The sequence below is a fragment of the Xiphophorus couchianus genome, chromosome 15 (genome assembly GCF_001444195.1).
Source record: "Xiphophorus couchianus chromosome 15, X_couchianus-1.0, whole genome shotgun sequence".
NCBI lineage: Eukaryota > Metazoa > Chordata > Actinopteri > Cyprinodontiformes > Poeciliidae > Xiphophorus > Xiphophorus couchianus.
In genome coordinates, this window is record NC_040242.1 from 13,525,530 (window position 1) to 13,813,276 (window position 287,747).

At 38.8% G+C, this 287,747-nt stretch overlaps 12 protein-coding genes across 29 annotated transcripts; 5 read left to right on the top strand and 7 right to left on the bottom strand.

Annotated features, from left to right (window-relative positions):
* The first annotated feature begins 2,131 nt into the window (after positions 1-2,131).
* On the top strand, positions 2,132-37,734 carry itsn2a (intersectin 2a). 4 transcript variants are annotated; one of them, XM_028040224.1, is made up of 40 exons: positions 2,132-2,257; positions 8,034-8,106; positions 12,617-12,709; positions 13,814-13,877; positions 14,295-14,470; positions 14,606-14,827; positions 16,456-16,549; positions 17,852-17,994; positions 18,134-18,197; positions 20,102-20,239; positions 20,318-20,424; positions 20,515-20,777; positions 20,855-21,004; positions 21,085-21,225; positions 21,302-21,389; positions 21,467-21,606; positions 22,870-22,950; positions 23,340-23,479; positions 23,585-23,969; positions 24,587-24,741; positions 24,868-24,928; positions 25,647-25,870; positions 25,963-25,997; positions 26,124-26,290; positions 26,897-26,930; positions 27,039-27,160; positions 27,724-27,820; positions 27,984-28,175; positions 28,401-28,445; positions 31,564-31,685; positions 31,783-31,889; positions 33,345-33,528; positions 33,613-33,711; positions 33,805-33,972; positions 34,594-34,806; positions 34,893-35,014; positions 35,107-35,189; positions 35,818-35,901; positions 35,988-36,161; positions 37,066-37,734. In XM_028040224.1, the coding sequence occupies exons 2-40, from the start codon at positions 8,100-8,102 to the stop codon at positions 37,215-37,217; spliced, it is 5,136 nt and encodes a 1,711-aa protein (XP_027896025.1). In that variant the 5' UTR covers positions 2,132-2,257; positions 8,034-8,099; the 3' UTR covers positions 37,218-37,734. The 4 variants fall into 4 exon arrangements, with proteins under 4 accessions (XP_027896025.1, XP_027896028.1, XP_027896026.1 ...); XM_028040227.1 differs by lacking the exon at positions 28,401-28,445; XM_028040225.1 differs by lacking the exon at positions 22,870-22,950.
* A 96-nt stretch (positions 37,735-37,830) lies between these two features.
* On the bottom strand, positions 37,831-41,368 carry fam228a (family with sequence similarity 228 member A). 2 transcript variants are annotated; one of them, XM_028040228.1, is made up of 6 exons: positions 40,951-41,220; positions 39,451-39,636; positions 39,295-39,372; positions 38,448-38,642; positions 38,253-38,340; positions 37,832-38,104 (listed from the first exon to the last, which is right to left on the bottom strand). In XM_028040228.1, exons 2-6 carry the CDS (start codon positions 39,628-39,630, stop codon positions 38,022-38,024), a joined length of 624 nt encoding a protein of 207 aa, XP_027896029.1. In that variant the 5' UTR covers positions 39,631-39,636; positions 40,951-41,220; the 3' UTR covers positions 37,832-38,021. The 2 variants fall into 2 exon arrangements, with proteins under 2 accessions (XP_027896030.1, XP_027896029.1); XM_028040229.1 differs by lacking the exon at positions 39,295-39,372 and having other exon boundaries at positions 37,831-38,104; positions 40,951-41,368.
* A 4,280-nt stretch (positions 41,369-45,648) lies between these two features.
* Positions 45,649-53,460, bottom strand: gnpat2 (glyceronephosphate O-acyltransferase 2). 2 transcript variants are annotated; one of them, XM_028040852.1, is made up of 16 exons: positions 53,319-53,460; positions 51,740-51,940; positions 51,465-51,641; positions 50,698-50,827; positions 50,455-50,582; positions 49,788-49,863; positions 49,493-49,644; positions 49,153-49,283; positions 47,990-48,231; positions 47,371-47,628; positions 47,215-47,294; positions 46,728-46,868; positions 46,362-46,461; positions 46,183-46,276; positions 45,999-46,060; positions 45,649-45,913 (listed from the first exon to the last, which is right to left on the bottom strand). In XM_028040852.1, the coding sequence occupies exons 1-16, from the start codon at positions 53,328-53,330 to the stop codon at positions 45,861-45,863; spliced, it is 2,037 nt and encodes a 678-aa protein (XP_027896653.1). In that variant the 5' UTR covers positions 53,331-53,460; the 3' UTR covers positions 45,649-45,860. The 2 variants fall into 2 exon arrangements, with proteins under 2 accessions (XP_027896653.1, XP_027896654.1); XM_028040853.1 differs by having other exon boundaries at positions 51,740-51,935; positions 53,319-53,443.
* A 771-nt stretch (positions 53,461-54,231) lies between these two features.
* On the bottom strand, positions 54,232-70,780 carry lpin1b (lipin 1b). Of its 2 annotated transcripts, none has more exons than XM_028040994.1 (20): positions 70,586-70,780; positions 63,973-64,176; positions 63,785-63,880; positions 62,130-62,416; positions 61,705-61,818; positions 60,868-60,991; positions 60,453-60,750; positions 59,723-59,816; positions 59,436-59,620; positions 59,261-59,354; positions 59,038-59,107; positions 58,444-58,536; positions 58,302-58,360; positions 57,609-57,747; positions 57,354-57,502; positions 57,041-57,127; positions 56,019-56,171; positions 55,808-55,922; positions 55,607-55,710; positions 54,232-55,512 (listed from the first exon to the last, which is right to left on the bottom strand). In XM_028040994.1, the coding sequence occupies exons 1-20, from the start codon at positions 70,655-70,657 to the stop codon at positions 55,341-55,343; spliced, it is 2,709 nt and encodes a 902-aa protein (XP_027896795.1). In that variant the 5' UTR covers positions 70,658-70,780; the 3' UTR covers positions 54,232-55,340. The 2 variants fall into 2 exon arrangements, with proteins under 2 accessions (XP_027896795.1, XP_027896796.1); XM_028040995.1 differs by lacking the exon at positions 70,586-70,780 and adding an exon at positions 66,094-66,290.
* Positions 70,781-72,397: 1,617 nt separating this feature from the next.
* gpatch2 (G patch domain containing 2) lies at positions 72,398-79,752 on the top strand. Of its 2 annotated transcripts, none has more exons than XM_028040981.1 (10): positions 72,398-72,566; positions 73,246-73,489; positions 74,303-74,853; positions 75,021-75,085; positions 75,512-75,709; positions 76,030-76,129; positions 76,517-76,556; positions 77,430-77,494; positions 77,610-77,698; positions 78,948-79,752. In XM_028040981.1, the coding sequence occupies exons 1-10, from the start codon at positions 72,517-72,519 to the stop codon at positions 79,115-79,117; spliced, it is 1,572 nt and encodes a 523-aa protein (XP_027896782.1). In that variant the 5' UTR covers positions 72,398-72,516; the 3' UTR covers positions 79,118-79,752. The 2 variants fall into 2 exon arrangements, with proteins under 2 accessions (XP_027896782.1, XP_027896783.1); XM_028040982.1 differs by having other exon boundaries at positions 74,303-74,850.
* An 897-nt stretch (positions 79,753-80,649) lies between these two features.
* LOC114158143 (estrogen-related receptor gamma-like) lies at positions 80,650-118,815 on the top strand. Of its 3 annotated transcripts, none has more exons than XM_028039423.1 (8): positions 80,650-80,946; positions 97,193-97,441; positions 97,535-97,692; positions 98,650-98,766; positions 107,156-107,266; positions 109,255-109,434; positions 115,821-116,090; positions 116,168-118,815. In XM_028039423.1, the coding sequence occupies exons 2-8, from the start codon at positions 97,206-97,208 to the stop codon at positions 116,410-116,412; spliced, it is 1,317 nt and encodes a 438-aa protein (XP_027895224.1). In that variant the 5' UTR covers positions 80,650-80,946; positions 97,193-97,205; the 3' UTR covers positions 116,413-118,815. The 3 variants fall into 3 exon arrangements, with proteins under 3 accessions (XP_027895224.1, XP_027895223.1, XP_027895222.1); XM_028039422.1 differs by lacking the exon at positions 80,650-80,946 and adding an exon at positions 90,167-90,505 and having other exon boundaries at positions 109,264-109,434; XM_028039421.1 differs by lacking the exon at positions 80,650-80,946 and adding an exon at positions 90,168-90,505.
* Positions 118,816-121,027: 2,212 nt separating this feature from the next.
* LOC114158314 (usherin) lies at positions 121,028-125,261 on the top strand. The gene is made up of 6 exons (XM_028039676.1): positions 121,028-121,282; positions 122,074-122,243; positions 122,317-122,421; positions 122,801-122,872; positions 123,805-123,978; positions 124,156-125,261. Exons 2-6 carry the CDS (start codon positions 122,187-122,189, stop codon positions 124,243-124,245), a joined length of 498 nt encoding a protein of 165 aa, XP_027895477.1. The 5' UTR covers positions 121,028-121,282; positions 122,074-122,186; the 3' UTR covers positions 124,246-125,261.
* Positions 125,262-126,431: 1,170 nt separating this feature from the next.
* On the bottom strand, positions 126,432-141,669 carry fez2b (fasciculation and elongation protein zeta 2b). Of its 6 annotated transcripts, XM_028040162.1 has the most exons (11): positions 141,291-141,668; positions 137,709-137,817; positions 136,781-136,909; positions 135,294-135,435; positions 134,773-134,900; positions 133,457-133,606; positions 133,120-133,200; positions 132,341-132,416; positions 132,163-132,228; positions 130,683-130,710; positions 126,432-130,295 (listed from the first exon to the last, which is right to left on the bottom strand). In XM_028040162.1, the coding sequence occupies exons 1-10, from the start codon at positions 141,593-141,595 to the stop codon at positions 130,700-130,702; spliced, it is 1,197 nt and encodes a 398-aa protein (XP_027895963.1). In that variant the 5' UTR covers positions 141,596-141,668; the 3' UTR covers positions 126,432-130,295; positions 130,683-130,699. The 6 variants fall into 6 exon arrangements, with proteins under 6 accessions (XP_027895963.1, XP_027895964.1, XP_027895961.1 ...); XM_028040163.1 differs by lacking the exon at positions 130,683-130,710 and having other exon boundaries at positions 136,781-136,903; positions 141,291-141,669; XM_028040160.1 differs by lacking the exon at positions 130,683-130,710.
* Positions 141,670-144,025: 2,356 nt separating this feature from the next.
* wdr26b (WD repeat domain 26b) lies at positions 144,026-165,682 on the bottom strand. The gene is made up of 14 exons (XM_028039843.1): positions 164,896-165,682; positions 162,665-162,764; positions 160,589-160,645; positions 157,146-157,282; positions 154,993-155,090; positions 154,719-154,875; positions 153,065-153,203; positions 151,949-152,089; positions 151,283-151,402; positions 148,810-148,955; positions 148,641-148,719; positions 148,371-148,500; positions 147,526-147,720; positions 144,026-147,441 (listed from the first exon to the last, which is right to left on the bottom strand). The coding sequence occupies exons 1-14, from the start codon at positions 165,201-165,203 to the stop codon at positions 147,416-147,418; spliced, it is 1,833 nt and encodes a 610-aa protein (XP_027895644.1). The 5' UTR covers positions 165,204-165,682; the 3' UTR covers positions 144,026-147,415.
* Positions 165,683-167,197: 1,515 nt separating this feature from the next.
* Positions 167,198-182,022, bottom strand: adcy3b (adenylate cyclase 3b). Its single transcript, XM_028039844.1, has 21 exons — positions 181,789-182,022; positions 177,486-180,338; positions 176,692-176,841; positions 175,603-175,742; positions 175,378-175,489; positions 174,196-174,323; positions 173,821-173,979; positions 173,587-173,746; positions 173,367-173,474; positions 173,145-173,221; positions 172,854-173,012; positions 172,645-172,732; positions 172,389-172,505; positions 170,705-170,976; positions 170,504-170,585; positions 170,236-170,394; positions 169,495-169,641; positions 168,809-168,925; positions 168,591-168,717; positions 168,388-168,512; positions 167,198-168,037 (listed from the first exon to the last, which is right to left on the bottom strand). Exons 2-21 carry the CDS (start codon positions 178,161-178,163, stop codon positions 167,855-167,857), a joined length of 3,288 nt encoding a protein of 1,095 aa, XP_027895645.1. The 5' UTR covers positions 178,164-180,338; positions 181,789-182,022; the 3' UTR covers positions 167,198-167,854.
* Positions 182,023-183,043: 1,021 nt separating this feature from the next.
* Positions 183,044-188,084, top strand: naga (N-acetylgalactosaminidase, alpha). The gene is made up of 9 exons (XM_028041109.1): positions 183,044-183,196; positions 184,227-184,383; positions 184,593-184,733; positions 185,108-185,319; positions 185,412-185,506; positions 185,822-185,983; positions 186,825-187,022; positions 187,134-187,274; positions 187,414-188,084. The coding sequence occupies exons 2-9, from the start codon at positions 184,229-184,231 to the stop codon at positions 187,600-187,602; spliced, it is 1,293 nt and encodes a 430-aa protein (XP_027896910.1). The 5' UTR covers positions 183,044-183,196; positions 184,227-184,228; the 3' UTR covers positions 187,603-188,084.
* A 38,660-nt stretch (positions 188,085-226,744) lies between these two features.
* Positions 226,745-245,641, bottom strand: vegfab (vascular endothelial growth factor Ab). Of its 4 annotated transcripts, XM_028039999.1 has the most exons (8): positions 244,895-245,637; positions 242,470-242,512; positions 241,395-241,591; positions 239,752-239,828; positions 236,218-236,250; positions 232,477-232,551; positions 230,767-230,910; positions 226,745-228,562 (listed from the first exon to the last, which is right to left on the bottom strand). In XM_028039999.1, the coding sequence occupies exons 1-8, from the start codon at positions 244,946-244,948 to the stop codon at positions 228,541-228,543; spliced, it is 645 nt and encodes a 214-aa protein (XP_027895800.1). In that variant the 5' UTR covers positions 244,949-245,637; the 3' UTR covers positions 226,745-228,540. The 4 variants fall into 4 exon arrangements, with proteins under 4 accessions (XP_027895800.1, XP_027895803.1, XP_027895804.1 ...); XM_028040002.1 differs by lacking the exon at positions 232,477-232,551 and having other exon boundaries at positions 244,895-245,635; XM_028040001.1 differs by lacking the exon at positions 226,745-228,562 and having other exon boundaries at positions 230,763-230,910; positions 244,895-245,641.
* Positions 245,642-287,747: the final 42,106 nt, after the last annotated feature.

Consider the following 287,747-nt stretch of genomic DNA (forward strand, 5'->3'; position numbering starts at 1 on the left):
TATGTTCAAAATTCAAAGAAAAATCATGCTGCATCCCCCTGTGTAATGTCAGTGATGATCGTTGTTTGGGGGTTTTTTGTAGATGCACCCATATACAGTTAAGTCTTTTTATAATAGTAGTCAGGATATGCTCCATGTTTCGGTAAAGCTTCCCATGTCAGTGTTGAAGGTTTGTGTGTTATTCCAGAGAATAGTATTTAGAACAGTTAAAAATTAACTGTCAATATTGTGTGAGAATCTAATTACCGATTAAAAATCACATGATCTGTGATCGCATAATTTTTAAAACTTAGCTGAAGCAATTTCAAAACATACATTCATTTTCAGGCCTGAAAGCAAATTATGTATTGAAAAAAGAAGTTCTCATTTTGTAAAATGCATTAACAGTATTTTTTTCATTTGTTTATTTATTCATTTAGGTTATTTTTCACAGATATCAGTCTACCAGTTCAGAAAGGTTAAAAAGCAAATAAGCTACAATACCAAGCTTGGGCTGTAAGTGGCGCTCTTTGCCGACAGAAATTTTGATTCCTTTCATGAGGGCTCACAGTTAACCTCATAATTGCATTTAAATACATGCTTCTGTTCATGTAAGAGGAATTTAAGCATTTAATGAACTTTCAAAAAAATAGGATAAGTCCGGTTTGTCTGCAATTACACATTTTAAAATGACAGACGATACCAAAATGTTGCACTTGACTTAAAACTATTTATTGATCGCACATGTTCTGAGTTAAACGTCATGAATGTTTTCATTGTAATCTAATTTTTGCACGTTGAAAATTGTCACATTTTTATGTGCCTTAAAACGTCAATCACGTTTTAATGCAAACATACTTAACAATTTATGGGAAGAGTATGAATATTGCAGACGGAGAAGGGAGAATTTGATAAAAGTGAGCCTCTCCACTCCAAAGATATTAACATAAGTTTTCTTTTTCTAAGGTTTTTCACTTCTTTCTATCCTTCCTACATCAAGGAGCTGTTTTTCCAAGACTGTGAAGGTTAACTAGATAACTGTAAACCATAATGTGTGTCATAAAAGACTGACAAACCCTGTTTCAGGAAAGATAGTCGTAAAATGCAAGTATGTTGCCTAAAACGAGGATGTGTGAAGTCAATAGTGTACAGTGGGATAGTACATTGCTATTTAAAGTTTAATGGTAGCACACTTTGACATTACAAATGAATAGCATTTTTTTTTTAAATAGTCATAATATATTAAACAAGAAGTTAACATTTATTAACATTAACTATGTTAATAAATAACAATAATAATGTTAATACACATAATTATAAAATATTAATTTAATTTTCAAAAGTGTGTTAGAGTAGTTTTTCTGATTTGTTCTTTTTTGTAGATTTTTGTTTATAATTATTTTTAGTTGATTCTTTGAATGTTTTGATAATTACTCCCTCTGGTTTGGGAAGCTGTGCAGCTGGGAGGGTTTTTGCTCTCACTTTTTGAGTTTTGGACAACGGATGTGTGGCAACAGTGTACTGTATTCTGGGAACAGCTGATTAGCATCTCAAAAGTTCAAAACCACTTGAACTGTGACCCCAAATCCTAGTGGAGTTGAAAAGGAAGCTACATGGATGCAGAGCACAACCAACAAGCGGCGAGGAGAAAATTCAAACCATCTCAAAAGCACATGTGGGGAATCATTGCATGTGAACAACAACAACCAATAGTGTCATCCAGGACATGTTGCTGTGGAACATCATCTCTGCTGCAGGTATTGAGCAGTTAGCATGATAGCCGACTGTCATTCAAAACAATCCTCAGTCAGAGGCGATTTCAGATTGCTTGCGAGACTGGCTGCTACCTGCACATAGCATCATCATTCACAGCGACTCATTTAACATACTTGGATTACACGAGTTTGGAAAACAGTCAATATACCCTTTGAAGTAAATACAGTATTTTTTTTAAGTGAATTGAACTGAATTTACTTTTCTGGTGTTTATCAATCGAAGTATGTAGCGTAGCACATAGGCCTGTTTGGTAAAAAAAAGAAACAAACTTCATTCAAATCCTAATTTCTTCTTTCTTTTTTTTCTTCTTTTCTTTAGGCAAATTAACTTTATTTTTTAAGACCGACGGAAATACTTTGGGTAACCCACGGAGCTTGACTCGGAGCTGGAGACGCCCATTTTCAGTCGGCGCCCGCCCCGGCTGCTGGAACGGTTCCTCCTTCTCTACGAGCGTTGATTGTCAGCCTGGATGTCGATCCCCGCCGCTATTCCACCGCAACAGGTAAATTATTAAACGTCATTTTACTGCTTAAAAAAAAAAGGGAAAGGAAAGGAAAAACACCACATAACGTAGCACCTCTTCCAATTAGTTGTCGTGAATGTGATGTGGATTTTTTTTTTAATGATTATTCATTAAACCTGTTCCTTTGAGGTAGGTGGGATGTCCTGCTTTTATTAAATGAAATACGGAGCCTAAAAGCGATGCGGCGACGCGCATTAACGCCGTGGGTTGATTTGCTGCAGTGGACCTGCCGTCCTGACAAGATGTGGGTTTTATGAAACCTGTCCTGAAAAGCGACCTATTGTCTGCGTTTGAGAGAAGGGAGCACACCATATGGCTACAAAAATAAATAAATAAAAATGTTTCCTGTAAATGACAAACTTAAAATTAAACTTCCTAAGTCATAGTCTGTTGGCTGCAAAAACGCGATTTTGTTGTCTGATGAGGGCTAAAGGGGATTAATACTTTAAGTGATTTTCAACTAATTATCTTGAGATGTCGTGTCACATGACATCACTGTTTGAAGACAACACATCTCCTTCTGGAGGTTAATAATCCCGTTTCCCGAGAAAGAGACTCAATTTGACGCCGACAGTGACCTGGTAAATCATTAAATCCAGATTTATAAAGGAGGGAAAATACACCTGAAGCGTAGCCTGTTTATTTATTTTGTTATAGTGCGGTAGTTGTATCTATTATCTTACTGCTGTATCCCTTTGCAGCACCTGACAGGTAAGCTTGTCTTCAGATGAGAGCCTATTTTCAATACTGAACTTGACAACTGGAACAAATTAAGCTGTTTAGGTAGGCACACTCACTGCAGTGGAGAAGACGAATTATAGAGATAGCTTACAGTGTGTCTTGTGTGTGTGTGTGCGCATTGGTTCTTTTGCTGCTTGGAGGTTTTCTTTGCTGAAGTGGCAAAGTCCATTTAAACCGCAGCAGTTGTGACATCTGGCCCAATCTCAGCTGAGGCTGTTAAATATCCACCTGCCAAGACATGACATAACCACAGAGCCTTGCAGGAATATTCATACTCTGACATGTGACAGGCCAACACAAGTAGAGCAATATTGTAAACTGGATGACTGGATTGTTTTCTGTATTTTTTCCCCTGGCCATTTGTATTTAGCCCCTCTATGTCAAAACTTTACAAAACCATTTACAGCTAGCTGCAAGTCTCCAGCGGCTTTACACATAGGAACACTGAAACAACTCTCTTATTCTTTGTAAAAGAAACGTCTTCAGTTCAGTAAGATTAAATCTGTGAACATCGCCTTTTCTGGGCCACAAATTCTCAACTGGACTTTATTCATAAACATAAATACGCTTTAATCCTAACCATTCCATTCTAGTTCTGGCTGTATGTTTAGGATTATTTTGTTATTGAGGCACTTTTCTGAGATTGCCCTGAAATGATCTCACACCATCTAACCTTCAACTCTAAACAGTTTACGTGTCTTTGTTGAAGAAAATCACCTCCTCTGCATGTTGCAGCTACCGCCGTTTTTCTCTGGGAAAAAGATTTCTCTCCTTGCCCTGGCCAGACAGTGTTGATGGACTGCCATGTCTTATAACCCGTGTGACGCTCTTAATATTTTCATATGATGGTAAATGATTACACTGCATTTAATTTATGAGTATCAGAGATTATACAGGAATTAAGGTCACACTTTTTGTTATCTGTTCAAAAATCTTGGAAACAACCTAGCATTTTTGTTGCTTTTCACAAACATCTTTGTGTTTTTCCACCACATAACATTCCAGTGAAACCCAGTTGATGTCTGTAGTTGTAATGTGACAAAATGTGGAAGAAGGGATTGAGATTTTTTGCAAGAGGTCATACACAAGTCCATTGTCCATTTATTGTGGTCATACAAGTGGCCAGAAAAGGACTTTCAGTGTCAAGTTTTTTCTGACATTTTCATATAAATATATATGGACATAAGTACCAGTTAATTTGACCTTAATCTTAAGGCAACAAAACTAAACTAAACAAAAATAAAAACAACATATAGAAAAACCGCTGAGGTAGGACATGCTGTTATGTGTATTGGGGGGGATGGAGAATCTTATGTTAAAGAGAAAACAGTTATTTATTGAGTTGACCTGTAACTGTGACATAAAGATATGAATGAGTGTCCTAGCAGAAACGTCCTGGATTTTACCAGAACAGAGGAAGACGTATATGTCTGTGTGTCTGTGCATCCATCTGCTCTTGTGAACTGGCAAAACACACAGTGCTTACACTCACACACACGCGCGCCCCCACGCACACACCCACACACACACTGGGGTCTTTATTTCCACAGTTCCGCAAGGCTTCCTGGACTGTGTCAGCCAGAACAGGCCCCTCTTCTGTGCTTGCAGGGTGTGTTGGACACACTCGTGCACACAGGCCGAAGCATTGATATGCCACATCCATCTAGCCTGGAGTGGTGCACACAGGTGTCAATCAGCATGCTGGTTAGAGTGAAAGGATCTTTGATTTGTTCGTGACCTCTGTGTGATGGGCCAGGAAACAAATCCACTATCCCTCTTTTGATATACCCAATGCCTCAAATCCAGCTTGGAAACTGTTTATATAGAAAAAAAATCTAAACACAGCGAAACACGTTCTGTTGATATAAAGGGTGTCTTTGTTTCCTTTTGTTGATTCATTATTGGATCTATCCAGGATATGTCCTGTTTAAACAGTGAAGGCTGTCTTCCATAGCCAACAGGAGGTAATATACCTCACACACTTCAAGACATTCAAGTGTTTGTGCATGAGGGCGGATAAGTGTACTAAATACTACGTGAGTTTGCATACGACAGTTAAAGGCACACATAAACAGCACATCCAGGTATTTTTTTTTTTTTGTATGTGTGTGCTTTACAAAAGTATTGTAAAAAAAATTTCAAAACTGCATCTTAGTATGATTTTTATGTGGGGTATCAGTGTGTGCATTATTGATGTCACAGAAGATTGTCTGGAATGCAAGAATTGCTGGCTTATATATTAAGTGTCATAAATTCACAGTTTGCATGTCAGAGTGCTGTTTAGCCTATTGCACTCGCTGCAGTAAATATACACACCTCACATAGATTAAAGTGTTTCAAAAATGATACTGACATAACAATGTTTACCAACAGTGTCACAATCACATGGTTTTGTAATGTTGAGCCCCAGTGATGAAGCAACATAGTAGTGCACCATTGTGGACTGGATGAAAAAGGACAGCTTGATTTCAAAATAATCTGTAATCTCTTCCCATTTTTCCAGGTTTATTACTGGCAAGAGTCTTTTTTAGAGGAGTCTAACTTTGGTCAGTGGCGTGACAGGAATTGACCAGGGTCACCTAAACCAACCCCGTTGCAAATATACATTCGAATTCAAAGTTTCACATTCAAGTCTACATCCCAAACTCAAACCTAAACTGCCTCAATTTGAAGCAATTCTTACAAAAAAAGCCTGAATTGTGAATGTTTCCTGAATTAATTAAAAAAGCTTAATGGGTTTGTGTTCTCTCATGCTTCTAATTTATTTTTAGAATTTTATTTTGAAACGGGGTCTGTGCCTTTTCCTACGCCATGAACAGGTTTGTCCATAAATGACTCCATAGATTAAATCAGGAGCATGCAGGGACTTAAGCCACAATGAGTGGTTTAGTGCTCTTAAGTAAGTGGCAGAGCTGGTGTGTACAGACAATATTTTATATTACGAAATAATTGCAGTGTCCCCTGTAGTCACACATTAAAAAACAGGAAAGACAAATTTAAGCAAACAAAAGGGAAAATCTCCCTTTCTTTTCTAAATTGTGGTAGGGAGGGGGATCCTGGACAATTGCTGAAGAATAAACCTGAATTAATAGGAAGGAAAAGATTAAACGTTTGAATCTGAACTTTGGAGGATTTTATTATTTTTATCAATTGTGCCAATTTTCTCCTGACAGAGCTTTGTAAATATAACCTGCACTTTCTGCAGCCATGAATCCACATTGGTTTCTGCTACAGGCTTTATAAGGACATTTTTTTACTTTAGTAACATTCATACATTTTCATCCTAGCCACTTGAGTCTAAGCCTCTGCTTATTTTTCCTAAGCTCTGCATGATGAGTAAGGTAGCAATAGAGGTACCAGCACCGTCTGACTGTCAGTCAGTAGTTAGCTACATTTAACTCAGTGCCTCAGGTAATGTTTTCCATGAAAATAAGACTCCTTATTATCCAGTGGCCTCTCCTTACCCTCTGTATCCACATAAACATCTCTCTCCATTACGTCACAGTGATGACGCTCTGTTATTAAAGCAGCTTCTCTCTGCTGCTGACCAGCCCACATATTTTTTCTGACAGACTGGGAGCTTTTAGTGCAAAGAGTCATAGCAATGGTTCTGTACGTGTAGCCTTAAAAAAGAACTAGCTTACTTAAATTTGTTGCATCATTAAAAACCAAAACCAAATCCATTTGAATTTGACAGCAGAGGTTTTATTTTATGTCATTCTTCTTCCAAGAATAAAAGGGAATTGAGATTTGTAAACCAGTAGGGTCTCAACCACAAAGGTTTGGAATAAACCAAATTCATTGCTGTCAGCTCCTTCCAGGACTGAAGTTTTGTAAAACATTGACCTGGCAGTTTTGATGTTAAATTTTATTCACTCCCCAACCCAAAGTGTTAATTGTTATTTTTAGTTTCACTGAAAATGTGTCTAGTCATTCTAAAGTGTTTGCAATGGGGGAAAAAAGGTAATTTTTTCTAGACTTGAAACATTTAAGAGCTTTTTCTCTCTGTTACTGTACAGGGACCAAAAACATAGACTAAATCCCTTCAAATTGTTTTAGTTTTCATGTAGGCATTGTAGTAACAGCTATTAGATGGGTAATTAGTGGCTGTCTGCTGGTGCCTGCAGTCGGCTGCTCACCAAACATGATGCTTGGCGCTAGGTGCTCTTTCATTTCACACATGATGAGTGTCCACATTCTTTCATAACCGGAAACACACTCTAAAGGCTTTATATGTCGAGAGCAAGGGGAAAACCTGGTTGCCTTTCTTCAGCTTGCTAACCAGCTACGCTCAGCAATAGCTGTGTTACTCAATGCAGTTTAATAATCAGTAGAGATGGAGAAAAGCATTAAACTGTATGAGCCGGATGATGGGGAAATTTGCTCGGTTTTTCTAACTGTGACCTTTTAAATTGTTGACATACCTTGATGCTGCTTATGAATTCTGTGCTTTTTTTCACTTCTCTACCGATTTATCACATTTCTAACAATGAGTGATGTTAGTTTAACAGAAAATGAACGGTTGGCTTTTACCTAAAATCCAATACAACCAGGAAATAGGTGGATTTTTGAGGTATTAGATGCAACGCATGTGAGACAAACTGAATTATCTCTGTCTCCAGCTAAGAGGTTGGTGCTTACGAGTTTTTGTTTTGTTTTTTTTTGCTGAAGCCACATCTGTCAAAATAAGCAAAATAAAATAAGTAACACACAGACACAAACCAAAGCAGCCTGTTTCTCACACACCATCACTTCAGCAGCCTGTCTTCTGTTGACATCATCTGTCTCTGTTTTCTCTCTTCCCTTCCCATCTGTCCTTTTGCCATTATCATCCTTATTAGCCATTCACTGTTTTTCCATTGCATTTCTGGAAAGTGATTGGTTTTGTCTTACTTTTTTCCTCCCCGTTTTTCAATATTTTTCTCCTTCGTTCACCCCAAACAGATTCCTACACTTCTGTTACTTTGTGACTCACACACAATCACACTCGGATCTCTGTCTTTTTTTTCTGCAGATGTCTGATAGCTAGCCAACTGAGTAGAGGACCTCCCTCTCTGCTGGGAGCCTTCCACCTGCAGCCATGAATGGTGAGGACACAGTTTAAAATCTTGTGCATGATGTGCATCTCTATTGAAAAAACATAGGGATGAAGAAGTAAATAAAATTACACTCAACAGATATGAGGGTAGGTATTTCAGGGCCTATTTTTAATATTATGATTGTTTATTTATCGTTCAGGTCATCAAGACAAAGTAGTTCATTGATTTGCTGCCAGTAACAATTACTTGTCTTTGTACTATGTTGGGCTACTGTAGCTTATTGGTATGCATTCAGGGATAAAAGGTCTTATAGGACTTATACTAAGTCCTTTTTTTTATTTTTTGTTTATTCATGAAATTGGTCTTATAGATGCTTAATATAAGTCCTATAAAAGGTCTTGTAGGACTTACACTAAGTCCTTTTTTTATTTTTCGTTTATTCATGAAATTGGTCCCATATTAAGTTTTCAATTTGAACAACTTTAATTGCTTTTGGGTAAAATATAAATTTTTTGGTCTCTATTCCCTGTACTGAAACCTTTGTTTTGTTGTCTTTAGACATGGCTTAAATTTTTTTTAGACTGATTATGATCTAAGTTGCTACATATTGGGGGAAAAAAATGTGCAAAACTTAGTTTTCCTCATACTATTATTACTGTTATTTTCCATTCCATGAAATAGCACAGGAAGAAAAGAAAAGCAGTTTGCATTTCTGTGCTCTCACTGAAGCAGTTTCTCAAAGTCAATTCCTCAACCACGTGGACAGTATCCAGCAAGCCTTTAAAAAAACACACACACGCACAGGTAACTTGGGTATCTAAAACGCTGCAGTGTGCAGAGACTATTGATCCACCATCTGGAACATAAACCAATGAGTCTCAGGTGAAGTGTTTGATATGTAAATATTGAGGAAAGCCTTGCTGTGTTCTCCTCCATAGACGGGAGCGGTACACTCAGGGGACAGACTCGAGTATCTCCCAAGTGAGGACATTACAGTACCTAGACAACAGCACACAGGCCAACAAAGGGAAAAGTCAGAAGGCAGAGACCATGTGCAACAGCTGCTGTGGAGGCGAGATGCGGTGCAGGTGCTTTAAATTCAGCTCCAGTGATGTTGCTATAGAAGCCAATCTATATGTGTTTACAGTGGTGCTTTAACTGTTATTAGTTCATTTCATGTCAGTGGTACTGGTGAGACCTCTGATCTGAGGATTTATTATATCTGAGCCGCTTTAGTGAAGTTGTTTTAAATGCACTGAAGAAAACAGATAACAGTGGAATTAATAAATTGTAATAGTAGAGTTCAGTATCTTCCACCATGCCTGCCTTTTAGTCAGCAAATCCCTGTTCCCTAACTATACAAAACTGTCTGTGAAATTCCGGAAATATAAAACCAATTGCCTTCAGAAGTTAACAAAAGGAAAATAGAGACAATCTGGATACATTTTGCATAAATGCAGCTGTTGTGTGAAGGCCTCAGAGGTTTGTTAGAGAACATTAGTCGAGAGGTCAGGGACTAAGTTGTAGACACATTTAAGATGAATGTGCACTCCACAAATCTGACCTTCCTTAAAGATTGATTATAAAAAGTCTTTATTTATTTATCTTTATTTTATCACAAATTAATACTCAATCACCAGTATTAATTTGTGAGCAATAATGTAAACGTTAATTCAATGACATTAGCTGCTGGAAATTAGACACAAGTGTCACTGAGTCTTTCTCTTTGCGCTGGATTTATTACGGTAGCAATGCATAAATCTGGCATGTTTTCATGTGGCCTATCATAGAACATCTATAGGTCTCCAGCAGCACAAATGTCAATCCGTAGTGGCCTCTTTTGAAGCTTTGCACTGTCCCAGTTACTCACAGACCATCAGGCCTGCTCTGATACATGCAGCGTGGCGACTGACAGGCTGTGGATGTGGCCATGCTAGCTGCATGTCCCAGTGGCCCTGTGCTGAATGTCTTTTCATTTGCAATAACTCCAAACGGGGGGCTGGTGCAGCCATCCAGACAATGTGGAGAATACTCACATCTTTCTATGAGATTAATTACTTTCTTATTGTCTACAGCAGCTTTTTGCTGAAGATGCCAAAAGTAGGCCAGGCTCTCTGAGTTGCTATAGCATCAGCTTTGTCAGGGGGGAAAAAAACGCACACCTGAACAGCTGTTGCTGCTGTGGTTTAGGGCAGCTTGTTTAGACAGAAATACCAGATTGTGGACAAGTTGTCTGCTTTTTGCTCACAACACTTTTTTTGGCTGCTTTTTGTGCTGCTATTAAATTCCAGATTTCTAAAGTGATATTCCTCGTCCAAGACTGTGTATAGCTGCCACAGTCTTGTAGGTTGTTTGGGTTTGTTGCCAGGGTGGAAGTTCCATCATGGGCAGGGTGGCATTTCCTGGGTTTGTAGAGTAAATTACAGCCTAGACACCATATCTCTGCAGATATGCACCCACAGTGCTTCTGCTCTTCTTATCTAAGATGATAAAACATATTTTTTCTAGCACATAGCTGGCACATCAAAATTATCAGCCTAAGATCAGTGTGTGCGACACTGCAATCCCAAAGGAACGCTTGGACGCTGTATTTGCTCGGCAAACGTATCATTCTCTGTATACTGGTAATATATTCAGCCTTAGATCACAGTTCCGTTGTCCCCATGAAGCTAGAGCTCAAAGAGAGCTTTAGCTGTGGACATTGTAGCATTGGAAAAGAAAGAGATTAGTGACAAAAATGCAACTTAATTGCAGTTGATACTGTCATTGCAATCATGTGTTTTCTTAAACAAATTAGAGGTAACTTTTTATCCAGTGCTGCTAACAGGTCACCAAAACCATCAACAATATTTTTATTTGCAAGTATTAATAAGGAAATTATGTAATGTCTCTTATATTTAATTGCCATAGCATAAAAACATTTTCATTATATTTCTTTGGCGAAACCTTTGAAGGACCTTGACCACAATCATTTGCCTCAATATTCAATATCGGCTACTGATGTCTGCCCATTGAATGTATGTTACAATTCATAGAACACATGAATAATAATCTGGCATAATTATGTCTTAAAGCAGAATAAAAGAAAGATTAGTGTCTCCTGAATTCAATGTTTAAGATGAGAAGCCCATAATGTTTTACCAGTTTATCCATTCTGTTGGTAAAACATGTGAAATTCTGAACTTTCCATAAAAGAACGAACACTGGTTAAAAACTGGTTTCAATATGAAGCACTTAATCAGATTAAGTCACAACCTTGAATTTTTTATTTTATTTTTTTTTGCAAATGCTGCACACAGTTTCAGATGAAATTTACTCATTTTGTTTGCAATCTGCGATCACCATGGCAGCAGCGTTTGGCATCAGGAAAGCCCATCTGTTGAGCAGCAAGGGATGAAAGGTTTGAGAAGCCAGCTCAGATTGAGCAGTTCTTTTTTTAGCTGTCCCATATTACTGCTTCATTTATGTTTCAGTTGATTTAATGGTTGAATTATAATTAATACTCCTTAATGAGTTGTATCTGTTGCTTCACCAATATTTGTTTTTCTGCTGTTTGACAAAGTAGCAGCTCTGCTAGAAGTTGCTCTGCTAGACGTTTTTCTGCTTTGTAAAGACTTTTCCCCACAAGTCTTACAAGGCCTTAAAGGATTATTCACACCCTTTTTAAAAAACGTGTACATTTTGTGATGTTATGGCCACAGCTTTCAGTGTACTTTGAACACAAAGTATGCATTTTCAAGGGTATGGCTGTAACACTGTACCTGTCCTTGTCTGCTTGTCTCCCAATCAGGTGAAATCTGTCCTCCGGCATGAACCTTTTTTTTGTGTGTAATATATTGTTTTATTCTCACAGAAAACAATAGTGAAATATTTTAAATGTGAACTGGTGTTAGAATTTACATTTGCATTAATACATACTGAAGGCAGGATGTTTCAGTGAGAGCAGAGTGAGTGGGGTGAAAAGTAGCTGCGTGGACACTTTTATAAATTAATAATCTTCAGTTGAAAGTTTGCTGAGGTTCCATTTGGAATACAAATTATGAAGGCATTATTGAATGGCAAATTGAATTCTGCGTGTGCGATGAAGTCAGTATAATCATTTAAGCTTTTTGAAGGTTTATCATTGGCTTTTGGTTGCTTGTGGTAAATAACCTGTCCTTGTATAGCGCTTTGTCAAGTCCAGAGGACCCCAAAGCACTTCACAGTACATCCAGTCACACGCACTGATGGTGGTAAGCTACAGGATTGTAGCCACAGCTGCTCTGGGGCAGTCTGACAGAGGCACCACTGGGCCCTCTGACCACCACCAGCAGCCGAAATGGGTGAAGTGTTTTGCCCAAGGACACAATGACCTTAGTTGAAATCTGTGTGACTTTTTATCTAACACAAAAGCAACAATTAGAATATTGTTGCTGCCAAAACCACATTCATGAGAGTAGCATCATGAGAAGTGAATGTAGTAAAGAACTAATCTGCTAAGATCCACGGGATCTAATACTGTGTGACAAGTTCTCAGCCCCTTTAAGAATCGCCTTTTTGCTCCTATATTTTCTTTCAGGTGGTTCCAACGTTTGGGCCATCACTCCAGAGGAGAGAGGGAAGCATGATAAACAGTTTGACACCCTCGCACCGATCCTTGGCTACATCTCGGGTAGGCTGCTCTAACAAAAAGGTTCAACACGTTGATCAGATAAAACAGTATGTCCACTGTCAGCTAAAGTGACCCTGCTTATCTCTTCATGATTCTGCTGGGATCTTTTTGCATTCCTGGTATTCCTTCATAAGTTTATTAGATACAGATAAAATCTCAACTCTTACGTAGAAGCTGTGCCTCCCTGCAGAACATCCTCAGTAATGCTTTAAAAAGCACAATAAAGAATCTGATGTGGTTACTCAGCCTCTGAGCTCCCAGGATGCTAGACTGATGTAATCTGATGCTATCAGTGAGAAGTTGGCTCAACGTTTCTCCCAGGAGACCGTCTGATACGGACACCAAAAGACAGAAACGAAAGCTGTTTAGAGTAAAAAACCAGGGGCCCCACGCTGTTTTGAAAAGTCTGGAATTTCCCTCATTCTTTTTCTAAGGAACAGGAGTACAGGCAATTTTAATGAATGCAATAGTTTTACACCGATTCATTTTCAGTTGACTGGTGTCACCACATCCGATGCTAATTTTAGTATTCTAATGATTTGTGCTGTGCGTTTTTACTTGCTGAAACAAAATAAAGTTATAGAAATCCACCAATGAGCTTTAAAGGATCTACAATTAGTCCAGCAACCTTCATTTCATATAGATTTTTTAAATAGAGTTACTCAAGTTAATCCAGATGCTTCAAAGGCAGTGGGCTTTATATCAGCCATTCATCCATAAATCCATTGCAGGTTCATTGAGGAGTAAGAGGCAGGGTGCATCCTTTGAGATCGCCACTCCATCATAGGAATCTATAAAGATATGTAATAATTAAAAGTTTGATCAGTGTTGTTTTATTATGTATGAAAGCTACAGACTACAAGGCTCAGCTACTTGCAAAGCAGCTTTAAAGTTACTCACAGTCAAATGTAGTGAATTTTGTTAAAACTGTAGAAACATTTTTGTGAAAATTTAAGTCTGGAATTAGGCAATCCAGCAGCTCCGGGATAAAGAAGCCTCCTTAGTATTAGGTCATAACGTTGTGGTTTAAACCATTTTTACATCTCATAAAAGATCTGTATCAGATTCCCATCTCTCAGCCCCCCTGTCATTGTTTGTCCACAGGGGAGCAAGCGAGGAAATTCTTTCTCCAGTCCGGCCTGCCGGCTTCTGTCTTGGCGGAGATCTGGTAACTAAAAATTCTGTAAATCGTCATCAGAATAAATTTTTTAGGCTGTAGCAACTGGGTCAGTGGGTCCAAGGCTTTGTGTTTTGCCGGCGTCAGTTTAGTTCATCGAGTTGTTTTTGACTTCCTGTTGAGAGCTCATTTCCTTCACTGCCTGCCACACCTAGTAAACTGTGTATATGTGTGTTGGGCGGGGGTGCAGGGCGAGTATTGAGTGTACTCTGTAATCAGAAGTGTGTGTGTGTGTATGTGCTTGTTGTTTTTGTGTAAAGAAAAATGTTGCTGGAATTCAATTCCACCAGCGCTTTGTTCCTTGTGTGACTTGCCTTTTCTATTGTCTCTCCGAAGGGGGAAACAAACCCCAGGAATAAACAGCTCACTGGACTCTATGCACCAGTTTTACCAGTTTCTCTCCTATAGGAACCTGGCTGACATGGACAGTGATGGGAAGATGGACAGATTGGAGTTTTCCATCGCTATGAAGCTTATTAAACTTACGCTTCAGGGCAGGAACTTACCCTCATCCTTGCCAGTTACCATGAAGCAACCTCCGACTTTAAACAGCAGCTCAAACATGTCTTCTTCAGCACGGTTTGGTAATATTCTTGAATCATGCACTGTATCTGAGTTTCACCTTGATTACCTGTAAAAAAAAAAAACATACAACATGAAAGTGACTCACTTTAACACCATGATGTCCGCATGTTTACCTGTGTGCTTCCTTTCTATAGGAATGGGATCCATGCCAAACCTGTCAGTCGGTCTTTCATCCATGCCAACTATTTCCACCATGCCCGTTCTAACACCCATGCTAGCTAATCGTCCTTTACCCTCTGTGCAACCCCTGGTGCCAGTGCCAATGACCCTGCCCTTGATCACCTCATTCGGGAGCTCTGGGCTCCCCAATGGCACTGTCAGCCTCCTCACCTCACCACTTGTTCCCAGCAATGCAGGTCGGTTCTACACTAGAACCATTCAGATCTTACTCTTGGACAAATCAAAGTTATGCTGACAAGTGGATTGGTAATGACTCAGATGGGTTGTACATCCAAAATATTGGGATGTGTCATCTATTTATTCAATTACTCTTACTAGATTTAGTATATGTAATAGCTATTTGTGAACAGCTCTGGAGACGTGGGCCACTTACCAGTATTAGGGCATATCGCGGTTTTGAAATGTTACAACTTTAAAAATGCTAAAACTGATGCCTCTCTCCTACTTGTTGCTGTGCACTGCCGGTCAACTGATTGGAATAAGGCAATAGCAATTTTTCCCTCAGTTACAAAATGGCAATTTAGAACAAAAATTAAAGTGGTATGTTTTCCTTTTCAATACATAGTGTTTTTACTTTGATCAAAGTGTCAAAATAAAAGTAACCTTGACATAATGAAATATAACACAATTTCAGCAACAGTAGCAATAATTGTTACTTTTCTGTTCTTAGTCAAAATAATTAGACAGTGTAGTAATTTTTGTTTTGTTTTTCAAGCAATGGCTTATGGTAGATACCCTAGCCAGGGCTAAAGCTAGCTGAATGGTAGTCTTAAATGTACAAACGAGTACAGAAAACAATGTATTTTTTCATTGGCAACAAGGCTAACACCAACGTTGTTGAGGGTTAAATGAAGCTTAATCTCCACTTTTTTTTATTCTTGTACAACATAGCTTTAGCAGCCTAGCACAGATTTCTGCTACATGACTTAGACAAGCTGCAGACTTAGTTTTCCAAACTAAGTCTACCATGAACCACAGATTCACACATCTTGGAAATCACATTAGTCCGGTGGCTGATGCGATGTAAGGCTAAAGCAAGGTCACATCGGAACTTTATTGGAAGTATGATTACATAAAATTAATTCCCGCTCATCATTTGGGGATGTTTCCTTTTAACTCAGCATAAAACAGTTTGTGGGTAACATGTTGGTAAGCTGGTGAAGTCCTTTAGAAACCATATGTTTCATAATATGTTTGCAATAAACCTAAAACAGAAAAACACAAACACTGCTAGATATTTGACTATATACTTTAAGCCATTTTTTATTGTGATCATTTGCAGTGAATAAAGGATACACCAACATTGTTGCACTTGTTCAGATCATGCTGCCCTACATCTTGGTTTAAGAACAAGCCTTTTCTAAAGAGCTTAAAAACAGTTTAGAAAAAACTGTATTTATTTATTTTTGCATCTCATGTGTCTCCTTTTGTTACTCTCTCATATCTTTTACAAGTTTCCCAATTATATAACCAGTTTGACTGGGAATTCACTACATTAGATCATTTAGGCCACTGCCTCTTTAAAGTAGTCCTGAAATCAACCATGAAAATGTATTTATTTTGAGCTACATGTCAATCTCCTTTCTGTTTGAGCTCAATGTACTCAGTCTATAAAATAGAAAAAGATAAGATTAGATGTGCTCAAAGTCAAGGACAACTGTAATTAAGAAAGTTTCCAGATTATTTTATACTATTTTATGGATCTTGCATTCTCTCTATCTGACTTTAAATATCAGTATTGAAACATTATCTTGATATTTGATTTCTTTTTTCCCAAACTAAAAATAAACTGCCCTATATACAGGTACTCCAATGTCAGGCTTTTCATCCCCTATGGCTTTTTCCCCATCTCCGGGTGTGTCAAAAGCCAACTCTCTTTTGGACCTTGGATCCAGCAGGTACGCCTATTTTATTATTATTATTATTATTATTTTTACAATACCATTCATCTCTATGACTGTGTGCAATGGTAAAACTGAAACATAAATATAGACTCAAATGTACCATATCTATGAAAAATTTTGTAGTCCCATCTGTGTAATTTACAAGCACCAAATTTACATTTTCTCATCGTGGGCATTCATTTCAGGCATTCGAAGTTAAATTGGAATTGTTCTTTACGCAGATGGATTGATTATAGAAAACTTTAATGAATTTCAAAATGATCTGGGTGTGCACATTCAAATTTATGTAGGATTTTCAAAATGACAAGAAATAAAAGTTTGAAATGTGTAATAAGTCTATATAAAGTATGAGTTACACTTTCTGAAATGAGATTTTCAACAAATTATTTGAAACATACTTGTATTTACTGCTTATTGTTTTAATCTCAAATTATTATCTCAACAATGTTTCTCCTGCAGAATATTTGACTTCAACTTTACATGTTTACGGCATGATAAAATACTGCAACAGCTACTTGTCAACTTCTGGCTTTTTGTGAAACATCAAATCTCTTCCTGGAATAGGTGTAGTGAGAAGAAAAGAAAGACGATGCTAGAATGTACAAAGGTTTTGTGTTAACCCAGATTCTTTGTGGCTATCTTGTAACCAAGTGACTCCTCCTGGCATTTTTGCGTGGGTTTGAAGAAAGGATAGAAATGGAACCTTCACTAATTTCACAGCTTCAAATAACATGATGTCTCTATAACCTCAAGTGTAGGCGGCAGGCTGTACGTAAGGTGCAAGTATGCAGGGAAAAAAAGTACAAGCTAATCCATATTTACCTCTTTCTGTATTACAAATCAAGTTTTCATAACACTGTATAATATGAAAACACATTTGTGGATATCCTGGATCTACTTTTTACTGTTTTCTCAAAGAATGCATTGGTTACCAAAGAAATTTTAGACTCAGTAATTTTCTCTGCTCCCCTCCCTGATTTGACCAGTGACAACATAGTTAGCCGTTTGTCACTGCTGAATGTTTTTTGAAGTCAGACATGTGTTGTGAATTTGCTCTATATCAGTAAACTGAATTGAATTTAGTTTGTGCCTTACTTTAGTAATGTTTTAAACCATCATTCATGTAAAATCCCTCTCTGGCTTAGTAAGAGCAAATAAAAAGCAGCAGGGAGCCTATCATTTAAAAGTTTGGGTTTGGATTGGAGCAGAAAAATGCTGACTTCCAATTTATTTTGTCTTTAGTTAAGAACTTGCAATATTATAAAATTTTGTTTTCTTCTTTTCTTTTTTCCTTAGTTCAAACTCTTCCTCCACCACATCACTGGCCAGCAACTCTCCAAAAATGGGTTCAGGGGACTGGGCCGTTCCACAGGCCTCGAGACTCAAGTACCGTCAGCAGTTCAATACACTCGACAAACTCATGAGCGGCTACTTGTCAGGTCGGTCCAATTAAGTGAACTCAAAGGTCTTGGTATCAATTGGCTGCTCATAAGTGGTCTAGACTGTTATACAGATACATATTTTATCCAAATTCACATTTTATGTATTGAGTGTGTTTTCTTTATTTTTACTTTGCAGGACCTCAGGTTAGAAATGCGTTGATGGCATCAAACTTGACCCAAACTCAACTGGCTACCATCTGGTACGTATGATGTCTGCTTTGTAATTCCTGCCTGGCGTTTCATCTTTAAAGTTCAATTTCTATTTTCTGGTATCACTATTTTCACTATTTAGTCAAATTTATTTCTCTCCGTTTTAAAACAAACAAGCTGGTTAAAGCAGTATTAAAGAAATCGTCTTAAGTTTCTTTCCTTCCTTCAGAAGTTGGGTTGGACGATTTGGATCAGATTTTTCTGCAAAACCGGATGCTGGTTTAAACATTTGTATTTGTCCAACAAACAAAAAATGGGCAACTGCAAATATACCAAGAAAAACTATTTAAAAAAAATTATGCCTATTATGGCACAATGTAAGCATTACTGTATATACAAATTACGGTGGCCGACAGGTGCAAATGCGCAGCAAAAGAGAAAACATGCAAACAAAAAAAAAACACGCGCACAAATTAAATGCGGCAAGCAAAAAGCGAACAAAATGCAGCAAACAAAAAAGAAAACACCCCCGAATGAAATGCAGCAAACAAAAAGAGAGACGCAAACAAAAAAAGAAGACACCCCCGAATGAAATGCAGCAAACAAAAAAGAAAACACCCCCGAATGAAATGCAGCAAACAAAAAGTGTTGAAAACGGAAGTGCTCCAGACCACTAAGGGGAGTCAAAGAAAATTGAGACCGAGCCCAGAACGGTATGACTGACACAAAGTCTATCACGCTACCCATAAATTATTCTGTTATTCTATAATATTATAAAAGACGGCGTATCTTTTTATAATATAAGTACGTATAGTATTTATACGTACTAAATATAGTTATATAGTACGTATAACTATATTTCTGAAAAGAAATATAGTTATACGTACCTTTACTTTCTTTCAAATTTCTTTCTCTGAATCTTGCATCTGGTCCCATAGAAATGAATACTATTTTCTTTGACTCCCCCTAGTGGTCTGGAGCACTTCCGTTTTCAACACTTTTTGTTTGCTGCATTTCATTCGGGGGTGTTTTCTTTTTTGTTTGCGTCTCACTTTTTGTTTGCTGCATTTCATTCGGGGGTGTCTTCTTTTTTGTTTGCGTCTCTCTTTTTGTTTGCTGCATTTTATTCGCTTTTTGCTTGCCGCATTTAATTTATGCGCGTGTTTTTTGTTTGTTTGCATGTTTTCTCTTTTGCTGCGCATTTGCACCTGTCGGCCACCGTAACAAATGCTTTAGAAATGAAATGCACCCATAATAAAGTTGGCTAACCAATGTGTAAAACAATCTTTTATTATAGTAGGACGATCTAAGTAATGTTAATTTTAAAAAATCACACATTGAAATAAATAATTTTAACTGTCCATGTCAAAAAATGAATATAAGTAACATTTTTAAATTGTTCTTTTTTAATCTGATCAGAATTTTCTGAAACTTTTATCAATCTGTGACTTCCTGTTTGATGGGGTATAAATATGAGGGCTTCTTTAATAGGCAAAAAAATACAAACATACCATTTAAGCAAGGCAGATTTTTATTAAGTTCACCTTTACACCACACCAGAGAGGAGAACATTAAAAGTCTATAAGCAGTTAAATGTCCAAACCTGCTATCAGATTCTCTCTACACGTCCAGTCTGTTTGTTTTTGAGAAATATGTAAGAAAAAAAAAAAGTATCTTAGTGCATCATATCTCAAACATAAACTTGTGAAGTTTGCCAACCTCTGATTGGATTTATAACTTGAACTTTGTGCTTTGGTCAGATTTGACTGTATTTGAGATTTTTGGCAACAAACACCACAGGTGTTTAAAAAACGCCTTTAGAGAATGTTTGCCTTCTGTTAAGTGCAGTGGGGGTCTATGATGCTGCGGGACCGTCTCTCTTTCAAATTATTGATTATATGTTACATGCAGAAGTTAAGAAAATACTTTACAATTATGTGTCATTTGTGCACAGGAGCCTGGCAGATGTTGATAAGGACGGTCAGCTGCGGGCTGAGGAGTTCATACTGGCTATGCACCTGGTGGACATGGCGAAGACTGGACATCCACTTCCCCTCACTCTGCCTCAGGACCTGATACCCCCCTCCCTCAGGTAGAACAGAGGGTTTGGTTTGAATATGCAAAGACAAGCAGCTTAATACAGCAAACAAGGCTCCTCTTTTCATTTCAGAGGAGGAATTAAGTCCAGCGAGCTTCTCAATGGAACAGGACCCTACATAAGTCCAAGTTTAATAGACACAACAGAGATCGAACCTCCTCAGAAGAACAAGAGCAGTGGTGCGGCCATCTTCACGGTTCATGATTTTATTTGATTTTTTTAAGGTATCTTCTCTGGTCTCGTTACGTCTCTGGTTCTCGTCCCTTCAGTGTCCTATGAGGACAAGCTCAAGGAGAACTTTGCGCGCGGCAGTGCTGAGCTGGAGAAAAGGCGGCTGGCTCTGGTGGAGGAGCAGAGGAAGGAGAGGGAGCGCCGGGAGCGGGAGGAGAAGGAGGCCCAAGACCGGCGGGAGAGGGAGGCCAGGGAGCTGGAGAACAGGAGGAAGCTGGAGGAGGAGAGGCGGATGGAGCGGCAGAGAGAGATGGAAAGGCAAAGGGAGGAGGAGAGGCTGAGGGAGCTGGAGAGGAAGGAGGCGAGTGGGAGCCGTTTTCAGATGGACAAGCATCGAGATGCTTCCTTTTCGCTAACCGCCTGTTATTGTACATTCAGGCGGCGAAGCAGGAGATGGAGCGCCAGAGGAGGGAAGAGTGGGAGCGAGCGAAGTTAGAGGAGCTGGGAAGGAGAAAAGAGACAGAGCAAGAGGAGATCATTCGACTTAGGGCGAGAAAGAAGAGCCTCGAGTTAGAGCTGGAGGCAGTGGTGAGGCTGCGCTAATGTTGATGTATAAACCCCTCCTGGTCAAATCTGGTCAGTTTGACACCTAGTTTATTGTTTATCAGGGCAACAAGCACAAGCAGATCTCAGACCGTCTACGTGACGCTCAGAGCAAGAGGCGGATCCAGAAGGCCGAGGTGGACCTCATCAATCAGAAGAGAGACGCCCGCATTGCTGAGATCAACACTCTTCAGCTTGAGTTTGAGGTCCGAACCTTTCTCTGGCCTCTTCCAGCTCTACTCTTCTGTCAGTAATGGTTGTAAATAATACTATTATTTTTAGGAATGGCAGAGGAAGCTGTCACAGCTAGTTCCAGAGCAACAGCAACTGTCTGAGAAGCTGCGAAACATCAGTCTCAAGAAACTGCCCTGTGAGTCAGACGGCCGCAACATCCAGACACGACACGGGTGGCTGAATTGTCTCTGACCTCTGACCTGTGTTACGTAGCGGCCACTTTGACATCTCTCATGGGGAGCGCCGCAGAGTCGAGTGGGAACTGCCGCCGTCTCAAAGATCAGCTGGACATCCTGGAAAAGGAAACAACAGACAAACTGACCCAGATGGAGCAGTACAACAAGGAGCTCAAGGTCAGTGGTCAGCAGCGCACAGAGCTGAAGACTCTTCACTCAGGTTCAATGAGTTAACTCAGATGTTAGCATATTTCTCAAAGAAATCCAAAATAGATGCTACCTTTAATTTGCATCTCTTGTTGAGATTATTGCAAATCGGGTGTTGCAGTGTTGAACTTTCAAGTTGGAGCCAGAAATATTAAGGGATTTTCTTCAGGTTTTAATTGGAGATTTTTTTAGATAAATTCCTGAATAGAGGGTTTTGTATATTTTATTCAGTCCATTTTTAGGCTTACATGCAAAACATTATGTTGATGGAAATTGTCTGCAAATCACTCAGAAAACTCCATCCCTGCTATTATTGTGGGCAGTTTTGTGAGGAAAAACAATGCCTCTTTAAGGAATTGATGTCCTGAAGAAACAGGTTTTTCAGAGCAGTATTTGTGTTTGCCCATGACTGCATTGCAGTTGCCAAGAAAAGACAGCAAGATTCTATTATTTTATTTCATAATTACCTCAATAAATATCACAAAATACTATGATAAAAGTCAATATTGCCCATCCTTACTCTGCTGGGGTTTTTTTCTTACATCATTGTCATGCTCTGCTGGATTCATTAAGATTAGCTGCACAGATTTGTGGCCTGCGCAACCTTCCTGCTCATTGCCAGGTTTAAATGGTTTACCTCTTTTGTTTAATTACAAATTGTGTCCTTTTTTTCCCATATTTCCCACCACATTGACTGTGAAACGGTAGATTAAAAAATGCCTCTTGAGCTAAATGAAAAATAAAACAGCTGGATAAGATTTTGCAGCACAGAAAACCATGTCTTGAAATTATTTTTAAGAACCTACAGACTCAGAAACATATAATAGCTGCTAAACCATCCGTGGTTCAGTACAGGCGTAAAGTAGGGCCCTGTCACGGGCAAATGTTTATGTAATTCTCAGACTTGCAGCAGCATCAAAAATTGTCATCCTTCCTCCGTTCGGTTTAACGTAACGATTTCTTGACTGCTGTTGGAGCTTTTAACTCTTTGTCTTCTTCTTCTTTCTCTTTCTTGCTGCCAAACCTGGATCTTTTTGTACTTCATGTTTTTTTTAATGCATCCAATGTTCCATCTTTCTACTTCCTCAATCTTTTCTCATATCCTCCTTGAAATGATGTTTTTCCATCTTTTATTGGATTCACCCCATTTACTGTCCTTCGCTTTCACCGCCTCCGTCCACTTTTCTCCTCTATTTTCTTTTTTATCGTTCCGACTTGTGTTTTACTGCATAGCTTGGGGATATGGATGACTGCCTCCTGCGAGGCCTCCTCTCCCTGCTGGCCTGCCTCAGCCAGCTCTTCCTCCTCATCAAGGTCATCCCTCATCCTTTCTTTGCCTCCCACTCTATTATCTTTTTCGGCAACCCCTCTGAGCTGTCTTTTTTTTTTTTTCTCGGACATCTTCACCTCCTGTGTTCTCTCTAGCCACAATCTTTACTCTTTTCCCATTTTCATCCAACAATAACGTGTTTTTTTTTCTTTGTAAACAGGATGTTCCCTCAGGGTAAAACCCACGTACACACGCACAATGTTAAATTTGCTCCTTTTCTGTTCTAGAACGCATACACACAGCACATCCAAAATGTCTGCATGTCACTTTAAGTTTCCAAGTAAACACCAGTTTATGATGACTTGTAAATACAGAATATTAGTGGGATTTTACGTTGTTCTGAGAGAAATCCTCATGTTGTTGCCTGAACCAGGAGCTGCGGGAGAAGCAGACGAAGCAGCAGGCCGTCCTGGATGACCTGCACAGAGTCAAAGAGGAGAAGCTGAGGGAGCTGCAGAGGCGCATGGAGGAGGAGAGGGAGCGGAGGAGGAGAGAGGAAGCAGAAGCAGCAAGGTGAATCCAGTGATCTCTTAAATCAATCCCCGTCTGCATCTCTCCTGTGAAACCGCGCGTTTGTCACCTCGGCCGGGTTACGAAAACACGCTTTCATTCTTGCAGACTGGCGAAGCTGGAGGAGGAGAAACGCGAGCAGGAGCGGAGAGAACAGGAGAGGAGGGAGAGAGAGGAAGAGGAGGCCCGACAGAGGAGGCTCCAGGAGGAGCAGAGGGCCAGGCAGAGGGAGGAGGAGGAGAGAGAGGCGCAGGCTCGCCTCCGAGCGGCTCAGGAGAAGGCGCAGGAGGAGGAGAGGAGACGGAGGGATGAGGAGGAGAGGAAGAAGAGGGAGCTAGAAGAGGAGATGAAACAGAAGGAAATGGAGGAGGAAAAGAGGAAGAAACAAGAACAGGAGAGGGGAGCAGCCCAGCTGACCTCATACAGAGCCCTGTACTCCTTTCTCGGCCGCAACGCAGATGAGCTGAGTATAGATGCAGACTGTCTCATAGAGGTGAGAGACACACACTCTGCTAAATAAACGCTTCCCTCTGCCAGCAAGTGTCCCGAGCAGCAGCTCAAGCCAAAACATAATCGACCCTCTGAGAGGTTTTTCTCTCTTTTTGCATCTTATTTTCTCCAAACATAACATTGCTAATCCACCCCAAGAATCCACTACATCTTCCTGAAAGATTTTTTTGGTAGTGAATGACCAAAAAAAAAAAAGTATTTACTTTTCACCCAGTAACTTGTTTCACACTGCTTCTATTTTCAACAATTTTTTTGTTATGCTGTCAAATACAGACATGCTGCTTTAAAAACGTAAATAAATATTTGGACTCCGATTTTGGAGAACGGTTTGTCATTCTATCATTCTATCACAGTAATTTATCATTTCTAAGACTTTTGCAAGTAATTGTATTTCTGTATTTATGTAAAGATGAATATATATTTAATTTAAAATTTTCTTTTATATGCTATTGACCTATTTCTGCTCCGACATGTAGATTATCACTGTAACATGTTTGTGTGGCGGGTGTGCGAAACGCTAAAACATATGGTGTTCATCACCTGACCATCAGCCTTTTGGCTTTGAATTACTGAGATCAAAGTGTGTTTCTCGTGATGCAGGTGGACGAGCACACTGTCGGTGAACCCGGCTGGCTGTGTGGGAACTACCGAGGAAAAAGGGGCTGGTTCCCCCAGAGTTATGCAGAGAAATGTCCCACGCCTCCCACCTCTGAGATGGCCCTTCCCTCGTCAAGTCTTCCTCCTTTAAATGCAAGGTAGCGAGACGCAGAAAAATCCAATTGATGCTGTTGGTCAAACTTTTACTTCCTAAGTAGAAATGTGTGGAAGTCCCATTAGGCCTCAGTGATATCAGAGCGATCTCTCCTTCCTGTTTTATCTAGAAACGCTGCCGTGGACGCCACAGAGGATAGCAGCGTTCCTTTGTTTCCAGCAGCTTCACAGGTGAGGCAAGCTTGACTAAGTTGTGTCGTAATCCCAGACACATTGTTTTATTAACGCTGCTGTTGCACTGCTTCTTGTAGTGCAACACCAGCGTGAGTATATATATATGTGAGTGTGTATGAAAATGTATTTCACATTTTAACTGAAGCTTTGTAAATACTGCAATCTGAAAATTGCACACAAATTCTTATTTTTTTTGTTTTCAATATTTAAATGAAAGTCTAAGGCTCTATGCACAAAATCTAGGGTGGTCCAAGTGTTAAAGAATTACCCGAATTTATCAAAAAATAGTCCTGCTCCCCTGCAATGTCAGACACTCTAAGCATTCAGCATGGCCAAGTGAGTTAATCTTCATCAGTGTAGACCGAGCTTCTGCTTAGTTTAGCATGGGATTAAGTAAAATTGTTTTTGGGTCATTGCTGTACATTTAAGTATACATACATTAGTAGCGATGTATGTATATATGGCAGTATGTTTTAACCCCAATTTTAAGGAGTTAAAATAACATTTCCTGTTATTTTAACAACTACTTCACTTGGCTAGCATGTTAGTAGAGATGACAGGTCTTTATGCAAACAAATGTGAAAAAATTCAAAATAAATACTTATGCAGGGTGCCATAAATATGTTTTTTGGCTACATTAGTCCTGTTTCTAAAGGGTTTAGCTGTCCCTAATTATGGTGACACTAATCTTGGCTCCTGTATTTTGCCTTTCTAGTCCACGGTTCTTCTCGCCGCTCGAGCCGTCTCTTCATGGTCGCCTGCTTCAGAAACTCATCTCAATCTCTCACCGGACGTGGGCGGAGCTCTGCTGAGCTTCTCGCAGGGCGACCTCATAAGCGTGCTGCAGCAGAGGGATGACTGGTGGTTGGGACAGTTCAACGGGACGCGGGGATGGTTCCCAAAAAGCTACGTCACTCCGGAGCCAGGTGGCAACGCAGAGTACGAAAACACACATCAGAACACAGACTTAAGTGTAGCTTTGAAATTTAATCGATTGCTGGACTCTAATAAATGTGTTATTCTAATTGTAGTGTGGACACAACAGACTCAAGTGTTCAGCTAGGAGGTGAGTTTCATTCATCATCCTTTCTGTACAAAAACAAAAAAAATCATAGCTGTGGCACAGCTGTGCCAGAAGAGGCTTCGTATGGACTCTTTATAGTTTATTCTGATCAGAAATTGTCTGAACTAGAGTATGTGGCCCTGTACACATACGAGAGCCCAGAGACAGATGACTTGACGTTTGATGAAGGAGACGTAATTATGGTGACAGAGAGAGAAGGAGAGTGGTGGAGAGGATGCATCGGTGACCAGACGGGACTGTTTCCCTCCAACTACGTCCGTCCCGTTGAGCCAGAGGTGAGAACAATCTGGTTGCTTTTCAAAACGTGGTGTTGCTCCGTACCTTTATATCTATAAAAATGCAATTATGTCAAATGATTATATTTCTGAATGCTAGAGAAATTATGCCTTTGTTTAACAGCTTCTAGTGAAAGTTTTTTTTTATTATTATTTCCATTTTCAATTTTTTACATTTTGCTTCAACCATATTCTATTGAAACTGTATCCAATGGGCTTATGTATTTAGTATTTATTCCCTAAAGAAAATACTTTGAAGAACCACTTTTTGCCCTAACAAGTCTGTTGGGAATGCTGGCAAACTGTATTTTACTAATTAGGTGGGGTTAAAGGGGCTGAATACAACTGTACAACATACTTTTATTTTCATTAACAAAAAAAAAGATTTATCACTTTTCCTTCATTTTACAGTTTTATTATTCTTTATGTTGATTCTTGGCATGAACCTTTAATAAAATACACATGAAAAAATGTATGAGTAACTAAAACATTTTGTTGCACGATAAATGTTTTTGGTAATAGATAAAAAATAATCTAAGATTAGTCATTTCCTATTTGTTATTGCTGTGTCCTAACGCCTTTTTTCATTTCGCTAACTAATTTCAGGCATCAAAATCTGGAGTTTCAATCAAAAAACCTGGTGAGGAAACGGCCTTTCACTCTGTTCCATTCAACTCAAAGACAAACACAGTCAGGTGGACAAATGTTGATTTAATTTCATTTTTCGATATTTCTGCTTGATTACTAGAGATTGTTCAGGCTGTCACTGCCACAGAGGCCCTGATGGCTTATCAGCTGACTCTGTCTCCAGGACAACTGATTGTGGTCAGAGCCAAAAACTCCACCGGGTGGTGGCTCGGAGAACTGCAGGTCAGATATCACAGCCTTGGATCCTATTTTCAAATATGACTGTATAGAAATTATTCTGTATTTATTAACCAAAAGATTTTTTCTAAATATCACACTTACCTCTGATTACTGCTCAGTGAGTTTGGTGTGGTTAATTATCATAGTTTTTTTTTTCTACTGTGTAATGATCTCAGTAAATAATTTTATTGATAGCCAATTGTAGCTCAGTATGTGTTGCTGCTTTAATCATTATAGGTAAAAAGTAAAGAAAATAATAAATGAAGAAATGTTCTTTTTTTTATTTGTGAAGAATACATTGACATTTTTTTGAAAAATTAAGTCATATTTTTCACTGAATTATTTAACATTCTTTATTTTTCACTTATCAGTCTTTTGAGGTTTGTTTCTTTTGTGACTGGGAACCCACACATATTTGGGAATACATTTTTGACTTCTTGTTCCTTTGAAATTGTTAATGCTCCTTTAAACTTGTAAAAATCAATTAATTTCATTTTTATTTAGAATCCAAAACAGATGAAGCTGTTGAAAAATGGACTCCTGGTCACTATTTTTCATACTTCCAGGCTCGGGGCAAAAAGAGACAGAAAGGCTGGTTTCACTCGTCCCATGTGAAGCTACTGGGACCGTCCAGTAACAAGACCTGCCTCTCCCCTCTGCCAGGTGACTGCCACCACACTCTGCGCCCAAAGATTTGTTGCTACCCAACATGGAGTTTACTCATAAATGCATGTGTCTGATATTAAAGCCTAATAACCAGCACTCGTCTCCTCCTTGTAAGCTGACACCTCATTAACACACCGTATTTCTCCCTCGTGTATCCCAGTGTGCCAAGTTATCGCAATGTACGACTACGCTGCTGCTAATCAGGACGAGCTGAGCTTCTCCAAGGGTCAGCTCATCAACATCCTCGACAAGACCAACCCCGACTGGTGGAAAGGTGAAATCAACGGGGTCATGGGCCTGCTGCCCACCAATTATGTCAAAATGACAACAGAGTCAGACCCCAGCCAGCAGTGTAAGTAAACCTCGCGCTTTTGTTTTTTTTCCCCCTTTTGAACAAACAATTCTCGTAGAAAAGGTGTTTCTTCCATCGCAGCATTTAAGAGAAAAAGCAGTAATTGACACCAGCAGCTGGGAAAAACTGTGTGAGAGCTTCCTCTAAGGAGAAAATAAAAGCTGCAAATACAGAGAAACACATTGAAAGTTTTGCTTTCTTATCGATTACCTTGGTTTGATCCAGGTACATTAAATTCCTCATCCTTATCAGAGCTTGGAGATGGTCATGGTAAGCCAGATTTTTTTTTCAGTAACAGAGGGACTTGGTGTTCTCCAGCGCTTAAAAGGCCTGATCCCAGACATTTCTCACTGATCGCTGCAGAAATTGAGTAATTTTAACCGTTGCAGTAACAAATTAGGAAAAAGGAGGAATCAGGCTTTTTAAGCTAACTCACTTCAAAGATCATTTGAAGGAATAATACAACATATTCATGATAAACTTTTTTGCCAAGAGTCTCTTGAACTCTATAAATTCATCAATCTCTGGGCAAAAAAGTTAAATGTAATTTCTATAATTTTAGATTCTTACAATTTGCTATGACAATCAAGAAGAAAAATCACTGATAACCTGCCACATTAATCATTTCGCTCACATTTCTGGAAATTTAATTGAAGAGGTGATTCCATTGGACATTTAGCACTGATTTATGAGCGCAGCACTTTCTACAAATATTCAAACTTCTTTACTTGTTTTACATATATATATATATATATATATATATATATATATATATATATAGATAGATATATTGTTTTATATATATGTAGGTAGGTAGGTAGGTAGGTAGGTAGGTATGTGTCAACACATTACAACCACAATTTCTAACATAATTTTACATCATTGGTCAACACAAATCAGTACCTAATTGTGAAAAGGAAGGAAAATGAAGCGTGTCTTTGAAATGTGTCTAAAACTTTGCGTCCATTTCCTTCCACCTCATAATGATGTACCATAAATAAGTAAAACACATAGAAGGTCTTGGTTGTGACGTGACAAAATGAAGCAAACTCAATATTTTAGCAAGATGCTGTAGCTGGGTTTAAGCATCTGTTTAATGAGAGGACCGCGTTCGAATTAGTATTCATAGGATGTGTGTTTTTCGCCCACCGCAGCACATTTCTTGTTAACAAGAGCGAACACAGTTGACATTTAATTAGGCTGAGCCACGCTCACTAAAAACAATGAAATTTTCACTTTAATGAACGTCTTCCTGATGGACGCACATGCAGCCCCGGCACACGCACACGCCCACACACACACTCTGCGCTATGGTGCAGAAATGAGAGGCGATAAAAGGTGGGCACGCACCAGCTCGTAATGATTAGTAACAACATTTACATTTCCAGAAATGCATTATTAATGCATGTGCATGTTAAGACTCCTGCATTAATATTAAAACAATATTAACCGTCTGCTGTCTCTCTTCCCCTTTTTTTCCATCTCACTCATCTCCCCGCCTCCTCTGCTTCATCCACTTTTTTTTCTCCTTCTGTAGGACAGTAGTGCTGGTTTTCCTCTCTTCTTCTTCCTCTCCTCTTCCTCTGTCTTGCCCCTCCCTCCTCCACCACCACCACCCCTGTCTGAGCGAATAGCCCTGAGGCAAAAGGGAACCCGGCAGCCAGCGGGAGCAGAACTGCCCAGCTCCTCACTTTCCTCTTGAATTATTTGGGACTGTGGTGTCCTCTGCTCCTCTGTTACAATTCCTCTTTTGATTGTTTTGCTTCTTACCTTTTCCTGTTAGACTATTGATTTCTTGCCCTTCACTTCTTCCTGTTCCCCTCCACTAATTAACTAGGGTGAGTGTGAGGTGGAGGCAACTCGACACAAGCAGGGGGGAGGTTTTGTACCTTTAACACAGAAATATGGAAAGTCTAGTTTTAAATTTTTTTTTTTAAATCAGTCAGGCCCAAAATCATTCGTGTACATCCCAAATTTTGATTTGCTGGGGAATTTTTTTAATTAGTAAACTATTTTGTTAATGACTCAGAATGATATAAACAAGTGGAAAATAGATTTGATTATTTATTAATGCATTTATTATTATATCTGTTGTTAAAAATGCAATACTTGTAGGTTTCTGCAAACTTTTAAATCACTTAATAAAAGCTTACATTTGGTATTTCCACAATTAAGCATTTCTTACCCTTCACAGTCATTGGCAAACTGGTGAAGCATTTTGCTTAGTAGTTTTGAAGCACCTTAAATTGAACTAAATTTCTCCTGTAGCAGGCTAATCTCATAAGTAATAGGAAAATCCAACCTTTAATGTTGTGAAAAATTTAAGATTCCTTTTCAAATCAAAAGCTCAAAAATAATTTGCAATCAAACGGATTTCAATAAAAGAAATGTAAATGTAACAATCCCCAGCAGAATGCATGCACATATATGATGGAAAAAGGGAAAGAGAAGCAAATAAAAAAAATATCCCAAAATATGACAATTTATGTCATTTTAGCTATAAACTCAAAGATCGATGCAAAAATTAACAATAAATTCTGGCAAACTTTTGACATCCATGTGGGTAATTTTGGGCCAAACTCTAAAAGAATATGGAAGAAATTAGCTGCATGGTATTAAATACACTATTTAAGTAACTAGTTTTCTACACTAAGCTTGTGTATTAGAGGTATAATAGTATTTTAATAGGGTCACTCATTCTTGCACTAATACTAAACTTTACTGAACTGGACCAATGAGAAGATTCACTGTTGCTTAAATCTCCTCCTCGCTGCTCGCTGCCACATAGCAACTACTTGAATGGTATTTTTATGACTCAGTTCTTAGGCGCTCTTATTTACATTACTGCTTCATAGTTTAAATTTTAAGTACTCAACTGTGATATCACCAGCAAAAAAAAAAAGAGAGAGAGAGAGAGAAAACATAAGCATACAAAGCAACATTGCAGACACTGAAAGGACAGTGCTGTGCTGACATTTACATGTAAGTATTGCCAAGTTTGAACCTCAAAGACTTGAACTACCAGCTGAGTCTTCCGCGGCTCTTTTGCTTCAGCTCTTCTGCTACTTTTTCATTTACACCTATGCAATCATCAGGAGAGGGCTCTCTGATGTAAGAGGTGCTTTAATTTAATGCCGTCTTCTTGGAAGCACTCTTGCTAACATCGCTTAGTATGTTGTGTTCATTCATGCACTGCAGCTACAATGTGCCTCACTCGGTGCGACAACTGTAAATATAACATTAAAGGACTGATAATAAAAGAGGATTTTGACACGTGCGCTTGTGGAGTGTTTTTATATGCTTTGTTGTGTGCCATCCACCTCTTATGCTTGTGTGAATCTGTGTGTATTTGCACGTGCATGCTTTTGCGTGTGTGTGTGTGAAATAGGGTGTGCAGACCTGATCACGTTGGACACAATGACTCCTCAGGAAAGGAAGAGACAGGGTTATATTCATGAGCTCTTCCACACTGAGGAGACCTATGTGGACGATCTGGAGCTGGTCCTAGAGGTACAAAACAAATGTTTGTTTGTTTGTTTTAAGACTAATTGAATTTCTTGATCTACAACGGCTTAATTGACTTTTTGGACTGTTGACGGGTGCTCAGGTGTTCCACAAGCCCATGTCTGAGTCAGGTCGCCTGACAGAAGCTGAGATGGCAACAATCTTTGTCAACTGGAGGGAGTTGATTATGTGCAACACCAGATTGCTCAAGTAGGTACTACGTGTCGCAAAAAGAGAGAGAGAAAACATAAGCATATGTTTTCTTATGAAAGTATTTCAGCCTTTCATAAGGCTGAAATACTTTCAGCCTTATGAAAGTATTTGTATCCCTTGAAGTCTTCCATACTTTGTCCCTTTAAAAAAAAAAAAAAAAAAAATCAAATGTAGAGACTTGAATCACAATGTCAAAAAAGAACATACCTGTCCATCCAAGGGCAACACAGGGCAATAAATGTGTTATAAAAGTATGACTGATTAAACTTTAAAAATTATGAAGCTTTATGTTATTAAAGCTAAAGTTTAATCAGTAATACTTTTATAACAAATTTATGTCAGATCATGATTTCTTGGTTAATGTCAAGCTGTCCTAACGAAGACATTTTGAATAATGTCAACTTTGTATTAAAAGTGTCATGATTTACCAAATGACACTTTATGACAACAGTCATAAATATTCATGAAGACTTATTCATGTTCATGACAGGTTGTTATGTCATGTTTATGACGGTGTCATGACAGCCTTATTCACAACCCGTCAAATAAAGTGTTACCCAATTATTTATAAAACTTTTTTAGATAATTAATAGCATTTTCTGTCTTTGAAACACTTGTCTTATACAACATTTCCCAATTAGTTCCTTTTTAAGCAGCTTTTTAAGCTGGTTTATTTTTGTACCTTTTTTGAACTCATCATTCAAACCATTCCATGAATTTACTCCACACACTGATAAACAAAAACTCTTTTTGGTTGTCCTAATACACTGTTTTTTTAAATGTCCATATCCTCTTAAATTATAGCCCCTCCCTCTCTGTCACAAAACATTTTTTGTATTTTGTGTGGAAGTCACCCTGATGGTGATGGCAGCAACATGCTGTGCTCCAAGGATAGAGAAAGTGCTAAAAGTTGATAGGCCGATGCATGGAAATAAACACATAAACACAACTCTGGAGAAAAAAACAGTTAGAGGAAGAACTGTAGTCCTGACTACAGTGATTTTTTCTTTTTTAAATCTAAGCATAATCATATTTTGGAATGGCCCAGTCAAAGTCAAAGCCTAAATCCAAACTAGAATCTGTAGCAAGACTTGAAAATTGGTTTTGTACAAAGTCTTCAACCAATAGGCAGGGAGAAAAAAGTGGAGCAATTTCTGTCTTTACAGGTGCAAAGCTGGTAGAAACATACCCTAAAAGGTATGTAGCTTTATTTTGACTGGATGTCTCGATGGACTTTTCAGACTCTTATTGCAAAATTGTAGAAAACTGTAATTTCTCCAATTAATGCACTAAATTATGTTGGAGTCTCACACAAAATTCACAGGGGTTTGAGTTGGTTATGTGAAAAGATGTGACAAACTTCCAAGTGGCATGAACACTTTTGCGAGGCGCCGCATGTACAAACAAAATCTGTAAAATGTGTAAAACATCCTCATCATTTGTGTGCGCCAGTGCTCTGCGTGAACGCAAGCAAACGGGAGGAGAGAACATGCCGGTCCAGCTGATTGGAGACCTGCTGGCTTCAGAGCTCGCTCACATGCAGCCGTACGTTTGCTTCTGCTCCTCCCAGCTCAACGCTGCTGCTCTCCTGCAGACCAAAACCCACAATCAGCCTGAGTTCAAAAATTTCCTCAAGGTACAAATGACAAATACTCAATTCACGGGCAAATATTTTTTCACGACATCTATTTTCCTAATATTTTCCTTCCTTTTTGAGCAGAAGGTTGCCACAAACTACCGCTGCAAAGGAATGCCACTGTCCAGCTTCCTGCTGAAGCCCATGCAGAGGCTCACCCGCTACCCTCTGCTCATAAAGAATGTACATTTATCACATCCTATTTATCGCCATCTCTCTCCTTTCTCCATTACTCCCTGTGGTAACCTTGCGCCTCATTGTCTTCCCGTTGCTCAGATCCTTGAGCACACTCCAGATGGCCATGAGGACCGCGAGCCGCTCCGAGAAGCCCTGGAGCGAGCCGAGGAGCTGTGCTCTCAGGTCAACGAGGCGGTCAGAGAAAAGGAGAATGCTGACCGCCTGGAGTGGATACAGAACCACATTCAGTGTGAGGGCCCTATAGAGGTAAACATACACAAACGTGGCAGATCTTTGTCGAGCAAAGATCTGCCAAGGGGGCAATAAGCTAATATTTTTTGGTGTCTGGAAAACCTCACATTTGATGGGCACTGCGCCGTTACCTAGCAACCCCAGCACAGCCCAGCCCTTCACCTAGCAAACCAAGCGGAGTTCCAGCCCATTTGGTCAGCTGGTTTTACTTCTGTATACACTGTACAATGGCTGCTGGAAAAGACGAATGTTATATTGTTGACTTCCCATTCAAAAACCTTTTTGCTGCTTTGGTGTTGGTTGTGCAGGAAGTCCCAGTTTTGCTTTTCAAAAGTGGGACTTTTGATGTATACTGTAGTTGTACAATTGCACATCTGTTTGCAGCTGTTTTCACATGCGAGTGTAAACATTGAGTTGAGGGGCGTGGTCACCCGCAGCTTATTTGGATTTAAAGGAACAAGTGACCTTAAAACAACTAGAAATAGAAAGAACTGAGCAGATTAAAATGTCATTATCTGAGAAAGAGTTTGTGCAAAACATTTAACGACCACATTTTGTGGAACCCATAGATCCATCCTAACTTGTTCAAGAAAGCATATTAGGTCACCTTTAAGCTTCTCTCCATCTGTATTGCAGCACCTGGTCTTCAGCTCTTTGACTAACTGCCTCGGGCCCCGCAAGCTGCTCCACAGCGGCCGACTGTTCAAAACCAAAAGCAGCAGAGAGCTGTGGGCTTTCCTCTTCAATGATTTCCTCCTCCTCACACACAGCGCCAAGCCTTTCTCCTCCTCAGGATCAGAAAAACTGTTCAGCCCCAAAACCAACATGCAGCTGAAGATCTACAAGACGGTACGCCTTTAAGGGAAGGCTTCTGGAGAGTGATAGTTTTTTAAAAAAAAATTTTTTATGTGTTTACATATTTTGTGTCTTCCCAGCCGCTGTTTCTCAATGAGGTTTTGGTAAAAATGCCGGCGGACCCGTCCAGTGATGAGCCGCTCTTTCACGTCTCGCACATTGACCGCGTCTACACCCTGAAAACAGAGACTTTAAGCGAAAGGTAGCCATGAGCGGATGCTGCTCTTCAAAGCACTATGACCTGTAGTAATGATGATACCCCTGGGTGTTAACATGTCTTCTTTGTTTTGGTAGGACAGCGTGGGTCCAAAAAATTAAAGCAGCCTCTGAACATTTCATAGAAACAGAGAAGAAAAAGAGAGAGAAGGCATACCAAGGTTAAACACATGCTATTGGGCGCATTTGCAATCTGTCTGAATGTTCAACTTGAGTGGGATTTTAAATGTCCTGCAGAAGCATTCACGTTTTTAAAAAATATTAGAAGTGTTGTATGAATGACGACTAGATCGAAATTTAATTGACTTGAACAAAACAAGGCAACAAGTTCTTGCATGAGTACAACTTGAACAATTTTGGCAGATTCTGTTCCAACAGAGCCTCAAGTTTTGCAAAGTCTGCCTCTAGGCATGAAATGACTACGGTAATGCACATGTAAAATCTGTAATTTCTTAAATTACATTTTAACTAAACGGTTAAATCTCTTTACACTTGAGATGTTTAGGAAGACCTCATAAGCAAACACCATCCTGACTGAAAAAAAGACTGAAAGTTACTGAGTTTTGAGAAAATCCAATGTAAAGACATGAACCAAAATGTAAAAAATACACAAAGATTAAATTCCTTTACTAGAGTATTTTTTGTAATGGACATATATAGCTTTTACTCCAAGCTCTTCAAACTCTGAGACTGAATTGCATGATATAAGAACCTGTTTTAATAATTTTGCTCTACACAATGAGCAAAATGTGTCCTTTGTTTACATCAATCCTTTCCTCTTTATTTCAGCACGCTCCTTAAAGTCTAGTGGAATCGGTCGCCTGCTGGTGACGGTCACAGAAGCTCAGGAGCTGAAGGCCTGCAAGCCCAACGGTGAGACAGAAACAACAGAAGGCAAATCAGTTTTCATAAATTAATAATCAATGTTAAGAGAAGCTGAAATCTATCTCTCTCTTTAGGTAAGAGCAATCCATACTGTGAGCTGACCATGGGGGCTCAGTGCTACACGTCACGGCCAGTCTTGGACACTCTGAACCCAAAGTGGAACTTCAATTGTCAGTTTTTCATCAAAGACATCTACCAGGACGTCCTGAGCATCACTGTGTTCGAGAAAGACCAATTCTCACCCGACGGTCAGTGATATGTGATAACATGAGATGTGTCGGCCTTTAATCGTTTTCTAACAATCTACCAGACATATCAGCAAGGTTTGTTTAGATAAAGGATCAGCTAGCTGCTAAGTTAGCAGTACTTTCTAGAGAGAACACAAACTTGAAAGCAGCAATAATTAAGGATTGTCTTAGATATGTAAATACTTCCTTTAATTGTATCCTGGGATAATTAAAGATCTCAAAATTTGAAAATTAAATTATTGAAAGTGAACAGAGACAAAAAAATAAATAAAGGAAGCCATAAAATATGTTGTTGTCCAAATCTACAGTTTATGTATGTGTTGTCTGGACTGGATTTTGCTATTGTACAAACTGTCAATTATAGCTGGTAAATGTGATGATTTAGATGAATGAACTATTTTGTTTAGCCAAAGCTGAATAACAGATTATTAGTCTGTGAATGGGTGTACTTACATATTTGAAACTTTATGTTTCATTATGTTTATTTTAAAGCTTACACCAAAAATAAATGCGGCACATTTAGTTTTATTTTTACATAAGTAATACTGTAAAGTAATTTTGGTTCAGAAAATAAATAGGAAGTCATTTAAACCACAGTATTACCCTAACATTAACAATTCCATATAAAAGGGATGTGCAGGTAATCCTACATTAGCTAATGAGTCTCAAACTCATCCAGATACCAAAAAGCAAACAACAGTCAAAACTTAGACAAAATAATATCGGAAGGGTCATTTTTATGTGTTACTGTTTTCATCTTTTCACCAATTTTGTTCTAAACCAAAATTAATCAAACATCCACCCTGCTAGCCTCAAATATTCACAATCAACTGAGATTTAGAAGCAGCTGACGATGATGAAGTCTGAAGCAGCTCACTGGCGTGACAGATGTCTTTCCCTTCAGATTTTCTGGGTCGCGCTGAGGTTCCTGTGGCAACTATAAAGAAAGACATGGACAGTAAAGGAGCGGCAACCCGTCGCCTGCTCCTGCACGAAGTCCCAACTGGAGAAGTGTCGGTCAAACTGGACCTCCAGCTGTACGAGGCAACCAAATGAACCCCATTGGACATCTGACCCTTAGCTTATTGATGGAGGAGATTTATGTGCTGAAAGTGCCTGTCTGTTGTAAATTATGCAGCTGAATAGTCTGGGTTCTGCTGTCCCTACTGTGTTTTTCATTAGCAATCAAGATGTTTTATAATTAATTCCAGTCTTAAATGTAGCAAAAAAAAATTGCCAATATTTTCTTATTCACAGTGAAATCAAAATCTTAAAAAATAAAAATAAAAAAAAGCTTTTGAATCAAACCATATAGTTTTGCTAAATGGATCAATTTTTCCAACTAAATATATTAACCAATATATTTGACTAGGGCTATTTTATCACCAGCAGAAGAGATGAAATGTCACAAGCATCATTGCCAAATATACATATAGTTGCACAGCTCCTTCCATGTCAATATGCAGTAGTACACAGCACCTGATGTTGCACACAACTTCAACTTGTAATCCTGAAATTCAGAATTTCACATTTCATTTGAAAATATACCAATAAATGTGCACAGTAGAATAAATGAAACTGTTTTTGTCCCTTTCACTGTTACCAAGTAGTTCAGTTATTTGACTTTTGAAGCTCTCAAAGGTAGCTTTAAATGAAAGTTTACGTGACAGTTAGCAACATAAGTAGGTTTTATTTGGATGCAGTCACTGGTAAGGGTGAGTTTAGATGCGGTAAACCTCTTGGTTGGAAGCATTCGCATCTAGAAAGCCAGCAGCTTCTTCGATTTCCTTGACTTCATCCTTTTCTGGAGCATTGATGAATGTAGGAAACAGATGAGACTATAAGGTCTGAAGAAGCTGGTTAGTCTTGAGACATCAGAGAGTTGGTAAGAGAGGAACCAGTCTCAGGTCGCTCCAAGGTTTTATTGGAGGCGGGTTTAGATCCTACAGCAAAGGGGGTGGGGGGGGCATAGAACACGTAACATAATAAAGCATAACACAATTATTCCTTTGTTTTTCACCAGGTTTTAGAATCTAACTTATTAAGCTAGCAACTGATATTACCTGATATAACTGATATAACTCATATTACCTGCTTGACAAGCAGAAGATGGTCTCTTAAGTTTTTTTTTTAATTGAAGATTTAATTGACGTATCTCCCTTGAGCCTGATGTTCTTATCTAGGGATGGAGGAGAGAATGTAACTGTCAGATCATTGCATGTTTTAAGTCTCTTTATGTTGTTGATGACAGAAGGATGTTTTAGTGATCACCACAATTGAGTTCACCTTAGATTGACAGTGTAGGAGGTAATGACTGTGCATGATTTGGTGTCTCATGGAGTCCATGAAGTAGCAGGAGGCGGTATGGTTCTCCACCCTCATCTGGATGGGAAACCACACGTTTTCAGTCCAGCGCTTGTGTATGAGCTCCTTCTTCCTGAGCTCTTCTATCTTTCTCTGAGTCAGGAAAGACTCCTTCTCCTACAAAACAAAAAGAGGAAGATTTCAGCCAGAATAAGAGGAGCAGGTGAATAGGTTGCACAGTGTCAGATCCCTCTTAACTCTTTCTATGTTTTGTTATATTGCAAACATAAGCTTCTCTGTATTTGGGTGGAATTTGTGTGATACATCAAAACGGAGTAGGACATTTGTTATGAACAAGGAAAACGATGCATGCCTTTACCAACTTTTTTGACACCTTAACCCAAAAAAGCTGATGTAAAAACGGAATGCAGGCATTCCGCTGCTTAAGATACAATCTGTAAACCTGTTATATATTTGTATTCAGACCCCTGGTCCAATGAAATGTAGAACAACTTTCTGTGCAACTATAGCACAGAAAATGCTATAGTTGTGTCTTAGGACACAAGATATCCCAGCTTGGGATATCTTAAGACTGAAATTTTAGGCCATTCTTTGCAAGATAGCTCAGACTCAGACTGGTTGAATGAAAAGCATTTATGGACATTTCTGAGTTTTGAGTCTGAGATTTGTTATGTTCATTTAGCTCTTATGCTTTTTTTTGCAAATACTTTTGAAAATCAAGTTTCATTTTTTTTTTCAGTTCACAATTATGTGTTGGTCTGTCAAAACGGAAAATGTCAGATCAAATGAACCATTTTCAAAGCCTTACCTTCATGAACCCATTTTCTCGATTTGATAAACGCTGAAGTAATTCTTGTATCTCCTCGTTTTCCTCTTTTACCTTAGCCTAAGCAATAACACAAGAAGTGAGGAAATTACACAGTCTTTCTTTGTCAGGAACACTAAGCTGGGATGAATGTAGTACCTGCAGTTGCCTGAAGGAGGGATGACAGAGCTGATCCTGTTCAAAGCTGTACCTTGGCCCGCAAAGAGATGGGACCAGATTCCATGTTCCCGGTTTGACACACACCAAACTGCTCTTTGCCCTCACACTCGGCTGAGCTATACTCCATCTCCTTTCTGTGGTTTCTTTCACAGCAGCCATGTAGTTCTGAAACATAATTTGTATGAATTAGGTAGCCTGTTACTGCTTTTGAATAAAGGGATCAGTTTAATCTCTAGATACTGAGAACTGTTTTTAAGCAGATCCTAGTCAGGAGCTCACAGGTAAAGTGGTTTGCTACCACATCTGGTTTAAAGATACAAAATAGAGGAATAAAAAAATAGAAATTGCTAAGGTTGGAGTGAAACATAATCCGTCACTGAATGAATGCCACCCAGAGCTCACAGAACATGGAGCATAAACACGCAGGTGAGCAGGGGAGAGCTGTAGTCAGCACAACAGATACAGCCCATCACAGCCTGGAAACATGATCTGCTTACTTTTGTTATGCAAATGTTGCAAGTAGAACATGAATGTTATTTCAAGTGTGTTCAAAATTGTTTCTTCAATGTGTTTCTTCCTGTAGTCCAACATAAGTTGCAGCATCCCTCAGAAACCTAAGATCTTTTTATTCATTTAGCTGCTCAGCAAGATCATCCCCCCCCCACACATACAACCTCCCTGACATTCGGAGAGTGGTGATAAATTATTAGTTGGTAGGAATTTACAGGCTTGTACTCTTAATTAGAGCAGTGGAAAAGGAGCACAAAAGTACATGCAGAAAAATTATGCTAAACTACAATGGGAAGTGCAGTAAGACTATACATAATCAGAAAGTTAAAGTTTGATCGCAGAACCTTCAACTTTCAGCATCAACATTTTGAAATATAGAAATTGCTGTGGAATCTTTTTCTGCTATTTGCTGAAAAAATGGAAGGTCCTGTGACATTTTGCTTAATAATCTCACTACACTTTCCACGTTTTAGATTGCTGCAATATAAAAAGCCCACTTTTCTGTATGACGTCTTTAGGTCCCACACACACAGACAACCCCAGTTTTTATACTTTTTTTTTTTCCTTCAGGAAATTAATTGTGCTTGTCAAAATGGACAAGGGAAAATGATAAATCTTACTTATCCTAAAAAAATTTGAGATAAAACTGATAAGTTTTGACTAAACAAAAGAACAATGCAATTTAGGTACTTAATAAAATCATTTAAATTAACTGGTTTGAAATATTTTCAGAGGTAAATTAAATTTTAGTTAAAGTTTGTACCCACGTGGTATTTCAAAGTGGTTGAACGCTCATTTTTATTTGCTGATACTGTTGAACTTTAGTGCCAACGACTGATACCAAAATGAACACAAAATACCGTACATTAAAAACGATTTATCGAAAAATAGTTAAAAGGTCAATTTTAGAGTTTCATTTGTTCAGGAAGCTCACTTGCCACTCACAATATGGCGAACGTTACGACCTACCGTTTCTACTTGCAATCAAGTGTTCCTCCTCTTCGTCTTTTGTCGCAGTATTAAATCTTAATATCCTCACACAGGCTAGAGCTTACGTGTGGTTTCCAACTACTCGGACTGTCTTAGAACAGACTTTAACTTGCATAGGAAGGAGGAGGGAGCCAAGGTTCCTTTCAGCCTCCAGGTGTCCTACCAACCTTAAGCTTTCCGTTACCATGACGACCGCGGAACGCACCTAAAAGGCTTTGAATTTGAACATCTCAATCTGGTTGGGCCTTATTGGAACGTATGTTTCTGGATCATAACCGGACCTGTTTACATATAAAGCGTCCGCGGTTAGGCAAATTGTACATTTATTTATGTAGGCTTCCATATAAACCATGTGTGAATACTTTACGGTGCAGCTGGAAGAGAACCTGAACAGAGGAGTTGAGGGAAAATTACTAATAATGAAACGAAATGACATGAGACCTATATTGAGCTTTTCAGGACCTTCAAAGTTGCTTTACAATAAAATAGTCATTCCCATTCAAGTACACATTCACACACTGACTGCTGGATTGTAGGCGCAGCTGCCCTGGGGCAGATTGTAAACAGAGAAATCCACACAAAGGGCATGGAGGATGAAAACTAATTAAAAACAAAAGCAGAAATCTGCATTGTTTGTTCTTCCTTTTCCTTACACCCTACATATAAGGGAAGTGCAGAAAAACACAAAAAACGAATCATAGGATGAGAATCTAAACCAAAACCCTGGGAACACAAATAACTAAGCTCTTCAACACAAAGAAATAATTTTTAGTTATTGCAAAGAAAATCAATAACCAAAAATAAACCAAATACAAAACCAATTACAGTTCATACCAGATTTCATAGTGACGGTGTAGGCTGAAACACATACAGTACAGACCAAAAGTTTGGACACACAGTTGTGTCCAAACTTTTGGTCTGTACTGTATGTTGCAAAATTATTTTTGAGAAACTAAACTTTTTGTTTTTATTAGCTGCATGTATACCACAATCATTAAAATAAACTAAGGAATCTGAAATTATACCTCTTTTGAAGGAAATTACTGAGCTATATAATTTTTTTTAATAATCCAGTAAATTTATGCCATTCAATTTTTTACCTAAGTTCAGCTTTTTCAGCAGGGCTGCCATTTCCCCTTAAGCAAAAGCATCCACAATACACTTTTAAAAATGCCTTTTTAACCATATATATCATCCCCCAATTCTAGTTTCTTAAAAAAAACACACATTGCTGAACATATTGAAAGAGATGAAGTTAAGTGGAACATTTTCTTTTAAGGCTTCTGCAAATGTAAAAGTTGGCAGTGTTTGTAATTTTCTTCTGGAAGCAATCATTGATCAAATGAAGTCGTCCTACAACCCACAGGCTGTAATCCAGCGTAAGTAGCTGTCTGTAATGGTTTGTGACACGAGTCGGAGTGTTAAATCAGTCTCCAAATCACCCATGTTTGAGGTATCACCATGCTCTCACCAAAACCACCTGTACCATCGATCTGCAGCACCAGACTCCCATCCATTTAGCTGATCAACTGGGTGGTACATGATCCGTCATGCCCAGTAGAGTTCATCCCTTACGTCCAGCAGGAATCTTTGCAATGACTGCAAAATTAATGGGGGCTGCCATTTGGAGGTTTCCCCTCTTCTTTTTGAACAGGTCTTTTCATAAATATGTTATTAAAATAATTTCAAAATAAGACAGCCAATAAAGTAATATAGATAACTTTCGACACTAAAGCAGCATGTTGCATATTCTCTCTATTACTTGTAATGTGCACATTATAAGTAAAACTTCCTTTTTTCCTACCCAGCAGACTCCAGAGCTATATCAACTCTGCTTCTACTTGAACACTACCACAGTAGTCGACGTAAAACTTTATTTTTCTCGTTTTTATTGTTAAAAACACAAGAAAAAGAAAATGCATGTGCAGGAGTTGCCAAAAGCCATAAGCTGCAGTAAATTTACACATTTACCCTCCTTTCCTTCATTCATGCCACGACTGGGAAACTAAATGACTGAGTAAATAAATGGATATCTTCACAAACATGTGACATCTGAATCGCAACAGTTAGTTTCTTTACATGAGCTCTTAGTGTAGTTCCACTGAATCAATATACATCATCATTAGCAAGTTGGCTGATGTTGATGTTTATCATTTTGAGATGGTCATACCACCCTGTCCACATAAAAATAAAAAGATTGACGAAAATTTGTCAGTGCTTTTTATTTCGATTTATTGAAAGGATATGCCTGCACAGCCTGGGAACGGAACTGAACTTAGAGGTCACCTTCAAGACATCAACATTAATACTCCAGCAATGAACCTGGGGTCCTGGACATTAAAATGTGTAAGGATGCTTCGAGGTGACAAAGCAGATAATTTTACATTAAAACAAAAGAGACAACAAGGATAGATGTCATGGTTGGAGATTCTTTAGAGCTGTAGGCCTCAAAAGCAGGCAGTCAAGACAGCCTGCAGGAGGTCTAAGGTCTTAATGCGACCTCTATTAGCTAAGGAGTTCTTATTAGGTGACCATTTGGACACCTTTAGAGAAAGCGCCTGTGACATGTTTGGGTATTAACTGCGCACAGACAGGCGGGGCAGGGCTTGGCCAGGTCATAGCATATCTTTTCACTTCCTTCTTACTTTCTTTTTGTTGGTGGATCCGGGACGGGACAGGGGGGAGGCCACATGGATTGGTGGACTTGGTTGGCAGCGAGTATTGCCCTACTCTGGATAGTCTGCTTCATAGACGGTAGGTCAAAGCTGTTGGTAGACATCTGAGAGTTTCACTTCGATATGTGGCAAGGCTGCTGCTGACTTACTTTGGCTGCAATTATTGTTGGTATTAGAAGGTAAAACAAAGAAATTAATCTTATAAATGGGTTTATTTTTGATTAAATCAACTTCAGTGACTATCTGATACAGAGCTGACAAACAGTGGATCTGTGCTTCCTATTTATGTGACTAGAACAGGTGAACAAGAACACGTCATCACATTTTAAAGTTTAAAATATTATGGTGTTATTAGAGTCAAGTAAAAAAATAAAAATAAAAAAAATACACCCTTGTTGGAAAAACTCAAAAATTTGTGAATTCTTTTAAGTTTGTAATATTGGTTGTTTTGTTCTGCATGGATAGCAGCATGGGTTTGTCCGAGCAGCCTTTAATCCAGCAGTAGACACTGTTTGTAATGGTTTGTGACACTAGTCACAGAGTTAAATTAGTCTCCAGCTGACCCGGCTCCCGTCTTATCTCCAGGTAACGCCGTGCTTGAGCTGCGGCTGCTCTTCCATGCTCTCACCAAAGCCGCTTGCCACCTGTACCTGGCCCTGCTCCCGCTGCGCAGGGCCGCCACCCACTTCGCCGACTGCGCGCGGTACCTGCTCAATCATGCCCAGCAGAGTCCGTCCCTCCAACACGGATACCTCCACCAGGGCCAGCAGCAGCCGCTGGCCAAGAAAGGCACGCTGCACTTCCTGGAGGGCCTGTGCGTAGTGTGCGAGACGGTGCCCAACCTGATGGGCGCGGCGCTCAGTGTGGGCGCCGCCTTCTGCCACATGTTGCAGGGAGGCTTTTACATCCTGGCCGCAACGCTGCGCACCATCCAGATCAACCTCTTCTCTCAGATGAACGGCGAGAAGGAGAGGTGGGACAAGGAGCGAGTCAGGGCCAAGGAGAGCGAGAAAAAGCTGAATTGCAAAGTGCTGGAGTACATCTCGGTGTTCTGTCAAGACCCTGTCAGCGCTTTACGCATCAAGGTGGACGTGCCACCTGTGTACAGATAAGCGTTTGTCTGCTTAAGTGGCACTTAAGAGGCCTTCTCTGAACTGGTCACAGGTTAAAGGTACACTTGATGGGTTTGATCCGATAGGAGGGACACCTTTGACCACTGGCTTTAACTTGCTGTTGAAGTCAACCATCTTACTTGGTTATGGAGGACCACTACCTATGGTGCGTTTTGTTATACCCATTTTGATTTTGTTGAAATGAAAATAAATCTCTCAAACAAATCAAAGTTGAGATCTTATCTTAAAAGGTGCTATTCCAACTTTTTCATAAAAATACTCCTGTTCACTTTAAATCTAGATTGTTGCTTGCACAACATCACCTCATGGGCTTTTCAGTTGGTTTTGAAAGTTATTTAATGAAGATTAAATCAAGTCAAAACCTCTCGAAAGTCACTGTTCACCCATAATGTATCAAAACGCTATTTTAGGTCCATTTTTAATGCGTCTTGTGATGTTCACACAAAGCAGAATTAGAAAAGTTCATTTTCAAGTAACTAAAAGCACAATGAAACATTCAACTCAATAAGACCTCTACAGTGACTGGCTTAATTAATCCGGTTTATTTTTAAAGTGCCCTGTTGTTCATTCACAGTCAGTCAACAATAAATCTAACATACATTTAAGAAAATTAAAGAATAACTGAGAATTGATAATGCTGGTTAAAAAATATCCTTAATTCCTTGTTAAAATAATTAGAATATCTAACATTTGTGTCAGTTTTATAAAAATTTATTAGGCAAAAACTAGCATTTTCACACATCTTTACATTCTCTAAGCTTTGTTATTAAGAAATATGGTTTCTGACTTAATTTTGCATGGTGAAAAAAAATTTAGTAAAAACATGTACCTATTAAATCACAATGAAAAAAACCCCCGTCATGACATGATTAATAAATATGAAAAAATGATTTATTCATTCAAATGTTTTCATTGACTTACTATCCCTAATTTGTGTTTAAGCAGCAATTTTTCAGTCACAGTGGTACAAAGTTTAGTTTTACACTTCCGTCATTAGCAGGGCGGTATAAAAATATGTAGAGGCCCCAGAAGAGCAGAAGTCGGCTATCAAGTGATGAGAATGGATCAGTTCTAGCTGAGACTACAGCCTGGGATCAGGTGCAGCCTGGACAATCTGCGGAGGGATTCTTCCAGCTGCAGCAAGAAAAAAAAATAAAAAATACCCAGAAGATGTCAGGGTGTTGGTGTGATCGTGGTGGGGGGCTTTTACTACACTTACCAAGCATGTCTCCAGTTCTTCTCACAGCTGATTTGTTCACTTTATATTCATTATTCTCAGATCTGCAATCAGGCAAGAATAAAATCTTGAATAACTGTTGTAATAACGCAATATCTGAATCACCAAATAAAGTGAGTTTAAATTAAATAAAACAGATTTTCAGGGCCTGATCTCATTAACTCACATCTCTATCTTAATGATGGCCCCCAGCCTCCGCAGAGATGACAAAACGTTTTTCTGCATGTCTGATGAGAGGGCTTCATAGGTGTGGAGTTCCCCTAAAAAAAAAAAGAAGACCAAAAACAAACTGATTTGTGAGCAGCTGGAGGGCAGTTGTCATTTTTACTTTTTTTTTGTTTTTACCTGAGACGATGAGTTTTGTAGCCAGAGTTCGCACACCAGATAGGAAGTCTTTCTCTCTGAATACACAGTCTCTCTCCTCACAGAGGAATCTGAACATCAGCTGCTCATAAAAAAAAAACATACATATTAGATCCTCAGGCATGATCACTTTAACATAACAGTCTATGTAAAAATTCCCTTTTTATTTCTGCTTTTTGAAAAATGACATGAATTTCGGATTTATGAGACAAACATAAATGATCAAAATTAAATAAAAAATTTTAATATATTACTGTGTGTATTTAACCTGCGTGTTTCACTTTTTGAATTGAATGACTGAAATAAATTGATATTATCCTAATTAGTAACACAGATTGTAAAGGACACCTGATAGGACTCTATGAAGGGTTTCAGCAGCTCCTGCAGGAAAGACAACACCTCCAGTCCCGTGTCTGAATCCGTCACTTCCCACTGACTGACATGGACTGCTTTACATTCGTGTAGCAGAGAGCATGCCTCATCAAAGTCCTACATATTGGGGGAAAAAAAAACAAAAGCGTGCTCATAAAAAAAAAAAAGAACATTTGTGGAAATCCACCCCCAAATCAACTAACTTTCTGTCATTTAATTAAAAATAAAACCAAATAAATGTGTTTGTTCAAATTTCTGTACTGACATTTGGGCATTTTTACCCAATGTCAACACATTGGGTAAAAATGTACCAATGTACATGTACATTGGTACTTAATTCCTATGTGTAGCAGTGTAGTACTGCTATACCCCATAGTTTCTGCCATGAAAGCATGTTGAGTTTAATACAAGCATTTTAATTTAAAGAATAATGAACATCTGAGCTGACAACGAGGGGATTTACCTGAGAAGATTTGCCAGGAATGAAAACAAATTCATTGGAGAAAACTTCTTGCAGGAAGCAGAAGCATGTGAGGAGCTCATCTGTGAACAGACAGTGAGCTATTTACATGAGTTACTAGAAAAAGTTAATGATGTCACGTCCTTCCAACCTCCCTACCTTTCCTTGTGCTTTTTCTGATACTCATGGCCAAAGCAAGCAGCGCAGGACGCACAAAAACATGCAGGCACTGATTTCTGTATGAAGCCAGCATCAGGAACGCAGCCGCTGTCCTCATCATGTCGTCCTCTGGGACTATCGAGTGTTTCCGCTCAAGCTCATCGTTTCGCGTCAAATAGACACGTCCCGCTTTACGGTAAACAACAGATCGATGGAGAGCCACGGTGGAAGACATCACATCTGAATCTGGGACTTTTTCTGCAAAAAAAACAAACAAAAAAAACAAAACAGTTCAGATATTGCACTCTTAGCATTAGTCCTAAATCACTAGAAGTGCTTTAATCCAGTGAATATGCTCTAAGTGAGCGTGAGCACTTGTGCCAACTCACATTCATCTAATCTGTCTGATCTACTTCAGACCAGATCAAGGAACCCGTCTGACCTGAAAGTGTTACCTCAATGTGTGGCCTCCACCATCACATGCCAAAACAAATGCCACCTACTAGCCATTGAAGGAAAACATAAGTCAAAACGCCTATAAATGCATTTACTGCAAGTAACCTGTACATAAAAGACAATAACATTTGTAGAACATATGTGTAAAGCACCTTACACCCACCAGGCCAGCTAAGATGAGCCCTAAAATCCAGCGCCAGCTGCCTGAGCCAGAGGGTTTGCTCTGTGAGCTGGTGAAACAGCAGACCCTCTTCTGTTAAGACTGTAGTAGGAACCTGGAGCAAGATGCAGGCCATCAGAGACCAGGGGCTGGTCAGAGCGCCCTCCTCTTGGAGCCGTACAATCATATGAGCCAGCCAGCTTCCACAGGCTTGGGCCTCTGCATTGGGTTTCTGAGGAAGATCCCTGTACAACGGGAACAGAGAGCTGGATGAGACAGATCATCATATTTGACTACAGCCAATTTAAAATTTAAATGACTACAGTTTTTCCAGCTACATCAATGTTTCTTTTTCCCCAGTTTCTTGGACATTTATGCAGTATATATTTAAACATTACATTACAAGAGAACCCATTTGTTATGTCTGAGCTCTAAATTTAAAACCCATACACAGGTCAGGCAGGAGAATCCGTAAACTATTGTCGCAAGCCAAGATGGGGACATAGCAAATGTGTGAAAGAGGGTGCTCTGGCCAGTCACCCTGAATGTGTCTCTTTGGTCAAAAATGGTGGTGGCAGCATAATGCTGGGGAGATGCTTATCTTCAACAGGAACCAGGAAAATGGTAAGAGTTGATAGAAAGATGGAAGATACTAAAAACAGGGCAATAATGAACAAAACAAATTGCAAGAGGCTGCAGAAAACCAGGGAGGTAATTTCTAGTGTGACCCAGTAAAAGACCAGTCCTACATTAAACTGGTAATAAATAGGAATGCATGAAAATTTATGTTTTCTTTCTAATCTGACTGAAACCCACCTATTTTGTGCAAAGATTTAAGTCATTTTTACGTTTCGGGGCAAAAGACTTAAAGCCACAATTGCAGCCTAAGGTTGTACTTACAGAATAACTCAAAGGAAATAAACAGAGTTGCAAGAAACACCTTCAAACTTTCAATTACAACCCGAGTAGTATTGTCCTTACGCCACAAAGATTATGCAGCATTTTGATTTGGTCTGTTAAGTGAAATATATTTAAATCAGTTTTTTTGTTTTTTTTTTATGAAGTAGAAAAACAAATATGTGAAATATGGATGTTTTTGTTTAAAAAGCTGTTGATACTGCAGGTCACTAGTGAACTATATATGCTCAGCAGGTGATTTTCTCTACCTAGGTATAAGGTTGTACTGGCAGCGATTTATCTTGCCCTCACACAGCTGTCGGACAGACAAGGGACGGCCAAAGTTCACGTGCATGCAGCCGTAGTTCTCCTGCAGAACTTTGCTGGCCTTCAGTAGACCCTGCAGAGAGAATGAGACCAATCATAACAAATGTGTATAAATATGTGCAGTACGCATCATCTCAGACCAGATCTAATGATAGTTGAGCTGGTATTATATTCACCTTATTTCTGTGTTTATAAATTGTGATCTTTGGCAAACCTACTGTAGGGACTTAAAGAATATACATTCTGAGAGCTGAATGGATTTATAAAAATAGCAGGTCATACCGCGGTGCTTTCTCTGGGTTTGGGGACACCCAGTAGCTCATGTGCGAGCAGCGACTCCTCCAGCACCCGGTCGTAGCTTATACTGATGGGCAGCAAGGTGATGTCATACACCTCGCCCTTAAAGAATGGTTCCAGGATCATGTTCATCATACCTGCAGACATTTCCAGATACCATAATGCATTTGGAACCAGAGAACCCAATAACAAAAAGAAAGATCAGAATGTCATAAAAATATTAAGCCGTACTCTTTAAAATGGAGAATTGACTAAATGGCGTCGACAGATGTGAGCTCACCTAACTTCGGTGGGAGGGACTTCAGTGTTCGACTCCGGAGACCTTCCACGAAAAACTCCAGAGGGGCAAATCCTGTCTACAGAAAACATTTCAAAATGTTAGTTTGCCTCTTAGATGTCAAAAACTGAAGTGGGAATATGGGATCAACTTATTGTAAACACAGTGGCCAACATGGGCTTCCCCTTGTGGGCAAATCTTAGTAATAGCTTGAAAATGTCAATGTTGAAACAGAAACTTCAGTCTTGGTTTACTCTCCAAGTCCAGGTTAATGCAAAACAGGCTTCAAACTGAACAGCAGTTTTCCAGAAGTCTCCATTTTATAGCATAACTTAAACAGAGGGTGGTAACTGGATTGTTCTTGAACATCCTAACAAATTTTCTTTTTTCTGTGGATGACAGTTTGGGTCAGACAGCTGAAACCTGGAGAAAAATCTGGTGTACCACAGGAAAATTATTCTTAAAGGAGGTCAACATTAAGCCTCTGGAACCTCATATTAACTTAAAAAAAATTTCGGTCTATGCTAAAGGCCCAATTGGTGTAAAAGAATAAAAAAACTAGTTTAACAAAGCTCTACCCGTCTGCTTTATGATTACATCTATTTTTGAATGGAACTGTAGTTAAAGCAGTTTGACATTACATCATCCACCAAATCATCATATGCCTTACTCTGACAATTGTTCGAACATATTCTGACAGCACAGCCCAGTAGAGTTTGTCAGAGCCAATGGCACGTCGGATAAAGAAAGCCCCGGACCGACGCAGTATCTCTCCCACAATCTTCATCCCTGCAAGAGCTTTAAGAAGGAAAAACAAAACAGAGCAGGATAAGAAAACTGTGAGTCTGCTTGTCAGAATATTTTCTCACTCTTCTAATTATAATGGATCGATCCAAACTGAATAGATACTTGCGAATTCCTGCAGCAATTACGGGCACTGGAATGTCGTAGTTGAACAAGATGTAGGAGACAACAAGGAAATCGATGTAACTCCTGTGATTGGGCATCAGGATAACGGGGAACTCTTGAGTGGCTTGTTGGAGCTGCAAAGAAGAAAAGAAATAAGAAAAAAAACATCTTGTTTGATAAATCAACTGATGAGTATTGACAAAATATATATCAAAAGGCAATAGACGGAAAAAAAAAAAAAAAGACTATAGCCCACACAACAGTAACTCCTCTACTTCTACAGTAGACTGGAATCTTTAAAAAAAGAACATTATTTCATATCAGAAGAGAAGAAAAAAAGAAATATCCCATAAGAACTGATAAAAAGTTGACACTACTACTTTCTATTTGTACAGATAAAGTGACACAATCGCACTTAGTGCACAGGTGGAAATAAAGATACTTAAAAGCAAAACTGCACTGGTTACCAATGACAGAGATCAAAAACGTAATACTATCTCCCACATGTGTCAAAGCAGTTTTGTTTTTTTTTCTGTATCTGAACACAACCTACAATTTAAATTTAGAATTCTGTACTTTGCAACTCCTGGAACATTGGCAATTTCATGTGATATTTGGGCCAGTTTAAATATGTGTGAGAGAGTGCCTAAGAATCTCGTCATCGAGAGCAGATCCTTATTTCTGTATAGAAGTATCTTCATGCACCAGTGTGAGTGAACCACAAAAAAATAAAAAATGGTATTCAGGGTATTAATCCCATCTCATTCTCACCGCCTGGAGTCCTTCCATGTTGACATAAATGGCACTGAAGAGTCTCTTGAACACCTTTCTGAATGTGAACGCCATCAGCCTGATGAACCTCAGCTGCAAGTTTTGAGACATTTCCCACATAATTTTGCATACTTTGTCTCTCACTTCCTCCACAGATGACTCCGTCTCCAAAGCAACCTAAGCAGGGAAAGAAGGGTTGAAGTCAGACTGCCTGCCGATGTTGCTACAACGTCACACTTCACATGGTTGCAACTTTTCGGATTGCTCAATCGCACCTCTTTTATAACGTAGCGAAGATACTGAGACTCCAGCACGGCTTGGTTAAGTTCAGCAGAGGAGCAGGCGGGCGCTCCTTTATACGGTGGAGGACTAAAGGTCCTGAAGGCAAATCTCAAGTCATTGCAGTGTCTCTTGTCCTCCAGGATGTCCACAAATTCCTCTTCATCTTGCAGACGAACTTTATCCAAGACTCTATACTGGAGGAGAGAATAATGTTTGTGTTAAAATGATTAACTTTTAACAACCATAACACTACATTATGATCACATTTAAAATATGTGTGAAGCAAAAAGAGCATGCAGAAAGCATATGGATTTGGTTATTACAGGAAAGTTGAATGGAAGGAAAAAGTGTACAAGGAATATAAATAAAATTGGTGTAAGTTACATAGAGGTGGGCTTAATTGTTGTATTTCCTGTGGTAAAGCACTCCTGATCAAGAGGCTGTCAAAAGTGTCTTACCTAGGCTAATGAGGAAAATGACTGCTGTTCACTGTTCCAAATTCCTCTTTACAGAGGCAAGAACGTGATGCGTTAAATTCACAAATCAAGGTGAAAAGAGTTTGGAGAAACAGTGGAGAGGCACAGAATCCAAACTGCTTGACATACAGTGTGACATTTCCACTATCAGTGATGGCTTGGAGTCATCCGATGGTGTTGGTTCACTGTGTTTTATTAACTCTAAAGTCCACGCAGATGTCGACAAGTTCATTTCCAGCAGGACGTGGCACCTGCCTTTGTTGGCAAAAGTATCAATACCTGGTTTAATCACTATGGTAACACTGCTTGATTGGCCATCTTTATTTTGTCCTGGAATAACCTGAGGGTCCTCTGAAAGGCAGAGTTGTAGTTCCAGCAAACAGTGAAACTGAATTTCAATTTAGGCCATAATAATCAAAATTAATTAAACCAAATCAGTGATCAGTGATCTTATGATGACTAAGATCACTGCTTTTTGAATGGGGTTATTGAAATTAATTTTCTTATAGATCAAATAGCTGAGAACCTTGTGCTCCATGTTGTATTTTTGTGGACAATCAGAAAATTAGAAAGCTGCTTGCACCGTTTTATTTTCGCCTGATGCTGCAGGTTTTTCCAAGTTTACTTTTATTACATTATAGAACTTTAAAAATCTTTTTGTAGGGCAATGTGTTGCAATACACACATTTGAGAAAAATAATTTGTACAGCTTTAAGATTATTAGGCGGAGGGATATTTGGGGGTTAAACGGAACCTTTCCTTGGTGTTAAGCAATGTAAAGCACTAAGGTTATCGAGGTAACCCAGAAGGTTTTTCAGTTCTGTACTATGACCCAAATAGCTGCCTATTAAGCAACAAGTGGCGTGCTTAGAAACACTGAACAACTTTAAGTGGGCCAAAGTTTGAGCAGCTAAAGTCGACCCTGTTCTGCACTTTTAACAGCTCATTTATTTTCTCAGGTTTAACCATTACTTATACTCTCTTTAGCAATACAACTTCGTGTAAACATAACAGTAAAAAGCCAAAGGCTAGGGTACGGTAAATGTCGCGGCTGAATACAAGAGCATATTAATGCCATACTAACAAGGTATCTTACCGTGTTTGCCATTATTTACAAAAATCCGTCCTTCCCTGCTGTTGACGTTCCTTTTTCTGACTTTCGGTTTTTGTCTCTTCAGTACTCCACAGAAAACAGCAAATGCCTCGCAGCTGAAGCAACATGAGCCGCAAGCCAATAGAGTTGCTGAATTTCGGAAACTCCTCCCCGCCCGCTTGAAACCAGCAGCTCTTTATTTTTTGCCCTGCAATAACCTGAAGGTCCCCTGAAAGGCAGAGATGTAGTTCCAGCAGTTGTTCACAAGATGAAAGTGTTTCTCTTATTCACTGTATAACCTTCTTTTATTCCAATGGTGATTATCTTCTGCTGTCATTAGGCTAGACTAGAGACGCCATGGACAAGTCACCTGTCCATCACAGGTCAAGACACACAGGACAAACTACATAGTTTTTTTTTTTTAATTTCAAAAATCTGTTTTTATTGTGAGGATTATCTTTGGTGTGTTGCGTTCACCCATTTGTATGGTCCTGTCCTTAATTTCTTACATACACTAACAATTTTATATTACTTGATGTTCCACTTTTTGGATAGATTTTGTCAAAATGAGTGCAAGTAGCTTTAATCTCTGTTGCATTGTAATTTATATTTCCATCATTTCCAAAGTCTTTCTATCTTAGTCAGTTTCTACTGGTTGTGGTCCTGATTTAGTTTGTGTCTGTCACCTAATTAATTATTATAGTTATGTCACCACAATCTTTAATTCGAAACAATGAGCAACTGTTGATTTACAGTTGCTCATTGTAAATGAGTCTGAAAAGTCTGCAAAAGTATGAATTCATAAAAACCAAAATGAAAAAACCTCTGGTTTAAATATCATAATTTAATGCTTATGTGTCATGCAGATGAGTAAGTTGAGATCACTCTGTTATTGATTAAAGAAACAAAAAACACATTCCCTGTATACCAGTGTAATTTAATATATTTAATGAGACCACTTTGACAATAAACTGGTCAGTGCAGGCCAGTAGGGGAGCGTTTCACAGTTTGAGGCAAAGATTAAAAGAATGTCAATCTGTTTTAGCTCTTTCATGGAAAGAATAAAAACATTTATCACAGAGCTACACACCCTCTCTCATAAACAACACTGCAGGTTTGATGCTTTTACACAGCTCAGGTATATACCTGTCTCGAAAACTGCTATAACAGTGGTTCCTGCTTGTATTCAACCTCATACTGTCTCTGGCGTCATCAAACAAAAAGATTACTACACAGAAAAACATTCAAACATTCCTGTCCAAACTGTGACCAGCTGTCTTTTTAGATGCTGCAATAAGAAAAGCCACACAACTTTAAGGTCTATTTTAAATTGCACCAGTCATGTAGTTAATTAAAGGAGATAAATTGGACGGAATAAGTTTGTTCTAGTTATACCTGTGATATAAAAGACATCTGAACACATGCGCACAAGTTTGGATAGAAAAATAAACATTATTCAACAAATCATCTTACAGATAAAACATTGCAGGGAGCTATTGGCTACAGCTAATAGTGCTGTGCTTTTATGTTCTGTATAGTTGCAAATAAAGCTACCGGTACATAGATGATTGTTTTTAAACCTCGTTTTCAGAAATGTTGTTACACAGCAACTTTTCAGCAAACAGCACCTGGAATCAGTCAAACTTTGGCACACATTTGAGTAACTTGCAAAGCTGGACTGTAAGCTCACACAGTGCATCTATTGAAATAAATAAGAAGTCTAACCATTGAAATAAGGTAATCTCCAAAATAAAAACTCTGCTAAGCTGCCTGAATACATACATGATAATTCATTCTAAATATACACATCCAGTATTTTGATAAAAGAGCACCTTTTGCTCTTAAGACTAAACAGAATATTGTCTTTGTTGGTTGTCTCTATATGAAAGTGCATAAGAATACTTGACCTATAATCAGATACATCACAAGGAACATCACCACCACATCATCTCCACATCACGGCTGCATTTCAAGGACGCTATCAGTCATTCAGAGCTCTTTTTGCTGGTGACGTTCAGGTGGGAATCAGCTGGAGCTCATAGTCTGTGGACATGTAGTTTCCTCCTCTTCCACTTGGGGGAGCTGCTCCCTCCAGTATGTGAAATGGCTGTAGGTGTCGGAGCAGGGGAAGTCTGAGGAGCAGGAACGCATCTTGAGGGGGAACACGTGGTCTACAACCTCACTAAGACGTGCATACCTGGAAAATAGATTAGAAAGAGGTGGTTGTATTGAGACAATGTGATTTAAGACAAAATATTGTCATAATATTAATAAAGATCAAGCACACTTACGATGAGATGTTAGTCTTAGCATGTTCCTGCACTAGCTCCCCTTTAGGATTTACTGTAAAAATCCGGTTCAGTGGCACCCCTACTTCCTTATAAGAATACACATCCTACAAATGTAAAAGAAAAAATATCTCCAACGACTTATTTCTTTAGATCAAATGTTATTTATTATATGTATCTGAAATACTGTATGTGATTCCATACCGTGGGTCTGTTGCCAAATGCTGCGTAGAAAGGTTCTGTGTTTGGGAAAAACACTTGTCTGATATCTGTGAGACACTCCACCTTGAATTTCTCAGGTTTCTTCTCAATCACTTCCCTGTTGCATAAAAAAAAGCATGGTTTCCCCTGCTTCTGATCTCATTCTGATCATGTTAAAAAAATACAGTGAAGTTGGTAAGGGTTGGAAAATTACCTGTGCAGGGCTGAAAAAAGGCTGGATGGGCTGAGAAGGACAGGGCCCATAGGAAGCATGGTGCCTCTCTCATTGACCCAGTTGAGGTAGCCTCTGGTCATGTCAGCCATGCCGATTGCTCGAGCTGAACAATATAGAAACTTGTAGCCATTTCTGTTGGACGGACAAAGAGGTTAGCAAACAACAAAAAAAACCCTAGAAATAGAATATGTCCACAACTACAGAATATCAACTAGCATGAGGTGTGTACATTAAAAATACTTTATGTATTTTCTGCTAGATATCTAAAAAAAGAAACTGTGAAACGCTCCCCTGCTGACCTCCACTGACCAGTTTATTGTCAAAGTGGTCCCATTGAACATATTAAATTACACTGATATACAGGGAATGTGTTTTTTGTTTCTTTAATCAATAACAGAGCTGTAAGTGATCTCAACTTACTCATCTGCTTGACACATAAGCATTAAATTATTTTTTTCATTTTAGTTTTTATGAATTCATACTTTTGCAGATTTTTCAGACTTTTGTGTCACTTTGCTTCCACTTTTACAAGTGTTGATTTGTAAGTGTCAACAATTGTTGACTCTCGACTTTTACTCATTGCAAACTGTTGATTTACAATGAGCAACTATAAATCAACAGTTGCTCATTGTTTCCAATTAAAAATTGTGGTGACATAACTATAATAATTACTATCTACCAGGAATGGGTCACGCATCGCTTTTTTTTTTAGTTTTAGTTTTATGAGCATAATCCAACACTAAGAAATGCTGAAAATGTTATTCGTTAATTTAACTACGGTTATGGATCTTACGTAATTATTGGTGCCTCAAAATTTTGTTATTCTTTCAGTGTGAGATTGTACTATTGGAAAAAAGAAATAATTATATCAAGACTCTTTATGCATCTTTACTTTGCTTATATGTTTGTACAAACATTAAACTACATTTTGCTTCACTTCATATTTATAGTTTATAAAGTATTTGGACATTAGGGGTTCAAATAAGAATAAAAATGCTTACTGGCTGACTTTGTGGTAGAGTTGTGCAATTCCCTGGTGAGTCCAGTCTTTCCCCAGTGTGGGCAGGATGTGACCCAACGTGTCGGACCTGAAATGAAGTTGAGAGGAGTTTTTAATTTAGACAGACTGCTATTTCCAGAAACTGTGTAAATGACCACATGGGTTAGATGAATAAGTGTGAACCAAATGCAACTACTCTAAGGAAATATTAGGCAACAATAAAGCATACAGAATGGAAATTTTATTCCATTCTACTCCAAATAAGCATAGTTTTATTGTAGTAGAGGGGTTTCATTTGCTAAAGCATCAAACACCTGGTAATGGTTCCGTCTATGTCAGAGATGATTATCTTGTCGTCCCAGTTCCAGAGGTAGATGGTTCCCTGACAGCGACAGGTTCCCTGGTACTGAGTGGTCACACTAAACACAACATCATTAGGACCATCCTGCAACTGAAGGGACAGCTGCGTGTATGAGAGGGAGAAGAGACAGGAAAGAAATTAAAACCATAATTCAGCTATATGGAGAAGAAAATTAGATTGAAAGTTGTAGTCAAACTGAGGTCCTCACCAGCTGCTCTGACGTGAGGCGGAGAGTTTTCTTATAAGACACGCCCCCTGAAGAGACCCCAGGTTCTGATTGGATGATGGGGGAGGTTTGATTGCCTGCAAAGTGATCTTCATCGCTAGATGATGACTCTTCTTTCAGTCTGCCATCAAAGAGGTTATAAAATGATGCAGCTCAATAAAGTAAAATGTCATTGATAAATTCACTTTAAGATGGATGACTTGACTGTTATCCAGCAGACACTCATTGAATAAGCGGACTGTTCACAGAGTGCTGTTTCCAAGCCCATAAACGGAAAGTTAAATGGAAGGATAATGGGTTGCAGAATAAGACGCACAACCATCAGGGATAACCGTAGCCTTAGAAGAATCATGAAGCAAAGCTTCCTTAGTTGGAGCCAGGGCATTAAAAAGCGCATATACAGATGTATTCAGGACAAAGATTACAACTGTTGAACTCCATGGATTTAGCAACTTTTGAATGAAAGACAACATCAGACGTGTGGGCTAGTTAAAAAAAAAACTTAACTGTAGCTCAGAAGGCATAATCATCAAAATTAACTAAAATAAATGCTAGAAATATATCACTCACTGTACCATGAACCTATATATTACATGGGCTTCACTTTTTAACCTTTAAACATTAAATATTAAGATGGATCGATGGAAGTTTTCTGAGTTCGAATTCTTTACTAACCTGCTTTCCATTTTTCCAACCTCAGCAGTACCACAAGCCCCACATTCAGCGACTGAATCCTAAAAGAAAAGATGTATGTTCATTCAAAAATAAAATGCCAAAGACAATTTCTTTTGGATATGAACAGAGAGGAAGAACTTACTGATTTTGCATTATTATTCCTGCCTCTCCATGAGAACCACCACCTCCCTCCTTTCTTAGGCATCTTCTCCTTCATGATGTTCTCCACCGTGGCCTGAGGAGGAACACACACACCGCCCCAACATCCACGACACACCATTAAATAAGAAAAACGTAAAAAAGTAAAACACAAGGAGTTTATAAATCAACTAACGATAACGCAAAACTAAACCTTCAACTAATTGGGAAAAATTAGTGTGACAGACTGACAGGGAGGATTTGTGAGTGACATGAGACTGACAATAAATTAAACAAGAGCAGGGTGGAGTCTTTTCAAACATACAGAGCTGAAGCTGAAAACACTAGCCAGACAACAGAGGAGGAAATCCAAGGATGAGAGTAAATAACTGAGGCATGAGGACTAATATGTGAAAGGAGGGGAGGAAACAAGAATGAAACAAGAGGAGCACAGAGCACAGAGAAGACAAATTTAATCAGATTAGGTTGACTGATGTCACCTAATATAAAACTTATTTTGAGGGTGCGGAACTAAACGTGGTTATAGGGCAGTGTTGTAAACATATGACTGAGTACATCTGTATGAGCGTGCCATCACCTTTGGGAGAGGTTTCTGAAAGGCTTGTATGGCGAGCACGAGTGGGGCTGCGGTGCTCCAGTTATAGTACCTAAGTGAGATGGCAAAATATATTTTTAATTCAATCAGGAAATACATTAAAAGAGGCATAGATAGACAGTATTTCTGCAAAACCCTCCCAAATATGATTAGGGTTAATTGTTAAATGGCAACTTTATGCATAATTTATTTAAGAGTTTCTTACTTTGAACCGATTTTAACAACTAAGTTTGGGTCGTCTATGATGGAGGGGTTTTCTGCAAATTGCTGATAGGAGATGATCTTATCACAGAATTGCTCTAAAAGAAACAAAAGCAAACAGTCAACAATCAGATTCTGAAGTGTCTCGTGGAGTTGTTTTGTCACTTGTGATAACGTACCTTTAGTAATCTCTTTGTTGTCAGTGAGCCCCCCACACAGGGAGATGACCATTGATGGCATGTCAGACATGGGGTCACAGTAGCTGTCCACACCGCTGTCGCCCCCCGAACTCATAGACTGTGGGGACAAGCTGGTGCTGTGGAGCTCCGGGTCGGAGATACTTCTCATGGCTGAAGCGCTCTCACTGCAAGTTTTAAGTGTTAAAATGATCACGTCAGATTATACTGAACTGATTGATCAGAGTTATCACTGTGTAGTCTGTGTGTGCGTGTATCTGTTTTTGTACCTCTTAGGAAAATAAAGAGCAGCAACTTCAGGCTCCAACTCTGTAATGTCGTCCAAGTAAATTCCATCGGAACCAAGATGGCGGCTTCTTTTGTCTGCAGGGGAGAAGGCGAAATCAGGTTTCCTCATCTGTACTTCTAATAAGATTACCCATTGGAAAATAATTTCTTATAGGTTGGTCTAAAAGATTTATTTCTTGTATTTGATTGATTGAGTTTAGGGGAATCCTCTCCCAGAAGTTTAGGGAAATTGAATGGTTGGTCTGGTTTGCCATTTGGGGATATGACAGAAATAGGAAATTCCTATAGATGTACAGTTATGTGTTGTACATGAACATATTCACCTTATGCTTAAAACAAACACAATTCCTCTCACTTCAAAATGTCCTTGTAGACCTTTTAGTCACAACTATTCGCTCACACTGTTGGCCTTGCCTGGCCGAGTCTGAGCCAGGACTGATATTATTGAGTTAGAGATTTTTGCTCCCATCATAGCCTTTGATACACTGGCCTAATTTTGAGTTAAGTTTCTGCAAGGTTTTTTGTTTTCCTTCATGTCTTAGATGTTTTTAGTGCTGCTCAATAACTTTCAATAAGCACAGCCCCTTCTTCTGAAACCTTAAAATTATTTTAAAAGTCAGTAACAGAAGAGACCGACACCATTTTTCTTATTGGAATAAACTCTGGGAAGATCATAGAAGCGCTTTCTTTATAGACTAACAGCATTTTTACCCTTTTTCTTTGATGGAGAGTCTGTTTTGCTGGATGTACAAGTCGCTGTTTCCTCTGAAGATAGCATCTGAGTCTCCATCCTCATGGATTCTGATTCCATCGTAACCGGGTCCAGGGTTCCCCTTTTGACCTCAGCTTCCTCCTCAATCAGCAAAGAGGGAGCTTGTGTTTTAGGGCTTGGCGCACATTGGTCTGAAGGTGTCTGATGAGGGATCGCTCGGAAATGTGTACTTTTGGACACGGGAATGGATACGGGGAAAACATGTGACCCGGTAGGCTTCAGTGAGAGAAACGAAGGCTAAAGGGGTGGAAAAGGAGAGACGTGTGAGAGTTGAAAATTGAAAACTGCAACAAGATGTCTTTATTTCTATAGTGTTACGATTTTTAGATGTGTGCATGGTGGACATTTGCTTACCGCAGCAGCCTGGGGCAGCTCTCCCCAAGCCCAGTGCATGGCTGGATTCTGACTGTCTGCTTCTGAGTGATTGGTGATCAGCTCTGAATCGCTCTTTGGAGAGGTGGGGCGAGAGTTATCACGACTGGAGGGGAAAGAAATATTGTACAAAAATTAAACATCTCCTTGTCAACAAACAGAACAGTAGAGTATCTTGGAAAGTGTGTGAAAAGAAATTAAAAACATTTTTTGTAGTGCATATTCTCAAACGACAAATCTTGTTTGAAAAATTCAGCTTTTAATTTGAGCACAATTAGATAATGCATATTATTATTTCTACTTTTCTATTAACACCATGTTAACCAGAAATTGTATTTTTATTGAAGTTTACTAAACAGTGAGAATTTCAAGGTACAGTGGTACATGCTGAGGTGGTACTAGTAACAACGAATGTAAAAACTTCATTATTGTAATTTATTAGTTACATTTTCAAATTGGTCACATTGCTGTTAAACCGATTTTTGTTGCACAGTGTGGCTCACTTCTTTTTACTGGCCTACAAAATGGGAAACAGAAGGGTACGTACCATCATAAACAACACATACGACATGTATTTGATTATGTTTCTTTTGGAAATCATAACATTTCTAATAAAAAACAATTGAGTGCTTTTAGCATTCATATATGTAGAGTTAAAAAGAAGACTGAAATGGGTTTATTTTGTCCCAAAACGAGGAGGCCAATAGGGAAGGTACAGAGCAACACAATTGTCCAAAGTTCTCTGCTTTAGAACTACAACAAATACAACTAGAATAAAATGTTATTATTTTCATTGAAAAGGTTTTTGATTAGAACTACCTATGAATCGGGCTCCACTCTCCATCTGAACGAGTGTAGAGCCCTGCCTGTTTAAAAGAACAGATGCCTGAAGCCACTGTTGGTTCGTCTTGTACGGCGTCCCTTGATAAAGACCTGCAACAAAAACACAATATCTGAGCTTGTGTTTCAATCTACTTGCATGACAGCATCTCTTGTAGCCAATCAAGGTTAGCATGTTTACATCTATCAGTTACGAAAACATGCATTTGTCCTTTTTCTACTTAAAATATTGTGTATTTGAATTAACTTTAACAGCTGAGCTGATTCACATTACACTCAATCATGTCTATTAGGTAGAAGTCAGTTGGTTCATCTCTCCATCCTCGTACAGTCATAATATATCTCATTCCCTTTCATATTTGCTTTGCCACATCTCTTCTTTTTCACCCTTTCTTTTTCTTTACCTGCTGCTCTCCATTTCAGTCTCTTCATCAGAACTGATGTCTATTGAAAACATGTCTTCATCTGCTGAGTAGTCTCCACTCTCCTCCCTCCTTGTGCTCTCTGCCCGACTCTTCCTCCTCCGTTTCCTCCTCTTCTTTGTTATTGCGCCACTGCTCTCGCCATTGCTCCCTAAGGAGCCCAGGGTCTGCGCAGGAGCCCCTGAGCTCTTCCCCATCAGCGGGGAGCTCATTGAAAAGGTAGCATCCGACAAGATGGGAGAAGTAGCCAAGTAGGAGGGAACCACTTCCTGTTAAGATGGCAAAGACAAGCAAGATGATAAGTTATCTCACTAGAACAGTTACCTGAAGACATAGGCATAAAGGTCTTTAAACATGGAAAACCTCACACAGTTCAAGCTAGAGATCAATGAAGGCCATTCTGACTCCTTAAAACAGCTAAAGGTAAAATATCTCAAAAACATTTGAAGTTGACACTTCACACTGGTTTATGGAGAGTTTCCTCATATTTTTGCATTTTGGTAAACATTCTCAAGCTTCCTGAGAAAGTTAAAACATCTGCATGAAGTGAATGCAGGAGAAAGACAGAATGAGCTCTGTTTGACTGTATTTGCATATTTAATGTTGAGGGCAAATGGGCCTTTAAAATGTTTAACAAAACTAACCACTTTGTCTGAAAGTCACATTTTTCTTGACATGTATCTCAAGCTTATGTTATGCTGAGCTACAAAAACACAAGCAACAGGAATATGTTACACAGTTTGAGCCTGTAACAGGCTGAATTTCTATGAAAGGAAAACAGTTTCAAGGAGAAGCAGTTTTTTTTCCAGACCTATGGAAAAAAGGAAAGAAAAACATATGTTTAACCACATGATTTGTGGTCTGACAGTACTGCCTCCCGTTTTTGCTCTGTGGTGTTTCTCAACCAGTCTACTGGTTGAGAAGCAGTAGACTCCTCCTATCTTCTTTGCCTCATCAAGTCTGGGAAATCTGACACCACTTCCTTTGTCTGAGCCAGCCACTATTCAGCTTTTTTATTGCTTTTGGCAGACCACATTTCTATCAGGTTTAAAAAGTAAGTACCCAAGCTGCATTAACTTGTTCGCAAAGGAAAATCTTGACAAGTCAAACGTAATGGCAGCAGCTTCCCAAAACAAAGGGTTAAATACGCTTTTTAAACAAACTGAGTTCAAGTTGTAACTAAGTCTCTTTTTTTTTTTTTATGACATATTTTCTAACAGCAACACTAAATGTGTGAAGTTCTTAAAGGTCTGTAGGTATATTTTCACTGAGACATACAGCTGCAACATCATGAAATGCAGGTATAAATGGCTCCAATAATAAATGCTGCCTTTATAAGTCTCTCGCTCTCGTAAATAGAGAAAGGTTGTTATAAAAAAAAAGCAAACTAAAAAAATCCAAGATGGGCTGCACACAGCCTGACTGATTTTCTGCGATGAAATGTAAGGAGGAAAAGTGTTTAAAGCTTTGTGGTGAAATACAGTATATGAGTGGTTGGGTGTACCTTTTTTGATTTACCCATTCAGCTAAACAGAAATATTCTTGAAATGGCAAATAATAATCAAACTCTTTTTATCCTTACAGCTGATATGGCATGACCAAAGAACCCATAGAAAAGGTGTTTTCCTGATTATTACCTGATCATTGTTTGTTTGTTGCACAAAGAATGCCTCTCCATTGTCGCCCAGCTTCATGTGCAGATCCACTGGTTCTCCATTGATTTCTATGTCAACCTAAAGAGGAGAACATATTTTTAAAAATAACAAACTAAAGCATTCATTACCGTGACAAAATCCACAATTTTGTCCCATTTGAGCCTCCTTACCACTTTCTCTCGGGACCGGAGGACGCCCATTTTGCCAAAGCGAACATGGAAGGGCGAGCAATGCAGCGAGCCATCAGGATGTCTCACAACGATGACGTCGATGCAGCCAGAAAGCGTTGCAGGGTTGAGTCCTCGGTACAGCTCTTTGACCTGGACGAACACCTGACCTGCGAGCTGGCCCACGTAGTTCATGGTTTGACGGGTCTGTAAAAATGGACATTGAAAATGGGAAAATGAAAGAGGAGAAAATAATTGATTTAGGATTTGTCCCTTGATTAATAACAAACAGACCAACAAAAATGAGTAATGGAAAAAATGAAGAAAAAGGTGACATTTTTTATTTTATTTTTGACAAACAAAAATCTGAAATGCATTTATATTTGACACTCCTGAGGCATGACTTAGCAGAAACACCCTTTGCTGTAGTTACAGCAGCTCGTCTGCTGGGTTTTGTCTCTACCAGAGTAACAGTCCCGCTGTAAAGTGCCCTCTGCCCCACTTGCATGTTTTTTGCAGCGTCAAACTTATCTTGCTGCATGGCACACTAATTCAATAACTATTTCAGGGTATTAGAGTTAATCAGGCTGAATTACAATGTTTTCCACACTTTTCAAATATCTCATTAGAAACCTTTTTTTCTTACTTTTACAATTATGCACTACTTTTTTTTGTCCATCATATAAAATCCCAATAAATTCTATTAAAGTTTGTGGCTGCAACATAACATATGACAAATTTGACTGGTACGAATACTTTTTCAAATCGCCATATGCTGTGCTATTTATTTCTACTTCACATTCCCACCCATCTCACTCCTTCTCCTGTATGGAAATTACATCCAACTGTTTTCCAGTCAGTAACCCCAGACACCAGAGCTCAAACAACACACTTAAGCCTGCCACCACTTCTCAAGCGATCATTTGATCATAACTGTTCATGTCTTAAATTAGCTGAGCTCAACTTGCAGCGTCACGACATTGAGAACACCAGAAAGACACAGTTGCACAACAATCCATTAAAATATCAAAAATAGCATCTCTGCCACTGCTGACGTCTGCATTATCTCCCTGGAACACAATTTTACATTCAAGTGAGCTCCTTCTTAAAGCATTATGCAAATAAGGGGCTATCTTGAACAGGCTTGAATGTAGCATGCAGGCTGATTTTATGACTTGAGGCATTTTAAATTCCAGATGAGGTGTAAAAAGACAGGAAATGTAACCTAAGCATGTCAAAGTTGGATATAAACACACAAGGTGAGTCCGACCTTGATTTATTTGGCAGATGCCCCCATCCTATTAAAGACTGATATGTGCCTCATCTCTTTTTTATGATCAGGACACCTCTTGAATAACAAGAACCCTGAGTTTCAAGCAGTAGGTCAGACTGAGAATCTGTACTGTCACCTGAAACATTTATTGTAAGTAACACCCCCCTACATCTAAGCTGATACTAGAACACAGTGCTGAACAGATGAGTCTAAAAATAAACTGTCTGCTGTGAGGGAATTTTTTTTTTTAAAAAGAGGAAGAGTGGCATAAAAAGCACTTGACAGCTTCTGGTTTCACAAGCATGTTTAAGAAAAAAAACTCAAGTTCAAACAGTGACTTTAATAGAGCTGTGCTCACGAGATTCATGAGGTTAACAATCACAAGCCGCAGATGGAATTTCACTAGTTCACTCCGAAGATATTATGGACTGAGTCTTTTGTTGTCAGCCAAGTCTCATATTTACAACACAGACAAACGTAATCCTCTGAAAATTAAACTCGTCGTATTCATTTATTATTGAAGTGAGCTTGGTCAGTTTTTAAATGGAAATATTTAATAACCAAGGCAATAAATTATTACAAAATGGACCAACACATGCCAGTACACTAGTCTGGGGCAAGCAGCCAATCAGCTTCTTAAAAAACCATTAAATTTTTAAAACAATTAAGTTCAGGAAAAATAGTTGAGACATATTTATCCAGCGTGTACGAAAATGACTATTATGAACGATAACAACTATGTAAGGACAAGATAATGACATGAGAACCCAAAGATGCAGTAAAAATTTCCATTCATACATTTGAAGGAACAGACTTGAGGACGTAGCCTATTTATAAAAGCACGCACGTACCTGTTTGTAATGAATATGCCAGTCTTTAACGAACACTTCCTCAAGGTGGAGCAAAACAAAAATGTTTAAAAGTTCCGTTTTCCTAACAGAGCGTTACATTGCCTTATGTTTTCGTCAAACAGCCGCAGTGGTAGACTCTTTAAGTGAAAGCGAATCACATTTCTCCATCCTTGTTTATTCTCTTTAACTCTTCATGTAACCTAGTAGACGATAATGTCACATGCAGCAAAACCGGCCATCTTGTCGGCCAATCAGCTTCGAGCTGGCCAGCTTACTCTTATGGCAAACCAATTGTATAAATAGTTCATGTCCTCGACAGTAATTTTAGACTTTACTCATTTTATTTCCTACACTCTTAACTAGTTTTTTTTTTTTTTTTTTTTTTTTTTTTACTATTTTGAATGGTCTAGTCAGGCCAAAAGTACTACTAAATATTTGGGATTTAAAAATCTGTTATCCAATTTGTTACCCATCATCACCAAAACCTAAATTGGTTCCCAATCAGATTTTTGCAGAAACTGGCTATTTAGTCAACACAAGTGGGTTCTAAACAGGAAGTCTATTATGAACACAGGGACTTTATGGGTTATGGGTCAAAATGGATGCAAAATGTCCTCTTGGTGGGTATGGCATGACCAGTTCTGGAGCACTCCTTTTCTTACATAAAAACGTAGGAAACAAACTGAGAAAAACATCAAAGGAACGAAATAGAGAAAATGGCCATCACCAAAACAAGATCAAATATTTGCACAAACGGCTTGCCATAATGCCTTTCCTAGGCCACGGAGGTACACTACTCGGTTGTAAACGGAAATCAAGTCGCGTCACTTTCTCAGAGCTTTTTAAGGTCATATACACAATTCACACTAGAATGCGCGATTTCTAAAAACGTTTAAATAACTACTGCTTTATCAAACTACAAATTGTAAGATTATATAGTTATTTTATAGTTGTTTTATAGTGTGTAATAAAGATCCACCTCCACATGGCTTAAGTGAAACATTTTGACCACACTTTTTCAGGAGACCGTGCAGACATTTAAAGAACATTTAACTGAGTTGCATCCTGCAGTTTTGCAGCGAAAGCGGGAAGCAGTTGGGAGCTACGTCAGCGGTTACAGTCGCTCAGTGAGTGTGACGCAGTGAGGTGATCTTCCTGACCAATCACAGCCCTACCTCGCAGCACAGCCGATGTTGGCTGTTGTAGCAAGAGACCCTTCAGAGAGACTGTGTTGAAAGGATGTGGCTGACTGGTGGTTTCTGTTTCATGTTGCTCAACATTGACAAGATATTTTTATAACAACCCATCTATCGATTGTTGCACAAAATTCCCCTTCTTTACATAGCACACAAAATATGTTCACTTTGTTAATCCCTCTTAGGATTTGTCTACTAGCTTTACACAAGTAAGTTTTTGCCAGTTTTTCTCTCTTCTTGTCTCTATTACCTTTGATTAAATTTGAATAGTTTAGAAGACAACAATTTTCCAGACTTGTCAAATTCTCAACTAGATATAAATTTGGACTTTGACTGGACCATTAAAACAGGAATATGTTTTGATACTATTCCTCAATAGATAATATTCCTCATGTGTGTCTGTGCAGCTCTTTTGACAAACGAGATTAATTAGGCCCTCCAAAATGGCTAATAATTTGGGCCAAAGATGCAATTTAAATATCTTTTACAAATAAGTGACAACCAGCAATCTTTGACTTCTTTTTTTTTTTGGCAAAAAAGTTTTACAAACAAAAAAACTGTTGCAAGTGGTCTGCATTTGTTTATGGCCTTGGGACTCCAAAGTGCTTTAAAGTATAATAAATCATTCACCCATTCAAATACACGTTTACACGCTGATGATGGTGGTAAGCTACCAGTTCCTCAGACCACTATCAGCAGGTGTGAAACTACATGGACTGTAACATGTTTTCCATCAATAGGGGCACCAGTAATTTTACTAAAATATATATATTTCTTAATCTTTTCTGAACATGGGATTTTAGATCCACTTCTAAATGTCAGTGAACATGTTCATCTTTATGATAAAGAAGCATTCTGCCAAAAGATTTAACCCCAAACCTGATAGCTAACATATCTCTCAGCTGGATGGTTTACTTATACAAATATGGTCTGACATCCCATCAGTCTTTCTGTCAGTTTCAGAGGGACCTCTTAGGATATATGAGCTTCACAGCTGTCTTTACTGACATGTTTCTAAGAACAAGTCCACTGAGAGTTGATGTAAACAACTCATGCTGGAAGCTTCATGCTCAACATGTTTAATCACTTAAATGAGGAATATCATAAAGAAAAGAGTTTTGATGGCACTTTTTTTTTTTTTAAATAAAACGAAAGGCACAAACATTTATGTTTGTGCCAGTCTGCTTCATTATGCACACAAAAGTGTAGCACTGTTTGTCACATGACTGAAAATACTGAATTATCAGAACCATCTTTTGGCTTGCATACCAATTAAATGTGAGATACTGTAGCGGTCAGCTGGAACTCTCAATGTGGTAGCCACATTCTCATGTCTACCAAGGATGTACAACTTGTATTTTCAGACTGTTTGTTTTATTATTTTATTTATTTATTTATATTTCACAAAGAAACCATTATAACAAGTACTTTGCTTAACCTTATTATATGTGATCATTTCTAGTTTGCTCATCTCACATTTTTATTTTGAAATAGACTCCAGGACCTGTCATGGATGGTGGCTCATGGGATCCTGCCGGTCGGAGCCGTTATGCACTCCCGCGGCATGTCTGCAACGACCATCTGCCCCCGACCCGGTTGTGGCGCGCCGCAGTCGGTGAGGCAACTGCTGTGGGAGTGCAGCGCTGCTGTGGACCTGTGGGCGAAAGCCGGCTCCTTGCAATTCCCACACTTGCCAGCAAGGGAGGTCCTTCATGTACAGCTAGCGCTGTATGGGGTGAGCCAGCTGAAAATGACTAAAAAGGACTTCGCTGTGAGGTGGCTCACCCCAGCCACCATCAAAGACGCCATTTGGACCTCCAGAAACTTGCTGGTGAGCAGGCGCAGGCAGATGCCCCCCGTGGCTGTGATCCGGATGGCAGCAGCAACAAGAGCAACATCAAGGGCTGCAGGTGGCGCGCCAAGGACACAGCCACCAAGAAGAATCGCCTGCGCCTCCGTGGACGAAGGAGCCGGCGCTCCACGAAAAGAGGTCCAAGCAGCGGCGGCCTGGCTCTCCGGGTGAGGCAGGAGGGAAGGAGCTTCAGGGCAGGCTTCCCCTCTGAGCACCAGCGCTGTCTGGAAGGTCGAGACGGCTCCGGACTTGGGAGGGAGTCACCCCGGTCCTGCTCAACTTTTAACCCACAGAGTTTTTCTGTTTTATACTCTTGTTCTTAGCTTCTTTTAGCCTAAATTGATGAATTTGTAAGTTTCTTGAAACATTTCTGGATAATTGAAATAATGTAATGTTTTTAAAATGTTTACAGTAACAATAAAATTTTTCGAAAGAAAAAAAAAAACTTTGAATAAAAGCATTTCTTATTGCATTTCTTTGTGAGTTTTTTAAAATTTTTTATCAGAAACTCACTTTATCAGAAAATCAGGCAGATTTTGCCCAAAAGCCCTCAAATACAACACGTTCTGTTAAAATTAATAAGCAAGGGTGGATTGTTTAACAGATACAACGCTTTATGTTGTGACATGTCTGACTAATATTAAAGCTGCTCTGACTGACTTATGCTGTTCTGGCCTGAGAATCGCAGGGCTTGAAAGAAACATTGATTCAGAGGTTAAATTAAACTCAAAGGAGAAAAAAGAAACATAGGACAAAGTAAGCGTAACCTCTTAAAGTTTGCTTTAAGAGGTTACAGGAAACCGTTTTGATGGCACATTTTCCCAAAGGGCCACCGGTTATTGTATTTAATTTAAAAGACATTGTGTTAAAACAAAAAAGCTTCCCTCAAAGCGCACAGACTCACCACATTTTATTGAATTTGCATAAACATAGCCAGAGTTATGGAATTATAATTCCACCATAATATAAACGAACTTAAGAGAGTTGAATAAAAAGTGATTTTGAAAGAAAAATGTTGCCCTTATACATTTCAAAACTTTTCAGTCTGAGCTAGAAGTTGTCATCTTGTGTGATAAATGTGTTGCTTTGATCACATGATCTTCTCATGAACAGGGTGAGAAGATCACGTGATCGCAGGAGCGTTTACCCCGTCCACCAACCCAGCCTGGCAACCTGTTACCCCCACCTCTTCTGGCCTCTTGACACTCTTCCCAGATTTCACTTGTACCAGGTCGCTTTACATGTGGGATTATCTAAACACACCCGGCAGCTTGGACGGCCCCTGTTATTTGAACCTATTGGGTGACTTCTATAACCGGTCTTGAATATTTAACTCAGACCTAAATTTGCATTGGAACAGAATGCACTAGCTGGAAAGGACAAAGTGCTGTAATTCCTGTTGATGTCTCTTTCATACCCGCTTATAATTTGTAAAACACATTACCCAGCTCCAGGTGGTGTCAGTAGAATATTGCTGAACGGCCTCATCGAGCTCCTCTTCGTCCACTGATATCATGTGTTAAATCTCAGAAACAGGAAGGCTGGAATGTCCTCAAAGTGGATGTTTGTATATAGCAGAAACTCCACAGGTCTTAGTTGCGTTCTTGAACATGCGTCTGTACTCTCCGAGCTCGGCAAGTGTCTGACTGTCAAGTGCAAGTGGACTAAATTTACCTGGGACCCCCAGTCGGAAACCTGAGTCAGCCCTTGAGTGTGCATCTTCCAATGGAACCTCTGACTTCTTAGGCATTTGTTGGGATTGCTGGGATATTTTGACGTAATGTCATTCCTAGAGGTTTTACATGATTTCACACCAGTCGGACAGCTGACCTCCCCACTGAGGAGTTCAAATGCATGCCTGTCAGTCTTCTCAATAAGTTAATTTCCTTAATTGCTTAGAAGAAAGGCTATAATATGTGTGACATTTATTGCCCCATGGAAGACCACAATATTGTCGTCAATCACATTCATATAAGGCCACCTGTTATGTGAGCACATGGTCTTACTGGTACACAGTGACCACTGTAAATAATATGACCCTGTTATCGCCCATGTGTTTTGTGTGCCAAGAGAATTAACGCCATAATACAGTGCCTTGCCAAAGTATTCATTCTGCCTTAATTTTAAAATTATATTTAAAGTTACACCCACGAACTTTAATATATTTTCTTGTGATTTTGTATGACAAACTAACACAATACAGAGCATAATTGTGAAGTTGAAGGTAAAGATATATTTTAATTAGAAAACTATCTCAAGAGAGCATCAGGCATTTGTTTTCAGCCCCTTTCATACTGACACCACTAAATGAAACCCAGTGAAGCAAAAAAAAAAAAAAAAAGCAAACAAAAAAAACCCAGCAAGGCCAAGGGTAACTCTGGAGGAGGTGTGGAAATTAATATCTCAGGTGGAAAAATATGCCAACAGAATATTAATTGTGCATTTCACATGTCTGGCCTTTATGGAAAATGACAAGAAAAACCATTTTTGCGAAAGAAAGTCACAACTCCTGTTTGCTGTTTACATCCAATCCAATGACCAAATCCTGAACTTGATCTGAAAATTTTATAACCAATAGGTTGCAGGTTCGAACCCGCACTTTATCTACTTCAGTTGTCTCCTTGGGCAAAACAACTGCTTGTGGTGGTCAAAGGGCCATGAATGAATGTGTATGAGTGGGTGACTGATTGTAATGTAAAATCCGTGGACTAGATGAAGTGCTGTACAAATACAGGTCTCTTAAAATCTCTGAAAAGGTCAGTCTCTGGATGTGCAAAGCTAGTAGAGTTGAGTCATTCAGTTTTTCCCTGAGTCAAAGCGACTAAACACAAATTAACCAAATGTATAATTTCCCTTGCAGGTCATATTTATATCGTGATTTATGTTTATTATTTAAATTCATGAGAAATGCACCGAAGTTTGTAGTTGTAACAGGGCAAATGTGTTAAAAGTTAAAGGGGTATAAAATAGCTTTAACACTGTGGTGGGAAAACTTGTGACTACAGCTCACTCTGGTGTTTAATGTGTGTATATACATTCTAGTACAAATTAAAAATTGCCTTCACTTTTTTCTGTTTGTCACATAGCTAATTAAATGTTTTTAGCATACAGAGTAATATATACGTGCGCCAACATATATACAATAATGTTTTCATATAGATGGAATTCAAATTTTGAACTTTTTTGTTAAGTAAGTAACAATGAAATCTTTCTATGCCTTTTAATGTTAATGTTCCATTTTCCCGAGGTACCTGAAGGCAGCACCCGGTCTTGTCGTATATCCAGCTAACTGACTGTTAGCTTTTGTGTCAATATGGAGTCTGGCTGTTTGTTTGTTGTTTCTGGCTAATAACCCGCTGGCACTTGGTGGCTTTAATGTTCCGTACAGGTCACCTAAAAACCATCGGCAAAGCGGGAACTGGCTGGTAGGTGGTCTTTAAAAATCACCGAGACGTAGGATAACTCATCGCTCACGTTCATTGAATTCGCGTGGATCAGCTGGTTGCAGAGCAACACAGGCTAGCTACATCAACAGGCTAGCATCGAAGCTTTCTTGAATGTCGAAGGGGGTTTTAATTGTTTATCTTGACTACGATTCTCACAGCAGAACAACCAGTTGTGTATTTACGCTTATTGCTCGCTAGACGTGACGCAGCTATGTCTTTGTCATGCGTTTATTGACGTGGACAGGTCTAACTAACAAGAAGACGTTAGCTTACGAAGCTAAGCAGTAAAACCGCTGGCGATATAAGAGATCTGCTGTAAATTCATAGAAACGCCGCAAACAATATCTGCGGTTTTCATATATTTCTAGCAGCTGTTGCAACGTAAGTAACAGTCAATGTGCGTGTTGTTTAAACCATCCCTCTTCGAGTTAAAGAATGTCATTTAGTTTTGTCTTGCCTGTGCTTAGCTGTTTTGTTCGTCACCGTTGAATATTGTCAATAATTGCCACTTCTGTTTGTTGTTTATGGGGTTCTGTCCGAGAGAAAGTGTATCTACGTCTCCCAAAGCAAATGCTTATCTTCACATATGAAGTGTTTACGTTTGTATAAGACAAGCAAACGCAAATAATCATTTTTCAACATTTGCCCTCCTTCCCAGGCACTTTCACCGGACAATGGACGAGCTGGTCCATGACCTGGTGTCAGCACTGGAGGAGAGCTCGGAGCAAGCTGCCCGGGGTGGCTTAGGCGATGGCGGGGACCACGCGCTAGCAGTGGGTTGTCTGCTGAAGAGACAGGCTCGGAAACGGAGGGGCAGGAAACGACGCTCAGACAACCCCCATCCACCCTGGGATACGGGCCACCTCAGTGAGGGTTCAGAGTCCAGTGTGGAGGAACATAAGGTGAGGCTGGGGGTGTGTCCTGGCTGCTGGAGAGGTTTTACTAGTCAGGTAGCTTCCAAGTGGATCCCACAGGTGTTTTTATTTTTGTTTGTTTAGACAATAACTTATCAGTGCAAGGTCATATTTTGCAGTATTAGCCAATGAGAGGCAGGCTCTCTAATCTGTTTTCAAAAGAACCTAGTAAAACCAATCAAGATTCTCTTTCAGATAGTTCATTCAATCATTGATCTGTATTTGTTTTTTATTCTTTGCGATCAGTTGAAAGATCGCAAAGAATAAAGACATGAAACGCTTCTGATTTAACATGAATTGGATGTTGCAGGTTTTTTTTGTATTTGAAATAATGAATGTGTTTGTACACCCATACAAAAGGATCAGTACACTGTGTCCAGCCAGATACCATTGGGTTTACAGGAAATGCCCTGAAAAACTTTTGATAAATGTTCTCTTGTCAGTGGTGCTATGGTAAATAATAAACCTTTAGCACTGAAGTCTGAGCTGTGTCCTCTGAAAGCATGCACAGCACCCAAATATCTGCTTAACTTGTATGATGCAAATAACTAAATTGATTCATAAAAGGTGGGTATTTGTTGCATTTTTGCTTCAGTTTTCCAACTATCTACCAGATCTAGATGAAGTAAGAGTAGCTCTTGGATAAACCTAAGATTTTGTACTCTGGTCACTGTATTAGCTGCTTTCAGTGTCATTCTTTTCATCTTTAGACAGTGAACTGGATCTATCCTTGCTGACATTCGAGCACCTTTCGACGTCTCACAACTTACCGAGCATGTCACATTTCCTTGTCGCCACCAGGACTACCGTGCCAGCTCAGGAGGTGTTTCCGCTGCCAACAGCCACGCCCGTGACAACAGCGACTCTGATGACCAGCTTGGCCCCAAAAGACGACCGCCCCACGCTGCCGACCCGGGACGAAGCAAGCGGCCAATTTGGCCCGACGACCTGGCCGTCCTGGGGTCAGCAGAGGGAACTCGCAGCCTTAGACGCCGGCGTAAGGTCAAACGTATGGCTGTGGACCCGCCGGTAGAACCAGAACCTCACTCCTCCATCTTACTCGGGCCCCCGCCGGTCCCCAAGGCTCGTGTCGGCAGCAGGCCGCACAGACTCTGTGGTAACGAGAGTAGGGGCGCCATGGAGCTTTGTGGAGGTGGCCTGCTGGGCTCTGTAGGAGAAAAGAACCGTGTGAAGAAGAGAAAACTGGCAATGCAAAGACTGGGGCTAGAAGCTGCAGACGAAGGGGTGGTTGTTGAGAGTGAAGACCCTCTGTCTTCACCAAAAGAGGGATCTAAAGAGAAGATGGAGCTGGACGAGCAAAAGGGCTCAGATGAGGACATGAGTGACAGGTGGTTAGTGTTTTGGCTTTCTTTTTACTATTTCCACTGATTTTCAAGTCCCCCGCCTTTGTTTCTGTTATTGACGAGAGTTTAATTTTAAATCCGGGTTGTGTTTTGACTATTTTTCCATCCATGGTGTTTAAACTGTACATTTAATGACCTTTTGTTGTCTTTTACAGTGAGACCAGCAGCGTCAGTAACAGCAGTGATGGTGGCCTCTATACTAATGATGAGGGGAGGCAAGGTGTGTATGTAGTTCTGTTCTTCTCTAGGTTTTAATCCGAATCTCTCCTTTAGAAGAACAACACGTAAATAACCTCTGATGTAAGTTATAAGTGTTTTCCTGGACTGGACAAGTGAAGAAAAAAAGCTAAAATAGATTTATTCCCAATCTTTATTCCATGAGTCCTTTAATCATTAGATACATTCATCCTTCCAATCTGTAGTTTTTATTGTTTCCATATTTAAATCCAAACTACTGCAGAAATATCTGCCAGCAGTTGATGGTGAAACTTTTTTTTATCCTGTTTGAAAATTGCCAAAAAAAAAGAACTAACAACTTTGGAAATGTAATTATGCAAAACATTGGTTTATTACATTAACTGTGTGGGAAACCAAGCAGGCATATTTGAGTTCTACTGGGAGGTCACAGTTTCTATCTTTGCTCCAGGTGATGATGAACAGAGTGATTGGTTCTGTGATGGAGAACCGGCGTCCGGATCTGGGCCCGGGGGTGCATGCGGCATAGCAGGAGTGGTTCCCTGGTGGGAGAGGGAGGCGGCGTCGGAGGAGCTGGACCTCGCCGACCCGGTCTTCAACAGCATTCTCACAGGATCCTTTCCTCTCCTGAGCCCCGCTGCACAGAGAGGTACATTATGAACTGCTGGACCCTTAAAGATGCATGTCATTATGTCATTCTTGACCAGTAGGGAGCAAAATAAACAAAAAAAGTGGAAAAATGTATTATTTATTCTATAAAAAAAATCTTTGTTTTTTTTTTTTTTTTGTCATCTCTCAATAGGAAGAGAATACATTTAAATTAGTTTTACATTTATTTGAGCACCCTTTTTAAAAGCCAAAGAGTATGAATTCAAGATGAATTCTTAATTTAGTTTAATCTTATTGGCCAAATGAAATTAGATCAAAAGTGAGTTGATCTGTGAATAAACTCGCATTGATGTTGGGCAGGGTTCCAGGCCAGGTTGAGTCGTCTCCATGGAAACCAGCAGGGATCCGAGGCGGGATCCAGTCAGGGCTTCAGCGAAAGGCTGAGCCAAGATCCCCATGAGTGAGTTATCACCTGCTACTAAATCTGATCTATTTATTTATTTTTTTGCTTTCTTGTTTTTTAATTTCTATTGCCACCCTTCTGAAAGTTATGTTTGTAGAGGAATTTGGGTTGTCTTTTGTATTGGGAAATATGACCAAATTATTAATAACATACGTCAACAAAGATATTTTGTCCTTTCCTACTTTCTTTCCTTTTCTTTTGATTCATGTCCTTCCTTCCTTAGAGTTTTTTCCCCAAGTCTCCAGGTTTCAAGCCTTCCTGCTGTAAAAATGCAATAAATTCATTCATTACTTTCAAAATGTACATAAAATAATGTGAATTTTGAAACAAGAAAAGTGAGTTTATCATTCGGATGTTTTAATTACACCATTTCTTCCTAATCAGACCGTGGTTTAACGCAAGCTCAAGGAGGGACCATGGACAGGTGAGCTATGTTTCAAACTGGTCGAAATGCTAAGTTCAAGGTACCTGAGTGAAGTTGGCCCCCCCACCTTCTTCAAATTAGACAAAATTGGTGTCAATCAACTCGGCTACGTTTGTGCTGGTTTGTGCAGCAAAAATTTTCGTTTGTGCTGCTATCATTTTAAAGATATTAGGAAATGTTTTAGAGGTCATCAAAGGTCAACCAGCCCTCTTAATATCTTTAAAATGATAGCTGCACAAATGAAAATCTTTGCTGCACAAACCAGCACAAATGTAGCCGAGTTGATTGACACCCATTTCGTCTGATTTGAAGAAGGTGGGGGGCTGGTTGACCTTTACCCTTTCCTTAATATCTTCAAAACCGAAGCAGCACAAACAAAAATCTTTGCTGCACAAACCAGCACAAACGTAGCCGAGTTGATTGACACCCATTTCGTCTGATTTGAAGAAGGTGGGGGGCTGGTTGACCTTTACCCTTTCCTTAATATCTTCAAAACCGAAGCAGCACAAACAAAAATCTTTGCTGCACAAACCAGCACAAACGTAGCCGAGTTGATTGACACCCATTTCGTCTGATTTGAAGAAGGTGGGGGGCTGGTTGACCTTTGATGACCTCTAAAAACATTTCTTTATATCTTTAAAATGATAGCGGCACAAACGAAAATTTTTGCTGCACAAACCAGCACAAACGTAGCCGAGTTGATTGACACCAATTTTGTCTAATTTGAAGAAGGTGGGGGGGCCAACTTCACTCAGGTGTTCAAGGTTTCACCCACTGCTGCAATAAAATCTAGATGTATTGCTGGAATCGTTCAGATTGCCTAAAAGATGAAGTTTTGTCTTTTTTCTTTCTGTCTTTTACCTGCCACTGCAGTTGCACTGGGATCCACGAACAGACAGAGGGCATCGGAGGAGCTGTTCGGTAAAAACAGCAAGCAGGTGAGAATAATTTAAAGCATATAATGTCCAGATAAATTAAAACTTTTTTTTTTCATGTTGTATGCTGTCAGAGTTGAAACTTAAAACCATTTTTGTTCACCCACCTGTTCTGCAGGCAGACCAGCGGACACCTCGGCTCTCTATGCACAGGCGACATTAAACGGAGGCGAAAGGCAGCTCCTCTAGGTACCGTTGTTCCCTCAGGTAACTGATGGAAACACACTCCTTATACCTGATAGACTTTTCCTTTCACGGATCTATATGCATCTTATCTCACGTCTTCTTAGCTAAAAATATTGGCAGTTGTGCCATGAGACACGTAGCAAATGTTGGTAATGACAGGGGAACTAGCTGTAACCAGATCACTTGGAGACCCCGGAGTGAGAAGCTTTTACTCAGCCCTGCTTACAAACGGAGGATTAAAACAGTAAGTAGTTACCCTCTGTGACTAAAGCAAAGTTCCTAGAAAACAGAGAACAGCAAGACCATTATCCAAGGCGGAAGCTAGTCCTTACTTCTCCGGATGCAGTTGTTGCACGACAGGAAGTGTGGCTAAGTCAATTACCTGATTACGTTTGCAGAAAGGCCGGACAAACAAGCAAGACCGAATGCCTAATCTCTGAGATAACAGCAAGTAGCCAGGATTACAAACTTTTCAGTGGACTTTAGGTGACCAGTCTGTGGCTCGTACTATAAGGAAAATAGCAGTTGTAGCTCATGTGCCAGATACATTTGTGTGTGGCTGACTCCTTATGCTCTGACTCCATCTGAACTTTACATTTTCTGAATTGTCTCAAAACTCTTGAATGAATTTGTTATCATATTCTTCCTGGGGCTGCAGGAAGAATGTGTTCTTAGAGCATTTTTTAAAAAACTGTTTCTCCTTCTACTCAATTTTCTATTAATTTGCTTTGATTCAGTCTTCTGTGAGAAGTTAGATTCCTTAGCTACACCCTTTTTAGCTTATCCTTCATATAACATGTTAATAACTTTATAATTATCACACTTTGGAAAGCTGTCGGCAATAATCAGCAGAATTAACAGGAATAAATGCTTAAATCACAACTGTTTGCAATGAATCTTTATTGTCAGAGTTTCACTATTTGAATTGAATTAATAAAAACTATGTATTTGTTATATTATTCTAATTTATTGAGAGGAACTTGTTTAGCACCCACCAATTTTTTGAGCCAGGCTAATTCTGTGTCAAAAATACAAAACATTCATAAAAGTAAAATCTCATGTTTGATCCACAGGAACCAACAATCTGTGTATTGATTTCTGGCACAAAAAACGACAGTTTTTTTTTAAGGTTCCTTTTAAGTCGTAATCTTTATTTTTTCTTTATTTGTGTTCTGAAAAGACTTTTTGATTTGCTGTGTTTTTTTCCTTACAAACTTTAAATGTGCCTTTTTTTAAATTTTTTGCTAACTTTAAAACATTTTCTTCTCAGGTGTGGTTGGGGAAAACGCAGCTCCCATCCCTGACACGAACATGGGGAGCCGCATGTTGCAAAGCATGGGCTGGAGCCCGGGGATGGGACTTGGCCCTGAGGGGAGGGGTATCACCGAACCCATCCGGGCCACACAGAGACCCAAAGGGGCAGGTTTAGGTTTCAACTGATCTGTCGCTTCCTGGACTCTGAGACACGATACTGCAAAAAAAAAAAAAAGAACGCCAGATGAAATTCTCCTCAGGATGATTCTTAACCAAAGTCCTGCGAGCTGCAAGAATGAAACGGTTCTACCAAGAACGTCTGTGGTGACAAACTTTCCCCATATTGGGGAAACTTTTACAAAATCTGGGATTGAGACACGTGACAGTAATGGGTAGAAATGAGTTCTCCATGTTGGAGAACTTGACGGTGAAGCTTGATCACATGTTACCTCAGTGTTTAAGGGCAGACTGCTGAGTCTTTGAGCTCATTCTGGGTGTGAGCCACTAACAGTGCAACCCGTTAGTCAGCCACACTGACTAACGGGTTGGAGCGTTGATCAGAAATGTTTTTTGTTTTGTTTTTTCTCTGAGATTGCACAAGAGTTTTTGAATCAAATATTTGATTGGGCCATACCTCAACACACCTTTTTAAGTTGCTTATTTTATCGTAATGAAGTTGGCATACTTTACTTTAATGTGAGCAGATTTATCTGGATTTCTGTAATAATCCATTTTATTGATTTAATTGAGGAATTTGTGTCATTAGAAAGTTTTTACTTCTCCACAAACAGGGAAAATAATAATAAAAAAAATTATCTAAATCTGTTTTTGTGTCATTTAGTGGATTTGCATGTGCCCCCTTGATTAGAGTTCAGTTTTTTCAATTAATTATTTTAGATTTGTTATTTAGTCTTGCACATTTTAAAGGGTTTTGCTAAAAGTTAACATTTATTGCTCACTACACATTTCACATTGTATTTTAAAGTCAAAAGAAATGTCTTATCTGTACTGGCCAGAGAAAGTATTTGAAACACATTGCAAAGTCATTTTACACCCAAACCTATATGTTTGTTTTTGTAGAAAACATTAAAAAACCCAAACAAACCAGGATCCTAACATAATGCTTAATTTTCTACAACTAGACCTTAAGGATTAATAAGTGTTACGCTGCTAATGGCCTATTTCTGACATTTTACCTACCCTAAAGGAACATTTGGGTATAATTTCTGTTTGACTTGTTTGTTTGGTTCCCTATCTATCAACAACTTTTGTTATCTCATATATCTGCTAGCTAACATAATAATTAAAAAAGAAAAAAAAACACACCAACAATTACTCAAAGTGTATAATACCTGACCCAATTTATGGTGTCAAATGGTGAAAAGAACAACTTTTCACCGTGGTCTCATTAAAGATTTAACCCTTTTTTTTAAACCAGAAAATCCCTACACCCTTCCTCTTTTTTCATGAGATAATTAACCCTAAGCTCTCAGTATTTCCAGCTCTAATAAAACGCACGCTGACTCAACATTGCCTAAAATACAATTCAAGAATCCTCTGTGTCCTTCTTTTCCCCCTCACATCTTTAGCATGGCTGCAACAGAAAACCTTCCTCTGACTGCATCCAGAGAGAAGCAGGAGCACCGTGTGTCCTCTGCCCGTCGGTCCACCCCGCATTTAAAGGGGGGAGCATTCAGCTGGGTCCTCCCTCCTCCCCTCCCTCCCTTAGACACACTTTCTGTCTGACACGCTCGCTCAGGACTCCCCTGTGAGCGAACCGGGGCAGGTGAACTCAGCACTGGATCTGAGCGAGATGCTGAGAGGAAGGAAAGAGGGAGGGGGAAAATCTGTGTGTGTGTGTGTGTGTGTTTATGAATTTGTGTGCACGCTGCTGCATCGCTGAGCTACAGAGACCGGAGGCGAGGAGAGCTGGAGTGTTTGTCCTTGAGACCGACTGACTGCAGCTGGAAAGCAGAGCCACTGAACAGCCGACCAGCCAGTGGATGAAACTGACAGTAAGTACCGAGCAGAAGCTGTGAGATGAGCAAACCAGAAGGAGCAGATGTGGGTTTTATTGCAGTTGCAGCTAATGTACTGATGTTTTTTTTTTTTTTTTTTCCTTTTTGCTCTTGTCTGCTTAGAAACAGTCCGGTGTGGTCTTTGAGCGGAAACGGGTGTTTGTGTGCGTGTGTGTGTGTGGGTAAATATCTACTTTGAACCCTGGTGAACTCTGCCTTTTTATCCCATTCACACTTAATTTAAAACCTTCATGGGTGACTTTGTGAGCACTTCAGCAAAACTGTTCAGCTGCTAAATGCATCTGCAGGAGCATTTGTCCAAGTGTGCTGTATCTAAAAAAAAAAAAAAAACTGTCACCAAATATTACTGTCCAGAACATTTTTTCTTCCTCGTCTGTTTCTTTTGATAGATTGATTGTTATGCCTGTGCAATCGGAAGGCAATGTGTGTAATTTTGCAAATGATTAACTTTTGATTGGTGTGCCTTTGGTGTGGCTGGGAATTAGTAGGCCATCCTGGACAGGCTAACTGGGTGAGAGAATGACCAGAAGGTGGTGGTCCCAGAAAGAGCACTGTGAAGAGGGAACAGGACGAAGAGCCAGGGTGAAAAACTGAAACATCCTAGTGGCACAACATAAAGAACCTAATCAATCTAATGACATGAGACCGAGAAGGAGGGACAGAAAAGAAACACGGATTGGATAGATAGGATTAAAGGACACACATTCACACATCATCTCAAGCCACTTTACAAAAAAAAGTCATTACAATCTATAATGCATACTCTCCAACTGAACCTAGTTATCGAAGAGTTCATTAAGCTCAGGTCATCCTTTTTATTTTTTTTTCCCAGTTCACTATTCAAATTGGTTAAAGTTTTTATCTAAGGAATCCCAGCAGAGTGCATCGAGTCATTGACTTCACTCTTCCTGCATGAGTATGAAGTGAGATACGATAGATTGCATTGTGTTGTTGACAGTTTACAGCAATCCTTCATACTCAACATGCATGTAGCGACAGTGGAGAGGAAAAACTCCCCTTCAACAGGAAGAAACCTCCAGCAGAACCTGGCTCAGTACGAGCGGCCATCTTCCACAACGAACAACCGGAGGTCTGAGAAAAGAGAGCAGATAAAAAGAAACAGGAGACCAGATGTAGGAGGACTTTCTAAGCTAATGAAACTCCAAAGGTTAATAGCAGGAAGAAGAGGAAGAGGAAGAAGAAGTTTCTTTTTTATAGGTTTTGGTTTAAATATAACTAATTCTGTCTTTTCAGAATTGGAAGGCAGAAAATTTAGATTCATCCAAGTTTCTGGGTCTTTGAGACGTGTCTGTGATCTAACTGATTGGACTCATCAGACACTTTGTGTCACTCTGTGTGTAATGAAACCATTTGAGTTTTACTTTTTTCAACTGATTTGTAGAAATTAATTTACTTTTCAGTGATAATCTAATCTATGTAGAGATGCAGCTTTTACCACCTTTTCTGGAGCAGGACAATATCCAGAAAAAGATGAGCAGTGGAGCTGCTGACAGTCATCAAAAAGGTGGGCAGATGGAAAGGAAGCCAGGGGCTGGACGCATAGAAGTAGCCTTATTTCCCTCTGTCTCTGTGTGTTTTCTGTTGACTTGTTCAGCCATGACATGCTGACTCTGAGCCAGAGGGCTAAATTTGCCACCTGTGGAGATAAAAGTGATATGATGAGTTCGGGAGCGTGTACATCGTCTCTGTGCGAGTGTGGGTATGTGAAAGTGTGTGGAAGAGCTCCTGACATCAGCATTAAACACGTGCGGTGCTGACTCCCAGGATTCTGTGTGTGTGCTGGACCCGCAGTGGTGGCTCCTCACCTGGGACGAGGCTGGGAACCAGGTGCAGGAGTGAAAAAGCAGCTCTGATAAGTAAGCAAGAAGCTGACACACTGGTATTATCCTCTTGTTGCAGTGAAAATCAATTGCGAGTACTTAGACTTATAGGTTGTATTTTTTATATTAGCTCCTTCTTTTTAATCATACTTTGCCTACACCAAATCCAGAAAAACATGCAACACAGAGACTGAGTAGCAGAAAGCCTGACAAAGGCACTTTCTTGCTCAACAAGGAGATGTGGAAGGTGAACTTCAGCCCATTTTTCTGACTTTTAAAACCTCTAACAGGTTTTCTTCCAGCATGGCCTCTATTTAGCTCTATCCAAATTCTCATCAACTTTGTACAATTTCCTTTACCCTGCTGGAATCTACTTATAGACTGTTTTCAGTACAGGGAAATGACTGATTTTAAATTCTTTTGATAGCACATTAATTCCCTTTCCAAACTCATAAGAACTTACAGTCGTCATTCTTAAGGCTTCAGACAGCTCTTACAATCTCACTGGGGTGCTTAATTGAACTTTAAAAGTTAGGAGCCCCAAGATTTATAGTGGGTGAGCCTCCTTTTGAGTTCTGAGTAACAATATATATATTATTTTTTACTAATAATATTCTAATATTCCTTTATTTAATCAGGTAAACCCCGTTGAGATCTAGAGCTCATTTTCAAGAGGGACCTGAAACAAACTTCACTCCCCGTCGGGGAATCAAACCCTGGTCTCCCACGTGACAGGCGGGGATACTCACCACTGTACTAACGAGGAGATAAATGATGTGCTAATCTGATGTGTTATTTTGTCCACTGGGGGTAAAACGGGTATTTAAGGGTGTAAATGTTAGCATCAATGTAGTTTTAAGAAATGCTATGCATGCCATATGTTTTAATACCTGCATACAGAATTTTTGTGGTTAGAATAATTATGACGACAAACCCCTAATGTATCATTTATGGCACACAAAGCTTTGAGAAAACAAGCAATATTTCTATTTTTAAATTATTTTGTGAAAAGCAGCAATTTTAGAAAGCATAGTTGTCTTTGAAAAATTTCAAATATTTAATAGCTGAAGAAAAGTCAATAATTTGCAGACATAAATCGGTTTTAGACCAGGTTTCACTGACAAGTTGACGGTCCTGTTGACAATGAAATATGAGTCTGGAACTGTTCCTTTCGCTTCCACCATATGAAGAAAAGGGGCAGAATAAGATGACCAACAGATGACCATTTAATCCAATTCTGCTTGTTGAGAATATGAAGGGTATTTGCTGCCGTAATCCTTATTATGTTGTTAGGAGAAGCTTGGTTACATAGACTAATCACCCCGAGGTTCTCCAGACTGCCAGAGGCAACATGTCTGGATCGCACGACAGAGCTGAGGGTTAAACTCTCAGTTCTGGTGAATCATCATCATTTGTGATCAAGCTGCACTTGTTTTGTCCCTTTAATAGAAAGAATCTCTCCTCTAGGGGGCAATCCAGTCAAGTTATTACAGAACGAGCCTGAAGCTGAAAAAGGATTCATCAGTGTGCTTCCTGGTCTCAGATAGTCATTAAATGAGCTTAAATTTCTCAACATGAAATCCAGCCTGCCTGAAAGCCTTCCTGTACGTATAAGGTTCCCTGCATTTCCTTTGCAGTGCAACTGTATGATGCACAGAGAAGTGAAAACCATTTGAGGACCATTGACCCACCGTGGAGAAGCAGCAGCAAGTCCCAGTAGATCTGAGTGACATTTCAGTGGTTTTGTTTCTTTAGGCTCCTCTCAGAGGATTTCTAGGGTTTCTGCCGTGGATATATGCGTGAGCGAGGGAGATCTAGATCCCTATGCTGTGTGCCTCAGATCAATGTGAAACCAATCTCGGTCCGAGTGCTCATCTGTCGGCCGGTTTGTGGATCATTTCCCCCCAATCCATCTATTTAGAGCCACCAAATAGAACACCGTATAGATTTGAGATATTGTTTATTCTCACTGAATGAGCTGTTTGTTTATTTATTTTTTCCTGACTGCCAGGCACCTCAGAGCCTCTCCTAACTCAAATACTTTTTAAAACTTTTATAAAGCCTTATTTTTGTTCACTGGCCTTTAAACCTGTCTAAACTGATGTCTTGACAGATCACTCTTCTGAAATGTTCTGAATTTACTTCAACTTATTTTTACTTTTTGTATCTCTGTGCACTTCCAGGAAATATTCAAAATCGTTTGTGGGGCAGTGGAACAGTGGTGTTCAATAGTCTTTCCCACCGTCCTGGTAATTGATAGATGGCTAAGAGTCAGCCATAAACCAACCAGATTATGTTCTTTAGTTTGGAGGCTAATGCCAAAGTGTTTGGTGGAGCCGGACTTGCAGGGTGACTGTCCGGTTTGGGAAGCAAATGCGACAGCTGTCCCCGGAGGATGAGAATCAGTGGCTGTGAGTTTAGGGATTGAGGAAAAAAGAATGAAAACATACCCACATACACACACACACAAACATTTCTCCTTTTTCTGCAGATGGCAATGTATGCATCTGGTATATGGGGTCAATAGCTGGCAGCTGGGTGCCCTGTTACAGACAGCTTCCCTCCGGAGCCGGAATTGAGCTTCTGTCTTCAGCTCAGCCTCGGTGTAAAAATATTGTTGATGTCTAGCAGCATCCATTCTTGTTGACGTTCATTCGTTGCATTTAGAGTGTGTCAGTGCTGGTTTTTTTTTTTTTGCTTTGCTTCATGTCATTTGTCTCCTGTGATTTATTTTACTTCTTTTCTTTTTCTTTTGCCTGGTTTAGGTTGTTATTTCCTCAATAGTATGTTTATAGCTACTAGTCAGACTTTTCACTAACAGATTCATTATTGACCTACAGAACAACATGTAATGTTACAAATCATTAATTATGACAGAATCTACCCTTTCCTAAACAAGCCTCCACATCCACATGTATCTGATAACACCAAATGTAGCATCCATTTATATTTTACTTATTTTTGTTATTCTTTTAATCAAATTCCTTCTTTGTTTGTATGTGTTCCATGTGGCTGCAGCAAAGCATTTGAGCTAATGAAAGAGATTTGTGAAAGAGGATCAAAGCAGACTAGAATGTCCAAACTTTATTAAATCTGGACATTGACTTTGAGGGACCATTTAAATCCACTTTTTGTAAAAAGCCTACAGCTTGACTAATACACTGTGTTCTTATCAAGTTTCCTGGAGAACCACTGCATTGCTGCTACTTTCTCTTGAAATGATTCCCAGGTAGACAGACTTATAATGATCCCTATCCTATCAGTTAACCCAGTAAACAATCAGATCAGGGATATAAATAGGCTTCGTATTATTCTAACAAAAAAACGTTCTTATTACTTCTTCTGCTTCTGCTTCATCTTCTGCATCGGTGTCCAACACAACTAAGCGGGGGTCACTGGGATAAGTCTCTAAATCAAAACATGTATAGTGGAACCCCTTGCAGATATTTAACTTGTATTTATATCACATTGTTTGCATGCAAAAAATTAGTTATTTTGTATCATGCATTTATAAAAATGTCAATGGAGAAATGAAAGCGTAGTGGGATGAGTTCTTTCTCTTACATGACCTAGTTCAGGCTGATGGTTAGTCTCCCCTGCTGTTATAGGTGAAACTCAATTATTTTGTCGAAACGATGAAATCAGAAGTTGGTAATATAATATAATTAATCTGTTGTAAGTTCAGTCTGTGAGTTTATTTCCTCTGCTTAACTGTGTGGAAATAAACAGCACCTGACTGTCGATGGCAAGAGTCTCTGAGAAGATCAGAGCCACTTCATTTTAATGTCAGCATTAAAGTTTCAGAAATGGTTTACAGAAGAGGATTTCTCTTGAGATGATTTTTATGTGACGCAATTACTGTAGTAGATTTTATCATCACTCTCTAATCATGTCAGTCTTGTTGTAGTTTATGGCTCCAATAAAAAAATGCTCACTGTGAAATGCTCCTCTCTTTTGTTTCCCATGCCTTTGTGTTTGGGCATATATGATTCTTTATGATTTTTATGATTCCTTGATCTTTTTCCTATTGGGTCCCATTAAAACCACAAATCTCTGTGTATCTTATGTGACAGACAAACAAAAAGCAGTTCATAACTGTAAATGGGAAGGAAAATAATTTTATTTTCTTAGTTAGCTTACTTTCAAGGCTTGAAAAAATGTATACCAGCGTAAGTTCCATCTAATCCCTTCAAAGTTTGTACACACACACCATTACGGCCGTAGCTGCAGCAAATATATATATATAACCCAAATCTAGCGATTCAAAGTTTTTAAATAGCCCATTTCATTGGAAAAATATTGACATGGAAAACTTTGTTCAATATACATATTAATTGCACTCAGATGATAAGTAAATAAAGTTTTAACACATATTTCAGCCCTTTTTTCAATTGTGTTAATGCATGCATTTCAAAATCTTTGTATTCTTTTTCATGTGCAAATATAAATATAAACTATATAACTGCTCTTTGTTGGTCTGTCACGTAAAATCCTAACAAAATATACAGAATGTTCCAGTTGCATCGTGAAATAATATACAAAATACGACAAAAGAACTTTGTGGGAACACTTTTGTAATGAACTACATTCATATTTGATTCCCAGTACGTATATGCATGTAGCTGTTATGACTTTTTTGGTTGGTTGATGTTGTTTCATGAGGTGCATAATGAGTTCACTGCACGCAATCTGCAGTCCGGCCTTCATCTCAGCAAAAATTAGCACAGGTCATTTCAACCCTGTGAAGTAAGATCAGGAAACACGGCATCATGTTGGTCAGTAAAGAAAAGAGACAGGCTGATATACCAGGAATAGCACTCTGCTGCTCACAACTGTGGCTGAAAGTATGCAAAATTCTCGAAAATTGTGCAGAAATGCATCAAAAAGGATTAAATGACTAAGATGTTTACAGAAGTTCTCAGAAAAAAATTTCTCGAACTAGGTTAATGTTTATAAAACAAAATTGAGATATATTCATAGAGCAAATTAAATAGAAATCCTTCATTTTTCTACTAAATAGACAAACGTCAACAAATGAATAGATGTGTCATGCTGCTTCATAAGGTCTAAATGCTTGGCAGCAAAAAAAGAAAAAAAAGTAGACAGTTGGGACTTTGGTCTAAGTGCATAGGATATATTTGACTATATATTAGCAATGATTGTTGCATTAAATTTATGGAAAACTTCTGTTTTTTAGACTCAAGACACAAAGTTTAAAGGTCCATTCTTCATTCAAAAGAATTGAAAAAAACAAAGCAGCTCATCTCAGATTTTCTGACATCTCAGTTAGGGTGGTGTGGCTTACTGGCTCAAAATTAATCAGAGATAATATTTGGACATGCTCAGATTTATTCTACTGGAAATACAAGTGAAATTAATTCTGTAACTCATTCTTATACTGTATTAATTTTAACTGATACAGAAGATTTTTCCTGATCAAAAATAGCTGAATTAATATCCCTAACAGTTTTTTTTTTTTTTAAGCATTCCACTCATATCCAGATGCCAAAGTACACGTTTCAGCCTTGAATGTTCATTCAAAGGAAAGTGGAACAAATCTGGATTTTAAGATTAATTTTAACGTTTGGTTGCAAGTTTTTGCCTAGTGTATCTCTGTAAATAAACACTTTTCTGTGAATGGACTGGAATGCTACAGTAAACAGTGATAGCCTTAATATCTTTTTTTCTGGTGATACCATCTTATTTTACAATTTCTTATTGTGAGTAGCGCTGTAAAAATGCTGCATTATGTTGCACCTGCTGACCTGGACTCTGCCAACTCTCTGCCTCCCATTTTGTTTGCACGTGTGCTTTGTGAGTGAAAGGCATCATGTCAGGCACTGAGCCATAGCTGATTATCTCAGATAACAGCCCTGTAGCGGGTAAGTCAGTTTAGGCTTAAGAAGAATTTACGTTAATGTGGTTTGGAATGTGGATGTCCATATGTTTATGTGCTGTCACTGTGGATAGCAGCTAACTTTACATTACATTTGGGAAATAGTCTGGGTGAGAATGTTCTAAAGTTTATTTGGAGGTTTTGTGTAATGATGCCATAATATTCAAGACATATTTCATGGTATTTTGCTGTCTGTTCAAGTTTAAAATACACAATAACATGTTTCTTTTACCAAAAACCCAAATCTAGCGATTCAAAGTTTTTAAATAGCCCATTTCATTTGAAAAATATTGACATGGAAAACTTTGCTCAATATACATATTAATTGTACTCAGATGATAAGTAAATAAAGTTTTAACACATATTTCAGCACTTTTTTCAATTGTATTTATGCATGCATTTCAAAATCTTTGTACTCTTTTTCCATGTGTGAATTAATGAAGAAATAAGTAAAACAGCTTTAAAGAAATAAATCTATATAGTCAAAAGTTGCAACATTGTGATGACATTATTCACAGAACACTGAGATTTATCCACACCATAATGTTCATAGAAGAAAGTAATAACTCCAGCTCAAATGTGAGTTCATCAGATTAAAATTAAGTCAATTTCAAAAACACTTAATTCATCTGAAAAGGGCAATTGCGTATCTGTATATCATGTGACTCATAACATACAGGTGTCTCCAAAGAGTTGATATAGGTGCAGGGGCACATTCAAACTGCCATTAAAACTCAGGGTTGCTTGGCAGTCTCTGATTTTCCCAGTCTGAATCCCAACTTCAGGGGTAATTATTGTAGTTTTTCTGCCTGGGAATTCTGAAAGTCTAACTTTGGAGGACAAAGAGAGTACAGCAAAATACGTCTCGGTGCAGATTCACCACCTACCCAGGATCGTATTGTAAGCACTTTACCGCCTTCTAGTGGTCAATTGTGCTTAATTATGCCAAATTTAACTAATCGACATGCTAGATACCTTGATGTATGCCTTTTATGTGCTGTATCTAAATCAGAATTTTGTTATTTAATTTAAAATCTCTCTGAGAGCAGACACACAAATAATTCATCTTCTAAAGTAAAAAATTGCTAAGCAAACTTCTATAAAGTGGCACAATGTGACTGGGAAGTACATATTACTGCCCTCTTAAAACATATCATTGATAAACTGTGAAAATATCAGTTGTGAATTGTGTGTATAAATATTTTTAGCTTTGCAACTGATGGAAAATCTTTAGAGAACTTTATTTTAGTTCTCTAAAATAAATTAGAGAACTGGATTTATTTGTGTGCCTGTGTGCAATCTACGATCCCACGCTGACAGCTTAAACCTATTAAATAGGTACAGCAAGTCACTCACATCCACCTGCCCAAGTGGCTATGAGCGCAGCTGATTGGCTTAGAGGGCAGCCAATCAGCTTGCGCGATGGAGTGGCCGCTTTGGTCACAGGCAGCTCGCAGTTTTCAGTCACAACTGTCCGTCCAGACTACAAAGGCAGCGGGGAGCAGCTTTAGTGAGAAGTGAGAGTGACAGGAAGACAGGCGGACCATGAGCGGAGCTGAGAGGGAGACACGGCAGAGGAGAGGGCAGTAGATGGAGATAGAAAGTTCCCAAGCAGTAAAACTGTAATTTACAAACAGTTGAAGGCCAGGTGTAACTTAGGCTGTGAAAGGTGCTAATATAGAGAAAGAAAACAAAGCATTTCTAATTTACTATTTTATTCGGGGTATGGTAGCAGAGCGCACATGGATTTAGTCGACCTGTACCTCCCTGAGTGTTTCAGCTACCACTCTGACACAGAGTAAGTACATTTTCATTGTAATGTTATCCTATTGAGCTTTAAAGTCTCGAGTTGGTGCTGAAAAGCTCGAATAGGTCAAGTGAATGTTAATATATTGTAATTAATTTAAAATATTTTTCTTTTTTTTAAAAGTTACCTGTTTATCAGGTGACGTATGTCTCTTGTATGAGGTAATTTAATTCATAATACATCTCTGACAATCACTTTTGTAGTGATTAAGAGTATTTGCGCTAAATCCAGTTACTCAAATTTTAGCCACCTTAATCATATTTAGCTTTTTCACACTCGCTTAATTTTATTAGCTGTGAAGTAGTATTTCTTAATTAGAAAGTATCTTTAAAATGGCCTGTAGTTAACTAAACCTGCACTGCCAAAAATATATTTGGAATGGCATAATGTGACATTTTCTAGTCTGAATATTGCCCTAATAGATATGAATACAAGTATTTGCTATCCATATTGGCAAAATTTGGCATAATGCCTTCAGTATGATCCTAAGTATGGAATATCCGTCAACAGGTATTACTCGGATGAAAACTCTGCCTTGTCTGCAGAGATGGACCAAGGTATAGGCAAACACAAAATTGCATAGAGTGCCCACACTAGCAGGTGTAGCTCAAGAATGGCAGAATAGTCACTTAAAGTCAACTTTACAAATGTAGGAGTAATAAATTTGCATCAACTATACAAAGAGCACACTTTTGATAGTACTACAAATGCATCAATTAAATTGCCAAAGATTGAAGTTGGTCAATTTCCTCTTGATTGGCTCTGACCACTTTGCTGCACGTTCTTGAGCTTAGTAACAATCCGATAAAATTGCATGTCTTCTACTAAAGACATGATAATGTTTGGAAAGTGTCCAGAGCCAGACCAAGGCATGTGCAAACTAAGCAGCTGTCCAGCTGTCCACTCCAACAGAAATACAATTGTCACCAAAGAGAAGTTTACAAATGTAGGAGTAATAGAAAATGTGCAATGCTGTTGATAATAGAGATTCAACAAACACCCAGATTTTGAGGTTCTGTCAGTTTTCCCTAATCAGCTTCAATCAGTCTTGATGTGTAAATGGCGATAATCTTGTAATAGATTCATTTTATTTGAAATTCAAAGCTACTTCCTCTGACAAAGCACCTGCCTTTCATTTTTGTCTGTTATGTGTAAAAATCCTTATGTTAAAAAAACAATCAGTCAAAATCAGAATCCATTCATCCATTATCTACCGCTTATCCAAACTCACATAAACCAAACCAGATAAACCAAAGATACAGTTTTGGTTGAATGTGGTCATTCTCTGCTTAGGCAGTGTTTTCTGAACTCTAAACCAGTGGTCCCCAAAACTTTTTCCGGTAAAGACTTTGGAAATTTGCTGCGGACCAGGGGGTAAGGGGAGAGGAGGTGCGCGCACCGACACCGATGCTTTTGCTGCTGTTTCTAAATCATTCTGCTGCTTGTGGGCTCAATGGTGACGCTCAAGACGTAACCGGCAGAATCTGGTTAAAGGATTTTCAAAATAAAAGATCCTTCAGACTCAATACATAAAACGGAAGTATTTAATTATTTCTTGCGCGGCCCGGTACCAATTGGTCCATGGACCGGTACCGGTCCGTGGCCCGGGGGTTGGGGACCACTGCTCTAAATGACAAAACGTTTCTGTTAACCAAACAAAAACATGTTTTAATATTTTCATTAACTTTTTAAAACATGTTATACTACTTTGTAGTTGTATTATAAGCAACACAAATAAAGTCATTCAGCAAGGTGATACACTTTTTTGTACATTTTTTTTTATACCAACTATAAACCATAATATTCTTAAAAAGAGGTACATAAGGCATGTTAGATTATTGTAAAGGGACAATTAGTTGAGCTGGAATGATCAAAACTTTTGAAAGGCCCCCTAATCAAATTCAGATTTGAGCCTCATACAACCTGATTTTCTATTTGGTGTATAAAATTTTATTTTAAAAAACAGTGTTTAAGCTAATTAACTACATATTAAAGCTCTAGTAAGGTCAGGAAAGTTATACAAATAACAGCACAAGAATATTTCCTTAATCTATTTGAACTGTTTTCTGTAATTTAAAGAAAGATTTTCCCATTTTAGTCTCTCTCACAATGTTACTACCACTATCCTTAACATTTCGGTCACTAAAATCTGTATCAAGTGTGAATGAAATGGAAACTGCCAAAATACATATTATATTGACACTTGAAATGTAAAACTGTTTGTGATTACAAACACTTTTACATTTCAATTGAGATTTCATGCATTATGCAGCTTAAGCTAAATTTTATTGACGATTGCTTCTAAAACATAATCAACTCAATGTTTGTGTTCAGTCCAGTTTTTTTTCCAGCAGAATATTTTACCACAAAAATGGAGTTTGGAAAAAGCTGTTCAAAGCAGGTGTTCAATTACTCACCACAGAATTGCTTTCTGATTGTCCATATTTTCTGTAATCATTTAAAAAGAAGAGCAAGAGAAAAAAAATCTATTATCATCACTGTTCGGCTTTTATCAGTTGTGGCATAATCGCTCAGCAGATTTCAGCAGTGAGCGTTTCACGATTGAAATTAACCTTCCGCCGGCAGCGGAGAAGAAAAGACAATTAGAAGATAGACAGAGGGAGACGGGAAGACATGTGGACGCACAGGTTGTCTGATTGCATGTGACACAAGCAATCAGATAAAGGAACCGGAAGGAGGGCAATGACAGCTGCAGATCACCCCCCTCCTCCTGCGTCCATCTCTCTCCAGAACCCGCGGGTCTGAGGATCCAGCCTCAAGTGCTTCATCTCGTGGATTCATCCAAAGCCTGCGTAAGGCTCTTAGTTGGCTGAGGGTGTCACTGATCCCAGCTCATCTCTCAATCATTAGTAGAAAAAAAAAAGCACTACTGAGACCCCGGTGACCTAAATCACCTCTCTGCGGCCGTGTAAGATTGAGCTGAACGGATAGGCGACACGCCCCGGGACATAGCTGGATTTGGCTTTTTTTTATTTCTTGCTTTTGGCAATCTTCTCTTAATTTAGCTTGGTAACTTAACTCTTCTTTTATCTCTTTCTTCCCTCCAACTCCTTTTTTCTTCTGCAGTGGGCCATTGTCTGTATTATGGCTCTGCTTATTAGCCAGAAAGTGTTGCCCTCTCTTTTTTTTTTCCTCAACTCCCCCATCCCTCCCAGGTTAATGAGCCACAGGACTCTCCCTCTCTTTCTGCCCAGCTTTTTCCCACTCCCTCTTCCTGCCTGCATCTCTTTTCATTTCACGCTGCATTTTATCCTTTGTTCCCAAGGTGCAGTTAGTGATGTTTTAGATTCTGGGGCACAAAAGAGGTAACTCAGAATGGCCATTGAGACGCACACCGATTTATTCGGTTTGACCTGGGCCGATGAAGCTGCGATGTTGATCGCTTATGTGGTGTTGTAAATTAGTAATTTACCAAACTGATCAAGCATTTCATTATGAAAGCAAAGCATTGACTCAAAGCAATGTTGGGATCTTGTTGGGATGCATTCCAACAAGAGAGCTAAAAGTATGCATCTGTCAGGCTTTGCAAAGCAGCATGAACACCTATGATGGACAGATGACAACAGATTCCTCGTCTCTGTGCTGTTTTTATGGTCTTGAAATGGGATTGGAAATGGCAAGGGAGGATTGATGGAGCAAATGGGATGAGAGTCTTGTAACTGGAAGCCTGGCAAGGCACAGTTTGGAGAACAGTTGATCAAACCTTCCCAATAAAAAATATTTCTTACCTGGCAGGTTGCCGAAATTAAATTAATGAACCCTACCTACTCAGTAGTACTAGAAAAAGGTAAATGACAATAAAGTGGTGGAATGTATCACATTTTGTTCACCTCAACTTAAGTTTAGTTCAAAGCAGGTCCATTCCTTCTATGTTAGCATAAAACACAGTTAGTCCCAGTTTCACAGATAGTGGGATGTTTGTCAAGCAGCTGACTACAGTGTGGCTGTTTCAGCAGATAGCCTGACTAATCAACCAACTTGCTGAGCTCAGCAGAGTGGACGTCTAATACTCAAACTATTCAGAAATTTAGGTGATGTCTATTCTGTGTTTACTCTCTGGTCTGCAGATCAAAATGTCAATAGACAAACATTACAGATTTAAATTATTTTAACTGTCATGTCATTTTTGCAAAAATGTTGTTTTTTATCCTACTGTGAGAATTTATGTGTCATAATTAGTACACAAACATATCTGACATATTCATAAAAGGTCAGCTTCTTGGCTACTGGGAGTGTTTGAAATATCCACTCTTTGTTAAATAGTTACAGTGATTCCTCTTCTGTGGTTGTTCAGTTTTCCTCTAAATATTTTCTTGTTCATTGTTTTATCTTAAGTAGGTGTGTTTTTTATCGTGCACCTTTGCGCTTGCTTTTGTGGCTCCATAGAGGGGTCAGTAGCGCGTGGCCATGGTTTGCTCAGTGGGTGGTTTAAAACAGCCAGCCTTTTTGCCTACCAAATAGCTTATGATGGGAAGACTCATTTACATGGCAGGAAACAGATCAACATGGACATGCACCTCGCCATGCAGAGAGTAGAGACTGAGAAGTGTACATATTGTGTGTATGTGTTTGTGCGAGACAAAAGCAAACCTGCAGTCTCTTTTTAGAGTTGGCCTGGCGGCAAACAGTTGCGTGGAAGTATGTGTCAGGGTGTTTATGAAGACATGTGTGTGCACAGGGGCTGCAACGTGTGAAGCGATTGCAGGAATCTTCATGTGAAGAGAAGAGGGGAGATGGGCTAAGCTCCTTATATTTACAGCCAGGCACAAAAGTCTGATGCCACCACCGGAGTATGTGTGTTTTCAGGATGTGTGAGAGCAGGGCGCATGCCTGCGGGCCCACTGTACACGTCAGCTGGTTTCCTCCTCAGCTTGGTGACAGAGAGTCTGCTGTGGTCACTTCTTTACTTATTAATAGGTTTGTGACACATGATTTAACATGCAGGTAATCTCTTACTATTTAGATATTACGGTAGAAGTAATGGCAATTATATTATGCGTGTGTGCTGTTTATCATTTAGAAATGTAAGGAGCAAATTCTGTTTCTGGAAGCTCTTAAAGAGATTTTTATTTAAATTATTGTCTTTGGCTTGGAGTCCTTCAAACACTAATGAAATACTAAAAGAATAATTAGTATATGAAAATGTTTAATACCCTGCATTACACCAAAAGTAGTTCAAAAAATCAAATAGAGACCCCACAAACGTTTTTAAATCTATTTTTACAAAAAATAGATAAAAGAATATGGGCATGACTTGGTGTACAAAGCCACCTCGTATCATTGACTTTGCTGTCATTAAGTAACTTTTCTAGCTAATTTGTCAGCATGATTAGCTTGTCAAAAGACCCATTCAACCCCAAACTTTAACTTACTCTCTGCTGTCTCAGGATGTTGCTTCAATATTTCCAGATAATGTCCTCTCTTCATGATCTTTTGTAAAGTACACTAGTCCCTCCAGCATCAAAACGCTCCCACAACATGATGGTGCCAGTCTCTTATATCACAGTAGGTATGTTACTCTTGGGCTTGCAAACTTTCCCTGTTTTATTTCAAATATTTTACTTGGTCTTATGGCCAAATACTTTAATGAACACAAGATATTTCTCAAAAAACTAAGATTGTTGTCAAACTGAATGAAAGTATCTGTTTATCAAAACAGAAGTACAATAAATGGATTTTTAAACAAAAAAGTAGGAAATTTTGTTTTTTATACTATAAATGAACATCAAAACAGTCCCAGATTTCTCAGGATTTGACCTCCTTCACTTTGATTAGAAAAAGCGATATTTTTCATGGACTATTTTATTTTTTAACATTCTATTGCGTTTCCTACTACAATGACTATTACAACAAGCTCTTAACTTGTTTCGGTTATGATGTGTTTGACAGGTAAAGCGTCGCTGAGATGACAAGAACAAGTGTGCCATAACACTCAATACAAATATTAAAACAAAACAAGAATAAACAAACAAACAAAAATCAGTGGCAGGAAACAGTAGATTATTCCTGGCTTTTCTATTTCCCTGAGTTTGCTTAAGTAATCAGCTCCTTTAAAAACAAAGTAGTGTAATGCACTGCGGCTTTGCATATGTGGTCGATCCCAAACGGCTGGTTCAGACAACACAGGGAAGGGTGGTTTGATAGACCAATGAAAGGATGTGCAAACTTAACTAAGTGCTTTAAGCAGTTAAAGCACTTAGGGTTGTTGATATACAGAGGAAAAACCTCACAAAAGACTTGCCTGGGAGGCATCGTAATTCAGAGCTAAATTCATTTGTATGTGAATTCTGTCTGTCTGTCTATCTAGACTGATTGAAAGTACCTTAAATGTTGCGTTTTCATAGCTGTAAGTTATTAAACCATCATAATTAATTTAAATAAAGACTTAAACATCTAAGTATGATTAATTAAGCTATCCTATTTGTATATTGATCCACTCTGTTTTATTTTCAAAAATCTTCAGTAAGTTCAAGCTTGTTAACCTTTCTTTAAAAAAGGAATTGAAATTGTTTTTTGCTGTGTTTTTTTTTTGGACCCTGGAAACGGCATGGTTCAAATATGCAATTACAATCCAGGTTTAATATGATGTTCATGCTTATGAATGCAAGCTTCCACTGGTATGTTAAGAATGGTCTTCATTTGTTCTGTCTTCTCCAGGCATCCAGGCAGAATGTCAGTGAGGGGCTTGGACCCCGTCTGTCCCACCTCAATAAAACGGGAGCCCTCCAGCCCCAGCCCCAGCTCTCAGGGCGATGTCAGCCCAGCTCAGCCCAGTCCAGGTAGCTCCTCATCGGATACAAACTCCAGTTATGGTCCCCTCACCAAGGGCCTCAATCACAACAATGGGCTGGACTCGAGCCTCTGTGGTCACACAGCTAGCTTGGCCAATAATGGTGGAACCACCAGGTTGGGTGTTTAAATCGATTTCAGCTTTTCTCACACGTTGTGCCACGAGCACCAACTGAACGCATTTCTCCTCACCTCTCTACTTTCATTCAGGAGGTTTGGGGACGACGAGGGCCAAGTGAAGTGTGAGTTCATGCTGGGCACTGTGGCAAAGCGGGTGTGTCTGGTGTGCGGTGACGTAGCCTCTGGCTATCATTATGGTGTGGCTTCATGTGAGGCTTGCAAGGCCTTTTTCAAGAGGACCATCCAGGGTAAGTGTCAAAAAAATCTCCTACATATTCATGCAAAGAAAGATGCTCAGTTTTATAGTTTATTGTGCATGACTGGTAATTCTTTCTTGCATCACATAAACCTGTTTTACGAGCAGCATGGCACAGATGGAGTTATACCCCAAGCTTTTGTTATGGTGAAAACAAGCCCTGATCAGTTAATTCATAGCTTCCGCCTCCCACTTTTCCAAACTGCAGAAAGGCTTTAAATAAAGATCTGTTTGCAAACAGCTGATATGTGGTTAAACTTGCAGGACATTGTGTATATAGTCAACATGTTGGGGGTTCATGGCTTTGAAGCAGCAGATAGCTGAGCTGCCTAGTGCTAAATGTGTTTGCTTTGACTTCTCCTCAGAGCTGAGAACTGGAAGCGCACAGTGTGGGTGTTTTAAAGGGATTGTCCTGCTCCCTGTCGGCTCTGGGCCCAGGTCGAGGACCTGGTGTGCCTTGTCTCGTTAAGAGCTCTGGAAGTTGGCTGCCGCAGAAAGGTTCAAAGGGTAGACTTGAGCGGCTTTCAAATCGGACAGGGAGATCTGATGTCTGGCTCATCAGAAACTTCCTGTTTCTAATGGAGGCTGGCAGTTGAGATGACCTGTACTGGCTCAATGCCATCCGGCTTAGCCGACAACTTTGGCTAGTTGATAAAATTTCAATTTTTTATTGAGAATATACTAAGCTTTTTCAAATACTCCCAATAAATCCCAGTTTTAGTCCAAGTATGAAAGTTCCCCACAAAAGAAAATGGAGTTTAGATGCCAAGACGACAAACTCAACAGGAAAAAAAAAAAAAGCTTTTTTTTTTTTCCTGTAGACTGTTGTTTGGCCATACAAAACGCTGGTAGGCCAGTTTAGGTAACTGTTTCCATATCATTTAGGTAACTGTTTCCACATCATTGACAACCACTTTTTTCTTCCCTGTCCCTCTCTTTTCCTTTCCAGGTAACATCGAATACAGCTGCCCAGCTTCCAACGAATGTGAAATCACCAAGAGAAGGAGAAAATCCTGCCAAGCCTGTCGATTTGTGAAGTGTCTGGCAGTGGGCATGTTGAGAGAAGGTCAGCTGTGCATTAAAGTAACTTACTGTTAGCTTCACTGTGATAGATCTGATGGGAAATCTGGCAGGAGCTTCAGTCTCGTCCTTATAGATTTCTGACATGGAGAGAGAAGGCCACTGGTTATTATGATGGCCTGTTAAGTAGCTGACTTATCTCCATTGATGGTGAACTTAAAGCACCCTTGTGTTGCCATATATGATATATGTGTATGTAGGTCAGTGTATGTGGAGTAAAAACAGAACTTAACGATGAGTAACAGGGATCTTAACTGTTCAGCCATGTCCCTCTTTGCTGAGCAGGGCCTCCAAAATAGTTTCTGGACTTTTGCCAATTTGTGAAGGTGTAATGGCAACATTCCAGCACCAAGAGAGATATTTGGGAGGAAGCTTATTCACCATGTATTTAGTTGAAAAGGGGTAGATTTTTTTTTGCCAGAACAACAATTAAGTTTAGGCTAACAAACCAAAGATTATTGTACTAATTGTCAATCATGGTGGTAGCAGTATCATGCTACGGGTCAGTTTAGCTACAGATTGATCTGATGCTTTGCACCAAGTGAATGAAAAGATGCAAATTATTGAACCCCTTCTTCAATCAACAGATGCATGGTTCATCTGCATCTGTGGGGGTCTCAACAGAACAATAATTAGTTAGGGGTGCACAAAGCAGGCAAAAAAAAATCCTTCCTACAGTTCCAATCTGAACGCAATTGAAAATCTTTGTAGTGTGCCAGATTTATTCCAGAAACATTTTGATGGCTACTAGATTTTTTTTTAACCTGCTTTCTACTATGAAACTTTATCACGTCTGGATAAATATTTGAAGTGGGTCTGTGCACATGCCGCAGATAGTCTCCTTTAGTCTGCCTGTATGCCTGCTGCCTGGTGACATATTGTTGTCCAGATTTAGAAGTGACTCACAGAGGAAAACATTAGCAGCCTCCTACTGTACTGGCCACTTGTCTCCTGCTGTGTGAGGCTTAGGAGAGTTACCAGAGAGGAGATAAAACACCTGAGTGTGTAAATGTTGAGCAGTTTGATCTCAGGAAAAATCCTTAATTTATTATAAAAGTAATAGCCTGTCAGTTTATCCTAAGTGGCTTTATGTTACATTAATGTCTGCAAATCATGATGTGTGTAAATAATAAATAAAGTATATTATTTAGGAAAAAAGAAAATACCACATTAAAGTATCCTGCACTTTACTAGACTTGTTTCACAAGGTTTTCAACATTTTCTACTTTTCTGTGCCCTTTTTTTTCCATTTTTCAGTGACGCTAATGTCACCTTCGGGAAATGTTTGTGTAAGATATGGTCTAGTTTTTGTTTTTGTTTCAGTCCTAATATCTGAATTGAAATATTTCTTACAATAGCAGCTCTAGAACTTGATCGTCTTATTGATTTAGGCACAAATCATTTCAGTTCTAAAGCCTGACATGGATTGGCTTTTCTCAAAAGGAGCGTGGTAACTAGAGTACTTGACCAAAGTTATGACTCAAACTGGAGGTTATAAACATTTTATATGGAGAAAGTTAAAGCTCAGTTTGTAGCCATTTTTCCTCAGCTCTATTCTTCAATAAGAAACACAGTTTTAGTTTTACCTCCTAAAGACATGCTCACAATTTCTGATTGTCTTGAATTTTTGTGTATGTTTTGAAAGTGAGCAAAAACTGATAGAAATGATTGGTACAACCCCAACTCTTCTAGACCTGAAAGATGATTTATTATTTCCTATTTGGATCTTAATGTGCAGCAGCATCTTCTAGCTGCAGCTGCAGCTGCATATGCACAGTGAGTTATAGATGCAACCACTTATAGCATGTTTACACATTTCTGTGTACGTTTAAACACCTTACCATGATCTCAGATGCGCACTCACACCTCTGTGTGTTTTCCTCAGTGCTATCTTTTTCTATATTAGCTGCTTTTAATAGGGTTGAGGCATCAACAGCATTCCTCCTCTTTCATCCCCCCTTTGCTTCGTCCCCCTGCCTCATAAATTCCTCCAGATGCCTTGTGGGATTCCTGGACCTCCATGAAACGCGAACTGCCCCTCGTAACTCCTATCGTAAGCGCCCTCGTAACGCGCTTCATCGTGTCTCGTAATGCCCCTCTTCCCCTGGAGAGGCCGCAGTAAACAGAGACAGAGGGAGCTGTGAAGTTTAATGAGGAGAGTCAGGGCCATATTAAAAGAGCAGCTAAAAGACATATAGACCCCAGGCAGGATTTGATTAAGCCCCGTTTAGGTAGCTGTTTCCACAGAAGCTTTCTCTTTCCTAGGACAATAGGACCATGGTTGCAAAATAAAAACAATATATTCTTCCTCCTTTTCTAGTTGCATTAAAGTTGCACAGTTTGTACATTGAGATGGTTCAGACTCTGCACACCATTTCCATCAGTCAATAAGAAGCTATCTGCTGTATATCGGATGCCACTAAGTTATTTTGGTGTTTGTGGAGATTACCACAACACAGCGGCACACTCCAATGTATTTTTGTAGGGTGTTATGTGACAAAACAACACAAAGTACAACTGTAAAGTAAAAAAAAAAAAAAAAGATATTTATATTATTTTGATATTATTTTATAAGTGAATGCCATTTCATTGTGGTATTCACTGGGTGGTTATAGTTGTTGTATTTATGGAAGGAGAATCTTTGCTTCCCCACATTATGACGCAGTCTCCTCCATGTTAGCATTGTTGGTTCTCTGCCACATGCTGCATTTTGTATATTGGCAAAAAAGTTTGGGTGTAGTCTCACCTGACCAGAGCACCTTCTTCCACATGTGTGCTTTGTCCTGTCAGTTTTGAAGGACGGCTTTATTTGTGTAGGTTTGAAGTAATGAACAGTACTCTGTGAGAATGTGTCATTTTGGATTAATCTAACCCTTAGGTGACCTCTGAATTCAGTCATTTGTTCAGGATAGTTTTTAAGGGTTTGAGAGAAACGGAGAATGAATATAAATTCAGAATATCTTGGATATTTTGGATATTTATTTGTAGCAGAAATTTGAAACTCTTGTATTCTTTTCTCTTCACTTTAACTTGCAATAAAACAGATACAAGCTCGAGGAAGCAATGTGACGAAAAGTGCAAAGATTTAGGATGCAGTAATTCTTTAAAGCTGTATATGTGTCACCACATCGGAGATGCGTGGGATTGTTTGTGGTGAGAACATGGAGGCAGCGGCAATGGAGGTGGAGAACAGGCTAAACTGGATGAGTGGATGCTGTGGGACTTTTCTCTTCTTCTTATGTGGAAATGCTGTAAGAATGGCTGTGTGATGAATGTGGCTGTCCTTATCAAACGCTGATGGGCAGTCCAGAAGAACAATGAGGTAGTGTGTGTGTCTCTCTCTTGTTATCCCACAAAGCTATTCTTGGCCTTTTAGTTGTCAGCACATTCCTCTATGAAACATTATACTTAGTTTTGACATTATCTTCTGTCAGAACACAAACAAACACTTGAATAAAACTTAGTTCGCTTTTAAATCAAGCATTCAGCAAATATGAAACAAACAGTTTGGAAACTAATCCACATTAAATTGTCAGCTTATAATTCATTTCTTTAAATTCAAATTTAGTCAAGCTAATATATGGCAATGAAGAGCTAATACTTGCCCTATTGCTGTTGCTTCAACACTTTAAGGCTATTTATTACACGAGACCTCTGTTTGCAAACTGCTGGTATTTTCAGATGTTTACTTGGAAAAAGTTTCACGTTTAGACAATATTGCCAAGACACCTTAGATCCGCTGTAGTTGTCATGCCAGGGAGAAATATGACGCTGTGATTTTAGCATCTCATTAAAACATGCACAGCCTTTTGACCCTTAACTTCCACCTCAATTAGAAAACAGTAAGCTGTTTCAGATGAACCAAGTGTTAATGCTCAATATATTCATCTTCAGAAGTGGCATTAAACTGAACACGTAAAGTGGCACACACAGCACAATGCTATCCACTATTTGTGTTGTTATCAGCTTCTTCTTGCGTAGAACAAACCCTGTTGCCCTCCACCAATCAGTACAGTCTCCAGTCCTCAAACGCTAAATGATGTCAGATCATCAAAAGATTAATTAAATATGGGGGAAATGAACACAAGAAAAGAAGAGAAAGTAGAGAAAATCATTTTTTGTAAAGTGGCTTAAGACAACATCTGCTGGGAATTTGCACTATACAAATACGCTAAATATTGTGACAATTGTTTTATACTTTAAGCAAAGAGCCTCATATCTAAGACATACATTTCTGCTGGTTAAGTTTTAAAATATGAAAGCATGGTTAAAGGAGCACTGCATTTAATTTAGTCACAACTAGTAAAGAAGTGGCAGACTTTCCTCTATAAACTTTTATCTTTCCAGTGTGTATCAGAAACAATATTGGGCACCCATAATACAAAATATATAAATAGAAACTTAAGTCTCTGTTTAAGTTCAGTGTTTGGTTGGCTCTGGGAAAAATGGCAGCACACTGTGCTTATTCAAGTTGTTAAACTATTTACAAAACTTACTTCAATGACAACATGATTATGACTTCTTGGAATCACATCTGTGTCTTTTAATCCCTCAATTATTCTCAATTATTGGTTTCTGCATTGAGGTTTCCAGTTATATGATGCCAGTGAGGCAAGTGATGAAAAGCCATTATTTTCTATTTTGGTTTCACAACAGGCTGTAATGGATACAATATGTGTCACTAACTGCTTGTTTACATAAACAACAAGAAAACAATTAAAGTCAAGAACTCTTTGTGCTTATATTAAATAATTTCTGTCTCAAAAATGTTATTTTGAACACCAGTCCTCAGCATGTTTCATATTTAAAAACTTAAATTAGACATAAGTACATTCGAATTTATGGCTTCACTCAGATTTGAAAATTAACTTATTGTTTAAAGCTAAGGGATGCATCTGATTTGACAAAAGCTTAAATGTAACAAGTGTCTGCAAGTAAAAGTCTTATTAAAAGTTTTAGATCTGTTTTATGGTCCTGTCTGTCTTTGGACAGTTTTCTTGCAAATAGGTGATTTCACTCTTGTGACTTCTTGTCCTTCTCAGAGGAAAGCTGGTAGAGGAAACTTTTTTTTATGGTTTCTAGTCAGTGTCCTTCTTTGCCAATTGGTACTCTTATTTTGCTCCTACATGCAATCCCTTTATTTCATCCTGTTTTTCAAGCTGCAGGTGGTTTTTGAGGAAATCCACAGTGGCTGAGCTGAGCAAAGTTTTCAAAAGTTTTCAATATATAATAAATAAAAAAAATAACAGTTTTAGCTATTTTTTTGTATTTGTAAGTACTGTAAGGATTGGATTTTACCAACAGAAAGACACAAGTAATGCAGAAAAAAGTTCTCTAATATTTGGTCATTACATTGAAAACAATGTGTTTGTTTTTATTTTATTAATGTGAAAATCATTAAAATCAATTCATTCTCATTCCATAAACTTACAGATTTTTTTCATTCTAAAACCTAAGAATTGAAAGTAATGGCTCTTTCATTTAACCATAAAACAAAACAGAACTGCTGTCAGTGTAAATGTTGCCGACCCCTTGGCAAGTGGAAGCGGAGAGGTTATGACTCCTGATAAAATGTATATTCCTCTCAGAGACCTCCTGCCGGTAGACACCATTAATTGGTGAAACATAGCCCTATTTAAGTGTTTAATTATAAATGTGGCAGTTCAGGAAACTTAAAGCTGTTATAAAGCAAGTGGGACACTTAAATAAAACTCTTAAAGATGAGAAAGGCAACTGAAGAAAAGGCTTCTGGAAATCCTGGGGGAAAACAATATTAGAATTAAAAAATATTTTAATATTGGGTATGTTTTAAAAAGTGACCAAAATCTGAAAACAATTTGAAGAATCAGGCCTTGGAAACCAACAATACATTAGTTTTGTTTCTGTGGCAGCAGTCATATTTACTAAACAGCATTCTCCCCTTTTATGCGCACCTCGAGTAAAGATGTCTTTAAAGCCTCTAAATAAATTAAGCTTTTATTGCAGCAACAAAAATGACCAACTTTTACTTTTACATTTGTTCAGTGAAAATCCCAGTTAAAAACAATATAAAAACACTTTGTTCCCAAATTTTGTTTTACCCAACAATTTCAATCAAGTAAATGTAACTAAAGCATTTTTTATTTACACTTTACTTGTCTAAGTTAAGTAATATACATTTTATTTATTTGTGACTTGTTTCTCATTGACAAACAGGTATATTTATCTTATGTGTTCTTCAAAATGGCAAAGACAAGAAAACATGGCATTCTAGTCAGGCAGCTGCATTGAACTTCATGAGTCAGGAAATCTGAATATGTAGATATTTTTGCTGGGAAACATGTTTTAATTTGGATTTAATTCATAATGGGATCTTCAAACATAACAATGGTTATACATTTTATTTCTCAGGATAACATATATTCTTTTTAAGCGTACTTTATTTGTCATAAGGGTTGTAAGGCACATAATTCATACCAACACTGTTATCCACAATTCTCTCTTGCATTTAATATCTATTCATGGGACATTAACTGATAAAGCATTATTTCAAATTTATAGTTGTAGTAATGGCAGACATATAAAATAAAACAAAATAGCTTTACAAGTCAATGGCACGGAACTAATAAAACCCCACAAATCTTTACATGCCCGATTAAGAAGACACTGCAATTTTTTTTTTTTTTTACTCAATTTTTGTTGCATGTTCTGTAAAAATATCTGTACAAGTCAGAATAACAAGTTAAAGGGACGGAATATTGCTGGGAGGTGTCAAGAGGGGAAATAATAGCCTCAATGTGTCTCTTACAGATGCCATTATAGATCTATTCAGGGACACTATGGCTATTTACACTCTGCAGACCCAGAAACCCAACACCACTACTGAAGGCTTCCTGAGTCACATTCACACCCCCTGCATAAAGCAATTTCTCCGCAGTTGGTGAGATTCACAGTGTGTCTGTTCCTCCTCTGTGAACATAACCGGCCTCTCCCCTGGCTGACACACACACACACACACCCACATACCCCTAAATCTCCGTCATCACGTTGTCGCAGTGCTTGTTAAGATGAGCATTTGTCACTGGCCCCTCCGAGGTTTCCGGGTGTCATCTTACAGGATGCATGTTGCCGCTCCAGCATTTGGCCCGTTCTGTCCGGTCTCCTTGAGATCGGCAGTACATGTGGGCTGTTGACTGGACAACATCCCACTGGTTTAATGGATTTAATGTGGGAGCCTTTCGCCCATTGACTGACTCGATTAAATGTCACATCAATGTCAAACACTACTCTGGCTCCAAATGTAACAGAGAAAGCAATGTTGAAGATGTTTGAATTTGGATGATCTTACTATATAAATGTTGCTCAATTTTAAATATCTTTTGAGAAATTTTCTGGAATTAATTTAGAGTTAATTTATTTATCAGAAATGAAGAAAACTTTTGACAAAAAAATAATTTCAGTGAATTTAAATAAATTTGACTATAATCAATGTTCAGTTATTTCAGTATTTAAGTTAAAATGTGGTTCATTGAATACCAAGTGACATATTTCAAGTGTTTATTTCTGTATATTTTGATGATTATAGCCATAAGATAAGGACATGAATTAGAAGTTAATGGAAGGAAAAAAAAAATCTAGAAAAATGTAGACACCACCACAACCTGGAGTAAATTATGGAGTAAAGTCAATTCAAGAGTCACTGCACACAAACTTGTGTAATTAACTTGTCTTATGAGAATAAAGAGTTTGTTCAGTGGTGCAAAGATATACATTTATTTTTCATTTGCTTGAAGTCCAGCATACAATTTACACAATAAATGATGATTTGATAAGCTGTCCCCTCTGCTGGTCTTGGTCAAAATTCATGTTCAGTTTCCAACAAGCTTTATGGAGATAATTATGGATTTTGTAGCAGAACATTAGACTGGCCCAAAGTACCAATACCTACTTTAATGACCTCGGCATGACTGTGACTGACTTACCAGCAAAAGAGGAAGATGAGAAGTCCGAAATGCGTACAAATACATATGAACTGAATTAATAAACCATGCCACAGTTCACGCAAAAGAAGATAAAATATAATGGATATACTTATCAAGAATGGAACATTTCTATGTTAAAATGTTTTTCGTTGAGGTTACAAAACATTACAAATATCTGAAAATTATAATTTTGGGTGGCAGAAATAAATACTTGAAATATATTGCTGTGTGTAATTTCATACGTTTCTTTTCAATGATATGCCAATGTATTGGGACGCACCTGTATGAATTGTTTTATTTACTGTACATGTAACATTATCATATGAGGGCCTGAGTGTTTGTGTATTTATGCATTTATGGTGTGGCTAAGCAAACATCGTCATTAACATCCTGTGATTATGTTTACATATGTAGGCGTGCGCCTGGACCGGGTTCGAGGAGGCAGGCAGAAGTACAAGAGGAGAATAGATGCTGAGAACAGCCCCTATCTGCACCCACAGAACAACTTGCCACAGAAAAAAACATGTAAGTATAAAAAGAATGGGAAAGTTGTTCCTCTGATTTAATAGACTTTAATTATGGTTAGATGAGCTCCACGTTTTGTTTGAGCTTAAGACTTAGCAACAGCGAAGCTAGGTTTCCTTTGAACTCTGGGAAGCTATCATTACTCACTTAACAAATTTAGATTTTTATGTGAGAACTACTTTTACATTTAAGACAAGGCAGAGACACTTTCTATTGAAATTGTTTCCCTTTCTTCCTCCTGGAGAGATAGTTTATATAAGAAAATGAACTAATATCACATTACATACAGTAGCTTCTGTCTTTTACTTAAATTGTCAAATGAAGTAATTATAAAATTTTACTTTTTTCAGTTAAGAAAAAAAATGCGACTTGCTTGCAGCAACCAGGAGCTTGAGTGATTTCATCAATAATTGTTCGTCTTTTGTCTGACAATCACAAGAACTGTTGAAAATGAATGGGAGTCGATGACTGGAGCAGCCAGTTGCTACACCAAGGACTATCAGCATAGCAGAAAATGTACTTTCAAATGACTCATTAGCAGGCCCAACAATTTTGCATCAGTCATTACATTTACATGTACAGTTCAGTCAAGGTACAGTTGGAGCTCAATCAAACCATCAATCTGCACTACTGTTGTTTTCTCAAGCTCCATTTCCGCTGCTAAACTCCCTTCCTGTTCTTTAGTCCTGGTTATCTTCTGGTTATTAGAGGCCGGAACTCTGTTAGTGCCCTAGAAAAATGGGAAGTTTCAGGGATCCCTGTACAACACACACACACGTCACAATGTGGAAACTGCTATGCTGTGCTGCACTTCATCCCCTTATGCAGGTGACAACAACTCTGACATGTCCTGTGTGTCGCCAGCTTGAGGCTATTCTTTGTTTTGGCACCAGTTTGGTGGCAGCAGGTGAAATGATTGATTCAGTCTTACCCTTGAATGTGCCTTGTTTTAACTGATTTTTTATCTAGCTTTGGATGTATGGTTATGATCATTGTCATTCTGTCCAAACCCAGACTCAAGTTGTTAAAGTTTTTAATGTTTTTTTTTTTCTTTTCAAATATGGAGCTGGCACTTTAGCATAGCTGTTTGAGGCTCGATTGTGTGTTTCCTGTGTTTCCATTAGCCATAGGTTTGTGCAAATTGAAATTACAAAAGTAAATTTGCTTAATGGAAACATGGCAATTTTGAAAAAAACAAACAACTAAAATGTTTTGATTAAAAAAAAGTGTTTGTGGTGGGATGATGTGGTTTTTTGGCCATGTCAAAATAGATGTATTTTGCAAAACTGTACTGGAAACACTTTTTTACTTGTCAGACGAGTCACATGAAATGTTACTACTGGCAAAAACAATAAAAAAAATCAGTGGGAAGTTGTAGGAAGATGATGGTTTGTTTTTCAGACAATGTACAGCTGGCTCCACCAGATCTTTCACAGCATTGCACAGTACATAAAAAGTTGTGTGTCATTCCAACGTGTCGAATTCATATCTCTTCTGTAAAATCGCTGACTACAATTTTCCCAAATGCTGGATGCGTAGTCGCTCCCAAGCATAAGGGGCTTGTCACTTCAACGCCTGAGTAAGACGTTTCCTCTGATGGCTTAGCCATGACTGAATTATGATTATATCTCATATAACTGTTTAGATTTATCACTGCCATGATTTCTAATGACTCACCGCATGAACAACCTTATTCACTTGTGATTTTAATTTAATTTCTTATTTAAAGGAAACACTACCATTGCAATTTTTGACATTAGCTGACAAAGATTTGCGCAAAGATTTCTATTGGAAACGTAGCTAGTGTCAAGAAACCTTCTGATGGTGTGGATCATTTTTCACCATTATACTTCGACAGAAATATTTTTCTGTGCATGTTTCATATTTCTTTCTGGTACTCTGACTGGTTCCAGTAATGTCTTCCCTCTTTATCTTTATTTAGCTCACTGAAAAAATTAAAACCTTGTAACAATAATAAACTTTTGCAGTTTTTGTAGGTGCAGTGGAAAACAAGGTGGTATCCCTGCTGCTAGTAGCCGAGCCGGAGAGCATCTTCGCCATGCCGGACCCCACGGTACCCGAGAGCGACATCAAGGCTCTGACCACGCTGTGCGACCTGGCAGACAGAGAGCTGGTGGTCAACATCGGCTGGGCCAAACATATCCCTGGTATGAATCTCCCTCTCTCTCTCTCACTCATAGTTCTCTCACACAAGCCGACACACACATTAGGTTGACTAAGTCCCTAATCAGATCAGAGAAGGGATTGTTCTGACTTGTGGCTGCCAAGACGGCCCAAAAGAGCGGGGGTGAAGGGGGGCAGGGGTTGGCTGTCTGTTATCTGTCAGTCATCCTCTATGTGTGTGTCTGTGCATGCCAGCATGCTGTAGATTGCGTGCCATGCCCTTCCTGACCAAAGTGTTCCCACACCAACCAGATGACCAATGGCCACATGGAAGTTTTAATTTGTTTCCTGGGCCGTGGCCGCCTCCCTGTCAGGTCTGAATTACAGAAATCCTCCTGGCTCTTGGAACACACTGAGCTTGTCTTCTGTCACAGAAATAGCAGATGAGACGTGCGGAGGTTTTTTGTTTTTTTTTACCCCCTTCAGCTGAAGAAGTGTGTCTGTTCTCACTGAGTAGTTAGAACAAAATGCCTGATGTACCCCTGCTCTAGACTGAGCATCCTGTTCAGCTGATGTTTGTGTTGGGAGCACAAGCATTTTGCTAAACTCAGAAACGGAGGAGAAAAAGTCAAATGTTTCATCATTTTCTATTTGGAGAGTTTTATTGGATGTTTTTGTAGTTATGAGCCATCCAAAACTTTCATTTGAGATAAGAGTCGGTGAGCACAAAGCTCATCATCTTGGTCAAGATGATGAACATTTTTTTATTTATATTGAGAAGTTTAGTTTTTTTTTTCCACATTAAAATTAAGTTTTTGTTCATAGATGGTAAATAACAGGAAATATAAATTCATAAGAAGGTACTGCAAAATAAATCTAATACCAAAAACTAGCAAACACGTTTTGAGTCATTTACATTAATGCCTGATCTAAAGCCCCAAAAGTTGTTCAGTTCTGTTAAATTCACAATTTTTTTTACAGTTAAAACATTTTCAGTTTACTCTTGCTTTAGTTGCAGAAACTACTTGTTAGACATCTTATAACAATGACTTGCTGTTGATGAATTATCATAGTACACATCACTGACTTTGGCGAAGCTTTGAGACAGTGAATGTCTCGGCTTTCCAGAAGCTGCTAAGCTGTTTAAAAGTAAAGGTTTTGTAGTCATCCGAACATAAATGTAATATCTGTGAACTGTAATTGTTTCCTTTAAGTAAGAGGTAAAGTTTTATTAGCAACTTTTTAGTGCTTTTCAGTGTAATTCCCAAGTCAAAGGGTTTGGTATTTAGTACTTCGTAGGTGCAGTGAAAGGAACAATGGCTTGCCCCATCTAATTTTTAACATGACTAATAATACCAGGATTTCCACCATTACCTTCTCAAGCCATTTTAAATTGCAGCTCTTTCACAGTAATTTCCCTCAGGCAGGACATCTGCATTTTGCTGCACCACTTATATTAGTCACTTCAAATGGTTCTTATAAATTAAATAAATAGTTCCCCTTTATTTCACACTAGACTGTTAGTAAATACAGGACCTCCTCAGAACAGTAAAATATTACAATTCAAACACATAAAAGCTGCAAAGCATTACTGTCATCTCATTTAAACCACTGGGATAAAAAAAAAAAGAAAAGCCAAAGTAATCTCATTTATTAATTATGGTGCTGGCTTTTTTCTTCTTCTTTTAAAAATTTTTTTTTTAAATAACTCGCTTAATTTATATGTTTTTGAAAAAAAGTGTTTCTCAATCTCACAGACAATGCTCTTTGCTAAATGATGAGTTTAATTTCACCTCCAGTCCAAAACTAAAACTTTTATCTATAAAAAAGTGAAATTTTACACTAAACCAGGCTTTTGCTTAAAAACACAAATTATGGTTGTTAATTTTCTCGCTCAAACATACTTTAAAGGCTAACGGCTACGTCAAAAAGCCAAGGGACTTCATTTAATCCTGGATCTTGTTTAAGCGTATAAGCAAATTTAAAAAAACATCACCAAAAATACTTTCATAATTAGCGACATATGGTCGCGCTTTGTATATTTCTGTTGGTAAAATACTGGAAAGCTTCAGAGAAGTGTTTGCACAGTCCTAGAAGAAACTTAAATACGGGATTCTATTTTACAGCTTTTCTTGGTTAATCAGTTCTTATCACCCCCCTTTTCTCCGCTTTATCAGCAGTGTTATTCACACCCAAAACATCACCAGCGAAACACCTGGGCTCTTTGTTGATGTCTTGTCTCTGAAATGCTTACAAAACAAACAAAACAGGTGCGTGTGAGTGCTCGTATCGTTCTACTATATTTTCCCCTGCATCTTTTTCTCAAAATTTGATAAGAGGCATTTGGCTGTTTGTTCCTCATCAGCATTTCCGTACTCTTGTTTTGGAAGAAATTCACCTCCTCCCTTTATACATCTCCCCCAGCTCGGTGCTGACTGCTCCCCCAGACAAATGGAGTCCGATTGACGGGTTTATATTTGTAGCCCTTTGCTGAGGGAGCGGAGCAGCGGTGAGCGGCGGCTGCGACCACAGCAGATACCCACCAGAGGGGTAAGGGACAGGAGAAGGAAGACATTCTTCATTCTGAAATGACACCAAAAATACATTAATCTAACAAAACCCATCAGGCAAGTTTGGAAAGAAACTAGAAATACTTAAAGGCAAAAACAGTAAAGTTAAATGGAAACCAGTATTTTGCTCCTTAGGTAACAGATTATATTCACAGAACATGGTGGTGTTGAGCAGCCTTTCAGTTTTACTTCGAGATGGAAAAAGTGACGACACCATCACTGGTAAACCTGTTTCTCAGTGAAACGTCCAAGAGCTTCTAAAATTATGTAGAAATACACTGTTGGAAAGTTCAGTGAGTAACTTTTTACATTCTAGGAAACGTGCCTGATCATTATTTTTCCCTGATTTGGATGAGTAAACCCAAACCAGTTTGATCAGCTGATACTGGAGAAGTCTGTTTTTCTTTCCAATGAAGCTGGAAAAAGGATAGAGTAATTAGTCTGAACCAGTCCTACCGCAGGCATGGACTGGTTGAGGGTTTAAAATTGATAGTTTTCTGATTCTCTGGCAATAACAACGCCACAACACTTTTTCCGTTGCTTACAAAAATGTTAGAATATTATTTTCCTGGAAAAACACGTTGTGAAAACTGGAAGAACATTACTTTCTGCTCTTACCTGACTGCAAGTTGGCAGACTGAGCAGTTAGCCAGACTGACTAACCACATAATATGAATTTCTTTTGTCTGTATTTCTGAGCAGAATGACATATTAGGTCTAAATCTAATTCTATGCAAAATAACAATGTGTACTTGAGAATGACCAAATTTAGGGAGGGATATTTAATATTTTTGCTTAAATCTATGTGTCGTAATTTTCATTGTGTCCTTCAGTTGCAGGGTTTATTGTTTTGGGAGGTTTCTTCTCTCGATTGAGCGTGTAATAGGGGGTTATGTTGGAAACTCACATGTCCACCCAGCCGCTCCTTCTTGGGTTGTCCATGTGGCCGGCGTCTTTCTAGGCAGAGATCCAAAGCTTGCAGGACTACTGACAGTTCATTGCATGGTCATACCAAACAGTTGGAATCCTCACGACTTCTCAGATTTTGGTTGCAAAACATTCCTATATACTTTAGTCTTCAGATGGACCGGCATCTTGTGGTTGCGCAAGATTAAAGAGACCTCCCTCTCTATAATCAGAGAGATTAAAGAGTTAATCAACATGGCCATTTTGGCCATGTTGCTTTTACAAAGGAACAAGCTTCATAGAGGGTATCATCATTAAGTCAAGCCAGTGAATCAAGTCTATGCATGAGATTCAGACTCCACAATTTAATGTTATAATTGTACTATTCAACAGTTGATCCTATTTTAGCAGTGGCCAAAATTCAAACAGGAAGAAGGAATTGTAATAGAGTTCATAATTTTAGTTAAGACAAGAAAAAAAACTTCCAAACGGTATAAACACTGCATGGGAACTGGAGTTAAACAGAAGGAGCAAGTGGAGAGCAATATAACCTGAGAGCTTGAATTTACTGAGGAGAGATCACAAAGGAACCAGAGGAGCTAATGACAGGGGAGTGGACACAGTTTGGGGAGAAAAAACGATAGGGGAGGCTGAGGCAGAGGTGAAAAATAAAGCAAAGCAATGAGAATGAAAAGGGAGAAAGGAAACCTGAACCTAAGCAGTAAACTGTAAGAAAAACCACTCCAAAGAAATAAATACAAACATAAACAATGAGATTAACTAAACTGAAACAGGGGATAAACTAAGATGGCAAGAAATGGGGAAGCATACAAAAATGAAATGATCAGAACATAGACATTGATAAAACTTAAAGTCCAAACACCAATATAGTTAGCAGGGTTTATATATTTGAGGAAACATCTAATTACTGTTTTGGATGAGCATACAGGATGATATCTTCCAAACTTTATTAATTACAGTTCATTGTATAGTTATCACAATTGATATATATATCTTCCCCTCTTTTTGATAAATAATGTGATTATTTTACGCCTCTGATTGCAAAAATACACAATGGTTTCAAGCCAGTTAATCTTAAATGTGGATGAACAAAATAAAAATAAAAAAGTGCGATTAAACAAAGAAAAGAGGCTCAAACACAGGGAAAAGGCTACTTGAATAACAGTCCGGCCGGCCCTACCTAGCAGCGTAATGGCCGTGTCACATCAGCTCTGGATGAGTGGCAGAACACACAGCGGCCCCCGTTGCTGCTAGGCCCGGGGTCCTGGGCGAAGTGTCCCAGGCCATGTGAGTTCTTTGCCCAGGGGGAGGTGAGTGTGATGGGCGGGCTACTGCCCTGGCTGCACCCACTCCTCTGTGTCGCCTCCTATCAGGCAGATTGACAGTGATGTGGTGTGAAGTCTGAGGGGCAAACTGGAAGACGAGCTGGCTAAAGACCAACTGCCCTCTTTGGTTTTGGCCATTTTGAGTCTGCGATGCAGCACTGGCTGTGAAATATGTGTGTGATTAAAGCGACTGTTGGGTGACAACTGTCTTAACATGTGGTGATATAAACTAGCTGTGCTTCTCTTTATATGTCAAGCAAATGTGGAGGGTATATTTGACATGTTTCTGTCTGGAGGGAAAATGTTTCCTATGTAGAGTTTGGAGCAAACAAACTAATTTGCTTAGTGTCTTCAAGAATATTTCCTGGAGAACTTAAGAGTTACTTTAAATGAGCTGGTACTGGGGACTGAAATTTGAAAATGAAATTTGAAACTCACAAAAATGGTGGGTTATTTTGGATCTTTTCTTAATAGTTTTACATTTTATAGGCCAAATTGAACCAAAAAGCTTTTAATTTAGCTGTTTCTGTCCCACTTTTTGATATTTTATGCCTCATTTAAATTTATCATGAACAACTTCTTCATTTATCTGAAACGTTGCCCTTATCAACAATTTAACTTTCATCTTTCTATTTATCAATAACGTGCTTGAGATTTCATCTAGCACAGATTCACACAGGTCTCCTGATCAATGGCTCTGCTACAGAATACTGATCCCTATCGACGTATGAAATTGTGCACTCGCAGCGTTTCCAATCCATCTCGGGGCCAGGGTGGGGAAACGGGGCGCTGGCGCCGCTGCAGGGATTTTAAAGAGCCGCAGATTCTGATAGCAATCAAGGGTGGTGTCAAAAATACAAACAACATGCCCTCCCCTCCCTTCTTCTGTAAAATCTTCTGTTTAATTACAGTAAACCTGTGCGTGGGTGTGCGTGTGTGTGTGGAGGTACATGCGAGGCAGTAAGTGGGTTTAATAACCTCCAGCTGGATGTAATTGTCAATCAAAGTTGACGTGTCCTGCAGGGACTCATCAAATGTGCCACAAAATCCTTCTGTCCTTCGTTATGCCCTTTACTGTGTGGCTATTTCAAAAGTAAAATTATATTGCTGCAGGTATATTTTGCAGTAATAGTAATGAATATTTCATACAAAAAAACACCCAAGCTTTCTGTCAAACCTTTTATACCTTGCAAAGCTTCTAAACATGTTATAAAATGGATTTAAACTTTTTTGCATTTTGTCACTTAACAACCACAATTTTAAATGCATTTTGTTGTGATTATATGACAGATCAACATCAAGTTGATCATCTTTGTGAAGTAGACTTTGCTCATACAGATACCCGTTCTTTTTTATAAAATAGCTTAGACTCAATCCGATTGGACAGAAACTGCCTGTGAACATTACTTTTTAAATTTTTCCTCATGTGAAACAGCATTTTGCTTCCACTACCATGTTTCACTGTGGGTATGGAGTGTTTAGGATGTTAGATTTTGAAGACCATATCTAGTTTTTCTTCAGATTATTCTACCTCACCTGCTCAGGCTTACCCCATTCTATCCCTGGCAAACGCCGTAAATGTGTTCTTTCATTTGTTTCTTTTTCTAGGCTTCCCCACCCTCTCCTTAGCCGACCAGATGAGTCTCCTGCAAAGCGGATGGATGGAGATCCTCATCCTTCGGGTGGTGTTTCGCTCGCTGGTCATGGAGGACAAACTGGTTTATGCCGAGGACTACATTATGGACGAGGAGCAATCCAAACTGGCTGGGCTGTTTGATCTGAACAATGCAATCCTGCAGCTGGTAAAGAAGTACAAAAGCATGGGTCTGGAAAAGGAGGAGTTTGTGCTCCTCAAGGCCATCGCTCTCGCAAATTCAGGTACTACGTTTGATTTGACTCTGAATCCAAAAAAAAAAAATCTTTCACAGCTTTAACCTGGTCCTTTTTACTTTCAGACTCCATGCAAATCGAGGACTCTGAGGCAGTTCAGAGACTTCAAGACGTCCTTCATGGGGCCCTGCAGGACCATGAGGCCACGCACCACCCTGAGGACTGTCGGCGTGCCGGAAAGCTGATCATGACCCTCCCTCTTCTCCGTCAGACGGCCGCTCGCGCCGTCCAGCATTTCTGCAGCATCAAACAGGACGGCCGCGTGCCGATGCACAAACTCTTCCTCGAGCTCCTCGAGGCCAAAGCTTGATCAGAAACAGAGCTGTCCGCTGCTTTGTGAGATGAAGCGAGGCATATTGGTAAATAGTGGGTTCGCAACTCTGTGTATTCGTCCATTTTAGCTCGCTTCCTAATTAATATTCTTTTCTTTTTTGGAGACACAGCCCTCCTGTTTCCTATAAAAAAACAGTGAAATTGGTTCAAGTGTGCTAACTTATGGGACAGATGGCTTAAAAGCAGAAGAATTGCGCCTTCTTCAGATATTTACAATTATATGCCAAACCTTATTTCTTTAAAATCATTTTAAGAAACACTTGATACTTGAAGATCCTTCTGGATTATTTTGCTCATCTTGAAGCCTGTATAATCTGCATCCTAGTGGTTTAGAGAACATTAATGATAAGATTTTTTTTGTTGTTGTTGTAATGGTAGTTATATACTGTTAGTCTTGCCAAAGAGTAAAGACTCTTTATTATTGAGTTATACCAGCAGATGTCCATGATATTTTGATGTGGCCTATGAAATGTTCATAAAATCCTGCTCCCTTGCTTTATTGTATAGCAAAAGCATCTATCTCCCTTCATGCACAGGTGAAGGAGGGGATTGTTGTTATTATTATTATTACTAGCATTAATATTTTACCAGGCATTTTCAGGGAAAGAGTACTTTATCTTCACGATGCAACAGTACTACAGCAAAGTAATATTTATTTATTTGTGGCTCTGTTCTGTTTCTTTTATTTACAAATGGGCTGTTGCAGCAAGAGGATAATTTTTTAAGATTTTTAACTAATATTATTGTGAGATCATTTTTTACTAGCTTCTCTGCTGCAGCACAGATAACTGACACCATATCATGATATTACCATTGAAGTGCATAATATCATAGAGTTGTGCAGAACAGTAATATGACTTCATGTAAAACAAACAAACAAAAAAAAAGGCTGCCATTATGTACAGTTCACTTCAAAAGTTTACACGCTGTGTTAACTTTGGACCTTTAATGATTCATATGAACTGTTTTTATTGAACTTGGTTGATATTTTTTAATCATTTAAAATCTGGAAGAATTTTTAATTTATGGAGGACTTTCTCTCATCCATAAAGACCTAATTATATGCATACCCTCTAACAACTAAGACTTTGCTAAATGTTTCTTAGGAAATCGCACCTCGGCCACAGTTTGTGTAGCCTGCGTCAACATAAGCATAGTCCATACATTTTCAACTAGGGCGAGAAAAGGAACATTACAGAGGCTTCATATTAACCCGCTTTATTGCTTCTAAAACCAGTTTAAATGTGTGGGGACATCCAACTGTGTCCAAGTTTCAACCATCTAGCTGTTGGTTTGTGGTGAAGTTGGTTCACCTATGACATTGTCCCGTTTACTGTACGAGTACAAATGACTACAAAACATTTCCACAGCATGGCACCACAGCCACCATGCTTTACAGATGTTCTTAGATTTAAAAGCCTTACCTTGACTCATCCAAACAAACCTTTTGTCACTGACCAAATAGTGTAATCTGTGTCTCAAATGATTGTCCAGGGAGAAGAAGAGGAATTTTGACTGTATATTTGGTGTTGATTTGGTAGAGGATTCTTCTTTTTCTAAATACTCATTCAGTCCATGTTGATGTTAAACTGGCTTCACTAGATAGTGATGCTAATGTTTAGCAATCTTCCAGTTTAATCCTGGTTTCTTTAATCTGAATACAGCTGGGTATTCTAACAAGTCAATGATTCCAATGGGAGATGGGGAAAACAACAGGCTAACACCATGTTATGAATTTGCATGTAAGCATAATTTTGCACCTCTATGGATCAGAGAAAATGTACAATTAACACAAACTTACGTGTGCACATTTTGTGTTTTCAAAAAATGCCCTGGGCAAGAAAAAAAAAAAAGGAACAGTTCACATGCATCTTTAAAGGACCAAACTTACAGTCATGCACCTGAAACGTTTCTGTAAACTTCTGACCAGAACTGTAGATCTGTAATTAGGGAAGCAAGTTGATGTCTTTTCTATAGTAGAAGTCTGTGTGTAGGATCAAACGTGTGCACTGATTTCATTTTAGCCATAATGTTTGGGGAACCTGGTGGTGGCACTCTGTTAATCTGCTAGCGTGTGTTTGTTGTGTGAAGAGTCTCTGAAATTTGTCTCCCGCCACACATCTCGAAGGAGGAGTGTGTGGTGGGGGGGCGGTGAGGGGGCAAACCTTTCAGATTTAGGGTCAAACGGCACCAATATGGTCGGTTTTAAATGTTTGTCATGTAAGATTTGCTGTATGTACATCATGTCTTATGCCAACAGCGGGGTTTTACAGATGTGAGCGGATTCTTCTCTCCCCTGCAGGAGCTGAGCAGTGCTGTTTCATTCTCAGGTGGATTCTTGGGCAATAAAGACGATCCCCTTAATGCAAAGCTCATAATATCTGAGTGTCTCCTCAATAAAAGCGAAGGGAATTCATTAAGAGCTGGTAAGTGGGTGCAGTCTATTCTGCCTCAGCCTGACAATGAACTCTTATTTCCATGTTCGGCCCATTATGGCACATTTAGGCCATCCGAGCCCATTTGGATGAAGATTTATAATTAACAGCGGTAATGTAATGAAGTTAAAAAGTGGGCCCAAAGAGAGAGAGAGAGATGTCTGTATTGAGCTTAACATCGCACTCATTGCCTTGTCATGTAGAGATCCTGGGGGAAAAAAAATCATCTCTTAGCTTCTGATTTTAGCAGAAATATTGTTTAAAAGCTGCAAAGATGAGGGCAGGTCAGCTAAACCTTAAACCGGTGTCTGAAGGCAGTCCTCAAGGTTTCGTATCTGGCATTCTCTGGTCTAACACAGCCGAATCAAATGATGCTTCTCCAGCAGGCCTCTGCAGAACAATATAACATGCTGAGAAGGTAGTTGGACCATTTCCATCAGCCGTGTCGGAGCAGAGACGCATCTAAAAACGGCACGACTTGAGGACCGGGGTCCGAGACTCCTGCCTTAAACAATGAAGATGGATGAAGTGACCCAAGCCGATCCAAATCCAACTGAACCCTCACCCACCCCCGTTTCTGCCAGCTGAATTCATCTGTCCTTAAAACGTCGTTGAACGCTCCGGGGGATTCAGGGACAAGCTGGAGAATTTTCACCACATCAGCTGTCAGTAAGCGAGTTAGCCATCTTGAGTGATGTATTCCCGTATGTTCCTGTGTGTAAATGGGTTAGTATGTGTCGGGGCGACACACACCTCCGCTGATGGATGAGGCCTCCCGAGGAGATGGGCTGTAAAAACAAAAAGGCTGATTCTGGCACTCAAGGATGAGATCACTTCCTCAATAAAAAAGCATTGTCCCGAATCATCACAGCAAGGTATGAATGCTGATTAGGGTATTAAGCAGAGAATAGCTGCTCTGTGAAAATAAATCAAATGAAGTGAGGCTTTATTTAGGAGGGAGGGGGGGGCTTTGAAACGGAGCAGCGATGGTTGGGCTACAGGCTCAAGGAGTCTAAAATAATCTATTTAATTGTCTATGGCTTCCTTTTACAAACTCACTACTTAGTCTGGAAAAGTCTGGAATTTGATTCTAAGCATTTCCCAGGTTTGGAAAATGTGTAGAATTTATTCATCATCACCATCCATCCATCTGTCCATCCATCCAGACTTCCATCCATCCAAACACACTCATTTATCTTCAGAATTTAGAATTTAGAACTCTGTTCTTTAAAATTATTATGTATAAAATATATACAATTATACTGTATGTTTGACGTAAGTTATGAGAGAGTTTATTGCTGCTTCCACAGATATTTGGTCTCGATATGAAGTTTAAAATATGTTGTATTGGATCAAAACAAAATAGAAAGTGGGATTTTTTTTAATTATTTTTTACTTTACATTTCCTTTTGGAAGGAAATTGTAGAGATTAAAGAATTTAATAAGACCAAAGACTTTTTGCGTCAAAACATTATGACTCTGCATTCCTGGAGGGTTTTCCGTTTTCATAGCTGGTTACGGCTGCAGAGCATGCTAACCTGTATGAAGACAGCATGCAGCTGTTTTCAGGACTGCAGAGGGTCACAGGCCCCCCTGCAGCTTCCTTTGCACAGTGACTCCATGCATTCAGCTGGACAGCTACATCCAGTAGCTGCTGCATGCTGCCATCATCTGGTTTGACAGCATACTACAGGAGACACCATGTTGACCAATGGCTTCACGTTATTCTCCAGCATATTAGGAGCTCACTATATGCTCAGATGACATATTAGGAGCTTACTGCAGCTTTTAAAAATATATATATATATATACCTTTCTCATTACCATTTGTATTAATACAAGGTTTTTTTCCAGCATGAAACAAATAAAGCATTACACTACAAAGTTTGCAAAAAAAAGTGTAACTCAGGTGTACATTTGATGCAAACTTACCTGAAAATACCTGCAACATCAAGTTTCATTCACATGAACGTTTCTTTAATAAACTTGGTGACTAATTTAAACATACAGTATGTGATTTCATAAGAATAGACATACACATGAATAGTGTATAAGAAGAGCTTCACGTCTCCGCAGGTAAACTGAAAGCCGACACCCGGCTGTTACCATGGCACCTGCCGAGGAAAAGCCAAGGCTGATGGGAGCTTTAGAGGCACTCAGGAACATGAATGCAGTCGGTTCCAAGCTCTTTGACTCTTGACCCTGTCTGGGAATTATCGGTCCTGGGTAGGGAATGACCACAGCAAATTCTTTTGACACATTTTGACTACTTAATGTCCAAAGGAAAAGGTCAAGATGGGGCTACAGGTGAGATCCTAAACCCTGTGTAGGTCTGTGGCCTTGCGATTGATGTCACACAGCGAAGGGCCGCCAGCATCCCCAACACAGGCCGAACCACGGACCTCAGCACTGGTGAGTCCAACGCCCTCGACACAGCTTCTGCTTCTATCACTTCTACTGAATAAACTTACACTTTCACAAAAGGTTTCCCTAATAAACAAGCTAAAAGTGACCAAGTTGCGCATCATCGCGGCATTATTGGATGCCTGAACTAGGCCTTGCAGGTAAACATGTCTCCAGTTACAAAGTTATCTCTCCGTCGGTGCACAGCGTGCTCATCTTTCATTCACACTGTGTTTATTTCAGATCCACAAGTTCATTTTTCTCTGAGAGCTATTTTAGCCGATAACCCAAACACTTTTCAGAAAATTATGCTTAAAATTATACAACTTAAAATATGATCCACATGACAGAAAACTTTGCAACTGTTTTAACATTATATTTTAGGTGGTTTCTTGTAAAAAAAAAAACAACAAACAAACACACTGCCTAAGAAGATATTTTACCAGAAAAAAATGTTGGAAATTTGTTAATTGCTTAACATACAAAGCAAAAGCAATAATTCTCCAATTGCACTGTGCAACATGGTGACAATTAAATGTAGTTTTCTCTTTTTTTTATGGTTTTGTCATTTTTAATAGCGTTATTATTTTTTTTATATCCAATGTTACGACTTCTTAATCCACTTTACCATGTGTTTAAGTTGAGCATCTGATAGTTAAATACTTGTCTAACATTTACTCGTCTATTTGTAGACTTTTGAGTTATATTCACAAAATTCTCTCTACGTTTTGTGCTCTCATAATCGACAAAGCTTAAAAACTGCTCGGTATGTTTTTTTCCACAAGTTCTGTTTTCTCCAGACTCACCGAGCCCCACTCCTCCTGGAGGAGGCGGCGGCGTTGCCGGGGGTGACCGGGCAGACGGAGGGCGGCGAGAGCATCATGTCGTCCAGGAGCTTTGGTTCATCGTGGTGATGGCCGCCATCGCCCTGCTGCTGCTGGCCGTCGTGTTAGGAGTCGTGCTTCACAGGGTAAAGAGACCGGGCTCCTTTTCCGCTCTCTTTAAATGCAAAGTCGTCATGTTGCAGCTTCATGTTCCGCCAGGCCCTGAATAAACCCCCCCTCACCAGGGCGAGGCCTCCTCTGGTCGCTCTCCCCATGCAGAAGAGGAGCCCCATGGCTGTGTACCCGCCCAGCAACTCTGTCCTGGTAAGAGCAACTTTTACCCTCGGGTCTTTATTCTCTGATTTCCGAAAACATTGTAGAAACTAGGTCATCACAGCTTACAAAGGTGTCAGACGAGTTAGTGTTGTTGTTTTTTAAACAATAGCCTTGCTCTATTTCACACGGTGCCCCAGAAAGTCAGGACAAAAAGCACATCGCCAGACCTAAAACATAGCTTTAAATTTATGAGGGTTTGCAACATGGCCTGTTTTCTTTCAATGCGTTCTCACTGAACCTTTTGAGCATCTTGAGCTGCCATACTGTACATTACATGAGCAACAGGATGCCTCTCGGTGTCAATGCTGCTTATTATTTTATTTTATTTTATTTTAAATAACTGCCAGTGTTGCTCTCTCTGTTTCAGTTCGACATGGTGCCAGACACTACCGGCTTCTCCAGCAGCGTGACCCTGAAGGGATTCTCCATGAAGATTGAGGTAAAACGCCAAACAACGTGTGTGTGTGCGCGCGCGTGTGTGTGTGTGTGTGTGTGTGTGTGTGTGTGTGTGTGTGTGTGTGTGTGTGTGTGTGTGTGTGTGCGGTCCTGGCAAGTGGAGTAGCATGTGACACAAATATTTTATTTCAACGTTGCATCGTTAGCTTCCGTTTCTGTTGATTCATTGCAGAGAGGGACTTCCTTGAAGGTTTGAATCAAAAACAGATTTTCATCATATCATGCACTAGAAATGTTTCTGCGCTGAGACATGAATTTAAGTTTGTATCCAATTTTAACCAGTGTAGCGACTGCTTTAATGAATAAGTCAGATTTAATTGCCTTCATTTAAATCCTTTTAACTCCAAAATTTTCAGCTAAAAAAAAAGAAAAGGTTTCTCAAAAACTGATGAAAAATATTTTTTATTTGATTTGTTTTTCAACTTTTAGTCTTTACAACCACTGCACCCTGAAACATTCAAAGTGAAGGTTATTACATTTTCAAGTCCAGGAGGTTTAACCAGCTCCACAGCTTTATATTAGAAGATAAATAATATCCATAAACTACATTTTTCGTATTATAATTAGTAGATCTGAGACTGTTTATTGCCTGGCAGCAACATTTGTCTTGATTTATCATTATTCCTGGGGGAATGTTGTATTTAAAAAAGTCACACACAAGGCATTTAGTGTGAAAATGTTAGTTTCCAAAAAAAACTGTAATATGTAATTTTTCCTGCTTTACATGAGAAACTTACACTTCAACCTTGAATGTCAATATAATTATATTGCTGCCCAAAAACGCCATCATTAATGAAAAAAAAAGTAGAATCAAATCAACTTGAAAAGAGCAATTTTAGTGTGATAAAGCACTTGGTCTCAAGATCTTTTTTTCTTTCTTTCTTCTTTTTTTACGTGTGTTTTGTGTTCATCCAGGAGATTCTGGAGGCTAAATGCGAGCCCACCGAAGAGATCGTTGCAGGAGAGGAAGAGGGCGTTCTCAGTGTGAACTCCCTGCGACGCAGCATCAGCCAGGTGATCGACGGGAAGTCTCTCGCAGGAGACGACGACGTCTGGGACCCCAACATCTCAGCCCATGACAGCGGGATGGTGAGAGACCCCAAAAATGTATGCTGAACATGTCAAAAAAAAAAAAAAAAAAATGATGCAAAGCACTTAAAAATATACAAAAAAAATTTTTTTATGAAAAGTTACAAAGAAAAAAAAAAACAAGCAAAAATATTTTATATGAATAGAAGTTCGAGCGTGCCCTATTTTACTTTGCAGTTCATGGATGACGAGGAATTTGTGGACACCATCAAAGGCTTCAGCACTGTGAGGAAAGAGCACACGATGTTCACAGACACCAACCTGTGACCCCACAAAAAACATTTGGTCCCCACAGCTCAGTCAGGAGGGCAATAACATGAGTCATGATGAGGCTTGTCACCACAGGGGCTCACAGAAGAGAAGCTTCATGTGAAGATCCAGTGGAAGAAGAAGAAACATCTCTTTATTTAAACACAACTGGAAGAATATCCATTTTATTGACATGAAGGAAGCAGCAGGACAAGCAGAATCCCGTAGAAGATACTTTAGTCTCCATATTCTACTCTATTCTACCCTGTTTCCATGACATCGACCTTGATCCTGAAACGGAGGAGATCACCGGCCTTTTCTGAGCAACATAGTTATTCCTGTAGGTTTCATCTCATTCAATTTAAGCTAATTGAATCCGCAGCTGCCAGGTCATAAGCAGTTGCACTTTTTACATTTTATTTATAACTTTGTCTTATAAAGTTTTAATAACCTTTGGACATTTTTATTGGCTTGTCACGTTAAATTCAGACAGTATTGTGCTAAATTGGGCTGCTAAGTGATTAATCAACACAAAGTAAGGCAGAAATTAACTCATACAATTTTTTTTTTTACTAATGAAAGTCTGAAAGAGTGTGCCATGTATTATTTACATGTATTTATTGAGGGCTATCAGAAGAAAGTGAGGAAAATGAATCATATGGCAGATAACGTATTATTGTTCTTTGAATTGTTCTTTGAATTAGCTCCATATGTTCATAGATTCAGGACTCTGAAGCAGGTCCTGAATCACCTTTTTATTTTTGTGGACGATTTAGGACCTAATGAGGAAGACATGTAAACCCCAGTGTTGTGAAGTCGGCTTCCAGGTGCCATCATGTTCATCAGAAGCTGGAAAAGCATTTCATTTTTTTTTTTTTGTAACTATGTACTTTCTGGACATGCAGATTTATTGATTTATTGGACATGGAGATTTATTCTCCAGCAGTGATTTCTAGAAATTGCTTGTGCCGTTTCTAACTTACAAATTAAAAGACATCTGTCAAATAAAGAAAAGACATCTTTCCTATTTTGAACAGTTTGTGAGATAATTTGACCTTGGTATTAAATAATGGTCTTTGGGGAAAAAAATTAAGTTTGCCTGACACACAGTGTGCCAATTTCCCAGATTACAAAAAACGCTGAAGCTGCATTCACTTTGTAAGAACTGTTGAGTATTGTATTACAGTTAATATTGAAGCAGAAAAAGATGATTTGATGGATTTATACCCATCTTTACCCAAGATTATCACAAATGTTCAAATCTCCACAGAGCAGAATATGTTATTTATTGATTTCGTAGCCACCATTCTGTGTTTGGACATCATGACTGACATTATTTATACATTTCAGATAATTTATAAGCTTACTAAACTGGATGACACTTCAGTTGTGATTCTTTGCTCACCACAAGAGGGCGACTGTGTACCATCTTTAGGACAGTCAGGTAAAAGAGGTTTTGCTAAAGCGACTGTTTGCTGCTTCACCGTGAAAAAAACAAGCTTAAGCGTCAGACCCAGGTCAACATTAATGTTAAGTCAAATTCTAATAAGGCTGGACTAAAGAGTGAGACATAAATAAGGGTTATAAAAAAAATAGCTTTACTACATTGTTGCTTCTGGAACACAATTTTACCAAAAACAAAACTGATCAAACAAACTGACAAGAGATGCAACAGTGAAGCCGTCTATAAGAAAGGACGGAGCAGGATGTATTCCTTCAGGAAGCTAAGGTCCTTCAAGGTCGGCAGCAAGATGCTGCAGATTTTCTCTAAGTCTGTTACTGAGTCTCATCTCTTCTGCCGCCGTCTCTTGGTACAGTAGCATCAGAGGTGATTCTGATCTGGGGACGACTGTGGAACCTCTGGAGATGATGATAAACTCTTCATAAAAAAAATCAATAAAGTTATGGACAACCCTAACCGTCCTCTTTATGAAATTGTTCTGGGAAAACAATGTGTCTTCAGTCAGAGGCTTCTTCAAATTTGCTGTAGTACAGGCTGCTACAAGAGATCTTTCCTGCCAACAGCCGTCACCGTCTACAATAACTCTGAAGAATTTGAATTAGAGAAGTAATTATGAATTTGATCAATGAAATCATTGTTGCTAACTACGGGTTTATTTGAATTCAAAACACAAAGCATATATGAATATATGTAATAAAATTAGACAAAGAATGTTTTACAAAGTAAACCATACACGCCAAGGTGTTTAAATATATAATTTCTTTTTATTTGAAATGTGTCGCAATGCAATAATGTGGGCACAAAACACTTGCACCACTACAGTCGAGATCATGGTTACAAAACATTCACATAATAAATTACTATACTGCAGTACCACATGAGACAGTAAACATAATCCCCCCCTAGCTAGGGAAATAAATTGCATTAGGTACATGAGTTTAATAAATGTACAAAATATTTTTACAGGCATTTAACAAAGGCAGCCTCTTGTTTTTGTTAGTTTTTTTTTACTTGTTCGTCATTTATAAATATAAATCTCTAACCTGGAGTTAGACTGATATGTTTGTCAAAATGGCCAGAGATCCTTCAGTGACATGAGGGCTGAAAGCCATTTCACCTCTAAACCATTGCTGATAAAATTTACAAACATTTTTCATTAACGCATTTGATTCAACAGACATTACAAAACCCCTTTAAGCTTTAAAGATATTAAATGCTTGTTTCCTTTCCAGTTTTCTTGATATTGCTGCAACATGCACTTTTCCCTTTAGTGTGATATTTAAATATGTCTGTAAACAAATCACTAATCATTGGAAATGTGTTTTCTGCAGCAGCAGCAGTAAAGTGCATGCAGCACATGCTGGGTTGAAAATAGCTGGCATCTGTAGAAACATGTCACATACAAATATTTAAATATATATATTGTTTTGAAACAATAGAAGAAAGATAAAATCATTACCTCTTACTTTTTTGCAAATCGATGTGCAATCTTCCCCAACACCCACTTCACCCACCAAAACATTTTCCTTCTTGGAGTCTCCCAATCCGGTAGCGCTTCACAATACAGCCCATATTTTCCACAGAACTTAGTGGTTCATCTCCAGAATGGAATTCGTTGGTTACTTTCCCAGAACTGAGAGGATACTTTCAACAATTGGGCTGTGTTATGAGGTGGCTAATAATTTACTAGTGCCTTCCTGGGACTTAAAGGTTTACTTTTCTGAAACTTTCAGAGAGCTTAGTAGTTATTTCCATGCAAGGTCCTAGAAAGTAACCAGAATGTTTCTGGGAAGTAACCAGAAAGTTCCCTTAAAGCGCAAGAAAAATATCTTTTAAGATCCAGAAAGCATCCAATAAGTTCAAGGAAAATACTCAGTAAGATCCGGGAAGGTAACCAGCGAGTTCCATTAAGGTTTTGGGAAAGTAACTGCAAAGTTCCTGAATGTACCCACCAGGTTTCAGAAAAGCTTCGGAAAGTACCTAGCATTGTCTGAGAGAGTTTCAGAAAGTATGGGCAGTTATATGTAATGTGATCGACTTTGGTGACATATCTAAAATTGCTACACTGAAGCAGACGCAGTGAAAACACCACCTGAGCCATTACACAGGAAGCTTCTCCTGGGACGTTTTCTGCAAAACGCGTCTTTGATCATGTTTTATTATTATCATGCAGGTGACACGAATCAAGTCCTTATAGAAACTCTGACAAGACTAGACATGTAAACTGAGTTGGGAATGTTTTATCTACCAGAACAAGAACGTTAAAGTACCGACACCGACGACTGTACCTGAGACCTAAGCGACACCTGACCTGAATGTTTGCGTACCAACTTCATCTGTGATCACACACCGGTGATTCCCTGCAGGACTCATAGCTTTAAGTCGGCACAAGCCATAAGGAAACTAGGCAGCTGCTAGTAAAATATTTTTCTCATGTTTTAGCCGTTTCTAATGTTTCACCCCAATTCACTTCACTGTCAACATTTCAGGCAGCACGCAAATTCTGACTGGATCTTAAAAGTGTACAACTAGAATTCTAAAAGACAATAAAACTGGGATTTCATATATAGATGCTAAAATGCAACGGGCTTGACTGGCTAAAATTTTGACTTAAACTATCATAAGATACTTTTACATTCAACTAAACATAAAAAAAACTATCAGCCACAACTACCCAACCTTCACAATCTTTAACCAAGTTACATACATTTAGACTACTATAGTCCACAGCCTTTCAATGAAGGATTTCCAATTTCCTCATTGAATCTTTTAAATGTTTAGTCCGATAACATTAATTATAATCACAGAACCTCCTCAAATCATTTCTGTCACTGACTTTACTAAAGAGAAAACTGAGCGGAAATGTTGTTCACTAACGTTTCTCTTGAAAAACCAGAGGAATGCTCATTTAAAATGATTCCATTTTGACAAAGATTTTTCATCGTTCGCTGATGAGATCCACTCTGTGCTATATTCTGCAGAACTCCACCTTTGCACCATCAGGTCACTGATAAAGTGCAACCCCGCTGTCCTTAAAGCCAATGTCCTAAAACACAGATAACTTATGTGACAGAACAACAATTAATGCCGACGTAAACTTAGTTAATACATTATTTCCCACCAATGCACATATGAAACAAGAGGAATCTGCAAACTAATCCTACGTGGAAGTGGTGAATTTGTTGGGGTTGACATCACAACATCTAGAAAAATCATTCCAATCCCTCATCTTGTTAACTTAAAAAAAAAAATTCTTATCCAAAAATATTTTTTTCACGACTTTGATCATTTTTGTCCCTTTTTCAAACTGTGCAATCCCTCTCAGTCATGTAGAAAACGTCTCATTTTAAACATTCAGCTTCACACAGCTTGTACCTGAAACTAACATGCAACAAACAGTTTTAAAGTTTTAAATTAAAGGGCTTCCTCTGTGATTTTGAGAGAGCTGAGCTTAAAAATCGTGCAATAAATCATGGGGATAATCAATGCTTGATGCCTTCGACTTGCCTGGCACTTTTTCACCGATCACACCAGGACTTGTTTTCCCTGTCAGGCAGCTGAGGGAAAGTGGATTTGATAATCAAAGCAGGCTGTTTGGGCTGCATTTCCCTTGCAGAGGCCTGCCGATGGATTTCAGCGGATAAAAAAAACAACAAAACACCTTCAAGGATCGTTTGTTTTTCTCCAATAGCACCTGGCTAATCAGGAAGTGAGGTGTTCAGGCTAACACTGATTACTGGCATCCACATGAGTCGTTACAGGTGCATCTCAATATATTCGAGTATCATCGAAAAGCTGATTTCAGCAGTTCAGCTTGAGAAAGAAATGCCGGATATGAGTTTTTAACATCGAGTCGATATGTTTCAAATGTTTATTTATGCCAGTTTGGATGATTGTTGCCTGTAGTTGCTGAAAAACCCCAAATTAATTTCACAAGATATTAAAATATTATTTAAGACTGAAATAAGAGGATTATCACTAAGGTGGAATATTAGTAATAGTACCACTTTTACTTTTTGCTTGTGGACCTTTTTACTACTGCACTTTTTCCTTCCACTCAACCTTCTCTTAATATGCTGGGATACAAAATTCTGAACAGCAAATGTCTTCAGCAATGCCATTTTGTGGCTTACTCAATAGATGGAGGGTAAATTTGGTTTTTGCATAAGTTGTAAGCCATAATCATCGAAAACTAACAGAAACAAACAATTGAAATTTATCATTCTGTGTGTAGAGAATTCATATAAAATGAGTTTCTCCTTAGCAACGACTTGCATCATCAAAAAGTTTACTTTAGTATCAATTATTGAGATGCACCTGTGTAAAGTCACAATATGAAAACATGGAGCACTGAATGAATAAAAAAAACTAACTAAATATTAGAACTTAAAAAGAACTACAAAAGACTTAAGAGTCGTATCAAAAGTAAAGAATACGAGGAGAGAGGCAGAGCAGAAAGTTCCACGAGGAAAACTGAGAAGAAAAAAAAGGAAAGAAGGTTTGGATTTAAATCAGTTCCTGCGTTTTTCCAAAACTGAAACCCTCCTCTGCCGCTCGACGCTGAAGAGGCCAAAGCTTCCCGTCTGAATTTACGTGGGACAAAGAACTGTGGAGAAAAAAATATATAGATAAACAGCTGGTGAGAATCGCTGCAGCACATGAAGCAGCAGAGGTGTGGAGTATGGCAGAGCAGCTACAGCCGGGAGGAATGTGTGGTTAGAGGCGAGGAAACCCCCGACTACAGGTGAGAAGCAAGCACACCAACAGCTGCTACTACAAGCTGGCAGAGCGAGGGGAAATTATGAGCGCGAGTGGGCTGTGTTTTTCAGAGTGGGTGTAGCACGGCTAGAAGCACCATACAGCACAACTGGCACCACGGCAGAGAGCGACGGAGGGGTGGGAGGCTGATTGCTCTGGTGAAAAAGGGAATATTGCGCAGACAGGGAGGAAGATGAGGCGTTCAATGTCAATGAGCGGGGTTAGCCTCACGAACCTCAGGTTCCTCCGCTTTCATACGAGAGCTACCCGAAGGACAGAGCAGCACAGGCGAGAGGGAAAGGAAGGCACATGTCAACAACAGACACATTCACCGTTAAAGCTCACGGATTTATCGGGCTGGGGAAGTTGTGGAAGAAAAGCAGCTGAAACGCTGGTCACTGAATTTTATGACGTTCAAAGCAAAGAGGGAAGCTTATGAAGCAGGAGACCAATTTTTTTTTTTCCACACATGAATGACTAGAACCAGACTGGAATAAGTTTTGAGCCAAATTATCAACGAGGCTTGAACTGTATTCAATAAATGAGAATATTCGTCCAGGTGAGTCTCGCTTGTCAGATTAAAAGTATCTTTTGAAAAAGTGCTTTTCATTAAGCTCACATTTCTCATTTAATTTTTTTCATTAGTGTAATGTAAGATTCTAAGTATAAAACGTGCTTTCATTAATGGTAAGCAGAAACTCATCATGATTAGAAAAATACTGGTAAAACATCTGTTTTCTCTATTTAATCTATATAATGTGTTTTACTTGATGGAGTTACTAAAATAAATGGACTTTTCAATTATCTAACTTACTGAATGGGTCTGAAGAGTGTCCTTCACTTCATTGCTGAGTAAGTTAAATGGGTCAAATCACATAACTAATCTAGATTTTAGAATAATGGTGAAATTAAAAAGCTTGAATCAGTGCTGGGAAGAAAAGAAATCCTGATTTGGGCATTTCTAACAACCAGCATGCTTCAACTATTATATTGTAGCAAATATTGCTTGTGTGACTGTATTCATATTAGGAAGACAACGGTGATTCCATTTTGTGCACCTTTACTTTTACTAAACCATTAAGTTTAAGCAGTTGTGTTATTTGTGGTACTTCTACATTATATAAAGTAGCAAGTCTTTGCGTTATACACAAATTAAAAACACTATTCATATTTTTTTTTCACATTTTGAAATGTCATCAATGAAATTATTTTGGCCCTATAAATTTAACAACAAACCCACATTTCTGGTCCTGGACATCCTGTGTTTTTACTATAACTAACCAACACATTTAGCTTCCTCTCTTTACTGTCAGTTGCACTGTAACCTTTTGCTTGTTTATGCAACCAAATGCACAGCAGTTCCCCTTCGTTATAATTCCACTTTCTGTGTTCATACTTTAGCTGCGGCTGAAATGGTCAGTGGGTGTGGCCACAGAGTGAGACATTATGTCAACACTTCTGATGAGACTTATTACTTCTTTAGTGCAAATCTATCAAACAGTGAACTAAGATTTAAGTATAAAATACACTTCTGGATGGAAATCAAGACTTTTAACTTTTTTATTTTGTAGGTACATGTGACTGCTTAAGTACGAATTAGTCTCATGGTTTTACAGTTAAAAAAATAAGCATTTTACTGAAGTTATTACAATATATTTTTTCTTAATCTTGTTGCCTTGCTTGGGCAAAAGCCTTAAAACAAAAGTCATATTTACCTTTCAGTATGTAATCTGTTAGGAGGGCTGGTACCTTCTCGCTGTCATCCCTCATGGCATGAAGGACTGATATGGAAAGAGAAGGACAGAGGAGTCACAAAATCTGACTAACGACACGTCTCTGTTCCTCATTGGTTCACCGCTCGGTGATTTCGTATGTTCTTGTTCATGGACTCACTCTTTGTGAGGATCTGGAGGTCTTCTACAGAAGGAGAGCCTGCTTTCTTTTCATAGGGGATCACCGTGGTCAGATACTAAAGAGATAAATATGTATATGCATTACAAACATGGGAACAGATAAAAAAAAATTACACCAACTGATTAAATTTAACTTTAGTGTAATTTTGGAATTAAGTGTTGTGTTAATGTTACAAAACATGCAAAGGATTTTTGTAGAAAATAAAGGAGGGCAAAAAATATTTCAATACAAAAAAAAAAATGACTGGGTGATTGTATTTTGTCACAATGCAAGCACAAACTTTAACGTGATACATCTGGATTTTATGTAACAGACTAAAACAAAGTAGTGCATAATATGCATTGGTAGATGCATTACTTTAGGTGGAAAGCCGTATATTTTAATGTCAACTTTAAGACAATCTGATAAAAAAAAACAACAACTTTGCTTTAAATTTCTGCACAAATTCACCCCCGACCTCTCTGTTGTGTCCCTTAGTTTGTTCACTAATGTTCTCATTGAAGTTTGTGTTTGTAACAAGACAAAATGTGAAAAGTTCAGGGAGCACAAACACTTTTGCAAGGCACTGTAAGGAATTTAATTTAAAAAAAAAAAAAGAAGGAAAAGACAAAAATTTAATGCAACAAAAGGACAAACTGAACAAAAATTATGGAGCAAAAAAAAAAAAAGAAAAAAGGAATGCGCATGCCAGTTGAAACCCAGAGGTGAAAAAGCAGCACAGAAAAGAATCCGCAGTTGGAAGAAAGAGCAGGGGGCACCTGTTTATCCCCTCCTGAGTGGCCAAAAGTTTGACGGAGACCATTTTGAATGACATTGGAGAGTCCCTCCAGAGTGAGGAGCTACAAGGAGTGAGAGGAAGGAGGAAAAAAAGAGATTTGACGAAAGATGAGGAGGCTCTCTATGACAGGAAGGAAAGGCGCTGGTGCTGATAAGAGGTTGACTACAGTGAAAACTCTTCGGCCGGGTCATGCGTCTCTTTTCCTAACTTGGAAGTAGTGCGTGGTGCGTCACACGTGTGGTTATGTCGTTAACCTTCAAACCATGATAATGCATTTATTTTGTGTGTTTTCGGTGAATACCTCCCTGCTGACTCACCGTGCCTGGTATGTGTGTGCTGTTTGTCCTCTGACCGTTGGGCCCCGTCGTGGTTGTACTACGGATTTTCTTCTTCTTGCGCAGCAGTTCGCGGTGCTCCTTCTGTTTGTTCTGCACGTCGATCAGCAGCGAAATAAAGCTGTTCTTGACCTGCACCGTACGCAACATTTCAGTAAACTACGGCAGGGTTTTGGAAAATACAAAGCTGAAAGAATAAAACTGATTATCTTAGTTAATAGTTTTCAGAACTTTTATTTCAATTAACAGAATTGACTAAATAAGCAAAAAATATTAAAAAAATGACAAGATAAAGGAGAATTAAAGTATGAAGCAAAAGGATTCGTACCTCAAAATGTGAGATTTTTCACATTTCGACACATTACAACCCCAACTGGTTGGACTTTATGTAATAGATCAACATTACGTAGGCACCAAATTGTGAGAAGGAAGGAAAATTATACATAGGCAACTTCTGAAGGTAATCGATTGAACTGGATTTTATTGATTGTAACAGAGTAAAAGAGGTCTGGAGACGAATTTAAGGCACACTTATTAAAACATTTTAAAAGCCATGCATCTTTTTTTTACCTCTTTAAAATTACACCCTATGTTGTGTTGATCAATCACATAAAAACCCAGTAAAATAAATGTTTGTTTATGGGTGCGAGCATGATAAAATATGAGAATAGGGGGGGTGTGTGAATATTTTTGCAAGAAACTAAGTCGCATACTAATAACCAAACAGTTGTTTTTACTGCCTTGGTAGTTGAGGAATAACGTGCATTATAGATACCATGAAGTAATGTTTGCCTGTTTTTCCAGTAAATTATTTGTTTATAACTACGCATTTTATTCATTAGTGATGCAGTTAAGGTTGACAAGAAACACTGGGATAAAAACACTGGCAATTAATACATTTACAGTAGTGAGCTGCTTATGATAAAGGCTCATCTGAATGTTTTTTTTTTTAGGCTACAGATGATAAATCTAATAATTTAATATTCTCAGTATCCTTGTGATCTGTACAAATATCACTCAAGTGTTTTTTTTTAGATTCTGTCAAATCTACTCAGAGTGAATCATGACACAGAGACAAACATACAAATAAAGCTGCTGGTAGTTCTGACCTCATGGTGACAGAAGGCAGAGGGTGCTGCCGTCTGTTCTCACCAAACACAACGTGCATGTGTGTGTGTGTGCGTGTGTGTTGCTTAAAGCTCTCTGAATGCTTCAAAGCTGCTCTGCTTTAGCAACATCTCTGCAAACGTTTCTGGTTGATCTGAGTTTGGAGTTAATGTGCGATCAGATTTAAGTACCTCCTTCTCAAAGTCCAGCTCGTCTCGCAGCGCCAGAGCTTGGATCAGCTCCTCGCTGTAGCGGCGGATGGCCGCCTCCACTTCCTCCAGGGTCCGGCTGAGCTCCGACACAGACAGCTGACGAAGCCCTGCGGACCAAACGTGGGGCGGAGACGGGAAGAGCAGATTTAATATAGAGAAGAAGCTCGGTGCAGGTCGAACCACAACGAAAACCAAAAAAACAATTATAATTTATAATAAATTATAATAATTTCACACTCATCCAATTTTAGAACATTTACACTGACATGCATATCAAGCCGATTACATAACATTTGGGACGACACATACGCTGATTACGTAACAACTATATCACATGTGCACATTTAAAACACTTGCTACACAGAGTCCTATCAAAATTTTTTAAGTTATTTAGATAATCATAAAATTGTTCACATGGGCACATTAAAACAGTACAGTAGTTTTCTATTCCTGTGTGTGTGGGCGTGTGATTGTGTGTGTGAGAGAGCAGGTACACTCACGTTCCTCAAAGCTGGTGTTGGAGCCGGATCGTTTCAAAGCGCCGAGGTCCTGAGAGAGCATCGACAGGTCGGACTGGGAAGGACTCTCGTCATCGTCCGGGTCGGGAGATTCCTGCATCATCTCTTCGATCTCCTCTATCACCTAAAAACACCACAACTTTCAGCCAGATGCCAACTTCCATGAACTAGTTTGACCATTTGCTCAAAAATGTAGTTTTGTAACCAGAATGCATGTCTTACAGCATCCGATTCTTGTGCGAGAAACATCAGGTTGAGTTTTTCAGCACAGAAATGACACCAACATCGGAGCTAATTAATCGTTTTGCGCTTTAGCTAACTTTGAAAAAGTTTAGCACACTTAGCTTCCCCTAAAGTAATTTTTCCAGATAAATTCTACATATGGGTGTTTAGAAAATTTTCAGTTGAATAATATGTAGCACCTGTGTTGAGGTTTTGGTTATCGGCTATGCAATCACACAGTGACCCTGTAGAGGGCGATGTACCATGTGGCAACGTGTCATTGATACATGGTGGGTATCAACATGGTCCAATATAACGCCTTAGCATTATCTTCTGCAAAATACCAAGTTAGTATTAGCGCTTTAGCATTAGCAAAACTAATGTTTATGATCAGAGCTTTAGGATTAGTGCAACTAACCTTTCAGTTTGCAGTGCCCACCATCTTACTGAGGAATGATGTAAAGTAGCAATATATAAGGAGCTCCTTGTGAGGTCAGCATGTTTATTATTTAACCACATCGTATGTTGATTCTGGGTGTGACATTTGCATTTGTGTAAATCCAGAACAATAAACTGTCCCATAATTTTTATTTCTACATCCATAACAAAACTTTCTAAACATATCCCGCTTCTGTGGTTGCTTTACTTCCCTGGCTTAGTTATGCATCATTGAAGTAAACACGTAAATCTAATTTAAGGAAGTAGCTAATAAGCCGACAGGCTTGTATATTAAAACATACAGAAAATAAGGATCAACTGCTGTTTGTTTTTTTTGTTTCATTGGCAGTTTAATTTTCTTTGTGCTGAAATGTTTTCATTAAATTTATGTGCTCAGAAAATCCTCACACAACTTCCAATTAATTCCTTTTTTTTTTTTTATAAAGAAATATTTTAAACCAGATTTCTATTTATTCCGGTTCGGTTCCACATTTTGCCCACTTGACTCTCGTGAATAATTAGAATGAGTGATCAAACCAATAAAGCTCAGTAGGTAGTAATCCACTCCTGTATGATATTAATCACCGACATGTACACTGCCTTACAGTAGATAAACAATAGAAGATATATGAATCTACGTTGTAATTAAACTCTTGGTCAGCAGTGCAGATGTAAACAGACTCTTTGGTGGGAACCGATTGACGCATGGCTAATGTAAAATGTCCAGTCGCAGCACATTGTGTGGAATAACAGTTAACAGTTATTCCACACAATAATTCACAGTTTGAGCAGGAGTGTGAATGAGCTACCTGTTCAGCAGTGAAGAGAGGCTCTTCATTAATGCAGGAGACAATGATTGAGTGCATATCCAGCTGTTCCCGCAGCTCCTCATCCTCATCGTCGGACAGATCCAAAGACTGGTTATCCGTCTTCTGTCCCTTGGGAGGCGGAGATGAGGGCAGAAATTTAGGCATACAATATTTTACCAGACAAGACTTTAAACTGGATTTTAAATTCCAAAGCAAAAACCTGAACAACGAAAGATTTATATCAGAATTGTTGGATTCAAGGTTTCTTTTATTTCTTTGTTGACAAGAATGGAAACTTTTGAGACTTGGTGCCACTTTGCCACAATATGATGAAAAGTGGAAAAGAACAGAAAGGCTTCTAGACCAGGAAAGTGCAGTCAAGGTAGGCTCACCAGAATAAAAGACCATTTCAGAGAAGTTGGTAATGGGGATGTTTAGATGAACCGACAATGTGAAAGATGCCAGCAGCTGAGAAAAAGTGCAGCTTTGGGGATTAAAACCAGATCAATCCGTTTTCACCTCCTTCCATCAGTAAAACTCAACCTGTTTGATTACAAGACCCTTTACACTTTTATTTAGAACACGTTCCACTCAAATATTTGATTTTGAAAGTTGTTCCTCTAAAATAAAATATAACTGTTTGTGAAAAGTTAATTTATTAAGGTAATTAGTTTGGTAAATTCAACTTAGTATCTGTTTTTTTTTTCTTGTTTTTGCCCTTTTTTTGTCACACTTTGAATCAAAAGAAATTGTAGATTAAGTGATGACAGAGACAATCAAGAGTGGATTGTAACAAGGCGAGTGACTGAAATTAATCTCTTTAATTAGGTCAAGTAGATGCCAATTCTCTGCATTTGTGAGGTATCATTTGCTGCAATCTGCAGAAAGTGAATCACTAAATAAAAGAGTGTGTGTGTGTGTGTAGTACCTCTTGATCTTTGAGCTTGAGGGCAGGCAGGTGCAAGGACCGAGTGTAGGACGTCTTCCAGTCCACAGGCATCACGTTTCCGTAGTTATTGGTCAAAGAGTTCCACACCCTGAATGGACGAATAAAAGAAGAGTTAAAGGTCAAAGCACAACAAAGGAGACTTTTTATAAGATGCAGATGCAACAAGGCGCGCTTCCTTCTCTTTTTTATCGTGACACAGCATTGCATGGCTGAATGCTGACCACCCCCTCACAAGCTGAGCTCTGAACACTGCTGCATTAAAACTAGTCATCAAGTATTGCAACACTTAAAGCGAACCTCTATGAACTTTATGAAGCAGGAGAACATTTTCTCTAAGCTTAGTCGGCACATGAATAAGTGGAACCAAAGGAATAAATTCAGAGCACGCGTACCTGCTCTGCTTAGCAAAGATGGTCTGGAAAAGGGAGACGAGTGTTTACTGAAAACCTTTCCATAGCCAAATGTGCCAAGTCAGACAGTCATTTGTAAAGAAGACAAGAAGTTGATGATAAATGCTAAAACTGTGTTGTTAGGCGGCGCGTTGTTAGAAACTGTCTCCTAAGTAACCCCATGTGGGAACAGAGAGAAACTCAAAATATCCTGTTGTTCACCACTGATGAACAGCAACAACAGTGATTAAATAAGTGAGGCACCCATGTGAACATTTTGGGACAATACCAACATTTATAATGCTATTATGGTTGATAACCAGTATTTTTATTTGCTCATAAGTTGGACAAAAAGAATTTATCTGGTTTTACTTAAAGGAACAATACAATACATTAAAAAAATGGCTAGCAATAATCAACACCGATGTTAATGCTGATATTTTGGGCCTTCCATAGAATAAAATTTGAGATAATATTTTAAAGATGATTTAATTTTAGCTTTTATCCTCTCATATAAGCATGTATGCCACTTTCTTCTACAAACACAAATACTTTTTTGCACCTTTTTGGATGAGCTAGTTAAAGTATTTACTGTACATTGAGCATTTTTAAATAATCCTTTTTTTTCTGTTTCCGATGACAGAACCCGGAAGAAAGTTCGAAATCCAAACATTTTTTCGTACCTATGATCTTTTTTTTCCATCGTTTCCCAGACTTGCATAGAAACTCTGAAGAAAATCAGCACTCACAGTAGGACTCACATGCTCATGCAAGTGTGCTTTGGCACTTTTGGCTCCGATTGTGCATGGATGGGTGCTGTGAACCCATGTGTCACAGTTGCGCTACAATGTCCAGGACAAATGTTTATATAACATCCATGTTTCTCCCTCAAGTGTTCATGCGCTGCTCGGCGAGCTGCTAGCTTGTTCTAAATAGGACAAAGCGTGGCAGGAAACTCCGTCAGCCCCGAGTGGTGACAGTGTCTCAGGCACGTGAACGCCCGCCTAAACACCCCGCCGGCTACCGTCTCAAAACAGCGACTTGACAGCGCCGCTACAGCAAGATTATTTAATTGTTGTGACTCCAACTCACCACTCATTAGTGTGGGGCACTTTCTTGAATTTATTTGTACCGATAAAATCTTTGGTACGCAGGCAAAATCTGGAGGAGTTGGCTCCAACATAGCAGTCTAAATCCAAAGGAAGGTCCGTAAACGTCATCCTTGTTATCCTGCAGTTTGTTTCAGACACAGTATTTCAGTGGAGCTTGTTAAGGAGCTGGACACGTTCTGTAGAAGTGCAGCCATCCAGAAAAGACTCCAACTGAGTCTGGCGCTGATTTTAGGGCTGTGGAAGGCTGCGGTCCAATTATTTCATACCCTGCGTCCTGTTTCTCCCTTGAAAAAACAAAACAAACACCAGTCTAAACTCCTCAAAATACATTTACCTAAACTTAAAGATTTTTTTTATTTTAAACTTCTTATATTTACATGGGTAGTTTGGCTAAAAATGGGAAAATATGACGTGTTAATCACTGTGTAATTTTAATGGTACCAAAAAGATCTTTGCCATATTGCAAAAATGCTTTCTAGTCTGAAAAAATAAACACTGCTTCAACTTTCGACCTATAGAAACAATTCAGCAAGAAAGAAATAATAAAATTTGCTGTGAATGGGATCTAATAAAACGTAGTCAAAAAAAAAAGAAGGATTTTCTATCAATACATGGGATAAAAAACTAAATTCAAACACATATACAGTTGATATTTTTTAGGCTTTTAAACAACCTGTAGATTAAAGTTGATTTCCACATTTATTCTGGGGTTAAGAAGTTGACACGGGCTCTAAGTTTCAACTAAAATGTAACACGTTGTCAGTATGAGCTTACATATTGCCCACTCTATGTGGCCAAATCAAAGAGTCTCACAATGTTCAATGCAAAGGGCAAGAGGAGGTTGATTCATGCAGCCAGCTGTGCAGAGAAAAGTAACATCTATTCCTGCGGCGCTGTAATGCCATGTTGTCATGTGAATGTGTAGTTGTGACCTTTGAGTGCCGATGAGACCCAGCAACTGCTAGAAACCTCGAAGTGGGATCTGAACAGCTCAATCTTTCTGTAATGGCACCACGGCTGCGATTGTTGTGAATAATTTTAGGGATTGTGAAAAAGTTACATGGAACTGTCTCCACCGTATTGAACGGCACGAGTCGATAGTTTTGCTGTGGAAGAATAGGCTGCTTCCATCTTAAACCTGGTTGAACAAACATTTCCGCTTTTAGATTTAAAAAAAATTTTTGCTCAAATCCTCTGCTCAAAATTAACTGCATCATTTTTTTTTGTCATTTGTATTGTAAAAAACTGTTTACTGTGGGGTGTTTTTGTCAATGTTTTGTTTTCCTTTGTAGCAATAAAGGTGTTAGGGAAGACTACAGCTATTTTTATAAAATTTAAATTCAGTACTTTAGTTTTGTTGACTATAATTTTAATTATATTAAACTGGCAGGATGTTCTGTAATGACACATCTATAATAATAATAATAATAATATGGACCAATAATCATAAAACGAAATAATTTCTTTTCCTTTTTGTAATTTGGCCTTACAATTTTTAACAAGTTCCAATGCAAACTAAAGGATATGAATTACTCCAAAATTTCAGCTTTACTTTTAAGGCAACATATCAGTTATTTTAATGCTCCCCCTCCCCTCCCCCCCCCCACACTTTAGATAGAATAGTTTGCTTTCAAATACAATCTTTTTGAAAATTTACCTCCTGTAATAATTGTTCATGATTTCAAAACTGCAATAACAAGACGCAAACAAAGAAACATTTCCATTCCTACGTTTTTACTCAGCGGAGTCTCGTCCCTTAACTTTGAGAAATGCTGCCTATGACCTTAAGGGAAACATTTAAATTTTAAATACTGCATGGAGTTTGTGGATGATGTGCCTTTTTCTCGGCGTTTAATCAAATCTTGCTACACAGAAGCAGAAAGTGAACCGTGCAACCGGCTTTTCCACTGTACTGACCGGCTGTTTTCCATCCAGACAGCTAAGATTCCCTCAGAGTGTAATATATGAATTTAGTATAGAGTTAGCTTGTGAGGCTAATGTGGCGAGCTGCGAGATTAAAAGTTACAACATAAAAGCACAGACAGGTAATTAACACTCACTCGTCGTCTTTCAGGTAATTCTCCTCTGTGATTGGTTTAATGGGAGCGATGTTTTCCGTCGCGGTGTTATAGTTTCGGAAACACACGGTTAGCTTTTCGTCGAAGTCGTGAACCAGGTCCTCCATCGACTTGAAGCTGCAGATCTCCCCGGAGAAACTGTTGTCCAGATCGGAGAAGTCGTCTAGGCCCGATGGGTCGCCTACGTTTGAGTTCAGCTGGTCCAGCTGCTCGGCCGACTCCGAGGACGGCTTGAATTCGTTGAAGTCCTGCCAGTCCTCATCGAAGTGGGCTAACGGCGCCGCCATGGCTGCCCGGTGAACCTGTCTATGCGGTCGGTCTCTCGGTGTCCTCCCCGGTGCTCTGCTGTCTGCGTTGACGCCAGACAGAGGGGGCGGGGTCTAATGACGTCAGCAATACAGCTCCTCCCATTTGCCAGCAAAACGAACCAAACATTCAAACCTGTTAATGTTAAGACATTAAAACCTGGGGGCTAAGACCCACCCAAAAATGTTAAGAATTTTTTTTTTTTTTTTTAAGTTTTGTACATAATTGATACAAAAAGTCATGTGATCATGTAATTATTGTGCATTCCCAACTAAAAAAAAAGATACATTGTACATTGATATTAATGACACAATGAGAAACATTTAAGATGCATTACATTGATATATAGTGAATGTAATCATATAATTCAAATTATGAATGTCCTAAAAGTACTGCTACATTGACAGTAATACCTGCATACCTAAAGTGTCAGAACTGATACACACATTTTCACAAAACTTTTTCTGTAAATATGTTATGTAAGTAAGAGAAACTGTTTTAAAATCAGTAGTAAGGTACAAAACATATTTAATTTTCTTGTAAATATCCCAATACTAGGACCTTATATTCCATGAAAACACTCACTCATCTATTAGTCATCAACCCAAGAATCCTACAGTACAGTATGATTCATCTTTTAGTTTATCTCATTTGGTATTGCAGATAGTTGTTAAAGGTAAAATGTTTGATGGAGACGGAAAGGCCTCAAACACATCTAAATATGTTTACTTTTTTTCCCTTACAGGGTTAAAGTTCCTAGGAGTAACAACCAGTGAATTCCTTTGGTTGGCTCCAACAGCATAAAATTACAATAAAACTAATACAGTCTTAGTCCTTTTGGCACATTCCTTTGTAATCATAAGTCAGCTTTTTGAGTTTCAGTTTGAAAAAAGATAAACTGGAATGACTTCTAAAGTTAGAAATCTAGCCTGGTAAGCTAGAGGTTTCTCACATAACCCGAAATGTGACTACAGAACTCAGAAATCTCAGCAGCCATATTACATATCAATTTTCTCCTCTTTTCCTTTAACACATTTTAAAATCATGCCAACATCATAATAGCCACAATCATATTATGTATTACTTAAACACTGTTAAGCTTTGGACCAATTGATATATTTCATGTTATGTAATTAGTATGACATGCTTGTTTATTTCAATTTAATCTGCAGTAGCATTAATATTTACTTCATAAACAATAACAGTATACCCATCTTAAAATAGCTCAAAATATTTTACTGATAACTCATTTATTGTTTATTGTACTTTAAGTTTCAGATTTCGTTTTTTGTTTTGTTGGTAGAGCATTTCGTTTTTATAGGTCACCTTGTTGTTTTCAATACCACCAGATGGCGCAATTTGACAAATACTTCAATTAAGAGGTTGTTTACATTTTATAACAGTAATATACTGTTATAAAATTAGTCTTTGAAAAAAAAATCTAGAAATAAAAAAAAAAATAATATACAATTTAAATTTAAGTACTTGTTTTTTAAGTACTTAAAAGAGAAGTTTGCTTGTTGGGCAAACCTTTAGTCATGTAAAACAAATTCTGATTTAGGTTCATATAGTTTCATTTAGGATTTTCCATTTATTTAACCACAACAGCTTTCATCCCCTACTCATGAGCAGTAGTAATCTGATTACACATCTTTACTTTCTACATGCTTAATAGTCACACAAACCATTTTCACGTTTCTCCTCTCTCCCTAAAATGGCAAACTCTATATTAAAATGGATGGCCAACAACAAGACTTACTTAAAAATAAGTGGAATTTATTGTCAACAGATTTTGTTATTCCTAATGCTGGTGTCAAAGCAAGTCCCCCTCTCTGTTAGACTCGATGTAGCTTTCAAGACATGTCAAAATCAAATAATTTAATACAGTAATCTAAACAAGAACAGAATCAACCCAGAATGCTTCACTGGGGCCTGAATTTAGTGATAACTTTTCACCCCCAACTTGCACGCAGGTTTTAAGCTCAAAAAAGGTTCGTTTTCTGGTCATCTTGTAAGTGTCCAAAACCTGGGCCTTGTGCCATTAAATTATTTTAGATCTGTTTTTTCAAAACCCTGAATTCTTTATTGAAAATATGCATACATAACACTTTTCCTACACAACAATACAAAACATTACAATCACTGTTGTAAATAAGATATTGAACGCAAACCAACACATCACCCCCTTCCCACCCTAGAGCCCAAGGAACTTAGAGATGCTACAGTAAGCCCTTATTCCCCGCCCCGGTCCCATCCCGCCACCACCATCACCTCAGAGAAATAAGACATAGTTAAATCAGAAACAACTTCCTCGGCAAACTCCGACAGAAGAACAGAGGAGACACCGGGTTGCATACAGACATAGCATTTTGCCACCAGCAGGTGAAGGATGTTTTTTTTTTTCTTTTTAAACTTTTTTTCTTTACTGAATTACTTTTTTTGGGTTTTTAAAAATGTGCATTGATTTCCATCAAGTCTTCTGAAATGGATTCATGGCATGGAAAGAGGAGTCCATTCTGTGGTTTTGGGAGAGAAGAGGTTTCTAGAGTGTGCATATCAGTCCGTGACGTACATAACCTACAAGAAAACAACTGTGTGCCTGGGATTTGGCTTCAATACAGGTCGGAAAAGTAGCAACTGACTATCTACAATGGCACACCGAGCAGAAGATATTAAAACACAGAGAGATGCGAGTAAGCAGAATCTTCACAGGGAGGAATTTCTTTAAAGGCGATGGGTGGACAGTTAGAACCTGATTCGATAACATTTAAACACACCATGACTCCTCCCCTGCTTCTACTGGCAAAGAGTGTTGGTGTGCATATTGTTTTGTAATTGTGGTGGTAGGTAAAAATGCAACTGAATACAAACAAAAATACACGTAAAAGAAAGAGAAGTTATGTTACAAAAAAAAGAAGGACTCCAAATGTCTGGTTATATTTTAATATGATCATACAGGGATAGAGATCAACCAAAAATGATATACGTGAACAAAAAAAAAAAAAAAAAAAAAAAAAAAAAAAATTAAGTAACAAAAAAAGTTCAATAAAAACAGACAAAAGCACTGGTTTAAACATTTTACTATATCAGTCTGTAGCGAATTGTCATTACATACCCTGAAATAAGGGAGGAAGAAAGCTTTAAATGGTTCAAAGACCACTGAATAACTTGGCTGGAGAGCAAAGGGGAGGTTGATGCCTAACTCTCTCTAAACTCCCAGAGGGGTACCTTCAAGATGAGATTGCTTTGTCTTATAATGCTGAGTTCCATCACATTTGGGCCAATCACTCACATCGGGTGCATAGAGGCATGGCGAGGACTCAGATCCTCTTGAAATCTCCTATTAGGTTTTTAAATCTTTACCAATGTAACATTTTGGGTGGCAACAGACTAAAGATTAATGCCACCGCTTTATGTGCAGGAGAGCAGAAAGACCACTCAAAGTGCCGTGAGGGAGTCATACATACCGAGGGGGCGGGGGATCTGTGCAACTATGGGAACAGGAAGGCAGTTTGTGTTGCTTTGATTCAGGATTGCAAAAGTCCCAAACTAATGCGCTCGGAGCGTGGTTTTAGCTATTGATGCCTCTTCTTTTTATAAACTTGTCGAATAATTCCAATCATCGACTTCTCTAATGAAATAACCCTTCGCTGATAACTGGTCATGGGCCGGTTTCATGGTAAAAGGTTTACCAGCGGCTTACTTTGGGAACTGAAGTCGCTCCAGCAATCACTCTTCAAAAGTAATGCTGTTTTAAAACTACAGCTGGAATGCCGTCAAGCAGACGACTGCAGGCTAGGTACCAGCACGGATAGTCCAAGTAGAAAGGTGTCAGATACTGTGCAATAATAAAACTTGGTGGGTGTTTCTATTTATATTCCAAGTCTATTGATCAATATCGGAATAATAAATAAATATTAAATACACTATTATAACTGCAATAATCAATTCGATCATATTTTTATGGCAGTAATAATTGTTGGTATTTTGTTTAAAAATGGGGGGGGGGGGGGGGGGGGGGGGGGGGGTTTGAGTATGTTTCTACATTTTTGTTTGGAAGTTTTCTGGAAATATTTTGATACCCTGAAGTCGTGATATATTTTTCACAGAATCTCGTACCGGCCCATGCCTTTACAACTTTCAGCCCCTTTCTGGTGTCTCACTTAAATTTCTTTTTTTTTTTTGTATTTTGCTTTGCTTCACCCAACGAATCTTATGTCAACATATCAGTGCCATTTGAATGCTGCATCGTTGAGGACAAAACACATTCTAATGTAAAAATGAAAGCCCCACATTAAAAAAAAAAAGATTTTCTGTTTTTACAAAATGGCTCTCATTTTTTTTGTTCCACAGCTAGAGAGGTCCCTATGGGGCTTTGGATAACTCAGAATTGGTTTAAAATCTTGAACAATTTTACTATGAAAACAAGGATGAGGGGAGAGAATCTTCTGCTGGTGTGAGTTGCACACATACAAAAAAAAAAAAAACAACAAAAGAGAACACACGCCAATTAAATCTGCACCCAATAATGTCCACTCTCGCTCTACTGTGTGCATGCAAAAAAACACTCTTGTCACTATTACTCACACTCACACTCATCCACTCTCACACAGGAGGGACAGCAGTCACTAAGCGTGCAAATGAAGTTGCACTCCACGTCTGAAAGCGTCTCTTTCTGAGAAAGGTCTCGGTTTATATATATATGTGTGTGTTTATACATATATATATATGCGTGTCTTGATGGTGGAAAGCACACCTCGCCACTAGTGTGTGACCCCCTCACAGTGGATATATAACCTGTGGAACACTCTGTCCTCCTCATAGGTAGATTTAACGGAGTTGTGCACAGGCTAGCTCGACAGGAGGGAGGGAATGGGGGAGCTGTCCGTGATGGATTTTAAATAAGGGGATAAAAAGGTTTTTTTTCCCCTCCTAATGCTGAGAAACAGAACATGGAATCTTCACGCTGAAGTTTTCCTTGGGCACTACATGAGCTAGGGTTCGCCTCTTAAACAAGAATGAACGCTATGACTATCATTTAAAAAAAAAAAAAACTTCAAACAGTTAGCATAGCCTATCGGTGTTCCTTATCAGCTGGTCTGTTGATGGTTTCACCGTGAATTTTCAGCTTTTGTCCAAATGACTGAAGAATTTAGCAAGTAAAAAGGGGAAAAGGAAAAACACACAGATGACCTACTATAGCCCTCGCCCACCCCACACGCACCATCCTCCTCTCTCAACAACAAGTTCCCACCCATGTCCATAGAGACATTAGAGAGTCTGAGACAAAAGGGCAGACGGATGTAGTCCGGCAAGGAGAGGGCTAGTCCGCCCCGTCCGTCTGGAGGCATCGCGAGGATGCAGCGGGCCCCAGGCTCAGGGTGGACGTGGATTTCCTCAGATACTTGCAAAGAGCTGGCATGTCTACTGACACTGGAGCAAAATGGAGGACGAGGGGGGTCAGTTAGAAGTGAGGAGAACAGCTGTTACAGTTCATCAGAGGAAGATCCCGCTGAGTTCTGACTGACTTTCCAGGCCTTTAGAAAGGGATCCAAATTTTTTTTTGGATGCGGACCCAAAATTCCAGGGAGTCCGTCATCATGTCCACCATTTGTCTAGGCCGGTCTGGAGCCATATTTTTCTCACTTTTGTTTTCTCAGATGGGTCGGTGACATTTGCTGGGTTTTTCTTCGCTTTCTCTCTGGTGATATCAAATTGTATTTGCCCATTTACGTTTTGTTATATTGTAGGATTCTTGGGTTGTTGTCAAATTGAGACGTCATCTGCGCTGTAGGTCACCATCAACTGTCCATATTACTGCTGTTTTCTGAGGAGACAAAAAGCAAGAAAAACATGCAACTTGTTATTATAGGTTGTGAGAACAGCTCATGTTTGAACGTAAACCTCTTACCGTTGAGTCCGTCTGCCTCTTGCGTATCGAGAAATGGTGCGGGACCCCAGATGCGCACTGTGCCGTCATCCGAGGCGGACGCCATGAGACCCGGGATGGCTGGGTTCCAGCTCACACAGTTAACGGTGCGTGTATGGCCTGTGAGCTCGGCAATAGGAAGTTCGCCACGCCTATGCCAGATGTACACTTTATGGTCTGGTGGGATAGATGGAAAAGGTAGTGAACAGAATCCTTTGCATTTTGTAAAATTTTAACCAACACATTTCGAATTGTATTTGAACAGAAATTGAATTTTAGAAATTCACGTTTTTTGTGATGAATTAACTCAAATCATAGTAGTAAATAATTATGAAGTTGAAGGAAAATTATGTTTTTTTCCCTTTTTTTTTTTTTTTTTTACAAATGCACCTTGATCAAAATCAGCCCATTAAAGCTCTGGCGGTCATTGTCTCACTCAGAATCTATAATCTTTTCTTAACAGGTTTTCTAACAGGATTACTCTGGACTTTGCTTTATTTATCTTTCTTACAATTTAAACCAGCTTTCCTCTCCCTGCTGAAGAGAGGCATCCCCACACCATGATGCTGCCACTACCATGTTTCACAGTTGGCAGGATGTGCTAATTTCCCACTATGTACATCTAAAAATAATGGGTTTTTTTTTTTGTTTGTTTTAGAAACTGAATGTAGAAAAAAATAGATATTCTGTTGGTTGTTGGTTCAGAAAAAATTAATGAAAAAAACAAAAAACTTTGGTAGGAGATGCTTTCCCACATTAGGCAACCAAGCTTAGTTCTATTGTAAACTGTTTTTTGTCAATGGCCTTCATCTGCCTTTTCACTGTACCTTCGCTGCCACTGGCGATGAAGTCTTCATTGTGTCCTCCAAAGCAGGAGTGGATGGTGTAGAAGCCCTGGGTCACACCTTGGTACTTCCTCACAAGCACCCGATCTTGAAGATCCCACAGGTGCACTCCCTATAGTGAAGCATGTTGAAACCAGTTTCAATTCAAAATTCTATTTAATTTTAAAATACTTTATTAATTCCCAAATCTATTATATTTCTCCAATACATTTATTTTGTTTACAAGCAACTCGATAAAACTGATTAGCTTACCTGAGTTGCTACATTTAACAAAGCTAATCTACCGTTCTTTGAAACGGTAAAAGACATGATAGGGTGGTCCTCTTGAACTCTGTAAAAAAACATGTGAAAATAATTTTTCTGCTATTAAAATGAATTACATTAAGTCACATCTTTCATTCTCATTTCAAAATATACATACATGTTTCTGTCTGTGAGGTCCTCAAAGTTGTACCCTCTGATACGCTGATGGGTGTCCGAGGCCAGCACAGTCTTCCCATCACTCAGGCACCACAGGCACTGAACTCTCACCCCCTCCCACGAGTCCAACAAATTCCCATCCAGGTCCTGATAACACAGACAGCAGGACCCTAAGCCCTTATTCTTAACAGGAAGACGGGCATACACACACGCAGAGCAGGGTACCCTGTTTAGTTTTTAACTCCAAGCCAAAGCCACGACTGTCTAATCACAACCACCTACATCAAGCAGCAGCCAAATGCAAAGACTCTGGAGCTTCAAGTGCCTTGCAAACTGGTCATTATGCTTACAGGGTTTGTTATGTTAAAACCAAAAACAATGGTTTTAACATTATGGTTCAGCATAATTGTGGCATGAAAGGAGCATAGATGTTTTTTTTTTTAATTTTTCTTTAAAAAAAAAATCTGAAAGGATGTTGTGCATTGGCCTTCAGCCACATTTACTCTGTTAATACTAAAAGAAACAGCAGAACGGTTAGGCATGAAACTATAAAAAAAGTTCAAAGCATTATATGGAGAACATTATTCAGAAAATCAACCAGAAGGTCTACGGTTACTCTGGGGGAGCTGCAGGGATCCAGATTGGAAAATCATTCAACTCAATAATTACTGGCCTGGCTAATATGGAAGACTGGGAAGAAGAAATTTAAAATACGATTGGGGTTGAGGGTGACCTTCCAGGAGGTCACATAAACATCTAGCCAGATCTAAAATGAAGTTAGTGAAATATTGGTTTATAATAGGGCTGAAATGATTCCTCGAATGATTAGAGTACCTCAATTATTAAAATTCCTCAACGAAAATGTATCTGCCTCGAAGCTTTGCTGAATTATGTAGCGCACAGTGACGTGCGGTCAGGGGAGGCAGGTGAGGCAGTGCCTCACCAGCCATCATGGAAAGAAAGAAAATATATAATCATAAAGTAATTTAAATTGTTATATTCATCCGGTGGTTTGTACTAAAAAATATTTATTTTTCATGTAGCTTCACCAATTTCGATTTTTATTTGTTCAAAATCGCTGAATTTTCTTATTTTCCCATTCAAATGCTTGGAAGCGATGCCGGTGAGGCAGCAGCGAGCTCTGCCTCACCTTGGATTGCGCAACCCCTGGCTCTGCGCTGGCTGCTAAGCGGAGAGAGCATGTTGCTGTACGGCGTCAATAAAATGGTTTAAACAAATTTAATATGTGAGCTTATTTCCAATAATTTAGCTTATGTATATAATGTACAGTGCTTTTTGTCACCAACTGTGTTTGTGTAACGTGTTTCGTGTAATGAGCGATTATAAACGGCAGAGAACAGGTTCGAGGTGAGGCAGGCAGTTCTCTTGCCTCATGGCAGGGGGCGCTCAAGATCCCAGACGTTCGTCTTGTTCACTCCTCAACTGCCGAGTAAGTGACAGCGAGCTAGGCTAAACGATTCGGGAAGCGAGTCAAGTCCAGCGATAGATTATAATAGAGATAGTGATTTTTTTCCTCTCGCTTATCCCGACTTTCGACATGGATGACTACATTACAACACTAAAAAAGTTTTCTCAAGTGGACTTTCAATCGAAGCAGGAGATAATAACCAAAGGAAGACCAACGCCGGAGCTGAAAGGTTTGTATGTGTAAGGATGCAGAAGTGAAACATAACCTGTAAACTGCTGTCAATCTATGCATCTATTTGCAAATCTGATTCTGATGACGTCAGTGCCTCACCAGCTATGAACCTCACCGCACGTCACTGGTAGCGCACTATGTTCCAGCCGGATTATTATTTGTGGTGGGCAGCTCTCTTACTTCCACCTATGAGTTGTTGTGAAATGGTAGCAGCATGGTGTTGAATTGTGCGGCGTTTTGTCAGGGTTTGGGGGACAAATAAGGAGTGTTGAATTTTGGGGTGTAATAGTTAGACTACGACAGCTTTTGGAGCGAACGGTAGGAATGGCGCTGAGAGAGAGAGAGAGGAAGAAAAAGAGAGTTAGAGAGAGACAGGGAGAGAGATCCGATTCCTCGGATAATCATAAAAATATTCTATAGAGTACTCAATTACTAAAATATTCTTTTACAACAGCCCTAGTTTATAATGTTTAAATCAAAACATTAGAATGACCCAGTCAAACATCAGAAGAAGATTAAGCACAAGTTTGAATGCCCAAGTATATAAAACTAGTCAAGAAACACTAAAAGACCTGCAGCTGAAATTGCAGCAATAGATAGTTTTATAAACTTTTTAATCAGGACTAAATTCAAACAAGCACCATGCTTCAGGTCTATATGTCATAATATCCTTTCACTTCACAATTATGCACTACTTTGTGTTTGTGGATCAAATGACATCCAAATAAAACACTACAATGTTTGTGATTGTGGCAAAATGAAAAAACCCAAAGAATTGTGTTTGTAAAAGTTGGTAAATGACTGGAGGACTTACACACTGATAAAACTGCCCCCTTTGTCCACCGGTGACAAAGCGTTTGCCGTCAGGATTCCAGGCCACACTGGTAAGACTGTCTTCGTGGGACTGGGACATCTTGGTCCGCAGCTCCCCCGTCTGGCAAAGATTGGTATTTATAGAGAAACACAGAGAAGGAAATGGGGGGAAGGGAGAGAGTGAGAAGACACATTGAGCAAGAGAGGGGGAGGGATGAGTGAGAAAAAAGAAGAGAGAGGGGAGGGGAGAAGAGAGGATGGGTGAAAAGAAAAGGTCATTGAGTACAAATAGCACACTACAGGGTATCCATAGCACTTTTCAGACTTGGGATACGATTAATGGTGCTTAGATAACCGCGTCATACCGAGGATGGCTATGAGGAGACACACTTACTGTGTGTCAAGCTGAATGATACAGAAACTGCGATATAATGCATGAGATCAGAGTATCTCAAATAAAACCAATAGTATATAAATAAATTCTGACAGCTGAAGCATCCTATAACTGTGTAGAAGAAAATATCTCTGTATGACAATGCTCATTAATTGAGGTATGAAGCCAACAATCCGTGCCAACAGCAAAGGCCCAATTTCCTGTGTGAATGGTGTTGAAAAGAATATTTAAGGATACTTTTTCATTTTCTTTCCTTCTTTCTTTTAATTTTACCTGAACATTCCAGAGCCAGAGCTCAGAGCAATCGTCAGGTCCACAGGCGATCAGGTAGGTGTCGTCAGGACTCCAGGCTAAGTAGGAGACGCCGTATGCGTGCCCCTCCAGGGTTCGCAGCAGCTTCAGTTGGTGGCTCTCCTACATGGCAGGCACAAATGATGCATTACTGAATAAGAAACTTTATAATGGCATTTTTAACTTTATTTCATTCAGCTTTACCTTTCATCAGACTTTTAGAGCATTACATAAATCAGGCGTGTCCAAAGTCGGTCCTCAAGGGCCGGCATCCTGCATGTTTTTGTTCTCTCCCTGGTTGTAGTAACAACCTTCTCAGCTTGTCAATGTTCTCCTAAGGCCTCTAATGAGCCATCATTAGATCCAGGTGCGTTAAACCAGGGAAAGAACTAAAACACACAGGATGGCGGCCCTCCAGGACAGACTTTGGACACCCCTGACATAAATGCTCTAAAAGCATGAAAGCATAAACTTGAATAATCTCATACAAGACAGTAACAAGACAAAACACTTGAGAGGACATAAGGAGAACTAGATCCAGGTTGCCAATTCCAGGTGTTTCAAATAGATTTTCAGCTGAATGTTTGAAGAAAGGACAACATTAAAGCAGTTCCAGTGCTTTAAGCTTGAGCTAATTCTTAACCGGTTCTATAAAAGGACCTATTTGGTTTTCCATAATCTCTGAGCTAATTTCAACCCATGTCATTGTATTCTCATCCAGTAAATGTTTGATCTTCTCTCTGTTTCCGTTTGAGGGGGATCGTGTTGCACAGAGACAGCTTAAATACACCAATCACATTATTTATCTCAGCAAACAAAAATTCTAATATCACCCTAGTTTCTTAACACCTTAGGAATAAAGCTCTGTTTTCTTACTAGTTTCTGTCTTAAATTAAATTTGCTTTTGCAAAAATAGATTGTGTTGCAACAGCACATTTTAACTTTCACTCGTTATATTTTAATAGATGAGCACACATCGTCTCTTGATAATTTGAAAGTATATATTTTTCTAGTTTAGACCTAAAAAGAGACTGCAACTACTACAATCTCCAACAGACTGTGGTCAAATGAGTAAGACGTGTATGTTTGCACACTCACCGGGTCCACTTGCCAGATTATGACAGTCGTGTCTTTGGAGCCAGTTGCTAGTTTGGTGCCATCATTTGAGAATTTGCAGAACCACACTTCATTACAATGCTCTGTCAGAATCTGCTGGGTGTAACAGGGAAACTGTTTCCTGCAGAAAGAAAACAGATTGATTTTTAAAGTCTACAAAACCCACCGGTGAATACATTTTGAAAATTCAACAACAGGATACAAACTGGCCCTCAAAATGTAGCGTTTATAGTATTTTCAGATGTACGGAGAGAACAGAAATTTGAGAATGCAAAAATGTCCACGTGATGTTCGTCCTGCATAATTCAGCTAAAAAAACACAAGCGTGGTCGGAGGAATATTGCATTTCTGTGGATCCTTGAGTAAATACTTTATTAAAGCACATTTCCATCCAGTTTCAGTTTTTGCCAAGTCTGTCTTACAAAAGTTCCGCAAACCTATGAGATTGTGAGGACAAGCTAGGCCACTTCAAACAATACATGTTCCTCTCATCAAGAAACTATTTGTTGATTTGGCTGTGAATAAAAAAAGTTTTGTTTTTTTCCAAGCTTTCCTAAAGATAAAAGTACATAATGAACATAGTTAATGAACATAAAAGTACATTAACAAAACAAAAAAGGAGGGGAGACATATACACGACTTGTAAATAACTTAAATTATAATAAAACTAGTACAAAGGAACACACAAATGCTTTACCACTTGAAGCAAAAACACTTGTAATTTTCATTTACTGCTATGCTGATAAAATATAATCCCCTGCTTTGTAGCTGACCGCTGTTTGGGACTATTGGTAACTTCATCGACTTTGACTAAAAAAAAAAACACATCGCTTCCTATGTAAAAGCAGCCTACGCCTATCACAATAAAGCAATTAATCGCATGAAAAATTAAAATTAACTTGATAATTTCCATTCCGGTTAATTTTGTTCAAAGAAACACCATAATCCATTTTATTTATGGGTTCGGTTGTGTGTGGTTTGTATTTTTGTTTATTGTTTTTGGTTGTTTAGTTTTATTTGGGATATTTAAAATATTTTCCATTTTTAAGTGTTCTTCATAAAATTAAAGTTTATTGGTCTATAAGAGAGCAACCGTTTGTTGTTATGCCATTATCAATATATTACTTGGAAAATAGACTCAAAATAACAATGTTATTGTTTATCGCAATAATTTCTAGGACAATTTATTGTCCAGTAAAAACTGTTATTGTGACAGACCAACATAGCGAATGACACCAGGGCTAATTAACTAGCTAATATATGACTGTTACTATACAAAGAGCACAGCGGTAAGAAGCGATAATATTTATCCATTTGTTATTTAAAGAAATCTTCAAGACCACTTACTGTTTTAGATGTGACAACTTAAAATGTATCTCATCATCTGTAACTGAAGTAGAATTTTTTTCCGTTGACTGAATATATTAAAGCTCAGTTGAATATGTTGACAGCCTCAACAGGCAGTAATGAGGGGAAAACAAACATCACGCTTCCTGCTTGTGTCCAACCCTCCTCAAACCATTTTTTTTTTTACAACACAAAAACTCACCATTTTAACAAGGTTGTGTACACTTCTCAGACCTAAGATGCATTTCCATCAACATTTTCACTTTATGACTGATGCTGCAGAACCAACCTGCTGCAGACATGATCGAGGAGAAGAGAGACTGAATCCAGGTTGTTGTCCAGCTTGGTGTTGTGATAAAGACAGCGATCCCTCTGTAGTTCCACCGCTTGCCGCAACAAAGTGTGTAGTCGCCGAGGAGGCAGCATCACCGATGGGGGCAGGTACGCTGTAACATGGTCAGAAAGCGGGAAGATAGTTCACCTCAGCACATCAAATGTATGTGTGGAAGCTGGGCAACATGTGCTAGCTCCACAGGCTTATTAAATGGAAAGCATCTCCTCACTCTGTAATTTATCCAGGAGCCTGGAGCGAGAGGCTGTGCCCTTGCCCTCCCACTCTGCCTTGGCTCGGAGGTCGTCGGCGTGGCTACACATTAGGTACCTGCAAGAAAATACAAGGTCAAGGTTTAGGGTAAAAATTGGTTGGTAAAAATCAAAAAAACTAACATGATTCATTGCACAACCAAAACTTTATTAGATGCAACATTTCTTGTACAATATCTCATTTAACCTACAAGACTGGTCAGAGTAAATCAAAACGACAATTATTCTTTTTGCACAACATGCCCATGCTGTATTATGTTTATATCATTCTTGTCTGGAGGCAGACAGCAAATAACAAGTAAAAGCTAACCAAAAATGCCTTGATAGCATGTTTTTGAAGTCCATCAAAACATGAATAAACTGAATACTTAATAATTAAAACAATATTTTAATGTACAGTAAATGAAATGTCCTGACAAATCTAATTTAATAGTCAGTCATGACTAGGGGCAGTGCTAGTCATTTGGGCACCCTAAACTATGAACATCACAAAAAAAGAAGTAAGGTGGACAGGAGGTGAAGCGAGACTCCACACCACACGCATTATCAAGTCACTGTTTGTTCTTTTTCTCTTTTCCACCCACATCTCTTGATGCCTTTTGAGGGCATATTCAAACTGTCTGCTAGACTCGAGATTGAGGCATCTTTTTTATTCTTAACCAAATATTATCTTTGCATGAATTGTACCTTGCTTCACACATTTTTTAAAATGTCATTATAATTACTGTAAGTGTGACGAGTTTCCAAGAGCCTGATCATTCGGTGCCCTGCGCACTGCATGTCAATCTTAAAGACACAACATTATGTATAGTCTCATATCAAGAGCTGGGTTTATTGTTATAACCATATCATTCACTGTATTAATTGAGGTAGAAGCAATCTGTTGACTTAAGAGCAGCATACTGCTAACAGGAGTATTACAGGGTAACACAGGTTTCTGAATGAAGCATACATTTAAATATCACTGACTGACTGTATTGTCATAGAGACTCGTGTAGTTTGTTTTACAACATTCTTTAACATGAGCACTGCTTATTTTCTGAAATCATGAGAAAGTACTGACGGTGCTCTCAGCCAATGAATATACATGGGTCAGTTAAGTCGTTGCTGCCAGAACCAACCGCAGCCCTTAGAGACATTTGTTGTGATTTAAAGTTGATTCCAAAAATGTCCCAGATGTAGGCTTTCTGCTACATCCCAGTAAAAATACACGGCTGGCCCAGTCTTGGCAACAACAAGGTTGTCTGAGCGACACTTGAAATAAGTAACAGTAAAGTCTTAGAGAGCAAGCAAGACATGACAATAACCTATAAGCATAAGAAAGGTTGACAACTGGCACATTGGCAAAATACAAAACAGAGTAAAAAATCCTAAAGATGCAAAGTGATATTGTCGCCACACTCATCACAGCAGGTAACAGATTAAAGAAACAATTCTTTAACTTTAAAACCAAAATGACATGTATACAAACATTATTAAAAACTAACAAGCTCATAATTCACAAATAAAGCAAATCTGGTTTTGATTTACTTGTCTCACTTAATGAAAATAGAAGAACAGCTAGGTCCTTTGATGTCTTTTTAATTCCTCTGCTGTTCCCTAATTCCTCCACAACACCAAGCTAACATCTCATGGCAGCTTTTAACACTCCTTGCAACAACAACTGACTGCAAATTCGGCCTAATTTAATCTTATATTTTGCCACAGTTTCAGCCTTTAGTTGCTTGCTTCCTACAGAAGCACTGCCCGAGTAGCCAGTGGCCGTTTTTCTCTGTTCAGTTTTTTAAGTAGCTTCTCTTTGAAGTTAATACTAAGTGTTTGAACTACTCATCTTGTTGGCTATCTCTGCTTTTTATCTTTTCATCAAAGCCCAGCTGATGACAGTTTATTTCATCTGCAAATATATATCAAAATTCAAAGTACCATAAGCTGTGTTGTGATGAATAATAAAAACAAAACAATAAAAAAGAGCATATTATAAGCTAAATAACATTTAAGAACTTAACTGCCAATATTGTGCATTTTTACAGAGAGAAAAGTAAATGTGTGGAGCTGTTTAAATGTAGTACTTTGAGTGAGTCATTTGTGAAATTGGTGAAACATCAGAAAGTACCCGCTGAGGACGTGGATCCGATCCGTGTTGTATTTGAGCGGCGTCAGTTCTCCCCGGAGGACCTGCAGAGCCTCCAGGACCTTGCCGTCCTCCAGATACTCTAGGTACTTCTGTTGCAGCAGCAGGAACTTCATGCGCTGATGAAGAGAAGAAGACAACAATAAAACAATGGACAAAAGTAAAAACCCTGTTTTTATTAGATTAAAATGATTAAAGAAAGCATTAATGAATATATTCCTAAAATACTTAAAAGTACTTCACAGCAGAGGAATAGAGTTTCTAAACAGTTCTCAAAGCAAAATTTGAAATAATAGTCTGTTTACAAACTGTTCATATACTGACATCTGTAATTTATCAGCACAATCTTTAATCTTTGCCTTGAAAATACCTAAAAAGTGTTGGAATGAATCAATTTTAAGCCAAAAGTGATTTCTCCCTGCGTTTTAAAGGTGTTCTGAAGTTAAGCACTCAAAGTAAATGATATGTATAAACCCTCATGGAGAGTTGAATATTCTATTATCTGCTACTGTACTGGAAACTGTATAGAAGGAGTGGTGGGGCAGCTTCAGTCTAGGGATGCATGACCACATCTCCCACATGCTGTGTTGAATAAAGCTCCCCTACTTTGAAAAGATCCCCTGTTGAGGCAGCACACAGTGGAAGCCAGAAGCTGTTTTATGATTCTGTTTACATGTTTGAAGTTATGATTCTGCCTATAAAGAGCCAGGCAGCAAGAAAAAAAAACAGAAATGGCTGTCTTTTTCCATGTGATTTACTAAAAGAAAAAAAACAAAACAAATTTAAACTAGGCACATGTCTGAACAAAGAAAAACGCTTCATGTTAATTTATAATCTCTAAATGAAGGAAAATGTAAGTACCGGTACTTGATAGTCTGACTTTTATGTAAATGAGGTGCCTTTATAAGATCACATATTCACCCAGTATTCTAACTGGGACGTTCTGGGACACAAGTATCTGCATCAGTTTGTCACTAAACACAACCGTCCTGGGACACATTGAAGGAGAACCCACAGACATGACCTCATGACCTCTGGAAAACTCAGCATGAGGATTATTTTTAATAACCAGAGACAATAAATTTTATGGAATCCTCTTTATAGAGAGAAAAAAAAAGAAGATTTTTTAAAATGGTATGTAAAACTCATACCATTTAATATCAAAAAAAAGATTTTTTCCTCAAAATATGTTTTTTATATAGACCAATAGACTTTAGAATGCTGCATGGGTGAATGTTTGTTCCTTGTACATTTTTTAGCTAATTGCACCCACTGCAATCCTTGCATAAAAGTTAATTTAAAAAATGACTCGCGGGAACAAAATCTGTATCTGACAAATATCTTGTCACTTTATTAGTGCAGGCTAAAACACTTTGCGCAAACAATTATAAATTATAGTTTACATTCTTCAGTGTCCGTCCACTAATATAGAGCATTTTGAGCTCTAACATTTTACTTCTCCCATAACACATCTGTTCAGCTATATATTTATGTTCATAGAGATTTTGAAGCCAAACTAAAATAGCAAAATGCAACTCATCTAAACCTCAACGATGTTAATAACTGATTAATAATGCAGCTCATGTGACTGGAAGTTTCAGAGGTGATGCGGAAACATCAGAGGACCTGCTGATGTCCAGTTTATGTCTCAGCTGGCAGTCCACCCCTGTGATGTGGCGACCTGCTCATCTATGTGTAAAGGAAGTTACTGAAATCTGATCACGCAGGACAGGAGTAAATGACAGTGCTTAGTGGGATCTACTTTTATCCGAATCAGTCAGGGTGTATTTTAATACCAGGTCTGAACATGGTCTTATAGTTGTAAAACTCATGCCATTTAATATCAGTCTAAAGTCTCACAATGTTTAACTCTAATTCAGAAAGCAACCATGGCAATGTTTTTCAACAACTGCATACCCTGACTGGTGAGGCTAGCATAGCAAGAACACAGAAGCCATATATAATAATGCAAAGGCATGATTGCTCAAATTATAGCCTTGTGTTGTAGCACTAAATAGCAACTCCATTCCCTTTTCAAGTATGTTTAAAGCCTCTTAAAAAAAGCATTACATTCAAATGTGCATTGCTGTCATGTGGAGCTTATTTTGGCATGTCGGCTGAGCTCATTTTTTAACATTACAACCAATAAATGCATTGTTTTATAGGACGCTAAATTCAACTTTCCGTTTATCAGTTTGTCAGATTGTTAAATCTGGCATTAGCTAGCTTAATAAGCCCCCCCACCTCCACAACGGTTAAAAGTTTAACCGTTTCCATAAACAGTTAACGAACCCGATAAAGAAACATGAAGAATGGCAGAGATTTAAGAGAGTAAAGAGGACAATTAGCAGGTTGGACTGCACTACAGAACAGTATAATCTTTTTGAACAGGAGAGGGAAAGTAATGGGCATTATTGGTCCTATTCTTCTCCAACTATTTATCCAACTTGATGATGTACCACTTCTTTGCCAGTGTTGCTTGTGTACTTTAAAGGGAGCAACTTTAAACATGAACTTTGAAATCAAAATGGAAATCCAGATGGCAGAATAAACACATTCAGCTACCATTTCAGGCACTGCTTCAACTTAATTTTAAAAGATTGAAAAAAAATTATAATAATAATTCAGCCAATTTCAAATAGTGAAAGCACCCGTTTCAACCCCGCACATGATATTTCCACTGTTATTTTCAATTACACTCCTACCACTGTTGAAATCAACCCTCTCCGTCTCTTTATTTCACGCTGATGGTAACAGAAACGTGTTTACTGATCAGTGCAAGCAGCGATATCTTTGGTATTAAATTTGAGTCTTATCTCAGGGATGCAGCACGACCCCGACAACTGATACAAGCAGAGTTGAGACAACCACACATAAATTCAAGGCAGCATCCACCCACATGCTGTATTTCTAAAAGTACATGACCCTGCAGCGACCCGTCTCCCAACTGCTAATTTTCACTGGGATACAGGACAGAATATGGTTCTATCTAAATTTTTCTCCCCTTAAATGTAACCATTCTATTTATTTTTAATAGCACTGCTTTGTAATTTATGAAAGAGAGCAGAAGAAGCTTGACTCAGACATCACAGAGCATTGCAAACTAAAGAAATACATTAAAAACCAGTAGGCGCTGTAATTTGCTTTAAGTACGATTCATAAAAAATGGCAAAGTATAACAAATTGAAGAAATAAAGAAAAAAGTAAATAAGCCAAAACGAATAATTCAGCAAAATAGCATATTCCTTCCTTAAATCCAGTGTGTGGTCCATTTTTAACTCTTTATCCAGAACATTTAGGCGTTAAAAAGCTCCACAACACAGGCCCGGTTTCTACTGATACAGTTCTGGAACCTCCAGCACAGCCTGTGTGCTGACTGACTGTCATTCAGCCCAGTTCAGGGTTTGGGCAAAGCGGGCGCTTACCACAATGGCGTTGGGAGAATGCATCAGTGCTCTCAGTTCGTTGAGATCATTCTCAGCCTGGACCAAAAACAAAGGGTACATGATGGTAGAGAGACACAGAGAGAAATTATTAGCTCAGCAGTTTCAATGCATGCAGAAGAGGAGAAAAAAAAATAGCAATATGAACATTAAGTGGTAGAGATGGTATGGCCACTGCCCATGAGGCTTTCACAGTTTCCATGTTCTTTGATAAAAACTGAGCAGAACAATCACATCTTAGATTTACAAGTAGCTTTGTGGGAAGAACAAACCTTCCACCCACATGCACAAATTTCCAACCACTTGACTTAAGCAAACACTGAATGCTTTTGGCTTAAGTTCATCATTTTGCAATGCTTCTTTTTAATAAGGTCTGAAATTTTCTAAGCCTAACTTAAGCTCTAGAAAGAAAGAAATGCAACAAAGCTTGAAAATTAAAAGAATGTGATAACAAAATGTACGTCAGACTGTGTTAAATTCTGGAACAGAATTTTCAGCAGTGCTGAACTCATTACTGGATTTAATATAATGTTCTGATCAAATATTACATATTTTATACAATTCTAAAATTTAAAACATGTATTATTAACTATCATACAATTGCAAAACTATCCAATAGAGTAAACCCTTAGTACAAGGTTAATGGAGAAAAAAACAGTATTTATAGCATTCATATTTTTATTGTTGTAGACCACCTGATTTCTTAGCAAAACAAACGTTCTAAAAATGACAACACATCACCTGAAATTATGCAGTCCATAGTATTTTTTATCAGCATCTTGCAAAAATATTTATATATCTGAAACTTTTTCCTATAGTAAAACCACAGATTTCAAGGTATTTTATTAGGAGTTTATATGATGGACAGATACAGTAGAGCATACTAAGGATGCACATTTCTATGTTTTATTTCTTTATATAAAAAGTAGATGAAAAGTGAGACTGCATGCACACAGAGAACTAAACTAAGTTTTTTTGGGGCAAAGCGGGCACTTTCCTATTTTGTTCCAGGAAAGCTCAAGCTTAGTCAAAATAGATAAAGGATGCTCTCAAATTTAATTCCTCTAATACGCTGTTAAAAATAAGGCCTGGAGTTTGATTGGAAAATTCTAACACTAAGATGCTTTGATCAAAACCTTCCAAATGTCCCAGTGGAGGTTACTATTGGAAGGTGGACCCTCTCAACAGGCTGCAGTCTTTTGCAGTCTCTAAGGATTTCTTCCAGGATCAGCCTGTATTTAGCTCTGAACATCTTCCATGTCTCTGCTGAAGAGAAGCACTGCTGGACCACCAACTCTGTGCTTTACTCAGGGGAGGTTGTTTTCTGCCATACAGCATTCTGCATGGAGGGTATAGAGTTCAGTTTTGGTTTGATCTGACCAAAGTAATCTTCTTACATGTGCTTGGTGTGTCTCTTATATGGCTTACGGTAAAGTACAAACAGGACTTCTTCTGTGTTTCTTTCAAAAATGGCTTTATAGTAGCCAATCTTCCTTAAGGGTCAGGTTTGTACAGTGGATGACTGATAGCTGTCCAGCTGCAGGTCAATAATATTCATGCCTGGTTGGTTTGCAGTTGGGTTATACTCTTTCCATTTTTGGAAGTTGGACTGAGCATTGCTCTTTCAGGTGTTAAAAATTTAGGGATTCTTTAGCGCGACTACGATTTTAGAGAAAAGCAGTAAGTCGTACTAAATTTTACTTTATACAATAAGGCTTGTGGTTTTAACATAACCAACTGTAGATTTTAGTTTGAAATGTATGAAAATGTTTTTGCATGTTTATTGACTATATAACAAATTAAAAATGTTAAATACACTAATTAATAATTGGAGAACAAAATTAAACTTGTATAACAGATAGACCACAAATGTAAGTCAATGCCTTTCTATGCAACCTGAAAGAACCTCTAATAAGATGTATGTCCTTTATTATATACAATTTTTAAATAAACACATTTATATTTTTAAAGTGTGAATAGCACAACAGATTCAAAGCACATTCCCACATTCCATGTTTATCAAACCTTAACTCATCAATAATAGCCATCCAAACTAACCTTGTCCCACTCCCCCTCCATGACGTGGTTGCGGAATTTGGACGCTGAAGGGTGCTCCAGTCTGCAGCCTGATTCCTGCATCAGCAGGTCCACCGTCTGACTGCAGACACACACACACAGACAGAAGGGAGGGGTGGGGGGTGGAGGAGAAGCAGACAAAGTTATGCTGATGTATAGACAGAAGACAGTAAAAAAAAAGAAGAAAAGTAGGGGATGGGTGACTTTGAAATTAAGCATGAAGGTGGCATCTCAGTGTCAGCAGTGAGTGGGTAATCAGAACTGTGAGCTCAGTCAGCAGGATGTCGAAATGTCAGAACATGATTATATGAAGTGACATATCGGAGCTATTTATTATCATTGTCGCATTTCTTTTTGCAACAAAATGCAACTGAAAGGGTTAAAATCAGAGGCACGGTGGTCTGTGAGAACACTTTAATGCAGAGGGGGCATCATCAACTCTACCTGGTGACATAAACTTAATAGCTCCCTATATCTGAGGGAAACCAACACAGAGCACTTGTGTCATGACCGGAGCATTATGTGTGGACAGTAGGAGGTTCATTAACATGGGGTGAGCTTTCTCTGCAGTTGACATCACCCTCTCAGCTTGTCAACCATGAACCATTACCATCTGTCCAAACAGCATCTCCCAGCTAAGGACACCATAAATGCGCTTGCCGAGATGAAAACGAGGAGGCGCGGGGTGGCGGGGGAAGGAGGTGTGGGAGGTGTTGAAGGGGGGAGCAGACACCTTTCAGCATGATGACATCATTCTCAGGTATCAATGAAGTGGCGCAGCAGCTTCGTGTTGAGCCTCTCACCCAGCTGACTGCAATACTGATTTATCCTGTATTTCCCCTGCTGAAATATAGGGGCTCTGTTTCATACCAGGCAATGCCATGTATCCCCCCCCAATCCCCTTACCCCCCATCTCAATGGATAGAGCAACATTAAGGCTGTCTTTTATAAAACCCTGTAATGGCTGCTTTTACTTTCTCAGCTGGACAGCACAGATCAGCGCAGGTTTAAGCTTATATACAACAGTCACTTTGAAAACGATGAGTGCACACACACAAGCATATCCTGAAACCCCCACCGCGGCTATAATTAGATTCAAGCAAAGCGTTTCCATCTAAAACAGCTGGTAGAGAGCGCATTCCTCAGCCGCCATGAAACCATCTGATTCTGCTCATTTCAGGAACAAATGCCCGAGTGCCGTCTTCAAATAAACACATGCCCTCAATAAAATGCATGTCATAGGTTCTGGCTGACTGTTGACAAATATCTGTGACGATGAGACACGGGAATTAGGGCATTAATGCTAGAGAGACATAATCTGCAGGAGACAGTCGTATAAAAACGAGAGGGGGGAAACAAATGCCTAAATCTACAAAGCTTCACAAAATGACGGATATAAAGAAATGCGGAGTTGGAAAAGACGAGGAATAATAACCAGATGCTGCCTTGTTATTACGGTGCTTTTACGCATTACACTATTATTTATATTGCACCGGAGGTTAAAAATATATTTTGCAGCCGAGCAAAAACAATACACGAAAACCTCGAATCGCGCTGGCTTGACAATCTATACATTAACCTTAACATTTCTCCGCAATTTTTTTTGCGCAACAGCCTTTGAACCGCAAACAGGTACCCAACATACTCGACAATCCTGCTTTAGCACATCATTAAGAAGCTGCAACAACATCCCTTTTAACACAAATAAAACACTTCATATTGATGTGTTGTGAATAGATCGTACGAAAAAGTTAAGCCTTGTTTAGTGTGAATGAACTGTACTAACGTTGGATGATGTAATGCTTTTATCCAGTGCGAAATCCATATATGTTGACAGTACATCATGTCCTAATTTCAAAAACGTGCTTCGTGTTGCGTTACATGTGATGAGCTGTTAAACTGTAGCTTGTGTTTTATGTTGTGTTAAATATCTGATGTCAGGGCACAGCACCTCAGCGCAGCCAAATGCTATTAGCTTTGAAGCTAACTGTTATTGTGCAAGATGGACCCCTTCTTCCTACCAACTGCCGAGCTCACAGGCTAACTTACTACCCCATCCCCCCATGTTTGTGTGTCAAGCGCTCCTAATAGCGCTTTTAGCAACTGCACTATCACAAGAAAAAACAGTGATGTGGATTATACTTGAAATGTTCATCGCTAATATTTGATGTCTGCTGAAGTTTTTCTACGACTGACACATTGGATAAACTTACTTCAGCCCTAGTCCGTGGAGATGTTGTCCTATTAATCGTATGACATCTTCCTCCGTCTGCGACAGCCGTTTCTTCTTTTTCAACGAGCCCACCTCCGAACCTGAGGCCGTGGAGGTAGCCGAAGTCCCCGAACAAGGTCCAACCGAAGACCCGTTACTGGTACCGACACCGTTACCGTTGTCCGCGTTGGACAGAAGCCCGTTTGAGTGGGTTCCACCGGCCGAGGATGATGACTCCCCGTTTTGTGCGCTGTTCAGGCAGGGAAGCTCAGAGGATTCTTGTCCCTGTCCTGCCCCGTTTGACTGCATGCTGTTGCTAAAGTTGTTAACAACACTTCGATTAAAGTGGATGGTAGAGGTGGTTTGAGAGTGTGCGGCAAGTCCTAGGACAACTCCAGAGAGGCCTGTTACAACGGCTGAAGCCCCGGGCTCTCCTGCTCCCTCCGCCGCCGAGGCTCGGTGTTTCTTCCGCGGGGGCGGCGACGCTCCGCCGGTGTCCGAGTCGGAGGAGGAGGAAGCGGAGGCCAGAGTTTCCTCACCGAGAGCGGCCGTGGTTAGAAACCGGCGAAGCTCCGGGTGGGAAATGTAGGTTACGCTTCCAGATTGAAGGCCTTGTTGCCAGACTCAGAGCCTAATGTCAGCTCGTTTTTGTTGATGTTTCTCTCAAAACAGCTGCAACTCTAATGGAGTCCTGACGCCCTGACGTAGCCGGAAATTCCTACACTAGCAGGCTTCCGAGTAGAATATAATCCATGGGTGGTGCATGGGAACATAGTTAGCATAATAACTAAATATTTGACAAAACAGAAGATACAAAAGTGTATAAATGTTGTTTTTATGACATATGCATTTTTTAAACTAATATAATTTTTTTTGTAGATTTTACACAAATCTTTTTAAGCAGTGAACTGACAAATTACAATAATGTGTTGAAATGAGTTAATTATGCTTAAACTGTAGAAAAAATTATTTAAATAATGTAATGTTAACGTTTAGTTCCAAAATGTCTTTAAAAATGTAATACTGAGAAACAATTTGTGTTTTATCATCAAAGTGATTGAGAAATTATGAAATATAACTCCAAAAGCTATTCTATGCTGACAGTTTCTTTGCAGTTTGCAGCTTTCTATAATGTGTCTATTCTATTCATTAGCCAGTACCAACAAAATGATACTTATAATGCTAGTGTGCAAATGCCTAAATTCATTACAAGAGTCACACATTAACAAGATATTCTGAAGGAATAGCAGTCATCCCACTTTAACTTGTTAAATAAACCTTTGATCAATACTGAAACACTGCTTGATTAATGAGTTACTGATTGGCTAAGCAAATGTCAATGCATCAGAAAGTCTTCCACCTAGTTATTATCTGATTAGTTTAAACAAGTTAAATCAATCAATTTAACTTAATCATACAGAACAAATAGGCATCATTGAGCAGATATACACATTCCCAAATACTCTGTTTCAGATGATTACAACTTAGACACTTTCTTCAGGCCCATCTTTTCAATGTGGTACACAAATTGGCCACCAGCATGGCTGCTGTTTCTTACCTCACAACATCATGAAAAAGTCATAATCTTCTTTATTTATAGCAAATTATGCTGAGAAACTAATAAAAATCTGAATGGGAGATATGATTAACTTTTCAATATTAGATGATGTTTGGGATTCAGTTCCTACACATAATAAATTGTGCAGGCTACTCTTACAATTGCAATATGAGGTATTATGCCCAATTGAACAGTTAGCCAGAATCTACTAGGGTTTGAATCCTTACTATGACTCTGACACTTAACCTTTTACTTTCTCTATTTTGAATACAGTGGCTGAGCAAGTATAGTTTAGATGAGATGAAGACTGTTGCCCTGCTACACAAACTCTGTGGTGTTTAAACATCATGCCTTGGATAAGTTATGAAAAAAGCATCAGGCCGCTCTAGCATCATGAAGATCCCATCTATCCTTTCCAGGGTAGAAGTGAGTCAGTATCAGGTAACAGGTTTGGTGTGAAACAGTCTGGAGGAGTCACTATTTTATATTTATTGCCTCAACTGCCCATGTTTTTTTTTTGTTTTGTTTTTTTGTATGTTTTGGTGTATATGTATTTATCCACTTGAATGGGGTTTTGATTCTGATTAGTTCAATTTTAAAGAAAAAAAAAGCTCTAAATATGAATAATTTCAGTAAATAAAGCAATCCCTCTGGTTTAGTAACTACCGGTAGTTTTCATTAACTAGGATGCCACTTACATTGGCACAACATTCAAAACATTGTAAAATAATTTGAAACACAAAGCCTAAATATAATTTATTAAAAGTGTAAATGCAATGTAATTAACCACAAGGTAAAACAAAGTATGCTACATGTTTGTTACATACATCCATAAAATTATAAACACAGATTTACATTCTGACTCTTGCGGCATTCTTAGATATCTTTGTGTTTTACTTAAATGTGGAGTATGATGACATCACGCTCCTTAATATCAACAAATAAAAAAATAATAATTAGGCATTTATGTCATTGGTGAGAGTAAGGCAAGCTCTGTGTTCACCTAACAAAAAAAATTCATTCCTGCATCAATTGATGTTTCCAAACGGATTCTACATGCTACATTTACACAAAGAAAATGGAAAAGTGTTTCTTTTATTTGAGAATGTCACCTATGTTTCTTGGCACTATTTAGAAAAGACCATAGGTTTGTTTGTTCTGATGTCATCAGTGTGGGACCTATTGCATTACTTTGCAAAAATTTAATGCAGTTTTTTAATAGTCATGATTATTGTGCAGTGGCATTTGAATTTATTGGTTTCTGTACTTTTTTGCTGCTAACATGAGTGGCAGAGTTTATAAAAACATGCTGAAAAACAACTGTGTACAAGAAAAGTGGAGCAAAGCTATTATTGCCCTGAAATCGGTTTGCATGTTAATTGAAATATGCAGGTGAAAAAAGTCAGGAAAGGTCCTCTACTTGGTGCGGAAGAGCAGTTGTTCCCGGACCTGCTTTGCCTCTAGACTTGTCTTTCCCTTTCATGAAAAAGGTAAGCAGCTCTCCTTTTCCCTTGACAAATATGGGCCCTCTTCGAATGAAGCGGAAGCCATATTCCTTCAGGATGTCATAGCAGTCCTCCACCACCTGATGGCAAAACAGGACAAATATTTACATGGATGCTACTCTGAGAACCTAAAACTTTCAAACTTACAGACTGTTGCATTGGTTTATTCAGTTGTCACTATGTATGGCAATGGGAGTTTATAAAACCAGAAAAAACTTATCAGTGTTTTCTTCAAAATGGTATTTAGATTGTGGTTACTCATACATAAAGAAATATTTAAGGGTCTAGATTTAGCTTTACGGTTAGGATTGTTAATATTTGACATTTAGAAATGACGGTTAAAGGTTAGGGAAATGGTGGGTGGTAAAGATAATTTGAAAGTCAATTTTCCCATTCAACATATAAAGATGTCTGTCTATGTTTAAGCTACCTGGATGTTGCCCATCACTCCAGTTGACTCCATTCTACTGGCCACATTGACTGTGTTACCCCAGATGTCATAGTGAGGTTTACGGGCTCCAATTACTCCAGCCAGAACAGCTCCTTTATTCAAACCTGAAGGAATCGACATGAAAAGATCGTAACATGTGCAAAAACTCAAAAAGAGAGGCACCGTCTTCCAGGTTCACTGACCAATCCGTAGCATGAAGTTGTTGAAGGATTGCTTGTTGAGGTTATCAAGAGTGACCTTCATGGCCAGGGCAAAATCTGCCAGCCCAGACAGGTGCTGCCAGCGTTCAATGAGCGACTGGTCTTCTGGCTGTGAAACAACAGAATGCAACTTTGTTGTGTTAATATCACTTTGTGTGGCACAAATTGAAGTATGTAGATAAAACGAGATAGGATCACACCTTTCGGCTGCCATATCCGTTGGTGTTGCTTTCGGGCGTTAGTCCAGAGGCAGCCATGTATGTGCTTCCTATCGTCTTGATCTTTGTGATACACCTGAACTCATCTCGGTCCAATAACTGGTGAACAAAAGAGGTATTTGCTATTCTTAATTTAAGTTTTACAAAAACAACAATCAATCTATCCATTCACCCATCTATCCATCCATCTGTTCCCTCATTCGATGACTATTCCCCTTTATCATTGCATTGTTGCAGGGTACAAAAAACATTTTTAATATAGTTCTGATCACATCGTTACATTCATTCGACAATGGTCTGAATGTAATAATTATTTTAGGTTTTTGATAGTGCATTTCAAAAGCCTTTTTTTTCCATGGTGAAAGGACCGCACAACATAAATGATGTTTTAATATGTGGGATAGGATGTGCCATAATCCAGGATAACTAAATAAACACATACACATTAATATTTGGATAAGTATCTCACAACACATTCCAGAGAATCTGCCTGTATCCATCTCCAAGGCTGTGAAATACTTAAATCCTGACATTTAACCTCTCTTAGCATAAATGGTAGAGGTCATTTGAATTGTTTAGCTGTGCAAGTAAAAACGTTTTTGCACTACGGGGAAAAAAAAATGCAAACCGATCATTCATGTCCATTATGATAGGACGCCACAACTCACACTGTCAAAATCGGAAATGATTTCATTGAGGATCCTGAGACACTCGATGCCTCCGTTGTTGATGCCCTCTTCAGTGTAGAAATCAGAAAAGTTTGGAATGGAGGCAAACATCACACCAATTTCATCATAAGACTGACTGTACAGCTCCTGCAACAAAATAATTACATTAAAGTAGCTTGTGCTGACTTTTATGATAATGGATATTTCTATATTTCAGAAGATTATGTAATTATGGAACAAACCACAAGATGGCACTGAAATGCAATGGATTGCATAGTAATAGAATCTAAACTCTCATGACACATTGATTGCATTTCAAAAGAATGGCAAAAAACACAATGTAGGTAAAAACAAACATGTTATTTTCCCAAATGGTTTGTATGCATTGCAGGATGCATGCATTTTAAAAAAAATGTACTTTCATTTATTTCTATTAAACTGATCTGTTAATTTTGTTGTAAGCAAACAACTCAGATCCATCATGCCATTGATTCATTAGATTCTTACACACATTCAGTTGCAAGGAACCTTGTAATCTTCAACACATATTCTGTGTAGCAGTTTGTACCAGTACCATCGGGCCAAAGGTACTGTTATTCGTTTATTCAACTTTTTATTTTTTTATTGTTATGATAGTGATGAGTTACACCTTGAGCAGCACTTTGATCAACTATTTTGTTATATTGTTGTTTTAAATGTGCTTTGGAAATCAACGTGGACTTGACTTGGCTTGATTTGTACCTCATCTCTCATTTTAGTACCCAGAAAGTGTTTGGCCACATGCTCTGGCAGCATGTTGGTCACCAGTGCCTCGTTCCAGCGCCTCATCTCGAACACCCTCTCCTTCTGGTCATGAACCCCAATCTTCCACAAGAACAGCTTCCTCGACTGACGCTCCAGCTACACAAATACAAGTTTGATAGGACTTGTATTTGTATTTCTCATAAAACAAGAATATTTTGAAATCAGTAGTGAAAGTGTCATTAAATGTTCCCCTAGTTTTACTCACATGGCGAGCAAAGAAGTAAAAGCTTATCATCATGATAATAATCATCATTGTCATGAGATACTTTGATGGCACTATGGATGTTCTGAAAATACATGGAGAGGGCCAACATTAGAAATGACACGTGCACACACCACTAAACATCCATAGCAAAATGCAGGAACAGGCAAAAAAGTCTTGTATCAATATTCCCCTCTTCCTTACCTGTAGGAGGCAAACTGTATAAAATCATACAAGTCGTATAGGTCACTCCAGCTGTAGATATTTACTGCTCCTGTTGCTGTGACAACTAACACCATGAGGCCCAGTTTGATCAGGTGGCTGACCTGAACCAACATGGCGGTTGCGATGAGTGACATCACAGCCATGAAGCTGTAATACTTTGGATTTTCTGCACAGCCTCGGTCGCCAAGAGACTCCAGCATCGGGCCAAAGGTACTGTTAAAGAGCCTCAGTGAAGGTGGGACACAACTTAGCTGAAAAATCAAAGATACAAAGAACACTGACAACAGGAGTAATGGGTGTTAAGTCATATAAAAATTGTACTGAAAAACATTACAACATCTGACACTAATTACTTTATATTTTTTATGTTACAAGCTAAAATACTGTCAGAAAGACATTAAATAGTTTTTAAAAAATCGAATTGAAAAAATAAAACTGTGGAAGTGAATTAAAAACTTCATTGCCAGTAAGTTTTACTTGGGACATGATTTCACAACAAGTAGTTATGGGATAATGAGCTTATTTCTTTACCCTGTGGAAAAGGTAATTACCTCCCTAGACCTTAGTCACTGGTATGTGTTTACATACAAAGCCATTTTGGATGTTATCCCTGCTGTTGCGACATACCTTTTAACAAATAAATGTGAAACTTACAATCTGCGATTACATCAGTAATGTAACAACTTAACTAGATGAGAAAGTATTTAGGTTTTTGGCATCAAATGTATGAACTAAATAACAAATTTAGCTACTGCAAAATTGTTGGAATCCACCTCATTTGTGTGAAAGTGATTTTAATAGAAACAATTCTTAATATCTTTCATCTTTTGTTGATAAATGTAATGTATTTATGTTGCTGCTCCCTTGCCCAGCTGTCCCGATCTAAATGAGAATATCTTGATTAGATAAATGTTATAAATAGCTCTTATTTAATTTGTTTTATTATTATTATTATTATTATTATTATTATTATTATTATTATTAATTAATTAATTTATTTTTTTTGCAAAAAGATCAAATCTGTGTTTACATTTATGTCTCCCATTGCATTTTCCATTGGGGTTGTCCTGCTTCTGAGAAGTCATTGAAAAATACATTCAACCGTTTAAGTTTCTTGCCCCAATTTGTAAAGTATTTTGAAGCCTAGTGTTTAGGCTTCAAAATGTTAATATTGTACAATATCTGGTATTGCCCCATAGCAAATTCTAAATCAAGTTGCAACATTACATACACATTGGTGCACTTTTTGAGGAAATAAAAGGTACATGATTTTAGGGGCTCTTTGAAGATGGACTGTCATCCATGCCTGACACAAAAATGAAGGATCATTCTGCATCTACGTGACAAAACTCAGCAGTGTGTGTAGCAGGTTTCCCTGTGAGGCTGTGACAAATTAGGCACCAGGCAGCGAGACAGATAGCTAATGGACTCCGCTGGGAGCATGCAGTGAAAAGTGTAGCAGGCAGTGATACCTGATGATAGGAAAGTGGAAACTCACTAATAGAAATCAACACACACAATACAACCGCTTGGAATGGTGAAATCTTTCAGCTCTGAATAAATGGAGATAAAAGTGTACAACATAAAACGGATTCATTCCTTTGATTGCAACAGTCAGCATTCACAAAGATTCTGCGTTTGTCAAGATGTTCTTTAGTCTTACCATGTCGGCTATTACGGCCATGGTTAGAACAAATATGGCTGCCATGGCCCACGTGTTCCGAGCCCACCGCGTGCGGTCGATCCACATTGAGAAGGAAACCAACCTTTTAGAGAACATCTGTAACAAGCAAACCATAAATAACACAAATCAAGAAATGGAAAAATTGAAAATACACTTTTAATTTGTCTTTAAAGCATAAAAAAATAAACAGGCTAGTGGTTAAGAATGATTAATAGATTAATGCTTAATTTCCCACCCTAGGAAAGATTGCAGCTAGGGAGCAAACTGTGAGAATAAGCAACAACAGCTGCCCAACAGCGAGAGTCACGTAGTTCACAACCAACCTGGGTAAAGAACACATGAAACAATTATAATCACTACAAAAGAAAATGAATTCTCATAAGTTCCAAATAAATTGAGAATTAGATACTTGCAACAATATTCAGTGATTAAACACCAACTCACAACGGGTCAATAAACACTTCCATTGCTGTGATGAAAAAGAGCACAATGACACAGCAGCTGAAGGCCGCACCACTTCTCTTCTCCTTCTCTGAGGAGTAGTGCTCCTCCAACTTTCCATCCACAAACCGCAGTGAAACGGGATTGATTTGATCCTTCATTCTGTTTCAAAACAACACAACTCAACACCAAATACTGGAAAATGATGCATAAAAAATGGCACCCACATAGGGAGGACAAATATACCAGATGTTTGCTTTTAAAGTTCACCAAATAATTGATGACACATCTTACATTTGCTGAGACTCTCTGTCCAGAAGTTCCTGCTGCAGTCGTCTGTTGATAGCTTGTTCATCAGCCATTTTATTTCTCTAAGATTGTTTGCAACAAAACAGAAATCAAATGTGCATATAAGGTTATTAAGTTATCTAATAGATTTTTCAATTATTCTAATGCCTAGGTTGAGTACAACATTAGTCTTTGCAACAAAAAAATCAGACATACAATTTTATTTACCTCCTGTTTAGGGCTAGTCAGCATTGACTGAGGGGAGACTGTGCTCCCATTGGTTATTGTTGTATTGATCACCTGATTTGAATTTCTGCTGGTCAGTGTCCCAGGTGTCTGAGGTAAAAAAGAAAGGGATATTTAAACATGACATTAAAACCAACTTTTGTTTATTTTCATCTTTACTACAGGCTAGCATCAATGTTCTTTTCAGCTAAAAATAACTTACGGTTCCATTGAGTCCATTTGCTTCCTCTTTGGGTTTGAGAACCAGGTAAGTGTCAATTCCTTTCTCCAGCAGGTACTCACACCTCTCTGCTCCATTTCCAGGCTCAACCTCAAATTCCCCATGCAGACTGTCCTTAGTGCTCTGGGAAATGTGCACTCTCCTGTGCAGCATATAAATGTTTTAAGACACAAGGACTTAACTGCTAGGTGTAAGATCTTATTTTTATTTTTCTACCCAGGGATTCCTCCAGACTCCATCTTATTGGCCACAGTGACATCTGTTGACCAAACATCAAACTGCCAACGCTTCTGACCGAGGACGCCACCGAGCACAGTGCCTGTGTGAACACCCACGCGCATGTCCACGTCGGTTTTTGTCTTTTCACGCACATACCTGTTGAAATAGAGAAAGAATTATTTTCTACACATATTTGACTGTTCACACCATACTTCAATACCCTGACCTTCATTATTTGCTCTCAAGGTTTTCTGTTATTTGATGTTTACTTTATCCCTCTTTATTGTTCATTTTTACATTATGTCCATATCAGGGAAGCACAGAGCTATTTTCTTTTTCGCTTTGCATATTTTTAAAGGAGGCACTACTTACGAAATAGCTTCCACCATTGAAAGGCCCATCATTATAGAGCAAACAGCATGGTCTTCCCTGAAGTCTGGCAGACCACAGATGCAGTAGTAACAGTCTCCAAGAATCTTAATTCTCAGTTGGTGATGTTGCTGCACAATAATAGAAACATTTCATTTGCAAAAGTTTCTATAAAAAGAGATTGGGCCTTAAGAAAACAATTATTAATACAGGGAACTGTATTAATAATTGTAAACGTGGCGTCTTATGTCTGTGCAAATTAATAGAAATTTCAGTGGGTTTTGTAGATTTTTTTTGTATTGATATATCTATTGAGAATGCACAACCAATTAAAAATTAAAATGAGTGTGCCACAGTACATTCTATTCTGATTAAAAAACTTGCTACTAAAATAATACACTGACATTGACATTTTCAAAATTTAACCTTTCAATGACTGTACTCTGTTGGCTGTGTGTTGGGTTTTCATTCAGCCATTGGCAACCCTAATAAAAAAAGATCAAGGATGCCTATTTTAGGCTAATTTTACAAGTTTTTTTTAGGATTTCAGTCTGGACACAAGATGGCGAAGAAGGAAGTAGGATTTTGTTCAGACCAAAAATGCTTTATTTTTTGACATGTCTTCCAAAAAACTGATTGGCACATTGATAGCATTTATTGGTTGTCTTAACATTTAGTCATGACAAAATAACAACAGAAACATAAAAGAAGACACAAAGAAAAAAAACAACAACCTTCTGGCTATCAATTTGAATAACTTCTATATCTATAAACAAAGATCTCAGAACAAAGGCACAAGATTTCTTGCTGATCACTGTTTTTTTAGCTGTTGCTCAAAGTTGAAAGTATTGGTAACAAGGCCTGTCAAAAAACAGTAAAAATCAGTCCTTCATACTAAAAGTAAAAAAAACAACCCATTAAAGCAACAGATTTTGAATTCTACTGTTTTGTGATCAAGATGTCTGAACAGTTCATGTGAAATCTGCATTACTATTGATACAGATGATTTTGCAACAGGTGATTGTTTTTCTATATTTAACAGTGCAATTTTTGTTATTGTTTTAAGATTAAGATTATACTACTGCATAAAAAGATTCATTTAAAATATAGGCAGCAGGGTGCTTATAACTGTTTACAGCACTAACGAAACATGATTAAGGTAATTCATTCATTGCTGATACTCACTGAGGCCAGTTTATCGAAGCGGGCAAACAGTTCATTGAGCAGCTTTACCAGCTCTTGTGCACTACAGGCTGAGGATAACTGGGTGAAGCCCACAATGTCTGCAAACAGTATACTGAAACAAAAAGGCATATATAGAGGAGAAACAACATGACCTCCAGCATACATTTTTCACTTACAAAAATCACAACTCTTGTGTAGCATTAAAGCTAATTTTGTGATCCAGACCTGACGTTTTCATGGCGGTACATGTACATGGTGTTGAACTGCTGCTGCTGCTGGACCTCGTTCTGATTGGCCTGGTTCTTCATGCCCTGCAGCATCTCATCTGCAATATGCTTTGGCAGGATGGAGAGCAACAGTTCCTCCTACATGGGGGGAAAGGGAAAGGTGTGTGTGTTCAATTAACATGAAGCAGAAAAAGACTTCTGAGAGCCCAACATATAAAGCTATTAATCAGTGGTTATGAAAATATTCTGGTCAGGTTTGGTGAAGCTGACATATTTCTTATCTCTTTTATTTTTATCACTTAACATGTTATTTGGGATTTTGTTTGCAACTCTCTATTTTTTTAAACAACAAGAAAGACAGCTCTGTTAAAGTTTAAATGTTTTTCAATTAGCTTCACAAATTTCAACATTCAAGAATTTTATTGAGATTTTATGTTACAGACCAACAAAATAGTGCAATGTATTGTATTGCATAGTTGTGAAGAGGAAGAAAAAAAATAACATGGTTTTCAAATATTTTTACAAAATAAAAAATAATAAATAAAAATTGTGATAAGCACTTGTATTCACTGGATTCTGAGTAGGCCATTCTAACATATAAACATGCTTTGACATTTCTACATAAGTAGATGCAACAGAAACAAAACGCAGTACTAAATGTAAAATTGTAAAGCTGAGTTAAAATAAATATTTGATAAGCTAACCAGATAGTGAGCTTAAGTGGTATGTTGCCCAAGAGACACAAAACATATCTGCATTTATTGCCCAACAGCTAAGATGACATTATTTTTACAAGTCCCTGATGACTGATCCACAGATGAAAACAACGGCCTATTAGCCAGCAGCAGAGGAAAACACAGAGCAATTAAGGAGCACAGGGCGTTCTGTCATCTTATCTATTTGGGTGTAGGTTCATGGGAAAGTGCATAAAGAATGTCTCTATGATGTAAACAGTTATACTGCATGTCAGTTAAGGTCACAATATTAGGATGCATGATAGGTTTCGATTAGGAGGGAAAACAGTGGCTAAGGTTAGTTTAGGTCTCCTGAAGAGTGAAAGTCACATTGTTCTCCTGAGTCATCTTACCTGCTGGGTGCTCTGGTCCTCCAGAGTCAGTTTAACCTGCAGAGACTGACGAGCTTCCAAAAACGCTGTTCTGTACTTCCTGTCGGCCATGTAAAATGACATCACACCCACCATGGCTGCACACAGGTACAGCATCACATTGGCCAGCAGCTGAAGAAAAAGAGGAAATGCCACATTTTTCTTCCTGTAGTTAGGTGATCTCCACTCTTTGTCTGTAATAATATGATAATTTGCTGCTTTCAGCTAAATATTGAAGAACTCCGAAATGTGAGAGTCATATATATTGTTGATGAACGATAAATGCAGTGTGTACTAGGGTATATTACAGTTTTTATCAATGAAATATTACAAATAACAAATAAACACAGAGTCATGCAACATCTACAGACGCAGGTATGGAAAGGAAAGTTCTTAAAGTGACTACTTTTGTCTTTCACTGTCGAGTCTTGGTCACACTGCCATATTACTATTAGAGTATGTGTCAAACTTAAGGCCCGCTGGCCAAATCTGGCCTACCATAGATATTTCTGTGGTCTTCAAAACTCTAGAGATCTTCAAGATAATAGTTGAGCTCTTAAGCATGATTTTATCTGTGAAATCAAATCAGTTTTTATTTATGTCTTTTTCTAACAGTTTTGTCATGCAATTTACCGTGACATCAAACACATTGAGACTTGCAAAGTTTCAGTAGGAGCTGCTGTTTTGTGAAATATGTCATTTCTAAATTGTTGACATTTTATTTCTCTCTTGTCCCAGTTCAACTGTGACCTTTTGTGACACCTGCATTTCTTTACCTGTCTCACCAGCATGGCCCCTTGAAGATTATCCCCAAACCTTTGAGCCACGGTGACCCCCAGTGTCAGGGTGTGTATCCCAGAGGAGAGCGTTGCGAGGAGGACAAGGGGCACCAAATTCAGCGGTAAAGTCAAAAAGCTGGAGAAACTGAAGAAAGCCTGCCAGCCCACAGAGTCGCTTGCATCAGAGAATCGCTTGAAGTTCAGTCCCATATAACATAAGACATGGATGGTGACCATCAGCCACAGCACATATGGCACCGCTCTTCTTGCCATAGGGGATGTAGGGAGTTTTTGGAACCAGCAGAGCAGGTAGAGAACTACATCCACTGCCAGCCCCACAACGGCGACCACCACCATGGCCAGCTTGTCCTCGGTGTACACCACCGCACACATAATGATAATGAAGCTGTTGAAGAGGGCTGCAAATAACACCAAGACCAGCAGGTTCTCTTCTCTCTGCCTACGAAAGTAGTTCTGGTAAAGGCTCTCCAAGGACCTAGGGGTAAAGGTAAGTCGCAATGACCGGGGCAGGCAGCGGCAGCAGCCAGACTGGAGGACAGCCACATCCCGGGTATGGCTCGGATCACTGGGAGCCGGTCCTGAATACTCTGCAGAGCACTCGGTGGAGTGCTCTGTGTTTGTTGTATTGACACGGTCCACAGACATGCTGTTCATTTAAAGGTAATCCATTTGGTTTCTCCGACGGTATTCCCAAATGTATTGTAAAATCCTTTGAAAAGATGCAAAAGTTTCCATCAAATGTATGAAAAGAAAAAAAAAAAAATCAGTCCCTGGGTGAATATAAACGCATCATGAAAGGTTCTTACCTTTTATGACATTTAGGTTCATTTGATTATTCTTGTTCTTCACAAGCTAAAACTTCATAGTGAAAATATGGCCTGCAGAATCCAAATCCTGTTGAATTTGCAGTAGAAAGGAGCCATGTGCAGCTACCAATGTGAAAGTAATGCATGTTCAAAATGGTTAAACGGCATTACAAGGTTGTATCTAAAAACCAGAATCACTTCTCTGGTGCTCTTCTGTGCTCCGATAAGTCCTGTGTTACCTCCCACCCCTAACATCTCCCACTGGTAAACAGCTAATCCTCTGGTACTGTTGTTAAGATGACACTAAAGTCTCACAGTCATGTCTTGGGAAATGTGATGTGCGCAGAAGTGAGAAAAAGACAGAAGAGGGGGTCTCATTAAGCCATATGACAAAAAAAAGGGTTTTTATTAATTCTCCATCATGTTACAGAAAATAATTTAAGTCCTGAAAAGGACACAAATACCAATGTTTACTGGTGGACAAAACTATATGGTTCTTATGAGACACAAATACAAAATATCTACACAAAACAAAAAATATTATCATTCCTCTTTGTTGGAAAAACACCAGCAGCAGCAACATGCTGGAGTTTGACTCCAGTTGTAGAAACAGATGTAAACTCAGTTGTCATTCAGTCTCTGTGTGTGTTGGTTGTTGATGGTGATTTTCCTAGCATACCACTGAGAGCGCTTCCCAAAGCCAGCACTATAGCCACCAGAACTCCTACGGTCCCCAGCGTCCCCAGAGCTGCCGTGCCTAATGCTGCGGCCCCCAGAGCTCCGGCTCCAATAGGCGCCGCTGCTGCAGTGACCGTCTCCATGCCGATTCCTTTAATTAGCTCCATTCCTGTGAGAAGCCCCTGCTGTAGATTCACCTTAGTGTGGAATGGGCTCTTTGGTGCACCCAAGATGAATGCCCCTACTGCAGTGAATGTCACTGTTATCAGTTCAGATGTTGTCAGCTGTGTTGATGTCAGTCCTGGAACCTTGAGGGCTACAAGTACACCCAAGATAACGGAACCTAAAAGTACCAATGTTGAATTCCTAGACCTAAATGTTTGCTTTGCTGCAACACTCGCAGCACCCAGTGACACTCCTGCAGCTGTAGTTGCTCCTAAAGCTGCTCCGGAGCAGCTTCTCAGTCCTAGAGCAGAGCTCAAAAGTACAACAGCTTTCAAAGCTATTGATGTTACTACCACAGCTCCCACACCAACCTTTCCAGCCACCTCTGGCCCCAGTCCAACCGTGGCCACAGTTCCCAGGCCAGCCCCCAACAGTCCCACAGACAGAAATCCCACCCAAAGGACTGATTGTAGCATTAAAATCACTTGTGTTTTTGTGCCTTCTTCTGCCCCACCTGAACCCAAACCAACAAAAAACCCCCAAATTGCCACAAAAACAGAGTAGAAGAAGATCCTCTCCAACAATTTGCACCTGGTTTTAGATTCTGGTTTTGGTGGTGACCTTGCTGTTAGAGTTCGTCGTAGAGCAAAGAGAACGATAATGCTCAGTCCCATACAGAAGAACCCAAGAATGGCGCCCAATCGTCCAAATATAACACTGGCGTACAGAGTGGTGAAGATGATTAACAGAGCTGTTGTCATGTCATTGATGTTGGAGTATGAGTACACGATAAGAACCAGAGTGCCCTGAACCATGATGTAGATCCAAGGTGGTATGATACCCTCCAACCCTCCGGTGACGACTGCACCCAATGCGACTGATGCCCCGGACATGGCTCCTATCAACCAAGGCAGGGTCACACCTGCTTTATTGAGCAGCTTCAGCACCATGGCACTGAGGAGGAAACCCAGTCCAAGAGAAAGGAGTGCTGATGTAAACATGAGGCATGCTGCCACGACCGCTACACCGGTTGAACCAGCACGTCCAGCAGCTCGAGTGGCAGCGTTCAGCAGAGTGACGTCTTCAGTCAGAGAGGGCTTGACTGCATATGAGGCAGCTTGTCCGAACACAAAACCAGCTGTTGTACCTCCGAGGAGGGTCTTCACCACACGGAAGGCACCTACAGACAAAATCCAGTCATTTAATAGTATTCAAACTACTATTTAATTTACATCTTAAAATGTACATGCTATTCAGAACTACTTTATGGAAAAGGTATAAAGTTATTATGCTTACAACAACCCCCTCAATAGATCTGTTAACAATATGTTTTGAAATTTTATTGATGAATTTCAATAAATAAATAAATAAATTAAGCAGAGACCTACAGTAACTGCTCAAGCAAAAGATTTACCCACTGGTTAAACAGAAGATTCATAAACATATTTAGAGTCTTCATTAAGTGGTTTAAATATAATTTTCATTTGAATCAGATCTATTTATAGACAAAGGTCCCAGATAACAAAGAGACATTTTTTTTTCATTTGAACAGACGGATAAAACGGATATTTATTCATGGCATAAACGGTTTTGCATCAATATCAGAAAGATAAAAATGCATGATATTTGAATGAGATTGTTATCTCAATAATGAAAGTCCTCAAGTATCTAATAATGGTGTTATGTGGCAGAGCTAATATGCAGTGTTGTGAAAAAAAAATTTGGGGAGAAAAAAAGTCTTTGACATCTATCAGTTTGGAAATGGGACAGTAAGCAAATCATCATGAGAGGCATTGTCCATAAATGGAGAAAAAATCATTACACAGTGGTGAGTCTTACCAGCAGGGCCAAGTCTACCAATATTACTACAAAAACACCATTGACGGCTCATGCAAACTTGTCCCAGAACCCAGAAAAACATCATTAGTCTGGACAACCTTTGGCCCTTAATGAATGAAATCATTGAAGTTTTTATTTATGTAGGTTATTTTTGTCTGAAAAAAAAATTTTTTTTACAACTATTTTCTACAGGGCATTAATTATTTTTCGAAACTGGTATTACTTGAAAGTTCAGGACATTGGATTGACTCTGGAATTTCATATCTTGTTTTGAGACTTGACTTGATATTTGATTGTAAAGATTTAAGCCTTACTTTTCAAAACAAAGCCACTCATCTGACTCCCTGGTAGAGCTGGTAAACAACTGGTGTGAAGTAAAACTGAAGTATTTGCAACTATTTCACAACTGCTTTGCTGCTTTGATACAACATATTAAACTAAAACTGATAATCTATAATCAATACCCCATTGAGAACGCTTACAAAGGATTTTGTTCCAAACTGTGGTAGTATGGCAGTCCTCCCATAATTCTTGTATTATCTCCCAGTTTCAATTTTGTTCAGATCTGTTCCTGTTACTTTAACATGAAAGTAAAATATGTCTGAGTAGTTCCACGCTGAAACCTAAAACCAGGAAGTCTGTCTGCTGTACAAAAGAAAAACAAGCATTTCAGTGGACCATGTCAGTACAGCTGCTGCTCTGCAGCTAACACGCCACCAAACAGATCTCATATTCAGCTTTCACAGCGTCTGAGGTTGTGTGTGAAGCTCGGGATAGTGTTATCATCTTACCCAGGCTTGTTTCTGCCATTTCTCCCTGAGCGGTGTGCACCTCACTGACATTACAAGCTCTTCCTGTTCACGGTTAGGCGTCAGACGACCTCACGTTGAGAGGAGCCAATCAGAAAAAAGATACCAGCTCCTGCGTCTTTACCATGTGACAGCCTCACTGTTGCCCACATTTATATCAATGAACACAATAAACTATTTTCTTTGTTAATATAAAAATAACGTGCTTAGAAAGGATTATTCATGATGTTCAGCATCATTACAGTGACATAAACAAGGATGTCAAAAGTTAATAAATAAAATTTGAACTACCACGTCACACGTCAGGCAACATAATGCCAATCGGTCATTTCCATACCCTACATTTTAATTACGTTTATAGCATACACCTGTTTAAAACAATTTTATTGGCTAAATATTAGTGAATGAATAAACAAATATTCGTAAATATGTCATGTATTAGTGCGCCCCCTGTTGGATAGGCTCTCCCCCCCGCCCCCCTCAAAATAAAATAATTGAGTAATAATAGACAACAAGCATGATAAAAGCAACAAAGTGATTTGATTCCTCATTTTGCACACAGTTTGATCAGTTTGATTTGCACTAAAACAACAAAATCTTGTCACCTTGTGGCTGTGGCTGATAGATAATGCAAGCATGAAACCTTGCCTCAAAAGGCGATCATTTACGCAGGTTACTTTTCATGACGCAATACTTCTAGATGCCACTACATGCAAACTCTGAAAAAGGACGTTGATATAAATTATTAGTGACTTCTACCTTGAAACTATTTCTCATCGTTTTTCTCTCTCTAGCCATACTAAAAAGTTGAGGAAACGATTGTCGTTTCATAGTATTATAGCATAGTTTACATTATCATGTAAGAATTTTGTTTTAGATTGGGAGAATGTCGTTTTTGGTTTTCACAAGTATTAAGGAAAACCAAAAACAAAACAAGCAAGCAAGCAAAAAGAAAAGAAAAAAGGACAATGAATTTTGTTTATGTTTTAAAAATAATAATAATAATAATAATATAAAATGATCCTGTTTTATATTATTTTATTCCAATTCAATAAGGAAAGTAAATTTTTTATGCTTTTTAAATTTCGAAAAATTATCTTAATGAAAAGTATCTATCTTACTTCAAATACCGCTTGACAAAGCTTGTTTTGTGTCGATTTGTTATAATAAACATTAAAAAGCAACGTCCCGTCTCTCTTGTTCTAACTTCCGGTGTATTGTCACCTGACAGCAGGAGTCATGCGAGTACCACTTCCGTGTTTATAGACTCGACTCCGGATAACTGATGCTTCTGTGCCTCGCGTTTTTTAGACACTTAACTTCTGAGCAAAGTGAAGACTAAAGCAGAAACCAAAATAAGAAGAATATCGACACTGGCCTTGGCGCAACAGTAAGTTTATAGTTTTACTTTCATTCTTAAAAAAATGTTATAACGCGAATGTATAGCTATTTTTGTCCACATTACTTCCCAAAATATTATTGATTAAATAAATAAGTGCAACTATTGCGCAGTGTTGTTTTTTTGCCACAGTATTTAGACTTACACTACAAAATTAAAAGTTTTTCATGGCCAGATCACAATGAAACACATCACAATGAAAATTGTCACTCAGCAAGTTGGTGTTGCTGGCTGCTCCCAGTCAGCTGAGACTCACGAGGTTTAAGGTGTCTGTCAAGGTAAAACACACCTAGAAAATATCATCACACCTTCGATGTGTAAATAGCTGTTTGATGTTGATGCAATCCAGCACATTGCATGTACTGTTCTTGCAAAATTATTCAATTGGACCAATGAAATGGTCCATTTCATTGGACCATCCATGAAATGGTCCAATACTTGTTTTTTATAGACTTAATTGTGATTTATGTTGTAAAACACTTTGTGACTTTGTTTGTGAATGGTGCTTTATAAATAAACTTGTCATTGAAGAAAACATGTTACAGACTGCTAAAGACCTGAAACAGGACAATAGTTCTTAACATTCAGCCAATGAAATGGTTTAGATCATTGGCATGTGCTGAAGTTGCCCTAAAACCAACTGAGAATCTTTGACTTCTAATCTAAATGAGCCTCAGCTGTTTTCTAAGCATAAATGAAAAAAAAAAAAAAACTTCCCAAGAGGTGAAAAGGCAGTAGAGACAAAACCCAAAAGTGTAGCAGCTGGACTTGCAACAAAAGGTGCAAGCTCAGCTTTTTATTTGTGAAAAATGTTGATTACCATGCAATTTCCCCCTGTGTTTTGGTTTCTGACATAAAATCCCAATGACAATTTGCAGCTGAAGCCTAACAAAAGTGCAAAAAGGATTTTATGCATAGTTTTCTGTTCTTAGTTGTGGTTTTTCTGTTTTTCTTTTATTCATGTATTTACAGGCCTGTGTCTGCAGCATCTGTATCATCAGATTTTTCTTTTTCACTTCAGGAATGCATTTCTCAGTGCTCATTTTTGCCTCTGTGGCCACCATGACTGCCTTCGCCCTTGACAATGGACTGATGAGAACACCTCCAATGGGCTGGTTGGCATGGGAACGATTCCGCTGTGACATTGACTGCACAAACGACCCAAAGAACTGCATCAGGCAAGCAGGCTTTTAATAAATGAACACGCCTAAAATAACGTTACTACACAGAAGCAGTCAAGAAATGTTAAATAAACAGAAAAGTGTGTCTTTTAATAGTAATAGTGGATGAAAATTTTATTCAAATGCAGCATTAATTCATTAGATGTTTACAAACCGTACATCTTGTTCGGGTCAGTGCTAAACATTGCTGTCCTTCCTCCCTCCAGTGAGAATCTGTTTATAGACATGGCAGACAGACTGTATGAGGACGGCTGGAAGGAACTGGGCTACGTCTACGTGAACATAGATGACTGCTGGTCGTCCATGGACAGAGACAAAGATGGACGGCTGCAGGCTGACCCTAAGAGGTATAGCCTGGACACATTCAGACAGGAGCGCTCTTTTGTAAAAACAACGTTATCATATCCAGGCCAATGAGACAAAAAGAGTGGCAGTACAGCAATTTCACAATCACAGCAAAGTACATTTGTCTATAGCTTTTCTGCAGGTATCTTCAAATCAGAGTCAGTAGATTAAAACAAGTGTGATAAAAACAATGACCTTTGAGATCCGTGGGAAGCTGTGATAAGTGCCTGACCTGCTGTTTAAAACATGAGAACATATTGCTCTCTTATGACTGTGTAATCATGACCTTAGCAACTAGCATTGTTGGTAATGTGGAAAACCTGCACTTATTCAACAGTTTCAACAGGTAATGTTTAATTTTCTATGTTAAAATCAGGTTTCCAGGGGGAATCAATAAGCTGGCGCGCTACTTGCATGACAGAGGCCTCAAACTGGGCATCTATGGGGACATGGGCACCCACACCTGCGGTGGGTACCCTGGGACGACGGTGGATAAGATTGAAATAGATGCTCAGACATTCGCTGACTGGGAGGTGGACATGTTTAAATTTGATGGCTGTTACTCCAATGCTGTTGAGCAGGAGCTGGGTAAGAAAACATGAGTCATTAGTTTGATGGTATGAATTCAGAGGTGATTCACCATCTGATATTAATCGACTCTTATTGTTTTTTCCTGGCAGGTTATCCTTTGATGTCAAAGGCTTTAAACGCAACGGGCCGCCCCATTGGCTACTCCTGCAGCTGGCCTGCTTACCAGGGTGGACTTCCACCGAAGGTGTTTATCATTGGCAAATGTTTTGAACACTGTGTTCTAATACAATCAGGGAACTTTTTAGAGCTAAATGCATTCTTAAGACATGACTCTTTTCTTTGGCCTTTGAGATAATCTGAGATGTTGAATTTGTTGTCCTGTATTGTGTTATTTTTATAATTACTTGTGTATACTATTGCTATTATGAATTTACCGATTGATCATATTTGTATTTTATGATTGTGTACAGCACTTTGGTCCTGTGGGTGTATAACTTGCTCTATAAATATAATTGGTATGTAATGGTATGGTGGTTTAATATTGCTCTTGATGTTTCAGGTGAATTACACTCAGCTCGGGCAGATCTGCAACCTTTGGCGTAACTATGGCGACATCCAGGACTCTTGGAGCAGTGTGCTGAGCATTGCTGATTGGTTTTTTGAAAACCAGGATGTCCTGGCACCTGCAGCCGGACCTGGAAGATGGAATGACCCTGACATGGTTTGTCCCACCGGCCTAACAAATGTTACTGTTTTCCGATTATTTTTCCATCCATTGTTACTTACGGTACTTAGTTCCTTGTTTTAGTGGGCTACTCAGTTTCTTGTTACATATTTAGTTAGTTTCGTAGGTATATACTAGTCATTTTGCTACTTAGTTACTCATCAAGTTACTTAGTTACATTCTTATTTCTTACAAGCTTAGAAAGAAACCTAGTTGCTTCTTTAGCAACTTATTGGTATTTAATTATTTTTTTTTTACTGCCTCTAACCAAACATACTTAGTTAGTATTTAGTTAGTTACTCATGCTGTTGGTTCCTAAGTTACTTAATTATGTAGCTAGTTACTTAGTCATTACTTAGAGGTCATTACTTAGAGGCTTAGTTAAGTATTTTATTACTTTGTTAGTTTGTTACTTATAATACTTAAGTAAGTTACCTACTTAAGTATTACTTACTGAATGACTTGGTTCCTTATTTTCCTGCTTAATTAATTAATTAATTAGCAAGTTGTTTGGATAGTTACTTCCAGACTTTGGTTTTTGTTATTTTAGTATTTATAGCTTAACTATGGTGGGAATAGCCACAATAAACATATTTGCATATTTCCAGCTTTTGTATTTATACTTTAAACTTTGCTTGAAGAGCCATGAGAACGTTTGAAAGTTGGAGTCCAGAAACGTGTTGGTTACTGAAATGTCTAGGAACTCAGTGTCTCTATTTATAACGCGGTCAGGCTCATAATGACAGGTAGGCACATAGTGGTTGTCACAAAGGTCTGAATTTCTACTAATAAATGTAATCTCTCTTAATTGTGTGATAATTTTTTTTTCTTTCACCAGCTGGTTATCGGAGATTTTGGTCTCAGTATGGACCAGTCTCGTTCTCAGATGGCTTTGTGGGCAATCATGGCCGCTCCCCTGTTCATGTCCAATGACCTTCGCACAATCAGCAGTGGAGCCCGGAGCATCCTTCAGAACAAGATGATCATCAGCATCAACCAGGACCCCCTGGGTATTCAGGGAAGACGCATTCTCAAGGTGTGGATTGTGCTGCTGTTTTGGCATTGGCTGTGAGGAAAATAAGACGGATATGGCAATGAAAAGCGTTTTCATGTCTCATTGTCAATGAAATTGCTTTCTGTCTTCAAGGAGAAGTCTGGCATCGAGGTGTTCTGGCGCCCCCTGTCAAACAACGCCAGCGCCTTAGTGTTCTTCAGCCGCCGTACTGACATGCCCTATCGCTACGAAACCTCCTTGAGCAAACTCAACTACACCACTGGCAGCTACAAGGTAGGTCTCAGAGATTTTGTTTTTTACCGTTTAATAGTACAAGGTTGTAACTTAGGCTTTGACAGAAGACATTTTTTAATGTGGAGGTTTTCTTCCATGAATCACTTCTGTTTTCTGTTTTTTTTTTTTTTTTCTCAAGGTCACTGATGTCTACACTGACCAGATTGATGTGCTGAAAGACTCCACTGAGTTTGTGGTTTCAGTGAACCCAACAGGTGTGGTCATGTGGTATGTCTCAGCGCCCGGCAAACTACAGTACCATCCGTTTATCAGAGGGGACAAACTCCGCAGACATAAATATGATGCAAAGCAAAACAACTTCTTTTGAAATTTTACTATCTTTTAATATCTCTAGGGGTTTGGCTTTGGTGTCATTGTCCCTGCTGGGTCAGCGACAACGACGTTTTGCTGAATTCACACATGATCTTTCTGCATAAGTTTTTTTCTACCTCAGAATGATTCAGGTTTAATTTGAACTTTTCGTAAAATATCAATTTTTATAATAACAAATCGGGTTTGGTTGATAAGGTCTTCTTAAAACACAAGAGATTATATTCTAGATAGTGATTTTATTGTCTCACATACAAGGCTGTTTAAAGCAGGATTATGTTCCGTCTAGTTTTTTTTTTTTCTTCTTTCAGCAAATCATCTTTCTCAAGGAACTAAAGCACTGAGAATCATGGGTGCCATATGCAATTACCACCATTGTTTTTCTTTAGAATTATATTTAGATAGTTGTCAATAATGTTTTGCCAAAATTGTCAAATTTTCTAAATTTTTTTGGAATAAAAAGAAATTTTCTAAGAAGTGCTCCCTTTGATTTATTGTTTTGTTCCTTCAGGAAGTTTCAGGAATAGGAGTCCAAAGGACTTATTTTACTGCTGCTACTTGGATTTTCTGTGAAATTCAGTAAACTGTAAAATGTTTTAGTGTACTTCTGAAATGTTGACCAGGTGTAAATATTAAATGTAGTTTAAGTTTAACTAAATGAAAGCAGACTTAAAGAAAGTCTTTGTAAAGGATGCACAACTAGTTAAAATACCTGGATCCCATGGCTGTGGTGCTCTGCATATCTAAAATTAAAATAGGTGTGATATTTTAATAGCATACCCATTAAAATAGGTGGGCTTAATACCCATTTCAGTAGGTATTAAGCGTAATACCTATTGTGCTGATTTTTTTTTCTCATTGAAAGAAAATCCTTCTGATCTTATAAACATACTCGTTAGTCTATACCAGGGGTGGGCAATCCTGGTCCTCGAGGGCCGGTGTCCTGCAAATCTTAGATGTCTCCCTGGTCCAACACACTTGAATCCAATAACTGAATCACCTCCTAAGTGCAGTCAAGTTCTCCAGAGTCCTGCTAATGACCTCATTATTTGACTCAGGTGTGGAGATGCATCTAAAAGTTGCAGGAGACAGGCCCTTGAGGCCTGGAGTTGCCCACCCCTGGTCTATACAAATGAAGAATACAGAACATTGTTGTTAAATATTCAACACATTCATTACATGGCAGAGAGTCCTGGTGGTCCTCCAGTGTTGTGGTTGGCTTCTTTGCTGGCCACCTGGTTAGTTTATTGTCTTTCCATTAAGTTTGGTAAATCATCAAGGTTTTATAACATCAAAATTGCCTCATATTCATTTTTTCCTATTTTATTTCATAAACACTTGCATTTTAAAGCCCCTCTCGCAAGAGTGTCCTGGCCAAGACAGCAGCACAGAAACGGTTTTAGACACAATTTGTAAGATAAAAAAAAGGCATATAATAAAAATAAGCACATGTTTTAAAAGCAGCTAGAATAATATGTACTTACTTCCAAATCCTTGAACTCTTTTAAACGTGTTCAGACACAACAGCTGCTGGAGACGTGCTTCACATTTTCCGTCTCCGTCTTTTCTTCACGTAATAATGACTGTCTTCACTTCGCCAGAGTACACATGTAATCCTGTGGAAGTATTTCTCCTGACTGCTGCCTCCGAACAATGAGAACATTTTGATCCTCTAATCTTTCTGCAAACTATGGCGTTAGGTTATGGAAGCATAATTCAAGAAAATCCTACTAGGACAGCTGCACTGCGTTTGTAATCAGATTCATTTTAAACGATGGTAGGTGTGAATTCAAGAAGACGGAATGCAAATCAAAACCTGCTTCAGTAAAGCGTTAAAGTCCAGAGGACCGCAATGCACTGACATTCAGTCAGTCACCCATTCACACACACATATTTTCACTTTTATGGTGGCAAGCTACCACATTGTAGCCACAGCTTCCCTTGGGCAGTCTGACAGATACTCTGGTCATGTCTCTGGAGGACCAGGGTCATGACCAAGGGACCTGCTGGATCATCCTACCCAGCAGGTAGGATGACTCTGGAGAACAATGTGACTCTCATCTAACCTTAGCTTACCCAGTTAATCCTAACTTAACCTGCTGTCTAATATTCTGACCTTAACTGACATCCGAACACGCAAATTTAACAATACGGTAAATAGGAAGCGCATGCAAGTATGTTGTTAAAATATTCAACTTGATGACAAAATATTTTTCAAAGTAATAAGATCATAATTGCATACATTAAAGTCTTGCTGTGTAAAATAATCATTTTAAATGGTGACACTTATGATTTAGTTTGTGTGGTTCATCAACTATTACTGACAGGCTCAGTTGATAAAAATCAAAGGTGTTCATGACATTACATTTAAGATGACTTTGAATTATTTTTGACCCACATGTGGATGTTGGAGTTTTGTAAAATATCCCCCCAAAGAATTTTTAATTTTATTCAGCTCCTTTTTTTTGGGATGTATCAGGAATAAGAAACTGCAACTCAATCAACTGTTAAAGGACAGCAGTTAAAATATTTCTGCAGACATGGGCAGAAAAATGTTTTTCATTTCTAGTTTTCACTTCATTTTTTTTTATTGAACATCTGCAGAAAACATTCCGACCCCAGTTCTGCTTCTTTGAGTGTTTTTGTTCTGATTGGCTTCGTTGTGGAAACAAAAGTCTTCTAGTCATCTTTATTTCCACGACGTTGTGCAAAAATGCAAGTGTTTGTAGAAAACAATAAGAGAGAAAAATAGTGTGCATGTTGATTGAAATCTTATTTTTTATGAGACGCAATTTTAATTATATTTTATTATTTTTGAGAAGTTGTGAACTTTCTGTGAACATAACTTTCAGGTGGTTGTCTTTCTGCAGTGCCTTTAAAAAAAGCTTCATCTGCCTTAAAACAAAAACAACCTCCAATATATTTACTTTTATATGTACTAACACAAAGTTATGCAAAATATAATGAAATTAAAATTTGTACTTTTAAATTGCTTAGCTAATTAAAATTTTGAAGCATGATTTATACATTTTTACAGCCTACTGAGCCAGTTGCACAGTCATAAAGTTTCTGGGTTTGTTCTTCTCGGCATTGCATATTTCTTGCCCATTCTTTGCAAAATAACTCACTACATGGGTGACTTCTAAAGATAACTGAGTGATTGATTTGTATTTTCTTTGGGAGTTTTAAAGTAACGTGGGGCTAAAAATTAGTATATTTCACAATTTTTAGATTTTGTGAATACCTTTGCGAGAAGCTGTATGCATGGCAATATATATATTGCCATGCAAGCTCAGTGTAAACGTTTGCACTTGTTTCAACACATTCCCTCTGAGCCTGTAGAGGTCAGCATCGTTCTTCTGCCTGTAATCATGGCAATGTGTGACTGCCAGTCCCATCCTCTGCCAAGAAATGCACCTGCTCAACGGCACAAGGACAATCAGCCCATTGAGTTCGCTCATTTATCTCTCTGCTATGATTTGCTCTCTGCTGAAACCACCTTGTCCAGTTTTTGCACATTTACTACAATGTATAAACTGCTTTTATGTTCAATTTTGTCCTTGAATCCTCTGATCTCTTCATTGTATTCATTGTATTGCCTAAGCTACGCTTCTTTCTTCCTCCTCCCTCTTGTCTCCTCCTGCTCGATCTTTTGCATGTCACCTCTGACCTTGGCCTTAAAGCCCAGTGTTTGCTCACTCTTAACATGCTGGAGTTGTCACGTGAACCTATGGTGTGGCATGCATGCATAAAAACGAGTTAACTTGCTTTTAGTGATGTGCAGACACACACACACGCCCACGCCCACACACACATGGCTCTCGTCTATCTTTTCAGGCCAAATTGGCCGTGCGTGCGTGTGGGAAACCAGATCTTCGCCTTCTTTTCTTCCCCATTCAGTCGGCTCAGATATCTGTTGGCTGGCTGAGCAGAGCCCATCTCTCTCCGGTCCAGGTCCGTGCCGCTTGGCAACTTGACGTGGGAGAGAAGTGAAGGGAGTTATGACTGAAATAACGAGAGAACAGTGGAAGAAGGATTTGCACAAAGGAGAGAGGCGGGGGCCCTCAAAAAGTCTATACGGAGGTGCAAATGAGCGAGGCAGCGAGGGGGAGAGATGAGAGAGTGGGTAAGGGAGGGGCGGAGAGAGGAGAAGAGCGTTCCTGCCGATGCTCACGTAGGCCCACAGCTGCAGAGAGGCGCAGTTGCCAGTCTCGTCTTTGTGTCGCACTAACACCCCTGATTCTGTTCTGTTCAGCCCTCCCTCCTACAGCCATCCCACTCATTTCTGTCACGCTGCTAGTCACACTCCCTGCCTCGCGCTCCGAAGTCCCACACATAAAGGGGATTCTGACATTAAATGCATGCAGACGAGACTTTGTATATATGTCAGGATAACTGCACTGTCTCAGAAAAGGGGAATGGGGAGGGGGCTGAGACTACTCAGGTTCAGCTACGGTGAAAGGAAAGGGAGGAGTTTGATAGTTACTTCTATGCTCATGCATTGCCTCTGGAACTGCAGGTAGAAGAAAAAAAAAAAGTCTGTCCACACATTCCTATTTCTGCAGAGATACAAGCTGGATTGTTTCTCTGCATAAAGAAACTGAAACACTTGTTTCCATGCACCTGATCCTGGTAACATCATCACCCCATCTGACGCTGCCAGTCTGCTTGGCTGGCTGCTAACTCGTGACATCACCATCCCTTAACACGATCCAATGCTAGGAAGCTGATAGGCACATACGCCATAATCTCATCTCTCTTTTGATCGTGTTATGATCCTCGTTGACTCCAAACCTTAGAAGCAATAAAACCTGATCTTATGATCCACCAACAGGAACAAAAGATTTCTCTGATCTTTTGTTTTGAATTGTGATCCGAATTGAAAAGTAACAACTGATTTTTAAACTGTTTTTGGCGCCATACTCATGCTTGTATCATGCGTGATACTGCCTTTGCTGTAAGGGCTGCATAGTCGTGCAACTGTTGGCCTACACAGCAAGTAGGTACTAGGAACTGGGATTCAATGGATGGATGGATGGATGACTTCAGTATGTTTGCACAGTCAGCACAAAACCCTATATAGAATCCAATCTAGCCTGCTTGGAATCTAATTCATGTTTTTACTATCAGAGTTAAATTTAAATCCAAGAATATAGAGTGGGATTTAAATTATTTCCAGATTTATTGTTTGAGTCATTGCAAAATAAAAAAAGTAAGCAAAACTTTATTGTTTTGACTATTTTCAGTAGAAATTAGTCTTTGCTTAATTTCTAGAGATCCTCCATGTGCCAGTAGAGTAAATCTAAAGTGCCTTGCAAAAATATTTACACCCTTCAAACTTCCTCGCATCTGTAGGGGCCAATAGGGTATTTAGTTAAATCAACATTTTGGCGCTTTCTATCATGTTATAATGTAAACAATCCGAAACTAACTCTGCCTGTTTACCTAAAGCTCCTCCTTGGAGCAGCCTTTTGCTGCAAGGCTTTGGTGTCTCTACCAGATTTACAAACCGATTGTTTTACTTATTATTCTTTGACAACAGCTCAACCTACATCAGATTAAAAGGAAAATTTTAACAACATTTTGGGAGTGATTTGTTGTTCAGTTTAGGCTAAAAACGTAAATTTTGATCTCAACTCTCCTGGGCGTCTTATTCCAAATGCTTACATGGCTTGGAGGATGCAAACTGATTTTTTGGGACTTTTTTTCCACAATTGTTTTTTTTCTCTCACTTCTTTTGACATGCTCTGTATGTGATGCATAGCTAATAGTTGAATTCAAATAGACTTCACAAATTTCTGTTGGTTAAAAGAAAAAAAGTTAAGCTTACATTATTTTCCTTCAACTTTGTAATAATACACTATGTGTTGGTCTGTGACACAAAATCCCACAAAGCACATTGGTATTTTTGGCTGTAATCTGACAAAATACAAAACAAGTTAGAGGAGTATGAATATTTTTTCAAGGCACTAAAACCAGTACTTGGAGGAAGAACACAGAAGAATGTAATGGAGTTTATGGTGCTGGGACGGAGTAATAGCAATGTAGGAATTAGTGGTTTGTGGGATGGGGTCTATGCGAAATATGCTTGCTTCACCTCATATTTCTGTCTGGTGTGCATTAATGCTGGTGGAAAACTTCTGACTCTTTTTTTTTGTGTGTCTTTTGAAACATTACTCTGCAGTTTTTAGGCTAACTTCCTCAGTCCTGCTGGTGTATGGTCAAAGGTTGGCCATATGGATTTGCAAAAATGTTTATTTAGGTGGCAAGTGTCAAAGTAACATCCAGATGCAGTTTTCCCCAGCAGAACCTTGCATTGACACACTGGTACAACTAATTGGATTTGCAAGTAGTCATAATTTTCTGCCACAAGCAGTAATCCCAAGCAAAATGAATGTGTTCTTTGATTTTCATGAGCATGCAGAAACATAGAATGCTTAAACAGCAAAAGAGTGAACAAGCAGAACTGGACCACCTGGGTTTTTTGAACCAGATATTTGTGTCCCTGGCGTCAAAGATGAAGCAAAGTCATCTGAGCTCCTTTCTATTACAAAGTAGCTTCTGACATTGCAGGTGTTAAAAACTAGGGCATCTCTCTATAAGGGCAATAAGGCTCCTTTTATGCTAGCATTTTGGGTAAAAATAGGAAAAACATAACTTTTCAAATCAGAAAATTACAGTACAATTAAGTTTTCATTGAAAACACAAGTGTGATTAATTTCATGAAGTGGGAATTGACAGGCGCAACTATTTTTTATTGCTGATATTAGTAATATATTTGATATTTTAATTGCTTTTCAGAAGCAATCATAGTTACTGTAGAAGATGGCATCATAGAATTTTATCTCAGACAAATGTTTAGCACCGTTTGAATGAAATATTTTAAAGTTACAGTAAATGTGTATGTTTAGGCCCAACTGTTAGGATATCTGGTGAAAAGTAAAGGTGATTCTTAGGTAGACTGGACCATTACCCACTGCATTTTGCAGATATGGACTTTATAGAAGTCTGGCAAAAAGAAAGCAATAAGAAATCTTATTTGCAAGTTTGCCACCAACCAAAGCAAACAGATGAGACCAAAATTAACCTTTCTGGTCCAAATGCAAAAAATAAAAAATAAAATAAAATTAAGCGTGGCAAAATATGGTCAAGAATTGTGCATCACGCTGAACATTCCACAGTTCCCGTATCATGCTGTGTGAATGATGTGAAGAACCAGAGAAAAAAAAAAAATCTTTTGACCTGGTTATACAGTGGGCCCCTGCCTACTTAAATTCACCTATTTGCAGATTTTTCAGTGGAACATGACTGCAGGTTTTCTATGAAAATCCACCTAAAAACATGCAACTCAGGAAGCTGAAATACCTTGGCACAATTCTACTTGACATGTCAATGACTGGCATTTGCAAAGCAACCAATCCTGGAGTGGCATTTATTTTCCTTGCCGCTCATTGGCTGTACCCCCCAAGAGCAGAAATAAGGAAGAAAAACATATTAATAATTTATGCAGTAGTGCCAGAATGATTTAAACTGTGAGCATTAATACATATTAATACATAGTTGGTGTTTGAACTTCAGCAGAAGCGTTCTTGGAGGGAGTCTTAGCTATTCCCTGGTAGCTGGGCTCCTTCACATCCTTGAATAGCTGGAGTCCACTGTAACCCCTATTTTATTGTTCTCCCCAATGCTGAAGATTAATTATATAATAGTTTCTTATGGTACAATCCTATAGATGTAGTGAGGTTGACAATGGAATGGCTCAATGTGAACAGAATCATACTGGCTTTTCCATTAGTGCACAGTACACTGGTCATCCTGCGCAGCTTAGGTTTAGCCAACATGAATCATTGATTCGTCATTTTCTTTCTTCTGAAAGTTTAGTCGAGACATCACTTTTAGCAAACATGGAAAGTCCTGCAGCGCATTACCTAACAGGAACTTATCCTGCTCTCCGTCACTCTGGCGTCTTCTGTGACCCTCTGCTATATTTTTCCTTCTACATTTAATTGCTTATGCATTCACTGACGACTGGATGCTGTCACCTCTGGGGTCAGACCACGCTCACTCTCCCCTCCCCTGTTGTACTCTGTGACCCTCGAGGCACACCACGCCAAGCCTCGCTGGAGAGACTTACTATTTGATCTGCCGTAAGCAGCAATCCCAGGAAAACTGCACGCATTCTTTGACTTTTAGGAGCATGCAGAAACACGCACAATTCTTGAATATCTAAAGACCTGGCCCACCTGGGTTTTTTATTTATTTATTTATTTATGTTTTACCAGATTTTTGTGCTAAGTCATCTAAGCTCCTTTCTATTAGTAAGGAGGTACTGGTAGGTGTTTAAGAATAGGGCATCCTTATGTGACGCCAATAAGACATTTCATTCTAACGTTTTAGGTTTAAAAATAAAAGCAAAAAATGTAGCCCCTCCCTGAGTCTGGTGCATTTACAGTAACTGATATTGTTTCAGAATCCCAGTGGCTGGTGTGAGTTGTTCTGTTATAAATGAATGCAACAGAGGATGAAGTGTCTGTGTGAAGGTTTATTATTTCAGCTGGAGCCAGATTCTGTGCATATAGCTTCTAAGACATGAACACACGGGGGGTGTGGGAGGAAGACACGTAGGATGTACATCATACGCTACGTCTGCAGCTGATAGATGGGGGGTGGAGTGTCTGATTCATGCATGACTCATGGGACTTTCACTCCTCTAGATTTTCCTGCTTGCAGCCACTAAATTTGGTGTCTGTAGATTTTATGAATGAATGTCATGACTTGTCCACCAGTGGCTGCTGTTGACTCAGTAAAACAGACGTGCCTGGTAACTGTTTCTTTGACGCCGCTGCGTACGAGGCAGGCTGCACGTTGCCGAAGTGTTTGGGAGCCGGCCAAAATGTCAGCTGCCTTCTTACTGGCAGTCTGTGTGGGTCAAAGTCAGAGACTCCAGCTTTTCCCGCTTACACACTCGCACAGACGCACACTGTGCCATGAGCTCATTCTTTCCCTTTAACTCTATATCTCCCCTTTTTGACTTTGCACTCTCGGTCACACACTGTCCTTCTCATATTCTCTTGCTGCCTTCTGCTCATTTCACATCTCAGAGCTCCTCAATCCGAGACCACACAGGGAACTCTCAGACTCTTCTGCAGACATTCCTCACATCTGTCCACTCTGAGGTCTGCCTGAGGTTTCCTCATTAGATTCCGCTACCTTTCTAGGCAACAGATCAGTAAGAATAAAATCTACTTTTAGCTTTTGGAGCCACGCACAGCCAACCCAGCTGCAGGGTCTGGCTCAAGCTAGGTTCGGAGGAAAATGGTTAGAGAGAGCTGGAAAGGGCAGGTGGAGTTCCTTGGAAAATGAATTTTGTGGGTGTGAGAACTCCAACAGACATTTGACAAGCTCTCGCACAGCAGCAATTTGTCACCTGCTTTCCATAATCAGGTCTATTTTGGGGGAAAAGCCATATAAAGCCCTCAGCAGGATGCAGCAGAAACTTTGATGAGATTAGTGTGCAAAAGGGAGACCTGTTGCAGGAGGCCGACAAAAATAGATGCATGGCCGGTCAACAATGCTCCTCATAACCTTTTGTCTGGCCTGTCCGAATCCGTGCATGGTTTTGTGTCCTATTTTTGCTTGTGTCTAATAGCAGGTGAACTTTCTCTTTTTAATGCAGCTGACCTCTCCGGCTTGCTGGCCTGCCTGTCTGTCAGTTGTTTGTACAGTATCACTATGAAGAGCTAAGGGATCCACGTGACACGAAGGTCAAAGCTGACTATGATAATTCAATTTGCGCCATAGAAATCCACAGCACTCGGTATCTGTCCCTTTCAGCAACACATTGCACTGATGCCGCACTTGATTTGTCTTAGAAGTCAAAACTCTGATCTTATAATGACGTCGCAAATAAACACAGCATGATCCAGAATAGAATAGAAACAGACTTCATTGTCCTGGAAAGTTGGAAATCCAGGTGGAACAGCTGCAAAAGATATAACGATTCACTAGTTGGAATAACAGAAGAATTTATTTTTTTGGTTCTAACTGTTAGCAATGCAAAACAACGTTGCACTTTTCCCCGTTTGTGCTCTAACAAGTTCTGTTTTCAATTTGTCTCTGTAACTGGATCTTGAAGCTGAGAATGAGATCATATCCAAGTTGAGTCCATTATAGTTCCAGATTGAAACTGCAGGATTTGCTACTTGTTTTACTTTTGTCTAATATTAGCAATACTTGTCAATAAAAAGTTTTTTGACTTCTAAGTTCAAATGGTTTGCACTGTAGACCACAGCGACTGTTTGACTACGTCACTAAGCACGATTAGCTAACATGGCAGAAGATCTTAGGATAAAATCTTAGGATTTTCCTTTATCTTGTGGCTTTGGTATTTGTGTGAAATGACTCGATAATGATGGTGTATTGTTCAAGAGTTTTGTCCCGCAAGTTTGTTTTTGGTTTTAGTTTTAATGAGTACTTTGCAACATAAGTACTTTGAGAAAAAAAACAAACGGCCTGGTTTGAAACCACCTTCAAATTATATTAAAACAGCAAGAAAAAGAAATAGGTTCAAGTTTCTAAAGTAAAGAGTAATTGAAAAAAAAAAACTTAATTTGTTTGTTGTACTAATGCATGTGACATAATGCATGTGATAAAATGCATGTGACATAGCAGATGTGGTTTCTAGCACACCTATATGGTAGCATGCAGGTGTTGTTAGCACCTTTATGTGCGTTAGCAACCACAAAAACAATAGTACAATTTTTCTCTTATTTTCTTAGTCTGGTTCATATTGTTATGGCAAAGTTTCATTTAAACTTGAGCTTTGTGTGAAAAAGAAAGAAACTCTCAAAAAATCTACATCGTGATGTAGTTTTATACATTTGTGCTCAACTGAACTGTAACTAATCACACTGCATTTTAACAGTGCTTTAAGATAAATTTGGTTTCAAATTGACTTTAAACCAATAAAGCTGAATTTATTGCAGCTGAACTGCCTGAGGTTTTATCTGGACTTTATACTTGGGAGCATGGTAACAGCAGCTCTTGAGTTTATGGAATATTTAATCATTTCTTTTTATAAAATGTAGGTTACACTGCTCAGAAGGTTCTAAATGAGCTGCTTCCATTTAATATCATCTTTGATGTGAATGTGCTGATAAACAGAAAAATATTGATTGGTAATAAAAACACAATTATTTACAAAATAGTTTCACATTTAGAAATAAGGCATTAATAAAGTTAGAAGTGGTTTCCCAAAACTGTTACTTTCAACAAGTTAAAATCTGATGAAAGAAAGTGACGAATTAAATGAGGCGTGAGTCGGATTGAAAATCGACTTGATACCCTGCTTAGCAACTGGGGTCCTCTCTCCCTTTTACAACATTTGTCTGTTGTTGACTGAGTCAGCTGCTGAGACTATAAGGCCAAGTCAGTTGGGCTGCTGTTGGTTGGAACGACCACACAACGCTATGTGTGGGTCATCAGCCAGCTGTTAGGACTGGGCTGCCCTACAGAGCTGCATCCTCTCCAACCCCAGCGCTTAAATCTATGTGGGTTTGGGTCTATTTTAAAGAGATCACATGGAACATGTGGGCCTGACCTTCAGCCAACTGCTGCATGTGTCTCAGCGGGCATAATGCGTCTAAACATTAACTCCAGGGCCTCGGCACAGTTTAGTCTAATGGAGCTGACATGAATGAGTGTCCATGGAGTGCATGTTTTCCCACTCACCTGTTGTGCAAGACTTTATGAAGCAGACTAAAAGCAGAGACAACAAACATTTATTTAATGCATGTCAGCAGAAGGAAGCAGATGTTATAAATTGACACTGCAAATGGAGGCCGGGTGAAGATGCTGCCTCACTGTCTACCCTAACCAGACAATTGCCGGGAAGCAGACTGCACCTGCGTCGCTGGCATCTGCGGTCTGTCTGGCTCCACCGAGGGTGGAGATGCAGCTGCAGAGCTCCACCTGTGCTGCTGCTGCCTCGACACCTGGGGGCCCCGCTGCCACCTGCAGCAATGGGAGTGGGGGGAGTTTTTTTTTTTCTTCTTCTTCTTCCACCACCACCAAGGCTCACAGTCTTGAAGCAGACATGCCAGCAGCTGTTCTTTCACTCCATTATGAGCACAGTCGAGGCTTTGTGCGGCGTGAAGAAAAGAGCTACTTGTCAAAGCGGTGACGCAAAAAGTCCCCCCTCTCTGTGTCAAAGTGTCAGGGAAGTTTTGGGTCAACTTGCGAGCCATGTGTGAAAACTGTCACGTACGGCGCTGTAAATGACTCATGGCTGATTATTGTCAGCCAGGTATCAAATTTGCTTTATCTGGGATTGCTCACTGTCCCTTTGGAGCTGCAAAGTTCTTCATGAGATTAAATCACACGATGAATAATTCGCAAGATTGTAACTTGCTATCTAGCTGTGTTGCACTCATTTTGTTCCCATCTCACCCTCGACTGAAAAATGACTTACTACTTCTTTCAAATATCCCAAGGAGCTTATTTCTGAAAATAACTTCAGTTAAAACTCCACTTCTTCACTCAACCCGTCACTTTTTTAAGTCCGGTTGACCAGGTCAGTGCACTGAAGTGACCCATTAGCATTAGCTCCATGGCCACAGGGGGGCAGTACGGTATAGAATCAGCAGTTGCACAGGATTTACCCTCAAGTAACTCAGGTAGTCTCCCCCCTCCCAACCCCCAAGAAAATTCTGAGCCACATGTCCTCTGATGAAATGACCCATACCTCCATGAATGACTGGCATTTGAAGTGACATCAGTTATAGCTGTGACCTTGTCTCCAATGCCCTGGCTACACTCACTGACTGCACCACACTTCAAAAACAATTCTTTCTGCTAACCTTTGCTGCTGTTTTTCAAAAATTTTGATCATTGTTTGCTCTCGCTTTTTCCATTTTTCTTTTTGAACTCGAGATGTGCATAGCTGGAAAATAGTCGCCTCATGTGGACTTTCCTGGAAGGTTAGCACTCTCCTGTAATTTTCTGGTCACATTAGGTTAAACAAAATGGAAGTGTGGCATCGGACAGAAATGAAAGGCAATGATTTAGAGACCCGTATATAACATCTTTGTGGACCTTAGTGTTCATTGTACATGTGCATAAACCACCAGCGGTTGACCTTCTGACATTTTGCAACACCCAGAGACTCCTTCCAAGTCCGCTGGTTGCTCAGTCCAGCAGCAGCAGCTGCAGGGCAAAACAGCTTTTTTCTGAATGGAAACATCTGATAAGCTCTAATCTCACCTTGATATTTTATGGCACAAAGCAATCCATTCTCACCCCCTCGGACTCTTTTAAGTCCTGAAAAGCGACCATTGTTTGTTTTAGAAGACTGTGCAAAGGAAACAAAATCTGGTTTCTGGTTTGTGGTTATGTAAAAAAAAAAGAAAATGAAAATGTGAAAATGGGAATTGGGTTTGAAAATGCACAGAATAGAGGAAGAATAAGTGGCTTTTGAAAATGTGTCACTTTTATTGCTGTGATTTGCAGGGCGAAGTGTGGAAATATTGGAGAAGGAGAATTTATAGTTGTTAAGGGTGGGAAAACTGAAGAACATTGCACTAACAAAGGGAAAAAATAAGATAAATGTGATAGATTTAAGTTTCTATCTGATGATCTCTTTCCTGCTTAATACACAGTTAAGCAGTTTATGCACACAGAATGTGAATATCTTAAAGTGTCTGGTTTAGAAACGTTGTTGGGTACAACAGCAGCCTTGATTACAACACTTGCGGAAAAAGTGACTGTATAAAGCCATGAGACTGAAGCTGCAATTAGAGTGTGTCGAATATTTCATTTGTCATAATTTCTGCCTGTTTCTCTCAACGTCTTATCCACACGCATAAACACAGATTCCCATTTTCTCCCCAAAGTCTTTGGCATTATCACAGCAACGCATTCCCTAAACCTGGTCATTACAATTCTGCAACTCCAGCCTTAAAATTTGTCTTAATCTGAAATTAAAACGTTTGTAAATTGTTCTTTAAAGGTCATGTCTCTTATTTTTTTTTACAACTTTGCTTTTCAATTGTCTTAAAGCTTGTTGGTGGGAATTGCTATGTTTATTTTAATGTCTGAAGCTCAGAAATATATCATAAATGTAGTGGCTAAATGTCTGCTTTTTAAGCACTTTGTATTACACCTGACTGTATGAAACGTGCTCTTGCTTTGAGTGATAGCTAAGCACACAAGTTGCTGAAGAGTGATGATGTCACATATCACCAAACAATTCATGCCACCACAATCACCCAAGAACAAAGAAGTAGTGACACTGACAAAACCTTTACCTCAAACAAGAATACACATAAGAGAAAGAAAGCAAGAAGAAATCTTTTCTAAGGCAGTTGCATGGAGAAGTTGTAGACCGGCACCTTACCCAGATATTTAAAAGTTCTCCATGACGGTATCAAAATGATGAATGCCTGTAATGTGCCACAGTGGCAATAACTGCTTGCAAAATTTAAATGCAAAACAATAAAATTCTTATAACTTAGAATTTTTTTGTTCTTGTTCTGTTGAGAATGTTTGATCTGTTGTGCACAAGACTGAACGAGTGCTGCTTTTTTTCCCCTCAAATGACTATGTCACTGGAACCTTTTATACTAGTGAGTTGTGCTGTGGTTGACGCAAACACGGGAGCAGTGAATGGAAGCAGCTGAAAGTCTTGAGATTCCACACCTTATTAAGTTTTCTTGCAGTGGTTAAAACTGTAGCTATAGTAACTGTAAGCTTCATTTTAAAGATACCATCTGTCCTGCTTCTAAACTCTACATTTAGAGCTACATGTAATCTGTAGCTCTAAAGACAATTTTAAGCTAATGCTAAAGGGTAGAATGGAAGTTAAACACTGTTACACAAGCATAACTCTCATTCATTTGGCTCACACACAGAGAATAATGAGTTCCTACTGCAGCTAATTATTGTGGGGAAAACTTTATAGGAAGAATATTGGGAAAGAATTATACTTTATTTATGAGATGGGTGGAATCTGTTGATCTTTGTAGACGTTTTTTTTATTTACAAATGAAAATTACTTGTTTTGACAAACAATGTAAATTAGATTATAATCATATAATTTGTTTTAGCATAATCAAGATTGATAAGTTTTCTATCTCTAGTAGAAAACAAGCAAACACTCTAAATGTAAGCCTTGCCAGAACTGCAGGCTCTCTGCTTTCAGCTCACATGAATATTTTACCACCCCTGCCCTCCTCCACGAATTCCCTGAACTTTGGATCTTTAGTTTGGCCCCGTGACAACTTTGAAAAATATTTATCAGACCCGTTCTTCAGAACAAACAGAGTCCTTTTGTGGCATGAATTCAAATGTACAGTATTCAATTTGTACTTTTTGCCACTTTTTGTTACGGCATTACAAAAACTAAGTGCACCCAGTTTTACTTCCATGGTTCTATTTATCAGCACATGTATGAAAAAATACCTGAGCCTCATCTGGTCTCAAAATGAGAAATTTAAAAGCTCAAATAAATGATTGAACTATGTTGTTATGTGTTTAACGAAATCCAAGCCCAAAGTCGCAATGTGGAAAACCCTGGTTCATCTGTGCAGTTGCTTTACTGATTATCATTAAAACGCTATAGTGCAGCTTTACTGCACCTGTTTTGCTGCAGTGGAGCATTATTGGCATTTAAAGACAGAAAAAAATAATCTTATAGGAGCAGTTGTTAGTTTTTCTCAAGAAGCGTGACAAGGCATTTTCCAATCGATTTTCATGCCTAAACAAGCTTATCATTGTTTAGTGGAAAGAACGATTAGAAATTGGAAAACATCCCAGACAGTTGCCAGCCTTTCCATTAATGAACACCTCTTTCTATACCAGCTTTCACACTCGCCCTGAGGTCAAACTGTTCATTGCCCAGAGAATTTACCAAAGACCCAAGAGATTCAACTAGTCTTGACTAGCATAATGAATGTTAAAGGTCACATAAGCACAAATAGTCTTGTTCTGAATTATCACCCAAAATCTTAAAGCTAAAAATCTCAGGTATGGGAGGAATTCAGATAAGCTATGGAGAAAGACTTTTGGTTGACTGTGAGAAACTAGAACCCAGAGAAAAGAATGAATGGTCTTTGGTTTGGGTAGAACTGCAGATCTGAACTGGGAATGTTGCCAGGTGGAGAAGGAGAACTGTGAGATGCTGAAAATAACATATTCTCCCCAGATGAATAGATCCAAACAGCCTTTACAGATAACATTTCAATCTTACTTGCTGGGTTAGGAAACAATACTATCAAGTACGCAAGCTTTTCTCCATCCATACCCTTTCTGCCATTCACCTTCATGTACTGGGGTGAGTGTAACTACTATCCTGAAATGGTTATTAAAAACTATCTGGGAAAGTAGGTTTAATTGTACTGAAAAAACAACAAAAAAAGTAATTAAACAAAAAAAAAAAAAAGTAAGAATGGTGATTCTATGATGACCTGACCAGGTTGTGTTGCGGCAAAACATCTCCACACCAGGACACTTTCAGCTTTATGCTTCTCGGTTGGTATGAATTTCCTGTCCTGAAATACTGTATTCATGCCAAATATATCCTCCGTTCTGGTGTTCAACTAATTCAGCTTTAAATTCTCCTATCCAAAGAACATTAGTCTTCAAGTCCAGATTTTTGTGAAATGACTTTCTGGAAAACTTCAATCTGCAAATATCGGATTAAAGGTGAACCTGTGCGATCTCTTTCTGGTTGTACAGGCAAGCACAGTAGTAATATCAGTAGTAGTAATATCCTGCAGTTGGTCGCATGATGTCATTTTAGGACTCTCAGAAACTTCTTTGGCATTTTATGGTCTTCTTTTAACATAAAAGAAGACCATAAATGCGTACATAAATGTGATTGGATGACTGGAATAAACTGGGATACCCAGTGTCTAGGTTTCCCTCCTGAATCTTTTACCGATATAATCCCATTACAAATAACTGTAAGTGAATTGATAGGTGGATGATTAGGTGGATAGTCAATAATTTCTTTCAATTAATCTGTGCTTATGGGACCAAACTCTTGAGTCATAAGCTAAAACCGAATCTCTATCATGTAATTGTCCTACTGCAAAGTGTTTATTTATTTGCAAAACAAAGGTGACACCCTCATAATTATGCCCTAAATTGTCACTTATGTAAGTAGCTTTGAGGATTAGTCATAAAAAAGATCCACATGCCACATAGTAACTGAATTATTGCAGGCAGAAGACAAAGGTTAATCTGGAAAAAAACAACTCCACAGTCAAATATAGGAATTATATAATGTTTTATGACATTCAGCTCTTCCCTGCTGCTGATCCTAATGCACGATAGATGCCAGGAATGAGGATATCCATTCAAACTTTACAGCCTGAGTCAACTCCATTACCAGGAACCTGATGGATATTTTAGACAGCAGCTCTAAGCACTGCAGAATGTAGATAAACACATGCCATTTAGGTTCCCTGTTATAATGCCACAGTCAGCAACCCTTCCCTGGCAACAGCGCACTGCTCTTTTACAATGCTAAGTCACAATTACGGTATCTCTAATTGCAGGGTTACCTCGGTGGATGTGTGTGAGTTTAAATCTCTGTGGTTCTGCCCGGCTGCGCCAATGTCAGAGAGTGGCAGAGCTCTGGAGAGGTGGCTGGAGGGCAAGAGGAATCCCTTAGGTGCATCTATCATGCTTGGAAATGCATTTTACTTAGCTGCGTCTGAAATAGCACAGACGCTGGTGCCTGCTCACACACACACAAAAAAAAAAATCAATAAAAAAATCAATACAAAGGCAGAAAATTATACCAGAGAAATGAGGCTGGTTTGGAGATTTTGCTGAGTCACTGTAGCATGCTTTCTAAGAAAAACTGCTTCCTTGGTTTTACTCAATTTAGATCACACAACTCCGGAGTTATATTTGGCCTGTGTTGCTCTGCTCTGTCTTTCTGTGCAACTGGCCTTTGTCTTTGCTTCCCATAGCGGTGGTGAGAGATGTAACAGTCTTGCAGGAGTGCAGGCAGGCTACATACACACATTGATTAAGTTTACATGCTGTGTTAAAGCACCTTAGCTCAAAGTGGAGCAACGCACTGACAGATTTTCAACAAATCGATTGAAAATTCAATCAATGTTGACTCAGTAGGCTGCAAATAAAAATAAGTTTATGGTTTGATATTCACATTTTTCTGCAAAAGGAAACAGGTTATTTTCTGTCTGTGTTGTGGCAGCTTGACCAGCCAAAATGGTATTTTGGAGCTTTGAGCTAAAAACATCCAATCACATCGAAGAAAGCGAGACTCTTTGGCTGAGAAGCCTGACCAGGTCCAGCTGTCTGAACATGCTGATCCTTTTAAAACTCTACAACCCATGTATTCTCTGGAGCATAACCATTTGATCAACAGAGCAAGGGTGGGTTATACCCTGAACTGGTTAATGACCCATTAAAGGGCTATCATTTACTTTACCATTAAAATGAAAATCAACCTCCACCCTGTATTCAGGGTGGAGGTTGATGTTTTATTCCAGGATTTTTCTTTAATTATCTCCATCCATGTCTCAGCTAGAAGAAAATATCTCCAAACTATCTCCCTTATTTCCCCTTTAGTGTTTGTGTGTTTAGCGTAAGATGTATCAGTTTTCAAGTCCTGCCACTGATTCTCATTTGGTTTTAGGTCTGGGGTTTGTTTGTGTCATTTTTAGCACACGCAATGAACCTCCACTGGTTTTAAGTTTTGACACCCTCCGTCCTATCTTCCTATTAACCCGTACCAGCTTTGCTCTCCTTGCAAAAGGAAAAAAAAATAATTCACCACCATGTTTCACAATGGGGATGGATGATTTTAGGATGATGTGTGTATGTAGGCTAAAAACTTCCATTTTGGTCTGTGATGACCAGACACATTCTTTCCCATCTTTGCTGTCTATTTGGAAGAGAAGAAGAAGGAAAATTAGCAAAGCAGCAAGTATTAAAATTCTCTCTCAACAGGATATGGTTGATGTTTTTTTTTTTTTTTGAGATTTCAGGAGACTGGGAGGTATTAGAGAGATTCACTACCAGAAATAAAATGATGAAAAGAAAGCAGCCAACACAGCAGTATTAGAGAGAGAGAGTTGAGACTTTTAAAGACCTAAGGGAAAATGGATAAAAGGCTCCATGAACTAAAGAGCAATCAAGGAAACAGAAGAAAAAGCTGAAACCTTCTAGGAAGGAAGTCAGATTCATAATAAAAGCGGAGATGAATCAGCTGAAAATATTTTTAGTAAGTCACTGAGATAAAACAGCAGGAAAAGGAAATAAAATCTCAGCTTTGAGACATAGTTACAGTTAAAGCTCTTGTACTCTTGTTCACTAAAATGCAATCTGAGATTCTGTTGCTCACGCTCCTGAAACCATGGTCAAGTATGACTTACATTTTATACAAGTACAAAAATACTAGTGTTTATAGTTTGTTTATATTTAAAAAATATCTTAAATAAATGCATGGTGCATATTCTGCAGAATTGCCAATGAAACATTTAAATTATATACTGTATATGCGTCCACTTTTGTAAGCTGCTTGGTGTGGTTTATCTCTGCCCAGAAATTGTCTCTAGAGCATGTACAGTATTTTTTTCTGAAGCCTGGGCTGCAACATTGACATTATCTCTGCAGAAGCAGTAGGACTCTACACGAAGGGGTTGCGGAAAAAAAATAAATAAATAAAAAATCAAAGCAGTTACAGAATGACATATGAATTAAAAAAGCAGTGTGCTCAGAAGAGTTCCACACATTTCATTCTCATGTTCTACCTCTGAAAGTTCTGTGTTGTGCATCCAAATTGTTTTTCAATTTATAACCTGAAAGCTGCGACCAATAGATCAGGCCGCCCTGGTCCTCTGGAAAGCGCCAGGTTTGTAGTTGAGTGGTCGGGTGTGTGTTGGAAGGCCAGTTGGGAACACATGCCATACCAAGAACTCCACAGGACCAGAGGATCTGATGACAGCGACTCTTTTACAGAAAGTCAGAGCTAAACTGAGACACACTTTAGTCAGGGGGAGAGTTGGAGGAACGGGAGTTTTGAGAGGCTAAGGGAAAATGATGGACTGTCGGTTGGGAGAAAAGGAGACGTATAACTCAGAGATGTATCGAATTCGGTGAGCTCGCCCTCGCTAATATCTCCAAAATTAGCCAACTGACCTTCTTGTAAGCTAGATTAAGCATTGTTCATCCAGTGTTTGGACACTGCTCGAAATGAAATCTCATTACAGCTCACCTGGCTCCTGCTGAGATTAGTTACATTGACACCGTCTGACGTGGGAAGCATGTTATGACCAAAAATAACATAGAAAGTTCCTTTAAATAGCATCTACATCCATGCATGCATAGTCTCTTCTCACTTTGACCAGTTCAGGGAGTCAGCGTGAGGTGGGACTCCCTCCATCCCCCAAAAAGGCTAACACAAGGCTAACACAGACACAAAACAAGCTTGTGCATAATAGCTGATATACAATAAACAGCTAGCTGGAGTATCTGGAGAAAGTAATTCTGTTAGTTAGTTAGTTAGTTAGTTAGTTAGTTAGTTAGTTAGTTAGTTAGGTAGGTAGGTAGGTAGGTAGGTAGGTAGGCAGGTAGGTAGGTAGGTAGGCAGGTAGGTAGGTAGGTAGGTAGGTAGCAGAAAAAACATTAAGAACAAATTCTTATTTATTCTGAAAGTGCTAAAACACTTGAAAGGAGTTAACATTGTTCTAACATTCCAACAAGTTGCACACAGAATAGTCCCAGCTGAGATCATATCCTAAAATTTTGAGTAAGTCTTCTTTTTATTGGTCTTATCTAATAGTTTTATGTTCTAGGAAACCTTTTTTTTATTAGCTTTAAGCTTTAAGCCTGAATCATCAAAATTACTGAAATAATTCTTGGAACTCTACATATAATGAACCTACATTGCATACTAATATCAGTTTTAAAATGAAATTAGTAGAAATAAATACACTGAGACTGACATTGAGACTGACTCTTTAATTTAAGATGCAGATCAAGCATAAATACGTACTTATGTTAGTAATTTTGAACTCTTTAAAAAGCTACTCGACAAGATCTTGAAAGGCCACGTTTCAATCCTTCTAAACTTTTCCCTGAATTTGATAAATATTTAATTTAGTCTTGGAAGCTTGTGTGTGTGTGTGGGCCCTCTTATCTGTCTGTCCTTGAGTTGGAGTCTGCCTGACAGACCTGGTCAAACCTGCAAACAGTCAGTGTAGACACAGTCATGTCTAAAACTGTGCTGGTGCTACTTGCAAATGCAGTTTACACGGTCCGTGTCCAAATGAAACCACATAGCTGAGTGGAGAAGATAAGCCAAATCTTCCAAGTTGCCCGTGCCAGGAGTCACGTTAGTGTGACAAGAGTTTTATGGCTCACTGAAGATGCCAAGCTTGTTCTAGGACTAGCAGAGCTTATGAGAATAAGTCTGAAGAGCCTTCACCTAATGAAACCGAGATGATATAATTTATTGCAGACTCAAATGCTCTGAATAGCAGGAGCAGTTCCAGTCTTGCAAGAGGGAGCCTTTCCCAGAGAGACGTCCTTTGTCCCCTGGAGGTAGGTGCAGTTAGGGTGGTGACAGGAGCTTGTGGAAAAGGGAAAGCATTGGTTTATAATAGAGAGGAGACACAATATGAGGTCTGACGGCTTTACAGTGACTGGATCTGGATAATTTGGAGAATCAAAGATAAGCCGGACAAGAAGAGGAATGTTGTGTCTTACTGTTTAGTTTACCTTAAAGTTGGAGTTACAGTGCTTTGCAAAAGCATTCAAGCACCTGTAGCTTTTGCATATTTGGTGATGGTACAACCACAACACTTTTATGGAGTTTGAGAAAAAATGATATATAGTGGTCAAAGTTCTGTTTGCAAGAAAAAAAAAAAAAATTATTGAAGCCTTCCCTCTGATACCCTTGAATAAAATCCAGCACAACCAAACACCTTCAGATGTTACCCATTTAGCAAACAAAGTCAACCTGTATATAACCTGATCTCAGCATAAACTCATTGGTTGTTCCATGAGGTTTGTCAGAAACCATTAGTGAACAAGGAGCAACACGCGGACCAAGAAACACAGCAGACAGCTGAGAGATAAACCTGAGGAGAAATCTAAAGCAGACTTAACTTATAAAACAATTTGTATACCAAAATAATTTTTTTGTCCTTGCCATTTAAAAAAATCAAATTAAAAACATGTTCTGATGATTTATTATCAAATTTACAGTTTGTGACATTTAAAAAAAATTATCAGGCTAATTTGGCACTATCAAACTATTTAGTTTGTATTTATAGCTTCTGTTTGCAGTTATAATAATGTCAAAGTACACTGAAATATGTGACTTGGTCTTTAATCATCCTGTTTTACACATGGTGTGTTTAATTTACTTTAATGTCAGCCAACCCTTGAAATCTTGAGTGCCTTATAGTCATTGATATTACTGCTGCAGGAAAGTTTTTAAGGAAATATTAACTGAACTACCGGGGAACTAGACTAACCTGTAAAAAGGTGGTGCTGATGAATTGATTTTCAGTCTGCTAATGGTTTTATTGTGGGCTTTGTAAAAATGAATCAGGGAGCTGGAGCTCATCCAAAAAGCTGCTACCAGCAAATGGCATAGGTAAGGACAGACTCCCTGTTTGGACATGGACAGGTCGCAAAATCTTAGTTTGGGTCCACAAAGCTCTGAATGGTCCCTGACCTAAATACATGTCAGAGTTTCAGGTCAGATGTGATCCATTTAAATCCCTCAGACCTGTTCACTCAGTGTTCCCAGGAGCAGCACTAAACAAAGTGCTGCTCCTTTGTTTAGTGCTGCTCCTGCACATTCAGAAAAGACACATTCAGTGTCTTTTCTCCTCAGCCTCCTGAGAACCTGACATGTACAGTAAATGTTGGCGCCTTTAAATCCAGACTAAAAACATATTACTGATCATTGCAGGTTTCCCATAAAGCCCCACACATAGATTATCAATTCATTTTTAGCATGTTTTAGTAATTTATTTTAAGGTAGCACTGCTGCTTGGTTTCTTTCTCTGTGATGCTTACATTTTTCTTTCGCTTTTATGTACCGTTTTAATCAATATCCAGTCTTTATTTTGTTTTTCTTTACATCTGCTTCTTTATTTTTTCTGTAGAGTGCTTTGAACTTCCTTGTGTATAGATAGTGCTATATAAATACACTTATCTTGTCTTTTGTTGACAATAAGACAGCAATAGGTAATGCATGTAAAAATGGCTGAGTTAGCTAAAAGAACATAAACATTTATGATCTGATCATTGTGACTCCAAATATCTCAGATACCAGCCTGGAGGGATTGGTTGGCATCTGCATGGGGCAAACCCAAAATACACAAGGCTCAAAGAATCACTTTGTAACATCAACATGCCAAACACTCCAAGACCTCCTGAGACAATCTTTTTCACCAGTTAAGATCTTTATGCGATCCAGATCTAATCAATGAAGACATTTTAAATTTAAGCTGTCTCTGTGGAAAATGTGGAAAAATGTTTTTATTGTCTCATGTATGATTTCATACATGAATATAGAAGGATTAAAGCAACTTTTTGCTCTTCAGCTCCCCCTACAGTTATTAGACGTGATAGCACACCTATTTTTACTCCCATGCAAATAAATATGTTGTTAAATAAAGCTGTAGTTAAGAGAAAGGATGTACCCACATATAACACAAAAAACGAAAAAGGAAAAATAGGAGCACAAATTGCTCTTCGCAAATGACAGTTTCTACAGTTACAGTTTCTGAATCTGGGATTGCGTCTAATATGAGTAAATGCACAACAGTCTTGATCATGCCATCAACTCACCTGGCAAGTATCAGGCTAGTTTAAGTAGCACATAATTTTAGTGAGATGTTGAGGTTGAAATGTACACATTAACTACTATTTTGCCCAACTACAATTCAAGCAAATAACACAATATGCCAGTTCACACAGTCTGCATTAGCTGTGTTGCATTAAAACTGTTATTAAATAAACATTCCATTGTTGTAACAAACAGCGTAATAGACGCAAAAGTGTTTCCAGTGCAATTGCAACATATCCAATGCTCTTTATCACCCGTAGAAACCAGGAAGTAGTGCAACCATGTTTTAAGTGGGACATATTTACCTCTCAGTGCAGTAGAATAAAGCCTACCACCCCCACTACACGGATCTTGTGGCTCAAGAACAATGCCACCCTTCTTCCACTATTGTTCCACAGAGGAGTCTCAATCATTATAGCCGCTTCACTTAGGCGCTTTTCCGAGGAGTACAATAGTGGCTTATTTGTGTCATATACTTGGTGTCCTGATAGACTAGATCTATCACAGTGAAAAAAAAGTATGTGAAAAAAAGAATGTGAAAGGAGGAAAAAGTGGATTTGAGCAGATGAATGTATTTTTTTTTTAACTTAGACAAAAGCAGGGTCTCTTAACTTAAAGATTAGTGAGAAAATAACTAATGTGTTGCTGCTATGTGGTGCTTGGAAAAAAAAATAGTACTTTTTAAAATGTTTTCTATTTTGTCATGTTACAGAAGCATAAAGGTATTTTTTTAATTGTATATGTTAGACGGAGACAAAGAGTCGAATAATTGTGAAATGGAAGCATAATTACAGGATTTTAAAAAAAGATCTGACTAGCTTGAAACATGCATTTTTATTAATCCTCCCCAAATAAAATCCATTGTAACTTGCCATCAGAAGTCACTTAATCAGAATCTACTTGTAAGTGAAACATGATTATAGCTGCTTTGACTATCTCAGATGTTTGGTTAAGACATTAGTAAAAATGTTTGCTTTGAAGACCAAGGAAATATCTGAGAGGTCAGGGGAAATGTTGCAGAGACGCTTAAGGCAGACCTAGGTTACAAAACAATATTCCATGCTTTCACTACTATGCAGCAGAATCCTGATGTTGGGAAACGTATTTTACAAAATATATTTGTTTCTGTGAGTGCAAATGCTGTATAATGCATGCCATAGTCAGCACTCCATCCACCTTGTGAAAAGTATCCTGACATAATGAGGTGAAGATGCTTTTCTTTAGCATGAACAAGGAGGCTGATCAGAGCTTATGGTAAGATGGATAGAGCTATTTACAGGCTAATCCTTGGAAGAAAACCTGTTAGAGGCTAGGAAACAATTAAAAACTGGAAAGGATACTTTCTAGCAGGACTGCAACCCTATAGATAGAGCCAGAGTTTCAAAGGAATAGGAACTGATCGAAGCATATTCATGTGCTAGAATGGACCAGCTGAAATTCAGATCTAAGTGAAAATCTGTTGGAAGACCAGAAAGTTATTCTCAAAATGTAGTCTGATTGAGTTTGAGATGTCTTGCAGAAGAACAAGGACAGGAGCAAATCAGTAGTTATGAAAAGCTACTCGATAAAACCACAAAAGGCCTAGAGCTGTAATTGCAACAAAAGCTTATGCTAAAAAGAACTGACTCAGAAAAACATTAGCATTCAAAACATCTAAGTTCTTCCCCTCTTTGGTGTACATCGGTGAACCAGGATCTCACCGTTCAAGATCCTGCAATATTGAAACATTGCAATATTTCTGTTTGAGGTGGTTGCTGTCTTGAAAACACCAGCCATGGCACCACCCGATGATGTTGGAATAAAGGACGCCCCAACTACTCTGAAATCATTTGTTTGGCAGCATTTTGGGTTTCCAGTACAAACAAGAGACAAACAATATGCAAGGAGAGCAAGTTTCTCAGACGCTGAAGGAAGCAGATTGCATTGCTAAAGGACCGATAGCCACGTTGCGCTACATCGCAATCACATCACACCCTATGAGTAGCAACTGGGAAGTAGTATTTGTTGTGTTGCAGATCATTCAGAGTTGAAACACTGTCCTAAGGACGGAAGAGGAAAAAAATCAGAAGAAGAAAGATGTCAATTTCACCCGTAGATTTGGAGTTTTCTGCAAAATCTATAAACATGCAGAATGAAGGCCTTTTTGCACCACAAGCTTGATCTATGAAGTATAGTTGAAAGTAATATTACAATGTTGCCTCGTTGTGTCTCGTCTCGTCTTGTGAGCTTTGGGCAATCTTTACACCGCTGATGTACATTCATCTGTACATAACAGGTATTACAAATATTTTTTATTTTTTGCTGTTTTCTTTCCTCATAGGGACATGTATTTCTGTCTACCGAGTTGTCAGTACGTGTGAAGTGGAGGAGTGGCTTGAATGCGGCCCATGTGTCCAGTTAACTACCAAAACAGATGTACTGTAATGATGGGTTAATGTGAGTCGGCTGCTGTGATGCAACAGCTCGCTCTGTGATGCAGCCCCAACTGTTGGACATGCGATATGGCTGCCTTGTGATCCATGGTTTCCCCTTCGGGTTGCGTCTGTCATGTTGCCTCTCCTGAGAAGTGCTGTGACCGTGGGTTTTTTGTGAAGCAGCACTTTATATTGTGATGTTGAAGAGGGCCATTTGGCGCCGCGGTGAAACCTGGCAGGTCAGAGCAGCTCCGGGTGAAAGTTTTCCTGACCGGATTTGGAAGCAGCCATCAATACGTGTACGTGAACAGTAGGCGTACAGTAAGGAGATTACACCTAATCCACTTAGGAGTTAGGATATTAGCCTGGAGTAATATATAGGCAATAGTAATACAGTACAGACCACAACAGGACACCTAATGCGATAAGGTCACATATTATGAGTTAAATCAGGAGCTTTTGGTGTCAGTTAGCATCTAAACTAAGGTGTTTGTAATTAAAGTACAGCAACATGAGTGTAATATATGCTCTGCAAAGTGTTTATGAAAGTTTTGTAATACTCGTGCATGCACTGGAAGTTCAATATGGAAGACCACCACTGAAGTTTAATATACACTGACACACACAGGCTTCAGATTACTGACTATTGGGGTCATGCTAAAATTAGAGATTTGCACCAAATATATTTAAGCATTAACCTGAACCCTGCCTCCTTCTGACAAGTTAATAACCTAAACATGGCATGTCAACGTTTTCTTTGTGTTTTGACATACAATTTGAGGCCTCAGTGACGTGAAAATAATCACGTTAATGATTTAACTGGTCAGAAAAGGGGCCGATTTCACCGGAAACCTGCTGGGAATGTTTTAAGATCACCATTTAGAGGCCCCCCCCCCTCAGACTGCTGATCTCTCTGAAATATCTCCGGCTCCAGGATACCACGTTTTCTGAGCTACATGTTAGCAGCAATTAGCCACGACCAATTAGCTCCAGTTTGTGAACGATAAAGCAATAAGACATTGCTCAGCGGCGGGGGACTTTTCACTGTCTCAGTTACAGAGTTTCAAAACCAGCTTTTAATTATGGATAACTCTTGTACCCTAAGCGTTGCTGTAATCCAGATGTTGTCCTTAAGGGTTATATCAGCCAATGCCGTTGAGTATATAAAGACTAAATGTCTTTAATTTCAAGCATTTAACAGAAGAAACACAGTAAATCAGATTAAGTCATAAACCAATCAGGTTCAAACTGGAGCTCTTTTTCCTGACGCTATCATAATATGATTTGTTGCAGCTCAGTCTTGCAAATCTATTAGTAATAATCATTAATTTAATTTTATTTACATTTGAATTGGTCATGACCATCTCTGAAAATGTGTACATTTAATTTAATTTAATATTCCATCATCCTCAGGATTCTTAATCATTAAGCAATGAATGACATGAAAAAGAAATAACAAAAAAATTTACGGTTTTGTTCAGTAAACTGGACTATGCTTCCTTCCTGGCAGCCATAATGTGGATGGAAGTATGTGTGTTTTTTTTTATTTTACACAGTGTTTCAGTTCAATTATACACAATACAGCAGAAATGGTGGAAAACAAATAAAAAGCAAAGAGCCACAAACCTCTATTAATTTAGTTGGATTTTTTTTTCACACACAGTGCATGATCTAGAATAAAGTACTATCATATTCGTCCTTAATGATAATAAAATGATTTTAAAAATTTGCTATTTTGCTTTTTTAAGGTTGTGAAATTGAAATTTAACACATTCAACCAAAAATGTACAAATACAAATGTGCACAAAAACTACCGCTGTATGATATCAAAACTTGGCTATGCATATTTACATCCAAGGCGTGCTATTTGTTTGTAATAACTCATCTAAATTTCAATAACATGCTTTATTTATATGGTCTTCTCTGTAAACCCAGCCACAGTCCCTCTCCTTTTATACACAGTATACATTTTCCAAAAAAATCACCTCAATAATCTTACAGCCTCGGGCAGCGTAATGCTGGGTTTGAAGTTACGGTGAAATATTATCCAGCGTGTGAGGCATCAAATTTTGGTTTATTATGGGAAAAGTCAAAGATCCCATCAGCAGCCTGTTTGTTGTCCTGAGAAGCTGATGCCAGTAAAACGTCCTGGTCAAAGTTTGTTGTGGTCCATCAGAGGGGGGTAAAAGTGTCCCATGATTTCCCTGTGGGACAGAGATGAGTGAGTCACTCACTAACAAAACATAAGAAGGAGGTTAGGGTTGACACACTAGAAGGATCAACTTTGGCTGAATGACTTCAGCTGAAACACATGTCCAAGTGATGTGGCAGTGTTACTGTGTAACTGTAGCTATAGCAGATGTATGAAAGCAAATGCCGTATTTTCTGGACAATAGAGTGCACCTTACTGTAAGCCGCACCTACAAAGTTAAAAAAATAAAAATAAAAATGGAAACGCACATATATAAGACGCTGATATCTCCGCTGCTCTCGGTTTTTCCTTTTTAATAAATCTGCTAATAAGGACGCTCTCCAACCTCGAACCATGGATCCGTTCACACTGAGCTTACGTGGAGTGGCTATCAATGCCAGTCCCAGATCGATAGCCCTCAACTTAAAAGCTGCATCATATGAACCTCTTCGTGTTGTTTCCATGATGAGGGGGTATGAGTTTGAAAACATTTCTCCGTCGTGGCCGCTGCTAGCATGTGCTTATTCTAAATGAAAATTAGCACTTTCTTCTTTGATTTCCAATTTTCTTGATCTGCTTTTCATTACATCAACTCTTTGTATAATCATCAGTAAATCAAAATACAAGAATCCTTACTTTATAATCATTAATAAAACAAAATACAAGAATACATTTTTTATAATCAGTCAGTAAATTAAAATTCAAGATTACTTATGTCTCCCAGGCCTTTTTGGTCTGTTTTCTGCGTATACCTGGAAAGATCTCACCACTCTATACCAGTTTTCACGACAATGTGCTGATATTTATGGATGCAATCTGCAAAGAATGTAGAAAGTTTGTTGGATGTGTAACTCATTTAAATGTTGTTTATTTCTGTAGAAATGGAGAGAAAACATGACAGTTGAGCGACGTTTGTGATCTGTCTCCAACTGAGCTGATAGTCACTTCCAGAGTTAGCAGGAAAGAACATCTCTTGTCAGTAAGGATGGAAACTTGCAGTTGAAGACCTCAGTTCTCAGGATATTCAGTTTATCTTGTAATATAATATTCAGAATTACACAATCTATTTTTCCCTAGAGCTGCCACTCCTTTTTGACTTTTGCCGCTTTCTCAGCAGTCATGTCATGGTGATACTCGTGCATATTCCTGAAATTCCTGCTATGTCGGTTTCTCCTGGCTCTTCCAGCTTATTTTACGGTGATCTCAGTTTCCCACTGTTGATCATTGACAGAAATCTTAAAAACTCCCTCCTTGCCTTTTGTTTGGCTTCTGCCCAAAACTGTTTTTCTTAAGATTTATTAAGTTTGGAAAGCTCAATAGACTACTTAAAATTGTATTGCAGAACCTTTCTGCTTTGTGATAGACACCCAGAGGGTTATGCATGTTTCTAGTTCAAATTCTACACTTTTTAAATTCCCAGAGTTCATTATCCTTTTCTTGATTTACCATTAACAAAGAAGACTCACCCATCAGGCATCAACAACTATTGACCTGATATCCTGACATCCCACATCATGAAGGTTCTGGACAGACTCCATACATTTGCCACTCCAGATCCGTTGCAGGAGTTTGTCCTTGCCTTTAAGATTAGAATATTACATCAGACCAATGATAAAAGACTTCTGGGCACAAATGTAAGCTTAATGAAACGCCTGCATGACACCTGCTGTAAAGTTATTTTCATAAAGTACTTTTCATCAAACAGAGAGGCATCACAGGAACATATTGCAATTTACTGAGATGAACTTTTCCTTGTATTTTATTGTTACACATCCAGACCTGGAAAATACCTGAATTAAATGTCTATCTTTTTTACACCACAGCAGGCTACGCTTAGTGAAGCTTGTTGCTAAATAAAGATAAGGGAAAGAATGTGGGTTTACAGTGTGCATGGTAAAAAGAGATGTTTATACAGTGCAGGGCCTTCCAGTAAGGAGCTGGGGGTTTAAGCAGAAACATACTTTTTTGCTGTTAAAAAAAGAATCAGACAAAAACTTATTTTAAAGGTTCAGATGAAAATGAGATTAATAGACTTCATACATCTTGCAAATCATGCCATAATTTTTGCTGTAAGAATCTAAGCAAAAACACACTTTGGTTAACTCGAGACGCTCGACGAGAGGATCAATGTTGTCTTCCATAAATGGCTTTAAAGGCTGTTTTACAATATAATAAACAAACAGTGAAGAAAGGCAGATAAGAAGTCAAACAGTAACTTGCAGGGATGCCGGTGCAAAAGGGATTCAGTCAAAAGTCCCTTTTTGGACTTTGGGATTCCAAGAATCAGGTTTCACTGTGAGAACTGTCTTTTATCCACCTCCAACAAAGAAAAAAGCCCCTAATTCCCCAGCATCACTGTTCGTCTAATTACCGATATCATTTTGGAGAATAAATACTAATCTGAAATGTCATTCTTTTTCAAGTTGGTTCCCTTGCCTGTTTCTTTCTTTCTTTCTTTTTTTCTTGAGTGGTTTGGGGTTGATCAAGAGCTTGTGAGGTTCTGCCAGTTTTTTTCTTTAATTTAACACTGAGCCTTTGTGGATTCTCTAACAAGGCCAGGCCTCTCTTAATACAAGAACACGCAAATCCAGCTCATTTCTACCTGATCTGCAGTAAGTCCATAAGCTCACATCACTTGCTCACAGCGCTATGCTCTCGCAGCACAGAGCCACTGGTAGAATCTCATCAGTATTCTTGGCACCAAATGACACCATGGTTCAAATTTAGAAAAATAAAAAAAGATTCAAGTTGAGTTTTCTCTCGTTTTACCTGCGAGCATAAGTAGAAATTTTTATTTTATACAAGATTTATCATGCCATTAGTTTAATTAGTTTAACACAACAGATTCTTCTATCTTGAAAACTGACCATTTGACTCTTAAAAAACCCCCAAATCATCCTAAAATGTACCATCATCAGTGGAGGGACGGAGTGTAGAATAAAGAGTAACAGTTTCCAGTTAATCGATATCTATCTGCATCTGTACATATCTAAATAAATGCAGGGACATGCACAGAAGCACTGTTGTGATCATGAATATGCCTAGTGAGTAGTAATGCTGTGGTAATGAGGGTAATCTGGACTACACCCATGTGAGGGTTGAGTGGGTGCAGCGGAGCCAGGCAAACAAACTACAACTGGCCAGTATGACCCCTTGCAGCACAGCAGTGTCTTGAAACGGTGGTCCTACTTCCTCAGGGCTTTTTCATTTTGTCACTATACAAGCACAAACTTCATAAAATTGATCAGAATTGTACGTGACAGACAAACACAAAGTACTTTAAAACTGTGAAAGTGAAATCTGCAAAGTCAGACATGTGGTTTTATTCAGCCCCCCGAGTTGACACTTTCTTTGTAGTTACAGCTACAAGCCGTTTGGAGTCTCTACTAATGTCGAGCATCTGAAAATGAAAATTTATGATCATACTTTTTTTTGCAAAACGTAAGGTCAAACGCCAATGTCCAAGTCAGAGATTCTCATATTTAGCTCCATTCGTCTTCGCTCTGACTCTGTTGAAGAAAAGCATCCCCACAGCATGATGCTGCTAACACCATGCTTTACTGTGGTGTTCTGCTTGATTTACAGTGTTAGTTTTCTCCACACAATTTAGTATTATGCTTTCCCATCCGACTAGATTAAATCATATTTGCTGTGTCCCCTACATGTTTTGTGTAAAAACATATAGGACTTCCCATCACTATCTTTTTATTTAAAAAAATATTTTTTTTCCTGCCAATGTCTCAAACTGACATTAAGTTACACATATTCCAGGTGGTCAACAAGCACCATACTTTGCGGATTTTAATTTGTAAGCAAAATTGAAAACGACCTAAGCTTTTTCTTTCACTTCAGAATTATGCGCCACCTTATGTTGGTATCTCATAAAAGCCCAGTAAAATGCATTGAATTCTGTAGTTGTAAAGTGATAAAATATGAAACACTTGCAAGTTCCTGTAAATAAGATGAAAGAAAACAGTGGAATATGTTTTTATGGGGACATTTAGAAGGAACGAATGTTACATGTTCATATCGGTTTCCATTTTTAGCATGCAAACACAAATGCGAATGAACAACATCAGTAAAATTCTTCTTTGTCTTGGCCAGTTGTCTCATTCCTTTCTTAGTCATGATCCCCTCTGCACCACATATATCCTCTTTTCTGCTCCCCCTTCACCTCAATTAGTCTCTTCTGCACTCTGCTCCAATGATCCCTCTTTAAACTGATTTTAGTCTTATTCCCTTTCCCCCCCTCCCCGTCTCTCTCTCATCCTCTCCCCTGTTGCTTACCACATGACTTATGTAGAATATCTTTCTGGCATCACAATCAGCCATAAAACGTGGGCAAATATAGATTGGAGGCCTTAAAGATGTAGTACGTGTGAGTGTGCACATTCTGACCCGACAACACACCTCAGGGAGGGGTTTTTTGCAGACTTGTGATTTATCTCGCTTTAGTGCTGCAGCATGTAGTGATTTACCTGCTTTTAAGCACGTAGCCTTTGCTGGCAGGGCTTCAGTCCCACCTGTCTCTATTGTCCTACTTCTTGTCTCTTTCGTTTCTCACAGTCACACCTGATTCCCTCCAGGGTCATTTTTGAACACAATCCGTTGTTTTCTTATTTTTATGCCATGTCTCTGTAAGACACAGAAAGAGCAACACTTTCAGCATGTGTCTGGATTTGTCCGGCCAGAAATAATACCCTTCAATTGGACATTGTGACTTATGTCACATAATCACTTAAGTTAGCATACAGACATAACACAAGCAAGGTCAAGAGAATTAACAAAAATAGTGAAAAGAGACCTAATCAAAATAACAAAAACAACGGCAACTAACATAAACAACTAGCAATTGTAAAGCCTTGTACGATTAATCAAAGTCTTAAATGACATCCTGCACTTTATAGGGTTTGAATTATCTACTCTGGATGCTATTGTATCAACCAATAAGACTGGTTAATCAGACAGGAGAGAAACTCAGACATATTCCCCACCAGCAAGACCTTCCAGGTCATTGTTGGATTCCCTAACCCTAACCCTAACCCTACATCTAGGGATTCCTAGATGTTTGAGAAAAATTACCTTAACAAGAGTCTGGATGATAAAAAGTAAGATTAAGACTTTAAACCTTGCAACGACAGAACAAAGGAGTCTGTCAAGTCTGCTCTGACTAACAGTGGATTCTGGCTACCTTTAATAGGTACGGGGCTTGATTGAACTGTAGGTGTGAATCTTTGATTGTTATGCAATACAGCAAGGATTCTGTGGAGCCCAACACAGATGGTCTTGTCATTTGTAAATTCTAAAGGAAATGGGGTTATGTTATGAAGAGGACAGCTTTGATGCCTATAAGTTCTGAGTCAGGAAAGTAACACTTAGTCTCGAGCATCAAGGACCTCTTCCCTGCTGTTATATGACACTCCGGAGGTCTATGTAAGAACAACTGACTAAGTACATTAATTTTCCACGATATGTTCCAATGCCAAAAGGCAAATATAGTTCCTACCATGTGTTTGGGGTCTGCCTTAGGGTCTCTGTCCAATTGCATGTGCCCTGAAAACATCTGCTGGAAGGTGTCATAGCACCTCAACTCAACCGTACCCAGTGATGTGAATTCACACCAAGCTCACTCCAGATGACAGAGCTCCTTGCCCCCTATCTAAGATGGAATCCAGCCAACCTGCAGAGGAACTGATTTCATCCACTTGCAGATGTTTCGATTCTTGCCTTAAGAACAGGGATTTCTTGGTGACAAGAGGGAACTTTTTATCGACAGATGTCACATGCTTCCTGTGCAGTAGACTGGATTCCGAAAAGAAAGTACGCTTGCTCTTTCTTATTTATTTATTTATTTATTTATTCATTCACTCAGTTATATTCAGTCATATTGAATTACTTACATCACTCTTAGGTACATGAGGATCTTATAAAAATCTCTTACTGCTATATTTGCATTATTAATATTTAGCAACTTGGATGGAGTAGCTTGTCAACTAGTAAGCATGTTTCCCTTGGGGATCAATAAAGTATTTTCTATTCTATTCTACCACCTGACAACATCCTCAATCTAGTTCTGCTGTCCCCTCTTCAACCCAGTTTCAATCACAACTACCTTCCACTAACAGGTTTGTCTAGCTTTTCTTATGATTTGCCCTCAGGCTGCAGCCTCTCTGAGCTACAGCTAATGGAGAATGTTCAGACTGGATTTCCCCAACGCACCTTGGAAGGTGAGAAGCTCCTCCTGAGGTGAGAGTTGAAGCTCTTCCACTCTGGGTCCTCTCCCAGCCATCCCAAATACACTCTTACCTCGTTTAGTTTCCTTTTGGGATCAATTAAGTATTTTCAAATTGAATTTGAAGTACCAGTCATTTTGGTTTTCTGGGTGTGTCCCCTCCCAACCTTTGGATCCAACTCACCAGCAGGTGGTTGTCACAGTTCAGTCACAGTTCAGTAAGGAAACCGTTTCAAGATAAAACAGTAGGTGAAGTAAAACATACTGTGAAACTAAGTAAATCAAAATTAAAACTCTAGAATGGCTGTAAAACAACTACTCAAATTTACTAAATACCATAACAAATACTGTGATGTAACAAATAGTATTCTCATACAGCTTGAATGAGCTCTGTTATGACTCTTCCTCACCATAGCAATGTGAAGGTTATCTAGACAAGGAAATGCAAAAATATATTGATAACTGACATGAAACATTTTCATAAAACAGACAACAAATAAGGAATGCTGTGTGATGTGTTTTGTTGTCACTCCTGTCTCATTTTTGTACACTTGCACATTATGGCTAACCAATCAGAGGGTTCTCTCTCTCTCTTTCTATAGGACTAAACCTTTGCCAACTAAGCATTTTAAATTATTTAAAGAGAAAGTCATTTTCTATTTCCAGTAGTCATTGGACAAGAGGTGTGGTACACGATTCATGCTAAATTCATAAAGTTCATCAATCAAACAAGACAGGTCATGCTACATTCTAGTTTCTTGGTAAATCACTGATTACATGGTTTATGACATTCTTTGAGGTGTTTTACCCAGGGGAGCTGGGCCCCTCAATTACATGCAAGGATCACAAGGTGTTCTTTATATTAAGGTATGCACATAAAGAGCATGAGAAAAAGAGAGAGAGAGGAGATTTTGCATTGGGAGCATTAGCTTGAACCAGAAACTAATCCAGCAGAAAATGGCAATGAACGTGTGTAAGAGGGGGAGAAAATACTGCCAAAGACTCCAAAACCTTCACCTAATCTATGGTCACAGGGGTCAGATTTGGTGCAGGCGCCTAAAGATCAGCAACTGCTCAAGTGTTAATTCGCAAGTGGTTTGCTATAACTGCTCTTTGTCTAACAATTGCCGGATTAAGTGAAGTCAGGAGACATGTTGATGTTTCATTCGAAGCAGACAAGTTTGCTCGTGTTCTTTTGTTTTTAACAAAAGGTTTCGGTTAAATAGGTAGCTGGTAAAATAGAAAGCGAGAAATAAATTCCATCTTTTATAAGAGGGACTTAAGAAAAGCCTATTTTTAAAAAAATCCCAGAATCTAATTTCCATGCAATAGGTTTGAATTCTCAAAAAAGGCCTTCCTGGAAAATCTCTGGCAATGCAAATAGGCAGTCAAACGAGGAGTATCATCTGGCTTAACACACTTGAATGAGTAGATATGAATATGTCTGAAGGGGGACGATTCAACCGCACTAATCTGGTAGTTGTGAGAAACACTGGCAGATGATCAACCGCACATTTTGAATGTTTCACAGTTGTCATTCAAACTCTGTTTGATGTTGAATAACTTCAGTGAGTGTTGCAAATGAGACACGATGTTGCGTCAGGCAGTGTGAAGAGACGGAAATGGGATCTTGTTAGCTAGTTTACGTCATTGCTCAGTGAGAAGTAAGGCTTAGAGCAATATAAAGCATTACAAGACAGTACAAGGAAATATTTTACTTTGTCAGAGTTAATCCTCCTGGAAATAATCATTATCCAACAACCACAACCTGTTACATCAGTTCTGCAACGGGAGCAACATGGTTGATTTACCAAACATTTCTGTATTAACTGCAGCGACAAAGGTTAGGCTTAAGCCCTAGAAGAGAAACTGAACTGTTTTTTTGTTTATTCTTTTTAAGAAGCCAGTGCTTTATTTAAACCCTTTCGCCGTGGTTTGTGTGTCCTCCGGGATGAGAATATATAATAGATTTTTGCTAAAATTACTACAAAACCCTGATGTGCTAAATCATATGCTGCTTATAAAATAGTCACATATGTTGTTTTAATAAGGCTCAAATTGACAAGAGTGCCAATGAATAGTTTATACAGTACTTGCAACTTTGATTATGTTTTATATGCCTGACATCCATAAGAGACAAAACCTGGGACTGCTTTGTGATGTCTACCATTCTCTATGAAATTTCAAATTTTAAGAAATTTTCTTGCTGCATTTCTGACTGGAAACCCAGAAAATCTGACTTTCAGAAACCTAATTCTGGGAATTTTTAAATATGTTGAGTTTAGCAGATCATAGAATTTTGTGGTCTATGGACAAAGAAGCATTAAAACTGAACAGAGTCTTGATATGACACGATTGTTGTAGTGCAGCAGTTTTAGGATTAGGAGTCAGAAGTTTTAAAATGTTTTAAAATCCTTGTTGTTAAATGCTAATCTGCTATGTCTCTGAACAGTATGCATCTAGAAGGAGAATATTAAAACTTAAGCCAATTAAGTAAAGTTTATTTATAGCACATTGCAGCAACAAGGCAATTCAAGATGCTTTACACCATAAAAACATAATGCAGTAGCCAATTGTGAAACAATTTTGTGCCATGCCATCATCAAAATCATCAAGCATATATACATCAAATATTTTGACCAGTGTTCCAGTTATTATTAATTAAAGACAACTTTAAACAGGTGAGTTTTAAGCCTTGATTTAAAGGAACTTTGTGTTTCAGCTGTTTTGCAGATTTTTGAAAGTTTGTTCCAGATTAAAGATGCTTTTCACCATAAAAGCAAACAGTTCCGGCTCTGGAGATGCAGGGCAGAACTTCCCTCAAAGACAGAGAGCTCTGCTTTTTTCAGCTCTTTATGAGTTACAGTTTTCTAGACTTACAGGACATTTTTTAGGTACACCTTACTAGTACTGGATTGGATCTCCTTCTACCTTCAGATCTCCTTTAAATCTTTGTGGTATAGATTCAACAAGGTATTTTGGTCCATGTTGACAGAACTGCATCAAATAGTTATTGCGAAATTTTCAGCTGCACATCCATGAGGTTGTTTATTCCCCTACATGTCAGGATCTTGGGTGTGTTTTTTTTCTAGGCTTATAGTTTTGTTCATTTGTTATCTATGTTTTGCTCTAATTATTCTTTATTTTGATTGGATCAGTCTTGTGTCTTATTTTACTTTAGTTCATTCTTAGTTTATTTAGATCATTTTTATTATTCCTTTCTTGTGCTTAAGTAGTTTTTGCAATGATTAGATTTGCTTCCCAGGCCCTGATACTCTCTCCTTTTGCCTCCCTCAGCCTGCCTTCTGCTCTCCCCTCACAGCTGCAGGCCCTGATTTTATCCACCTGTCCTTCAAGTTCGTGTTTTATCATTTTTCATAAAATTATTCCCCTTCACTCACAACCTTCTCAGCATTTTGGGTCCTACTTCCATCTTCACTACCACACTTCGTGGCACCACAACCCGCAGTCAGACTGTGAGCTGCTGTTTATGGAAGCTGTTGGAATGCATTGAAATCATTGTCATGTTTAAGGATTCTGCTTAGGATGATTTGAGCTTTGTAACACGGTGCATTATTCTGCTGAAAGTAGTCACTGGATAATGGATACAATGCGGCCATAAAGTGATAGAGACAGTTAATAGAAACAGATGACACAGTTGGTACTAGGGGCCCCAAAAGGTGCCCAGAACATATTATCCACACCATTGCACCACCAACAATCTCAAGCATTGGTACAAGGCTGAAAGAATCAATTCTTTCACGATTGATCCCTCCACGTATTTGCCGCAGGTTAAATCAACACACGTTGAGACGATGTTTTTCCCAATTGTTGCCTTGTAAATCTGTTACTATCCAATTTCGCTGAGCCAGCCGTGAGTCAGGATGTCAGTTTCCTCTTCTTAACGACCAGCAGTGACATCCGTTGTGGTCTTTTGCTGCTGTAGCACATATGCTTGAAGGTTCGAAGTGTTGTGGGGAGGGGAGTTGTACTGGTTGGTTATCTGAGCTACTGCCAGTGTTTTGTACTCTCCTACAAATTTTCTTTGCAGATGTGACAAAACAAGGCACAGTGTCGCTCCTTCCACACAAGTGTCGCTCACTGGATGTTTTCACTTTTTCAAAGCATTCTCTGTAAGGCTGAGGGAAGACTGAATGTGAAAATTCAAGTAGACCAATGGTTTTTGAAATACTCAGACCAGCCTTTCTGGCACCAACAACAATGCCACAGTCAGAGTTGCTTAAATACCCTTTCTTCTCCACTCTGATGCTTGGCTTGAGTTGTCTTCAGCATGTCTAGATGCCTACATGCATGGATTTGCTCTTTCAGTTGCTATTTGAGTTACAATGCAACCGAACCAACCAACAAAGTGGTGTAAAATGATCTAAAAACAGTCTTTTTCCTCTAAATTGCACTACATAATAATTTACTACATTTGATTTAACCGATTAAATTACTGAACACTTTGTCAAAGTGTGTGTTTATTCATATGGCTGAATGCCTGTCGGTCATTAAAAGGGTGAAGGAATCTATTTTCTCTAGTTCGTCTTCTTCCACATTACATTTGCAACAGAGAATCCAAGTTTTTGCGTAAGTAGCACTTTATGAAAATAAAATCCTCAAACTGTTGCCTAATTAACTGTCATGAAAACACAGCATTCACAACACTGCAACCTTTTCCTTATTTTATATAAAAACAATATGATTTGAAAATAAATATGCTTTACTGTTTTACATAGACACAAAAAAACATGTTAAAAGTGTAGAAGACACAAAAATATCTTATAATAGAGGCTCTAAGACTGATGGCTGTCAGAATGGAGATCCAATTTTAAATTTGCGGTAGTGCTATGGTAGTGTATACTTAGCTACTAGCAGTAGTTTATTGTAGTAGAGTAATTCCATTTTGCACAATGAACAAAACACAAGCTTGCTACTTTCTTAAATACAATTTAGTAACTCCTACGGGCAGGTGAACACTTTCATTCGACCACACATTCATACCAGACACACTCATAAAAGTTAAAACTCTACATGGCACCTGCCCCCTTAGATGACAACGGCTTGAAATATAGATGTCATTGGTAAGGCAGTACAAATAATCCATTTAGGGAATGTTAACATATCATTTTTGATTTTTTTAAAAAAAAAACTGGTTTTATAGAAAAGAACAGAGAGCCTCCATGCTGAGCATAACCATCAGTGACCTTACACATATGGAAAAAAAGACAGCTACAAGTACATAACACAGCATACATAAATAGACCGAATTAAATATGTGTACACGACTGAATACTGAAAAATACTCTATAACATTATAAATTATCTAGAATGGACGATGGCATAAAGGGATATTGACTATGTACAAGTACAGAGGCGATGTATAATCTATGAATTTGTAGTGTTCCATAAAGAAAACAACTTTGACAATCTCCTCTTTGAAAAGGAAACAAGAAATAATTTAAAAAGCACTCAAAAATATTTCTCAGTACATTGTGTCAGGCACAGTTTTCAAATGGAATCAAACTACAGTATATAGGATATTTTCAGTGGTTTTCTTGTAGCACATCGCAAAACATTAAATGCTATATCAACAACCAGTATCCCTTTGAAAGTATATGGCACCATCATTCTAGAGTCCCGTCCGAGCGCAACATTGTCAACGTGAGAGTCCACAGGACTCCTGCAGGAGTCCTCAGAGTGAAGCATTCTCGAGCAGAGACAGTTTTCCCTCCGCTGTCCCATTTGTCGCGTCCGTTTTCTCCAAACATGTCAGCCAACGAAAGTCCAACCAACATCTCAGAAAGCAAAGCACACCCATGTCTTCTTCAGTCTCACCCGCCGTTTTAGAAGTTAAATATATCTAGAGGTTTTGCTTGTTATGACTGACGTACAACCACAGTAGACTCGTATCCAGTGAAGTAATCTCGCACAATGAATTAACAATAAGACCACATCTGCATCGAAAGCCTGTTAGAGATGCAAAACCACATGACGGCTACTTTGCTTTTAGTCAAATGATGGGTTTAGTTATTTGTTTCTGTAGCAGCATATCAAATCTGTACTTTTTTATCTTTTAATATGATCTATATACACACAGATATACAGAGGGAGGAAACTTCAGTTTTTCTCTTTGTTCTGTCAGTCCAGGGGGAATGCTTTCCACAGTAAAGAGCTTAGGGTATAAAGGTCAAAGTGCTGTGCTGTGAAATATCTTTAAAATGTTCCTTCATCTTGTACATCTGGTGCTGGCACCTCTCTCATCTTCTCGGCTTGTCACATCTAAACAGGAAGAGACAACAAAAAGATAAAAAAAGAACATCAGTTAAACAGTTAAGAGCCAAGGGAAGATAGCTGAAGAATAACAGCAGGAAGACAAGTGAATTTACAACAGCGTCTCACTTGTGCACAAAAATGGAATTCAGAAAGTGAAAATCAGAAAGTGAAAAGTTAGTGATGCCTCAAGCTTGCATCACCTGGTGCTATTAAATGTCTCACAGCTGTGACAACTTATTTGGCCACTTGGAGCAGCTATTGCTTGGTTTTAAGCAGTGGTTTAGCATTTTGCATTTGGTCTTTATCTTCAAAAAAGTCCCAGGACCCATCATTGCCATATTGGAAAAAAAATAAAATAAGTAAGTGTCCTTCTTTACACCAACATGGTGATATTAATTTTCTTCATGGTGACAAAATGGATAAATATATTGTACCACTGGAGATAATAAGTCAAAAAAGAATCTGACCAAGAACAGAAATTAAAGCTAGTCAACACGCTAACAGTTCAGCAACTTGTCAAGCTCCTTGTCAATCTAAATCTAAAACCATAATTTACCAACTGAATATACTGTAATACCATACCAACAATGTCAAATGAACTATTCCCCTAAGGCACAAGGAATTTGTTTACCATGCAAGCCGGCGAAGTGAGATTTAATTTCAACTAGATCTCTCGAGTTTCTGATGCTTTGGCTGGTAAATAATTTTTAAGAACTTTAGTACCAAATTCAGTCAATTGCAAACAAGTTTAATGTACCATGAGCAGATCTAATTTCTTGTGCGCGTTTTCCAAACACATCATTTGACACAAGCAAACAGTGACTACGACATCATTCTCTCCAGGAGTAGAACAAGCTCGCAAGGATTGCAGGCATTAAAGGAAACTACTTTTGTTTCCTGTTTTTTAGTGTCTTTTATAAATAAAAACATTGTTTTTTAAACTTTCTCAGTATTTGTAGCACTCCGTCCCAAATTTACACCACAGTTTTTCATGGTCAGAATTTGCCACTACCCAGTAATATGGTTTAAGGTTGTAGCTATACCAGTCAAAAATTTTACTCTCTTTAAGAGAGAAAACCTATAAAGATGATACGAGAAATGTGTAGATGTAGAAAAGGAAATGACATGCAACACAGGTACAATGCTCCACTGCTTTGTTAGTCTAACCCCTTGTTAACACCAGGCGCAGTTGCAACGAATTTCTGATGTCTGTGTCGGTTGCATCCACTCTAGTCTACGTCTCTGTTTTGACCAAAACTTTCCGCAGGGTTGGCGAGTCTTTGGAGGCTGCTGTGTCCTGAATGACTTGAACAAGAAGTCGGAAACACCATTTCGACTAAAATAAACTTTTCTTCCATACTGGAACATCACCACATTGGTGGAATCAGCTGAGGATTTCTTTCATGGATGAAGAGAGATTAAGCAGTTGGGGGGCCACCTCCCTCTGCCAACATGTGAATGTGGGCCCCATAATGTATTTTGCTCAGGCTGGAACGAAGTGGGACTGGACAAACAATGAGCTTCTTGTATGAGGCCCTCTTGGCTCTCCTAAATGCAAACGTATCTGCAAAACCCTACGTGGGTCTTAGCTGGATCTCAGTTTAAATTGTGCAATACGTCCATATTGGTTCTCCCTTTTAAAGAAGAGTTGCCATGCAAAAAAAAACAAACTATACAGACCATCAACAGGTTCATTATGCAACATGTGGACAATCCCATCTGTGGAGCATTTTTTTCCTGTTTTCCTCTCATATTTGCCTTAGCTACGAATTTTGACTGGATATTACATGACAGCATTGACAATGCCATAGATCATGGGTTGTTAAAATTCCCTGCAGGAGTTTCAGAAGTAGAAAGCAAGGGGAAAGTTATTTCATAACTTCCAGAGAGACGCAAAGCGCAGAAAAGTGATATTTAGCTTGAATTCATTCAACGTGCACAGTCCAACAGCTGCTATGCTCTCTTTCTGAGGTGATTTCTGGCCGTGATATTAAATCGCAAGATGAATCGCACAAAGTACCCAGAATACAATGCAACTGCGTCCAATGGAAACAAGGGGTAACAAGCCAACTACAGTAGCTGCTATAAGTTTCACAGCTGAATGTTTAGTTAGTTGTGTTATTTTAAAAAAAAAAAAGCCATCTATGTCTTCTTGTTCCGTTTAAAGACAATCTGCAAAAGTTAACTTCAGCTATAGCAGCAGCGCTTACTTGCAGGTCTTCTCGTTGAGCTCTAGCTGGCGTTCTTTACAGTATTCAACTGTGTGTTTGCAGGAGCACCGGCAGGTTGAAGGGTCCTGCACAAACAAACGCTTTCTCCTCTCTGTGCAGTTATCACAACATGGCTCACAGACACTGGACAGACAGAAACAAAGACAGAGATGGGGAGGAAGAGGGAGAGGCAGATTATAACAGGATACTATTACCACCTGTGACAGGTCGCCCTAAGGTCAACCCTTTTTTTATGCCCCAGTTGCTCCTCCAGGCCACTGCCAGGAATCCCTGCATGTGACACTTTGGTAGTATTGCACAGAGATTCCCACAGAGCAAGCAAAAGGAAAAGAAAAATAAAAAAATCAAGCTTTAAAAATGAAACCTGATCTCCCATCCCTTCCACATTGATCGAACCACTCACAAAAAAGTTGGGTTAGACATGCAGTGAGCGAAGCTCTAGACCACTTCATGCACAGCAGAATGACACGTAACAGCACTGAGCTGCAGGTAAATGACAGCACACTTCTTGCTCTCGCTCTTCTGATAAAGAATACTCAAGGGTCTGTTTTGTGCACCATTAAGAACGTTTACATTTTATTGAGTAAAACTGAAAACTGTGATTCTCACAGATTGACATGAGATTCAAAACAGAAGCGGAAAAGGTTTAAATTACATTTCGGAATAAGGCTCAGAAATTCCACTGACATCAATATACAAATAACAACCAAACATACAGACAGAATATGTTCACAATATCTCCACTGGAGAAACATGAGGTCATCTTTATGTTAGTTTTTGAATAAAATTTGAATTACTTGAACGATCTCAGACACAAAAGTAGGCAACAAGGAAACAAAAACACTGTACTTGTCAAACAAACCAAAGGAAGAAAAAAAAAGGAAATAAAGGCAATAGATAGCAATCATTCATATCTTCACATTACATCAAATGTACCAGCATTAGGCTCAGGACAACAAAAACAGTTTTTTAAGATGAAAAGAACAGAGAGAGGCAAAGAGACACAGCAAAGCGACACAGACTCAACACTGAGGACAGGACCATGATTACAATCTCGCTGATCCCAGCACAGATAACAGAATAGTATGAGGCAGTCTAAAGCCATGCTGGTGGATCTGTGATCTGTTGTAGGAAAAGGTCTGTGCTACAGCTAGCAACTCTTTTCAAATCAGCTCACTACAGATTTCTTAAGCATCCCTATCCATATTTTAAGCCAACTATCGGACAAGGCGTTTGATCCTCCAGTTTCTGCTGCTGAAACTGATCCCAATCATTGGTCCAGTCTTTGTCATAAAGGTGTGGAGTGGGGACATACTTGCAAATATTTCTGCACAAATTAGTTGGTGTTTTTGGAGATGGTGAAATGGGTTATATGGCTTATTTTTACAAGGTTGAATATGGCAAACTCTTCCATGTGTGTATTATGTGTAAGGTTTTGCTAGAACACATTAGCAGCAATACCCGGCAAACAGGCCAGCTCAGACATATGTGGTCTCAGAATTATGAAAAGCATGACTGACGAGACAAAGTTAGGACAGTACATGGAAGTGACATGCTAACTTGTATGGCGGACGGATGAATTAAATGGCACAAAATTAAAAAGGGCAAAAGAGCTCCTCCCAAATTAGCTTAATTATGAGAAGCGCAACACTCAGGTGCAGGTAGGTGGAGAAGGCGGAGCTGACATACGCATCGTGAATTGTTTTGTCACGGTTTTTCTTTCGCTTTCTCTTTAGGCCTTTGCCTTTGCCTGTCCGGGGTTTTCTGCAAGAGAAAAAGGACAACAACCCAAAGAAATGCCTGAGAGACTGGCGATAAAGATGGACTGGTACGCTTACATCTTAAACTGATGATAACTATAGCCAACATTGATATTTTTTGTATGATGGTAAAAGAAAATGATTCCATTTGAATGAGAAATTTCTGCTTGTATTAATAAGAGGAAAGACATATCCCAGTGTGGATAACATGCTTTCCTTGAAATTGGTAAAACAAGAGACACACCCAGATCCAGCCACATCCTGCCTTTTTTAAATATAATGGACTATCTGTGAGAAAATTATTTCATTGTCCAGCTTGGCTTCAAAGGCCTTTTTTCCCCAGGACGATTGGTCTTATAAAATGGTACAATGACTCTGGAGAGAGTGAAACCAATTAACGGTTGTGAGGCTTTGCCGTGGGCGGAAATTTACCGGATGAATCGAGGACAAAAGGCTTGGACTTCACCAAAACGGCATCTTTCAACATATCTGGGTCAACTCTTTAGGGCCGATTCAACTTGTTTCAGAATGGAGCACAATGAGAACAAACAGAAGTGTGCTTATCAAGCGTACACAAGGGGCTGGATGCATAAACGATGTGTGGGCACAACAATCATGAGTACGGTTTTCTTCCCAAAGTACTAAAACTTGTAAAGGAAGATTGTGGAGGGAAAATCTTCCCAACATATTGATTACACCATGTGTTTTTAAATTTGACAAAGTGAAAAGAAGCATTTATTTTTCCTCTTGGTGTCTTAGCTTCAAATTCACTAGCTTTGTGCTTTTTCTTTGCAGTTGTGTTCATTGATATATCTAATGAGGTGATGCTAACAGAGCTTTTTATATGCAAATGACTCACAATGCTATATATATCTGTATTCACTCATGGGTCAAGATTGGAATGCAAGGCAGATATTACAAATGTGTTCATAAAAAGATTTTATTGAGTATCTACACAGTTTTACGCACTCGGCCCCTTGTGTTTCACAAGTGCAGGCTGCAGTTAGACAAAATTTCGTGTTCTCGTGCTATTGTAAATCACGGCAGACATGTTAAAGACTTTATAGTTCTAAAGTGCAAAAGGAAAACATTAACTCTGTTTCTGCAAGGGAGATTTTGCCACCAAGTTTCCACATCAGGATATGAACCCACAGCCCTCCAAATATTTGGAATCCATGGACGTTTTTTGTGTGGCTGTTTAGTTTATATTTCTTGTCTTTGTTTAGCCAAAAAAAATAATCGATTGTTGATAGTATTTGTATGTATGTTCCATCTAAATCCAGCCAAACAAAAACATTCAGTCAAAGTTCTGTTTCACCTGACTTTTGTCGAAACGAGTCAATTTAGCAGTTTGAAAGAGTGATGTATCGATTACAGTCAGATAGCAGCCAGATAGCTGGGTGATTTAAGGCCTATGCTTCTCGGCAAGAGACGAGAAATTTGTTACCGCGTGAGAGAGACTACAAATTTTTTATTTTTTATTTGCATGATGTCCCTATGAATTACAAGGTCTTTCCTTTCACAGTGCTAGCTTAATTTGTGATGCATGGAGGGCTGCCTAGAGATTATTTCTCTTTAAGGATTCCCACAAATGTCCTATTCCAAAGTTGTGTTCTAGATTTTAAGATCAGTTTTTGACATTTGGTTTGCCAAAAAGAAATGTTATCATCTAAATAAAAGCCCATCCAAGAAGTCTCTGCATTTCTCAAATTCAGATTATTCATCTAAAACAAATCAGGAAACTCATACTTTTGTCCGTATGTCATCTTAAATTTTTTATACTTATCCAAACTTGGAAAAAAATCTAATCAAGCTCCATAGTTTTATCTTTCAAAGCATTGAAACAAATATACAAATATCTTTGTTCTCAATAGTGTGTGTTTTTATGAGGAGAATGAACTGCAATTCAGTAAAATGTTTGATGCACAGGTGAAAGCTGATTATTGCTATCCTTGGACATCTGCCATCATATTACTTCATTCAAACAGAACAATTTTTTTTTTTTATTTATGCATTTTTTTCATCTCTGATTCTGCTTATTAACCCCAAACAGATTGGCAATGTAGGCCTTATTCAAAGGGAAACTTAGCACCAGCCGCAAAGACGTGAAGCCATGCTCACGGCACAGTGAGAATTTGCTACGTGACAGTATTAGCATGGTAATGTTTGGCAGCTTTCTATTCAACAAGTTTAGCCTTGTAGTTAGCACTCAAACAGTTGGTAATTGGTGTTACGGAGGCCTCACTGGAATGTTGGTTGATCATCAATCAAAGCAATTTTTGTTCATGAGAACCTTTCATAAGAGGTTGAGGAATTGATTCATTACAACGCGTCTTCTGCAGCTCATGAATATGTGTCCCAGATTTCATCTCTTTCATCAAATATTTCACAATGGACGGCGACCATTAGACTCACTGAGACATTAGAGGAAAAGTAAGAGTTCACAAAAGCCAGGCATATTCCTCTGAGGGCCGTGGATGTCTAATGTAATCACATCCAATGACTGTGGTGAACTTTCTTCTAGAACAAAGTAGAGCGCCGACCGGCAAAACAAAGCAAGGCTAGTATCAATATTCCACAAGCACTTCTGCTAGCAAAACCACACATTTAGTTTACATTTTTCAAGGAAACACTTTGCATCCTAGTAACATTAACAGTCCGGAAGCCTCCAGTTGGACCAGATGTGGAACAGGATGGTAAATATGTCGCTAACCGATCCACAAAACAGGATGTGTGCACATGTAAAGGCTTCCTCTTACATGTCAGAAACCAGGTCTGTTTTCCTAGTTGGACGTTGACAGTTTACTTGTTTCACAACCTCAGCAGCATGACTCACCCTGACAGACTCTGGGACCTCAGGAGAAGCTAAGCAGGCAGCGATAAAACTAGAAAGAACATCTGAAAGCGTCAGAAGCAGAAGTTGAATGACCCCCAGGATCATCCCTTTGTCGAAGCACACCACCAATGACAGACTTGTAAACAGTTGAGACAAGGTCAAAGAGAAGGTCTTAAATCTGAGCCTTATCTATATGACAGACAGGCTGACATAAAAACCAAAATATGGCCGACATCAACAGCCAAACAATGGAAAAATATTAACAAGTACTCAAAGAGGGAGATTAAAGAGCCTTAATGACCGTTAGAGCAGCGACTCGTGTGGCGTGGGATAGGCAGTATCACTAAAGGCGGACCATGAACCAAACAGCTTAACAGCACTTCAAAAAACACTTATCTATATCAGAGCAATTAGAAGCGGGAGTAACAGAAGTTAAGTGGGATGTAAACAGGTTGAGGCTAGAGAGGAGGATTATAAAAAATGCGATAGAAAAGTCAGGAAAAGGTGTTGGCGGGGCAATGGCCTCATCAAGTCAGTCATTCACCTGTTGATTTAGTCAGCATTCTCAGCATTTATCAACTGAACACAGCATGCTAATCCCTGATGATCCTATGTGTCGTATCCACTGAGTGTAAATTATTGCTATGGAGTGTTTTGTGTCGGATTTAACAAAACATTGCAATACGCACACAAAAGGAAGGCAAAATTAACTGGTACATCACTTGAGAGTGTAGAGTGAGGTTACACAGATTAAGAGAGAGATCATTTGCAAAGCAACATGAGACCTGAATTTCCCCCTCCCAATCTCCATGCAGAGAGAGCTGTGGTACTCACTTTTCTTTCTTTTCTCGGACTTCTGTCTTTAACCTGAAAGAGAGCAACAGAAATACGAAATTAGGACACAATGAGTTGCCTGTTAAGCTGGCAAACAGATGCGTATCAAAACCATCGAGGCTATACTTCAGCACGAGTTGACACACATTAATCTTCTCAAATCACGTTACATCACTGCAATGACATTTACAAGAAACGGTGCTAAAACTAGCTTCCATTTTCAAATGCCTTGCACTTGGTCAATGAAACAAAGTGGTTGGGAAATAAAGCAGATCACTGTAGACTCAGGCACGGGGATTGGAAGGGTGCGAGGCGGGTGTGGTGTTCGTCGATGGATACATACCTACAAACACGTCCACAATTGAGAACTAAGAGGTTTGTTTCACTTTTTGTGACAGCTCTTGCCAATAAGAGAGTGTGGAGCAATAACTGCTGGCAACCTCCCCAGGGAGCCGTCTGCCAATAAAGTTAGGAAACAGTCTGAGACGGTCTCAGACTCATGGCCAATGTTTGGTTTGACAAACTGTTGCAAAATCCCCACATTTCAAGTATATCGGATGAATAAATTAAGAATAAATAATGTAAACGTGCATTATTTAGAGGGTGACGCCTCCGGTATCAGACAGAGACTATCTGGTTATTGTGTCTGGATGCTTCAGCAAGGCCAATGTCACATTTTGCAGGAACACACTGAAATGTACTTGCACTAAAATTTACCAGATTTCTTTTTTTGGCCTTGGTTCATTTCTGCACTATATTTAAAGGAACTAATTTGAACAGCTGAAGGGTTATAATGTTGATAAGATGGAAAACGCTCAAATAAAACTTGGGCTAAAATATTTTGTAGTTATCTGCTAAAGGTTTTCAAGAAATGACAAAAGTCTTCTGTGACATTGGATTTTTGGTGGCACACTTAAAAAAGCTGTAAAATACTGATAATTTGAAGCATTATTGTATTTATAAATAAAGTAAATTTTCTTTAAAGGCTTTTAAAGTCTTGGCTGTATTATGAATCTAAGCAAAAGGTTCATTATTTTGTCTGCTGCTCCTGTTTTTAGTTTTTATATCATTAGAAAAATGGTTGTAGTCAAAAGAAATCGTTTGAAATTGACATTGAAATAAATCTAGTCCTTACTTTTTTACTTTATGATTTTGTTGGATTTGTAGGAGATTGTACAATGAGGTCATAAATTTATATCTAAAGGGCTGGGAGGACACAGGAGGAGTAATAATCAAAAATCTAAAATGATACTGTCTTCTTTTAGGGGGGCAGGAACAAAAATCAGAAGAACCAAAATATTGGCCACCAACTTTTGTGGCTAATATAGATTTTTGCTTTTCTTTCAAATCTGACCTCCTGCATCCAATGGGTTTTTTTTCTATGGATTTTAAGAAATAAAAGAGACAAAAACCATACCAGTAGCCCTTTTGAATCTAACCAAAAATGGAAGAGATGCAACATGATCTGCCTTTTCTGATTTATTATTAAAACTCAAAAACATGCATCCAATTATATGACATAGGTTTGTTGTTCTACAAACCAAAAACGGTGGGAGTTCTTATTTTTGATTCCCTTAATTAAGTAATAAAAAGGTTGAGATAGGATCAAAGCGGATAGATTTATGCATCTGCGGTTCAACATGTATCTTCTTCTCTCCTTAAATTATGTTCCTAAAGAAATATCCATGGAAGATTGTAATAATCCAGGTCTTCTCAAGGTGGATTGTAAGAACATAAATCTAAATGGCAATGCTTACCATTCAAGGTTATTCACAATGAGATCTCTGACAAACACATAGGCTCCAGTTTGAACTAACTGCGCAAACATGGGGCGTAGAGAAACAGTTGTGTAACATTTTGGGCCTTGGTCGGTATCCCTGCGTTGTTTGTTTTCTTTTCAGATTTTTCTGTAACATGGGAGGACGAGGCAAGTCCCCTCTGAGCTGCTGCGTCATTGCTCAAACCCCTACTACCATCATAATCAGAAAAAAGTCTTCAGTAGTAAACAGAAACTCAAGGACAGAAAAGAGCTCTGTCAATGATTAGCGGGGACACAGCTATTCATTAGTTGGAGATGATGATGTTTGTTCCAGGTTTTGTCACATTTAGATTTGATTACTCCAGTTTTAACATTTATGTTCTGTTTTTAACATTAACACAGTCCTTTCTATGGAAAACAGCCAATAATACAAAACATAAAATAGGCAAAGAAAAGAAGCAGGAAGGTATTTTTGAGTTTACTGACCTCAATTTAAGAGGAATATTTGCTAAGCTTCTGAAATTAATCATTACATTAAGATAAGATGCTTATGTTATTTAATACTTCCTCAAAGGTCCTTCACAACCTTTTGTGTCTAACTGCACCAGCCAATAGCCATTGATCAAAGGCAGCAACATTCCTGCCACTCCTTTGATCAATGGAGATGTTTTGTATATGAATGCTTTGACCAAATGCCTTCAATCATTGAATACTGTGTATCATTGTGCTTTAAGGTTTGTAACCGGTAGCAGACGTCTTACACATCATTGTGAGTTGTATGCAAAAGCTGAATGGCCTCCTTTAAGAGTACGGAGAAACAATCACCTGATGATCCTGATTTATAAATCTCTACTCGGTTTGGCTCCAGCATACTTAAACTCTCTCTTACATAGATCTGTTATTTCCCATTCTTTACGCTCTAATAACAATTTTTCTTTTGCATGTTCCACATGTTCGAACTGAAAAGGGGAAGCAAGCATTCAGTGTGATGGCTCCTACAGCCTGGAATCAGCTCCAGTCTGAACTCAAGATGTCAGAATTGATTTTATTGGATTTATTTCGAGCGGCTCTTAAAAACAGGCAATGGGATTCTATTCAACAGTGTCACTGCTTTTAAATTGTTTTCTATTGTTTTACACTTGTGCATATATATTAATTAGTTTTATTTTGTAACCAGGTTGCTGTGTATTGCAGACTTCTGCCCAGGTCCCTCTTGAAAATAAGATCTAGATCTCAACAGGGTTTACTTGGTTAAATAAAGGGGGGAAAAAAAACTCCTGATACACTACGCCATCTCTAACTGTTACCATTTGTTCGTTGCACTAGAAATGACATCTGTGCAATTCTCTGACTGACGTTATGGCTCAGAAAGTGACCAAGAACAAGACTCCTACATAACCACAGTGGTCCGAGCCATGGCATGTACATCCAGGCAGGACCTGTTACATGCCACAGAACCGCAGCTATGCTCTGGAAAGATGATAAATTCAAAACTCGGCAGACGTCGGCTGTGATATGTTGGAGCCTGTTCAGGACTTTCCTTTAAAAAGGCCCAGCCAAGTGGAAGAAGGCAAGATAAGATACCAATCTGGATGATTTGCATACATTGAATGTGTCAGGGGCAACCTGCAAACAATGACTTAATATGACGTGTTTGGGTGACCTTGACTCTGCTGCACAATGGTGCAGTGATTTGCTTTATAGAGATGCTGTGTGTGTGTGTGGGCGTGCGTGTGTGTGTGTGTGTGTGTGTGTGGGTGTTCGAGGTTTCTTACCTACACTCACATGCGCTGTGTTCTGTAAAACTCATGAAAATGTCATTTTGTTGCCTTTGGAGTTTTATTCTTTTAATCTGTAAAAGAGGAGAGAGATTTTAATTAGAGTTACATTCTGTACTTCATATTTCTTGAACTTTTCTTTTTTTTTTTTTTTACATTTCATTATGTTGCAATGATAAGCATAAAAAAGTTAAAACAAGCACAATTTAACATTTTCTTCAGAGACGAACCAGAATGGAGTAGTTTGCATCCGTGTTCAGCTCATTTTACTTTGACACTCCAGAATAAAGTCTTGGATTCCTAGATAAATGTTTTAATCTGTAAATAGAGTTCACCTGCGTGCAACTTAGAATATAAATACTGCTGTTCTGTGGAGGTGGTGGCAGCATCATGATGTGGTGCGGCATGGACAGGGAAGCTGACTGCTGAAAGCATTGACCCAGGGAGACAATTCAAGAGGTCTGAATAGTTCTTGCAATTTGATCACTAATTTTAAATAACTTTAAGGGTAAATCATAAAGTTTTGGTCTGAGCCTAAAGTTCATTTTGACTTCAAATTTTATGAGCGTTGAGTAAGAGAAAACATTGGATTGTTTTATGTGATGGTTTGTGATGTTGTTATCAGTAATAGTTTTCTAATCTGTAGTGGAGTGATGTCATTTAAGCAAATAAATCCGAGTGGTATGAAGTTTAAAGCTATTCATAGGTCCTCAATGTTTTAGCTGATGCCAACTGTTAAAATGACTCAAGCAAATACAATATACTGTTGCGTTTTCTTCGCCAAATCCGAGTTACTATGCTTAAGTTGCTGGGCACTGTATAATCCGCCTTATCAATTGCCCCACAAGTTCATTCCACTCTAAGTCCGCCAGAGTGGAATGAACTTTTGGATTTTGCGACGTGATGTCAATTGTGCAATGTAATCTAAGCTGGTGATTTCCCGGTTCAGGAGTTGTTTGAAAATTATCCCGGTGGACTCATGATCAGCTGATTAGGCTCAACCAGCTTCGGTTGACGCAACCTTCGCGCAGAAACTCTAAAACTGAACACAGAAACAAATTAAGTCTTAGGTCTCATCTGAAAGTACAGGCCCACACCCTGTATTTTCACAAACTTTAACTGTTTCCGTTTGCGTTGTTTTGATTTAATAAACTTAGGGAATCTTTCTGACACGATACTAGCCTGATAATGTTTCTACAAACTTAAAGCAAAATGGAATCTGTCTATAATCGATAACGATACAGTTCCCAATAACAGTTTTACCAAACCTCACTCCAGAAAGTCTGTTAACTGGTACCAGGTAGATCAGGAACTGAGAGATACAAAGTCTTGATGGGAGAAAAACAAATGTTCTTCTAAAGATTTATTAAGACATTTTCTTTATTTCTGATGCACACCAAAACTGTTCACGTCAATGAAATTTTTTTAGTGAGTGAAACGAATTCTGGCAAATTCAGATTATGTAAGCATATCATTTTGAAAAGCTCTTTGAGCTTTACGCACTTGGATGGATCAAAGGGGATTTCTAAATGCCAAGCTCTGTTGGGTCTTTCTGTTCAGAGTCTCTAGTGTGAAAATGAAGACAAACTGCTCGTGAATTAAAACTTCAACGTGTTAGTGTTGCGCATACGAATGCTGACCTCCATTGTGACGTTATACATGGCTGTCGGGGTGCACTGTAGCATCTCGTCGCTGCAGCAGCCGGCGCAGCGCTTCAGCACCACACAGGACGGGATGAAGATGTGCTCCACCTCCTCTGGATACTCCTGCAGGATATCCACCAGCACCTCTCGGGGCTGACACAAACTCTTGTTGTACACCTCCATTAAGGGGATCACTGGGGAGACACAGGTAATGGGATCGGAGTTATAAACGTGGACACGCATCTGATTGGAAATTTGAATAAAATGCAGGCATGTTGTGCAGTGGACAGGCTTTAATTCCTAGCTTTCAAAAGTACTTGGTTTATGTAAGACAAAAAAAAAACTAACTGCCCCACCTTACAAGCACTTACATAATTTATCATAAACATTAACAAGTTATTTTTTATCTATACAGCTACAATTTAGACTTAAATATCACCTCTTTGCACTGCTTTCCTTGATCATTTACATGCTACAGAGCTACAATAACAACTTTTTCACCTTCAAACTACTCCCCTCCTCCCTTTGTCTTTGCAGGAGTCCTGATCTTGTGAAAGATATTAGCAAATGGACTGACAACACCTCTGAAACACTGTGGAGGCCATTACAGAGGCTGAAACAACCCAGAGGCCATCGGGCCTCAGGGAAACTAAACCAGCCATGCTGTGTCTGAGCAATATCATGAAGCCTGGCTTATGATTGTTCAAATTAGATTGGGCAATGCTGGGATTGTGCAAAATGAAATTTTTGGAGCCAAGAGGGTGACATTCCTTTCTATAAAAGAGTCTGGTGACCATAATACTTCCCCAGGTTAACCTCAAGTGGGACTGGACGCCACAAATTACATTTAAGGAGGGAAACTGTTCTGGTTTACAGAGGAAAGGGAAAGCTAAATCTGAAGACACAAATCTCAGGGACATAAAGGGTCAGGCTACATGGAAATCCAGTAGGGGGCGATGATTTCCTTTTTAATGTCAAGGTGAAATTCAAACCAGCCCTCTGTGATTGGCTGCGAGCCCAGCAGAGAGCCCAGCACAGACTGTATTCCCACGGTGCCCTGTGGGACACCTACCGTCATGTGGACGTCTCTCTGTTTTCTCTGGTATGTGGGCACTCTGCAAGTGGGAAAAAAGAAAAAAAAAAGATTGCAGTTAGTTACAGGAGATTGTGCAAGAACAGAGCAAGAAAAGATCCCTGCTATAGCCCTTTGCTTATCCAATTCTGAGAAAGAACATGTTTGCATTTTGACATTTCTGTGGAACGTTGCTAAAAGAGAAAAGCAACACTGGACACAATTCTGGGGACAAGTCATTGTTTCATACCCTGTCTATCATCATTTTTTTGAATAGAAAATTAAATTCAGCCAAGAATTACATGGACATCAGCACACATCTTTTTTTTTTAAGGTTGGCCAGTTATTGTTTATATCTAGACTATAAAAGCACCTCTAAAGTTGGATATTCTAAGTCAATATTCAAATTCAGTTGTAACAATTTTGTTGAAAATCACACCTAGTCACCCCAATTAAAAGTCTTCAAAAGAGCCAATCCAAACTATAAGCAAACTATGCTGCAGCTTAGAGCCCATCATTCCCTTACATCTTCAAAATGGTGATTTTCTGTTAAACTTCCTCTAACGGTGACAAATTCAAAAGAATTTAAAATTATTATAAAATTTTAAATTTAGGTTCAGTCACAATATAAAATGCGAGACAAATGCACAATAGTTACTGTGTCTGAGTAAAACATAAATAGGTTTCACGGAAACGCTGTACTTTGGAAGGCAAAGTGAGTAGACTAGAGGGACCTTTGTCTCCACCACTATTTTGAAGCCATTTATTTACAGTTGGTGCAGTTGAATTAACTGCTAGTAAATCATGAAACTAAGCGTGTTAAATGCACAACATGAACAAAATCAAGAAAAAAAGTCCAAATTCTGCCCAAGGCCCCAAGTAATCTTTGACCAGCCCTGGTCCAAACACATTTCCACATTGTTTATACAAAAAAATATATATGTTCATTTAGCTAGATGTTGCAGTTGGAGAGTGCTTATTAACTGTTATATTGCTGCAGGGTGTTCTTCCTTATGGGGCTAAGTGGGCTCTTTGAGCAGAAGATATCGTCATATAACTTCACTGTATCTTCATACAATGAGCCGACTGGAAGTTCTGCCTCATCAGCTACGTGGCAAAACTTTATAAACTTCGGAACCGCTGTTGGTTTGGTTTCAGCTTTCAAACCTTTTTAATGTGTGGCTCCGCAGCGAACCACGTTGTAATAACCGCTGCCATTAAAAACCATAGGGAATGTCGGCTTCCTCCTCTCTGGGTGTAGCTGTCACCACACCAGAGGGGCAATGGGATTTTTTTTCTGGCAACTTTCCATTTGTTCGTTACGCGCAAGGTCTTGTCACCTCCTATAGAGGCATACACACCCTATTTTTTTTTTTTTTACCCCCCACCTCTGCCCCCTCCCCCTCGATCACATAGAAAACGCCCGCTCATCTCGCGCAATACCTCGCCAACATTGCACGAGAAGCTGCGCCTGTTCAACCGGCATGCGCTCAATGAGATTCAATTCATTAATGAAAAGTGTAGGGGAAAAAAAGAGAAAGGGCTTGTGCTCATGCAGGCTCCGCCCCCTTTCTGGTGGCGTGAGCGGGTCCAACCTTGTGGGTTGAGAGAGAAAGAGAGAGTCCCCCCCAATTCCAACATCGTCACCCCCCAACCTTCCCCTTTAAACACCCACATTTACTGTATTAGGGTGTCAAGCTGCGAACACAGACCCTTTAACTGAGTGACGATATGCCGGTTGATAAATTAGCAGTTCGGCCGTAGGTATTAGTCGGAGTCTTTCCAAGATTCTGCAGCGAAATCAGGAAGATTCAGAGAAAGGAAATCAGAGGAAGCAACCGCGAATTATCTTTTAAAGCCTAACCAAGGAGCGGAGAACACGCGCAACCTCCCTGTCCAGTTTTTATTTATTTTTTTTCCTTTTCACCTTGAAACCTTTGCTCACTTGCTTAATGATTATATAGAAAGCTTCTCTCCGTGTCTGCCTCACTCTGCAAGCCGGACTCGGTCTCCACCGCCACCGGGAGTGAACCTGCTCCTGATTCAGAATAGAGCCACTGCGCCTTTAAAGCGTAATAATATCTCCAAGGTGGTGTTGGAGCCGGCCTACAATATACCCCCGCGTCAAACTTCACAACATAATCTTAAAAGAGAAAAATAAATCAATAAAAACAAAATTCGTCTAGGCAGCATTTGTAGTGGAACCAAGAAAAGAATGATCCGAACCACCCACGAGTAATTGGGATTGGTTTATACAGTGTCAGCTTTGTAAGGACTGTTTAAAGCTCCCACAAAACATTTCGGCTTGTTTAAACATGAACGATGACCTAGACAGACGAAAGACAAGGGCAAAGCTACACATGAATGACCAATGACTAGTGCATGTATGTTCCACACCTTCCATTAGGAAAAAGCACACACTCACCTTGACAGCTGACAGCGTCAAAAATAATAGTGTCAAACTGTCAATAAAGTTCATGGTGTTGGAAATCCAGTCCAAAATAAAGCAAGGGCAGAGCGACGGTTTCCAAAACTTTTAAGCAGCCGATGCGGCTGTTATCAAGCAAAAAAACTTTCTTTAGGGAAAATAATAATATTAATATCAGAAAACAGGGGCCGGGAGGTGTAAATCCATTGCTGGTCCCAAGGTTGGAGCAATATGAACGTACACACACAATCGTTTAAAAAAAAAAAAAAAAAAAAAAAAAAAAAAAAAAATCCCCTCTCTTCTCAACTGTTGCCAACGATTTTCAAGATATCCAGAAATGCGAGAATCCAAGACGCGCAACGTCTCACATCGTTCCGCAGCAGATCCTTATTTTCTCGCCACATTTGACGAATAATCCCATGCTTGTGGGCCAGCCGCCTCCAAAGGTCTGCCCATTAGAAACTTGCAGCTTGCTCCTATATGTGTAACTTGAAGCCGTGGAGCCGCTTGACGTTCACAGAGAAACCCGGTAAGGCAGATTAAGACAAAATAAAATGAAAAAATTAAAAAAAGAAAAAGAAGAGATCGTTGACTGTATATCGTCCCAGAAAAAGAAAAAAGTTAGTCTAATTGCTTCGGGTGTTTTATCCCTGTGTCATTACGATTTAAAGCGGGTCAGCAGGGGAACTGAGCGTGTTCTCCCCTCTCTCGATTTCACCGTTCTGTGACTGAGCAGTGCCTGCGCATATGGGCATCCGGGTGATTGGAGGAGGCTCCAGAGTGGGTGGTGTCTTGTCTTTATTGTGTTGACACAGCACGATTGGGCTCCTGAGTCTTAGTTGAAGGTTTTGGACGCGTGATAGCATCACAAGCAAAAGCTATTTAAAAACTATCGTGTGTTCAGGTGTGTGGCTCCATTTTTTTCCTCCCCCTTTACACATTATCTGTACGTGACAAAAGGCAGATAAAGCCTTGTGGTTGAGAAATATCTCAACCACAAAATCAGGGATATTGAGATATTTCAATACCACCATTCCCTTGATCAGTCTTGATGCATTTTTTTGATAGGGTATGTAATTGCTTAGCTTAGACCTTCAATTTTAAATTTAATGTATAATTAAAGAGACCACCACCTGTGATCATGAAACAAATATGGAAAACTGAATGTCTGAAGCATTTCAGTAAATGTGAAGCAGCGAATTAATAAAGATATAGTTTATAATTTGACTTCTGAAAACATCCAGATGATGTCTCTTATCTAGACTACTTGGTCGCAGAAGTAAAGGCTAATTATTAGTCCAAGAGGGGCCAGGACATGGACAACATCCCCAAATGTTTCCCAATGGTTTAGTGTTTTAGGCAAACGCTATTTTACACACCTGTCAATCATTGCCATGTTTACATTGGCAAACAAAACAAAAGTTCAGAAATGTCCATAGATTTGAGATTTTAGTTATTTTTATGGCATTAGAATGCTTCCGTGTTGACCTCTGTCTGAGCTGTACCTTTAAGGTACAGCCTTACCTTTTAAGGCTATTCTTTTATACCGCCCACAGTCGCACTGACGCTGTAGAACAATTGGGCTAAAATGAAACCGGATGACCAGTCAGAGTTGGTGTGTGGGCCGCCATTTTTTTTATTATTATTATTTTTTTAACTGAACCGAAACACAACTTTTTCCTGAACATGTTATCTAGTTGTCTTAGTGTTGACAAGTAGCAACAAAGCCCTGCCTCCTTTTTTTTCTTCTTTAATATATCATGCGTGCAATTAAGATTTGGCTCCTTATCACATGCGTTACCTTTAAACCAGTGTGGTTTCATGCCCTCCAGCCGGGAGCTGGGGGAAACGGGAGAATTGGGGTGAGGAGGAGTGAAGCCCTGACGTCACGTTGCCACGAATTCTTTGATGGCGGTAGGAAATCACCTGCTTGTAGCTTATCACCAGCACGTCTTCAGAAATTCACAACTGTCCCTTTAAGATACGTTCATAAGCGCCAGGCTCAATTTCCATAGACCATAATAAATTATGTTTTAGTTTGACAAGGACGTAATTATTTATAAAGTCAACCATTGGAAACAAACGATAATGATTTTTTTTTTATGGTTTTATTTTTCATTGATTTGTGTGAAATCTAATTTTAGGGGAGCTCAGACTCTCAGCTCGCAGCAAGAGCGCCACACCATTATGACAGGGTGGGGGGATATTTTCCAGTCCTGTGGCTTTACCCCTCGTTGCGCGCCTTCAGTAGCCTCACCCTCTCTTTCCATGAAAGCAGTAGTCCGAGCTGGCAGTGGCAGGGGAGAGTGTGTGGCAGCCAAACACGTAGCTTAATTGGCTGCTAGGAAGCTGCGTGCGCCGCAAAACGTTGCCTGAAACCGCCGCCGCGCGACGCAAGCCCGGAGTTTTTTTTCCTCCTCATTCGCGTCGGAAAGCGCGGTCGGAAAGCGCGTCGTGACTTCCTGTGTGCCGAATGGACCTTCTGTGTCATCCGGCGTTCGCGGCCGGGAGAGAGACGAGCCACCTGGCGGGTCTGACGGCCGAGCTGACCGCATCCTCTTTGTTCTGCAGGGGGAAGAGCTGAGACATCCCGGAGAGAGTAAACAGAAGGAGTAAGAAAGCTAGCGGGGATGCGCTATATCAGACAGCCCGGAAATGCACCATCATTAAAATTATTACCTGAGAATGACAAAAAAAGAAAAGGAAAAAAAAAAGTGAAATAGGTGACAGACAATAACGGATTATGACATAACCCTTACATCCTGGAAGACTAATTTTATAATTGTCCAGCTTCAAATGCTGTTGAAAAGTTGTAAGGCAGGTATACTGAGAGTCAAGTGAGATCTCAGTACTGTAATACCGCTGTGACAGTCATTATTTAATTAATGATTTAATTAAATAATTATTTAGACAACATGGATTTTGTAGCCAGTGGTGTTTTTCTTTTATATGGCCCAGTGCCCTGGAAGTGACTGGAGCAGCTTTTTCTTAAGAAAAATTGTGATGCACTCAAAGTGAGAATAGGGAAACATACAAAACATAACATCAAAGCATGATGTAGGTGGTGTAGATGATGTAGATTCCTATTTGCTGCTACTATACTGAAAATTGTCAGTGGGGTGCAAATAAAGGATTTTATAATTGATTGTTCTTCTCTATTTGTTGCTAAATATGAGAGCTAATTGCAGTTTTCTGAGGAATCTGAAACGTATTTTACAATCTGTAATGTGAAATTTGGAAAACAAATAATTTTTTTTATACACTAAACAGAGATTCTTAAAAACATTCTGTTTTTAAAACAAAGAACATTCTAATGCATTTTTTTTGGCATCAATACTCCTGTCTGCCTAGAGAGAGGATCTATGACTTTCTAACAGGTGATGATGATGTACACACTTTTGATATAAATGTCTAAATTGCTGCTGAGTTCAAAAAAGAGGTATTTCATCATATCAATGTACATACTTTCACTAGTTGCACTATATTATAATGTTCCTCTCTTTGTCTAAATTCTTTACTTTCAGTGAAATAAGCAAAAGTTTATGCCTTTAATTAATTTTGTTCAAATTTTATTACATTATCTATAACAACAACTATGTTGATAATGAAAATAAAAAAAATAAAAAATCCAATGGCCTTAATAGTTGCACCATATAATTTGACATTATCTTCCCGACTGGTTATCTTCATACAGAAATGATGCCCTCTTCTGGACAGTCTGCTGCAGGAGTAGCAATGTTTTATCTGCCTCCTGAACGCTGACAGATTGATAGACACTACGGAAGTGTAGAAGAGCTGATAAGCACTGACATAAGTTTTACAGCTGTGCGTCTGTTAATATAGGACTGGACTGCTGTCGCTCATACCTTATCGTGCATTCAGAGGTGAAGGGCGGGGGGGAGAAATTGGGCAAACTGAGAACTGAGGCATGACCAAGCAGGAAAGCAGAGATACAGAGTGAGTGATTGATAATAGGAATGGCAGCTTTTAAAGGAGAAAAAGGTTTCATGTAACCGAATCAGTGGCCGAGAGGAGTTCCTCTGCCTGGGCAAGGGGTAAATTGAAAAATAACACTTGGGTTCATTAGCAGTGTCACCAGGCTTCTGTTTCTGCTGACTCAGAGTGTATGCATTGGCCAAAGTGTGCTCAAGTGGGCAAAGTTAAAGAGGATGCAGCACATGTGAACACATCCCAGTTTGTGCTGACTCCATACTCGCTGGTATCTAAACACATGCACCTTAATGAAGCCTCTCTACTGAGCGTACAATAAGCAGCCTCCCCTGCAACAATCTGCGCATTGACACAGCTTTGTAAACACTATTATGTTCACAGGAAACCAGGGTGATTCCCATATGTAGTGAGGTGGTGGGGTGACGGCAAGCACGCTCTAATCCTCCAGCAAACACTCCCCCCAGCAACCACTTTGTCAAGAAGAAGACATGGGGAGTAATCACTGCAGCTGTTTACAGTGTAGCCTTAGTGTTTAATTTAGTCAATGTTTGGCCTTTTTTCCGTCGTGGGCAATCATGCTACGAGGGCCCGTGCTCTGATTTCATGCGACTCCACGAGTAGTTTTCCACACAAAGGCAGGACGCGGTCACAGGGCTTGGTGACATTGCTAAGAAGGTTGGAGGTGTGCAACTTACTCCCTGCGGCTCTTTGCATAATGGACAAGGTACAGCGCATTGCAAAAGTATTCACATTTTGTTACAACCTCACACTTTGTTCTTTTAGGATTTCACGTGCATATAGCAATAAAAAATAGCAGTGCACATATATAAAGTGAAAAGAAAAGTATATATGGGTTTCTAAGGTTTTAAGAGCAGCAGGTTCTCTACTCCACCCCTCCAAAAACGAATTTATCTCAGAAATCACCCAGCTAGTTTATAGGGTTCACTTTTGTGTGACTTAATCTCAATACAATGCCAATGTTTTGTAAAGGCCACAGAGGCTAAAGAACATTAGTGAACAACCACTATCATCATTGTCATCGTCTTCATAAAGGTCAAGAGACTAAGACAGGTCAGGGAGAAAGTTGCTGACAATATTTAAGCAGATTTTATTAAACAGTATCTCAAGTTTCTGAAATCTCAAGGTCTATTGTTCAACCGGTCACCCAAAAAGTGGAGAGTGTGGCATAACTACAAACATGCCAACATATGAATGTCAATCTAAACAGACAGGCTGGGAAAAAAGCAGCAAAGAGGCCCTCAGTAACTCTGGTGAAGGTACAGAGATTTGTAGCTCAGGTAAAATAATCTGTCACCCTAATTCACCTTAATTCAGCAAGGAGAAAGAAATAGGACTGTTTGCTTCGCTGTTTGCTACAAGTCATGCAGGAGATTTAGGACGGATGTGGAAGAAAGTGCTTTGGTCAAATGAGACTAAAACTGATTTTTTCGGCCCTCATGCAATGCGGTTAAAAACAAACACCACATATCCCCTGAGACACACAGCCCCATTGTAAAACATAGTGAACGTCATGCTGTGGGAAAGCATTTCTTCTGCAGGAACAAAAAGGCTACACAGATGTTGGCTAAATAGTAAATAATCCTAGTAGAAAACCAGTCAGAGGTTTAAAAAGACTGGTGTGGAGGTTCACTTTCATGGATGAATACATTGTCAGTCCTAGGATAGAATGGTTTAGCTTAAAGCATATTGCTATAATGATCCAGACAAAGACTTCACCTAAATGAAAGACAAAATTTGTGGCAGAGCTTGAAAACTGATGTTCACTGATGGTTTCCATTCAATCTCTACATGCTGCAAAGAATGGGCAGCAATGACCGTCTCTAGATTTGCAACAATAGCTAGTTCTAAGGAGGATGGATATACATGAACACCACATTTTTCAGATTTGTATTTAGAAAAATATTGAAGACCAACATACCATTTTCCTTTTTACTTCAGAATTATTCACTTCTTTTCCATCTTAGACCAAGACTACTGACATTTTTCAATAAATCGTGTTTTTTGAACATTTTAAGCTGTTTTTAAACCATTAGTATATGCTTTCCTACTTGTGTCTATGATTTACAGTGACTGAATATCACATCGCTTAAACTATGTATAATTTTCCAGAAACATTCTGTCACTAGAAGCCTAACGGCTGACTGGCACTGTCTTTTATCACCTGGTGCAAATAAGCACATTCTTCTCCTGTGTTCCCTCTCCTCCTTTCCGCTTCTCACACTCCCTTCTGCCAGAATACACTCTTTTCCTTTAACTTTCAAGAGAGCTAAAGCTGCCTGTAAGTATTAGGAAGGGAGTGATTAGCTCTGAAGGGTACTTCTATGTGGGTTAACATCTTAGATTATCTGACTTACTGTAAATTACCCAGAAAAGACCTGTGGAAGTATGCTTTTATCAGTAACACTTTGATGGTTGTACACTTCAGCACATTTCTGTCATGATTAAATTGAGGTACTGCTTAGCAAGGATAAATAATGGTGCATACTTATATTCTTATACTGCTTCAACTGTGGAAAGACCATGCTTATAAATGCTGTCATGCATAATTGTATTTTAAACACGCCTTTTAATTCCCGGTAAGCTTGGCAGTGTGATCACACTTTTGATAAATATACTTTTGTATAACTAGCCATAGCAAAAGCAGTAGACCTCAAACATAGTGTAATATAATGTAATGCACTAAAATGAATCCACATTGGAGCTCCATGAGCCTGATGAAGAGCCACTGCTGCTCCGTGTCAAAGGGATCAAGTAATGTTGACTGGGCAGCTGATTTAGACACATCCTGGACATTTCCTTTTGTGACAGAACCTCAACCTGTTATTAGTACTAAGTACTAAAGCCTCTGGAAGTTGGGGACCATCTTGAGATATCCCATCAGGAGTTTGGGAGTGTTTCTGGACATAGGGACGTCTAGGTTACTTCTGGAAGTTGTGGTCAAAATTTTCCGCAGCCAAATCAATCGTCGTCATTATATGATGCGAGTCTAGACAAAATGAGTCACACATGAGTAATTCCTTCCTTCCCAGGGTGACTCGCCCTGATGCAGGCGATGTCACATGTGTTGAGTGGATTTTGGATTGTATGAAATCCCTGATATGAAAAAAATAATATCAGGAATTTATTTTCTCAAAGCATCTAAGTATTTAAATGTAAATGTCATCTGTGGGCCAACTGCTTTTACTTAAAACAGAAAGGGAAATTAAGAAATATGTCATAAATAATATTAGGATCATAATAATATTTATGAGATTTATTTGTTGTCATTTTTAGTCAAAGCTTTATTGAAAAAAAGTACATAAACACTAAGTGTTTATTGGTATTCTACACATTTTATAGACTCTCAAATGCTGTTGATTAGTTGGGCTGTCTGCTCTGATACTGTTTGCAGTGAGGTGTTTGATAAAGATATTGCTTCCAGCTTTAATACTGTAGATTCAAAACATCTCCAATAAGATGTGATTAGTGATACTCAATATAGTGTCCACACCAAGACATTTTTTTTACATCCGGAAATATGTCAGAACAGAATGATCTGTCTTTCTTGTAAATCAAGGCAAACGTGTCTTTGCCTTCTTTGTAACTCTGCACGATAAAATACTTATAAGACACTCTATGCTTCCTATGCTAAATTTAAAATTAAAGTATAATGTTTAGTTTCTGAATCAAGGAATGTTCAATGTGCTTAGAATCAGAAGAAAAATGCTGTTGCAATTCACATTCTGCACAATTAGTGTCAAAAAGACTTACTGATCGTAGAAAAATTAAATCTAAATTATATATTTGGACATAAAAAGATCTGTTCCTTTCCAGATATTTCCATTTGATGAGCACCAATGCAAATATTATGCAGTGTTGTAACTTCTTGTTGTGAACTAAGTGATAGGGTGGGAGCTGTGTAAATCACTTTGTATACCATTAGAATTTAAAAAGATGAGGATGATTGAAGTGAGTGTTAACACCATATTAAATCAAAAAACTTTCAAATGTCATTTTAGAGAAATTATTAGTGTCGCCCATCAGTCTGAGAAAGATTGCGAAGCTATTTGGACACGATCTAGAGTTCCCCGAGTTTGCAGTGGAGATTATTTACAAATATAAAACATTTATGATATTCTCCCAGGAGATTGGACATCCCAGTAAGTTCAACGAGAGGTCTGGGTCAGGCTGAGTAGTGCTTAGAGAAACTGGAAAACATCCAAGAGCTCCATCTCAGATGCTAGATATCTAAGTTAGTAAATGTATTGACAAAAGCATGAGAATTTGTGCTTGGTTGATTATTTTGTGTCGTGACACTACTTCTTAGGAAATAAATCTAATTTGGAAAATTGTTTATGTATCCTTAAGTAGTGAGAAATTCTAAGAAAAATGCATTTAAGCAGTTGTTTACATTGTATTTAACATGACTCTTGTTGGGTTTCTGATATTGAGGGGGTTATAAGGAACTTTTACTGCTCTCAAGTACTTGCTTATGACTGAATTAAGAACAGCCTCCGAGTCGTTTACGAATCTGTCGCAAAATTTGATTCACGTCTTGGGACACAACTTTCCCCTTTTTTATTCAGTGCACTTGGACAATAAATTATCTATATATAGAAAGACAGCCTCCCTTCGGAGTGAAAGCACAGTCTTACTGCGCACAAAGCCTTCTTTGTGTGCATGCAGAACATCTGGGGACATCTGTCTGACCAGATACCTTCTCCTCCCACTCCTTCTCCAAAATATCTGGAGTGCAAGCTTACAAACATTGTTCCGAAGCATTTTTAAACAATTTTTAGTTTAAGCCTGATAAGTGGCCAATAGAGAAGACATCTGACAGCCTCTTGGACTTTATGGAGCACAGATGCATTCAGTCACCCCTAATAGTGACTGTATAAATCATAAGCCAATCAGTGTCACAGCTGTTAACCCTGGCCAGCTGTGTGGAGCGTGCCGCTCAGAGGCCGCGCACGTCCGCCGGCCCTTCGTCGCTCCTCCGTACTCCTCCTCAGTTCTTCCCTCTCGTTATTCTGCGGACATAAACAGAAAGTTTTAGACAGAGAAGGAGCTAAAGTTCAAGTGCTTTAGCAAGCAGGAAAACAGCTTTCTCTTTTCATTTGCTGCACATAGTCACTTTTTCTTTCACTCTTTACTTTATCCTTGTTGGTCTTTTCCAGTAAGATCGTTTTTTTTTTCCTTTTTCTTGTGTACTCTGTAGTTCAAAGAGTTCACAAGCCCACGTGGTCAGAAAAGGAGACAAATTCAGAGAAGAGAGTGAGAGAGGGGGAAATCTTGTATCCTTTAACCTGACCAAAGGCTAGTCTTGTCAGCATTGATCATATTCAGAATTGCTAAAACCAGCTCCAAAGGAATAACATTAAATGCTGTGTGAGCAAGTCACACAGAACGAATCAGATTAATTAAACTGAAGCTCAGTTTACCAGGAGGTCGAAAAAGAAATCCATTCTGCTTTGAGTGAACGAATCATGCGACGTTCCCTGTTCTCTCTTTGAGTCTCCCGGTTTTACATGAGAAAATTTTAACCACACATTATGTGTAGGAACTTGGTGCATGTATGCTGCGAGAAGGGTGCATTCGATTCTGTTTATTGGATCATCTTGTCCTTTAATCCACTGATGTACCTTTTGACCAAATTATTTAGGAAAAATGCAATAAGATTTTGGGTTTTGCAATAATTTCTGCACATCTGTACCTGTAGGCTATTTCAATAACGTAAAACCGATTGTTAATAATGAAATAAACCTGATATTTCTAGAGATAATGACTCATTCAAAATCATTTATGAATGACAGGTTGTTTCCACCTTCTGTACTTTATGGTATGGAAAATGACTAATTACTTTCTATGGATATTTGAACTAAGTTCTTTTAGATTTAAGTTGCCATTCAAAGGAAGGTACCAGTAATTACAGGCTTGGAGGACATAGCTTTAAAGACGTGTCTCTGTTTAAACAGAAATTGGGTAAATGTCTCCTGATGAAGCTCTTATAGGATTTAATGACTGAACAGTAAGACTATCCAAATGTTGGAATCAACAGGACACCATGATTTATGTTTAAATGGTAGACATCAATAACTTGGCTGTGAATGTATGAACTGTATCGCTCTCAGAAACTGAAGTTTGCTGTCACTCTTGACAATTATTGATCTTTAATTGGTAAGCTGTATCGTGGTGAACCTCAAGGTGTAATCATCAGCCCCCTTCTCTTTTCAATGTGCCTCTTTCTGGTTCTCTATTTCCAAACATAGTTCACATCGATATTTTTTTGCGAAAGACACTTAAACATGCTTACAATTGAAGACTCTATATCTCAGCCCCCTTGCTTATTTATCTTCTTTGCATTTTGACAGTTTATTTTTCACACAGGCCACCTATCTTTTAGTATATTTTCATCTTGACTCCTGTAATGCACTTTATATACGTAAAAAGAAGCCCCTGCAGTTGGTTCAAAATGCAACAGCCACCATTATCAGCACTATGAAGCACAGAGACATTCTCCCACTGCTCAGCTACCTAGATAAGCTCCTTGTTGGACTGTATTGATTTGTAGATCTTTGTTCATTTAAAGCTCCAATGGTCATGCCTGAAGATACATTACAGATGCACTGACATGGGACTGTGATAGTCTCCTGTTAACTGTTATCGGGTCATAATTAAAGAACAGGAAAGACCTATTGTTTTCCATTAGAGCCATAATTTATGAACACTTAGCATAATGAAGTCAGATATAATAAATCTCCAAGTTCGTTCAAATTCAAAATCTGAACTAGGCCCTGATTTTTTCTGTTTAAACATTTTATAAATCAAAGTGCAACTCATATGTACTGTAACATTACGAAGTCTACAAAGTCAGAGAGAGACAACTACATCTAGAACTGCTTTCATGACTTCGCCCCACTCTGCCACAGGACTGAGAATATAAGCTGCAAGGCTGTTCAGCTGGTTCAAAATGTCACGCCTTTGACTAATGGTATTTACTGCAGAAGTTTTTAGAGCTTTTATCTTTTGCAGGACTGTCTTCCAGGTGTGTTTGAAAACTCTTGGCTAAAGACGCTCTCCTTGCACACACACACACACACGGCCTAATCTGTGTGTACCTTTCATTGTCGGCTTGTCACAACTATCCCATCCACCCGGCTGATGGCCACACAAGCATTCCCGTAAGCACAAACACAAACACAGACCCGAGCACTTATCACAGTGCGCAGTGTCCACATGAACGCTGACCTGTGACCTCAGGCTCTGACCTTGAGTTAATTAGTGTCCTGTGCAGGTGAGATAAATGCAAATTGATTTCACACCCAAAGTATACCTGTAATAAGTGAGCTTATGCCAGAGCCCATTCGACATTGTATCTGGCACTAGACTTCAGTTAGCACTACCTTCAAAGCTCATATTTAACAATGGAAGTAGCTGCTTGTTGGATTCTCACCCTGTTTTAATTTGACATCACTAGCTCAACTTTGAATAAATCGCTTGTACATTTGGCATAGAAGTTTGCGATGAATGAATTTTGCTTATTAGTTTTACATTACCACCCTTCCTACATGGAAGGGAAGCTTCCATCTGATGGATCCTTTACACATAAAAAAAACCCAAAAACTGTTTCATTCAGTTTACATCAGCAGTAAACAAATATACTTTTTAAATTATGGTTTAATTTTGGGAAAAAGTTATCCAAACATTTGTGGCATTACATAAAAAAATAAAATCGTGCCACTTATAAATAGTGATCTAGTTGCGTTCAACCTAAATTTTTTTGGTTCAGTTTCACCAACATGCCTGGGCTTTAATAGTACAAGACCTGTAGATTCAACAAATATAAAATGTGTCCTTGTAATGTCACATCTAGCTTAGCAGAATGTTGGAGGTTAGTTGTGTTCATTTTGTTCTGAAACAAACCAAAGTTGTTTAATGCTGTACAGCATTCATTTCAAGAGACATCATGTGTTCTTGATTGTGACGCTATCGCTCACATAAACAGATTGGTATCAACCATTAACAGCAACTAATCCAAACATTACTGGCAAATAACCAAGTTCTTCCTTTCAGAGGAACCCATGCACAGCAGCTGCAGTCTGAAGGTCACGTAGCAGCTTCATTTCACTCTTCCTTACATGAAATACAGTCGAGTCAAGTTTAAGTCTTTAGGGCACAATTCTTAAGTCAAGTCTGAATGAATTGTGTTAATAATGTGCCACTCAAATCGAAGTGTCAAACTCGAATTGCCATCAAACGTCTTTCAGTCTGGAGATGGTTACAAAGCCATATCTAAGGCAAACTACAGAATTTTTTAAGATTTCACTTGCGATTTGCTTTACTTTTTCAAAACTTTTAAAGCATAATTGATGTGACGCTCGAACCACACGAGGAACACGGTAAGCCACGCTGTCAGTGAACTCACGCTGCAAGTATTTAACACCCTCAACTTCAAAGAGCCCTTGCATATTAAACGCAACATGCTGCATTGTTGCATCACATGGCCTCTTGATTCATAAAGTGTCTGTGTAAACCTCACGGTGTGTTGTGATACCCCACCTAAACGCACTTTGAAATGCTTTGTCGCCAGTGAGTCAGCGGAGAGACTAATCTGCGGCTCTGGATGTTGCTGAAACATGTTTACACTGCATTCAATAGGTGAGGTTAGGTGGAATTCCAGTGGAAATTAACCAGCAGAAAGCTGGAGGCAGGTCTAAAACTCCCCCCTCCACCTCCGAGGAAGGTTTTCCACTACGTTCCAGAGCACAAAAGTAAGCTCAAAATACACAAAGACTTTACACACAAATATTCACATGCAATCATAAGAATGTGGGCCAACAAATCACTGCTCAAAACAGTCTAAAGGGCAAAGATCATTCTCAACAACACTTTTAATAATACATTTATGAGCACCACTGTCCTTATGGTATATTAGTCTGCAATCATTTCCCCTCTTTCCCCTCTCAGCGAGATGTCCAGAGCTCAGTCATTATCACAGCTTGAACACATCCTGCTGTTTAGATCGTGTGTTTGAAGGGAGCACTATACAATTACCACTGAACATGTCATCATAACATAATTATTTCCCCCCTCCTTAGTTGCATGTTGGGAGTCATCTGGCGTGAGCTTGTTGTTGTTGTTGTGTCGCTACGTTCAGCGTAATTGACTGGGGAAAGTACGAGCATTTACTGACTGCTGTTGCAGCTTTAATAAGCACGTGTGCTTTTCTAAAGAAATAATCTCTTTTTAAAGAGCACCTTCCCCACTGAGCGGCCTTTGAAAGGTTTTGAGTAGCGCTCTTAAATCCTCAGAACTGTTTTCCTCGCAACTTTCCCTTTTCATTCGAGGGCGAGGACGTTACGCACGGCAGGTGGAGTTAGCACAGCAGTTGCTGAGCTATCCACAGCAGCGGCCAAAACATTGCCAAATAATTCCCGGCTGATGCTTCGTCCAGTCATTACATGAAAACGATTATGACAATTAAAGATCAGGAAATGTGCTTTGTCCTCCACTTAGCATTTGACCTCAGTTCAAAAGTTGTGACTTCACTAAGAGGTTGTAGATATAATTTTATTGGTACATTTATCTTTTCTCTAAATCACAGTTTATCATAGCACAAATGCGTATTCCCATAGGTTGGACCCACACATGGATGATATGTCTGAGTTACAAACCTGGGCCTCAAGCTGAGTCACTGGGAGTAAATGATGAAAAACATTTGCCAGGAAATGTGTCTGATTCAGTATAACTTTACAGCAATAACATGTTTGGTTCAAGTTTGCTTACTCTTATAATTCAAAAATAAGCTTTTGGTTCGTGCAGCGACATCTTCCAACTCATACGCGTCTCGTTTGTGCAAAACGACAGATCCCTTAAGACAAGTTAGCAATAAATTGTTGCGTGATTTCATTAAGAGCATAATTCGCTCACTAAACTCTTTCTAATTTCCCCGGAGCTGGGGAACTAATAAAGTTAATTTGTTGAGTATCAGATGGAAACCACGTAAAACACAATATTATACAAGTCATAAAAGTTTCAAAGAAAAATCATTTGTTCACATTTGCTTCCTTGGGTCACAGCCAGTCACACTTATCAAACTTACAGCTGTAAACATGCCCAGGTGTGAAAAATAAACAATGTTTTTACAGGACATGTTGGTCTCTTAATTCGTGTCAAGAGAAATCTCATATCTTCGTTTGCCTGACAGCAAGACAAGTCTTATCATACAGATTTAATCTTTAATAATGGGCAGGAGTTAATTATGGTTGTGCAACAGAAAGCTGATAATATCGAAAGCAAAGGTTGGGGTTAGCTTTCTTTTTTCACTTTAAAGTTATAAACCATTTTAGATAATGTAGAAGCTCCTGAGTAAAGAAGAAGTTTGTAATCAACATGTATGTCAAAGAAATGTAATAACGTATTATTATAGAAACCATAGAACCAAAGAACTGGTTCTAAAGAAGAACCATAGTGTTCTTCTGACCATAGTGTCAGAAGAACACTGTGATACAATCTGTTTACACCTGTGAACACATTATCTTGTGTTTTAACTCCTTATATTACGAAGTGCCTTTAAAAATAAATAAAAACCATGTATTTTTCACCAAGAATAAGATTCCGACATTAGATACACACTTAGTCTACTGGTTTTGAAACAAATTAACAAAACGTATGACAGAAATGGAAGTAGCTGAACAAATACTGAAGGCCACCAATGGGGGGCAGCATGCAAAGAGGAATAAAATCCCGCCTGTACACAGACAATAGCGCTTTCTGCGAAGAGGGCAGCAATGCACATACAGTACCTTGAACCAGAGTACTGCAAATATTTTGTTTTGAAGCACACCTGGAGCAATTACGAACATGTTGTTTGCTGTTGTTTAAAACCGCAAGGGGCCGCAGAGATGAAGTCAACAAAACCAGAAATATTTAGCCGACTGAGCAGCCGACATCGGGTGGAGCCAGATTGGTATGTTGAGTCATTTGCAGTAATTTTTGCAATTAGGGGAGACGAGATAAGCATCTTGAAAGGTGACAGGTAGAGAAATGCATTTTCTGTAACGTCTTAATGTTTTGACACTTAATTACTATTCCAACTGATATTTCACAGACTCATTCAATAGGCGCAGGAGTGGTATTGATAGCACTGCACCTAAACCTTTTCCCTTCTGACAGCACATCTGACAGGAATGGACAGAGAATTATCTTTGTTGTTCATAATTTATTGTAAGGAGAAATTGTAAACAAATTCACTAGGTAAACAAGCCTTTGGACAGGGCAGTCAGGAACATGGTGTTGTTTGGTTTCCTGCAGGTGTAGCTCTGAGTCAGCTCATACCTTCATTCCTTCCTACATGATGTTTGTCCTGAGGAGAGCAGGATGAATTGTTTATCCCTGGAGCTGTGCTTTTAGCATGCTTGTCAGTGTAACGTGCATTTGTGATCAAATCCAAAACTAAAATCACAATCGACAAAGAAAGCAGAGGCGTGCGTCATCAGGAGACTTGACAGGTACTGACTGTCAAGTCTGTATAATTTAGCTCTCTAATTATGTTCAAAAACTCAGTAACACAAAAATTAAAAGTAATTCTAATAAAACAAACACAAAACACAGTTTTTGTGCATGCTTATGCATAAGAATTCCCAACTCAAATTCTTCTTTTTGAGCAAAGAGGGTTGTTTTTGGAACACAAGTGAGTAAAATAAATCATCGAGACCAAGGAACATGGCAGAAAGGTCAATATGTTGACAACAATACCCACCTAATCTGACAGGCGGACCAAGAGGAGTGTTAATCAACAAAGCAGAGAAGAAGCACATGGTAGCTCTGGAAGAGGTGCAGTGATCCACAGTTCAGGGAGCAGAAATCTGTCGACAGGACTGCCAAGTTGCAAACTTCCCAAATCTGGCCTTTGCAGGGGAGTGGCAAAGGCAGAATTATAAATCCTGAGGCGATTAATTTTTAGTTTGCCACGAGCCATGTGGAACACACCACGTGAAAGAAAGTGCTCTGGTCTGAGAAGAAGGAAAGTAACTTTTTGTCTGTCTGTTTCAGGTGTGGGTAATAAAAGTTGGGGTGAGTGTTGGTAAGGTTTAGATGGTGAAATGTAAATAATCGCCATTGAGTACAAGAACCTTTTTTTCAGACCAGTGTTAAAGTTTACCCCATGTTGTCTGTCCTGTTAACCTGGTAAACAGGAAGTGCATGCAAAATGGAGTGAACTCAATATGGAACAGAAGACCTGTAATTCTTGGCTACTGCATATCAGCTATCAGTTCAGACCTTTCAGCTAAACCAATGATCAAATGATAGAGAGTACTTTCTGTTGCCATGTCATTGTTGAGAATTGGAAGAAATTAACAATGATGTTGTGCTTTGACAATGTTCTCATCTTGCAACATAATGTTAAACGTTGCTGAACTTTGTTTCTACCTTTGAGCAATTGTTAACTCATGTGTTTAAGACCACAGAGTTAAATGGCACAGTGCTACTAACTTCTGGTATTTCCAGGCTGGAAGTAGCATTTGCATTCATGCATTTTTATTGAGCTGAGGATAATGGTGCAGGGTGGTTTAGTGAGAGGCTCTGCAACAGCCAAATTCCCGTGGATTGAATGACTCACTTGCTTTAGAGCAGGGATTGTGCATAAAAAAACACTATATTAGTCCAGTGTCAGACTTTTTTTTAATCTTGTTTAGCTCTATGCTCAACTTTTCCAGGATCAAAGTTGTTCAGCAAGTGTTCAAAATAACTGCAAGCGACTGATCTATATCTGTGGTATTTTGATGGTACGCTGCAGTATCAAAATAAACTAAACCCACTTCTGTTGGAAAAATACCATTTTGGGCATAACACAAAGGCTCAACGAATCTGAATTTGAACAATCTTCCTGGCTACTCTGCTATTTATTGAGTAATAACTCACTACCACAAAACTTGTGGTGCTTGTGTTTTTTGTTGCTATTTTTATGGACTTCCTTTGGGGTTTTATGTTATTGTACATTTAGTTCACAATGAGCTGCACAAGTCATTGGGAAAGGTAATCTCTCATGTTGAACATTTGAACAATCTGAGATCATCTCCATGAGATGGTTTCTTTGCACATTTGTCACAGAAATCTCTAATCCATAGCATGGATAACTGGACACACATCTTATGACCTTCCAAGGTCAAAAACCTGTTTTCTTTTTGGGATTTTTAATCATTTTACATGCAAAAGGAATAGAAAAGTAGCCCTAGCTCAAATCTATTTTAAAAAAAGAATTGTCGTGCATGTGCTAATCTACATGAGAGTGAAGTAAAAAATATAATCTGACCTTCACAAGGTGAGGTTCATGTATAAGAAAGTGCCTGGGGTAGTTTTAGGTGTGCAGAGTGTTGCTCAAGACAACTTCAATGAAGCACATACCTGCTGAGAGAGGAAACTATAGAAACATGATCAGCACTCTCACCTCTTCTGATGCCAAGAAAGTATAAGATGGATGGACCAATGTGAAGAAGAAAACATACAGCCTGCAAAGATTCCAGACACAACTTAGTCAAAGCCAAGACCTAAGAACATGTAACAGAACTTGGATAAGAATTGATATTCACAAATACTCTTTATTGGATGAAGAGTAATCAAAAATATCACACTCTAAGTGTAGACACATAACCCCAAAAGCTTTTATGTATGCTGTTCTACAAGGTATTGACTTTGAGGAGTTGAATACATGCTCCTCGTTTCACACATTTTAAGTTTTCTTCATAAGACATTTTGGGAATCATAGCTCAATTTTGCAATTCATAAAATATATCACATGTTCTATTTATAGCTTGGAAAAATCTGCAAAAGAGACTTTTTTTTGCAGAAAAACCATATAAAGCAGAGGATCACAATAAAATATGTTAGTCATGCATAAATTGACCCAGAAACTATGGAAATGTCATAAATGCATAGAAGACATGGCAAGAAAGTCGCATTTTTCAAAGTTTTTGTGTTGTTTCCTCACTAGTATCGACCCTTTGGGACTATATTCAAAACAGCAGGCCTGTTTGTTTTTCTGGCAACCCTTCAAAATGATGTTTAACATTGACACAGGCTCACTGCACATCTTGTTTCATCTCTGTCACTGGCAAATCCTTCTAAAGTTGTGGCAGATGTTAATCTACAGAAAATAATGGCAAAAAGGGAATAACTGTGTACAGTCTGTACACGGAGTGTGATTGAAACCAGAGAACCTTGCGCAGAGTGAGAATGTGTGTTTGCATTCTCTTTCGCGAGACTAAATTGCCCCGGCTTTGTTAGGAGGGCTTGTTTCGCTCTGACTGAATCCACAGACTGGTAGTGAAACCCAACACTCACTTGGGGGGGAGGTAGGATGGGAGGAAAGGCTTTTCCCAAAACTCTGGCTTGATTTCTTTACGAGGTGCAGTGTCACACTAGGTGGGCCGGCACGTTGGGGAGTCTGCAGAACCTGACACTGAACACGCCAGGACGAACCCACTGCACTTAAATTTACTCAAAGAAATGAAGACGCTGTGTTTTCTCAGCGCAGGATGCCCTGGGTTTTAATACAGCAGATGTAAATCAAAGGCGGAGGAAGGACGCCAGGAGGGAGAGTGGAGTGGACGAGACAAGATGACCTCTGTTCACAGGGGAGGGTTATTTATGTGAACAAGGTGAGGGATCAGGCTGAGGTTATGAGAGGCTGATTTCTGCTGTTGACAAGAAACTTTGACATTTTCCTTAAAACTTGACTTTGCTAATGACTAATAGATATATTTCAGAGTGCTGAGTCTTCCCAGGAGAATTTCTGAGCTGTGCTGATGAGGTGCTGAACTTAGTGTTGATGTGGGAAACACATTTTCATTGTTGCAACAAGAATAAAACTTTAATTTGGACACAGGTTTTACCTTGCATTTCCTGTGAGGAGCTAAAGCCCAAAGATGTATTTCACTTGTCAAAAGTGTCTTATTAGCCTTGACATTGTCTTCTTTGGAGGGTTTTGTTCGATTCGGTTTCTGTATTTTTGTGAAAGTAAGGCAAAGAAACAGAGAATGCTATTTTCCGTGCTGTTTTGTGATAGATTTTATATTGTCATGTAATATATTGAACAGCTTCTGGTTGTGGGTTCACCATGTGGCGTGGGGTGACATAAGTGTTTATTTGATGTTTGATGCTTATAATGGGAATCCAGAAGATCTTTTTTCCAGTGGGATGTCTCTATAGATGCCCAAACAACCTCTACTCTGAGCTTCCCCTCAATGATAGTCTGGTGGAAGCATTTCTTGTAACCACAATCTTGTTGTTTCGGTCGTGATCTATATCTCATGATAATGGAGCAGGGCTGACATATTTATAGACTAGAAAATCATCCTTCACTGTGAGAGACTGTATCTCCTGCTGTATCTTACCATCACTAGTGAGCAAAGCACCAAAATACTGGAACATCACTAAGGATGAAAAGATGCAGTTCACCTTTCTCAAGCTGGGAACCATGGCCTCAGACTTAAAGGAGCTGTACCTTCTTGTGCTAAGTTTGTTTACACCTGGCTGTAAACTGCTCTAGTGCATGCTAGTGCATAGATGCTGAAAGCAATTTGGAACAAACTTCCAGAAAACTGTAAAACAGCTGAAACACTGACTTCTTTTAAATCTCAACTGAAAACCCACCTGTTTAGAATTGTATTTGAAATGTAATCAATTACAAATTTATTGATGTAGCTTGACTTAATGATTGATTCTATATTGCATTGTGATTATGTGTTTGTAATGATGTAAAGCACTTTGAAATGTCTTGCTGCTGAAATGTGCTATACAAATAAAATTTGATTGATTGATTGATTGATTGATTGATTGATTGATTGATTGATTGATTGATTGATTGATTGATTGATTGATTGATTGATTGATTGATTGATTGATTGATAAAGGTCCTGGCTGGAAAATACCATAAGGGTAACATCAGATGTCAAAGAGAAAAGAAAACAATTATGAGGGTCCCCAACTTGACCTCCTACTTTTCTCATCTACACCTTGACATACTGTCCTCAAATGCGATAAACAGAGCAAGTGATAAGCAGGAACTTCAATAGAAACCAAACTATACATGCCCACACTCCTCCTGCTCTGGTTGTACTAGGACTGGATTACAGATGAAAGTAAACCCAGCACCATGTACGCCAACAGCAACCCCCACATCCCTCAAGGAACGTTGACCCAAAATGTATGTGGAGTGGACAATAAAACTCTCATGACTCTCTTAGCAACGCCACAGGCATAGAGAGCTGATCCATTGTTTCAAAGCCAGAACAGAAGCCACACTGCTCCTTCAACCACGGTTGGAGAAATCAGATGAAGCCTCATTTCCAACTCCCTAACATAAACGTTCCCAGGAAGGTTGACAAGTCCCATAAAAGTTGTAATACATGCTTGAGACCTCTTTTTAAAAAGTGGATCATCACTCCATCTGCCACTCTGCAGGAATTATCTCAGTCCTCCATGCAGTAATTAAGAGCCAATTTTCCTTTTTTTATTTTGGGGTCATCAAAGGGCTTGGTGTTGAGGGCTTGGTGTGCTACCTCCACACCTCAACACCACAGAGTGGTGTTGAGGTGTGGAGGTAGCAGCATTTTTCCTCCAAATTAGCAGTAGATGAACATGGGCGGGGTCCGAATCGTGGGAGACACACAGCGAGTCAGTAATGTCAGCATTCAGCAGTTATTGGCAATATTGTCCAATCCCAGATAATTCAATCTAATCTATCTGACTGTGGTGGTGTACTAAACTGTAAAATACTGAACGTTCTTGTCCATTTTGCATGTTGTGTCACAACTGATAAATTCCTCACTTGGTGATGGACTAATTTGAGTGAGCAAACACTGAAGCCCAGTGCTGTGGTTTTAAAAACTCTGAAACAATCCTTTAAAATTATGTGTAAGTGGAGGCCAAATACTTTCTTGGAAAACTGCTGAAATGTATCTAGATAAAAGGGATAAGTTCATGTTGAAGTTGGAATGTTTTACGTATCTTTAGGAGAATAATTTGCGAACCCAAAATTCTACAGTGACAAGAGCTTAGAGTAGGACATCTAGATATGTTTGTACTTATTTAGTTAGAAACATTATAATATTGACAAAAGCTCCAGCTTGCCAAAAAAAAAAAAGTGCTACTGAAGGTTAAACCCTAATATTTGACTTTTCTTTTTTGAAACCCCCTTTCTCACACTTCCTTTCAATTACATACTCATCTCACATTTTCTTTAGCATTGCCTGTGTCACAGCTGGCTTTTGAATCTCACTCACATAAAAAGAATCACAGCTATCAGTAAAGCAACCCATCTAACCCTCATTTTTCCTCTTCATAAACTATAAAACAACTATTTATCCTCAGTCTCATCTGGCTGCCAGACATGAAACGATATATGAACTCACGTTCCCTCTCACCTTTCATCAGCTTGCTCCCCGAGGCAGCAGCCATAAATCTCAGCAAGCTACTAACTGCCTTATCTGTTATGTGTACTGGTTGCCTCTGGTTTGCACAGGCAGAGTTTTAATGAGGACACAGACACTCTTTTCCTGCTCTGTGGGGTCAGTCTCCAGACTTTAAGAGTTAATACTGTGCTTAATAAACCTCAGAGAGCCTTGTGATCATTTTGCTGGGCACCAGAGTCGATGGTAAATGACTTATGCTCTCGTGAGTCAGAAAAATCAGTAAAGTGATGCTACAATTGTAACTGAACTGTATCAAGGGAAAAGCAATTTCCCGTATGTCAGGCCTGTGTGCCAGGGTTGCGCACTCCAATATTGTGTAAGGAGAAATGAATTTTGTGGTTTTTCAGTCCATTAACTGGTATTAAGACCTTTTCCCACCACTGCCTATTGAGGAAGGAATTGCTTGGTGCAGAGTGGGATGTGCGGGCCTCATACGGATTCATGCTGAAGAAGTGAGAAATCTCAGATTCAAGCTATGGTTTTATAAAAGCTTATTATTACAAATGACATCAGCCTCTGAATAAATTAGGAAACTTTTTGCCATGTTGTTACCACTGGGAGGAAGTGACTAAAATTGGAAATAGTTCCCATCTGCTGCAATACAACTTCCACCGTCTTGCCCTGCTAACCACATACAATTTGATGTTGTTACTGAATTGGAGCCACTTGTTTTTTTCCAATTCTCTGGACTGAACTGACTTGTTCACATCTTGACGTCCTAAGAAACCCTATAAAAATGATGTCTGTATTATGTAAATACTTTAAATTGGTAGATTGGTTAAATATGCATCAGACAATGTTTTTGTAAAGGTTTTGCTCTTCAATGACTTCAATCCATTTCACACCACTCTGGACATTTCAAGGGAAATCAGGTCTTTCCAGACATGAAGAGGTTTCAACAAAGATATTATACACCCCGTATTTATGAGGGTTAGAGTTTGCAGCCTCAGCAGCAAAGAGGTAAAGATATTAATACGTGAAACCTCCTCTTGAAAGGCTTATGACTGCCTACCATATATATTGTAGCAAATTTTCCACAGATAAGTGAATCCGCAAATACCAAACCGCAAATAGCTTTTCTGCGTCCTCTGCTCGAAATGCCTTGCAATCTTAACTAAACCTTTCAGAACTTATTTCACTGAATGCTTTCACCTCAATTTTAAGAAACCAGCAGTGGAAATCATCACAATAGTGCCTTTCAAATCTTAAATTGTCACTGCTTTTAAATTTTAGATTGTTACTGTTTCAATGTTTATATTTGTTGTCTGTCTTGTCCACTATGACGTGTGCTGCTGCCTTTCTTGGCCAGGTTATCCCTCAAACTTCAATTAGTTTTTGCATCTGGTCAAATAAATGTTTAATAAGAAAAATAAAAATTATGCTGAGCCAGACCAGAACTTGTTGCTGTGACATTTGTTAGTGTTCCCTCCCCTTCATGTGGCTTCCCTGGATCCAATTTCTCACCCTACCTTCTCAGTTCATCCTTAACCTTGGAAAGTCACAAAGCTTTGCCTCTACTCTGCCCTATCCTCCTATGTTCTGTCAGCTGGAACCTCTGCCTCCCTCTCAAGTTTGAGGAATAACATACCAAATCCTCTGCAAACCTTCCTGGGCACCTGGCTGTAAGTGAACTCACTTACCTATATGCGCGTATCCTGAGCATTCTGTTGTCTCTGGTTATATTCTGGGAAAGCTAACATTAAGAGGACAACTATAGGGGAATGGGTTCATTTAGTCAGGAATGTCAATGTGATTTCAGCCTCCTAGTCTGTAAACTAGCTACTCGGAAGAAAAAAAATAATAACAATACAAGCATCATTTGTATTTTTCTTCTTCTTTTTCTGCGTCTGATCTGACGCGTCGCTTTCTTTATCAGTCATGTGTAGGGTGCCACCATTTGACTGAAGGTTATGTTGTAACGGATGGGGAACACAGTCAGTGTGAGTAAAAGAGCCGAGTCACCTGACTCAGCAGTCTTTTCAGTGAGTCCGCCAACTCAAGTCAACAAACCACTTCAAACAAATCATCTTAGTCTGACGTGTCAACAGGTCTCGCTTTGTTGAGTTTTTCCTCATCGTCATTAGGGCCTTTGCTAGATATTTCACCCCTTTGTATTTTGCACTCTCCCCTGATTAGACTCACCTGGCTTCCATGTCACTAATCATACCTCTGATGTATTTTTTGTTTTTATTGTGTGGTTCCTGTTCCCTTTGTCCACTTTCTCTAAGTGTGTGTTTTTCTTGTTAGGCACTGTCTTAAGATCATTAAGATTTGACAAAAAAAAGAAGAAAAATTATAAAATGTTGAATTTATGTTTTAAAAAATGGTTTGTTTGCTGATATGAAATGGAACCAAGTTGGGACAAAATTGTGAAGTAAGAGAATCTTTAAAAAATCCAACATTTCTTTTTAAAATTTAAAAAATTAATTTTGACCTAGATAAAAATTATATCAGTATGTTTTTTTTTCAGGAAGCATCCTACATTTGTTTATTTTTTAAATGGGCTGTAATATTTTTAATCAGCCAGCTTTACAATTTATTTCTTTTGTGGACTATTTGCATTGTTGCACAATCAAATAACTGTCCTGCATCAACATATTTGGGGTCAAGATTTAACTGGATCACCACTTGACAAAGCTTGGCAAGGAACCCGGAGCATGTATTAGATCAAAACAGTTGTGTTTGCAGCACATTGTTGAGGTAACAAGACATCCAGTCCACAGTTGTGGGACTAAGCACACAAGTCTTTCTCCAGTAAAATTCTTTTTTTTTTTTTCTTGATCATTCATACATTTCAAAACCATTGCATTGAAGTGCCCACATCTGTGAATCATCTGTTCTGGAAAAAGTCCCAGTCAATAAATAATGAGAATCAACAATAGTTTGGTGTCACGTATGACACAAAACATCCTAATCTGTTTATATAACCCAAACAGGGCTGTTTCTTTATTCCCTCACTACCATAAAATTACTGAGCTCATCTTTCCAAGTGAAGTTGGAATTTATTCGCCCATTTAAGTTGCTGAATGTCATAAAAAGAAGACTTCAGCTTCTTTTTACAACATTCAACACATGGCTGAGGACACAGCAGGAGAAAAGACTACTTTCTGACCCTGCACCACTGTGACCAGAGGATGACCTCCACTGATGTTAAGAAGTGCTCCTCTTCAGTGAACACGATCATCTAAGACAATGACCACCAACATGTTATTGCTTTCTAACAGTATTTTGTCTATTATTTCAGTGACTCATTAAAAGTCTTCCTTTTTTCTTATTGTGATTTAAATAATGTTTTTGCTAATGTTCTGATATTTTTATTTCTTCCTGTTCCAGAATTTCTTTTTTTTTTGTTTTTTTTTGGAGTAAGCACTGCAGGTGGGAAGGAAAACCAACATTGATCACAGACCTCAAATATTCCTGCTAATCCCACTTAGTTCTCGCACAAAAACCCAAAGCAACTGGCAGCCTGGTCAGCTTGATGGATGCTAGTTTTCCTCTCATGAGCTAGCGTAGCACACAAGGATGTTAACTCTACCGCCTACTGCACACATGCACTTAGAAAAACACATGGTTTTGTGCCGCTATATGGCAAACATTAAGGGTAGGCAACAGAAGTTTCTCCTCTTGACCTCTGTAAGGGTAATCACACAAGTGTGTGTGAAATGCCAGGCTGCGTTTTTAAGCCTCAGCTTCCTTTAACGTAGTCAAACCAGCACAATCCAATTTGGTTTTACCAAAGGACCAGGAAATCTAACCATAAAGTGATAAACACTATCAATACAAAGTTGAAACCAGACACTGAATATAACAACTGAAAAAGTTCGGGGCCTCTGGCAGCTAAGCCATATTAATTTTAAGAGACACACATTTTCAGTTCCTCTCCTGCAGAGTTGTGAATCTCTCCACTGGCCCCGAAAAAAAGCTGCCAGCTTGTTAACCTGCTGGCTCTTTCCCATTATCCTCTGTGATAGCCGCACTGCCCCGGCAGCCATAGCTGGGTTAGCAGGCAGGTAAACGGGATGGGTGACTTTTTAACCATGTATGGCAGTTTCCACGTTTATTAGCACTTCTAGTAAAGATTTGAAAGAAAAATATCCACATTTACTAGACGGATGGATGGATGGATGGGTGGATGGATTTTTGACTATTTCTCCATTTGCAATCTATCCAGATAATCCTTGATCACCTCATGTTACCTTCTGACACATGAACACATGGTATGTTGTCTTGTCTTTACCGCGTTGACGAGTGACCAATGTAAATGAAATGAACGTCCCGAAGTAAGAAGTCATAAATTGTTAATTAAAAGTTCTCAGACACTTTAGCCAACCTAAGAATGGTAAAACCCAAATAATATTGATTAAAAAAAATCTATTATGTTTATTTTCTTGGATTTTATTGGAATGTCAATAAGTATAATCCTGCTGATTTTGCAGAAACAAAAACACTCAAAAATTACGAATCTCCTTCCAGATGAATACATTTATTCAACTTAAGTGTCAGTGTTTTTCTTTTTTTACTATGTAGCTGTAGTGAAATATTCAAGGGTTTTCACACATCTATGAATGCATATTAAATTGTTTTATTTAAAGGTAATAGTTAAGCTAGAGAAATTCTGTAAGTCAACTCACAATCAAAGCCAATTCAAGTAGGGATGGGTGCTGCATTATAACTTAAGATACACACTGAAAGTTGACTGATCTCATTTTAGTGTCATATGTTAGCATAACCTAAAGCTTATTAGATCAGTTTCCATTTGATGTTTCAAGAATATTTGAAATTAACGCAACTACCAGAAAAATCTGCTTTGTTGCAACCATTTTTACAACAAACCAGATTTTCAAGCTCTAGTCTTATCATTGGTACAAAGAGACTGCATTCTTTCCCATTGCCAGTTTATCCTCTGTGAACTGAGATAAATGAGCTGCATCTTGCAACTTTGGTTTCCTCCCGTGGGACAACCATGTAAGCTTCTACAGCAGGAAGAGAAGGCATTGCATTACATGACACACAATGTCGTAGGCCGCTTTTAGGACAAGCATGATGTCCTAAAAAAAGTTTGTTATTTTGAAATGAATCATGAGAATCAGACCTACACCGTGGGACTCAGTGATCCGCCAGCCGCCTTTCAGACTGGTAGACTTTCTTTAAATTGAGTTTTGGGAATGAAAATTCCCCAAAAGCAGTTTGATGTATTTAGCTTTTTGTTTTCTCAAGTTTAGAAGCTGAAATATTATGAAAGAGGAATTAAGAAAAAATGGTATTGTTTTTGAAAATAATTATCTCTAAAGAAATAAAGTGAAGTAATAAATCAAAAGTGCTCTACAAACCGCATTTGCTATGCTGGAGACTTTTATAAATGACTATTTTCTTAACTAAATCCTTCACTTGTCCATCAGAACAATGAGCGCAAGTGGACAAGGAAGGACTAGAATGAAGAAAAACTTAAAGAAAAGCAGTTTTGCAAAGGGTCTGTGGTTGTGCGGTTGTGCTTGCCTGCACCTCTAAAGTGGGCTGGCTGGGGCCAGGTAGGGTTGGAAGAGTTGTTGACACACAAGTCTGCCCTTTATTGTCACCTAGAGGAAGGCTGCATGTTAAAACATGCATGCAATGTCGGGAGACAACAGGCTTGATGACTGTACGGCCAGTGTTTGTGTGAGATTTGGATTTGCACAAGGGCCCCCATGAGACCGATTTCTTGATTAGTTTCCTCTCAGGGGCCGTAGCCCTCCTCCTCCATCAGCTTACTGGAACTTACAGGGAATTAAAATTATGCTGCTTTTGTCGCTGGCTTGTGTCTAGCTTTTTTTTTATTCTGAAAGAGTAATAATAATAAAAAAAACCTTGCAAATGAAACAGCACAGAGATCATTTTTTGATTTATGCTCAAGCAGATTCATGCATTTAATCATGTTAATATTCTCCTGACTTACTGGTGATCTTCAAAAATTCCTGAACCTTGTTCTTTTTCCCCCCCTTTTTTGTACAAATTGCAACTAAAAACTTCTTCTGAAGGGAGGCAATCTCGAACTATGTTGACTTTGAGCACACGCCAGACTCAATAACGTAAAAAGCGAAAGGCACCCAAACGAAAAAGCAAGCAGAAAGCCTCGGGTAGCACGCTGACAAACTCTCCCTCCCTCTGGCTCTGCCTCCGAACTTGCGCAAAGTCAATATTGACCTTTAGACTTTGGTCTCAGATCTAATGTAATTTACTGCGGACAGTAAAATTCAGAGATGTAAGCAGAAAACGATGGGGGTTATGTGAGGGAATATAGGAAGATTGCACTTAGTTATTTAATGTCATGGGAAAAGATGCAAGAAGAAGACAGAGGATGGAAAAAGACAATAAAACAAATGCAGAGAAACTCGAAGGAGGTGTTAAAGGCCGGTAGGTAAGGGGGTTTAACAAGGGAACGGACTAAAGAAAAGCAAAAAGCTTGAGAGTGGCGGTGGAGGGCAGTGAAGGGGAAGAAAGAGGCAGGACAGGAGGAGTGAGAAGAGGCTCAGGGTGGCAGTGAAGGCCACTGAAGCTCCACAGGAGTTTGGGAACCAGTGAACCATGCTCTACCCTTCCACCCCTCCTCCTCTCGTGGCCCTCTCCATCAATGTGAGGAAAGCCTCCTGTCGCGCTGGCAATATGTTTCCCATGAGCTTTAACATGTGGCCCATTAACCGTTCTTTGTAATGTCCCACACTATTATTCCCTTTTCTGGGGGAATTTTCTTTCATGGCAAACAAAATAATATTTTCCAGAGCATGGAACAACATTTCAAAGACATAAAAACTGGTATTGGCGAGGAGGATGGCGGTCAGCTCGATGATAATGATGAGCAGGCTGGAGTCTCGTCAGATTATCGAATGAGCAATGAAACAGAGTGCAAAACAGACTCGTATGATTGTCAATTTCAGTGATTAATTTGTTATTACAATATGCAATAACAACTGGAGATAACGTTTTAAGCATACGTTCCTTTAAACTCCCATTTCTGCATTAAATATGAAGCTTTTACTTGGTCTGAAATAATATGCAGATCTCAAATGTTGCATCTTCATTTGATGAGAGCAGAAAATTATAATTAAGAAATAGTCTGAAAACATCAGACATTGTTCAATATACACAAATAATGTGTTTCCTGGGTGAAATGAGTTGCTGAAATGAATAAACTTTTCAAAAATATTCTCATTCATTGAAGTGGTCTCTATATTTAATACAAGGAAACATCAGAAATGCACCCTTCCTCTAGAAGGAGGCTATTTTTTTTATAGATTTTTACTGTTAGAGATGAAATATTAGATCATTCCATCCAAAATTCTCCCAAAAATAACACCTTTCAAAAAAACACATTTATTCACATTTTTCTCAAATCCCTCCTTTTCTCTCACACACACACACGCCCACCCCCACAGAAGTTATGCTTCTACATTTTATTTGTAAGTTGATAAATACACAGAGTGTATTGAGTGGCTCAGCAGTTTAAGCTTACAGTATCACCTTGATACAATACATGTTGTAGCAAGCACTGACACCAGAGCTGCAGTCCCCCACCTACCCCCACCCCCTGAGTAAAAAAAAAAAAAGGAAAACACTTTCAAAGCTTTCTTCTTTTTTTTCAGTTCACGTTTTAACTTAGAACTAGAGATGACATGATTCAGACTTATGAGTAAACTGTGAAATTGTTTTACAGTTTAGTACCAACAGTAATCAAAGTTCATGTCATTAGAAGATAATTTATAATTATGCATAGTGGTTAAAGTTGTTTGCGTCTTATCTGTCATAATTTAGTTTTCTCTACTAAATGCTAATACATGTTAAAAGTTCAGAAGTGTTACATTTTGCATTGATTTGTTGTTTAGGGTTGGCTGCCAACCTAAGGATCAGTCTTTATTCATATGACTGTTATTCAATAATTGCTTCCTTTCTTACTTAATAAGAGTTAAACACTACAGGCACAAAGGATGTCGATATATAAGCACTCACCTTTATGTCCAGGGTTGATGATGGCGTAAACTTAAAAAGGTGAAGCGTTTTCAGCAGCTGGTTAGAGCTTCACAAGACGAACTTCACTTACACAAGACATTGTTGCAGTTTAATATCACCAGATCTTGTAGCACTACACTTTGCACCCCTATGAAACATGCACTTAAAATCAATTTCTTAATGGAAAATTTCCCTCACAGGTTTTCTTGGAGGATTTTTTTCTTTTGGGCACTGGCAGCTATTTCACACAATTGTCTGTCCAAATGCTCATTATTTCTAGCAGAAAATTGTTGTAGTTTGTTCAATGAAATTCTGTCTATAAACTATTTGGGTGGAAAACATCTCCAAGATACAACTGATTAATGTTGTTGTGTCTACACATAACTCACGACTTCCCAATGAACCAACCTGGCCTCCTGCTTTAAGACCTTTAATGTCAGAAACTGAACAAACATTTCCACTTAGTTCCAATGTTATCAGTTACATTCATAAAAATGCCAAGCATTCCTTCATTTTCTTCAATTCCTTTTATTTCCATTACTTCTAGATACGGCTTATCTGTTGGAAAGCAACAGTAAGACCTTCGGAAATCCGTGAAAATTATGCATTCACATCAGTTTCAGAGAAATCAAGGAGCTCCGGTTGCTCATCGGAAGAAAATTAGAAATCAACTTGACTGTCAGCAAAGTGAATAGTTTATCAGCATCTCAACTAGATAATATTAGTGCTCTGTATTTAAACTCTCCAGTTCTACTTGTGACAGTGGCTGAAACTCGAAATCCACCATTAAATAAATAGAGTTGACCAACTATTTAAGCTGGCTCATCCAACTCTTTGCTTGTTTAATCATAATGTGTTTTTTCAGGCATAGCTGGTGATTAGATTAAACGGAAAAGGCATTATATCAGACACACACACACAGACACAGAGAGACAGCTCTGAGCTAATCCTGCAGAATATCAAAGAAAACCCAGACGCCCAAGACATGAAGGGACTGATCGTGGCACACATGACACATAGCAGCAAAGAGGTCAGGAAATAGGCGGAGAGTTCAAAGACGGAGAAAAAGAAAAGGAGGGTCCAGGCGGGGAATCCAAGTGAAAAATTAACAGAATAAAAGGCCTTTGTAGTGTGTGACTTCCTCATGGGGGAAACCACTGATTTACTCTTTTTGGATGTCTTGTCTGTCTTTTTTTTTTTCCTCCTCAAAATTTACACCGAGCTATTTTGAGCCATTAAGGCAATTTTATTGTCAGCTACACAACCATTTGCCAAATAATGCATGCTGTTGGAAAACGGTGCGTCTAGGGGTGCCAAATAAGCCACATGGAATCATTTTTTACTTGTGCAGTTAAACTTTTCTTTTATTTATTTTCCCTTCCCTTAAGCGCAACAAGTGCTGTACAGTAAAGAGGCCAGAGTGGATTGTGTTTTGTCTGAACTGGCGGCCTTATCAGCCTCCTCTTGTCCCGTTGCCCGTAGAGACACGTCCCACGTGGCCGGCTACCCATTGAAGACATCAAAGCTCTGTCAAACAGATAGTGCAGTCTCTTTCTCTCATTCTCTCATTTTCTCTTTCTCTCTTTCCACCCAGGTCTCTCTGTGATTCACCTGTTTATGCCTGACGTAAGTTTTCCCTCTGGTTTGCATGTCAAAAGATTTCTTTTTGATGTTCAGGTTAAGTAATAAAACCAAAAAAGGAAGAAAGCACAATCTATTGTATACACATCTGCTATTTTGTACCCTAGTTTCATTTGGTATCATAAATCAAATTGTTTGCTATCGTGCATATTATATCAAATATTCTATGACATATTGTACATTGCATCATGTTAAATATAACATCTTGTATTCCATTCATGTTTTCACATATTTCATAGTGTGCTGTACATCATGGTGTATAAATCATAAAAATGCTTCTCATTTCACTTCTATTGAACATCTATATTCACTTATCGTAAATCGTCTGATGTAGCATATATGATAGCATGTATTATATGTTATAAAAATGGCAAAAATATTGTTACTAATAATATTTTATGACAAACCTTTCTCGTCATAAAAGAGGCTTTTGTTTTGAATTGAAATTGCATGATACTTACAAGTAGAAACATATTCAGCATGACTTAGACTAGTTAAAGAAGTTCCAGTGAGCTTCACAGTCTAAGTTCCAGTTTTAGAGAGTAAAAAAATAAAATAAAATAATAATAATAAAAAATTGGGGTAGACATTACTTACAGGGCCAAACTGTGAATATTATATGTGGTAATATTCACACTTTAATATTTAATATTTTTATTGATTAAAAGACATCAAACTTTCTGTTTGCAAAACTTCTAAACGTGACAAAACATATAATTTTCCAGAACAGACCTCAAACATAATCACAAAGTCAGTATCAATGTTAGCATGTTTTGGTGCTTGGCTTTGCTTGTCCTCTTTATATGGAAGGAAAGTTACCAGAAAGGCAGCCAGAGAAACTAAAAAAAAAAAAACAACTCTCCAATGTTACCTTATGTAGAAGTGTTGTAAAGCCTGAAATAAATTGGACAAGACAAGCAACTTTAATTCATGTTTTTGAAGCTAACAAGAGATGTCTGTCATCCATCAGCTTGGCTTTACAAGTTCCTCTAAAAAATGGAAATGAATACAGTGGAACAGCAAAAAAATGTAGAATTATTATTCCAGACCAAGTCTGGAGGGGAGAGTTTTGATATTTTAGTAGGCAGTCGTATTGTTTTTCGCCACACTCCATCTGTGATCCCTCCTTCTTTTCTGACAAATTTGATCAAGTATTTTACTGACAACCAGCTGCATGACATGAATAATAAACATTTAAGCAAATCATCCAGACATATTTATTCTGTGGCTGATAACATTTGGCAGGAAGAGCTGTCATCCATATTGTGAAAATTAGCTTAAAGCTGTCATCACTGTTGCTTTAATCTGCTTGTCTGGTCAGTTTCTGTAGATTAAAATACATTTTTTGTTCCCTCTCTCTCTTTTAAAATAGAAAAAATAAATTACTGTCAGAATTTTGACATCTTAGACATATGAAGTATGCAAGAATGACTTAAAATAAAGCAACAGTACCAATGACTGGCTATTTGTGATGGACGTAGGTGAAAGCATGAATTTGTCTAATCTTCCATGAGACATATCCGCTGAGATTAAATCTCTAGAGGTATTGCGTCTGTAATCAAAAAACTGGGTCTTCAAACGTAATGGATTCATTGCTCATCAAGCCTTCAGAGTCTAAGAGATTACTGGAGAGATTAATCCGCTGTAAATGTTTACAACTTAATACATTTTCAGTATAAACACATCTGGACAGAAACACCAACTTGACTTTTTTTTTTTAAAGAGATCAGACATTTTTTGCTTATGCCTCATCATATAATCTCAATAGACTTTGTGATTCTCCAGTCCTTCTGCATTAAACAAACACATACTTTAAACATGATTGGTGGGAAGACACCAATCATTGTAAAAGTTCGTAAGTTCATAAGCCAAAATGTAAAAGTTCATAAGTTCATAAGCCATTCTGGTCGTATCATCCGACAACCTTTACTGTACTCCAAACAGAGATGGGGTTTTTGACCAAGACTGAGGTGTTTTTTTGCTTGTTTGTTTTCCTCAAGAAACTTTCATTTTCTCACATTTAGAAAATTTTCTCACCTCTTACCGTATTTTCTGGACTGTAAGTTACTGTGGACTATGAGTCGCATCAGCCAAAAAAAATGCATAATGATGAGAAAAATAATATATATGTTGCACTAGTATATGTCACATTTATTAAGAAATTGTCAGTGGAGGAGGACCTCCTCCATGTTGATGATATAATACATTTTTTGACTTAATTATGAGACCATTCGCAAAGCTCCTCCCATAAACAATACCATTGATGGATTAGTAAACACCAACATTCATGATGACTCCTAATTATTAGAACATGCTGATTGTGTGTCAACAGTTATGTGGTTGTGTCTGTCTCATTTTTCCCATAATCCTTCACTCAGTCTGAAAAAAGAAAAAATCAGAAAACTACTTCAAGAGGCCTTGCAGCCCTTTCGTCATTCCTTTTCAACAAGTGGGCAAAGCAAAGTTTCTACTCACGTCACTGGCAAACTAGAAGATCATAAAATACGTTTGCAGAGATAACACGACTATTATTTTAATTATAAACAAAAAACCCACTTTGACCGTCAAGTTACGCAAGCAGCCTGCATGTAAACACATCCGTGTGTTGTTGTACGGTAGCGTCGCTCTCAGGTTTTCCATTACCAGGTTCAACACAATGAGGCCTAGTTTATGTGGGAGAGGAATACGAAAATATATTTGTGTGCATGCCAGCACTCCCGAAAGAAACACGCATGTAAACACTTTAACAGAGCCGGAGGGGACATTGGGATGGGGGCGGGGCACATTGCTCTGTTGGCTCGCTGAAAAAGAAACGGTCTCGTTTATATGCCAAAATGTCACTCCACTGTTATCAGTGGGGTTGTCCCTGCCAAAAGGAAACGGCAGTTTCACACTTTCCGACTAATTACCTGAGCAAAGCTAATGCTCAACTTTATCCTTCACTGGGACATAAGTACTATCATTGCAAGTATTTACATTATTGTGCTTTAGTAATAGAAGTAATAAAAGTTTTACAAGCTGTCCAACGTCACCATGAAACAAACAACAGCAAAATAAGTAGGCTTGGTTCAGTCAAGCAGGAGGGTCAGTAATATATTCCGTGCAGCAGTTCTGTACACAGACTGTGTTCAGATGAGGAAGTTTATATTATGCAGACCACCTCAGGGATGAGCAAGTGAGGTTATCTTAAAAAATGTGATTCACACTAAAGGGAGTGTTTCAGTAAACTTCTGCCAGAAAAGCTGATGTGTCTGAACTTGAATATGATTTTGAATTTTCAGATACTTGTTGCTGCAAAAATAACCAACTATAACATTAAAGCTTACAAGTCCTTAACAGATTAAGCTTATTTTTTCGCATCCATGGAGACTCTACTGATATTTTGCTTGCCTTTTAGCCTAATGTCATTTTAGGGAACTTAAATATGATAAAATATGTCCTCTGTGCCATTTTTATAAGTTATACCAATTCTTTCAGTAAATTTGTTACTATTTGGAGTCAGTAAAGACAGTTTCTCCTTTTACCTCGGCATTAAATGTACAGTGTCTTGCAAAAGTGCTAAGTTAAAACCCCAGCGAGTATTACAATTTTATGCTATGTTTTAACACAGAATAAAACATAATTGTGAAGAGGAAGGATCATGATGCATTGGCGTTAAGAATATCTGATAAAAACTGAATTGTATGGTATGGATTTACATTAACACTCTAGGTGATTTGGCGTTTTTTTCATTGCAATTCTGTACATCTCAAGTCTGAAATTTTGCAAATTTTTCTTTATGACATATCTCAAACTTATCCACATTGGACGGTGATACTTTATGAATAACACATTTTAAATCCTGCATCAGATTTACATTTGGATTTAGCTCTGCTTGACTTTGTGTCGCTTCTTAATACTTGGGGGGTTGTAGTCCTGATTTTGCATATTCATTTCTTCCAAGGTTGCCCTGCTTTGACTCCATCCATTATCTTAGCTACTCAAAGAATGTTGAGAATGATTAATTTTACAAAGCCAACATTTCATTCTGACATCCATATTTTTGAGTTATGTGATATGGTTGGAAGGTTGATTGGAATAGAATGACTCCTCTACTTTTCTGAGACATTTTAATTAATGTTTGCTTGTCATTCCACACTTTTTCTTACTGCTTCATTTGAGAAATATTTGTCTAAGATATATCCGTGAATTTAATTATTTCCACTTAGAATTTATTAGAAATTTTTTTCTTGGTGATATCTGCTGTCGAGGAAGTTTATTGCAATTTATTTGGAAATTCTTCAGAGTGTCAAACCGGATTTGGGATAAGCTCTTTGTCTCTGCTGGCCTGGCGATGTGCGGCGTGTCAGCAGTAGAACCCGGGTCAGCAGGAATCACCTCAGACAGTCCAAGACGCCCTCCAATATTCTGCACAAGGCAATACAGCAAACAGTTTATAAACAGAGATGGGGAAGTATGGGGAGAGATCCTGAACAGCCAGTGAACCTAAACACAACCCAACACTGCCTGCATAAACATACACATGCTTAGAACTGAATGAATGGGAGTGTTTATCAAGGAATCTTCCTTGTTGCTTTTCTGTTCAAACTTTCATGTGAACTTCCTGCATGGCTCCACACTCCCGCTCTCTGATTTCAGAGCTTTTGAAATCAAACAAGAGAAGTCAGGTTTGAGATGTTTAATCAGTTTCCATGGCGAAGCCTAACAAAGAGAGAGAAGCACTTGACTGGACGCAGTTACTGGAAGGTCTTCAGGAAAAAGAACAAATAAAAACAATAAAACTCAGTAACTCATGTCGAGGCTTTTCTCAAGTATACATGTGACATCTGCTTAGCCACCTCCCCAGCTTCTTGGATGGAAAGAGCCAAAGCAGCCCCAACTGCCAAAAGCAAAAAAAAAAAAAAAAAAAAGTCTCTCAGTGTTTGAGAAAAAATATTATTTATAAAGACAAATCTAGAACCTGGAGAGGAAGTCAAAAAGCTTTTCTTTCGGCCACAGAAACATTTCATTCTTATGAAATCAGGAATGTGGGATTTTTGTGCCAGTTTCCATTTTTAAGCTGGTGGGAAAAATTCCTTGGGTCAAATTGAAATATACAGAGTTCTGTTTATATGCACATCAGAAAAACACGACCAGGATGAATGTGGGGTTTAGAATAACCGTGCAACCTCAGGATCCCTGGTTTGAATTTGGTTGTCCATTTTTGGCCCACCAATCACACGTCTCCTATAGTTTGACGCCAGGACTGGAACGTCTGTCTAAAAAGCTTTCCTCCAAAAAAAGAGAAAAAAAAAAGCAGACTTAAAGAAAAAACAGATAATTTATTTTTCCTTAATGTTTCATTGCAAGGCATGATTGTTACAAAAGAAACTAAGCGTTTGTTTAGTCAAAACGTACATTTCTAATCTTAGATTGATTATTTTGGGTTCTTTTCTTCTTATTTCTTCATGATAATAAATCGATTTCAGCTCCAACATATAATTTGACAAAACATTTAGCAGCAAGAGCTACTTAAAAAGTGACTACATTGGAAGAATCATAAAAACTTAAAGTTAAGTTAAGAATTGCACCTGAAAAAATGTTGTATACGTTTATAGCAAAAATGCATGTTGGAAGATGATTTTGTTTTGAATTAGAACAAAACAAACACACGTCTAAAATCTATGTGTAACTTTTGGTGTGGAATGACAAGCAAACACAAATTAAAATGCAGAAAAGTAGAGAAGTCATTCTATTCAAATCAATACTTTAAAAACTATACCACAAAACTCAAAAACATTCATGTCAGAATGAAATGTTTGCTATGTAGATTTCATCATTCTCAACATTCTTTGTGTTTGGTTGCAGAGTTACTGAACAGTGGAAGTATAGAAAAGCCATCGGATATTGGCTTTTCTATCGTTTTTACTCTGCATTGATGTCTGTGCAAACAAATACAAAAAAAAAAAGAAGCACTGACACTCTCTTCTGCAAATTCAATTTCAGAGAGTAATTAGGTTTTCCTGCAGTCTGAACAATGTCTTAATTCCTTGCTCAAGGACAATCGTCCGGTAGTTCTTATTGATCGCCTTTGCCGTTCGATCCGGGTCTCCATGGTAAACAGGTTATAGGCTTCAATGTCCCAAGCGAGAAAACCGTCTCTGGACTATGTGGGTGTGCAGATGGTGTGACAGACGGTATAAAATTACAATCAGTTTCACTTTGTGAGAATTCATTTGTTCCCAGCTAACAACCAGGAAAAAATTTTTTTCAAGCTAAATGTTTTGTTTACACATCATTAAAGTAGAGAATTAAGGGGTTGGATTGTAAAACTAAAGCTTGAATTTATTGCGTCTATTGAAGCCAAGTCAAATTATCAGGCCTTAGGAGTATCGGGAACAAGAAGTAACCAGAACCCTTATCATTACTTTTTTCTTTTTTTTTTTAAATAGATAAGAATGTGTGTTACTCGCTCTCCTGTTAATATCTCCAGCATGCGAAGAAACACGTTCATTTGATGTTATGTACGCATCCACCACATGAATGTAAGACCAACGTCCCCTCAACGTTTTAGTTCTGCTCTGACATCACTCTGTTCAGCTCTTTACAAGCTACATGCTCCACAGTTTCAATTAGCCATTGGCTAAAGTCATCTGTAACATAGTCCTGAAGGAAATGTATCTTTAAGAAGTATAATTTAAAAAAAATCCGCAGAGGTCAGAAACTTAAAATCAGGAAAGTCCATCTTCTAAATGCTTTCAAGCTGACGCCAAGACACAGCCTCTCCTCTAAGAAACGAAGGGGCTTCATGGATAAATCTAAGGTTTGGGGTCGCAGAGCCGAGTTGAAGAGTAGGTTTGAAGTGAGGAACCTAAACATCAAGAACTGCATTAAAACTACAGGAGCTGCTAGATCTAGATTGTTCCACAATCCTGGCTTCATTGTCCAAAAAAACCATCATCACAGGATGTTGCTCAAAAGATTGGTCTGTTTGTCTATTCTGGCTTTTAAAAGAACCTGTAGATTTTTGTCATAGTGGCTGACTCCTACACATACGCAGCTGATCAAGTATTAAATTTAACTTGGTATTATAGCAGCAATAAAACAAAAATACATAGTTGCCAGCATTTTTAATTCTTACCCCGTTTGAACTTCAACCACACCAGTTTTGCTCCCAGGTTGATACATTTCTAATAATTATGGAATCTGAAGGACGTGATGGAAACTGTTGGGTGAGAGTGTTTTTACGATCAGTGTTTGGACTCAGTGTAACAAGTTTTTCCTTTAAAAGACGTATCTCAAATCCCAGCTTCGAGTGTGAGAAAGGAGGGAAATCCATGATTCTGCATCTGCGTCATTGAGTGAACCCACCGGAGAGTTCATCTCCACACTTTGCACAGGATTCCCTCTGATTTAACCCTCCTGAGCCAGTGACGTTCTCCAGGTCTTTTATACTCCCTTCTCTTTGACCCATTAAGCTGACTCAGCTGCCTGTGATGACTTGGCATCGAGCTCGAATCATCATGTCTTCAAGCAGCCTTGTAGTTGACCTCACCACAAGGTGTTTGCAGCCAACTTCTGCTGGGCAAGCCCTTCATTTCCAGCCACGTGGACAAGTATCAGCTGACAGCTCAGTGTGTTTTAGGATTTTATGTTTGTTGGCCTCCCAAAGCATCCATCTTTCCAATCATTTTCCTCAGGTTTTCTGCGCTTTGGTGGCAGAGGTTTCAGGTAAACCAAGACATCCCTTTCCCCAGAAACACTTTCCAGCTACTCTTGAGAAATATTGTGCCATGTCAGTGCCAGACTAGTGACATTATAATTTTACAAGTTTTGAGCCTTATCCAGGTTCTCCTTCCAGTAGGCCATATCCAGATGCAGATGTAGAGCTAGCCAAATCTTCAAATTTGGGTCCATGCCAGACCAGCTCAACTTGGGACCACCAGCTTCAGAGAATGAAACAGAACTTGGCACCACTGTGAACCTGCTGGTGGGTGAGAGAGGATATCTGGGAATGTTGATTCCCTGTGTTTTTTTTTGTCTAATGGCACTGTAAGCAATGAGATGGAAACAGTTTTAAGCGAGGTCCAGTCTGGTATTTATGGTGGCAATATCAGCTGAGGAGGCAGGCCTCCAATTCAAGCCAACAAGTAACTTTCTGAGGATGTGCATTGGCGAAGTACCCAAAATGTGACATGCATTTATCTTCCCTCTTACTTTAAAAAAAATGACATCTATGGAAAGTCCAGAACAGGATGGTGGAGGAGATTCATCTTTCACTAAGGCAACCATGTTGTCTCCGACATAGCAGTTTCCAATTAAGAGGCCTATTCTAGCAGCCTTGTGTTAGGGCCAAGATATAACAAACCTTCTTCAAAACTGGGCAAAAAAGTTTACAGTTTACATAAAGAACCTTCTGTATTTCATTGGTTAAGATGAATGGAACTTTCAGTAGATCATAAAATGTTTGGCAGCTCCTGGAAACTCCCTATGTCCAATTTCTGGACAGAAAGAGAACTGAGTGTAATTTTGCTCACTATTCAAAAGTGAAAAAACTCAGTATATTAAGCAATCAAATATGGAGTCTCATTTCCAGAGTAATCTTCTCATACTACCTCCCATTGGGATACATTATAATAAGCTGGTTCATCACTTCTAGGTTGTTCCTCGTATTTAAAAAGATGTGATGCAAAATGGCCATGTGTGTCTTATAAACCCTTATCAAGCATACAGAAGATGTCAGTGTATGTTATTCTACATATGCTTAAGGACGAACAAACCTCTACCATAACATCTCATAGAAAACAATTACCAGGAATAAACCCATTTTTGTTATTTCAAATGAAGGGAGCTGCTCTGATTTTTATTTAAGGGTACTAGAGTAACAGTAGCTGAATCATCATTTTTCAAAGTCTTTGAAAAAGACAGTTTTGCAAGACTTTTGCAAAACACTGGTTATGAGGTACACTGCATTGAATAACTTTCTCCTGACACCTCTTACAGGATTTGTTTTGTTGTGCTGCTCTGCTCTCAGACGTCAGCGTCCATAATGTCATTACTTCAACGCTAGCTCAGCTGAAGCGCTAATTGCCACAGAATGAGACTTTTTGTGAAGCCAGCAGTGACCAGAGCTACCTGAGCCAGCGCCTCGTGTTACACTCTTTTCTTCCAGGTGTGGAGCTTTTTACGACTGCTCCCTCTGAACGCTAGAGTCTCTAACATTGAACAAATGCGCAATCTGGACGAGCCACTGAAGGAAGGGGGAGTAGGAGGAATCAAACAGTGAAGGGGAGGAATGCTAGATGGAGCGGGGCAGTTCAGTAGTCTTGCTTACTTTACTCTGAAGGTTAATTACCGTCCTGACAGACTGATTACCAAGAGTGACAGAGGAGGGGGATCTGGCTGCATCTGTACTCCTTAACCTTCCAGTGTGAGTCGGCGTGCACGCATCTCTGTGAAAAAGTGAGATTGCAAAAGACATTTGGTACCAGAGTGACACTTTTCTGTGAATTCTAAATGATTTCAAAACACAAATAAAGAGCAGGCCTAATTACAGCCCTCAGAGGAAGTACACGCAACAATGCGTGTACACACGCATTGTTGCGTGTACACACTTCTGTGTGCAGCGGGATCTGGACACCTGGAGTCTGACTAAAGTGTTCAGGCCTGTCTGTGTCGACTACTTTCTCATCGCAGGGTCACTGCAAAGGTCCCTCTTGTCATCTCAGTTTGAAAACAAACACATCAACAGACTCACAATCGTTTCCTTGTCAGCGGGCGTCTGGATCTGGTCACGTGGCCGCGTTAGTTATAATTACCGTGCTCTGCTGTAGACGCAAACAAGGTGAATGATGACATGGACTCTGCACTGCCACTGTGTAGTCTTGGTTGCACATTTATAGTCATAAACAGAGCACTTGTGTGATGCTTATCTCTGCAAACAGGAATGAAAACACCTGTTTAATCCAGAGAGTGGAAGATTGAATCCTAGTTTAGCCACAGCTGTGTTTTTATTTGGTGTGTGACTCATTTGCACACAAACCAGTTTTTTGCAGTTTTTGGAAGAGATTTTTGTTTTGTTTTGTTTTTGTTTCCATATGTAAACATTCAACCCGCTAATATCTGCACCACTCAGGGTTGGTAAATCGAGCTATTTTGACATCTGCAGCACGCTAACCGTCTGAGCTACTGGCCCGCAACAACCTCACTGACCCCTTCCTCTAACACCGCACATCACTGCACGTCTCTGACCAGCGAGCGAGGTCAGAGACAATCCCAGAGACAAAGAAGGTGGTGGAAGAAAACGTAGGCTGTATAAGTAGCTTAAGTGTTTTTCTTTTTTGTCTTCATCTGATGGGGATCAAAGCCTGCTTCTCATATAAGAACTTTCTCCCTCTCATGAGGGGGATTAGTGCGAAACAAATGCAGCCTCTGACTTGACTACGCTGACTCCCACAAACGAGCCGGGGGGATCGGGGGGGCAGCCTCCCATCACAGGTGGGCAGCTTACAAGGACAAGGAGGATAAGCGACACCTGTTTTGAAAAACATCCTGTAAAGAATTTTGGAAAGCGCTGTGGGAAGTGTTATGTTGTCCCTTTCACCTTAAAACCTTTTCGATGCCTAAACAGGCCAGTGTGTCACCTCCTTTGTCTCAGTAGGATTTAGGATGTGATGACCTATTTGGGAGCTATAACAGCTAGATTGTGAACACCATGTAAAGGTCTCTGCGTGTGCTGTTCCCTATTTGCAACCGAGTTAATGAATGCGTTGGCCACAAGTTAATCTGAAACACTTAAACCTTCATTTTGCAAGCCTGGTTTGTCCCGAGACTACAAGGGGTGAAGGCTGGAGCGTTTCCCAGCTGTCATCAAGCAATTGGTGGGGAACATCATGGACCATTGGTCAGTCAGTCACAAGATTGGCCCCCGGAGGAAAAACTCTGGAAGCAAGCTGGCACGCTCTGGGGAACTTTATGCTGGCCGGGTGTCTGCCTCGACGTTCACTTAATATCTGCTGTAATATCAGGCTTTAAATGTGAGCCATACATACTTGCAGAAGTGTTTGCACCCCAAAAGCTTTGTTGCAAAACCTTGCTATTCATTTTTTTTTAGCTATCTTATGCTGACTACCTTTCATTGCGACAGCACTTGCAACCCCTTTCAGCTTTGTACTATTAGACTCTGAAATTTGCCTTAACACCTGGATTAGAAAACGAGATTAAATTAAACAGGCTCTATGAGCTTCTCATACTTTCATCTATTATCTGTATTTATCAAACAAATTCCCTTCTTTCCCCTCCACACTTTATTCATAGATTTCTTTTGGCTAAAGTTTGTTCTTGCACTTTATAATTATGTACTTCTTTGTGCTGATTTATCATATTTATCAAAATGCATTGAAGTATTAAAGTTTTGCTACTCTTACTTGAACAAAATTTCTTCAACTTCTACCCACTGTGAGTAACTTTACAGACACACAGCTAGTTTATGTTATAGTGATCATTCTTGTTTTAACACAAGCTTCGTTCCTCTGATGTTAGTTTCTATTTACTGAATCTGCTGAGAAGTTCAAATACAGTAAACACTATATGTTGTCACTTTAAGTGCTTTTACCCTGTTCTAAAATACACATAGTGTATTAGTTTAAGTTTTGTTTAAAAATGTTTTGGGGAGAAGTGGTTCTTCTACCTTAATTTGTTATTTTGTTATTATGCTATTTATTTAGTCTTTAAAATACCTAAATTTGCATGTAACTTTAAAGTTTTTGTCTAACTTCCATTGATTTGAATATTAAGTTAGATGTTCTAGTTAGTTAAACAGGAGT

Bases quoted from the DNA above. Each gene is read 5' to 3' on its own strand.
- fez2b (XM_028040160.1), bottom strand. From the start codon at position 141,595: ATGGCGGCGCCGTTAGCCCACTTCGATGAGGACTGGCAGGACTTCAAC. The intron at 135,436-136,780 runs GTAGCTCATTCA...TGGTGTTTTTAG, and splicing joins CTCTCTTCACTGCTGAACAG to GTGATAGAGGAGATCGAAGA. The intron at 134,901-135,293 runs GTGAGTGTACCT...TTTGGTCCGCAG, and splicing joins CAACACCAGCTTTGAGGAAC to GGCTTCGTCAGCTGTCTGTG.
- wdr26b (XM_028039843.1), bottom strand. From the start codon at position 165,203: ATGCAGTCAAACGGGGCAGGACAGGGACAAGAATCCTCTGAGCTTCCC. The intron at 151,403-151,948 runs GTAAAATTAAAA...AATCTTTGCCAG, and splicing joins TCTGGCTCTGGAATGTTCAG to ACGGGGGAGCTGCGGACCAA. The intron at 148,956-151,282 runs GTAAGTCCTCCA...CTGTGTTATCAG, and splicing joins GGGGGCAGTTTTATCAGTGT to GACCTGGATGGGAATTTGTT.
- fam228a (XM_028040228.1), bottom strand. From the start codon at position 39,630: ATGGCTGCTGTGAAAGAAACCACAGAAAGGAGATGGAGTATAGCTCAG. The intron at 38,643-39,294 runs GTAAGGCTTTGA...TTTGTTTTGTAG, and splicing joins GAGAAAATGGGTTCATGAAG to GAGAAGGAGTCTTTCCTGAC. The intron at 38,341-38,447 runs GTGAACTCAATT...CTCCATCCCTAG, and splicing joins TCCTACACTGTCAATCTAAG to ATAAGAACATCAGGCTCAAG.
- gnpat2 (XM_028040852.1), bottom strand. The intron at 51,642-51,739 runs GTGCGATTGAGC...TTCCCTGCTTAG, and splicing joins TTCGCTACGTTATAAAAGAG to GTTGCTTTGGAGACGGAGTC. The intron at 46,277-46,361 runs GTAAAAACAAAA...TTTTTTTTTTAG, and splicing joins TACAAAACTCATCGTCTCAG to GGGAACTCCACACCTATGAA.
- LOC114158314 (XM_028039676.1), top strand. From the start codon at position 122,187: ATGGCCGCCATCGCCCTGCTGCTGCTGGCCGTCGTGTTAGGAGTCGTG. The intron at 122,244-122,316 runs GTAAAGAGACCG...ATGTTCCGCCAG, and splicing joins TAGGAGTCGTGCTTCACAGG to GCCCTGAATAAACCCCCCCT. The intron at 122,422-122,800 runs GTAAGAGCAACT...TCTCTGTTTCAG, and splicing joins CGCCCAGCAACTCTGTCCTG to TTCGACATGGTGCCAGACAC.
- naga (XM_028041109.1), top strand. From the start codon at position 184,229: ATGCATTTCTCAGTGCTCATTTTTGCCTCTGTGGCCACCATGACTGCC. The intron at 187,023-187,133 runs GTGTGGATTGTG...TCTGTCTTCAAG, and splicing joins AGGGAAGACGCATTCTCAAG to GAGAAGTCTGGCATCGAGGT. The intron at 187,275-187,413 runs GTAGGTCTCAGA...TTTTTTCTCAAG, and splicing joins ACACCACTGGCAGCTACAAG to GTCACTGATGTCTACACTGA.
- adcy3b (XM_028039844.1), bottom strand. From the start codon at position 178,163: ATGAACAGCATGTCTGTGGACCGTGTCAATACAACAAACACAGAGCAC. The intron at 175,743-176,691 runs GTAAGATGACTC...CCCCCCATGTAG, and splicing joins AGGACCAGAGCACCCAGCAG to GAGGAACTGTTGCTCTCCAT. The intron at 173,013-173,144 runs GTAAGATGTGTC...GTTTTGAAACAG, and splicing joins GACAGAGAGTCTCAGCAAAT to AATGAAGGATCAAATCAATC.
- itsn2a (XM_028040224.1), top strand. The intron at 14,828-16,455 runs GTCGGTTCTACA...CCCTATATACAG, and splicing joins ACTTGTTCCCAGCAATGCAG to GTACTCCAATGTCAGGCTTT. The intron at 20,240-20,317 runs GTAGAACAGAGG...TTTTCATTTCAG, and splicing joins CTGATACCCCCCTCCCTCAG to AGGAGGAATTAAGTCCAGCG.
- LOC114158143 (XM_028039421.1), top strand. From the start codon at position 90,450: ATGGATTTAGTCGACCTGTACCTCCCTGAGTGTTTCAGCTACCACTCT. The intron at 90,506-97,192 runs GTAAGTACATTT...TGTCTTCTCCAG, and splicing joins AGCTACCACTCTGACACAGA to GCATCCAGGCAGAATGTCAG. The intron at 98,767-107,155 runs GTCAGCTGTGCA...TTACATATGTAG, and splicing joins AGTGGGCATGTTGAGAGAAG to GCGTGCGCCTGGACCGGGTT.
- gpatch2 (XM_028040981.1), top strand. From the start codon at position 72,517: ATGTTCCGTACAGGTCACCTAAAAACCATCGGCAAAGCGGGAACTGGC. The intron at 72,567-73,245 runs GTAGGTGGTCTT...CCTCCTTCCCAG, and splicing joins GGCAAAGCGGGAACTGGCTG to GCACTTTCACCGGACAATGG. The intron at 77,495-77,609 runs GTGAGAATAATT...CCTGTTCTGCAG, and splicing joins TCGGTAAAAACAGCAAGCAG to GCAGACCAGCGGACACCTCG.
- vegfab (XM_028039999.1), bottom strand. From the start codon at position 244,948: ATGAACTTTATTGACAGTTTGACACTATTATTTTTGACGCTGTCAGCT. The intron at 242,513-244,894 runs GTGAGTGTGTGC...TCCCACTTGCAG, and splicing joins TGACGCTGTCAGCTGTCAAG to AGTGCCCACATACCAGAGAA. The intron at 239,829-241,394 runs GTCAGCATTCGT...CCTCTTTTACAG, and splicing joins TGTATAACGTCACAATGGAG to ATTAAAAGAATAAAACTCCA.
- lpin1b (XM_028040994.1), bottom strand. From the start codon at position 70,657: ATGATATCAGTGGACGAAGAGGAGCTCGATGAGGCCGTTCAGCAATAT. The intron at 63,881-63,972 runs GTAAGGAGGCTC...TCTCCTCTTTAG, and splicing joins TCCGGTCCCGAGAGAAAGTG to GTTGACATAGAAATCAATGG. The intron at 57,128-57,353 runs GTGTTTGATGCT...ACTTCATTTCAG, and splicing joins ATAGACGGAACCATTACCAG to GTCCGACACGTTGGGTCACA.